The sequence below is a fragment of the Notechis scutatus genome, chromosome 1, assembly GCF_049901735.1.
Source record: "Notechis scutatus isolate UNSWTSFEM ecotype Mainland chromosome 1, rNotScu1.2, whole genome shotgun sequence".
Taxonomy (NCBI): Eukaryota; Metazoa; Chordata; class Lepidosauria; order Squamata; family Elapidae; genus Notechis; species Notechis scutatus.
In genome coordinates, this window is record NC_142009.1 from 59,311,404 (window position 1) to 59,599,761 (window position 288,358).

General features: G+C 38.6%; 3 protein-coding genes and 1 pseudogene across 7 annotated transcripts; 3 read left to right on the forward strand and 1 right to left on the reverse strand.

Annotated features, from left to right (window-relative positions):
* The first annotated feature begins 2,892 nt into the window (after positions 1-2,892).
* Positions 2,893-126,968, forward strand: LOC113421276 (uncharacterized). Of its 4 annotated transcripts, none has more exons than XM_087965391.1 (5): positions 2,893-2,965; positions 46,852-46,930; positions 53,424-53,896; positions 102,334-102,387; positions 124,348-126,968. In XM_087965391.1, exons 1-5 carry the CDS (start codon positions 2,945-2,947, stop codon positions 124,474-124,476), a joined length of 756 nt encoding a protein of 251 aa, XP_087821517.1. In that variant the 5' UTR covers positions 2,893-2,944; the 3' UTR covers positions 124,477-126,968. The 4 variants fall into 4 exon arrangements, with proteins under 4 accessions (XP_087821517.1, XP_087821522.1, XP_087821514.1 ...); XM_087965382.1 differs by lacking the exon at positions 2,893-2,965 and adding an exon at positions 36,538-37,376; XM_087965396.1 differs by lacking the exons at positions 2,893-2,965; positions 102,334-102,387; positions 124,348-126,968 and adding exons at positions 36,532-37,376; positions 80,541-81,547.
* Positions 126,969-166,791: 39,823 nt separating this feature from the next.
* SLC4A1AP (solute carrier family 4 member 1 adaptor protein) lies at positions 166,792-187,390 on the reverse strand. Its single transcript, XM_026681507.2, has 14 exons — positions 186,813-187,390; positions 183,588-183,774; positions 181,289-181,411; positions 180,135-180,195; positions 179,596-179,735; positions 178,221-178,381; positions 175,719-175,788; positions 172,982-173,171; positions 172,433-172,544; positions 171,946-172,144; positions 171,091-171,180; positions 170,086-170,141; positions 167,872-167,941; positions 166,792-167,089 (listed from the first exon to the last, which is right to left on the reverse strand). The coding sequence occupies exons 1-14, from the start codon at positions 187,374-187,376 to the stop codon at positions 167,040-167,042; spliced, it is 2,073 nt and encodes a 690-aa protein (XP_026537292.2). The 5' UTR covers positions 187,377-187,390; the 3' UTR covers positions 166,792-167,039.
* A 13-nt stretch (positions 187,391-187,403) lies between these two features.
* Positions 187,404-202,630, forward strand: SUPT7L (SPT7 like, STAGA complex subunit gamma). Of its 2 annotated transcripts, XM_087965320.1 has the most exons (6): positions 187,404-187,689; positions 190,165-190,217; positions 192,130-192,799; positions 195,170-195,494; positions 198,715-198,952; positions 201,193-202,630. In XM_087965320.1, the coding sequence occupies exons 3-6, from the start codon at positions 192,387-192,389 to the stop codon at positions 201,456-201,458; spliced, it is 1,242 nt and encodes a 413-aa protein (XP_087821446.1). In that variant the 5' UTR covers positions 187,404-187,689; positions 190,165-190,217; positions 192,130-192,386; the 3' UTR covers positions 201,459-202,630. The 2 variants fall into 2 exon arrangements, with proteins under 2 accessions (XP_087821446.1, XP_026537323.1); XM_026681538.2 differs by lacking the exon at positions 190,165-190,217 and having other exon boundaries at positions 187,428-187,689.
* Positions 202,631-255,298: 52,668 nt separating this feature from the next.
* Positions 255,299-256,636, forward strand: LOC113421223 (YTH domain-containing family protein 2 pseudogene; annotated as a pseudogene).
* The last annotated feature ends 31,722 nt before the right edge of the window (positions 256,637-288,358 follow it).

Sequence of the window (288,358 nt, forward strand, 5' to 3'; positions counted from 1 at the left end):
GTTGGATGAATATATGAAATGCTTATGGTTTCAATGCCAAAAGCAAGGAATTCTTACCTCTTTGCATTGCATAGCTACGTCTTTCAATCCCATTGAGAATAAAATAACTATGTAAAGAAGGGCTACTTAAGGGAGGAAAATGGGGCAAGGGAAACAGATTGGCGGAGAGAATTCCTGCCATAGTAATCTGGGCAGAATTCCTGAAAACTAGGAAAAAGGATGTTTGCCTCCAGATGCTCATGATCCCATCTCATAGACAATGAACTCTGCTAGCCTTCAGATCCACAATAGAAATGGGGTCAAGGGAAGATCAAAGTTCCATTGTTGTGAGACCGATTGATTTTTTCCTCTTGCTGCTAATAACCATAGTTTAATATTAAAAGATTAATTTAATTTTCCCCCTCCCCCATTTTTCATTCAGAACATAGGAGAGGAGCTGAAACTCCATGTTAGCTTTCTTGCTTGCTTGCTTGCTTGCTTGCAGGAGTGTCCCATTTCTTCTATTTGAATCTTTCACCACATGTGATCGTGTATCTGATCCAAACGACCCAATTCATTGGGATTCAAGTAATCCCAATGAACTTCTAGTTGTGCCAGTGGTCAGGCTTACAATGGAGTTGCGGGTGTTAAATCTGCCAGAGGTCTCTGAACTCTCTGATACATTGATCTGGTTCAAACATTAAGCTAAGTTGCAATGCAATTTGCTTGATTTTTAGCTTGTATATCTTTTTAGTTTGTATAACACACACTGCACAAACCTGGGTTCATGCAACTCCCTGAGTCATTCTTTGCATTAAATCATGTTTTTGAATAAGTTACAGTTGTCTGTAACCTCACCTCGCACTAAGCTGGCATAAACCATAGTTTACAAATTATACTTATATTGGATTCAGACAACACATTTAGCCTATCTGCTCCCACAAAAATAATTCCTAATAACAATTTGTGACTTAGCTTGAATTGCAAACCTCACTGAATTCTTTCTTTTTAAGTCATTTGTAAGAAGTGGAATTGGTTGGACAGGAATGGGTTTGTGCAATATGTTTGGTAATTTTGGTTTAACCTGCTGCATGAACTCACTAATGTTTATGGTCTAGGGCAGGGCTGTCAAATTCACGGCCCGCGGGCCAGATGCATCAAGCGCTGGCCACACCCATGCCTGGTTTAGCGAAGGGGGAAAAATGTCACATCACCGTGATGACACAAGTTTGACACCCCTGGCCTAGGTATTGTGTGAATCTATCCAACTGTAGTTTAATAAAATCCTTAAACAAGCCATAGTCTAGTGTACTGTGTGAACTCATTCACAGAATCAACCTAGTATATTTGGTTATTCACCATTACTAAACTTAAGAAAGAGTCAGTTGGTTGTAGTGCTTAAGACTAGAAACTAGGTGAATGTGAATTCTAGTCCTGCCTTAAGCACAAAGCCAGCTGGGAGGCCTTGGGCTAGTCACTTCCTCTCAGCCATAGGATATAGACAAGGGCAAACCACTTCTGAAAAAGCTTGCCAGGAAAACTTCAGGCAGTCACCAGGAAAGCTTGCCAGGAAAATTTCAGGCAGTCACCAGGAGTTAATACTGACTCAAAGGCACAGAGAGAGAGAGAGAGAGAGAGAGAGAGAGAGAGAAATCAATAATTGAGTTTGTGTGACGTATTATACAGCAGCCATATTTAAGCCTAGAGTTTTTTTAAAAAAAATCTCAGACCATTCATTTATGGCTTAGTATGACATGTGAAAAAGGAAATCAATGAATAATTTACATTGATGTCATAAAGCAAAGTAACCATTAAATGAACTATGGGTTATCATATTTGCTAATACAACCCATATTTCTTGATACTTGGTAACGTTGAAGTGTGATTTGAGCTGGGAACCACTTGCCTTCTGAGAATTTCCATCTGGTTTTTAGGCAGTGAAGTTGAATAATTCCCATTTCCAGGGAAAGGAAAAAACAAACTCTAATATTTTCCAAGAGCAGGGCTGCCCCTTAACGGGAAATAGAGCTTCTGAGAAGGCTGAGTGGAAAAAGATGTTGGGGTGAATTAAAGTGTGAGAAGCCAGGGAGTCTGAAGGCCTGGTTGTACAGCAAAAGAAAAGTCAGTCCAAACATTTCTTCTCTACCTGATAATAAATACCAGAACTCCCACTTCACCAGTGAGAACTCCTCTGAAATTCTTTTCCACTCTGAAGTAATGTTTAAATCAAATCTTTCATCGAGTTGAGTAAGAACTGGGGGATTCCACCCCCCCTCCCAAAGGATATTATCTTAAAGCTTATCAGAATAGTTCTAGGTATTTTCTAATGCTTCAGGTCCTCTCCTGCCTAGTTACTGCCCCAGATTAGGTATCATTTCCATCTTATTAAGTAATTAATCATTTGTGGTGAGTTGTTGGAAGGAGAGGGCTGCTATTTTTAGCTGAGGCAACAAAATGTTGGCTGCTCTTGATGTTGGTGCTGAAATGTCAGTGTGTAACAGATGGGAACAGATTAAGGGCATGCCGCCGTTGCTGTCATCAAGCAAGGCAGGCCGTTTCACAGCAGGGTTGTGATTAGGATGTGTTGCAGAGTGTCCAGGAGGGACACAAGAAGTAGGGAGGGAAAGACACTTTCAGCAAGTAAAACCATCCTTCAAAGCAAGCAGATTTTTAAAAATACACCTTAAGATGAATACTGACCTCTTAACAAGTGAGAGGAACAAAGGCATACCTAGGTAAATAAGACCATAGAGGAAAACAGAAACATTTCCAGTTTGGTTGATTATTGAACAAACTGGGACTGATGTCACACCAGTGACTCACATCAAGGAACAAGGCAATCTTTTGTTTGCTCACATGATGTAAGTGAAGAAATGGGTGTGGGAGGGAGAATTCGCAAGCCCCTGGGTTATTATGGGATTTCATTAATCTCTAATAGCTGATTCCAGGAACTCCTGGGAACAAAATGGAAAACAGGAAACTTTGGGTATGTTGAAACTCTGCAGCTGAAAAAGAGGAAATGGGTTTTTTTTTTTTTTTGGTGGGGGGAACCTATATGGTTCCGGTGCCTTTGTTCATTAATATTCTCTGGCAAATTAGCAGATATGATACAACAGTTATGGGACAATCTGGTGAACTCTTGTGCTGAAATCAAACAGGTGGTTTAATATTCCATCTTTTAATCCATAAAACATGATCCATGCCACATGTTGAAAAACAAGAGTTTTTATCTTATCATCCCATCCTTGGTTGCCTGTTCCTCATCCCAGCAGGTGAGACAAGAGAGCTCTCATTCCAATTTGAACAGCATCTTTAGAGCCCTCATATCCAGGAAGACTCTATTTAACCTTTTACACCTCCCGTTTAAGCCATGTTTTACAAATCACAACAGCTGGATTCATACAACACCCTAAAGCAAATCAAAATTATGGCTTAATGTGATATATGAACCCACCCTTGGTCTGCAAATATCTTCTCGTTAAACCTGTAGGGTACTTCTGTTGACGTATGTTCAGCTTTGTGTACAGAACTATAACCAAAAATTCCTGCACCAAGCATCAAGTGCCAAGATTTGAAGTCTGTATGTATGGCTGAGATGTGATGATTGACTATGAATGCTAGCTGTGCAAATATGAAATGTACAGATGAAGTATATGGTTTAGTAAGGTAAGAATTAACATTATGCCCTTGGGCTTCCATTTGCTTCTCTTCTGCTAATGTATCAAAGCTGATGGGCTTACCTAGATAACCCAAGTTATATTCATATCAGAAAGTTATATTTTAATATAGTCCAGTTAATTTTAGTAGTAGAGTCAGGTGAGGGATTAAAAAAACTAACAGAGCTAAAGGGGAAGGGAATTAATATGGATAGCTTTAAATAGGAAAAGGCTGGTGTATGCAGATGACTGATAAGAAACTGAATGCGTCAATTTGTTTAATATTTATTTCTTGAATACATTATTTGTAGAATTTGCTGCCTATCCACCTTTATTATTGAACTACAAGTCCTGTGTATTTCTCAGGGTTATCTCTATAAAATTAATACTTCTTCATAGAACTAAAATCCATATCCCCTGTTCTTGTGCTAGGGTCAGCCAAGGGAATGCACAGGCATGTTGACTGATATATCAGTTTCACATCTGATTGTCAGAATTAGTTTGAACAGCTGATTTTCAGTAAGGAAGAAAAAAAGGATGTTAACAAACATACATACTTGTGGTAGTACTGATAAGGACACCTGGAGGAAATTCTATTACAAGAATGGAAACCTTTTGCTGGCAGGATTGCATCCATTCTTTCATTTTGTGTTCAGGAATTTTCCTAGAATGGGCCACATACAGGCATAGGCTTCCATGGACCTAGGTGATGTTACTTGTGAGAAAACATGCAAAACAAACATGAGAAAACATTGTTATGAGCAGGTAGATAAACCAAATCTATGTGAGAGGGGAAGTTTGCAAAATAGGAAAAAAAACATGTTTAATATGGGGCATACCATGCTTGCAACAGAAATATTACACAGAAGGCAATTTTGAAGATCACATGCTTCAAAACAATTCTTTTTTTGCATTTCTCAGCTCACTGTGCTATAGGTTTCATGTTGGCTCTAGATAAGTGGAAGCTTCCTTCTGACCAGCTGGAACGGAAACCAATAATAATTTTCACAGAGTGCTTAAGTTCTCACGGGCACATTCTTTTAAAATTAAGTGCTGCAGAGTGTTTGATCTTGAAAAATGTGAATAGCCTGTTTGATTAAAGGCAGTTGTGGGTAGGAGGTGTACCAATGTGTTCCTCCACTTCTGTTGGACTACAATTCCCGTAATCCATATCTAAGAGGTTGGTCATCTTGCTTAGAAATTACAAACGTTTTTGACCTCATTTGGAAGCCTCTGCAGATCTGGACATCTAATGGCTGCTTAGAACAAAAATACATCTTTCATACCATTGTCAAAGCTGTCACAAACAATTGGATTTCTTAGTAGTCATAATTTGAATTGCTTTTTTTGTCATTGCACCAAATTCATCCTCTGCCTTCATGGATGAAACTCTGTCATTCCCTAGGAAGACAAAAGTTAAAGACAATCTGACAACAGATTTCTATGTGCCAAACATGGGAAAGGAAGTCAACAGGGCAGAGCAGAATGGGACAACTCACTGCAGGACAACTCTCCATGGGGCAATTCAATTTAAATATTTAAAATAATTTTAAAAATATTTCAATTTTTGTCATTCTCATTTCATTTTTCCCCTCCTTTGGCATCCATTCTTTAATTATTCTATTCCATTATTTCTTCAATATTAGTGTAACTCTTGTTCTGCGGTGAGATGGCCGTGGTGAGTTGTCTCAGGCCCAGGGCAGAGATTGCATGTATGAAACCAGTAAGGTCTGCATACACAAAGTTTCTGCCTCCTTCAGCTGTAGTTTAATTCAACAAATGATGGTAGCTAAGTCACTGCTTTATGCAAAGTTCCAGCCCAATGAGATCTAACTAAATCTAAATCATCTAAATAAGGGCATTTTCCTTTTGCCTTGAAATCAATGCCGCTGATTTCAGATCAATTGACTTACTCAAATTTACAGTATCTCAATGATCAGCAGTCCATAAGTATCTCAACACTTATTTATTTCAAAAATCCTTCAAGAGGAGGTAAACCTATATGCATTACTTGGAAGTAAATCCCAATGAATTCACTTACAAAAAGCTTCTTTCTTGCTATTTTGAATAGATGTATTTCTGTTAGTGCTATTACGGAAAGCTTTCTTGGCATCACAATCAAATTTCCATTCCTATCCATAAAAGATGGAACCAGGCCGGACCCTATCCCTCTTTCCTGAGAAATTTTCATCATGCCATCTTAAAAAAAAGTAGGAGTTAATTTTAGCCTACTTAAATAAACATGTGGCCTCGCATTTTTGCTCGTAAATTCCTGGAAAAGAGTAACAGGCAGCAGAGTTCCAGTTCCCTTGCTTCTCTTTAGATGCCTTTTAGCATCTGCAATTCCTGAGACAAACTGTGATTGCTGCATTCTCATTTCCAGATTGGGAACAATCCTCTGTGGCAGAGATATAGCCCATGACTCACAAAGGCTGAGTCATTGCCGTGAAGCAGGACGCAACTGCTTCAGCTGTGATACAAAATGCAGAAAAGATGCTATTCATTCTCAGCTGAAGTCCATGAGCAGGACAAACCCATTGGGATGGATCCACATCCCCTTTCCTTTCTCTCTTCCTGTAGATTGGCAGAGTCCTATCAAGACATGGTGGCAATTTCAATCTTCTCTAGGCAAAAGACAACCTACAGTAGTGGACATATCTGGCATGCAGTACTCAGTAATTCATTTTTTCCCCTTCTGCTAGTCTTTTTTTTTTTTTTAATAAAGGCCCCTCTTTTTAATAAATTCTTCCATCTCCAGGAGAGTTTATTTTCTAAATGAGTTTGTCCTCAAAGGAACACTGTGACCAGGGTAAATTGTTTCAGGTTGAGGCTATTTTAGGCATTTAGCCATAGGCTATTTCAGGAGGTTATACAGACCAAACTGTACAACTAACACAATCATCTGTGCTGTACAATTGCCTCTTTATAGTGATTATCCTAGGCTTTTGAACTGCCAGGCTAAAAGAAGGAATACCTTGAAAGACTCAGCCCATACACTCTCCTAGCAAAAGCATTAGTTTGTCTTCCTCTAGTCTAGATAACAGGTATTGAATAGCTTGAGACCTTTTTGTTACAAATATGAATAAGAGGGACAGCAAAGCAAGTAAGAAGCAAATATTTAATTTGAAACTAGCAGAATATGCCATGCCATCTCCTGCAATGACACTTCTGACCCACCAAAGTGTGTTAATAGTTTAAAGTGGTATAAAGCTAATAAATGAATAGATTAAGAACAGCACAGATATAGTGATTTTGCAAGATACTAGATAAAAAGATTTGGAATGAACTGTGACTTATAATAAGCAGTTGTCTGTCTTATAAAACATTATTTGAATGATGCAGTAATATTGTAAGTACTATAGAAATCAGTGGCTCCTGCTTCTTGCCTGTTCCCTTGGTGATTTATGTATATAAAGCATTCCAGCCTGAAAGCTCTTACAGCTCCTACTTACAATTTAAAAAGTCTTGACGCAGAAGGAAAGGGTACAGGAAAGGAAAAGGAAAACTCATTCACAGAGGGTTTTTATGATTGTATCACATGCAGCAATAAATACTCAGGAAGTTCAAAGTCACTCTGTTCTTCTTGTCAGGATAGCTGATCTCACCCCCATCTCTGAATGCCAGCTAGTTAGAGCAAGAAGAGGGCGGGAGGAAGAAAGCAGCACTGAGTAATCTGTCAAGGATCAGGCTGCCTGTGAACTATCTGACACAGAGTTCTCTGAATAGAATTGAAGAGATCTATCTGGCAGTGCTGCGTACTTAAGCCCCATCTCTTCATTTTCCATCTGTCTCTCTTCCTGTAAAGATCTAATGATGGTGCTGGCAATGACAAGAGTAGAGAAATAAAATCTCATCTTCCAGATGGCAAAGAGGATATATGCTCTCTGTTATTGCCAAAAAAGCATGCTTGTTTTCTCCAGATATGCAAGTCAGAAAATTACAGCTGGAATGAGATGCTCCTTCCCCATCTTCTCCCTTCTTCTCCATTTTTGAAAAATATTTGAAATCCTATGAATGTACTTTCATAAACAAATGAAATGTGTCTACAGAAACAGTTGTAAACCACATAGGCCCCTAAACAGATCCAGATATTTAATGTTTTCATTTTTGTTTTTTTGACTTCTTGCATGTTTAATTGGCTGAACCATATAAAGCTTAGGTAGGAAAATCTGCCACATTGGGCTGTATTTGGATAGAAACATAATATAAATTATTGGTGAATTTTACAAGAATATTAATGTGGTAAGATGGTTCAAAAACCTTAAAGGCAGAATTTCCCCCCAGATTTAAGGTTACGTAGAACATATTCCATCTTTTTGGGAGATGCAATAAAGTAACTTGCAAAATTTTTTTAAAAAGGAAGTTCATACTTTTGTCAAAGCAGGGTTTACAGGAGAAAGTAAGGAAATTCACTTGAACCAAGTATTTGTGAAATTTGTAAAATCTTTCTGCATATAAAGGAATACTTGCTGATTCACACTGATTTTTGAGGAAGATGTGTGAATCAAGATATAACATGGCAGCCTCCATTCCAGGTTACATATCATTCTAGGCTTTGTTTAAAGAACATGATGTGAAACAAAAAGGAATTCTCACATGGCAGTGTATACAATCCTAACCCTTTAAGAACTTAATAAAACATTGAAAAAAGATCAAGCTACTTTCATGATGATAAAAGTATAATTTGCCTTTGCATATGGCCTCTTTGACCCAAAAGATGGGCTGCATAGCACAACATTGCTCTAAGAGCGGAAGGCTCTTCGTAGATGTGACAAAATAGGAGGACAGCAGTTTGAGGCCAAAATGGAGAATGGAAAAGGCAAGCTTTCAAGGAGAAACATAATTTGGTGCATCTTGCTGCAACAGGACTTGTCTTCTGAGAGAGGAAGTTGTGAATGTATGTCCTCCCACTTAATACCCTAGGGGGTGAAAGGCAAAACTTGCAGACCCCTGCAGGGATCCTTCAGATGCAGGCTTGGCCTTTGGGGCTCTTTGTTACATAAACACCCATAGTGCAGATATATTAATCAGCCTGCCAGGGAGGGGTGGAACCGAGTAGCAACCCTTGGAGGCCGCCTACTTCTCATTCTTGCTCCCATTTGAGGTTGCTATATTAAGAAACACATTATTTCCTGCTGTGATTTTATATTTTTACCCAGCTTCTAATTTGGGCTCTGAGGTAAGCAGTGACACATGGCCCTCCTTTCCCACCTCCTTTGTTTTCTTCTTTTAATTCTCTCTTTTGCTCTCCCCCCCTTCCCCTGTTACCCATTTTTCTGCTTTTTTACTGGAAAAACTGTTGTCTGTCTCAGAGGGAAGCATCTGACAGTTTCTTTCCCCAGGCCAGGGCTTCTCACAAAAATCTGTGCTTGGTTGTTGTTTTTCTTTTTAAATTGCAAATAGCTTGAAAAACCTGCAAGGATCTGTATATTTTACTAGTCCCTTCTGTTTTTTCAAATGAAGAGACAAGGCTGTTATTCATTATAATTATTAGATGCATGTCTTGCCTTTTGTTCAAGGTGGTTCACATAGTTCTCACTCCTCCCATTGCTCCCCACAACATCCCTGTGAAATAGGACAATTCTACAACATCCCTGAATGAAGAATTGGCCCAAAATCATCCAGTGAGCTATCATGGGAGATTGAACCCAGAACTCCCTAGAGCCAGTCTACAACATTACAATGGCTGTCCCATTCATGTGACATACTAAACCCTGGTTCATTCAATCATAGTTTAAATCATTATTGGTTGTGTTACACTATTAAATCATTATTGGTTGTGTTACACTATTGTGTTACACTCCAGCTACACTATTACTTTCTATGATCCCAGTCATGTTTTGTTTATCATTTGTATGAAGGCTACATTTAATTATTTGTGAATCACTCTGCTAAGATATGATGTTCTCTTTGACTTTGGTGCAGTATCTTACATCAATGTTTCTCAACCTAAGCAACTTTGAAAGGTGTGGACTTTAATTCCCAGAATTCTTCACCCAACTTGGGAAACCACCAGGAGTCGGAGTTCCCACCTCTTGAAGTTGCTGTGATTGAGAAACACTATATTATGTGAATGCAGCCATCATGGTTTGTAAATTAGGGTTTATGGCATTGTGTTTTCTTTGAATTTATACAGCTGGGGTAGTTCACCAACAAGGGTAAGTAGACAATTGCTTACCAAAAGCAAACCAAGCTTAAGAGTTGTCAGGAACTGCCTGGAAGTCAGTCCCCATAACTGAACCTTGATCATCAATTGTATAGCAAGGGATTACGCCAACTATGTCTAGGGGAAAATAAGTATTTATTTATTTATTTATTTGATTTGCCAATTGTTTACAAGATAATAAGTATAAATGTATACATAGTTGTGAATACATGAAATGGGTACATATAAGAAAAATAAAAGAATAAGAGAAACAATAGGACAGGGACGGTAGGCACGTTGGTGCGCTTTATGCACGCCCCTACAGGCCTCTTAGGAAAGGGGTGAGGTCAATAGTAGACAGTCTAAGGTTAAAGTTTTTGGGGTTTGGGGAAGAAACTACAGAGTCGGGTAGAGTATTCCAGACATTGACCACTCTATTGCTGAAGTCGTATTTCCTGCAATCAAGTTTGGTGCGGTTTACTTTGAGTTTGTATCTATTGTGTGCTCTTGTGTTGTTATGGTTGAAGCTGAAGTATTCATTGACAGGTAGGACATTGCAATGTATGATTTTATATACCATGCTTAAGTCAGACCGAAGACGGCGTAATTCAAGGTTTTCTAGTTCTAGAATTTCAAGTCTGGTGGCATAAGGTATTCTACAACGAGTAGAGGAGTGGAGAACTCTTCTTGTGAAATATTTCTGGACTTTCTCAATTGTGCTAATATCAGATACGTAATGTGGGTTCCAGACTGATGAACTGTATTCGAGTATTGGTCTAGCAAATGTTTTGTATGCTCTGGTTAGTAGTGTGATATTACCAGAGAAAAAGCTACGTAGGATTAGGTTAACAACTCTTAATGCCTTTTTGGCTATGTAGTTGCAGTGGGCTCTAGCACTTAGATCATTAGAGGTGAGTATTCCAAGGTCCTTTACAGAGCTTGGGTCATCAACAAGATCTTGACTATTCAGCTTGTATTTTATTTTCTGATTTTTTTTGCCAATATGTAAGACAGAGCATTTATTTGTTGAGATTTGAAGTTGCCATTTGTTTGACCATTCTGATACATAGTCAAGATCTTTTTGTAGGGTAGCAGTATTGTCTGTGGTATTGAACAGCTTTACATCATCAGCGAAGAGAACGCAATTGCTCTTAATATGATCACAGAGGTCGTTTATGTAGAGTATGAAGAGAGTTGGTCCTAGAACACTGCCTTGGGGGACACCACTATTGACAGGTACTGGATTTGATAGTCCCAGAAATTCTAGATAATATTGATTAAACACCTTGTCACAATTAAGTTCATTAATGCATTACCAAAAGAAGCCTGATTTTGAGAACAAAGCCAAAAGGAAATTTAACATAATTATTGAGCTATCAATCAGTGATAGTCAATTGTCACTCCCACACTTTCTACAGTATGTAACAAAATGAAAATAAAAGGGAAATGGTGGAGAATTTCATGCAAAAAATTAAAACCAAAAAGGGAAGAAATGATCTTTTGCATTAGATCCCGGCTGTCAAACTCCTGGCCCACTGGGCAGATGCATCACATGCTGGCCACGCCCATGCCCTGTTTAGCAAAGGGGGGGGGGAAGTCACCATACGTCACGTGATGCCGCCATGACATGAGTTTGACACCCCTGCATTAGATTAAGAAGGCAGGGCTAAACCGTTTTCTGTGTCATGCTAAGAAAATGGCCTGGATGCCTCCATGAAATTTCAAAGAGCCAGACTCAAATGAAAACAATTTAACTTTTTTCTTGTCCAAAGTGAACAGAATTTTGAGAGCCATAAATGTTGGGCCTCACCTGTTTTTTTGGGATGTCAAATCCTACCAGCCTCAGTTGGTGGAAGATAATCAATGATCAAACATAAAGTCAGCGTTGGACTATGACTGGTGGTCTTAAAGTTTCCCAGGGCAGTTGGGATATATCTTTCAAAAATAATATATTGATGATATGGTGAAATAATCAACAGACAAACAATACTTCTATTTCCAGCATTATGCATGTTTGTACAATGAATCCAAACTGGAGCTGTTTGTTTATTGCGGAAGCCTCTCAAGAAAGCCCCTTGCATTGCTAAGAAGAACTTACAAACAAAGCAGAAGAAAGGGGAAATGGAAAAAAAGATTTGAGTTGGGAGGGTGTTCTTGGTGCTCTTTGAACAGTTTGGTTGTTTTCTTGCAGATATTTCATTCCCCAAACAAGGTAACATAATCAGTGTAAGAAAGATTTGGCTACCCAAGAACCAGAAAAGATCCTTTAGAAACTTGGAGAACCGAGAACGGCAGATCTTATATAAATTCTTCCTCCCTAATTGGTGGGACAATTTTTCCACCCCTCATTTATACTGATATTTGTAAAAGCCCCTTTTCGGTTTTTACTTGTCAGGGTTTGCAATGACATCCCTGCAGATAGTATTAAGAGGTCATAGCAGCCAGTCATTCACAGCTGCCAGGCATTAATGATTGCTAGTTGCAAAAGTGAATTGTGGCAGTCAGCATAGTTGCCTGATTGCAGAAGTGGTAAGATCAACTTTTAACAAGGCTGATTTTTGGTGTCTGCAAAAGACAATTTTGGAATGTGAAAGGCAGTTTGGCCACATTGGAAAAGTGCCACTAGGGAAGAACACTTCTAGACTGGGGTCAATAACTGGAATGATTCAGTGAAAACAAAGGACATGCTGTATATATTTGGCTGGTTGCCTGTGAAATATTTTGTCACCATTTCATTTCTTCTTGCACAAACACCCAAGTCCTGATGTTTTCCAAGGACTGAGCAACTTTGTGGTATTTCATCTCTGCTGCCCTGAATTTGGTCAGAGATAAAATACAGGAGGGAGAGGGGAGACTAGAAAATAAATAAAACAAAATGACTTGTTTGGAAGGGTGGAGAACAACCAGAGGAATAACAGAGCATATTTTCCTGTTTTGGTTCTGATTTTTTACAAAGCCCCAGTCTGGGATGGTTATCATTAAATGCTTAGGTTATAGTCCTATGTGTACACTTACTAGGGAGCAAGTCTCTGCTGAATGCATAGAACATGTTTGAGAAGGAGAAGAAGCTGGGATAGGCTTCCAAGTGACTTTTGAAGTGCAGCAAAATGTAATTCAACCTCTACCAACCTGACCGTTTATCTATCTACTAGATATTCAGAGTCTTTTCAGATTTCTTCCAAATCCATCAAATATTTGAACTTGGATACCTTTTTGTCCTCAAAAGTTAGGTTTCTTCTTTATGCTCAACTCTTATCATGATATTTAGGATGTTGAATCATGTCCATACAGTTTCAGAATTGGTGGCAAAGAAATTATGTTGAATCTTTTGCAAAAAACTTTCCTGTCTTTTAGTTTATACAGTTTTTATCTTTTATGATTGTAAGCCACCCAGAGTTACCTTGAGGTAAGATGGGCAGCCAATAAATGTTACAAACCAACCAATAATAGTGTCAACAGAATGTTTTTTGCAGAGAAGGACTGTTTAGAGAAAGAAGGCATTTATATCAAGTCCCTTTGTTGGAAGATTCCAGTGACTTTCAAATAATCTATGGGAAGAATTTTTATGACAAACACTATCTTTTAGCCTTGGCATTATTTGTCCTTAAAACTAGCCTGGGTATTTCCAGTGAGTGCTATTTTTGAAGCAGCCAGATTTTATATAAATCATGTGATTGAGGCAGGGAAAACTGTATTTCTGAAGCAAGGGAAATAAAACCTAGTTTTCAACTTCATCTCTTACCATCAATATGGATAATTACATATAATTCTAGGAGTTCATAATATCTGGAAGTACGAGTAACCCCTTTCCTGGGTGAAGGTTATACATGTGAAAACTGGTCTCTCTCAGGACTGTACAGGAGTTTTACTAAAATGTGTTGGTAACTGCCTTTTTATTGCTTTGGTAAATGTTGGAAATTGCAGAGTTTCTTGAAAGGAATTTTAAAAGTAAGCATGTGAGTATTTGAACTGGGTGAGATGGAACTGGCAGGTTCCTAAATTTGAGGAAAACCAAGGAGTTCAGCCTCAGATATTCTCTTGCCAGGGTGAACATGGCATTATTTTAAACCAGTATCTTTAAGCCACATTAATTTAAAGTTGAATTTCCCCTGTTCTTCTACAATAGCGTTTCATATTATACACTGCTCAAAAAAATAAAGGGAACACAAAAATAAGACATCCTAGATCGGAATGAATGAAATATTCTTATTAAATACTTTGTTTATTACATAGTTGAATGTGCTGACAACAAAATCCCACAAAAATTATCAATGGAAATCACACTTAGCAACCCATGGATTTGGAGTTACACTCAAAATTAAAGTGGAAAAAAACACTACAGGCTGATCCAACTTTGATGTAATGTCCTTAAAACAAGTCAAAATGAGGCTCAGTAGTGTGTGTGGCCTCCACATGCCTGTATGACCTCCCTGCAACACCTGGGCATGCTCCTGATGAGGTGGCGGATGGTCTCCTGAGGGATCTCCTCCCACACCTGGACTAAAGCACCCCCCAACTCCTGGACAGTCTGTGGTGCAACGTGGCATTGGTGGATGGAGCGAGACATGATGTCCCAAATGTGCTCAATTGGATTCAGGTCTGGGGAATGGGCGGGCCAGTCCATAGCATCAATGCCTTCGTCTTGCAGGAACTGCTGACACACACCAGCCACATGAGGTCTAGCATTGTCGTGCATTAGGAGGAACCCAGGGCCAACTGCACCAACATATGGTCTCACAAGGGGTGTGAGGATCTCATCTCGGTACCTAATGGCAGTCAGGCTACCTCTGGCGAGCACATGGAGGGCTGTGTGGCCCCCTAAAGAAATGCCACCCCACACCATTACTGACCCACTGCCAAACCGGTCATGCTGGAGGATGTTGCAGGCAGCAGAACATTCTCCATGGCATCTCCAGACCCTGTCACGCCTGTTACATGTGCTCAGTGTGAACCTGCATTCATCTGTGAAGATCACAGGGCACCAGTGGCGAATTTGCCAATCTTGGTATTCTCTGGCAAATGCCAAACGTCCTGCACGATGTTGGGCTGTAAGCACAACGCCTACCTGTGGATGACGGGCCCTCATACCTCCCTCATGGAGTCTGTTTCTGACCATTTGAGCAGACACATGCACATTTGTGGCCCGCTAGAGGTCATTTTGCAGGTCTCTGGCAGTGCTCCTCCTGTCCCTCCTTGCACAAAGGCGGAGGTCCTGATGCTGGGTTGTTGCCATGCTCTGGACACTACGCTGACAGACACAGCAAACCTTCTTGCCACAGCTCACATTGATGTGCCATCCTGGATGAGCTGCACTACCTGAGCCACTTGTGTGGGTTGTAGACTCCATCTCATGCTACCACTAGAGTGAAAGCACCGCCAGCATTCAAAAGTGACCAAACCATCAGCCAGAAAGCATAGGAACTGAGAAGTGGTCTGTGGTCACCACCTGTAGAACCACTCCTTTATTGGGGATGTCTTGCTAACTGCCTATGCTTTCCTCCTGTTGTCTATTCCATTTGCACAACAGCACGTGAAATTGATTGTCAATCAGTGTTGCTACCTAAGTGGACAGTTTGATTTCACAGAAGTGTGATTGACTTGGAGTTACATTATGTTGTTTAAGTATTCCTTTTATTTTTTGAGCAGCATATATTGACAGGGTTAGAAAACATTGTTCTGCAGGAATATAATTGATACTGATCATACTTCGTGATAGAAGAAAAACAATTTCTGCTCAAATGGTTTGGGTTGGGTGTGGTACAGTGGTGGGATTCATTTTTTTTCCCTATCGGTTCTGTGGGCATGGAGTGATGGATGTGGCAGGGGACGGATACTGTAAAATCTCCAGTCAGGGATGGTATTTGCTGGTTCTCTGAACTACTCAAAATTTCCGCTAGCGGTTCTCCAGAACTGGTCAGAACCTGCTGAATACCACCTCTGGTGTGGTAGTACACAGGTCAGTCTTCTTTCTGTATGTGTCCTCAGTTTTAAAGTCCTAATCTAGTAAGGTAGAGTAGTACGGCTCTTGAAATTGTCCATCCACAGTATCTAGTAAGTAAACTGGACAGGACAACTTACTATATGTTTAAATTATAGTCTCTATCTAGAAGAAAAAATAGAGTGAGTTTCTATACCATGCTAAAGCAAAAATGTTTGTTGAATAAATCACACATGATGTTAAGCCATACAGTACCATTTCAAACCTCAAGGGCCAGACTTGCACATTGTGGTGTTTCAATAGCAAATATTTCATACAATGTGTGAAAAAGCCAAGGTCACAATCAGGGCTGGGATTCAAAAATCCCAGCAACCAGTTCACTGCCCGGTTGCTGGGTGGGCAGGGCCATGGTGGGCGGGGCCTACCAGAACTTCCTGTTTCCAGCTTCCGGTGGGCCTTCAGAGGCCAGAGAGGCCATTTTCGCCCTCCCAAGGGTCCAGAGGCCTCCTCCAGGCATCTGGAAGGGTGAAAAAAGCCTCTCCTGGCCTCTGGAGGCCCACCGGAAGCTGGAAACAAGCCTGTTTCTGGACTTCCAGAAGGCCCATTTTTCCCCCACCCAGAGCCTCCGCGAAAATGGGTCATTGTTCATTTGTTTTTTGGTTTCAGTGCAACTTGGAGGCCCACTAGTAAATTGGTTACTTGCTTAAATATTATAGTGTAGCGTAGCTCAGTGATTTGAGTGTAGATATGTTCAGATGTTTTTTTTTTCCTTAGTTGAGGTTTCTCATTCTCATCTTTTTGATCATCCCAGCCCTCTTCAGCCTCTATATGGGTTTCAAATGCTAAAGAAGAAGCTTCATTTTAAATAACCGAGGGCTAGCCAAGATGGGTCCAAACTGCAAGTTTTTGTTTATTTCCCAAAGAGATTAATCTGATTTTGGCAATGCATTTCAGCAATTTAGCAAACTCCATTTCCAAATTCACTTGCACATACAATGAAACTCTTTCCTTAAAAGAATGTACTGTATACATTATTATCCATGTCACAGGAGCTTTGCCAAAAGCTTCTATCCAATGCAACATCGGAAGCAGAAAAGAAGGGAGGTGGTAGATACGGTAACAAAGTTCTGGAGATCATTAGAAGAAGCACAATGCCAAGATACATGAAGTTCTTATTTATCTCTACTCAGCTTTGGTGAGGCAACACCTCAGCATGATTCTGAGTGCCCCATTCCTGGAAAGAATAAAGAGCGCAAAAAAAAAAAAATGAAACAGGAGTGGGCATGCATTGTGAGTTTAGGCTGATGAACTTGAGATGTTTACTCTGAAGAAAAAACTGAGGGGAGCCATTATAACTGCGGTCAGATGCATAAAGGGAAGATGATCGTGAACTATTTTCCATGGTCACAGAAACCAGGACTAAAAATAAGAGATATAAGTTGCAAGTAACTAGCTTTCACTTTGTGAAGAAAAACTGTCAGTTGGATAGCACTAGACTGGGAAAGTCCAGTTTCTTTGCCTCTGAAATACCAGAAATTAGATTCTCTGAAATCTTGGATTCAGTCTCCACAACCCTACTAAAAAAAGTAGTAACAATACTTTATGTATTGGAAATTATTACATTCAGTCATTTGTGTATTTAGCAAATATATCTTAGCCAATTTTGAGCGCCTCAGTGGAAAGTAAACAGAGAAATCTTATCCGTTGAATTTAATATTCTGAATTCTGAATAAACTGAAAAAAAAAACGTTTGGGGTTTTGGGGGACTCTGTTTTGTTTTGGCCTCTGGTAGGAACACACAGGGATGTTCACCGGAGGGCAGGGACAGGTCAAAAAAGTCAAAATGGTGGCCATGACCACACAATTGTCATTCTTTTTTATGTTTGTTGCATACGTGATGCATGTAAAATGGGTGGGGTTTCCATGATGTAGTCACAACTTCCTTATGGATACCCTCTTCAAAGCCAAGTATATCCCCTTGTCTTGCTTCAGTAGGAGAATTTCATCATTATAATGTGTATTTTATTCATTTCACTCCTCACTCTGTACAATGAGGGAAATACGGCAATGGTTCCTGCCTTGAAGTGCCTCTTTCATCCTTTTCCCTGATTTGATCAAATGCTATCCATACCACCCACAGGAAGAGATGAAATGGTGATTCATATTTCCCTCTCCTCCCCCCACCCCCCAAAAAACACGTTTTTACACAGAGGGGAGATGTAGTACAATCCCATTCTCTAGACTAGCAAAGCTTGAAGCTGCCCTGTACAGCAGACAACAGGGCCGGAGCTGCCGTGTTACAATTTTTTTTTCATGATCAATCTCTCTGTACTTCAAAGGTTTCTCTTGTGCTTGCAGAGATTACTCTTGAAATGAGGTAACCTTTGACAGCAAATTGAATTGACAGTTTCCCATATTAGCAGCCTTTACAAGCAGAAGAGCATAGCAGGGCATCTTCAGGTTGGCTGATTTGGAGATCCACATTGTCAGATCATGCTCCTGCTAACAAAGTTTTCTCATCTCGTCTCACTCCCCTTTTAGCAAAAACAGGTGTGTCAACGTTGCATCTTTCCTTTCTCTCAGTTCAGAGGTAAACCATGTTATCTGAAAGCTGACCTGTCCCTTTGGTCCACAGGATCAGACCTGGGTGTTTCTTTTTACATTAAAGATCTATCAATTTTCCGAGATCAGTGCTATCAAAGACAGTTGTGCTGGAGGTCTGGGCTTTCTTAAACAAAAATCAACTCAGCCTGACTCAGAAGTACAATCTGAGTCTTGCTTTAATCTGAAAGTGGTGCTGTTTGGGCAGAAGGAGTGGGTAGAACTCCAGGGCACTGTTCAGCAGAGGGAACAAGCAGGAGGTTCTTAAACAAGGCTTAAAGAACAAAATAGAAACAAGGAGAGCTGAAAGGATGTGATTACAGAGAACCTAGTAACATTCTATTGGGCAAAAACCCACAAAAACCTTGAAGCAGCTTTTTATTTTTTAACCTTTGGATTTTTTTTAACTTTGAGAAATATGCATAAAAATTATAATAAAAATAAAAATAAACAAAACTATTACATAAAATGAAGATGCGTGTGTGTGAGAGAGACAGAAAACACATCATTAAGTCCAGAATCTAAAATTATCTAGTTGCACCGCTGACTCCCAAAAAAGCTTACATGTGAATACAGCTCTAAAATATTATTCCCTGTTTCTCCAGTTTCCATTCCTTAACAGGAAGATGAGAAACAATAAAAGATCAATTTAAGTCCCATATCTGCTATGGACTAATTATATGGCTTTATGGATATAATACTGAGTTTACCAGCTCACACCAAACCAAAACTTGTATATAACTGGTACATTGCCTATGCCAATATATGCTGGATATTTTATACACATAAATGCTTGGTCATAAATCATGCCGTAGAGTGTTGCAATATACAACTGTTATAATAAATGGATGCTAAAAGTTGCAGTGGTCAACCTTGTGGAATGCTGGCTGGGAGGGGCGCTGGCTGGAGAAACGAAAGTTATGGGAGAAGGAGAAACGAAAGTTATGTGGGAGAAGAAAGTAACTGGGCAGGGCTAAGAGCAGAGGTGATAAGACCCCAGCAATGGTATAGTTTTTGTATTAGCATAATTATGTAGTTTACCTTATAAGGAAAAATTCCCTGTTCCTGCTATGACGCTTGCAAGCAACCTAATAAAAGGAGGTACCTGCCTTTTGTTCAGGGCCTTTTCATCCCGAGTAAACATTGTGTCCGTGTGTTTATTCATTTACCATGAGAGGCCCAGGGCTCTGAACTCAGACCCTGCCCGTTGCCAGGGTGTGGGCAGCAAAAACCACAGTAGAGCCCACAATGGATGCCTGTATAGACAGTAGGGTAAGCAAGACCCAACCAAACCATGTTATGATTAAATGAAACGTGAATATTTGTCAGCTTATCTTTCCCTTTGTATAATCCTGTGAGAGATATAAATATAAAACAACTAGAAATCATTTCAGAAAGAGCCAGTTAATCAGCCATGGTTTATAACCTAATATGTTGTGTTAACACAGCCAGTTCTGCTTAATTTAATGTGATATGTGAAGTTGGTTAAGAGTAGAACAAGCATTTATTGTAAGAATTAATTCCTGATTGCCAGGCTTGGCAAACCACTTTTATTGGGACCAGGGATAGCTTTTGCCAGTTAGAACTGTGTTCATTGTTTTCTGGCACAAGGCACAATGACAATCACAATGTCATGCGTTCCATATAAAAATGATTTATATAATTTAGGCAATAATGTTATGATATATGTGACATTATGACATGTGTAATGTCACCAGCCCTGTGCAGAAGCCCATGGCTTCCATCACAGGACATTGAGCCAAAGACCAGACAATCACATCTCAGGCTTATGTTGTGCAAGTCAACCCAGGCAGTTCCTTATTTATATTAATGTATTATATTTGTCTATTTCTTCCCTCTGTCAGAAATATTAAAATGGTTTACAGTCAACAGTAGAATTCCAAATGCAAACAAAAGTTTCAGTTTTAAAAGTGAAAAACAAGAAAGAATACAGATATATACATAGATATACACATTCATGCTATAAACATGCAGACAAGAAGTGGGTGATGAGTTATGTCAAAAGCAGAGGTGGTATTCAGCAGGTTCTGACCAGTTCTGGAGAACCAGTAGTGGAAATTTTGAGTAGTGTGGAATACCACCTCTGACTGGCCCCACCCCACCTATTTTCTGCCGCCCGAGTCCCAGCTGATCGGCTGGGTCTTCTTTTGTTGCCCTTCACAGGAGAATGGAGCTGGAAATCAGGTTAGTGGGGTGGGGAGAGAATGGGGATTTTACAGTATCCTTCCCCTGTCACGCCTACCAAGCCATGCCCACTAAGTCACATCATGCCCACCAAGCCACGCCCACAAAATCTGTAGTAACAGATTTTGAATCCCACCACTGGTCAAAGGGGGCTTGAAAAGTGTTAAGAAGGGCTCCTTACAAAGTCAATGGGAAGAGCATCCTGAATGCCCCTCCCTCTTCAATTTCATTCAGGATAAAACCTTTCAAGCCCCTTTTGACCAGTGGTGGGATTCAAAATTTGTTACTACTGGTTTTGTGGGCATGGCTTGGTGGGCGTGGCAGGGGAAGAATACTGCAAAATCTCCGTTCCCACCCCACTCAAGGGGAAAGATACTGTGGTGACTTGCATATTCTGTGGCTCTTGGCATAGGCAGGAGAAACTGCATTGATGATTAACACTGGTCCCAAGTTGCTTAAGGCAATACATATTTCTCTAACAAAGCCTTTGATCTGGCTGGCTTGCTGATTGGCAGTCAGCACAGCTTTTTTTTTTTTTTTTAGCAATACTACCGTCTGCACCAAACACAAGAGGAGGACATTATACAAGTAGTCCTTGACTTATGACCACAATTGCAACTATAATTTCCATTACTAAGCATGGCGGTTGTTAAGCAAATCGTGCCCAGTTTTATGACTTTTTTGGCCATGGTTATTAAGCAAATCACTGCAGTTGTTAAATGAATCATGTGGCCATTCAGTGAATCCAGTTTATCCCATTGGCTTTGTTGGAAGCCTGTTGGGAAGGTTGCAAATGGCAATCACATGATCCCTGCAACCATCATGTCAGTTGCCAAGATTTTGCTCGTGTGAGTCAGGGGCTGCTGCTACGATTTTAAATACAAGTTCTGATTATAGGTCACTTTTTTCAGTGCCACTGTAACTTTGAATGGTTGCTAAATGTTTGGTTTAAATCAAGACCTACCTGTAATAGCAATGCTTTCACCATCATAGCCAGAGGTGGTGTTCAGCAGGTTCTGACCAGTTCTGGAGAACGGTAGCAGAAATTTTGAGTAGTTCAGAGAACCGGCGAATCCCACCTCTAACTGGAGATTTTATAGTATCCTTCCCCTGCCACGCCCACCAAGTCACGCCCATAGAACTGGTAGTAAAAAAAATTGAATCCCACCACTGATCATAGTTATGACAGCCATGACAGCCTTGTTCAGGAAAATTGCAGTTGATAGATCACAAAAGCTGGTGCTAGACACCCCTAGCCACAGAAGTTATTGGAGCTTCATACAGCAAAGATGACCCCAGGGACACTTTCAAATTCTGTTCTTTCTGAAGGCATGCAGTTGCACAGGTAGTCCTCGATTTACAGCAGGTCACTTAGTGACCGTTCAAAGTTACAACGGCACTGAAAAAAGTGACTTATGACCACTTTTCATAGTTATGACCCTTGCAGCATCTCCATGACCATGTGATCAAAATTCAGATGCTTGCCAACTGGGTTCGTATTTATGACCTTTGTTGTGTCCCAAGGTCATGTGATTTCCCCCTTTTGAGATCTTCTGATGAGCAAAGTCAATGGGGAAGCCAGATTCACTTAACAACAAGGTTACTAACTTGTCAGCTGCAGTGATTCACTTAACAACTGACAAGAAAAGTTGTGAAATGGGGCAAAACTCACTTAACGAAGTCAAGGACTACCTGTATTCAGAAAGGACAGAGTCCCCCCAATTCTCATAGTCAAAAGCATCTCACTAACTCACCCTCAAGGTCTTGTCCTGTTGGGATTCAGTCTCCATGTACTGGCCCTTACCAACTTGTTTATATGAGCGAACCCAGAGAACAGGACTAATTCCAGCTAGGATTAAGTTCAGCAACATATAATTGTTCAAAGATGGCTATATTAAAGTAAGTGTGATTGTGTGTGTGTATGTGTGTGTAATATAGGCAACTCTTCTCCCTTTTGCAAGCTTCATGAGGAAAACATACGCAGCTGCACTTTGGGGTATTTCTCACTCTCCACATCCTTTGTTTGTAACAAGCTTAATTGCCATGCACTGTTATGCAATATTTAACACTGATTGAGGTTTGACCCAACTGAGGCACTTCAGTAAATTATCTAGGGTAGCTTCTAGCTCTGGGATAGTGATGATCCATATATCATAATAAATAGATTTGATATATCCCAGGTACGGGTAGTACCGTATTTTATTTTCACCCGAAGCTAATCTAGCTACTAACAGCATTTATGTACCATTGCTGCCCTCTTGTGACACTTCCTTTGGCTTCTGTACTTTCAGGGTATTGGTGACTTTCAGGGTATTGTGCTGCCTTCTGCTGTTCAGCATTACTCATTACAGAAAGCAGAAAACAATATTCAGCCCTAATATTCAGATAGTCTTTGCTCATCTTTTAAAAATGTGGGTGCTTAATCCATAGAATTACTTGGCAGGAGAGGGTTCCAACATAAAAGGAATCAGAGTTTTCTTCCTCCAGCTAACTCTTAAGTTCTATTTGTAGGAAGAGATGTTCCAGTGCTGATCTGAAGAATCAGCATCTGAACAGTTTGAGCAGATGATCAGTATGGCTGAATCCTTTCAAAATGCACAACCCAAGATCCTCAGGGCCTTATCCAGCCCCCGCCAAATCTTAGAGTAGGGCTTTCAGGGTGCCTTCAAATGTTTTTGCCAAAGACTAAATGTTACAGCCTGTTCCTGAATGTGTTGGTTGAGGAAGGAATGTAATAATTAGGGACTTCTTAAAACGAGTCTTATCATAGCTAAAGCCAATTGCTACCACAAAGAACAGCATGCCGTGATGTGAACTAGTCAGGAAAAACAAACCAGTTCAAATATTTTCTTTTTCCACACCCCTCCCTTGGCAACTGCTCCAGATGGAAAAGATGAGAGCTGGTTTGCTCTTATGATCTCCCCACCAATTTAATTTATATTTTTCATTGCATGCTGGCTTTGACCCCTGTGGGAACCCCCCCCCCCCTTTTTTTTTTTTCCATGTGCAGACTATAAGAAACTGTTGCCACATGTCATGTTGATCACTGCCAGGGACTGGAGGAGGTGGAAAGGTGGTGACATAGGCTTTACAAAGCAGATGGTAGAAAGTAGAAACCAACAGCCTGCTGGCTGCCTGGTTTATTTGCTTGAGTAGGTAGGAAGCAGGAGGGGACTGGAGAAGGCACAGATGGGGGCAGGCAGCCTGTAGAGTCAATGAGCATCCTTGGAACGAATTGGGCAGATGGCAGAGCTTTGATCATGACCTTTGGCAAACTAAGTAAGGATAGTGGAGGTAGCAATCCAATCAATTTGAAGGATACCAGACTGGAGAAAATTTGTCTCAGTCATTCTTGTGCCCAGTCAGCCTATGGCTAGTCAGGATGTGCAAGATTTACCCAAAGGATTAGTCAATCAAACCTTGTCTCACTTTGTAGTTGGTGAAGAGGTGTTAAGCACTTTCTGTTAAGCCAGAAAGAGTATCGATTCTGTAAATTCAAGCCAACACCATTGTTTGAATTTCAGGGCATCTGGAGTCTGAATTCAACTCAAGCCCATAAATGACATTCCAGGGATCTGAAGGTTCCCAGGCAAGTGATGTTGCTAAGATGAGAAGAACCCATCAGATTCCTCACTTGAGCAACACATTAATGTGTCCTTTTTCTGTCTGATACTCCCCAACCCTGCTGGTCTATGACTCCTGTTGTCACCAGATATGATAGAGAAGGAGAAAGAGAAGCAGAAGGACCAAGAATGCCAGGAAGTCAGTGGAGACATTAGCCATCAGTCCCAGGGATTGTGTCAGCTGGGCATCTTTTCACTTTGAGTTCCTGCTGTTTCTTATGCTCCTTCCAAAGACCATTTTCAATGCAGAGCCTTCTGTTCATGGAAAAAGCAAAGAAGGGTCAGACCTACCGTGTTTCTCCAACAATACGGACTCCCCCAATAGGAAGTCCCAGCATGTTTTATAGGCATAAAATGAAATTAAGCCCCTCCCCCCCAAATTAAGGCCTATATTAAACATGCGAAATGGGGGGAAATGGCGGGGGGCTTGCTGTTAGGAGCGCCCCGTGGGCAGCCATGCCTTGCCATCAACTTCCCTACTGTCACCAAGTACTTTTGCTGCACACCTGGATATGGTGCTGCCTGTGTTGACCTCGGCGTTGGTGGAGCACTTCGTATCAGGAGACCTTCTGCCACTGTTGCTTTCCCTTCTCCCTGTGCCGCCGTAGCATTTAGAGCAATGTTGTGGCATTTGGCGCAGCCACGCGGCATTTGGCGCAGCCACGCAGGGCTGGCCAGGGCTCCTCCCTGCAACCAAAGCCTGGCGGAGACACTCGGCTTCAGACACTCCTGTCGCCACCTTCCTGGGCATCGTTCAAAGGCAAAGCCCATTCTTTTAAAAACGACGCCCTACTACGACAAAGCCTCCCCTGCCCGAGAGGGCAGCCCAACCCCACGTGTGGAGGCGAATCTCCCGGGGCCGCAGCGCAGGATCGGCCCACCTGGGAGAAGCGCCCAGCCGCCATCCCTGCCTGGCGCTGGGCAGAGCACGAAGAGCTTCACCTGGGGCGCCCAGCGCAGCTGACAGGAGGACCCTCCTGCCCAGCAGCAGAGCTCTGGCCAAGGCAGCGAGTGCTTCTCCACCGGGCCCTCTGCTCATCCTTCCAGGTCCGCGCCGGAGCCAGGCAGGCTGGGCAGAGCCAGGAAAGCGAGCCGTGGGTGCACGCCTGCCTGCCAAGCAAAAGAGCCGGGCTGACCTGAGCTTGGCTTCCCAAGTCCCTCCAGCCTGACCCCAAAGGGGCCACCAGGAGAGGCTGCCCGAGGCAGTGATAGTGCCCACCCGTCCGCGGACAGGGAGGCAAGACGACAGCAGCGCTTCTTCCCTGGCTGGAGGGTCCAGCGGAGAGAGCCTGAAGCCGCCCATCCTTTCCACTCCTCGCCAAGCCCGTCCCCATCCCCACGCATCTCCAAACACGCTGGCAGCTCCAAACACTGCAGCAGCACACGCATCGGGCAGAGGTGCTCACTCGGCGGGGCTCAGCTCGGAGGACGTGGCGCGGGCCATCGCCTCGCCTCCCTGTCTGTGGACGGGTGGGTGCTATCACTGCCTCGGGCAGCCTCTCCTGGTGGCCCCTTTGGGGTCAGGCTGGAGGGACTTGGGAAGCCAAGCTCGGGTCGGCCTGGCTCTTTCGCTTGGCAGGCAGGCACGCACCCACGGCTCGCTTTCCCAGCTCTGCCCAGCCCGCCCGGCTCTGGCACGGCCCTGGTGGGATGAGCGGAGGGGCCAGCGGGGAGGCGCTCGCTGCCTCGGCCAGAGCTCCACCGCCGGGCAGGAGGGCCCTGTCAGCTGCACTGGGTGCCCCAGTTGAAGCTCTTCGCACTCTGCTCGGCGCCAGGCAGGGATGGCAGCTGGGCACTTCTCCTGGAGTGGGCCAAGCCTGTGCTGTGGCCCCGGGAGATTCGCCTCCCCACATGGGGTTGGGCTGCCCTCTCGGGCAGGGGAGGCTTTGTCGTAGTAGGGCGTCATTTTTAAAAGAATGGGCTTTGCCTTCGAACAATGCCTGGGAAGGCGGAGACAGGAGCGCCTGAAGCTGAGTGTGTCAGCTGGGCTCTGGTTGCAGGGAAGAGCCCTGACCAGCCCCGCGTGGCTGCGCCAAACACCACAGTGATGCTCCAAACACCGCAGCGGCACGGGGAGAAAGGAAAGCAACAGTGGCAGAAGGTCTCCCAATACGAAATGCCCCACCAACGCCGAGGTCAACATCCAAGCCGTCGCCACCCGCCTGCCTGGGGATGCAAGGGGGGGGAATTAAGTCACCCCCAAAAAGACAGTAAAAAAAAAAAAGGCCCGACCTTATTTTGTGAGAAACACGGTAGTTAGTACTTGGATGGGAGGTTGCAAGGAAAACTAAAGCCATAGGATAGACTGGGAAGTTGAAAAACATCCCCAAATAAGTTAATGACAAGGCATTCTTCCCCAAACCCCAAAAACTTTAACCTTAGACTGTCTACTATTGACCTCACCCCTTTCCTAAGAGGTCTGTAGGGGGCATGCATAAGCGCACCAACATGCCTACCGTCCCTGTCCTATTGTTTCTTTTATTTTTCTTATATGTATCCATTTCATGTATTCATAACTATGTATATACTTATACCTATTATCTTGTAAGTGATTGACAAATAAAAATAAATAAAAATAAAATAAAATAAATTCCTCTATTGTTGCAATTAAAAATACATGGCCAGTCACCAGATCAAAGTGTTTAGCTTACTGCTCTTTAAATAAAGGATGTCTTTAAGGAGAGATCTCAGCACTGATAGTCCTTTAAAGTCAGTATCCTGCTTTCTCCTAATTATATAATTGAAACTGTGATCATTTAAACAAATTAGTCATTTCTGATGTGACATTCTTTTATTTATTTATTTCAATTTTTCAAGGCTGCCTGACTCCATGGAGTTTTTTAGGGCCTTGGAAAACAGCCAGGTTTTAAGCAGTTTGTATTAAGTCAACCGTTCCCCGCTTCCTTTTAGTTTCTGTTGGCTTTATACATACATATTGCACTAAATCACAATGCCCTTTGTTTGATTTTGATTTAGTGTCCTGGGTGACCGCAATGGTTGTGATTTATAAACTATGCCTTATATCTTACCACAATGCTAAATTATTTTGTAGTTTTACCTAATGTGGTCAAATTTGGACAATAAATTAAATTGTGGTTAAATAACACCAGTGTTTAGGTTAATTTGCCTGAATCATGGTTTAATGGGGTGTTCAAAACCAGACTCTGTTAATTTATTATAAGCTGCCATTTCTGGCTTCTTGCCATAATGACAGAAGGCATGAGTGACTGCAGATAGAGTATTTCCACTGCTCTTGGTTTTATTTTTACCCGGAACACAAATAGGAAGAGAAACTGAGATTCATAGCGGCACAGCCCAGTTGAACCAGTTTGAGTGATAAAGTTCATAAAATTACAGTGCATAAAAGAGTTCTGTGGAAATCATTATATAATTATTTCTCTTGATCTTGACACTAAACTTGACATTCAAATTCTATTTGTTCCTTTTTTTAAAAAAAACCGGTGTCCCATTGTTGACACATGTTCAGCTTTTGATCCATAAAACACGGAGATCCCTTTCACATATATTGCTGTCCTGTATGTTCTCCAATCATATACTTATATGGATATACCAGTATTAGCTCTATCAAACCATCATTCTCCCTCTGTGTAAAAGCTATATTTGAAGAAAGGAAATGGGAGGAGAAATCTGAATCTCCCTTTGATTTCTATGGAGAATGGTATTGATTGTAGTTGATCAAATCAGGAAAAAGGTAGCAACAGCAAGATAGGACACCTTGCCATAACTGCCCCTCTCCATAATTTTGCATAAAGAGGAGTTCACAACTGAAAATTCAATTGCATTATGGTTTAATATTCTGTACAACTCAGATCTTAGTCTGCAACCAACAAATACTGCCATTAGATGTTGCTTGAATGTTTCTCATTTGTTTGGTGTCCATGGGAAATTGAAGGGAGTTGTACTCCAACTCATCTGCAGGATACTTGGTTGAGAAGGAAGGCTTAATAAATTTAGGCTAATTTTAAAGACAAAGGAATTGCCATTTTTAAAAAAAAGAAAGTAGACCAAAATCATTAGATCTCATTCACATACATGTATATTTGGCAGCTGAATTTCATTTATTTATTCACCTACATATCTCTACATTTCTCCATTCATAAGGGCATGTATGTATTTATTTATTTATTGAAAAGTAATACAGCTCATATTCTGCTTGTAATTGGATCTAGGCAGAGATGGTATTCAGCAGGCTCTGACCAGTTCTGGAGAACCGGTAGCAGAAATTTTGAGTAGTTCAGAGAACTGGCAAATACCACCTCTGACTGGCCCCGCCCTGATCTATTCTCTGCCTCCCGAGTCCCAGCTGATCAGTTGGGTCTTCTTTTGTTGCCCTGCACAAGAGAACGGAGCTGGAAAGCAAGTTAGTGGGGTGGGGAGGGAATGAAATTTTGCAGTAACCTTCCCCCAGGAGTGGGGAGGGAATGGGGATTTTGTAGTATCCTTCCCCTGCCACGCCCACCAAGCCATGCCCACATAACTGGTAGTAATTTTTTTTTGAATCTTACCAATGGATCTAGGCAACTTCATAATTCCTTGAATGATTCAAGATTAATTATGGGACTGCCTCTGTGGTGGTGTCTCCTGGTACATCTGGTTAGAGAAGCATGCTTCAGGTTCTGTGAAAGTATATATTGAGCTCCAAAAAGAGACGCCTCTGAGACAGCATCCCCCAGAAATTCGGCTTGTCCTGATCCTGCAGTCTCTTGCTAGCCAGTAAAAAAAAACCTGGTTTTGTCATAGAGTCTGAGGCCTTGATAGCATGGTTAAACTTTTCTGATGCTATTCTTATATTACTTTTGTTTCTTTTTATTATTTTGTGTGTGTGTGTGTGTGTAGATAGATAGATAGATATAGAGAGATATGTTATTATATAAAACAAATGGCCTATAAACAAACAAGATGGGACCCATGACAGACTGTGAGGAATATTTAAACATTAGGAAAAGGAAATGAGTAGGCTTTTTTTTATCTGATTTAAAAAAAACCCAATAATTCAAATCTTGTCACATGAACTGGAGCTCCTAGGTTATCTGATCCAATTACTTGCTCATTTGGGAATCTCTAAACCATAAACAGCCTGTTTGAAATTCTCCAGGAAACAAGTCTTCCATCCCACACACAACTATTCCTGTAAGAAATTCCTCTTAGAATTCAAGCTGAATCTCCTTTTTAAAAAGTGCTTTCGGTTTAATCAGAAAACAGGTCTGCTCAGTCCTGCACATGACAGCTTTATATATGCACAATCACCTTAATCATATCTCCCTTTAGTCATTATCTTTTTTTGTGTGCAAATAAACTATGTCCAGGTTATTTATTTTTCCTAGGGCTTAATGTCCAGCAATCTTATCATCCGATAACTCTCCTTTGATCCTACTCCTGATCCAATTTTCCATGACCAGGTCAGTGGTTGCTCTAAACTAGACAAGCCTGACCAGCCTATTAGTTTTATGCTACTAGCAGGCAGACACTGATCCTGCATCATGGTTAGTACCTGATATAGCTGTAGTAACAGAGAAGTTCATCTAATCATTCGGAATTTGATGTTGTCCATCTGTTTACAGAACCTCTTTAAACACTGCCACCAAATTATAAATTATTGATGACATGGTAAGAAAATATTAGCAGTATCTAATGAACTTAATTTTGTTGTCATGAATTTTAAATACTAATTGAATTAAATCAAACTGCTTCTTTTTTAAAACAAATCTGCTCCTGCCTACTATTTATTATATAGTCTTCGACTTACTGTACGACCTCAATTGAGCCCAAGATTTCCGTTGCCAAGCGAGACATTTGTTAAGCGAATTTTGCTTCATTTTACAACCTTTCTTGCCACCGTTAAGTGAATCATTGCAGTTGTTAAATTAGTAACATGGTTGTTAAGTGAATCTAGCTTTCCCATTGACTTTGCATATCAGAAAGGTCCTAAAAGAGTGATCACATGACCCCCAGGACACCGCCACTATCATAAGTATGAGTCAGTTGCTAAGTGTCTGAATTTTGATCGTATGACCATGGAAGTGCTGCATCAGTCACAAATGTGAAAAATAGTCGTAAGTCACTTTTTTTCAATGCCGTGGTAACTTTGAACAGTCACTAAATGAACTGTTGTAAGTCAAGGACAACCTGTATGTACCAAAAATGGGGAAAGCCTTTTGTGCATTTCAGTGGTGGGATTCAATTTTTTTACTACCGGTTCTTTGGGCATGACTTGGTGGGCGTGGCAGGGGAAAGATACTGTAAAATCTCCAGTCAGAGGTGGTATTTGCTGGTTCTCCGAACTACTCAAAATGTCTGCTACTAGTTCTCCAAAACTGGTCAGCACCTGCTGACTACCACCTCTGGTGCATTTTCTTAGAAGTAAATGTAATCCAGCTAGATGTCCTTCTGGATAGGTGAAAAATAAAACTGAGAGCCAACCCTCCCACAGCCCCCACCCAATTATTTTGAATGATTTATATCACCTGTAAAAAACAAGAGTTCCTTTATCATGCATTATTTTTAATAACAGGCATTTGTTATTTAAATATTACCTGGGTACTGGACTGTAGATCCCAGTATGGTTTTATAGGATGGGGTAATGGGATTAAAATGGGAATCATTGCAATTGGAGACCTATAGAAACAGGCAGATTTCCTCCTAATTAGCTTGCAATCTTATTGCAAAAGGATAAACCTCTTTAGATTTCTCCCCCCAGAGTTTGTGACTTACAGGTCATGTGACAGGAGGGTGACTGAGGACAAAAACATTTTTAGATTTAGATTTTTTAATTTATTACACACAAGAACATCAGCAACAAAAAAGCTTTATTTTTAGAAAGATATCCTGGGGTGACTATTTAGATGTTTCTTAGCCTGTACTTGTCTCACATGATTATGTTCACTTCAGATGATGGTTTACATCAACAGTAAAGTGAAGAGCTACTAAAAATGTTTATATTCTTATCGAAAAGTTATATGGCAACATATGTGAAAAAGTTCCTTGCAAATAACCGTATCATAAAATGGTTAACCATTTCCAGACAGAAAGGAATGGAAAATTAACATTTTCCATAAACATTCTGAAGAGGATAGTGGTGGTGATATCAGGACACGATTGAAGAGCTCCTAGTTTCTGTGGGAAAGATTTGCTACGTGTTGAAATAAAGGAATTATTGTACGTATTATTAACTTACCCGCTCCAGATTAAGACCATTAAATCAAAAGTTTAGAATTATGTAACTCAAGTGGCTTTTTCTGGCAATTTAAAATAAACTCTTACTCTATGATTACAACATAATTTTATTATGTTCTAGCTTTAGTTGTGTATTAGTCTTTAAAATCTTCTGAATTAATGTATGCCTGTGGATTTCTTTTTCTTTTCTTTCTTTTTTTTTTCTCCCTCCCTCCCTCCCTCCCTCTCTCTTTCTCCTTTATATGTCCACCAAGATGGTGAACTTACTCTATACCACTGCTTTGGTTTTATTCAGATGTAAAAGTGTGATTGGAGTTTCTCTTTAGTAAAGGAAGACTCTCCCCTATTGCTCTGTTTGGCTGTGACTAAGAGGGTGAGAGGGTGAATGAATGAGTGAGTGCACTATATACTCTTTCCTGGCTACATAGCTGCTACTAGATCATGACAGGCCTATCTAATGATGGTGGTTACTGAATGACTAAGCAATATTGGGTTTCTGAATAACCCAGTTATTCAGGTTGGACATTTGCAACTGCAGCAACATATGTATGCATCATCTGGATAATTGGGAGAAGCATTCTACCAATCCAGGGGTGGGTTTCTACCGGTTCTGTCCACCTCTGTAGAATCGGTAGCTCTGAAGAGCAGCAGATATAGAACCGGTTCTATGTCTGCTGATGTTTTTGCCCACCTGGGCTCTTACCTGACCTTTATGTCCTGATTTTTTTCAACTTCAGCTGCCGTGCGAGACACAGCTGCTGTTAAAAAAGCAGGAAAAAAGGGCTTTTTGAAAGGCTGCTTCTCTGCACGCAGCATGCTGATGACGATTTACAGGCAGCGTGCAGGGAAGCACATCGTAAATCACTGAACCTCATAAATGACTGAACTGGTAGTTAACCCTGTCGGATCCCACCCCTGTACCAATCCCTTCACTGTGAGTAGAGTAGGAATGTAGAAACAATTATGGTAAAAAGGATGAGACAAGGCTGTATACTCTCCCCTTATTTATCCAATCTATATGCTGAATATATATTAAGGGAAGCTGGATTGGAAGAAGATGAGTGTGGTTTTAAAATTGGAGAAATAAATACCAATAGCGTGAGCTGTGTTAATGACACTGTCCCGATAGCCACATATCACAGGATCTGCAAGCACTAGTAATAAAAGGGAACAGTGAAAAAATGGGACTAAAATTAAATATAGTCACATGAATGACAACAAATACAAGCACAAGCCTTATAATTGACAATGAATGTACTGAAGTATTGGATAGTTTGTGCCTTTTAGGTTCAACTATCAATAGTAAAGGAACAAGTAGTTAAGAAATATGCTGCAGACTAACACTTGGCAGGGCAGACATGAAGATATTGGAAAAAATAATCAGATGCTATATCTATAAAGATCAGGATAGTGGTCTATGGTATTCCTTCTGACACTCTATGGAAATGAAAGTTAGACTTTGAAGAATCAGGATGGAAAGAGTATAGATATTTTCGAACATCAGTATTGGAGAAGACGCCTTAGAGTAGCAGAGCAGTTGAGAAAACAAATACTGGATCATTGAATAAATCAATCCAGAGGTCTCCCTGGAGGCACAAATATCAGGCTCAAATCGTTCTACTTTGGACACATTATGCAAAGACCTAGCTCTTTGGGGAAAGCTCTAATATTGGAAAAGGCAACTGGAAAGAAAAGATTAGGATAACCAGCAGTAATGTGAATGGTCTGAAGTACAGTGGCAATGGATGCACAGCTGGAAGGATAAAGTTAAGGATCATGGAAGAAAAATGTATATGGTGACTAGGAATCAATACCACTTTGATGGCACACAATTAACTAATCAAGGTATTTTATGTAGGAAAAGAATAAAACCCTCCTTTACTCCATATTGCTTTTCTTTTTAATAGCAAAAGTATGGTAGCTGATGCAGTCCAACAACTTCTAGTTGAAAACAACTGTGTGTAAAAACATTATTATCTGAAATACAATCGCTGCTCAATGCTGTCTAGATAAAGCCAAGATATTGCAATGGAGTTTGGACTGGACAAATGGGCCACGCTCAACATCAAACAGGGAAAAAATAGTGAAAATGCAATGAATCAAGATGCCCTGTGGAAATAACATCAAGAGTCTGGATGAAGAAGACTACTACATATATCTGGGCATCCTTCTGGCTGACAACATCAAGCACACTGAAGTCAATAAAAAGGCTAAAAGTGAAAATAGAAGTGAAGATCTTAAAGGCCAAACCCAGTGGAGGAAATACCATCAAGGCAATAAATACCTGGGGGAATTCCAGTAATTAGATACAAGCTGGAATAGTGGACTGGACTTTAGCAGAACTACCGTATTTGCCGGCGTATAAGACGACTTTTTTGCCCTGAAAAAGATGCCTCCAATTGGGGGGGGTCGTCTTATATACCGGGTCGTCTTATGCGCCGGCAAATAGTAATTGGGAAGCACTGCGGCTGCCCGCGGCTGAGGCACTTTTGCGCACCGTGGAAACGAATCCCGTGAAGCCGAAAGGAGCAGCCAGCCTTCTCCCAGCTCCCAAGGAAACGAGGCTCGCACCGCCCGAGCTCCGCTGAGGTATCCGGCTGGGGCTGTCAGGAGTTGTTACCGCTGGCGTGGCTCCGCGCGGCTCCAGTCCCGCGTTGCCTCGGGAAGGGAAAGGCAAAACCAGGAGCTGCTGCTGCCATTGCAAAGCGCCGCCATGGCTCTTCCTTTTTGCCTTTCCTTCCCGAGGCAACGCGGGACTGGAGCCGCGCCAGCGGCAACAACTCCTGACAGCCCCAGCCGGATACCTCAGCGGAGCCCGGGCGGTGCGAGCCTCGCTTCCTTGGGAGCTGGGAGAAGGCTGGCTGCTCCTTTCAGCTTCACGGGATTCGCTTCCACGGTAGACAAAAGTGCCTCAAAAAAAAAAAAGTGCAAAAGTGGAAGGCGTGCGGAAGAGGGGCGAGTATATAACAAACTATATTTTGAGTGGAAATGTTGGGGGGTCGTCTTATACGCCGGGTCGTCTTATACGCCGGCATATACGGTAAAAGGCCTGGATAGGAAGACCAGGGAATTAATGACAATGAATCATGCCCTTCATCTTCGTAGCAACATTGGCAGATTCTACTTACCAATGAAAATAAGCATGTGTGGAATGTTGCAAGTACATCAGATGGTTAAAGAAGAAAAAAGGGTACTGGAAGTATATCTGAAGGACAGTGAAGAAGAAGCACTGAAGCTAGTATACCAGGAAGGTTTACTGAGCACCAGAGAGATCAAACTGACCCTACATGAAAGACCACATAAAAAACTGATAAAGAGGCATGGGAAGACAAAGTATTGCATGGCCAGAACATATAAATAACGGACAAAACAGATAATAATGAACCTGGCAATGGCTGAGAGTAGGAAAGTTGAAGAAAGAGATAAAGAGACTAATTCTGGCTGCACAACACAAGCCACCAAGAACAAATGCATACAATGCCATAATTGCGAAGACAGCAACAAACAGCAGGTGCCAGCACTGCAAAGATACTGAAGAAAGAGTGGACCACTGTTAGGGATAACATTGTTTACCCTAACTGGTTCAGGTAAAAATAATAAATAAGGTATCATGGTTTGTTAGTTAAAGTGTGTGTTTAACTTTAACTGCAAGAATGTAATTAAGGGTGTGGTTGTAAAAGCACTATATAAGCGAGGCAATTGCAGCTCGCTCTCTCTGGCTTACTGATCCCTAATTACTGGATGGATTGATGACTGCGTTCTTGCTGGAACAGGGAGAGAAAAAGGAGTGTTGATTTTCTCAACGGAGAGAAGATAAAGATTGGACTGATTTATTGTAAGTGAACTGACATTGGCTATTCAACACGGACTTTGCAAATAGAGTATCCCCGACAAGACTTGACTGAAATTGATATATGACTAATGGACCGTTTATTTTGACTATGCTATAATTCTTAAATGGAATAAACTATATTTTTGATAGCACAAGCGTATCTGTATTTTTACTGCGTGTTAACTAGAAAACTTATCTCACACATTTACCTGTCTTCCTATCTGACTTCGCTGCACGTTCTGTTTAGTTTGTTTTCCTTAACATCCGTTGGGGAATCCAGGCTTAACAACCACCTAGTTAGCTGCTGAAGAACATCGCGTACTACGTAGTTACAAACAATGGCACAACAAAATGTCAACAATGGTGCATTGGAAGATCTGCAAGAAATAGCATTTGCCTGCAAACAAGAACTGGTGGGATCATAAATACAGAAAGTAATTGAAAATGAAGAAGCTGAAGTGTTCTGGGACTTTAGAATTCAAACATACAGGCACCTGCCACATAACATCCCAGACATAACAAATATCGATAAGAAACAAACAAAAATGTCCGGCTAGCGGACATGGCAGTACCCGGAGAGAGCAGAATAAAAGAGAAAGAACTGGAGAAGATATCAAAATACAAAGACTTGGAGATAGAAATAGAATGCCTGTGGCAAAAGAAAGCAAAGGTAATACCAATAAGTAATAGGAGCTTTGAGTGCAATCCCAAAATAATTGGAGCACCACTTAAACTTGATCAGCATTGACATATTCATTATCAGTCAATTGCAAAAGGCAGCTTTACTTGGAACAGCTTGTGAATGTATGTTTAATACCATCAGAAATCTACCATCAGAAATCCAGATCTGCCTCTCCAAGTCCTTTGGAAGGATTCATTAGGTGGATAAAAACACCAACTCTAATCCAAACATCTGGCGATGAACCATCATAACAACTGGGATTTCTGGGAATTATAGTCCAACAAAATGATGATGCTTTTAAAGTGTATATAGCTATAAAGTCTCTTATCTTTCTGGAATAATATCCTCCCCTTTTAAAATAAAAATATTTTAAATACGTTATTATGAATTAATACAACTGAGAAATGAGGGGGTTTATATCCTCAATTGCAGGATATAAAGCAAAGAGAATGATGATTAAAATCTCTATTTTAAAAAATGCTAAACGATGCACCACATTTGTACTCGTAAAGAGAGAAACCCGAGACCGTTCAGAAGGAAGGAAGGAGGAAACCCTGTAAGATTTCTATTCTGCATCGCTGGCTGGTTCTTTCGCTGCCAACACCTTAACTTCCAAGGTGTTATGTGGGGAGGGCGGAGAGAAACGCTTTCAAAAGCCAAGGAGATGCAGAACAATCTGGGTCTTCCCGCTCCGGATCGGCGGCAACCTACTCGTGGGGAAAGAGGAAACGGCGGTACCTGCTCGGTTCTTCTTTTGGTTTCCCTTTAAATGGAAACCCGGCCCCCTGAAATTGACATAGTCCGCCTTGGCTGTCCAATCGGCGGCGCCTGGTCTCCGGGTCCTGTTTGTTACAAGTTTCATATAGCAAGAACCCCGAGAGAGAAAGAGAGACGGCCGTGCGCGCTAGAGGAGAGCGTGGAAAAAGGAAAGGAGACGGGAAGAAGAGCGCGTGGGAGCGACCGGCAACGTGCAGGAAAGGAAGAGAAAAGGCATATCATTAGAGCATGAGCAGAGCTCCGGGCCTTAGTTTCGAAAGCTTTCTCATCTCCTGTTTAACTCTTTCGGCATCCAATGTCCTTCTGCCTCTTGCGATAGAAACCCTGCTAGCTGCTGTCGGAGTTTCTACCTTGGCGTCCTTCGCTGCAGCTCGGAAAAGCAAGACATTCGCCCTCTAAGAAAAAAACCAAAACAAAACAAAAACCAAACCCCAGTAGTTCTTTCGACGGAGCAGAAGGGGGGGGGGGAAGGAAGTTGTGCGTTAGCAACCAGATCCGGGATGTTATAGGGGTGCAGAAAAAAAGAAGAAGAAAGGCTCACGGTCGTATTTCTCGGTAGATCATATGCCACTCGAGCCACAAGTTGGGTGTACCTGCAGTTGCTCGGCGCCGACGGTACGCTCTTTAGATGCGAGTGCGGGCTTAACTCTTCCCTTGGCTCCTTGGATTTGTACCATGCTCAAGATCCTCACGAAGAAGCTCAGGAATCAAAGTTTGAATGAGATTCAGCCTTTCCAGCTGAAGGTAAGAAGAAGAAAATACACGTGTTGAAAAAAAAAAAAAACCTCTCAAGAAAGTGCATCTCTCTCTTAGCGGAACTTAGCGGTAGCTAAGAAGCAGGTGGGCATCCTTTACAGTCGGGGTGCTATTTCCCCTGGCACCCCCGCTCGCTGGGAGACTTAAAGGAGAGCAGGTCTGCAGGCGAAGAAATCAGGCCTGTTACTTTGAAAATCAACTTGTCCCCGGCCTATTTTCCGACAGCCTGGAACACAAAGCCTTGTATCAATGCTCATGGTTGTAAACCCCCACCCCCTTAAAAAGTCAAGATACCTGTTTCCCAGGAATATGTTCAAATTGTTGCTTTTGAAACCCTCCCTATCTGGGAGAAATTGGGAAAGCTCCTTGTACTAGATACTGTTGAAAATCGAGCTGTGTTCTGCAAAACTAATGTGTTCCAAGTACTGGGAAGCATCACCCTGATCGCTAAGACTAGCTTCTGTCTAAATGTACTACTAACGGTTGAATTGCACAGCTCCTAAGTCTCACCTAAGGGTTGGACTCATGAAATCAGCACAGCACTGTAGATTGACTGCAGGCCCTTTTCTTCTTGCTGAATGTTTGCTTTTGCATATTTAAAAGGGAACTGGATCTGAATCCAGCTTCTTGCATTTTATCCTTTATAGCTTTTAAGCAAAGAGTGTACTTTTTCCTTCTCTGCAGTCTGAATCCCCTTTCTCTATCTCCTTCACCCCTGAAATGAAATATAAATGTTAAATAGGATCAAATGCATGTCCAAACAGCTTAGCCAAGCTCTTCCTGATACCATTAGAGCTTAGAACCATGATTATTATCTCTCTCTCTCTCTCTCTCACACACACACACACACACACAAACACACAAATAATTGATCTCCTATTTAAGATTCTATTACTGAGAAGCTTCCTTGAACCATAAATCTAGAAAGGATTATTTGCAATATGTCAAGATTTGGTTTTAAAGTATGTTGTGCTTCAAAGAGCTAACTTTTTGTAAACCTGCCATTGATTCTTTTAAAATTAAAAACCTACTGAAGAAGTAGAGGAGAGTCCCATGCACGAGGAAGACACCTAATATTTTAAGGTCTCAATTTCTTCTCAATTTCAAGTGACTCAAGTTATAGAAATATATCCAGTTTGTATTTTGCAGTTAACAGTACTGGTTTTTTGGAAATTAGATATGCAAAATGTTGCAATATAAAAAAAACCCAGAGCAATCAGAAATAATGAGGGTGCCCACTTGATACAGATACATGTTTATAGAGGTGCATTTGTATGAGCAGTATGGCTCCTTGCTTTCAGATGCTTTTGCATATCCAGCTGTGTAATAATTACACTCATTCATATTTGCTGTATAGTACTGTACATAATTTCTTGCTTCAATCATGGCTATATTTTGAATTCATTGATAAATGGCTGGGGCTTGTGAAAGTTTTGTGTAGAAAACATTCTTCTGTTTGAATGGGTCAAATGGAAGCACTGATGATGATCTCAAAGGTTCCATGTGCATGAATGAGTATCTCTAGTACTAGTTTCTTGGCATAATTGTCACCAAGTTCGACTGATGCATAGAATGGCTAGAGTCCTGTGTTTGTTTTTTCTCTTTTGGGTCCAATGAGACCAAGAATTATTGGGGTAGGAGGGTATTCACAGCAAAAGTTATATTTTGGTTTTGTGTTCCAGGATGTATGTCCCACCCTCCCTGTGGCATTGAAACATGTTGTACTGTAACTAATTTTCTAAAAGCCAACAATTGAACTGTTGAAAACATGCGCAGATTTGGGCCTGGTTAGTATTTGAATGGCAGAAAGGTTGCAACATTCCAGAAGAAGGTAGTGACAAACCATTGCTGTGTTATTGCCAATACCACTACATGGAAGTATCCATGAAGTAGAGTTTAACTTGAAGAAGGAAACTTTTGTAAATTGCTCTATAAATATTAAATATTTGTTATAGAACATGCTTGACCCCCATATGGAACTTTCACTCCCTTAATTTCCTCAAGGCAACATATCCTGAATACTAGTGGACGCCTGCCAAGATATATGAGCTCCTGTCTGACTTGGCAGGGCAAAGAGGGCAGAAGGCCAACCTGTTTCTTCAGCTCTTGAGTCTGATGGGCATGGAACAGTATTTGTTTATATTGTGAATTTCAACAAGTAACAACCAATCAACCATTGTAAGAATGAACAAACAAGAAAGGAATTTAAAGTCAACCCTGCATGGGCCATGTGACAACAGAATAATTATCTGTTGCTAGTTGAACAGCTATTTCTTGTCTTCAAAATGTTGTTTCTAAGAATCTCTGAGGAGTCTAGATGTGATGTAAGCCTGGAAGGTGATACTTCCAAGCCTACTTCAGAAGACTTTTGCCATTCTGTGATTAAGCAGAACGAGGCAGCTGTCTCATGCGTTTGATTTTGTGTGTGAAAAGAGTGATAGATTGTTATTTAACATCATTGTTCTGTGTTGGCTCCTGGTGAAGGCACTTGTAAGTAGCCATATCAGTCAAAATAACTTACCTAACACCCAGTATTGTGCATACCGATGGGAGGTTCTGCTCTTGGTTGCTCTGGCTCAGTCAACGAAGTGTCCTGGGCTGCTTTCGCTATAAACTGTGACCTTTCCCATTATTAATAGCAGTGTTTCCCCATGTCTCAGTCTATTGAGTCTATTGAGTAATTCCCAGTCTATTGAGTAATTTTTCCTTTGCAGTAACTACTTCTGCAGACTTTATTTTGGTTCATTTGCTGAGTTAAAGATAATTGAAACTGATTGTACGAATAGAACATTAAGGGGGCTTTTTTTTGCCTGAGTTTCTTTATCTTTTTGTTGAATTCCAGGTAAGTTTTTCATTCAATTGATGAAAGACTTGATCTCTTGGATTTCCTCCTCAATCTCTCTGAGAGGCAATATCTTTTTCTGTTTTCCTTACTCTTCACCCATTTAGAAAAGAAATTCCTGTAAAGAAAAGGTTTCCTTGCTCTTGACTTCTATTGGAAGAAAAATTTGGCTTTCTTTAATATTACTGTATTTGTCAGGGGCAGCACATTTCAAATGTCAAATATGTCATAGTTATCTTTTTTAAACTGGGTTCCCCTGAAAATAAGACCTGGACTTACATTTTCTTGCCACCAAAAAAGGGCACCAGATTTTAATTTTGGGGATATCTAATTACTGACTCACCTCGCAGCAGTGGTACCGACAGCCCTGCCAAGCTTCTCGCCCACTTGTTCTGCAGCTGCGCATTGCCCCCCACCTTTGGTTTGCCATTAGAGGCTTTCAGGAAAGGCCTCTGCAGCTGAGAAAATGGGCTCTGGATTGATGGATGCAGTGCTCCCTCGCTTCCTTTTGGTCACCAGAGGCCTTCTGGAAAGCTCTCTACAGCGATAACAGAGCTCTGGATTGATCTGGAGTTCTTTTATCAGCTGCAGAGGCCTCTCATGAAGGCCTCTGATGGCAAAAATGGAGGCCAGGGGTGACACACATAAGCAGCAGCAAGCAGCTGCAGAAGAAGTGGGCCTGCAAGGCGAGGCAGATGTCAGGATGTGTGAGGACTGGTAAATAGGGCAGCTCTACCCAACATACCCACCATAGCTTGATTTTTATGCAAATATAAGCCCTACCCCATAAAATAAGCTTAGTTAAGACCCCGCCTACTCCAGGGTGCGCCTTGCCCCACCCTGTGTGCCCTGGAGTGGGCAGGGTCTTAATTAGGCTAATTTTGCAGGTAGGGCTGATATTGGGCGCATGTGTAAAAATCAAGCTAGGGCTTACTTTTGGGGTAGGTTGTATTTTCAGGGAAACATGGAAGAAGAAATGGTTTTCATGGGTATTATTACCTTATATTACTTGAAAGATTACTTTTTCTGAAACAATGTTAAAGAAGTAGATTATCTTCCTGAAGATTAGTCTTTGTCAACGTGACATTCTCCAGGTGGGTTTAATTAGCAGCTTATCTCCCATGCTATTTAATCTAGTTCTATCATGCTGTTTTATTGGGAAGGGGGAGTTGTAGAAAATATATATGATATGTGAATATATGCAGAAAATCTGAATATAAATCAGTGGCATCCTCAGCAAATTCAGTGACACTAAAAAAAAATGTGCGCAGTGTTATCATTGCACAAATAGCACTTTTTATTGTTTTCTTCCAACTTTTATTTTTTTCTTTTTAGTTTGTATTTTTTTTTACTATTGTAATTAAAGTTTTTAATAAAATTATTAAAAAATAACACCACTGTGTAGTCACCTCCAATATAAATCATGGCATTTGTGCGATGAAGTTATTATACAAGCTTTAATATTTGCCTCCCAGTCACCTGTCCCAGAGACACCTGACTATGAGCTACATCTTCAGTTCTTGAACTTTGTGGAAATAGATTTTGAAATTAGCTATCCTTATTCTTTAACTCAATTCATTTCAATTTGTAGGGCCACCCATCTCAAATACATGATTATGGTCACCTAAAAATATTTAAAAGCAAGATAAAAACCATGTAACAAAATTATACATAATATAGCAGCCAAGAAAAGTCAGTCAATAACAATCATTAAATATTTTTGATTTAACGAGTTGGAATGAGATTGCATCTTTTGTGCCAATGAGGAGAGTATGACAACAGAAAACCACCTCACTTTAACTCCATAGAATTGAGGATATAATGGATTCTTAGCCCCTGGACACTCTTTGAGATATCATGAAGTGTACTTTCTTTAGTCAGAACAACACAAAGCAATGAAGTTGTAAATTTATTACGTTTTAAAAAAATATCTGTATGAAAATCCAGGTTAGCTGGAGAATTTTAGTATATAAAAGATTATATTATCTTTTTGGAGAAAGGTAAAGATGTAAATTATGGCCTCATGGCAATAAAGATCTGGTTTTTTTATAAAAAAATGTTAGATTCAAAGTTGCAATAAATGCATGAATTATCCACAAAATGTGGAAATTGATCATCACTAAGCCAAACTAAAACTAGAAAGCTAGATAGTGTCATTTTTATCAATCCAGAAAATGTAGGAACTATTCTTTGAAGACTCTGGATGGCAACCCCATATCTCTGGTGAGGAGAAAGAAGGAAAACTAGTATGGTATCCTTGTCTGTTATCCAGACAACTTTAGCTTTCTATAATTAAATTTAACATGTTGAACAGTGTTTTGTAACATTGACATTCTTGTAAACAACATCATGTGCTTTCTGCAGTTTTCTACAATTAATGTACCTTTTAGCAGCTGTTAAACTAAGCAGAAACTGTAATGTAAACAGAATATGGAACTGGAAAGCACAAATCTCTTGGTTTCTGAGCTAAATAGCATTTATTAAAATATTTTCTGAGCATCATGGAAAGAAATCTTGATAATATGTGAATTTCAATTAAATATTTTACATATCTGGGATTCTTATGTTCTTTTAGCTATCTCCCATCAGGATTATTACACAATGAGTTAAAAGCTCTTTCTACCTCTTTATATAATAAACCTCTAGGAAGCTGCAGGCTTCCAAAGCTGCTAATGTTTACGTAAGATTTGTAGCTTTTGTGAGCCATAGATGAACTGTGTAGCCCTGAAATAGTAATTATTCCTTGAAACATGGAGATAATATTGTTGCTAATATACTTTGTAGTGTTTTTGTTGAGAATAATTGTGATTATGTAGGTAAAGAGGTCCTATGTACCATCTAATCATTTCACTCTTAGCAGGCTTCCAGATTTTATTTATTTATTTGGGCACATAACATTTAAAATCAAAATACAATCAAGGTAAAACTAATTACTACAAATCAATGAAATTAGTGCAACAACACGTGTTACTATAATTAGTTTCCTAAAATGGAAAAGTAGCAGTCAATAGGTAGTGGGGGCTAGGAAAGTTCTAACCTTGATGAAAAAATCAAGAGACACCTTGACAGACATGATAGTCTTCCGATTAAAATCGGAATTCCGATTTTTTTGGGAATTGCCGCGAGCGGCGGGCGGTGCGAGCGGCGGGCGGTGTGAGCGGAGCCCGGGCGGGCAGGCGGTGCGAGCGGAGCCCGGGCGGGCGGGCGGTGCGAGCGGCGGGCGGTGCGAGCAGAGCCCGGGCGGGCGGTGCGAGCGGCGGGCGGTGCGCAGTGGGGGGTCTCTTTTGGCCGGCCCCGATTTTTTTTCCAGAGAGGAATATCATGCCTGCTTGATGAAAAATCTAGAGCGCTGCTGAAAGAAGACAACAAATCTGAAGTACCTTGGATCAGAACTGCTATAAAAACCTACTTTGTGATAAGAACAGTGAAAACCACTATTTCTCAGCTCTCACTATGTTCGCAGACTGCCACCTGGCAGCACGATGTAAGGTGACCCGGTCCCTCCTTGGGAAGGAGGACTCAGATGAACACTAAGGAGGACTCAGATGAACACTAAGGAGGACTCAGATGAACACTTATGAGGCTGAGTGGAGGAATTTGTCAAGCATTTGACAAATAAAATTGTTCAACTTTGTTTTCAGTTGGAATCCCAAGTGTGGAACAGGTCCTTTGGAGATGCTCTGGGTGCAATTTGACCTGAGGAATTGAACAGGGTCCTCAGTATTGTTAGTGCAATTGCAGGTTTATTAGTTTTTTGGTCCACCTGGTTGGTAAAGGCCTTCAAGAAGATAACCCACAGGTGGATCCAGGCAGTAATAAATGCATCCCTTCAGGAGGGGGATATTTCTGGGATTGTTTATGGAAACCTTGGTCTGTCCCTCAAGAAAATTTCATTGGATCCCACCTATCTGGACAATTTCTGTCCAGTTTCCCAGTTCCCCTTTTAAGGGAAGATGGTGGAAAAAGTGGTTGTGCCTCAGCTTCAGAGTATTCTGGATGACACAGATTATCTGGATCCCTTTCAGTAGGATTTCAGACTTGATTATGGGACAGAGAGCATTGGTCCCACTTGTAGATGATGTATGGTGAGAACAGAATGGGGGTACTGCATCCATCTTTGCTTTCGTGACCTCTCAGCAGCTTTTGATTCCATTGACCATTGTATCCCTTTGGGCCATTTGTGAGAACTGGGGTTGGACGGTGCAATTTTATGCTGATTCAGCTCCTTTCTTCAAGTCCGGTCCCAATCAGGGAGTGAGAGGTCAAGCCCACAGCCATTCCTTTGTGGCATGTTGCACGGCTTGGTGCTCCCTTTTAACATATACATAAAACTGCTGGGTGAGATCATCTAACATCATAGAATGAGGTATCATCAATATGCTGATAATACCCAACTTTAACTCTCCATCCCCAGTGATACAAATAATGCTGTAGTTGCCTTCTTGCAGTGTCTGGAGGCTGTAGGAGATGGGGGACAACAAGCTGAACCCTGATAATCAAGAGTGGCTATGGATTCAAGGGGCTTCTGGATCTGGGATTATCTGGATAAATCTGGATGGGGTTGCACTACCCAGACAGTGGGCAATTTATGGATTCTCCTAGGTTTGTGACTTCTGCTCGAACAGCAAATAGCAGCCATGGCTAAGAGAGCCTTTTCACAACTTCATGTTGTGTACCAGATATGATATTTCCTGACTTGTGAGGCTCTGATCACAGTCACAGTCATTCATACCCTGGTCATCTCTGAATACACTTGAAGTACTCTGGAGTTAAAACTGGTGCAGTACACAGCAGAGGGGACCGTTCTGTAGGCCCCTTGGGTGGCACATGTGACTCTGCTGTTATACAAACTGCTCTGATTGCCAGTTTGCTTTCAGATCCAATCCAGAGTGTTGGTCATTACCTTTAAAGCCCTTTATGGCATGGGTCCAAGGTATCTGAGTAACTGTCTGACCCTGATGGGACTAACTTGCTCTACCTGTTCCAGCAGAAAGGGCCTAGTTTGGATCCTATTGTCCAAAGAATTTCAGCTGGGAGGTCCAGGAGAAGAGTCTTTTCTGATGTGGCCCCTCCTACACTCTGGAATATTCTTCTGGGGTAGGTGAAGTGCACCCCCACACAACTGGCCTTCTGGAAGAGCCTAAGAACTTGCCTATGCTGCTTGGCCTGGGGCCTCAACAGGGCCCTATTAAACTAGGAGTGACTGATACTCACTCACTCCAAGGCCTCCCATCATCTTGGTTTTTAAACTTCTCTATTTAATTTCTCAAATTTAAATGGTATTTTAGCACTATTTAACTTTTTATTATATTGTAAGCTGCCCAGAGTCATTGTATCAGTAACATGGGTGGCATAGAAATGTAATCAATAAAAATAAATTTAGATTATTAGCAAAGCTGTAGTATAGTAATCATTTGTTTTTTGGCAGGGGAAGAGAGCATTCAGTTGTAACAGATATCAGCAAACTTGGGCAAATGGAACAATTTCTTAAGATGTTTCAAATGACAGAACAGATCAGTTGTTTTCAATATTAATGAGATTTTTAAACGGTTATTATATTTTTGACATTTCAAACTGGATTTCAAGGAATAGCAAAGATGATAGGAAGCTTCCAATGCACACTGTGACTAAAAAAGCTAAGAAAAGAAGGAACAGATGAACAATGTAGATTTCTTTAGGAGGTTCTTGAAAGAAATATGCATATAATATAGCAAAGATACAGTCCATCAGTTTGTTCCTAGCTGCAGTTTTCCTGATAAATGAGGTGATGACTAATCCTCAGTCATCATGGCTGTGGGAGAGCTGCAAAGTTGGGGAGGCTGCACTGAGATGCACCAATTAACTAAAAGTCAGATTTTGGGGTTGGATTTGTATGTGTGTTTGTAGTGAACAGTTATAGTTTGCAAGTTGAACATTTCAGGTAATATTCAATTAGCTCCGTAACACTATAATACAATATCAAAAATGTCAAAGCAGTTCATTATAAAAAAATAATCCAAATTATAGTAAATTAGAATGCCTGAGTGAATAAGAATACTTGTGCTTGGTGATGAACAGGTTTGTTTCCAGGTGAACTGCTTTAGGGAGGTTAGTCCACAGGTGTGTCACTGCAGCTAAGAGAGTCTTCAGTTGTTAAATTGTATACCTCTCTGAAAAGGAATGCAGAATAATTTTACCCAATGTGAATTGTATTGTTGATATACAGATTTTATTGATATCTGTGGAGGCAGCAGGAGATGCAAGTGTTGGTTTTCATGTTAGGGATGCCAAATTGAATGCACTATTTGCAGATTCTCTTAAGAATGGATCAGCTCTGGAACTCTGAAACTAATATGTGATTTGGAGACCACTGGATCTTTCCAAAATAGGCCATGGGGCTCTCCCTCTGGGATATCAAATAATTTTGAGATGCATCCTATACAGAAAATGAGAAGTTGGAAAATATTTGCTGAAACAAGCATGTCTGTGAAGGGGTTTTTTCATATAAAAATTGAGATTAATGTGGGTATAAGATGGAATATGCATTCATGAAGAAATGCGTATAAAAATTAAACGGGCAACTAGAATTTGCACGTTGCACATTTCATGTTGAATGATTTTTAAATATGCATTTTCTCCTAGATTTCCTACACACCAAGTGATGAGGAAGACAGTGATGATTCTGAGGGAGAGAACCAGGAACTTGCTCAGATTGACAGAGGTAAAGCATTCCAGTATTTAGGAAACCACCTAAGAATGTTAGTGTTAAACTTGCATTGTAATTTCCAGGTATTTGCTTTCTAGCGCAGGTTTTGTCAACTTTTATTATAATTTATGTAATCCCATCCCATGTGGCTAATTTCATCTTCCCTGAAACTAAGAATTTCTTGTCCAGCAGTCTTCTCAAATTTGATGCCTTCCAGATCTTGTTGAGTCCTATTAACTCTGGCTAGCATGAATGGTGGTCAAGATTAATGGGATAAATAAACAACCCGTGACCTCTTGTGTCATTCTTTCAGAGAGATTTCCTGACCAGATTCCTTAATGCCTTTAGCAGTGACAGAGCTTCTAATGTTCTGCCTTCACTGGAAAAGTTAGGATACCTTCAGAGATGTATCTGCCTTGAAAATATCCCACGTTGAACTGTATAGTATAGTCAAACATCAATACATAAAATGTGTTATGACATTTGTATTATGTTACAAACTGTTTTATGATAATTTTATGTCATAAAATATATTACAACATTTGCCAAATTTCAATTCCATGGGACTTATGGATTCTGGATTTTGGATACATTTGGTAAGTTAGCCCATTTGAAGTATCTTGGTACAAAAGGTTTTGTCCCTATGGTATACTTTTTTCCCAGTTAAAGATTAAAATAATCAGAATTTTAGTAGTGTATAGATTGCAGAACAATTTCACAGGAACTCTTGATGCTACTACAAATTCTGGAGAAACACATAAAACTCAACTCCATTCTTCTATAGAGTGATGTACAAGGGCAGGCTGCTTGATTTTATTCTTGGAACAATGAAATTAAATTGGGGTAATAGATGATGATGGAAGTAATAATAGTCAGTAAACTTTATGAGTGGTTGGAAATACTGTTGTGGATCTTGCTCCAAATCTGAGAAACTCTGTGGTCCTATGATCTTTCTGTTCTGACCCAGGCTTCGTCAAACTTGTTTTAAAAATAAAACCTATTTTATTGCAATGCTGGGAATTACTTTCATTCCCAGCCAGAACTAATTTTAACAGTTCCCCAAGATAAGCACATGCCTTTCAGTGCTGTGGAATGTTGCCAAAAACAGAAATATACAATTAATTATAACAGAAACCAAACGAAGTACCAGAAAAAAACCAACCAGAGTACAAAGAGCTTCAAGGAGGACTCGGAATCTATCGAACTACTTTGCTTCCTGCAAAGTTTTTGTGATTGAGGTCTGACTTTTATCCCTTATATAAAAGTCGCCCTTCTGCTTCAGCTGCTCTCGCCTTCTAGCAGCTCTGCGCACACACACACTGGGAACAGGCTTCCCTGGGTCCTCTGCTTCGCTGCTGCCAGACTCCGAAGGCCAAAGGCAGCACCCCATTCCCAGATGGTCCTGGCCCCATCCCTCCATCAGACGCAGTACCCTCGTCCAAGTCCTCTCCAGACTCCCTGACTGGTTCCCTTTCTTCCTCACTGTCCGATTCCGCTGCTGTCTGCACCGGCTGCCAGTGGACCACAACACTTTGCTAGGATTTGGCCACTTTTATATGCCTTGTTTTGAGGTTCTTCTGCTGGTGAGCCTCTTCATACGAGAGTAGTACTGATAGCTGCAGGAGAGATTAGCCAAAATTGCTCTCTTTCATTCTATCAAAAGCAAACTCTGTTAGGTTAATGCACCTTCTATTTGTGATAGAGTCACCTGAGACAAACATTGACAGAATTTGTACATCATGCTAAGTCAAGGTTTGTGTGAACATAGTATATCGATTAAATTAAAATTGGCTGGGTTCATGTGTGGATGCTTCAACACTAGGGGCTTTCAAAAGAGACTGGATAACCATTTATCTGAAATGGTGTAGGGTCTCCTGCTTGATAAGGGAGTTGGACTAGATGACCTACAAGGTCCCTTCCAACTCTGTTATTCTGTGTTCTAACTGTGCGCTACAAGTTATGTTTGTTGGTTTCACCCAAATCATTAAGTCTAAATCAAGCTAATCACGTTTTATATTGGCACTACACGTTTCCCAAATGAATATGGATTGGATGGTTGTTTTTTTTCTTTTTTCCTTTTTGATAACCCTCAACCACAACCCTACCTCAACCGATCCACCATCACCCAAGACTAGGCATGCACGCCCCTAACTACCTCAATTCCAACTACTACTGGCTTTAAATGCAAACTACTCAATGCAAGAAGCCTCGTGAATAAAATACCTGAATTTTTCCTCCTACTAAATATGGCTAAATTTGACATTATATTTGTCTGTGAAACATGGCTCAATGCATCTCTCCCTGACTCCATTACCACAGTAAGGGACTATCATGTTTACCGATCAGATCGTGAAATTCGTAGAGGAGGTGGTGTTGCTATCTTCTATAAAAAGTCCTTACATCTAAAAAATATCCAAGTTACCCAGGAGCTTGCTCTTCCTGAGACCATCATCTGTGAACTATCCTTAAATATCACAATTCGATTCTTACTACCGTATATGCCGGCGTATAAGACGACCCGGCGTATAAGACGACCCCCCAACATTTCCACTCAAAATATAGTTTGTTATATACTCGCCCCTCTTCCGCACGCCTTCCACTTTTGCACTTTTTTTTTTTTTTTGAGGCACTTTTGTCTACCGTGGAAACGAATCCCGTGAAGCTGAAAGGAGCAGCCAGCCTTCTCCAGCTCCCAAGGAAACGAGGCTCACACCGCCCGGGCTCCGCTGAGGTATCCGGCTGGGGCTGTCAGGAGTTGTTACTGCTGGCGCGGCTCATGCGGCTCCAGTCCCGCGTTGCCTCGGGAAGGAAAGGCAAAAGGAAGAGCCGCGGCGGCGCTTTGCAATGGCAGCAGCGGCTCCTGGTTTTGCCTTTCCCTTCCTGAGGCAACGCGGGACTGGAGCCGCGCGGAGCCGTGCCAGCGGTAACAACTCCTGACAGCCCCAGCCGGATACCTCAGCGGAGCCCGGGCGGTGCGAGCCTCGTTTCCTTGGGAGCTGGGAGAAGGCTGGCTGCTCCTTTCGGCTTCACGGGATTCGTTTCCACGGTGCGCAGAAGTGCCTCAGCCCGGGCAGCCGCAGTGCTTCCCAATTACTATTTGCCGGCGTATAAGACGACCCGGCATATAAGACGACCCCCCCAATTGGAGGCATCTTTTTCAGGGCAAAAAAGTCGTCTTATACGCCGGCAAATACGGTATGTTACAGAGCACCTGATTATGACATCGAACATGTAAACAAGCTAAATACATTACTAACATGGGCTGCATCCTGCCCATACCCTTTTATCTTTCTTGGTGATTTCAATCTACCTCATATTGACTGGACCCTAAATGAATGTACAACTGAAATCATACACACAACCTTCTACAATGCTATTACAAATCTGGGACTGGAACAACTAGTAACCAACAACACTAGACTAAACAACTGCCTCGATCTCATCTTCTGCAATAGTTTGAATTTAATTTACGGAATACAAACTAAAGAACCCTTTTCCAGCAGTGACCACAATATGATTGACTTTTGTCTCAACATACGCCCACACAAAAATCACCACAATGATGTAATCCCCAATTGTAACTTCAAAAAAGGCAACTATGATCTTATAGACAACGATCTCTCATCCCTTGATTGGCAATCTCTATTCACTGGATGCAATACTGTTGAAGACCATTACAACATATTTTTACTTGAAGTCAAAAGAGTCATCAAACTATATGTACCAACAACAACTCCCAAAACAAAACAAAAAGCAGATTACCCATAACAATAAGGAAACTTCAATCCAAAAAGAGATCACTCTGGCGGAAAAACAAATCTGGTCACGTTGCCAATTTCAAAAGCCGATACAAAAATTTATGCCACCAGATAAAGACCGAATGCACCAATTATCACATTAAACAAGAGGAAAACCTTCTAAGCACCAATTCCACCAGTGCTTTTTACAATTTTGTAAACAACAAACTAAAAGACTCAAGGTCCATCCCACCCTTGATAGGACCTGATGGTAAAGACTGCAACGATGACACCATTAAAGCCAACCTCTTTAACACATTCTTCGGCTCAGTATTTGTAAACAGCAATGGATCATGCCCAGTATTTCCTAGCCGTACCACAGATAACAACAATGATCTAATACATATCGATTTTACAGAAGACAATGTTGAAAAAGCACTACGCAATCTAAAACCATCTCTATCTATTGGACCGGATGGAATATGTGCCTACTTCTTAAAAAAGCTATCCACTGCCATAGCCAAACCTCTAAGCATAATCTTTGAAAAATCCTTCAGGACCAGCTCCTTGCCTAACCTATGGTCACAAGCCACAGTCATCCCCATCTTCAAAAAGGGAGACCCAAGCCTAGTTGAAAATTACAGACCAATCTCCTTATGCTGCGTCACCTGTAAAGTCATGGAATCAATTATTAACCAATCCATCATCCTCCACTTAGAGACAAACAACCTACTCTCCAATAAACAATTTGGTTTCAGAAAAAACTATCCTGTAATCTGCAACTCTTACACTGCAAAAACATATGGACGACACAACTCGACCAGGGCAAAGCAATAGACGCAATCTACATAGACTTCTGTAAAGCCTTTGATTCAGTGGTACACGACAAACTACTCCTAAAAATAAAATCCTATGGTATCTCTGGACAACTGAATAACTGGATAGAAGCATTCCTGGCAAACAGACAACAAATGGTCAAAATTGGGAGCGTCCTATCAAATTCTGTACCTGTCAATAGTGGTGTCCCCCAAGGCAGTGTTCTAGGACCAACTCTCTTCATACTCTACATAAATGACCTCTGTGATCATATTAAGAGCAATTGCGTTCTTTTCGCTGATGATGTAAAGCTGTTCAATACCACAGACAATACCTACCCTACAAAAAGATCTCGACTATGTATCAGAATGGTCAAACAAATGGCCACTTCAAATCTCAACAAATAAATGCTCTGTCTTACATATTGGCAAAAAAAATCAGAAAATAAAATACAAGCTGAATAGTCAAGATCTTGTTGATGACCCAAGCTCTGTAAAGGACCTTGGAATACTCACCTCTAATGATCTAAGTGCTAGAGCCCACTGCAACTACATAGCCAAAAAGGCATTAAGAGTTGTTAACCTAATGCTACGTAGCTTTTTCTCTGGTAATATCACACTACTAACCAGAGCATACAAAACATTTGCTAGACCAATACTCGAATACAGTTCATCAGTCTGGAACCCACATTACATATCTGATATTAGCACAATTGAGAAAGTCCAGAAATATTTCACAAGAAGAGTTCTCCACTCCTCTACTCGTTGTAGAATACCTTATGCCACCAGACTTGAAATTCTAGAACTAGAAAACCTTGAATTACGCCGTCTTCGGTCTGATTTAAGCATGGTATATAAAATCATACATTGCAATGTCCTACCTGTCAATGAATACTTCAGCTTCAACCATAACAACACAAGAGCACACAATAGATACAAACTCAATGTTAACCGCACCAAACTTGATTGCAGGAAATATGACTTCAGCAATAAGTGGTCAATGTCTGAATACTCTACCCGACTCTGTAGTTTCTTCCCCAAACCCCAAAAACTTTAACCTTAGATTGTCTACTATTGACCTCACCCTTTCCTAAGAGGTCTGTAGGGGCGTGCATAAGCGCACCAACGTGCCTACCGTCCCTGTCCTATTGTTTCTCTTATTCTTCTTTTATTTTTCTTATATGTACCCATTTCATGTATTCACAACTATGTATACACTTATACTTATTATCTTGTAAACAATTGGCAAATCAAATAAATAAATAAATAAAATAAATAAGATACTAAAGTAATATAGGATTTTGGCTTCCATCTACATGTAGACTGGTCAGAAAATTGGGAGCACTTTGTCAATAGATACCTACATGTGGAATATGGGTTCTGAATTATACAGAGCTACTACTTGAGTATTCATGTATGTATACACTTATACTTATTATCTTGTAAACAATTGGCAAATCAAATAAATAAATAAATATTCATCAAAAGTAGACTCCACTTCGTAATTTCTTCCAGCACATAGAAATGTAGCCTTTTTTCATTAATTTCACTCATACTGTGATGATGGCTTTACACAACCAGCTTTTTCTATTTATCCTCAACGTGTACTGTCCACATCTCCTCCTCACAAACTAATCTTGGTTCCCTCTCTGTGCAGAGTTCTGATTGCAAGGGACTTCAGATGTTTGTAGCTGACCAGGTCTTGGTGGGCCCTGGTTAATAGAGTGTCTTTCACAGTGTGAGTGTGCCAGTTCTTCTTAAATAAAAGGGCATTCACTTTCCTGATTATTCCAGAAGTGTTGAGCTTTCCTGCCTGCTGCTAGTCGTAACTTCTTCCAGTGTCTGGGATGGAGGACTTATTTGATAGAAGGAGTGGGGAATGGGGCTAGTGGTTTTTAATCACTATGTAAGGCTGCATTAAGATCTTCTCTATCACTGTTTTAAATATTTTCCCAGAGAGAAGACGGAATTGCACCTTGACTCCCTTGGCAACCAATCAACAGCAAAATCAAGAAAATCAGTGCTGCAAAGTGCGGGGCCATTTTCCTTCTGGGCTGGACCATCATAGTTCTGAAGAGGAGTTGGAATGTATCACCCGTGAGTTTGCTGCTGAGAAACGGAAGTGGTCTCAGGTCAGCAAGCTTGGCTGCTGCAGTGACAGCTGTAATACTTCCTCCAGCGATGAGGAAGTAAAGACCTTGTGTGGCAAATCCTTCCGGCCAGTGGTCGAAGCTGTGGAAGGTTTGCGTGCCAGTCCTAGCCCAGTGCTCTTCAGTGCCTCACCTCCTAAAAGACTGCAGTCCTTGGTACGGCCTATAATTTTTACAAGTGTCGGAGGCAACTTTGAGCAAGGGATGCCGTGTAAACGACACCGACAGGGCTATGGTGACAAAGTTGGGAGGCCCAGTCTCGATCTGGAAAAAATGCAAGTAAGGTGGTGTTGCATCAAATGATACTCATATTTAGTCATGTACATGATAGACCTTGGAAAGTTGTTATAGAAAATGACTATCGAACTTACTTAGATTTTTCAAAGTCTTTTATTTTTAACCTTGGTAGGCTAATAGTGTTTGGCTTTTTATGCCGTTGGATTTTGAATATTTTTATTCAGCTAGATCTTAGCCCTTCTTGTACCTGCTTTTTCTGTTCTCAGAATTATCTGTTATTGGAACAGTTTCCATGCTGCCTCTACATTCATTAGAAACTAGAGCATAACTTTCCTGCTTTTGGCTGCATATCATAATGGTTTAAGAACAGTTCTCATTTCTTCTTCAAAAACAAGAACATAACACTGGAGTAAAAGCTTTATTTCTACCCAATCCTTTATTTCTAGAAAGTCTTAACATTGCAAGGTAAATGGTTAATATAGCAAATGGATGACCTCTCTGTCTCCTGAAGTCAGTGGCTGGATTTTACTTTTGGTTTTGGCTTAAAATGATCCGTGAATCCATCCTGTATGGGTTGTTCAACAAACCATGGTTTAGACAAATAGAACTTCGTGGTTTTATGTGGGGTAAGGCAGATTCCTGTGCTATTCTGCCACTGACTCTATTCTTTATTTCAATCTTTTCTTTTTTTTAGAACACTTCATATTCTGTACCTCTTTAAGTGTCATCAGCTGAGGCCATTGTCCTATTGTAATGAGTTGGAAAAAGCAGCTGTCCCTTCTGCTTGTCATGCTAGGCTGCTTGTATTTTGCAGAGGGGTATTTGCGTCAATATGTGTGTTTCTTTGCATTTGGCTGCCTTCCCATCTTTTCATTACTTTTTCTTTCTTTTTTTAATAATTGGGCTGAAATGGCTTGGCTTGTGTTTCAAGGCACCAAGTACATCTACAGTGTATTGAATGGTCTCCTTTGCAGCCCTTCGATAGTTGGACAATGTCCTAATTACACCATGGACCTGCTGCCAGCCATATGCATTTTAACGAGGGCTTTGTGATTGTGTCCCAGAAAGAACAGGGTCATGTCTGGCCTTTGGCAAGGGTGCAGCCTCTTCCTTTCATGGTGCCCATTCAGAAGTACTGTCAGGCACAAGGCAGATGGGGTGCCTGTGTGCGGTAGGCAAAGTGTTTTGGTTGTTCAAGGTGCCAGCAGTCAGAAAGAGAGCAGAGCGAACCAGCTGCAGCCATTATAGATGCATAGAAGATTGGAGTTAGATACTGTAACTCATCACACATAATTTAGAAAAGTTTCATCTGTCAAAAATGAAGCTATTAGAATCCTGGATTTTCTTGGAATGATTTCTGGGAACAAATTCCAGAAATTCATCAGAGGCCCCACTGAGCACTTAAACTGGCTCTTTAAGAGTTTATGGTTGTTGGTGTCGCTCTCTAAAGCAAGTAGATGAAGAAGAACCAAAAGCAAATACTTGATGGCCCTTTAATGGATAGCTCAAACCCCTGCTCGACCCCCCCCCCAAACAAACATAAATCAGCTGGATCTTCTTGTAGGCATGGTAGGAGGTTTGCTCTTGAAAAGCTGGACTTTTCACAATAAGCAAAACGATTGCATTGAATGCCAAAGCAGAAAGACCTGCTGAACTCTCAGTGCTTTCCTTCTGATGAACAAGTCTCACTAGCTGAATTCAATCGTATACATTGACTGAAGTAGAACTAAAATGATGGGAAATAACACAGAAAGGGTCATCATGATTACATGTTTTGCAGAATGTAATAATAGAAATACTTAGGGTGGCAGCTCACCCCTTTCTCAAGCCTTTTTTTAACCATGAATGCTTGGTGTTCCTTTGGAGAATAAGGAACAGTGAAATAGCATATTCTGGAGAAAAGCAGAGACAAAAGAGTATTTCTGGTTATGAGTTTGACCTATCCACATGCCTTTATTGGGAGGGAAGCAGAGGTGGTATTCAACAGCTTCTGACCAGAACTGGAGAACAGGTAGTGGAAATTTTGAGTAGTTCGGAGAACCAGCAAATACCACATCTGACTGGCTCTGCCCCCATCTCTTCCCTGCCTCCCAAGTCCCAGCTGATCGGCTGGGTCTTCTTTTGTTGCCCTGCACAGGAGAACAGAGAACAGCTTAGTGGGATGGGGTGGGAATGGGATTTTGCAATAATCTTCCCCCAGGAGTGGGGACGGAATGGAGATTTTACAGTATCCTTCCCCTGTCACACCCACCAAGCCACGCCATGGCCACCAAGCCACACCCACAGAACCAGTAGTAAAAAAAATTGAATCCCACCACTGGAGGGAATCATGTATTGTGTTTTCCTGAGGATTGGGCTTTGCAGCCCTTTCCTTAGAAATTTGCTCAACGTAGGAAAGAACTCCTTGACTGGATTGCACCGCTCAGCTTCTCTTATTTCAAATTTACAATGAGAAATCAACATGAAATTATAAACTCTTCAGAAGACTTCATCGGACATCATCTAAACTACTCACTCAATGGGGAGGTTGTTCAAGGTTTGTAGAGGAATTTATAAAAGCTGCTTTTGAGACAATATTTATTGGTACAATATTGATTGCCTGGTTGAGCTTCAGCTTTTTAAAAAGATCAAATCTTTAGATATTGAACATCAAAACCAAAATATTACCTAATCTGAACATAAAAATCTTGTGAGATTTGGTCATTTTGTAAGATTTCAGACAATTCAATTTATTTCTTTTTAAATTTCATGGTTCTATCAATACATGAAGCTTAAAATGTTGAGTTTTCAGAATAGAGAGATGAAACACGGTTGTTGCATTAGAACGATGTTTCTCAGCCTTGGCTGGGAAACAAGCATGGTGGCCAGGGAATTCTAGGAGATGAAGTCCAGACATCCTAAAATTGTTGTCTTTGAAAAATACATCTTTAGACTATAAGAAGCTACCTGCCTCCAATTATTTGCTTGTCTAACTCAATGGGAAAAGGGTCTTGCTCATTTCCTGTTAATTGATACCAAATGAGAATGCACTAGATCAGGGGTGTCAAACTTACATCATCACAGCGGCGTCACGTGATGTATCATGACTTCTCCCTTTGCTAAACTGGGTGTGGGCATGCCAGCACATGACGCATCTGACTCGCGGGCTGCAAGTTTGCCCTAGATTGATCCTAACTGTTTTTGCTTGCAGTATATATCTTCTCACCTCCAGTTTATGTATGGTTTTGTTCCCAAATCTATAATGAGATCATTCAATGGACTGTCACTTTTACAGACTACAGATATTAGTTTGTTTCTTAATCTGCCCTGTTGGATTCTGCTTCCTGAGATGCAAGGCCATAAGGTTTGAGCAGGGGATAGCATTGTGAAGAAATAATTTCATTCAGGAGCTTGTGTGAGGGGTTGGATCTGCATCATTTTCAAAGGGCCTGAAGAATCTTGGGTTTAAATGGATGGATAATTTCAGACAAGTTAAGGTTTATTTGTTCCTTTTCTAGCAATCCAAGTCTTTTTCTCTCATTAGTTAGTTTTTGCATATGTAAACAGAATTTTAATAGGGGAAATAATTGGGGAATAATAATTGAGGGAAAGGGCAGCCTGTTAAATCCAAATGTTCATTAAATTCAAATTTCATACATACATTTACAATGTATGTAAATTATGCAATTTTATGTACTTATATATTATATAATTTATGTAAAATTTACTAAAATTACATCAATTTGCATAAATTGCCTGGCCTGATTTGCCAAACAATAGACTTTTCTGTTACTTGAGGGAGAGGTCCAAAGTTAGATTTTATGGAAGTTGCAGTGTTATCCAACAGCATTTTTGGGAGCAGTTAGGATATGCTACTGGTAAACTGATTATCTTTTACATGACAAATTTCTGAATGTAACCGTGATGGACAGTTAGAGAGAGAAGAACCTATGGTCTGCTCTGCCTAATCTCTGCTACTCCTGTATGTGTTTATGAGAAGAAATACTAGAAAATATTCCCATTTGCAATTAGGTCATACAGTTGGTTGAGTTTACATCTGATTCTTCTTCGTTTATAAACCAGAATTTAGCTGAGATTATGTGGGAGGGGGTATGTTGTCAATTTGTTAAAAAGGGGATCTCCAGCCACATGTGGTGGGGTGGGCATGAGATAAATTGAGTATTTTTTTGTTCTCACAGCTTTCTCACCCTTCTTGCTACTTCACCTTATCCTTTTATGGCTCAAATTTATGTCCAACCAACCAAACCAGGAACAGAGAGGAGTCCTTCCTGGGAAGAGAAAATGAATTTCTCCACCTTCTCAGCTGTCAAAACAGCATTTGGCTTTATTTCTACTATTGGTGAAGGAAAGGGCTGTGAACAAAGTGCTGGAGCAAGCAACTGAGCAGGTGCAGAGAAGATCACACATGGCCAGACCACACTACTTCTTTGTCCACTCAAGTGCTTGTTCAGGTAGAAAGTGAGTGAGAACTGACAGCATCCTGCTTTACATATGAAAGCCTATAAAACAGGTTTCTTCCACCTAAATGTATTTGATGACCTTAATGTGATTGCTGAGTTTGAGAAACCTCTGCTTTAAGTTATAGCAGTGTTATGTAGTTGTAAACCTGAGGCTAAATCCACTAGGATTGTTGTTTAATTTGTTTTAATTGGAATTGACCAGCTCATGGAACCTTTCCCAGAATTTTCATTCATCATTCTGACTCTGTGCTCCATAGCCTGGTATGAAATTATTACAGTTGGCCCATTGTTTGGCTGATATCCAAAATAAAAGGTCACATTGTTGGTCCTTGTTGTCCATACTTCAGCACCCGTGGGGGTGCTAAAGTGGTGCCCTAAGTACTTCTGGGGTGTGAACAGTCTCCTGCTTGCTCTATAATTCATTCAGGCTGCTACACACTGTGTTTCTTGTTAAGTCATGTAAACAATACAGCCATTCTTCTGGCTGCTTATATGTCAGTATCTGCAGGAGCTTGGGATAGATTCAGAGTGCTCAAGGGCCTAGCAGAATGTTATTTGCTTCTTAAAACTACAAGGAATACAACTAGACAGTAGAGTATCTTGATGGTTTCAAAAATGACTCTAGTTTGCTTTATGGCATAAAAGAATGAATGCTTCTCAACTCACCTAAGAGACACCAGAATGGGAAAAAATATTCTTTGCTTCTGAAAAATGAAATATAGACAACAACAATATATCCAGACATCTTTTTCCTATACCTGCCTTTCTCAAGGGGTATTAGATGTATTCCAGATGTATTAGATTAGAAATACAATTACCAGGATTCCAAGTTGGTGCAGGCAGTATATGTCCCAAAACATCACTATGACATTGTACAGATCTGTATTGGGGAAGGTAGACATAAGAGCTATATTTTAATTGGTATCTAATACCGAGATGGTTAGAAAAATTAGGAGACAAAACAAGATCCCTTCTCAAGCATTGCGCTGACCTCCAAAGCTAAGTATAGTTCAGATTCCATAGGCATTTCTTTAATTTGAGGGTTTCTAAATGTTCCAGCTTTAAACATGGTTTTATTTAATATTGACCCATGCTTGATATAGAACTGCAGCTTGTTGCGAATACAGACATTATATATAGCAACTCGTGTACTATACATTGGAATGTTGTTAAAAATATACTTTGGTCCTGCCAACTCACTCTAAGTGCAGTATTCCTTTTGGCTACCAACTTTCTAGTGAAAATGAACTTGTTTCCAAAAGAGGCCTATAAGATCAAGTGATCTGATCTCTTAAAGTAGAAAAATATCAGAAACATAGTGTTTGTGGCATTTGTTTAGCTTATTTTGTGTTGGAAAACTGATTCTGATTTATTATTTTATAGGTTATGTTACTTCTTTAAAAGTCCTCAGATGTTAGGTTTGGAGGGGTATATATTTAATGAATGGACTCATTATCTTTAGAGGTAAAAGTTTTGGCAGGCATTATGTGTAGGATGGGAGGGATTTCCTCAAGCATTTGGCAGCAGCCATACTGTTGAGTGACTGATCGGCATCAAGTTCAATCTTCTCTCTCACAAAAGCTGAAGTCTCTGCAAGAGTCTTGCTTATATTTTGCTAAGTGTGCAATCTTTTGCAATACTGTAATTAATAAACTCTTTGGAAACTGACATATCTTACAGAGAAGAGTCAATATTATCCAGATATTCCAGGGTGTTATTTCTTAGTGCAGTCCATGGCAAAATTGCCATTCGCTCCAAGGAACTGCTGTTATTGAAAACTTAAAGTTTTCATATTGTTGTTTTTTTTTTACTGTATATCACCCTTTCTTTTATTTCTATGTTCCTTTATTGTTAACATTCACAGACATTATTAGTAATATTAAAAGCAGAATTTTTAAGTCCAGGCTCAGAATAATTGTTCTGGTAGCACATAATGTTCAAGTTCCAGTACTCTGTGGTCCAAAATATGGTGGATTGACATTTGAAATGAGACACAGAGAACTGTCTCTGAGAAAATGCCAACCCTGAGAGAACTCAGGTAGCAGTATTTATTGAGAAAAAACACAAGCAAAATACAGTATGCATATTCAGAAAACAATGACCTCAACAGGAGATTACTTCACCAGCATGAGAACACACAATCTTGGAAAGTCCCAGATGTTACCTTGCTAGGATGAGATCATACAGCCACAGAAAGTCTCATGGGAAAGTTTGGAAAGTCCCATGAGAAAGCACAACTGTGTACCTTGAACTTTCACCCATTTTCCTGTTCCTTCTAAACTGGCAGAATCAAAACAGGATGAGGCACTCTGAGCAAAGATACTCCTACCCCCACCAAGAATGCCCACATCTCCCTAGACTTACTGCTAGTTATACAAAGGCCTTACAGAAAATGATAAAATGATTAATAAAATATATTACCACATTCCCTCCTTTTTTATTTATTCAAAGATAGGGGGTGTTTTAGTGGCATAGTACACAGTTCCCTCATGACCTGATCCCACACGCTGGAAGACTGAAGTACACATTTGTAATAGATTAGGAATACATTGAATAAAACAACATAATAAGATACATATAGCAATAATAATAACAACCCCTTGCAATAAGGAGCGAAACCATGATCCATCAGGAAGCCAGGACCACAGACTGTCCCAGAATGATGCATTAAACCCATCGGCTCCAGATTGATGCTGAGCAATACGATCTTCCATGTCCTGAACAGTTTTTGTAATGTTTGGCTCATAATTATGTATAAAAACACAACAATGCGAATGAATTAAAGCACAAACTCCTCCTTGGGCAGCTAACATAATATCTAAAGCATATCGATTTTGCAAAGTAACTTTACGAATTTCAGACATTTCTACATTAATCATCTTAATATTCTTTATAGTATCATTAAACATAGCAACAGTAAAATTATTTAAAATATGAATATCCCTATAGTTCATAGCAATTCCCAAAGGCGGGATAAGACCTCGAGAAATTTGTGTCCATAGATTACCTCCCATGGTTAGACCTGATTCCAGCTCACGCTTGTTGCGGATTCTGCTTGAACATCTGGAATTGCTCTGTTGTAGCACAAGACAACTGTTTTCTCCAGGTTGCATTCTTTATTAAATCTTTTTCCTCAAAAGGCACTCCATGCAATGTTAGTCCTTCTCCCACTCTCCCAGGAAGGTGCATACACAACCAACAATTGGTGATGTTCAAGTTTTTGGCAGTTGAGCGCAAATCTTTAATGTAATTATTATCTGTCCACAAATCATCGCCCAAATCTCCGGCACGCTGAACATACTGTCGCTGCTCTCTCCGCACCCGAGCAGCCCAGGACAGATTAGGCAGAATCAACAGGATCAGGAACCACAGATGCGCCATCCTGCTGTTCCGAAACTTCCTTCACAGGTGCCTGCGAATGATCAAGCCGAACACACCGACCAGGAACCCAACGAATTTGACCAAGATGTTCAACTGCTGCATAACCACGTCCCCACGTTATCAGCTCAGCAGGAACCCATGCCGGATCCGGAAGGAACCGCACCAACACCCGAGGTCTCACCGCATCTGTAGAAGGAGAAGAAAAATGCCTGCTGGCCGCGCCGCAGGGGGTTACCAGACAAATTTAAAAAATTTAAAGTATATAAAGCTAAATTTAATTGATCTTGAATCGCCGGAAGCCCCAAGAGCTTCCCTCCTTTTTTATTTAATTTAGTCAACATGGTCTTGAGCGTGGAATTATGACGTTCTACAATAGCTTGCCCAGTAGAATTGTATGGAATCCCAAATTTATGTTCCACGGACCATTGTTTGCAAAACTGATCAAAACCGGTGCTCCGATAAGCCGCACCATTATCAGTTTTTAAAGTTTTAGGTGTACCAGCAACTGAAAAAGTCTTAATGCAATGATTGATGACATGTTTAACCATCTCACCTCTTTGAGGGGTAGCCATTAAAAATCCTGAGTAAGTATCCACAGTTACATGTATATATTTCCAGGGCGCAAATGGCGGATATTGGGTAACATCCATTTGCCAAATCATTGAAGGTTTCAACCCTCTGGGGTTAACTCCCATAGGGATATTCGTGCCCTGCTTTGAACAAGTTGGACATTGTTGAATTATGGCAGCAGCTTCTGCAGTAGTAAGTTTGAATTGCTGTGCCAATGCTTTAGCATTTTGATGAAAATAACTATGACTGTCCCATGGCTGGACAGTGAGAACTGAAGTTACAGCACTGTCAGCTTTGGCATTACCTTGTGATAAAATTCCAGGCAAATTACTATGACTACGAATGTGAGCAATAAAACACACATTCACACGCTGCTCCAAACATCCTTGTAACAGCAAAAGCAATCGTAAAATATCAGGTGATATTCCAGGAGACAAATAAGAACCTGCTACAAAGGGTAACAAATTATACACATACAATGAATCCACTATTAAATTAAAATCCTGATTGTGAAAATTTTGAAAAGCCAAAACTACAGCAGCAAGTTCTGCCTGCTGGGCAGACTTCTGCTCTGAAGTCACTTTTGTATGCCAAATTCCAGATTTATCTTTCCAAACACAAGCACCAAAAACTTTCCCTCCATCAGTAAAAACTGTAGGAGCATCTGATATGCCCAATGGTATCCTTTCTTACATTTTGGGCACACTGATTTAGGACGAACACCCTGTCCCATTGATCTCTTATTTTGCTGACTTTGACCTCCTCCAGGAGCCCGACATTGCGCTTTAAAATGTCCAGGCTTCCCACAATTGAAACAATTCCCCTTTTGAGCATGTCCTGTTTGTAAAGCCAGAGCTAAAGTTTCCATGTTAAAAGACTGACTCCCAACCTTTCTACATGCATTAATCAAATCCGCGATTTCTCGCTCTCCACTTGCTACCAGTGGATTTAAAATCTTTCTGCAATCTGTGTTAGCTTGTTCTACTGCTAACTTAAAAAGCAACTCTTTCTGGGCGAATTGATTATCAATTTGTCTTTCAATAGCCAATTTCAGTCTGCTAATGAAATTTTCATAGGGTTCATTGTTCCCTTGTTTGATGTTAGTAAAGGTCTTCTCACCACCTTCGCCGTCAGGGAGAGACCCTATGGCTTGAAAAATTATTTGTGGGAGAAGAATGAACCCTTCCTCAGGCATACCATCTCTCTGTTGTTCCACTGTTGTAAAATTACCAGCTCCGTAAAGCTGATCTGGGGTAACATTTGCTGTTCCCCTCTGGACTGCCAGCTGTCTCCATTTCTGATCTAACACCAAATATTGAGCTGGAGTTAAAATCATATTTAACAGAGCTTTCCAGTCAGCTGGAATCATTTTATTTCCATAACCAACTGCTTCTAACAATGCCTGAGTATATGGCGTCCTAACACCATATTCTTTTGCTGCTTGCTTAACTTCCCTCAAAATTCTGAGCTGTAAAGGCTTCCACTCCCGCCGCGGATTTAATGCAGCATCCATGACAATTTCCACTGGATTAAGTTGAACTTCTACTCCAAACTCCACCAAATCATCTCCTGATAATTCCCCTCTATTCTTTGCTTCTTGAATAGCTGCAGTAACTGCATCCACCTGAACCCTTAAAGGTAAACTCTTATCCTCTGACAAAGTATTTCTAGCGCCGGACAGTCCCCCAGATTTATCTGGAGGTGCCGTCGGCGGCAACAAACGCACCGCATGGTAAAGCGGCAAACCTTCTTCGGGGGTGCTAGGAGCGGTTGTTCATAAGTAGCTAACGCATCCATAATCACCCTCCAGGTTAACAAAATTGAAGAAGGGGCACGAGGTTCCTCGTGCAAAAATTTCCCTATCTTTTTCCAGGACTCTACTTTAATACTACCTCCCTCCGGATATGACTTAATATTTTTCCAAACATACTGTAGTAAGTCCTCAATTTCTTTCTTTCCTACAGCACAACCCCTACTGCCAATTCCAAACCCAAAACTATTCCCAATGATCCCTCTCAATTCCCTGATGTGCTCTTTCTGAGCCTTCGAGAGATCCCCCCCATACTCACGAAAAGAATCTATCTTCGTCCAGCGAAGAAGATGAGGGCCCAGTCGATGTCCGCGACGATGAGTATAGGATGCGGGAAACGTATAGCCTTCCAAGCTATCACGTCGGGGTCACCATTTATGGTGGATTGACATTTGAAATGAGACACAGAGAACTGTCTCTGAGAAAATGCCAACCCTGAGAGAACTCAGGTAGCAGTATTTATTGAGAAAAAACACAAGCAAAATACAGTATGCATATTCAGAAAACAATGACCTCAACAGGAGATTACTTCACCAGCATGAGAACACACAATCTTGGAAAGTCCCAGATGTTACCTTGCTAGGATGAGATCATACAGCCACAGAAAGTCTCATGGGAAAGTTTGGAAAGTCCCATGAGAAAGCACAACTGTGTACCTTGAACTTTCACCCATTTTCCTGTTCCTTCTAAACTGGCAGAATCAAAACAGGATGAGGCACTCTGAGCAAAGATACTCCTACCCCCACCAAGAATGCCCACATCTCCCTAGACTTACTGCTAGTTATACAAAGGCCTTACAGAAAATGATAAAATGATTAATAAAATATATTACCACACAAAATTGTTCTGGGAAGATAACTATCCGACACTCTTAATCTTTCTTTCTCAAATATTAAGTAATTCTAGAACATGTTCAAAGACCACTTGGGAAATTAATTTTGGGGGGGCTCTTGTGCATGTTGCCTTGCTGGAGAAATGGATTGAAATTATTCTTCCATGTTGCTCTTCACTTAAAGGAGAGATTACATATGAATACCCACTCCCACCCAACAATAAGAAAAAAAATCCATCATGGATGGTGCTGTGGTTATGCAGTTACTGCACAAAGAAAAGTATTGTTAGTATTTTTGCTTGTAATTATTAGGCTCATGTTGACTGAATCTATGTAATTCTTTTATTTTTAATTGTGACTAGGATAGCATTAGGCAATCCAACGCCTACTAGAATTTTTAAAATTGCAAGTGTTGTGAATCCCAATCTTCTTAATCAGTGCTCAGGATTTTCTGTGGATAGTCCAAAAATGTGGCCCTCACAAAGTTATTTGTTTCCAATTTTGTATCTGGCTCAACAGTAATAATTGACAGGGATCTAGGAATCCTAATAGACAAAATAATTAAACAGGGTGGGATTCTACTTGTTTGGACTGGTACTATAGAACCAATTGTTTGGATTCTGCGCAGTTCAGAGAACTGGCAAATTGTGCCCCTGGCTGGCCCCGCCCCTTCCCTCCCTGCCTAGTCAGTCCTTATCATGCATGCGCTACATTGTGCACATGCCTGACATCGCTGACTGCGTTCTCCCCTGCCCAGTCACTCCTTAAGGTATTTCTTTTTTCTCTCCCTCCTGACGATCAGCTGTTCTGATGATCAGCTGCGCCAGGATCTCCCTTGCTGTCTTACTGCTTTGCCTAGGAGGCTTCTCTGAGGCCCAGGAGGCTGCGTGCCCCCCCCTGTGCTTTGTTTTTGCCTTCCTGGGCCCCAGGGAAGCCTTCTGGGAGCAAAACGCCCCCTGGAGGCTTCCCAGGCCCAGGAAGGAAAAAAACCCGGGGGGCTGAAAAAAAAGAAGCCACACCCACCCAGTCACATGGCCACGCCCACCTAGCCACACCCACCTAGCCACATCCACAGAACCGGTTGTTAAAAAATTTGAATCTCACCCCTACACTTAAACATGAGCCAGCACTGTGCTGCAGTTGCCTAAAAAGCCAATGCAGTCCTAGGCTGCATCAACAGATGAATGGTGTCAAGATCAAATGAAGTATTAATACTACCATATACCGCCTTGGTAAGACCATTTTTGGAATACTGTGACCAGTTCAATCACCACACTACAAAAAAGTTGTTGAGGCTTTGGAAAGAGTGCAGCGAAGAGCAACAAAGATGATTAGGAGACTGGAGGCTGAAACATGATGAACGGTTGCAGGAACTGTGTATGCCATTTTAAAGAAAAGAAGGATTACAGGGGACATGTTAGCAGTGTTCCAATATTTGAGAGCCTTTCACAAAGAGGGGGACAGTCTATTCTCTAAAGTACCTGAGGGTAAGACAAGAAGTAACAAATGGAAACTTACCAAACAGAAATCTAACCTAGAATTTTGGAGAAATTTATTGACAATGAAAACAATTGATCAGTGAAATGGCTTACTTTCCGAAATTGTGGGTGGACAACCATTTGTCTGAAATGATATTGAACGAGGAGACCTCCAAGGTCCCTTCTAACTGCTGTTCTGTTTTTTGTAATTTAAAGGATATGACAGGGAGAGTTCTTGCAGTTAATTCTTGTAAGAATAAATGTTATACTAACATTATCGAAGTTCTTTAAATGTTTTTAAAGTATTTTACGTTTTAGAAGCTTTCATAATGCTTTCTAGCTATTGTCCCTCTCATGCGGTCCTGCTATTGCTTCAAAGGTGTGCGTGAATGAATATGAATGAGAGCTAATGTGGTATAATGGTTAAGGAGCTGAAGTAGGTTCTAGTCATCCCTTAAGCATGACAACCAGCTGTGTAACTTTGGGCCTGTCATATTTTCTCAATCCTGACTGTGAAGTCAAAAATTCTTTTATCAATCTGCATCATTATTATGAACGCAGTTCATAATCTTCAGTGAAGAGGCCCTTGGGCTGCAATAGATTGATATGAATTAATACAGTATAATAATAAATTATTTTTACTTTATGCAATATTATGCTTAACCAATCGCCTTATGATCAGCCTGAGGTGATCCTATTTTAGTGTCCCTTATGATGAAGATTAAATATTTTGGACCCCTGCCAAATGCATCTCCACTGCAACAACTGGGCTATAGTTAGCTAATGGGAAGTTTGCTCTCATCCGTGCTAGTCATGCACAATTAACCAGGGTGTGGTTAATTGCAGCAGAGTGGAATGGAGGTGTGGCTGTGTATATGGTGGAATGTAGATCTTGGACCCAATGCAGAAGGATGATTTTCCATCCTGTCCCAACTAGTTAACTATTTATGATTGGATTGTGGCAAGAGTGCAGTATCCCCATTGTTATGACAACAGAATTATTATCCAGTTCTTTCTTTTAATCTGTTGCTTCATAAAGGAAGAAATTGTTGAAGAATTTCTAAAATCTTTCCCTAATTTCTATGTTCATGCAACTAATCAGAGCTCGAAAAAGGTAAATTGTGATTTCCTATCAGAACTTTGGGTTCTTTGCAATAGATCATTCAGATTAAAATAAATGCCCAGTGATTGGGAAGGGGCGTGTGTGTTATGGATCCTAAGTTTGATTAATGACACAGAGAAAAAAACTGGCTAGGAAAGGCAATGAAACAAAGAGAGGTTTTTGGGTGTAGAAGAACTGGCCTTAAAACTATTTCCTGAACTAAGAATGAAACTGAAGGCCTCCTTTTACTTAATTCTATGTCTGTTCCTTACTTTCCCCTAATGCCATACTTTTATTACTAGCTTTGGTTGGTATTGAGATCCTTGTAAAAATCCAGTGCCTACTCTTGCAATATTTGGCAGGGAATTATGAAATAAATACAGGATCTAAAATATGAGTAATCTTGGCTGATACATGGAATCAGACAGTTTAACTTTAGGGCAATAGATCAGAGCTGACTAATCTCTTAGGGCGGGGGCCTCTTTTTAAAAATTTATCTTCTGAAAGTCACAAAAGGCGTCGTGAGGGTGTCACTGGCAGGAGAACTGGAATTTTCAGACTTGTTTCTCCTTTTCTGGGAGGAAATGCTTTTTGGCATTGTTATTACCAAAACAGCACATAAGTTTATTCTTCCTTTTTAAAAAAAAAATTGCTTCACCGTGATTGGGTGTTGTCTTACCTGAACACCTGTTCTCCCTGTAGCCTAGATAGGTCAGGAATGGGAGTTGCTCTTGTCCTAGCTGCTTGGACTGAGTCTGTCTAAAAGGCTTATTAGTCTAGTTCCACCCACTCTGTGTGGCTCCTCCCAGCTTTCTGCGAAGTCATCACGACAGGACTGCCACTGAGAAAAAACGAAAATCACAAGAGACGGTTATCGGTTCCCCCTTCCCATCGGCCCACTGGAAGGACCAGTTCCATTAGGGTGGGGCTGACCTGCCTAGCCTACAAGGAGGTGTTCAGGTAAGACAACACCCATTCTCCCTTGTAAGGCTGAAACAGGTCAGGAATGGGACATACCAAAGCTGGATTGTCCTCGGGAGGGATTAAGACTGATCCTCGCCTTCATGCTCTGCAACAACTCTTTGCAGGACCCTTCTATCAAACACCGCATCTGCTAAAGCAAAGGCATCCAGACAGTAGTGGCAAATGAAAGGAGATGGGGGTGACCAAGTGGCTGTTTTGCAGACTTCTTCAATTGAAGCTAGCGTAGCCCAGGCTGCAGTCGTCTCAGCGCTACGAGTGGAATGAGCTGTAATGCCTCTGGGTACCGGGAGGGACTGACTCGAGTACACCTTGGATATACATGCCTTAATCCACCTGCTGACTGTGGATGGAATCACTTTTTCCCCCAACGTGGAAGGTTGGAAAGAACAAAAAAGAGATTCCGTCTTGCAGAATTCAGATGTCCATTTAATATAGACTTTCAGACTTTCACATCTAACGTGTGCCAAGCTTTCTCCAAGTCATGGACCGGATGGGGACAAAAATCGGGAAGCACCAGCTCTTGAGACCTGTGGAACAAGGTGTTGACCTTGGGGATAAATGCTGGGTCAAACCTCAAAACCACTCGGTGAGGGTGAAACATACAGAGATCAGGGCGAACTGAGAGGGCGACCAACTCCGATACTCTTCTGGCTGAAGTGATTGCCAGTAAGAAGGCTATTTTCAGGGTAAGAAGGTGCAGACTAGCCTGCCTTAGAGCCTCAAATGGAGCCTTAGTAAGGGACTGCAAAACCCTGGACAATGAACAATGGGTGCTTGAAATATGGAGCAGGCCGGTTCTCTGTTATATTGAACTGTGATGGAAGCACTTTCTTCTTGTCTTTGGTTTCGAACAGAAATGGTTCCAAGGCTTCCCCAAATAGTTTATCGCCTTGAACAGGAGTAGAAGCAAGCTTCCACTTCCTTCTTCCATCAACTGGCCAATTACACAACTAGCACATCCATCTGGCTGCCACAGAAGCAGCGATAGCTTTGGTGGCAAACCTGGCCCCATGAAGAGTGGCATCTGCCGTGAATTCTGTCACAGCCACGATCTTATTGAGGTCCTGATGTGCCTGGATATCTGTCGCAGGAATTCTCTCCTGGAGCTGCTTCAACCACTTAAGAGATGTCCTGGTGAAGAACGAAGCTGCTGTAGATGCCTTGACTGCCTAGGCAGCAGCCTGGTGTGACCTCTGCAGAGATTGTTCTATCTGCTTTTCCTCCGCCTTGAGGACATCTTCCAGATCGGAAGGAGTTGAAGAGGTGGAGGCTAATGCTGCAACAGGAGCATGAACCATGGGCACCTGAAGAGTCTTGGTGAGCTCAGGACCGACATTGAAAACCTGCGGTCCGAAGACAAGGGGATTAGGCCCTGTGGCAGGTGACTCCAGCTATTTCTGAATGATTTTCAGAAAGAGCCTGGGAGATGGCACCACCTCCTTTCTTACCACTGGTTTGTCAAAAACGACATCCGACTCCATTGGAGGCTGAGAAGCTGCTTCCTCATCATCTGCACCCCTCAGATTGGCAGTATTTCTAGCTTTGAACAACAAAGGAGTGAATAAAGCATGCTTAAAACAGCCCATGAACATAAGAATGTCAGGGGTAACTTCTTCATCTTCTGACATGTAAAACTCCCTCTTGTCTGGTTTGATAACCAAGGAATGCTCAGTGGCACCCACAGGAGCGTAGGCTGAAGCAGAAGGAGAAATGTGTTCCTGAATTAAGGAACTCCTTTCTGAAGGTAGACCCTCTCAATCTCGGGACCGTGTCTCCGAAGCTTCAGAAGCCACTGAAGAATGACGGGCAAACCTCTGAATACCTTCAGAGATACCTTTCCTGATAGCCCTATCAATTAAGAGTTGCAGGTTGATTGGGACATCTGAGTCAGAAGGTTCCGTAGGTCTAAGGCCAGCTGCAGTAGGAATAAAAGAGGCCTCCATCCCAGGCGTACTGCACTCATGCTCCTGCCAAGGTGCAGCCCTGAATCTTGAGGATCACCATGATGACTTCCCTCAGCAGAGGGATGAAGAGAGGCCTCCCTTCTGGCTGCATCAGGGGACCAATTCTGGACAATAGGTCTGGTGGAAGGTTCAAGCTCTTGATCCTGAAGGTCCACCTCATTGTGTTGCGATGCAAGAGAAAATACTCTTTCTGGAGATCTGATTATAGAGGCCTGTTGTACCTTGGCAATATGCTTCTCTAAGGCTGGATGGCGCCTGGAAGCATCCCTCTCCTCTGCTTTAGAGGACTTCTTTGTTGGCTGCTTTCCCTTACTTGAAGCAGTGGAGCTGCCCCGTGTGATCTAGCTGCTCTGGAGACTCTCCGCCATCTTGAAAACAGAAAGGCCTTCTCTGGACTTGTAGTCCTATGTAAGGAGGAGAGCAAATGAAGGGATTTTTCAACAATTTCAGGGGATAGCTTCTTTCTAATCCCCTACATCCAACAACCACTCTTCTTCAGCCCTATGCAATCTTCAACAGGATGTTTTAACACTTCCTCCTGAGACTCACACTCTTTGGGGCCTAATAGGGCTATTAAATATAGACCAGGCCTGGCTTGAAGCCTGAAGGCCCTTGTCTACTTTGAAATATGGACCTGTCCCCCACTGGAATTAAGTAATTTAAACAGTGCCTAGGTCTTGTGGCCTAGCAGCGACGAGAGGCCAATGGCCTAGTGCTAACCCAGGCACAGGAGTTGCTGTTGAGGAGCCAAGCCTCATCAAAATGGCTACCTCCAGCTCAGAAAGTCTTCAAAATGGCCACCTTCAGCCACAAGGCTGGCTGCTTCACTGAGGAGCCATGGAAGGAGATCCCTGACCTTTCGTTGCTCCCTGGAAGGCAGGGGCAGCTCCTGAGCTAGCCGCTGAAAACACAGTTTCCTTCTTCACTGCGGAAGCTCCACAACTGCCTCACAGCTCACAATAGTGTGGGCCGAAGCCGCCCGCCCCAAAGAATGGCCATCTGGAATTTGCAGCCTCCTCTTTGTTGTGGAGGCTGAAAACGGCCCCACGGCCCCCTGCAGGCTGGAGCAGCCTCAGCTGTTGTGCGGCTCCGAAGAACAGCTGATAGTCGGAGCCGTGTGTTTTAAAAGTTTGAGGTTTCCCCCCCCCTTTCTGACTAAGTAAGGCTGCCTTTGGAAAAAAAAAACCCAAAGGCAGGAGAGGCAGTGACTTGCGTCCGTCCTGGCTAAAGACTGAGTCAAAAGCTGGGAGGACCCACCCACAGTGGGCGGAACTAGGATAATAAGCCTTTTTGACAGACTCAGTCCAAGCAGCTAGGACAAGAGCAACTCCCATTCCTGGCCTGTTGCAGCCTTACAAGGGAGAACTGCATATTTGTCATTTAATTTCAATGATGTAATCTTCCAGCGCTTATGGAGATGGACATATTGTCCAGTTCTGGCATAAATACTCTTTTTGAATTAAAGCCTTAAAAACCAAGAATCAAAACTGTGTGATTTGCCAAGCCCATGAAAGTCTATTTTCTAGCTGCTTTTCCAAAAAAGATCCTGCTTTAGAACCATGCATAGAGGGATCCCTTGCTAAAACAGAGTTGATTGAAAAATAGCAGTAGCACTTAGACTTTATATACTGCTTCATAGTCCTTCAAGCACATTCTTGTTGCCCTTTACTGGAAGAATTATCCGATTTAAAGTTTTCATAATTTCCCCGTCCCATTAACTGCTAGCATATTTTATAGCAGAACCAAGATTGGCTCCTGCTTTCTGCTGTATTTTCTGATATATAGAACCTGTTCCTACTCCATTCTAGGCTTGACAGATTTTGCAATGAATATTGGGTTCAGCTGGCAGGCTGAGTCAGGTAAGTGTTAGTGGAGAACATTGTAAGAAAGCTCTCACTGGCAGTGGTTAATGATATGTTGCAGCAATGGATAACATCTCAGGATAGGGAGATCTTTTTACTTTATTAGCCCTTCAGTGACTCTCACATGAACCTATGTCATTATATTGCGTATATGATATTGTATACTGTGTATATATGATACTCAATGAAAAGAAGATATTCAGATGAACAGAGATTAAACATTTCACATCTTCTTTATTATTCCTTTCTTTAGTTGGAAGCTTCTATGATATTAAGTAACACTTCACATGCTGTCTTAATTGAGTATTGGAAATATGCCTGGGCAATGATGCAAAATCAGACTTGTTTGCATATACAAATAAGTCCAATCATTCATAATAAATATGGATTAGTAACTCTCTAATGCATTTATATAGCTGTAGATTAAAGTACAGGTAACCTTCAAGTTATGGCCATAATGGAGTCTGGCCATCATAATTGTAATTTATGATAATCATAAAGTTTTTATAACCTTTTCTTGTAAAATATTTTTTGGTCATAAAATGATCATCGTGGTTGTTAAGTGAATGCCACAGTCATTATCTGAACCATTGATTTGCTTTGGGCATAGTTTTGCTAAAAACAGGAAATAAATGCTGGTTTTCAACAACGCTGTCAAAAAATGCAGTCATGTGACCATTGGATGCTGCAAACAGCTGTAAATGCAGCCTGGAGGCTGCACAGTGTGGTCATGTGACCTTGCAGGACGGGGGAGCTGACTGTAAGAACTTCAAGTCCGGATCATAAGTAGCTCCCAGATAGGTCTGTAGGAACTTTCAATAATTGCTAAGCAACTGGTCATAAGTTGAGGATAACTGTATATGAACAATTATAGGGAAGATGTTCAAGTCTTCTGTTTATTTTGGTTGCCTTCTTCTGCAAGATTTCCAGCTCTGTTGCATCTTTTTTTTCAAGTGCTATATATAGAATTCCAGATAAGGATGTATTATCTATTTGTATAAGATCTTTATAATGCTGTCATTTTTAATTTTAGTCTCCTTCTCAATGATCCCTATTAGCATCCTTTTTCATAGCTGCTTCACACTGAAAGGGTATCTTTACCGAGCTCTGCACTATGACTTCTGGATCTTATTCCTGATTAAATACAGACCCAATTAATGTATATAAGCACTTGTGGGAAGACGGTGGCCTTATATGCATAGTTTTATACCTAAGTTGAATTACATTTGCAGTTGTTTGGCCATTCACCCAGTTTCAAGAATGCTTGCTGGAACTTCTAGGGATGGGTGAGGAGGAAACAAATGCTTGTTGGCTTGCTTACTTGGATAGACTGAGGAGCAAAAGAATGTTTGCTGAGACAGGTTGGTGGCTGAGGCTTCCCTTGAACCCCTTAAACAGTGCAGAGCAACCCAAAGGGCAGAAATATGGAGGAGATAGAAAGGCAGGTGGGGAGAGGCAGTTCCTTACTTTATTGAGGCTTGAGGCTGGGAGGGACCAAGCCTGGAATGACTTGGATTGGGGTGGTACTTGTTTAATGACCTGCAATTCTTGGTTAATGGCTACAAGAGGAAGCGTCAAGATTTCTTTCATAAGTTGGTGGGGTCATGTGGACATCTTACTCTAGGACCACACTGATTTACAATGAAAATTCCACTTTCAGTTGTGGTTATAAGATCGAGAATTATCTGTATTGAAAAACAGGAAGGAGCGCATTCCTGTGCTGACAAAAAAGTGACAATCAAGTGTTCAATGTGGCTGCAGTTCTTGTTTGAAATAAGAGGTTCTTATCTAGCTGCACCATGTTATATGGGGCAACTTCAGCCAAGTCTAAGCATAGCAAACATTACATGACTAGCACTAAATCACTTCAACTTGTTTTCAGTCACCGCCATGATAACAAAGCTCTTTCTTTCTTTTTTTCTTTCCCACATTTTTCTTCTATTAACTTTCCATACTCCATCTGGGAGGTGAGCAAGGCATGGTGACAAAGATTAGAATCTCCTATTTTGGGAACTGCACACAACACGAAGTTTTGCACATGTCATCCTGGTCCATGGCAGCCTGCTGTTCCTCAAACAGGAGTCAATCTTGACCTTTGCAAGGAATCATATTGTCAACCCTTTCCCAATCCCATTAACAACATTGCTCTTATGTTTTTTGTCTGGGCTCTCTGGCATTAATTTTGCTGGGCCCAGTATTTATTCCTTGCCTTTCAATGTACTTCTAAAGACTGTAGTCTTTCTAACAGCAGTTCTCAAATGGATAGGTCATCAGATGAGCTCTGCTAAGAGCAGTTCAAGTAGATGTCCCACTTCTGATCCAACTTGCATGGCAAGAATGAGTGCTTCAGCAGCAACCTTCCTCTATGGTACTCTTCTACCAGAGCTATGACCATATGGAGTTGTGTACTATATGCAGAAATCAGGACTCCCACTAAATAATTCTGTAAGCTTCAGACGTTTGCAAATAAATCTTCACAGAGGACATATTATTTCATTTCATAATTGAAGTTTTAGATTACTTGAGTTTTATATAGATAAGAGTTGTTGAGACTGATAGAGATTCAGTTGACTTATGTAATCAGTCAACTGCAGATGTCCCCATCAGGGAAGAGAGCTGCTTTCCCTCTGTTATACTTCCAGATAGTCCTCAACTTAGGACCATTTGTTCAGCAACCATTCAGTTATAGCAGCACTGAAGGGACTTAGAACCATTTACAGCAGGGGTGTCAAACAGACAGTCCACAGGACGGATGTGTCCTGCGCAAGCCACGCCCATCCCAGCTCCCTAAAGGGAAAACATTGCAAACATCACGGAATGGCATCGTGATGCTGCAAGTTTGACACCCGTGATTTATAGCCATTGCAGTAGTCCTATCATCATGAGATTGAAATTCAAGTGCACTTATGACTACAGGGGCACTTCAACTCCCCACCACCAGCCTCCCCCTCCCCTCATCTATTCACTTTTGGCCCTTTGCACTCTTGTCTGCAATATCTGATGATGTAATTGGCCTTGGTCATTCTTTCTCCCACCACATCCTGCTTGACTCTGGAGTTAAGATGGCAACTGGGACTGCTGGAATTGCTATCACTGAGCGATATAGTCACGAAGCATACCCAATTGTGGACGTAGGCTGAAGACTACATGTATGAGACTTTGAGAAAAAGATTCAGAAAACATCCACTCTAACATCCACTGAGATACATTGCAAATAAAACAATTCATTTATGCAATTTTTGTTCTTCTATTCTTTTATCTTAATAAACCTTTCTAAAGACAACTCTGCAAATCTATGTTTTGTGGAAAAATACTTTAGGTTCAGATAACTGCCAAATGCCTGATAGGTACCAAGGAGCCAAAAGAAAGGAAAGTTTATGCAAAAGGAAGCTAACATGAAGTTTTGATGAGCAGCCAAAATAGTCCAAACAAACATTTAAAGATTCTCAGCATACTGGCCTTCGTTATCAGTCTTTTGCTGTACTGAATACATTTTTTGGTATTTTATCATTTTGTTTATTGTTAATAATTATTGTAGTTACTCTTCTTTAGCCTTCCTGATAGAAAGGAAAGGTAAAATCGAGGGAGGAGGAAGAGTTGGATTTGGATTAGGGTATCTTAAAAACACTTCAAATCTTTCAGATACTTTTCCAGATGTGCTTGGTTCAGAAATCAGCCAGCCATTAACCATAGAGTAGGACTTGCTCTGGTGCCTCCCAGTTTATGAACTACATTCCCTGACACAATTGGTCTAGGGAATGTAGGTCTTTTTGTTGCCAATTGTTTTAATTTGTGTATTTGTGCTCTGGAAATTTGCATGTTATTGAAACTTTTTGATGTGTTCTTAATGTAATGTTGAAAAGAAGTATAAAATAAGCCATGGATTTCAAATAGTCAGAGTATTCCTTGATTCGGAAGAACTGGAGTACACAAGTTTCATAAATAAATATTAATCTTTCTATAATACAGAGTTTGAAATAGTATTTCCAGCTGTAGAATATCAAATGGCAGGCAGCTTGAGAAATATGTAGCAAATAAATACAGATATATTTTACATGCATATATTCATGGACAAAAACAGTCCTTTGTTCTTTGTGGAGTTCTTGAGAGCATAAATACAAGATTAAAATCTTAGTTAAACATGGTGAAAAATTCTTTGTCCTTCAGATTCGGCTGAAATCTATTATTTGATTTTTTGAGGTCATGTTAGTGATGAACTTACACCTGTTATCTTATAATTGCTTGACAAAATAAAATAAATAAAAATAAATAAATAATCAAAGATGATGAGAATTGCAGGCAAACAGGGATGATACATTTTTGAGGCTGGGACTGCATTTCACATTTTTTGGAAAGGAAGAGGATTGCAATAGAAGAATCTACTTCTGATGTGTGTGTCTTTTAGTGTGTTAGAAGTACAGAGATGACAATAAAGGCAACCATTAAAAAAAACCTCACTAGTTTTGACTTTAGAACGTAATCAAGCTGAGCATAGCAGATATATTGACCATGAAGAAAAACTGCATATTTGTTTAAGAAGAGAGGCTAAAGAACATTTTTTTAGAACAAGAAGTTGTTTGGATGATTGTTCACACACCTGGGAATTGGTTTTTATGTGTTTTTCATTAGCAAATGGGAGTTGTAGTCCAACATATCTGGAGCACTCAAAGCCAAGAAAGGGTGATAATATGTGCTTATGGGGAAAACTGGTATGTGCTTGCACAAATTACATCACATTCACACAAAAGAAAGGCTCAGTATCTAGAAGCAAAAACTGTTGAGTATGTGGGCAGTTGTGGTATGTGTTACAGTTTGGCTTTAGAAAAATCTCACACTAGATAATTTCCTCCTTTGAGGCAACAGTTCAAGAATGAGTAAAAAGGCTTTTGCTTTTTGAGAAATCATTGGGTGTGTTAGTTCTTTAAGCATGCATGCATGCACATGCCTTCCCTGTCCTACTCTAGGTTTGCCACATGGTCAGCTGTAGGTGGAAGTCCTTCCAGCAGAAGCTGCAGCCACATCACAATAGCCACTGTGTCTTCAGCCTGACCTCATTCAGCTGCCAGGCTGCAGCTGTTCCCATTCCCTACCCAGGCAAGCTTTAACCCTTAGCAGAACTCAGGGCCAGATCCAACAATGAAGAGGGAGCCATTGAAGCAATAATTTTTTTTTCTTGCTATGCTCTTTGTAGTGGGTGTTTTGGTTGGATTTGTGTTCTGTGCTAATGGCTAGCATTTGCAGAAGTGAATGTGAGGCTTTTAAACTCCCCTCACCCTACCAACGCAGAGACACGTAATTGTTTCAATATGAAAAAATGATCCCTCTCAATGATTTGTCTTTTCTTCCTGCTGCCATGCTTGGGCTTGTGAATTATCATAGCGCTGATGAAGATGTTATGGGGGATTCTTAGAATAACAGATGTAGGGTCTCTATGCTCTGAATTTCTTATTTCCCATTAAATATGTTGAATGGGAGAAGTAGCAAAACTGGCATATATCAACATACCCCTGCCAATTTCACTGATCATGGCTGGTGCTCTTGTTATCATCTGTCTTCTGACTAGCCATATTGTGTTAGAATCTCGCAGTTTGGATGATTTTTGTACATACCATAATCCAGTAGGATTGTATCTGTCCATGTGTCTCTATGCTTTTTCCTTTTCTTTGGGTTACTCTCACCTTGTGTTCCATGTTACTGATGAGGTGAATATCTGTTTGATAATATAAGAAATTCATGGCCCTTTAAATATAGCTGAAAGTCAGAAGACATTCAGCACGCCTAGTTATGATGGGTGTTGACACTCACAAATTAGTATGTACTTGATTATATGTTCATGCTTTACAAATTTACATTGGAAGGAAAGGGGAATGATGATACATTGAAAATATAATGGAGAAACATTATTCTTCAGCACACAACCCTAACCCCAAATAAGAATGATTAGAATATATATTGCAAATAATTTGTTTCTCTTACAGTTTCTAGAACTGCTATTTCATCAAGTACTCTAAGAAAAATTGAAGTATTACCACAGACAGTTTGGTTTAAAGTTTGGTTATGGTATGCTTAATTTCAGTTCTTGTTTAAGGAAGGTACAGTTATCTGTACCCCTTTCAATCAGGTTTTGGATTGGGTAAAACATTGAAACACCATTTGTCAAGTTAGGGATGGGAGTGGTATATCTTCTTCTCTCTTAGCTGCTTTCCATTTCGTTGATCATTATATCCTTCTGGACTGCTGAAGTATTAGGAGTAGGAGTAGGCAGGGTGTTGTGGTGGTTCTTCTTTCAGGGCCACTTTCAGTCAGTATTGGGGGTTGATTGTATATATTGTAGTCCTAGACTTTAATTTATGAAATGCCACAGGATTTTTATCATCTACATGAGGGTGCTGGTGGAGGCCCTCAGCCAATGTATATCAACAGTAGGCTGAATTTCTGGTCATCCAAGTAATGCTGTCAAGGCTCTCCAGATAGCTTCGGTATCTGGAGGTTGTTGGATGGTGAAGAGCAGGCTATGATCAAGTAACTTCCAAGGTTCTGGATGGAGCCACACTACCTCAGTTAGAACTGGTGCACTGTTGGGAGCAGTTTATAGTTGTGGCTAGGAGGTCCTTGCATAAATCCATTCTCTCTTTTTTTGCACGTTGCTAGATTAGGAGGGTCTTCTCATAGTTGTTTATGCCTTGGTGATATATTGTCTGGATTACTGCAACGTGCTCTTCATGGAGTTGCTCTTGCAGACTATTTAAAAGCTAGAGCATAGGGTGCACCTTGGTACATTCATATAATAGCAGTACTGTTACACTGGTTACCAGTGAGCTTCTGGGAAAAATTAGAGTTGCTAATTGTCATCTATAAAGCACTTCCTGTCACAGGACCAAGATATTTGAAGAATCATGTATTTTCAATAAGATTAGATAGAGTTTGCATGCTCTGGGTCCCATCTATCAAACAGTGCCATTTTTAAGGACCAAGAATATGCATGCCTTGTCTGTTCACTCACCTACCTTATGGTATACCATCATTGCCAAGATTTGGATGGTGCCAACTCTGCCTTCCTCTCATAAGGTGCTGAAGACCTGGCTGTTTTCTTGAATATTGGACCACATGTACCATTGGTACATGTTAGTATGTATTATAGGAGCGACAAAGTTACAGCCATACAGTCACAAGTGAAAGGGGATGAGTGATAAGGAGTGATGAGAAGATGATGATGAGAAGAGACAATCTTGCAAAGTATATCGAAAGATCAAGCAAACCCTGTTTTTGAAAACCTATTCTAATTACCCACCAATAGTGCTTCAGGGTTAATTTAATATTAGGATTGAAGATTTTGAGACAAAGCTGGTGGTATGCCCAGGGATGTTCCAAACTTGTGGAACTTCATTTGACTAGGTTGATATTATTTTGGCTCAGATGGCAACATTACTTCTTCGTATCTAAGCTTAAAGGTCACATGCAGCAGCTATAGCAGCAAGCATGGCAACACCAAATACCTAATCTCTCATGTGGCCATAAAAACCCATGGGATCAATTTGAAATTGCTATCATAAAGTCCTAATTCTGTGTAGAGTTTTTTTTTTAAGAAACAAAAAAGAATGGTTTGGGGCTGGAAATATTGAGTTTACCAGCCAGAATTAGGAGTCCCATGATGCTTTTAAACACAAGTATTGAAATTGAAGAAGTATGTATTTTGCTATCATTGTATCATTGTTCCCTGAATCCTTGTCTGTGTTAGAGGAAAAAATTGATTTTGAAACAAAGAGTTTGACCTGTGTGTCTATGGAATATGTAGAATTTAGGTCTAGCTCAGCACTCCTTATTTCACCTTCTAGTTTATATGCCATGTTTTCTGTTAGCAGACAATGGAATTAATGTTGTCTCAGCCCTGCTGTTTGTGAGCGTAGGACTGATTCAGTGCCACTGTCCTGAATGAAACCAGGAAAACGGAGCACTGGATAGGCAAGAGAGAATTGGCTGCCTCAGAATGTCTCTTCAGCATATATTGTGCAGCTTTATGCTTTTCCTTGCTAATCTGCAAAGATGTGCTTTCCCTATTGCTTAATTTGCTTCAAGTCCCTATGAAGACTTGGAATTTAGTTCATCAGTTTCCATCCTAAATATATCTTGTCTGGGATTCTTGGGAAGGAGGGAGGCAGGCCATGGCCACAGAACCAGGCATTTTGCTAGTACTGTAAAAAGTAACATCTGTTGGGTTTTTTTCTTCTTCTATTGCTCCCAAGAATATGCTCCAGTCTGATTTCTTGGATCCTCCTAGTAGAATGGATTACCTCAGGACCAGCTGTTTTTGGTTATCTCCAGTCTGAGTAGAGACAGGAAATTAATGCAATTTCAGAAGGAGAGCTTGCTCTGCTTAACCCTAACAGAGATTTATGCTTCAGATTTGCTGGCCTCATTCTTCTCCAGTTTGGTGCCCTCCACATGGTCAGACTACAGTTCACATCATTCAGTCCTTAACTTGGAAATAGCACATGAAAGACTGTTTTGTTCGATGACACTTTTCTATTTTTATCTGAAAGGATTACTAGTTGTTTCCTTAAATTATCTATATACTATTAAAAATCTCCTCTGTTTGTTTATACCCTTCAATTGGCCAAAATGATGCATCATAGGGCAACAATTGTGGAATGACTATACCTCAAATGGACTAATTTGCACAATACATTCAGAATCAGGGAACCTTAATTCACATGGAATTGAAATTTGGCAAAGTTGTGACTTCTTCAGTGCTGTCATGCTACTACAGTCAGCCATAGTCACACAATTGTTATTTCTAATGCTCCCTGCCAGCTTCCCACAAGGAAATATTTTTGAAATGATGACCCAACAGGTCCCAGGTTGTCTTGTATACTTTAGCTTTGTGGAAAATATGGTACCGGAAAGACTAGCAAAAATGTTTAGCAATATGTCCGCCAAGTGTTGAAAGTATAATCAGACCCCAGGTACTTATTATCATATGTGATGGACTTGTATGAAACCAAGAAAATATTGGATGAAAATATATACATGGTTGGAAAAGATGATCAAACAACATACAGATCTGAAACCAGAAATATTTTTGTTGGGTATAATGCTGGAGGGCTATGATAAATGGACTGTATATCTAATTTTGCCTGTATTGACAGCAGCGAGGATTGTATTTGTACAATACTGGAAAAATGAGAACACTCCATTAGATGAGAATGTAATTCGGAAAATATTGGACTGTGCAGAGATGGATACCATGTTTCTCATATAATAAGGCCGGGTCTTATTTTTTTTTGAGCCCCGAAAAAATGGCTAGGCCGTCTTTTCGAGGGTGACTTAATTCCCCCCCGCTTGCATCTTTGGGCGGGTAGGCGGCGATGACTTGGATGTTGACCTCGGCATTGGTGTGGCACTTCGTATCAGGGTCAACGCATGCAGCACCATATCCGGGTGTGCCACAAAAGTACTTCCTAACGGTAACCCCCCCCCCACCATTCCCACCATTTCGCATGTTTTAATATAGGCCTTAATTTGGGGAGAGGGGCTTAATTTCATTTCATGCCTATAAAACATGCTGGGACTTCCTATTGGGGGAGGCCATATTGTTGGAGAAACTGGGTAGATTGACATTAAAAATAAAGGACAAAGAAAATATATAATGTTACTCAACATGGAATAGATTTTATGAGTGGTTAGAGATAAGAGGTAGAAATTAGATGAAGAAAGATTATTGCTATGTATGAACTAAATATAAAGATGGTTTATAATTATAAATATGCCAATATAACCAACAGAATTACAAAAAGTTAAAGAGAAATTTAGTTAAAATGTTACACCATTACTATTGTTATTAGTATATATGTTACTATTTCTTTTTGTTCTTCTTTTGCTTTTTTGTAAATGATATGCCCTGACAATACACTGTATTCAAAATATTTATGAATTTTTTTTAAAAAAAGAAAATATAGTAAGGGAAACGCATGATTGTTGTTTTCGTCTAATCTTTCAGGAAGATTGGTTGGTTTGTATTTGGCTTTTTGTAACTGAGGCTTCAGAAAGTATGGACTTTCTCCCACCTGAAAAATTTGCATATGTCCCAATCTCTAGATGAAAGAAACACAGTGGTAATATTTTTAATAGGCAAAGGATAGAGTTGTATGTCTGTTTCATTTTTTAGTCTGATCCCTGTGGGCAAGAGCAGGATTGCATTGTCAGAAGTTTAGCTTTTCAACCTATAGCCTTTTTAACATAAATTGTATTGTTTTTGAAATAGTAAGAGGAAAAGGGGAAACAATAGCAATAACCCTTAGACTTATATACTGTTTTATAGTTTACAGCCCTCTCTAAGTGGTTTTACAGAGTCAGCCTATTGCCCCCAACAATCTGGGTCCTCAATTTACCGACCTTGGAAGGATGGAAGGCTGAGTCAACCTTGAGCCTGGTGAGATTCGATCTGCCAAATTGCAGGCAGCTGGCTGCAGCAGAAGTAGCCTACAGTACTGCACTCTAACCACTGTGCCACTGAGGCTCAAGGAACAAAACACAAAGATACATTCATTTTATTATCTATAAACATTATGCAAATATCTGTGTATAATTCTAATATACTTATATAACTATTATGCTTTTTAAAAAAAATCCACTGTATTTGTATGAATGAGTCTCATATTTTATTATATTTATCCATACACAGTCTGTGATAGAAAATTCACTCCTAAATAACAGCTTTAAAACTTGTGGACTTCAACTCCCAGAATTCCTGAGCTAACATGACTGGAGGAAGAATTCTGGGAGTTGAAGTCCACAAGTCTTAAAACTGTCAAGTTTGAAGATCCCTGACCTAATAGGTGATATTTTTTCCTCAAGATAACAAATATTAAAAATTATTTATCAATTGGTCCAAACTCAATATGCCAGCTTTCATCCAATTTTTCCATATTACCATCTTTTTTGCAATTTTTAATATTGGATTTTCCCATAAAGTCAATTTAACATGGGAAAAAGGATCAAATATGGTTTTGTTACACTTTCCATTCCATGTCTTTCTAGTTCTGTTGTACTGTATTTAGATGCTAATATTGTCTATCCAACCAAAAGTAACTGAATAGAAATACATATTCCAAAGTTTATATAGTTCCAGATCTGGAAAAATGAATCCTTTTTCATTAATTGGTAATTACATTTTCTGTAAAGATATCATCAGAATTGAAGAACCCTATAATTTTTTCTAAACAAAGAGTTAATTTTTGAAACATATTTTCCAGATATTTAAACAAAATTTATCTCAGAATATAAATTAATGTAGAAATAATACTCATTTTGAGAACATTCATCCTTCCCCAATCTATCCAAATCTGAAGAAACCTCTATATATTTTATTTATATTACATGTTACTGAGTTACAGTATATCTTTCAGTACAGATATCTAAATATTTAATGGATTTGGTACAAATTGGAAATTAATATTCCTTAAATGGAAGGTTAACCAAATTTTCACCTATTGCCATTAACTCCAATCTGGACTAATTAATAAAGGAAATCCTGCTATTTTACTAAAGGCATCTAACATTTTCATCAACACAGGAATAGTAATGTGAGCATTAGGAATAAACAGAAGAATGTCATCTCCAAATAGCTTTTCAACTTCTAACTTGCCAAATACAGGTGAAACTCGAAAAATTAGAATATCATGCAAAAGTTCATTTATTTCAGTAATGCAACTTAAAAGGTGAAACTAATATATGAGATAACTCATTACATGCAAAGCAAGATAGATCAAGCCGTGATGTGCCATATTTGAAATGATTATGACTTACAGCTCATGAAAACCCCAAATCCACAATCTCAGAAAATTAAAATATTGTGAAAAGGTTCAATATTCTAGGCTCAAAGTATCCCACTCTAATCAGCTAATTAAGACATAACACCTGAAAAGGGTTCCTGAGCCTTTAAATGGTCTCTCCGTCTGGTTCAATAGGAATCAGAATCATGGGAAAGACTGCTGACCTGACAGTTGTGCAGAAAACCATCATTGACACCCTCCATAAGGAGGGAAAGCCTCAAAAGGTAATTGCAAAATAAGTTGGATGTTCCCAAAGTGCTGTATCAAAGCACATTAATAGAAAGTTATGTGGAAGGTGTGGACGAAAAAGGTGCACAAGCAGCAGGGATGACCGCAGCCTGGAGAGGATTGTCAGGAAAAGGCCATTCAAAAGTGTTGGGAACTTTCACAAGGAGTGGACTGAGGCTGGAGTCAGTGCATCAAGAGCCACCACACACAGACGGATCCTGGACATAGGCTTCAAATGTCGTACTCCTCTTTTCAAGCTGCTCCTGAACAATAAACAATGTCAGAGCGCCTTACCTGGGCTAAAGAAAAACAGAACTGGTCTGTTGCTCAGTGGTCCAAAGTCCTCTTTTCTGATGAGAGCAACTTTTGCATCTCATTTGGAAACCAAGGACCCAGAGTCTGGAGGAAGAATGGAGAGGCACACACTGCAAGATGCTTGAAGTCCAGTGTGAAGTTTCCACAGTCTGTGTTGATTTGGGGAGCCATGTCATCTGCTGGTGTTGGTCCACTGTGCTTCATTAAGTCCAGGGTCAACGCAGACATCTACCAGGAGATTTTGGAGCACTTCATGCTTCCTTCCGCAGATGAGCTTTATGGGGATGCTGACTTCATTTTCCATCAGGACTTGGCACCTGCCCACAGTGCCAAAAGCACCAAAACCTGGTTCAATGACCATGGGATTACTGTGCTTGATTGGCCAGCAAACTCGCCTGACTTGAACCCCTAGAGAATCTATGGGGCATTGCCAAGAGAAAGATGAGAGACATGAGACCGAACAATGCAGAAGAGCTGAAGGCTGCTATTGAAGCATCCTGGTCTTCCATAACACCTCAGCAGTGCCACAGGCTGATAGCTTCCATGCCACGCCACATTGAGGCAGTCATTGCTGCAAAAGGGGCCCAAACCAAGTCCTGAGTACATATGCATGCTTATACTTTTCAGAGGTCCGATATTGTTCTATGTACAATCCTTGTTTTATTGATTGCATGTAATATTCTAATTTTCTGAGATTGTGGATTTGGGGTTTTCATGAGCTGTAAGCCATCATCATCACAATTATGACACATGAAACTGCTTTTAAAGAGATGAGAAAAAAGAGAAAAATTAGCTACCAAAAATTGTTGAAAAGGTCTGAACGACTTAGGAAAAAGCCGATTCATCTCACCAAAAACAATAGAAAGTCCAAGGCATAAAAGAAAAAGAAAAAGATAATAAGACTGGAGAGAAGTAGTTTGATATTAACCATTCTTGGTATGAATTGCCTCACATTGAGCCTCTATAGTATAATAGTTAATCTATTGAATTGGGACTGGGGAGCTCAAAATTCAAATCCCCACTTGAAACCAGCTGGTGGTTTTGAACACTTCAACTTCTCACAGCTTAGCTTAACCCACAGGCTGGTTCATATAGTATGTAAAATGAGGGGAGATGCTCTGTCTTGACTTTCCAAAGGAAAGGCAGGCTAAGAGCCAATTTGATCTAGTGGTGCAGCACTAGGCTAGAAAGCATGTTCAAATCCTGCCTTAGCCATGAAAGTCAGCTTTGGGCAGTCTCTCTCAGCCCAACCCATTTCACAAGGTTGCTCTTGTGGAGAAAATAGGAGGAAGAAGGTGTTGTTGGATATGTTTGCTGCCTTGAGTTGTTTATAAAAATAATAAAAGCAAAATACAAACAAACAGATGTAATATTTGTGGCCTTTGCCACACTTAACTTTTGAAACTGATTGAAGAAGCTGTTGCATGGCTCTACTGCATGACTAGAAATTATTGTTTGCTGTTATGAATGTCAAGCAGATACTTAGAGGCAGGAGAAGGGATGCAGAAAGTGAGGAGATGACTAATTTAGTAAGCATAAGATAGTAGCATACTAGCTAAAGTGTTGAATTAGTATTCAGTTCAACTACTCTCTGCCATCCCTGATCATTGTGTGGTGTACATTTTGTCTCAAGCTCTGAATGAAAGGCAAGATACAAATCTAATAAATAGGGTTATTTCTAGAAATCTGGTGTTACTATTGAACTTGTTCATTGTATTGATCTTTCTTCAGTTAAAAGTCATCTGTAGACTTCATAGGAGTTTGTCATTCCCAAATTTCCCTGCTGGAGTTTTCAATATGCTAATTTCTCTAATATACATAAATTATTCTTGTACAAATTTTTATGATGCATGCTTCTTCTCCAACGAGCTGCTCAGAGCATCCAGTAGTGGGAGGTGCTTCAGTCTCTGCTTGCCTAGGCTGGGCTTAATTTGCGGAACGCTCCTCCTCCTCCAAGGGACTCCTTCCCAGAGTTCCCCAGTTTTGGCTCAACCTCGTGAGAGATAGGCAGTGCTTTTCATTACTCCTTGGCTGAAACAGGAGAATTCTCGTTAAGGTTTGCAGACAGTCAGTTTCATCTTCTTCTAACAATTGCTCTTCGACCCACCAACGCTGCCTTTGCCAACTGGACGTCGGGATCGCATTATCAGGAAGCGCTTCTTGCGCTCCTAAGTGCAGGGAGGCTTCGATTTCATTCTGTCCCCCCCACTAGCCCTACCCTTGCCATTGCGATAGCTGTGCTGTTTTAACATACAAACGGCGTGGCTTTTCTCTCTCACTCTCTCCTGAGTCATATCGAAGTTTTTTCCCCCAGAACACCGTTTAGGGGTGGAGGTGTAATCGCCTGATTATTTTCACCCCTCCCAGCCAGTTTAGCCCTAAAGGAAAGCTGTTGGAGCTTATCCCTTTTCACGGTGGGAGATTGCTGCTGGCGCACGCGCCACAAATAACGTCCGGGAGCCATTTTTGCTGTAAGGGGACCGCGTGGCCGTGCTGAGTGTGAATTCAGTAGACTGTGTGAGGTAATCCTTATTCCAGATTAAGGTTTTGTTTTTTTTACACAAAATACCCTGAGGAATCATCACAACCTCATTTCTAACTTTATTTGAGGCCTTTGTTAATTCAGGTTGTTGGCTTAACCCTCACAGTTCTCCCTATCCAGCGACACAACAGCGAGCACCTAGGCCAGCGTCCGCCTGTGCAGGGAAGCTGTTGAAGTCCTGTGAGTGATAATTTGGCCTGCTAGGCGTTCTCAATTTGGCTGATTGTGACATCCAAATTTGATATATATTTGCATACCTATACGCTCTGATAATAATAACTATAATAATACTAATATAATCATAATAATCATACCAATATAATAATACTAGCAATATCAGAACAATAATAAATTATTATTGTTGAGATACGACTCAATTTTGAAACAGATATTCATATTTATATTAAAAAGGGGGGATTCGATTTCAGGGCACCCTTTCCATTATTGGCCAGGTCCATGGGCGCACCAACCGCCTACACAATATAGCATTAAATAACGAGCATACTGTTCGTCCTATAATCAAAATGGCAGGGGGTGGTGGTTCACACACCTCAACTTCAAGGGGCAAGTCTAAATCTCAACACAATCCTAAGCAAAAAAAAGGGATTTCTAAGGCATCAGAAAAAGACGCCAACAGGCACCACAAGGCACTGGAAAAACAAATAGATAAGTGCACACAGGAGGCACACAGGACCTCTCAAGCTTCCTCACCCCACAGTCCAGAGCCGTCCTCCTCTTCCCCCCCCCAGATCTCTCCCTCTCATCCAGGCGCAGCGTGGCTCCCCAGAGTCAACAGGCCCAATCAACTCAATCACCAAACATGCGTAGGATACCCGAAGCGATGTTCACACCAACGGCTGCCGGTCTTCAACAGGAACAATCTCTTCCAGACGAAGTGCCAGAGGGAATGAAGACCTGGATGGAGATGGCTATCTGTCAGGGAATCGCAGCAGGCCTGCAACATGCGGTTCTGACCAGGGACCATCCTGCACCCACTGAGTATGATTTGCAATCAGTTCGATCATTGGCCAGGTCAGAGCAACACTATACCCAGGTACAGTTTCAAGGGGGTATGCTCCTCCAGGGGCCGCAAGAGGAGGAGCAGGAGGAGGAGGCGGAAGAGGTGGGACACATTGAGCAGATGGAACAAAGTGAATCAGAATCAATACATGATACTGACCCGGCCATGTCAGAAGCAGACCCCTTAGAAAGGGGGATGTCTGAGGATGAGGGCCTTGTTCCTGACCAACCTGTATTTACAGGCTTATTCCGGCCACAACTTTTCAAATCTCTCTTGTTTAAGGCCAAAATCACTGCACTCCTGGACAAACCGGCCCCTTCTACCATTCCAACTCCGTCAGACGAGGGACCAGAGGATCTCATCTTCAACCAACCTGTAGTCGAGGCAGACGTGATTCCAGTCCCTCACATGTTTGCAGACCTGGTACAGAAACAGTGGGCTTCTTCAGCAGTGTACCCGGCCCCCACGGGTTACAACAGGAAATTCTTTAATTTGGCCCCAGATTTCTTAAAATTGTTTAATACTCCCGAGGTAGACGAACCCATTGTGGGATTAGTGTCCTCGTCCTCCATTCTCAGTGAGGCGCTGGAGGCATTAAAGCCGGAGGACAAACGGACTGAACTAGCCCTACACAGGGCCCATCAGTCTGATGCGTGGGCTATCAGAGCGGCCACGGCTGCTTCCTTCTTTACCCGTTCTTCCCTTAGATGGCTCCGGCTATTATGGGAGCATGTCCCCAAATTTAACATTAGAGCACACCAAGACATTGCAAAGCTTATAGCAGCCACTGAATTCTCAGCTGACGCAACCTTTCATGCAGTTAAGTTTTCAGCCAGAGCCATTACTTCACATGTCACAGCGCGACGCTTGCTATGGTTAAAGAATTGGCAAGCGGATATTAAGTATAACTGCAAGCTCGCTTCATCTCTTCTTGCGGGAGACACACTGTTTGGCCCTTCCCTCGATCCGCTGCTTTCCGAGACTCGAAACAAAAAGAAAATTTTACCTTCCCTTTTTTGGAAGTCAGACCCTAGAAACCCTCAGTCCTTTCGGAGGGGATCCTTTCGGCCCTTTTATCAGGGTCCATTCTCAACCAGATACCAGAGACCCCCACCTTTCCAACCAGGGCAACAGCCAGAGAGGTCATACTTTGGGGATAGGAACCGAAGGGGTGGCCAATCCAAGAGATCCTTCCGAGGAGCGGCAAATAGATCTTTCCGGCGTCCAAGATAACCCCATGGACCCGGCTCCCATTGGCGGCCGCCTTAAATTATTCGCTGACCAATGGGACTCCTCAACGTCTGATTCCTGGGTCAGAGACACAATCAGATTCAGCCTCGTGCTGGAGTTTCAATCCGCTCCCCCAGACTTCTTTATGTCGTGCCATCTTTCCAGAGATCCGGTTAAACGAAATCTTATGGAAACAGCTATTCAGCACCTACTGGACATACGAGCCATCCAACCAGTAGATACCGACCAATGAGGGCGAGGTTTCTATTCACATCTTTTCATTGTTCCCAAAAGTTCAGGGGGGTGGAGAGCAATCTTGGATTTGAAATGTCTTAATCAATTTTTAGTATATCGCAAATTTAAAATGCACACCCTACAATCTATCTTACTTGGTATCAGAAAAGGTGACGTTCTTACATCCATAGATCTGACGGAGGCGTACTTACATATTCCCATTCGGCCTTCCCACTATAAATTTTTACAATTCTGTTATAATAATCTTCATTTCGAATATGTGGCTCTTCCTTTCGGACTAGCATCTGCCTCCAGGACCTTCACAAAGGTTCTCGCAGCCCTCGCTGCTCATCTCCGGGATGTCCCCATATGACTGCAGTGTTACCTCGATGATATCTTAATTTTGTCATCTTCTGCTCATCAAGCAGTCATAGATACTCAGACTACATTACAATCCCTACAACTACACGGGTTCTCAATCAATTGGGAAAAGAGTCATTTAACACCTTCTACTCGATTAATCCATCTGCGGGCAGTCTTAGATACAGTGGAAGGCAAAGTTTTCCTGTCACCAGATAGACAAAACAGCATTCATCAATTAGTTAAGGAGATCAGGGTTCATAAGAGGGTGTCCCTATCTGATCTATCAAAATTGTTAGGCAAGATGATCTCATGTATATCTATTATTCCTTGGGCCCGGCTCCACACTAGATCCCTCCAGTGGTTCCTGCTTCTGTACCAGCGATACGGCCAAAGCAACTCCAAATACAAGGTCAAGGTTCCATCACAGGTCCTCATATCTCTCCTCTGGTGGACCAGACCAGCCATAAATAAAGGTTGTCTATTCAAAGAGCCCCACAGACTTACCATCACCACCGATGCCAGCCTGTTTGGATGGGGAGCTCACTTTCAATTGCTCACAGCCCAAGGCCGCTGGTCCTCCATAGAACAGTCGTGCAGCATAAACTGGCTGGAGCTTCGAGCAGTACTCTTGGCTCTCGGCAGCTTCCTTTCACAGGTACGCAATCAACACATATTAATATTGACTGACAACGTAACCGTGAAAGCTCACATAAACAAACGGGGGAACTCAGTCGAAACACCTCATGCAAAAAGTGTAGCGTTTGTGTCGTTGGGCAGAGAGCAACCTGATTTCCATCAGAGCAGAACACATTTCAGGACTGTTGAATACACAGGCAGATTGGCTAAGTAGGGCCACGATAGATCAATCGGAGTGGCGCCTCCATCCAACCCTCTTTCAAGAGGCGGTCAGGACATTTGGGCAGCCAGTGGTAGACCTGTTCGCTTCCCCCCTCAACGCTCAGCTCCTGAGATTTCTTTCCAGATACCCCTCGCAAGGAGCAGAGAATTTCAATGTGCTCCGTTGCCATTGGCCCCTGGGGCTTCTGTATGCATTCCCGCCACTTCCACTGATCCCCAAGGTCATCCAGAAGCTGCTCGAGAGGGCGGAGCTGCTTCTGGTAGCTCCCTACTGGCCCAGACGGTCGTGGTTTGCAGACCTCTGAAGTCTATCCGTATCACCACCATGGAGAATTCCATCAGACAGGGTCTTGTTAACCCAGGGACCCCTTCAACATCCGGACCCTCAATGGTTGCACCTGACTGTCTGGAGGTTGAGCGGAGTCGTCTGAAGAACAAAAAGTTTTCCAACAGAGTTATCGCCACCATCAAAGCTGCCAGACACCCTTCAACAACTTGGATCTACAATGCCACATGGTCCAGTTTCTGCAAATGGTATACCAAGTCTCAAATTGATCCCATTTCTCCATCTGTGGTTCAAATTCTAGAGTTCTTACAAGAGGGGTTTGATGGGATTATCACCTAATATGTTGAAAAGACAAGTGGTGGCCTTGGCGTCAGTCGTCACTTATGAAGGTCTCCTATCTCTTTCCCATCATCACACATACGTTTCCTTCAAGAAGCCACAAACTTACGCCCTCCAACGGTTCACCGTTATCCCACTTGGGACCTTGACAAGGTCCTTCTTGCACTCACTAAGTGCCCTTTCAAACCTTTGCAATCATCAAGTCTCCAATTTCTGATGTATAAAGTAGATTTTCTCATAGCGATCACTTCCGCTCGTCGTATTTCTGAACTGGCAGCCTTGTCGATCAGGAAAGATCTTTGCGTCTTCCATTCCGACCGGGTCATCCTTCATCCTGATCCTATGTTCATACCCAAAGTTAATTCAGCCTTTCGCAGGGCACAAGAACTGATACTTCCTAATTTTTGTCCCAGACCATCCCAAGGGTTGGAACGACAATGGCATCGGCTGGATGTGAGGCAAGCATTGCGAATATATATTCACCGCACAGTATCTTTCAGAAAAACGGAAGCTTTATTTGTGTCCTTTCAGCCCAACACTCAGGGATGCAAGGTCTCATCCTCCACAATAGGCCGTTGGTTACAGGCCGCAATAACAAAAGCGTATCAGACTCAATCACTACAGGTGCCCAGGGGCATAACAGCTCATTCAACAAGGAGCGCTGCAACATCGGCAGCATGGGCCACGCAGGCACCAATCACTGACATCTGTCGAGCCGCAACCTGGGCCTCTCCATCATCTTTCATTAGGCATTATAAAATAGATGTGTTTGCATCAGCTGAAGCCTCCTTTGGCAGAAGGGTTCTGCAACGGGTCCACAGGGACCAGGAGGGGATCCCAAGACAGACGGAGTCCCTCCTGTAGGACAGGCCAAGCTTTGGTATGTCCCACTACTGGATGCTCTGAGCAGCTCATGGGAGAAAGGGCATTGGTACTTACCTGAACTGCGAAGAGCATCCAGACCCACCCTTTTTCCGTCTGGTGGGATCCTGTTTCGGCCAATGAATTTTAGGATATTAAGGGCAAGGGTATTTGTTTCTATCGACTTCGCCAAAACTGGGGAACGCTGGGGAGGAGTCCTGTGGAGGAGGAGGAACGTTCCGCAAATTAAGCCCAGCCTAGACAAGCAGAGAGACTGAAGCACCTCCCACTACTGGATGCTCTTTGTAGCTCAAAGAGAACGGGCATGTCAGATAAGTACCAATGCCCTTTTTCTGCATGGAGACATCTTTTTTACAGATTTTTTGATGAGAACGAAAACACTATCAGACTGTTTTTTACTGTTACTACAAATGTGCAGTCCATTATAAGACCAGTTCTCTTACAAATCTATGTCAGATTTCTTTCACATTGCTAAATAAGAGCAGATGCAGGAAGTTTCAAGTAGAAATACTTGGTATCCCCGCTACTGCTAATATAAATAGTTTAAACAAATTCATAACAAAATGGGAAGATACATTATGACATGACATTGCAGAATAAGAATTGGCTACTGTGGGATCTTGTTTTGCTGCATCTAATAGAGATCTAGAAAAGTAGCTGGCACTACTTTTCCTGGTATGGGGAATAGGAGCTTTACTTACTAGAATTTGACACATTAGGATGCTACTAAATTAACTTATTTTAAAGATTGCCTTAGTGGGACAATGCCTTCTCTAAGAGGCACACAACAAAAAGACAGCAAGAAATTTAATGTTAAGTTGCTAGCATTCTGTAATAGCAGATAGCATGAACTGTTTTATACAACATTCTATCTAGCCCTGCATAAAAAGTTCAGCAATCAGCACATGCATAGAGAAAAGAGGAGTAGAGAAAAGGCAGGTTTTTAGCTGTACTTTATGAGGTCCTAATTAGATATTTTCCCTACATAAATTTTCATGTTCCACTGAAGAAAATGAAATAGACAGGAATTCTTAAAGTAGAAGATTGCAGTTTTTTTAAAATTTTGACAGGAACTCTGGATGTCTTATAAAATAAATCCCTTTATTGTTTACAAAATGGCTATGGGCAAGTAGGATGCAGTTGGAGAAAGGCAGGCAAACTTTTATATAGTAGCTTTTTAATTACCTCACTTCAGAGGTGGTATTCAACAGGTTCTGACCAGCTCTGGAGAAACCAGTAGCAGATTTTTTTTTTTTAATATGAATTTTATTTGGGTTTTCACAAAAACATAATACAAATTATGTATTAATACTTTTTTTGAGAATAGCATGATCCTGGGTTATCACTTCTTCATACAGACACACACTCAATTTCATATTCATCTTTGTGTTCTACCCATATCTTATTACTATTTTAACATTTTCTCCATAATTTTCCCCTCCCTTGATTTTCTCAACTTTATTTTTAATTATCTCATATCTAAATTCAATTATATATCTTTTTCTAAGTTTCAATGTCCTTCCAATCATTATATTTATACTTTTGTCTGTCTTGTTTCAATTTCATATTATCTTTTCTCATTAAACAAATTTTCCCCTGTAGTTACTAATTGGAGTATGACACCTTTATATCTTTTAATTTTATCCATTCAACTCATATTTAAACTTCAATTTATGAACATTGAATATAGTACATAACTTTCAATCGAATTCTGCTTGGTACATTCTTAAAATACACACTACGTTTTATATATATATATATAGCGTGTATATGGCACCATATCAATGGCACCAAAACCCTGGCCACTATGGAAAACCCTAGCCACAGAGTCATCAGAGAAGCCATAGAGATTGAAAAAAGACCAGAAAGCATGAACAGAAGAGATGATTCCACCAGGCTGTCAATCATTTGGAAGCCTGCACTCACAAACAAAAAAATCTCCACACCACAAGCCAGGCAAACACCTGGGCACAAACAGATCCCCCCTGATACCTCCAGCTCAAACACACCCCAACCAGGCACCCAGATGAAACCCAGCTTCCTAACTAATGATAGCCGTCCATTTACCCGAAGCCAAGCTGCACTAAAGACCTCCATTAAAGTAACACAATGCTGCCAGCCAATCAAGATACAAAAAGAGCCAAAAAACAGACAGAAGATATCAGAAACACCCATCAAGCAGAACACAGCAAACTCCGAGACCAATAAACACAGACCAAGACTCCCAACCAATCAGGATGAAGAAAAAACCATTCTGGCACAGCAATAGGCTGCCCCAAATTTAAATCTGAAACCACTGTAAAAGTCTGACCCACAGACGGACACAATACAGAAGCCTGATGATGGCAGATGAGATTCTGCTGAAACGTTGCTACAACTTTAAAAGAACTACAATGACGTGGGAAAATACCGAACCAAGCCGAACACCATACATGTAAGTACCCGCGAAAACTTAAGAAAACAAATATCAAACCTCTACGGGAGGAAATAAACAGCCAGATCAAAACCTACGAGAAACTGGAAATTAAAAGAGCAGGAATACTATGTGACCTCCAATTCCTACGCAGCTGCAGAGACAACAATACTACACCAACCTGCTTCAAATTAACATTTCATCAAAGCACAGCAGCCACTAAACGTATCCTGAAAAGAACTGAAATGGCTTTACTACGGAACGAGCTCCACAGTAAGAGATTCCGATTAGATCAGTTAAACAAAGATTTGCTAGCACTACACCTGGAACTGAGCAGCAAAATCCACCCTCTACTTTGGGACAAGATAAAACAACTTACAACTTGGAGAGCTGATTCTGAAGGTATTTACAAACAGGAAAAATTATTGAAAAAATTAAAGAAATTAGAACATGACAAGAAAACCCCCAACAACTCACAACAACACCTGAAACAATTAGTGCACAACGTTTCCAACAGAGAACTCACCAAAACAGAAACAGATGTTCTAACCAAAGGATTCAATTATGCTATAGCACCCCAAAAAATCCCCACAGAATCCATCATATGTGCAGTAGAATCCAGCCTAACTAAATTAAATACAGATGAAGCTGATAAAATAAGACACCAAGTTACCAATATCCTATGCACAAGCAAGCCACCCAAAAGCAACTTACAGAAAAATGAAATTAAAGCACTACAAACCCTGAAAAGAGATAGCAGCATAATCATCCTCCCAGCAGACAAAGGAAATGCCACTGTAGTAATGGACAGAAAAGACTACGAAACAAAATTGACAGACCTACTCCAAGACTCCACATACAAACCCATAAACACAGACCCAACCACATATCTGGAAAACTTAACCAAGAAGAAAATTATAACCAGCCACATAAGCAAAGAGATCCAACACACGATTATACCCAGAGAGAAATCTTCCAGATGCCCCAAACTATACGGCCTCCCAAAAATACACAAAGAAGGCATACCTCTCAGACCCATAGTCAGCTCCAGAGGAGCACCACTACAAAACCTAGCCAAATACCTAGCAAAGCAGCTACAGCCCCATGCTGAAACAGCAGCTTCACATGTACAAAACTCATACCACTTCTTGGAAATGATCAAAGATCTACACGTGGAGCAAGAAGATCTGCTTGTAAGTTTTGACGTGGTTTCCCTATTCACTCAAGTCCCGATAAAAGAGACCCTTGAAATCATCAAAAATAAATACCAACCAGCCAAACACCTCATGGAACTAACAGAACACTGCTTAACCAACACATATTTCATATACAAAGGACAAAGATACAAACAAATAGAAGGAGCCCCATGGGATCACCACTGTCACCTGTCATTGCTAACCTGTTCATGGAAGAATTCGAATCCAGAGCCCTGGCCAATGCCATCCTCAAACCCAAACTATGGTTAAGATACATCGATGACACATTCGTGATTTGGCCCCATGGACAAGAAAACCTAAACAATTTCCTAACACACCTAAACAGCGCACACCCCAAAATCAAGTTCACCATGGAAACAGAAACAAACAAACAACTACCATTCCTAGATGTACTAATCTACAAAAAAACAGATGGCACACTAGGACACACCATATACCAGAAGAAAACACACACCAACCGCTACCTCAACGCCCAATCCCACCACCACCCAGCACAGATAAACTCCGTGGCTAAAACACTAATTACCAGAACCAAACGCCTGGCAGACAAGACACACATTAAGGCTGAACTATGCACCCTGACTAAAGTACTGACAGCCAACGGCTTCCACAAAAGCAAAATCACCAGCTTGATCCACAAAAACACACTGAAACATAATAGAGACCCAGAAGATGAACAGACCTATGGAACAGCTGTCCTGCCCTACATAAGAGGTACTACAGACAAAATTAGTAAGGTACTACACAGACATCACATCAGGACTGCCTTCAAAACAGACAGAAAAATAGCAGCCATCCTTAGCAACCCCAAAGATAAAATTGACCTGGAAAACCAAGGCGTATACGAAGTCCCCTGTGCATCATGCCCGGCCACATACATTGGACAGACCAATAGAAGAATAAGTACCCGCCTGGATGAACACAAAAATGCAGTCAAAAAGCTGGAACACACTTCCTCACTAGTCCAACACATGGAAGCTACAGGTCATAGCATCAACTTCAATGGCACCAAAACCCTGGCCACTATGGAAAACCCTAGCCACAGAGTCATCAGAGAAGCCATAGAGATTGAAAAAGACCAGAAAGCATGAACAGAAGAGATGATTCCACCAGGCTGTCAATCATTTGGAAGCCTGCACTCACAAACAAAAAATCTCCACACCACAAGCCAGGCAAACACCTGGGCACAAACAGATCCCCCTGATACCTCCAGCTCAAACACACCCCAACCAGGCACCCAGATGAAACCCAGCTTCCTAACTAATGATAGCAGTCCATTTACCCGAAGCCAAGCTGCACTAAAGACCTCCATTAAAGTAACACAATGCTGCCAGCCAATCAAGATACAAAAAGAGCCAAAAAACAGACAGAAGATATCAGAAACACCCATCAAGCAGAACACAGCAAACTCCGAGACCAATAAACACAGACCAAGACTCCCAACCAATCAGGATGAAGAAAAAACCATTCTGGCACAGCAATAGGCTGCCCCAAATTTAAATCTGAAACCACTGTAAAAGTCTGACCCACAGACGGACACAATACAGAAGCCTGATGATGGCAGATGAGATTCTGCTGAAACGTTGCTACAACTTTAAAAGAACTACAATGACGTGGGAAAATACCCGAACCATTGTTTCATATTTTCTAAAATTATTTCTATTTCTAATATAACAATACTATCTTATGTACCTTTGCAGAATCCCTTTTTCAATTAAATTTTCACGCATTATCTCTAAACAGGCTTATACTTTCAATTCTTATACATTTTCCCTGTTTCTCTATATCTTGTTTCTTTTATAACTTCTTTTCCTTTCCTTCTTCCCCCTCTTCTTCTTCCTCCCCTTTTTGCCCCCTTGTCTCTCTACTTCTAATTCTCTTTTCTGTGATCCTCTCTTCTGTTGCTTCTTAATATTGTAACTATTTTTCAAACTATTCTTTTTTGTTGTTGTTTTTTCAAATCTTAAACTTTTCACTCTTTCCCCCCTTTCCTTTCACTCTTTCCCCCCTTTTTTCACTCTTTCCCCCCTTTCCTTTTTTCCCCCCACATAAAATTACTTGATCATTAAAGATGGCTTCTTCTTTGTCCCAACCTTCTTGTTCTACAAGCGTTTCTTGTTGTTCATAGTTCCAGATCTCCATTTCTAAAAATTGAAATATGAAGCCAAAAGAACCTCTTCCTTCTTGTGCTTTCTGTTTTTTTAAGTTCCATTTTCAGTTCTTCTAAAAGTGATGCCATTTTGAACACTTTTAAACAATCACCCGATTGATTTTAGTCATTTAAATCCAATAGCCAAAAATCCAAAAATCACCAAGTAATCCAATAATCCAAAGCTGTTTCTTCTTGCTTCTTTTTTTCCACTTTCTCTTCCTGGGGTTCTATTATTTTGTACAAAGTTTCAGTTAGAATGTATCTTTTAGGAATCTTGTTAAGGTTTCACTGTAAGTTCCTTTTAGTTCCAGGCAGTCTCCTCCATTTTTCCAGATCCCGTCCTTTTATTCTTTCCTTTTCTCTCCTTTCCTGCTTTTAAAGGTTTTTGAGTATCCAAAAGTCTTTATTATCCCTTTGACATTTTATTTTCAGCTTAAATGCCTATTGATGTCAAAGTGGATTTTTGTCAATTTCTTACTTAAATCTCTTAGCTGTCAGTATAAGGAAGGGAAGAAGAAAAAATCCGGTTTGTCGGCTTCGCGAGCGGCAGGGATTTGCGAAGCTGCGCGATCCCTGCCGCGCGGGGCAGCTGAAGGTAGGGGGATCCGGAGAGGGGTTTGGGGGTGTTGCAGACCCCCTCCCCGGCCGGCAGAACCCCCTTTTCCCAGGACGGTGCAGTGGCGGTCCGTAATGGCCACCACAAAGAAGCTGGCAGCCGGGTAAGAATGCGCAGGAGGAAGTGGAGAAAGTGCTTGAAAGGAGAAAGTTTTTCTTGGTTCCTAGGACTCTAAGACATATTTAACAAAATTCCTGAAAAGTATGACTTTCTGAATGATACCTTCGAGAAGAGGAAAAAAGTGGCAGTTTGATGGTGCTGAAAGGATAGCTTGCCCTCTTTTTCTACGGAATAAAAAGTGAATATTAAGAAACCTATTTTTTTTTAGGTGAAAACTGGCTCTAAGCGATGAGTGGGAAAAGAGAGGACTAAAAAAAAAAATATTTGTATGCTAAGACTTTGTTGGAGGAGATGCCTTAAGGATTGAAAGACTAAAATATATTGCAATAAGATTTTAAGAAATAGATTTGGACTTTCTTTTTTTCTGATTGATACTACCCTAGGAGGAGAGAGTGGGAACTCTGTCTTGGTTTGGACTGATTGATAACTTTGGGATTGTTTTATTTTTCCTTTGGAATATTTTGGTTGTTGTAAGAGAAAAGAAAAGAAAAGATTTATAATGGCTCCTTCTATTGAGGAATTGAGAAGGGACTATGAGCAAGCAAAAAAAAATGGTAAAGCTGGTTTGAAAGAAGCCTGCCTTTTTTTGGAAATGGCGCTCATTAACTATCAACAAACATTGCAACAGATGAAGACAGCAGAAGAAGAAGAAGGAGAGGAAGCCATCTTTAATAAATCTCAGAACTCGACCAAGAGGGAAGGAAGAGGGAAAGGAAGAGAAATAAAGGACTTAAGATTTAAAAAAACATTTAAGAAAGGGAAAAATAAGGTGCAAAATCAATATAATGATGGTAAACAAAAGGGAAGAGGAAAACGACAGAGAAGGGAAGCCAGTAAGGCAGAGGCTAGAAGAAGGGGGGGTAGAAAGGTTTGTTGGGAGAAGAAAGAAAGGGAAAAGGTGGAGAAAAGCTACAAAGTTTTGAAATTAAATGGGAAAAAAGGAATCTTTTTTAGGGATAAAGGATAAGTATAATTTTTGCAAAGAGATTTTGCAAGGTACATAAGATGATATTGTAGTATTGTATTAGAAATAGAAAACTTAAATGGCTTAAGAGTTGATAAGAGATTAAAATGTTGAAATGTTAATAATGATTGGTTTTAAAATTTAATAATATGAGGGGAGATTTAGAATATTGAGCTTTAATTAAAGAGTTTAATAAGATTATGGTATTGATGTTATTATAAAATTTTTATTATAGTATTTGTTTTTAATATTTAGATTTATTGTTTAACTATGTATTTAATTATTCTGGATGTATTATTCAGTTAGAATGTACCAAGCAAAATCGGATTGGGTATTGGGTGTTATTTTAAAGATTAACTTGATTAATTTAGTGGGGAGATAGAAAGGCATCATACTCTGATTAGTGATCTCAGGAGAAATTTCTTTTTTTTTTTTATAAGGAATGAGACAAAGGTATAATAAAGAATGGACAAAAGATACAAATATAATGACTCAAATTAAGATGATTAATTAAGATAGAATTAAAAAGAGTGAAATATGGGGAGAAGTTAATATAGAAGACTTAGAATGGTAAATAAAATAAATAATGATATGTAATATGAGCATGAATACAGTTGAAGTCCATGAAGAAAGAGATACCTGGGTCCAAGTTACTTTCCAAAAAGATTTTTTTTTATGTTTTGTGTGTTGTGTATATATGTCTTTTTTTGGGGGGAGAATTAATGAAACCTTGCAGAAATATAGAATGAGAATAATGGTAACTAAGTCAGAAAGAAATAGATGAAATAATAATAATAAAATGGAATAAGAGTAAAGAGAAATAAAGAGAAAATGGATAAGAGGTTTTTGTATGTTTATATGGAAATGGTTTAAAACAGAATTATAGTTCATCTGACTTGTTAAATTTATAATGGAAAAAGGTTTAAATATGTAATGGATAATGATGACTTGTGTGTTTTGAAAATTAATAAAACTTGTTTAAAAAAAAAAAAAAGGAAGGGAAGAAAAAAAAAGCAAATCCTTTTCCTTCCCTCTCCTTCACTGCTTCAAAGTCTTCTTTGGGAACAATGTCATTTTTTATAGTTCAAATTCCAGGGTACCTTACGTTGTTGCTTTTTCAGTTTAACCTGGTCAACCAAAACTTTCTCTTCTTATCTTCCTCCTGCACATTCTTTTCCGGTCGAGTTCTTCTTTAAGGTGGCCATTTCTGACCACTGTTGCAACCGCCTTCGGGAAAGGGAGTAATGGCCAGCTGAGGAGGAGAGATGCGGCTCTCCTCGACCCTGATGGCGGTCTCCCCCCTCTTCACCACCTCTATGAGATTGCTTAGCCCCAAATCCAGCCAGCTCGGGGCGCTCCGGCGGCGAGCATGGATCGTAACCATGCACGATTGCGGATTTTGGTCCGTTGCCAAAGAAGCTCAAACTGGAAGTCCTGGTAGCAGAAATTTTGAGTAGTTCGGAGAACCAGCAAATACCACCTCTGATTGGCCCCGCCCCCATCTATTCTCTGCCTCCGGAGTCCCAGCTGATTGGCTGGGTCTCCTTTTGTTGCCCTGCACAGGAGAATGGAACTGGAAAGCAGGTTAGTGGGATGGGGAGGGAATGGGATTTTGCAGTATCCTTCCCCCAGGAGTGGGGTGGGAATGGGGATTTTGCTGTATCCTTCCCCTGCCATGCTCACCAAGCCACGCCCACAGAATCGGTAGTAAAAAAAATTGAATCCTACCACTGCCTCACTTCCATTACATGAGAAATATAAGGGTAGAACTGACATTCAGAGTATACATCTCTTGTCTTCCAGCAGCATAATTCAGCGATTGTCTTTTGAAATTTTTAAAGTTTCAACTTTATATGTCATTTATTTAATTTTTTTAACTGTTGATTTCTCTTTCAATCTGTGCCCTGAATTTTAAGGACTTAATGATCTTTTTCTCCAGTGAACACTGTAAAATAATTAAGGGAAGAGTAGAAATATTGCTAAACTAATATTCAAAATTTGGGCGTGTAGGGAATCACAGCGGCTGCATATAGAAAATTTTTTGTGACTCTTAGAATGAATTTGCATCTTGATAATCACATCAAGCACACAGCTTAGTTGATCGAGAGTAAAATATAAGAGGATAACATTAAAAAGGTGAGTTACAGTATATACCAAAGTAGTCCTATTATATACCAAATGGTAATACTTTCAACCAGAAATTTAGTCTCTTTTTTTTCTGTCTCATTGTGAGTCAATCTAACCTGCTCCCTTTTTCCAACACAATAACACCCTTTAAGTTCAAAGTGTTGGGTTTTTAAAAATTCTTTTAATGCACTCTTCAGTCTCCTTTCTAGTACTTCACCGATTTTCATTATGAAGTAATGTTACATTTCTCATTCAAACTTCAGCTGACTTTCACCTTAGGTTTTTGCTTCTCTTTTAGAAGATGCTGTTTAAGAAGAATTGTGGTACAAAGACAAGGATCATCAAAATCCGCGTAAGTTGAGCCGTAGATACATTTTTTTCCCCCTTACCTCATTTGTGTCAAAATCATGTGCATTCCTTAGAGCAAAAGTCCACAGCTGATGGCCTTCTAGTTCCCTTGTAAAAGTTCTTGGTTTTTAGAAATGTGGGCTGGGAAGTGCAAAGAATTAAGTGTAGAGGGGATGATCATATTAACTGAACTTGATTAATTGAATGAAAATGTAATTAAATTCATATTTAAATATAATTAAAATGTAAGTTTCAGCTCCCACTTTTTTATCCTTGCCCTGCTCATGTTCTGGAAAGCAATGTTTAGCATGACATTCATTTGCCCTGAAAAAAATGTGTGCGCACACACACAGTTACGTCATAGTTGTTATGGTTTCCTGGATAGTAGAAAGTGTAAAATGTAAGAGTTCTTCAAGGATAGACTATCAATTGCCTCAGAGGATATTTTGTGTACCTCCTTTCAGGCAAAGAGGGTAGCAAATAAGCCCAGTACTTCCAAGCATGAAAAAACAGAGTTTGCATATTTTGATAATCTGAGTAAGGAGATCTAAAAAAAATTGGCTGTAAGATTCAGCTGGAATAGCCAAAGAAAGACATTTTAGTATGTTATAAGATAAGTAAATTGTATAGGTTAAACTAGTAGGGTAAGTTAATAACTGAAGGTAATAATAGGGGTGAGGGTACATTTACATATATTTCATTTTTTTAATACTCAGCTCTTGCAAAATCCATGTTTTTTAATCCACCCTCTCCTAAATTGCTTAATGTTAGCCAATGATGGATTGTATTACTCCCCCATTATATCACAAGAACATTTTAGAAGATGTTTATATGCAAGCCATTTATTTTCTTTATGAAGGCTTATATGCCACTTCAAATCACTGTGACACTAAGTGGCTTGCAAACACACAGATAGAATAACATAGTAAAGAAATGCAATAACCATAAAACAATTGTGAGTAACCGGTCTAATCATCACAACCAGTATTAGCAATACATATTACTATCACCCTTAAGTTGTGCCAAGCATAGCCACCTAACAGCTACTTTGGTTCCCAAAAGCTTTTGGACTAGGCAAGTTTTTATTAAACACTTCGTAAATGTTAGGAGAGTACAGGTTTTATTCTGGATGGAGTCCATTCCACATAAGGGAACCTCCTGTAGAAAATGCTCATCACCCACCATGCCTAAGAGAAAGTATTTCTGGGGCAAGCAGTTTCTATTTGGAGTAAGAGTTCTTGAAGATAACCAGACTCCAAACTATGTGCGAGCTTTAAAGGTGATAGCCAGCAGCTTGAATTACATTTCTGAATAATTAAGCCAAACGTGGGGGGGTGTTAAAATATTTGAGGTGATTAAGAAATATTAGTTATTTGTTACCAGGGATAACCATGCAGAAAAAACACATTTCTGCTCTGTCAATAGGCCTGTTATAAAGAAGGAGAAACTGTGTTTGTCGTCATATGGGACAAACAATAGAAACTTGAAGGTGAAAATACTGTACTTGCTTTGCAGTTTATTAGTCAGTAAAGTAATGATTTGGACTCATGAAGTTTCTGAACAGTTCTTCACAGTACCTTCATTTTAGTAACTGGGCATTAAGTTTTCAGTATGCACAAGTTGATGTATACTTTCCAGTTGAAATGCTATTTCTGTAAAACAAGGTGCTGTATTCCTTTGCTAACCCCCAGGATAAAGGGGATTTGTTTTGCTTAAGCTGAAACCCTGCACCCCTTTCTAGAGCAACTAGAAAATATAAATACATTGATCCCTCGAAAAAAATAGGTTACAAATGTACAATATGGAAGCACTTCAGGAATTACTTCTGTACAGCCTATAATTCTGTAATTGAAGTAATCATTTAAGAAACTTAATTTAATTTCAGTCACTTTTGTGTACTAGCTAAAATCTGACTTAGAAACCAGGAGATTATGAATTCTAATCTTGCCTTAGGCATGTTGGGTAACTTTGGGCCAATCAATCTCTCTGAGCCCAACGCACCTTGCAGGGTTGTTGTTGTGGAGAAAATAGGAGGAGAGAAGGAGTATTATCTATCCCAAAGGTGCTTTTCCAAAATGCAGTTAGACTTTCTTGTTTTTTTCCCCCTTGAAAATATTTTTCTTCTAATCTAAGAAGCTTCTTCAATTGAAGAAAAAGATCCAGTTGCTTTTTGGAAAAGCACTTTTGGGACAACCATGACCTGGCTGATTGAGAATCTCCATAGCTGAGTATTATGTATTTTTGCTTTCTTGAGTTATCTATAAAGTAATAAAGGTGGGGGAAAAAATCTAATAAATAAAATCAAGTTCCATACTTTTCATTTTTACTTCTCATGAATATATGCAAAAACATATGGAGTACGCAACTCGATCAGGGCAAAACAATAGACGCAATCTACATAGACTTCTGTAAAGCCTTTGATTTGGTACACGACAAACTACTTCTAAAACTAAAATCTTATGGTATCTCTGGACAACTGCATAACTGGATAGAAGGATTCCTGTCAAACAGACAACAAATGGTCAAAATTGGGAGCGTCCTATCAAATTTTGTACCTGTCAATAGTGGTGTGCCCCAAGGCAGTGTTCTAGGACCAACTCTCTTCATACTCTACATAAATGACCTCTGTGATCATATTAAGAGCTTCTGCATTGTCTTCACAATGAACAGTAAAACTGTTCAATACCACAGACAATACTGCTACCCTTCAAAAAGATCTTGACTATGTATCAGAATGGTCAGACAAATGGCAACTTCAAATCTCAACAAATAAATGCTCTGTCTTACATATTGGCAAAAAAAATCAGAACATAAAATACAAGCTGAATAGTCAAGACCTTGTTGATGATCCAAGCTCTGTAAAGGACCTTGGATTACTCATCTCTAATGATCTAAGTGCTAGAACCCACTGTAACTACATAGCTAAAAAGGCATTAAGAGTTGTTAACCTAACCCTATGTAGCTTTTTCTCTGGTAATATTACACTACTAACTAGAGCATACAAAACATTTGCTAGACCAATACTCGAATACAGCTCATCAGTCTGGAACCCACATTACGTATCTGATATTAGCACAATTGAGAAAGTCCAGAAATATTTCACAAGAAGAATTCTCCACTCCTCTACTCGTTGTAGAATACCTTATGCCACCAGACTTGAAATTCTAGACCTAGAAAACCTTGAATTACGTCGTCTTTGGTCTGATCTAAGTATGGTATATAAAATCATACATTGCAATGACTTACCTGTCAATGAATAAATACTTCAGCTTCAACCATAACAACACAAGAGCACACAATAGATACAAACTCAAGGTTAACCGCACCAAACTTGATTGCAGGAAATACGACTTCAACAACAGAATGGTCAATGTCTGGAATACTCTTCCTGACTATGGTTTCTTCCCCAAACCCCAAAAACTTTAACCTTAGACTGTCTACTATTGACCTCACCCTTTCCTAAGAGGTCTGTAGGGGGTGTGCATAAGCGCACCAACGTGCCAACTGTCCCTGTCCTATTGTTTGTTTTATTTTTCTTATATGTACCCATTTCATGTATTCATAAGTATATATATACTTATACCTATTATCTTGTAAGCGATTGACAAATCAAAATAAATAAATAAAAATAAATAAAACTTAAGGCAAAAATTTGAGGATGGATTGGTGCAGAGGCCAAATAAATGGCATCTTGTTTATGATAATTGCAAATTGAAGCTGTCTTTAATCATCTGTCTGGATTTTTTTTCAGACAGAGCCCTTTTGATATTGTTAGGCTAAGTCAGCCAATGTTAGGGTTTTCTGCTAGCTTTTTTTATGTAGAATGAGGAAAAGTGCTAATGAATCACTACTGAGTGACTTGCACAGCAGATTGCTGCCAAAAAAACAGAACTTTTTTGTGTTTTTCTATAAAGTCATGTTTTTCCTGTAGTTTTTGGAAATGAACTAATCGGGTTAGCTTGCTCAGTACATAGTGGCTTTTCTTTCTTCTGATTTCCTGAAGTAAAATTCAAGAACATGTCTTCATATTGTCAAAATAGGACACTCACTTTTGAAAGCCATTCTGCAATCTATCTCCCTGCTTGATTTTTTTTTTCTTAAAGGACAACGAGATAAATACAACTAGATAGATCCTAAATGATGCTACTGTTGGTGTTAATTTCACTATATAAAGTATTCTGAAGTTTAAAGGATTTGGAAATCTTGTTTCTATCTCTGAGGTAAAGGAAGAAGAAAATACATTTCTATGGATTAAGGCAAAATGCAACCTAGAAAAGGGATTTATTCCCAGATTAATGTGGATTGCTGTGGCCCACAATTCTCTATAGCATCCTTAGGTCTAGAGAAACAGATTTGTACCTTTTGCGTGTATATATGTTTGCTCTGATGAAACTCAATACTTTGGCCACCTAATGAGAAGGAAGGACTCACTGGAGAAGAGCCTAATGCTGGGAACGATTGAGGCCAAAAGAAGAATGGGACAACAGAGAATGAGGTGGCTGGATGGAGTCACTGAAATAGTCATTGTGAGCTTAAATGGATTTTAGGGATGGTAGAGGACAGGAAGCCCTGGAGGAATGTTGTCCATGGGGTCATGATGGGTGGGACACGACTTCGCGACTAACAGCAACAACAACAAATGTTTGCTCTGTTTTTCAAAGCAGTGCAGTTCTTATTTTTTCACCAGCATATTACAACCCAAAGCTGAAACAAAGGTTTCTTTTCCTAGCTCTAATTAGGATTTCTATATCTAGCTTTTCTTCTAAAAGCTGCAAAGGCGGTACCCAGTAAATCAAGGCAGGCAACAATGCCATTTTTAAAATGTGGAAGCAAAAAATGAATTAAAAAATGCCACATAGCCTGGGAAGGCATTATGCATAAAAAATATCTCTAAGATAACTGTTGCAAGGGCTTAATTTATACCAAGTTTTTGAAATAATCTGGAAAATAGCCATGGAATAAAGTCCTGGCATTGCAAATATGCACATGAAATCAAAATCTTTATTGGTACTATTCTTCTGTCTCTGTCCCAATTTCATTCCAGTGCAATCCTGGTTCCCAGTGCCAGGTTACCATCTCTTCTCCCACCTGAGAACTGGAGTCCCAACATGTTGGCAGTTCTTCTCTTCCACCTCTGGATTTGTGTTTTTGTTTTGTTTTGTTTTTTAATTGAAACATTCTGAGGTTCTTTCAAGCTACTCAACATGTTCAGCTTTTTTTTTTTTTTTTTTTTGCAGGATGGGGGATAGTCAATCATTTTGTACAGGTACACTGCCTGTTTTGGCCTGTCTCCTATTGACACACAACCAACTAGAATGAATTCCATATTAGAAGAGTAACTCTGCAAAAATATTGAGGTGTTTTTTTACTCTATAGAAGGAAATGTTCAGAACCCAAGAGCCATTCTTATAGTTTATCACTTCTATTTCTTGTCCCTATATGTAGAGTCATGTTTTTCCGTACACTTTTCTAAAGAGCTTTTAAAGAAAAAATAACCCTAGAAATTTTTAAGATCTTTCAAACATATGAATACTGGACTGTCCCTTTGGCTATAGTTCTAGCAAACTAATCAGGGGACTATTTTTGAGTATGTGCCTTACATGCATCAGATAATTTCTAGATACAAAGAAGACTCCCCTATTTTCATCTCTCTCCCCCCCCCCCCGGTAATTTAAGTGTCATACAATTCTTCTTTTCATTTGTGCTGTTTGCAACATAAGTTAAGCTGGAACAGAAAAGAGAAAGATTATGTCTTATCTTGATACCATTAGTTCCTTGGATTTGGACCAGAGTCATCAAACAATTTCCCTCAATTCTTCTTTCAGTAGACTAAAAGGCCACTGTAGACAGGTGAAACTTTGTGCCTACTTAAACAACAATATTATTTTTCAACTTGGAATTGAGTAGGTATTCAAGACTTCACTTTGTTGGCAAAAGTTTTACCTTGTGCCAAGAATGAACAAGATGTATTATACTGCATAACAATATAATCAAGGATAATATATTTATTTATTTATTTTATTTATTTGATTTGCCAATTGTTTACAAGATAATAAGTATAAGTGTATACATAGTTATGAATACATGAAATGGGTACATATAAGAAAAATAAAAGAATAAGAGAAACAATAGGACAGGGACGGTAGGCACGTTGGTGCGCTTATGCACGCCCCCTACAGACCTCTTAGGAAAGGGGTGAGGTCAATAGTAAACAGTCTAAGGTTAAAGTTTTTGGGGTTTGGGGAAGAAACTACAGAGTCGGGTAGAGTATTCCAGACATTGACCACTCTATTGCTGAAGTCGTATTTCCTGCAATCAAGTTTGGTGCGGTTTACTTTGAGTTTGTATCTATTGTGTGCTCTTGTGTTGTTATGGTTGAAGCTGAAGTATTCACTGACAGGTAGGGCATTGCAATGTATGATTTTATATACCATGCTTAAGTCAGACCGAAGACGGCGTAATTCAAGGTTTTCTAGTTCTAGAATTTCAAGTCTGGTGGCATAAGGTATTCTACAGCGAGTAGAGGAGTGGAGAACTCTTCTTGTGAAATATTTCTGGACTTTCTCAATTGTGCTAATATCAGATATGTAATGTGGGTTCCAGACTGATGAACCGTATTCGAGTATTGGTCTAGCAAATGTTTTGTATGCTCTGGTTAGTAGTGTGATATTACCAGAGAAAAAGCTACGTGAGGATTAGGTTAACAACTCTTAATGCCTTTTTGGCTATGTAGTTGCAGTGGGCTCTAGCACTTAGATCATTAGAGGTGAGTATTCCAAGGTCCTTTACAGAGCTTGGGTCATCAACAAGATCTTGACTATTCAGCTTGTATTTTATTTTCTGATTTTTTTGCCAATATGTAAGACAGAGCATTTATTTGTTGAGATTTGAAGTTGCCATTTGTTTGACCATTCTGATACATAGTCAAGATCTTTTTGTAGGGTAGCAGTATTGTCTGTGGTATTGAACAGCTTTACATCATCAGCGAAAAGAACGCAATTGCTCTTAATATGATCACAGAGGTCATTTATGTAGAGTATGAAGAGAGTTGGTCCTAGAACACTGCCTTGGGGGACACCACTATTGACAGGTACAGAATTTGATAGGACGCTCCCAATTTTGACCATTTGTTGTCTGTTTGCCAGGAATGCTTCTATCCAGTTATTCAGTTGTCCAGAGATACCATAGGATTTTATTTTTAGGAGTAGTTTGTTGTGTACCACTGAATCAAAGGCTTTACAGAAGTCTATGTAGATTGCGACTATTGCTTTGCCCTGGTCGAGTTGTGTCGTCCATATGTTTTTGCAGTGTAAGAGTTGCAGATTACAGGATAGTTTTTTTCTGAAACCAAATTGTTTATTGGAGAGTAGGTTGTTTATCTCTAAGTGGAGGATGATGGATTGGTTAATAATTGATTCCATGACTTTACAGGTGACGCAGCATAAGGAGATTGGCCTGTAATTTTCAACTAGGCTTGGGTCTCCCTTTTTGAAGATGGGGATGACTGTGGCTTGTGACCATAGGTTAGGCAAGGAGCTGGTCCTGAAAGATTTTTCAAAGATTATGCTTAGAGGTTTGGCTATGGCAGTGGATAGCTTTCTTAAGAAGTAGGCACATATTCCATCCGGTCCAATAGATAGAGATGGTTTTAGATTGCGTAGTGATTTTTCAACATTGTCTTCTGTGAAATCGATATGTATTAGATCATTATTGTTATCTGTGGTACGGCTAGGAAATACTGGGCATGATCCATTGCTGTTTACAAATACTGAGCCGAAGAATGTTTTAAAGATGTTGGCTTTAATGGTGTTGTCGTTGCAGTCTTTACCATCAGGTCCTATCAAGGGAGGGATGGACCTTGAGTCTTTTAGTTTATATAACTGAAGAGATAGGAGCAGCTACTCAAATAATTTATTTGTTGTGTTTATACACATAGTCTGGCAATAAAACTCAATGTAGAAACCAATTAATGGATATAATATAAGAAACTGTAACTTAGTAAAACCTGAAATCTACTTTAGTTGTTTCCAATGACGGAGAATATTTGTAGCTCACAATTGAAATGAGGGGTCCTTGAGCTTGGTTGTTTTCTTGCAGATGTTCCATTACCCAAATTAGGTAACCTGACTAGCACTAATGATGTTACCTAGTTTTTATAATGAAATGTCTGCAAGAAAACAACCAAGCTCAGAGAGCAACAAGAGCACCTTAGTTTTTTTTTCTTACCAAAAATGATTATCTTTAATTTGAACCCTGCCCTGAGGATGAAAATTGATTATTTCAGTAGTAAAATGAAATTAGGGGATGAAGATGAATGGTAAAGATGTTTTTTGTAGCTTTCTTCTGTAGGATATTAGCTTGTCAAAGATAACATTTCCATCATTAGCAGAACTAAAAAAACAATACTTATTCTGATACATGCCAGAAAGAATAATCTGTTGTGATATATTCCGGGAGACAGCAAATTACAATTTGAACATGATACATTTACTTACAGAATTTATACCATGTCCATTTAGATTGTGGCCCATGCATTTCTCTTTCTCATAGATGAACACATCTTTGAAATGTACTGGGAAGAATTGGTTTGGTAGCTGATCATTTTCAGTATTCTATGGTGTCTGCCTTTTGAATCTACTTACTGTCTGATGCAGTCAACCCTTGATTTCTGTTGATAATTCTTTAAGTCTTCAATGAATGAGAACTCTTGATTTTAAAATCCCCTTTGCCAGTTGCAAATAATACATTATGCTGACTGTTTTGATAAAGATACAGTATGATTTTCAGTGTTGTAACTGAATGGTTGCTTAATAAATAATCATTAAGCAAGGACTACCTGTATAATGTCATCTTCTTACCTAGTTCCCTGAGTTTTTTGGAGTCCATACATCATTGTCATGAACTGTCCTACCTACCTTTCCCTCCCTCTCTTTTTTCCTTTTAACAAAAAAGTCTATAAAGATGAAAATATGAAATAGATGCACTAAGGACCCCAAAAGCTTTCAACAAGCCTATTTAGCAATTGGCGAGAAATATACTGTAGGTGATGAAGAAAAGGTATGCCCCCATATTTTTTCACTGGCATTACTACCCTTGGAGAGGCCTCTTTGGAAGAACCCCAGCAAGACCTCTGCCCTAACAATATGGAAAATTACAAATAAATTTAAGATAAAATAAATGATTGTTAAGGTATTTGGAAATATCTTTTGAATAATGAACTTTGGAATGAAGACTTTCGATAAATGTAGAAAAAAAAGTTGTATCAATTCACCTACTATGTAAGTTCATTCAAAATGAGGATCACATAAATTATGTTTACATTTACTTGGTTTCATCTCGTTACAATACTCTTGTTGAGAGCATTTTGAAGTATGAATTGTGAAACCCTTTTGCTGTATATCAATATCTTGGAAGTATACGCTTGGTTAGATATTTTTTTCTTTAACGAATGTAGTACTTATGTACTAAGTACATAACAATGCACTTATAATTGTGGAGAAATGAGAATTAAAAGTGAAAGTTATTTAGTGTTTATCAAAACAAACAAAACATTTAATCAAATAATAAAGTTTGTAAACTCCATAAAAAGCATCATTATTTAATGAGCAGAGACTATTTTATTAGATTCTAAATTTCATTAGTTCTAGAAAGAGACACTGCTCTCTCTCTCTCTCTCTCTCTCTCTCTCTCTCTCTCTCTCTCTCTCTCACACACACACACACACACACACACACACACACACACACTTCATCCAGTTATAGTGCAACCTAATCGCTAATCTCATTTGTGTTCTTTGATAATCTGCTTATTTATTTGACTAAATGCTTATTGAAAAGTCAGGCAAAAGAATCATTTGGGTCAAGCATTTAAGGATGGAACAGTTTAAATCCTATTTTGAAGGCGGTTCCTCTTGAACAATAGTTTTTTCCTCTTGACTATGTTAGTTTTGAGTAATTCTTATCCATATGCTGTACCAGAGCAAAGCAGTTGGAGAGAAGAGAAAGAAGAAAAAAGAGCAAGAACAGTTAACTATAGACTTTTTTGTTTGTGGTAACAAATGAGTAATTTGAAATTTTAAAAATTGTGGAGAAAGTAGCTTTATACAATGAAGATTCTATACCAGAAGATGAGAATAAGTATCATAGAATCAGAGGAGTTACAGCCTCCTAAAGATATTTGAAAGCTGGTATATATAAAGATGAATTTAGTTTTCTGATGCAGTGGGAGAGTATGGCAAAATCAAGTTAAAAGCAAAGAAATTTACACTAAACATTAGGAAGAACTTTCTGGTAATAGGAACTGTTCAGCAGCAATGGAACAAGCTGTCTTGGAAACTCACAGACTTTCTATTAAGCAGAGGGTAAACTGTCATTTATTTATTTATTTATTGAAAAATTTATTTGGGTTTTAACAAAAAAAAAAACATAATACAAATAAAACATCTTTCTTTGAAAATAGCATGGCCCCGGGTTATCACTTCTTCATACAGACACAAACTCAATTTCATGCTCATTTTTGTGTTCTATTCCATATCTTATTACTGTTTTACATTTTCTACATAGTTTTTCCCCTCTTTTAATTTTCTCAACTTTATTTGGATTATCTCATCTCAATTCAAATCATTATATTTATACTTTTGTCTATCCTGTTTCAATTTCATATTATCTTTTCTCATTAAACAAATTTTCCCCTGTAGTTACTAATTGGAGTATGACACCTTTATATCTTTTAATTTTATCCATTCAACTCTTATTTAAGCTTCAATTTATGCCTTTACAATTATAACATTCAATATAAAACATAACTTCCAGTCGAATTCTGCTTGGTACATTCTTAAAATACACACTATATTCTTAAAAAGATTATATATATATATATATATATATATATATATATATATATATATATATATATATATATATATATATATATATATATATATATATATATATCACTCATTCCATTCCAATTCAATTCTATCATTAATATTCATTAAAATCTTAGCATCTTTAACATTTCTTTTCAATTAAATATCATACTTCCTTGGGAACACTTATAAACTTTCCATAATTTATTCTCCCCCCCCATATTTCTCTTCACTTATATTTTATAAATCATTAATAATAATTAAAGTGTTCCCATCCTTTCCTAATTTAATTCTCTCATTCACTTTATTTCATTTATTTATTAACAAACATTCCACTAGATTACGATAAATATTTTATCCATCATTTTAATAATATTTTCTAAAATTATTTATATTTGTAATATAACAATACTATCTTATGTACCTTTGCAGAATCCCTTTTACAATTAAGTTTTAACCCATTATATCTAAACAGGCTTATACTTTCAATTCTTATACCTTTTCCCTGTTTCTCTATATCTTGTTTCTGTCCTTTATAACTTCTTTTCCTTTCCTTCTTCCCCCTCTTCTTCTCCCTCCCCTTTTTGCCCCCTTGTCTCTCTACTTCTAATTCTCTCTTCTGTAATCCCCTCTTCTGTTGCTTTCTAATATTATACTTATTTTTCAAACTATTCTTTTTTTGGTTGTTTTTTCAAATCTTAAACTTTTCATTCTCTTTCCCCCCTTTCCTCCCCCCATAAAATTACTTGATCATTAAAGATGGCTTCTTCTTTGTCCCAGTCTTCTTGTCCTGCAAGCGTTTCTTGTTGTTTCTCATAGTTCCAGATCTCCATTTCTAAGAGTTGAAATATGAAGCCAAAAGAACCTCTCCCTTCTTGTGCATCTTCTTTGTACTTTTTAAGTTCCATTTTCAGTTCTTCTAAAAGTGGTGCCTAAAACTGTCATTTATTAAAGATGCTCCAGCAGCAAATTACCACCATTGAACAGGGCTGGAATTAGTGATGGAAGTATGTGATTCTTCCTCCTCTTAGAGTTTCACCCACATGTTAACTTTTTTGGGGTTGCAATAATGAGAATAATTTTTGTTGTATATATTTGCATAAATTGTATTTTTTCTCTAAACACAGTAAATTAACTAGTTAAGTTTGAGCAGATAGAAATTCTATTAATATCATATTTAATAGCTAATATGTTCTTGTTAATTTGTCAGTAAGCATACCTATATCAAAATACGCTTTATAGAAATCCAGATAATTGAAATCCCTTGAAGCTTTGCTGCCTAAACAATTTGTATGGCTTAATTCTGCACTGAAAAAATAAAACCAATATCATTTATGAAATGTATCTCTGTATAGGAAAAATTAGACATACTTTTTCAAAATTATCTATGCATGCCCAGAGATCCACAGAGATTTCATAAATATTCGATATTAAGAATAAATGGAATGCAATAACAGATACCTTTATTAAAAATACATTTATAGCGTTGGAGGAGGGGAGATTACATGTCTGTTTTTCAAATACATTGGGAATAAACTGATGGAGATTTCATCCCGTGATCCAGGAGAAAGAGATTTTCCTCTACAGAGGTAGTAAATTTTCAGTGTTCTTTTTTTCTTCTTCTTTGTGATGCTTGTGGGAATTTGATTCCTTTTCATTTAATCCTTTTGCTGTATAATACACCCAAGATTCTTACCCTTGACCTCTGCTAGTAAAGCAGTTTTTCCAGAGGTAAATGTACTGTGCTGGCATGTGCAGCACTAATTCCTTTCTGAATGGATAATATTGTCTGCCTTGGATTGCTTAGCTTTATGGGATTGCGGTGTTTTGAGCCAATGCAAATTGTTGGGTGTTCTATGCATGAGCATCTTCACTCATTGCACATTAGCCATAAGGAATCCATTCATTCCTTGCGCTGTGGATCCTGGGGTTAGCATCTGATTTGCATTACACATAAAGGCCATAAAGCTTTACAAGTACATGTACCAGCAGCACCCTTTCAAAGCTACACCCTTTCAAAGCTTGTGTTGGTGGTATACTGGTGCTACTACATTTCTGTAGCTCAGTGGTAAGGAACACAGGTTTATCTCTCGGAATTTCCAGCAAGACTGGAGAAGATCTGTGTCTGAAATTCTGGAGAGCTGGAAGTTTGCCTTATATTGAATCAGAATTTTCATCATTTTATATTGGCTGGCAGCAATTTTTTGAGATTTTTATGAAGAAATTTTTTAGTTTGCTTTAACTGAAGAAGCAGATAGCACTTGAGCCTTTTTATTTATTTTGATGCAAATGGCTTATAGCTTGCTGTGCTTCAGTTACTGTGGAACAATATTTAAATAAGGACAGAGGTCTGACTCAGTATAATATAGATGCTGTTTTCCTAATATGGTTTTGATGGGATATTATGGGAATTGCAAATTGATCTCTGTAAAATTAGCCTAAATGTTAACAAAAAGCTACTTCGTCTGCTGTGAAAATGTTAGCAGCTTAAAGAAACACTGGTTCTCTTGGATCAGTCTTCTCCAACTGAAGTGTTCAGCTGAATTGTTGAAATTATAGCTTCAAGAACTGCTGTATTGACTGAAAATTTAGAAGGTTGTAGGCTCAATTTACCTGGAATGACCATTTTGGGACAAGTTGGATAATCCCACATTTGTTATGCAAGGGACTTTTTATACAATATTGCTTCCTGTATGGTATTGCTTCATCTTTGATAACTTTCTAGACTGAATCATCAAAAATTGAATTCTAAATATTATTTCAACTGAACTGAATTCCTACTACTTCAGCATGTTTGGTTTGTTCTTCTGCAATAAAATAAGTTTCTTTACGAAGTCTTTGAATTGAGATTGACTTCATTCCAGAAGTACCTGAACAGTTTGTTACATTAGCCCTCTGGCTTAAAGGCAAGACTGTTTCCATTGCTTGCCAAGAACCTAATCTCATTCATCCAACCATCATGATTCTCTTGGGATGTTGTTAGAATTGGCTACAAAACAGGGGAAACAGCATTGTAGTCTGGATCATCCAAGCAAGAAGTCATTGGAATAGAAAATATAGACGTGAAAATAAGAGGAGAAACATTCCAGTAGTGCACATAAACTCTTCTATGAGATCCACAAAGATTGCAAAATCCAGAGAAAATAAGTAATGACCTATTGTCCTCGTTTCCAAATTAGGGAAAGCAGATTGCTACTGAGTCACAATTCTGTTGTTTTAGCCATATAAGGGAATTAGGTATCTATCTGTTAACAGCCCAATTTATAAGTAGAACATATTTTAAAATATCCCAGTCTGTTAAGTTGATACAAACACATGCAAATATATTTTACTTGTGTTTGAAGTTTACTGTTTGTATTATATCATAACAAAATCATTTTTCAGTGCAAAGAGAGTGGGGATAAATAAAAGCTATGATTATCTTGTCTTGATGTGAGTAAGAACCAAGACCCAGCTAATTTTCTAATATGCCTGGTTAGGTGTAACAGAGCATAAAGGCTCCCTTTGTAAAGAACTTTTGAAAGAAGATTGGGCATTGTCTAGTTATCCCTTTGTACAGTTGCCAGTGGCCACCTGACAACTTTGTAAATACATTAGCTCTGGGATTTTTTTTTTTTTTTTTGTCCTTAATGAGAACATTGGCATGTTTATTTGGCCTTTTCACATAAAGCCACCCCAGCAACATTGCAACTGCCCTATAAGAGAACTAAACAAGTATTCTTTCTAATATTGTAAGTTGGAACTTTAATTCAACCATTTTCTACAATGTGATGGACTTGAACCGTTGCCAGAAGTGAATGCTTAGAAAGTGTCTGGGTGAAGGAAGTGTCCTGGAACACAATTCCAAATCAGTGAGGGACATAATATCAAATTATATCTGCCAATGCAAGCAGAGAGAGCTCATATAAAGGGAAGAAAAAACTGTTAAAATAAAGTTCAAGCCAGTGGAACATTGCTGGTACTAATCACACTAGCAAATTCTTCTGTAATTATGAAACTGTTGATATGCTGTATTTCCTCAAGCTAATGGTAGAAGTTAAAACAATAATTTGGTAATTAAAAGAATTACAGAAACAATTGTTTAAAAAATGCTCTAAAATGCACATGGGAAAATGAAAACTATACTTAGCTATTGAATATGACAGCATTAAAATACTTCAGTAGAATGGTAGTAACAAGTACCTCCAAAACCTGCAAAAGAAGGATGCAGTATTTGGCGCTTGTCATTGTTGTCCTCAGGACCTAAAGCCAACCAACCAAATCAGGAATAAAATAATGGGGAGAGGGGGGAGAGAAGAGAGTTGCTTGAATAAAGCAGTGGTTTAGCAAGTAGAGCCAATGGCTTAATCCCCAGCCATGATGAATGTTAGATTTGGCTTTCATCATACAGCCACAGATCTACAGCTGATTTAAAACAGACGAGGCTTTCTGTCAGCTTATTTTTGCCTGTGGGTGGGCTAAAAAAGTAGCAGGATAAAAGATCAACATTAGAATGTAAAACTGTGGATTGGGAATGGTATTATTCTTGAGATTTTGAAATCTTTACTGATCTAATACAATTGTTTCCTGCTTATTTGCGATATACACTTTAAAGAGAATGTTAGGAAGATACCTCTGAAATAATTGGAAATCCTAATGGGGGCTGATAAGAAAATGCCTTTAATAGAATTGGAAGTACCTTTGTTGTTCCCAAGAATATATCTCTTGTGCCTTAGGCACAATTATATACTTTTTTTTAACCTCCAGGTTTCTTAGAATACAGCTCCAGTTGGCTCAATCATCAGTAGTTTCAGTAGTTTGGAGTCATTGGAATCCTAATCTCAATCAATTTGAGGAGACCAAGTTGAAAAAGACTGCACAAAAAGCAACCTGTTTCAGGCTGTTGGCATTATAAAAGTAAAGAAAAGCAAATTGCTGCATTCTTGTGGTGTCTTTCATGCTGTAACAAGTTTGTCTGCCCAAGGTCAGAAGCAGAAACAACCAAGCTTCTGACATACCTGACTATCAATCCTTTGGATTTTATTCTCTGTATTTTATGTAATCAGTCTACAGAGTTCTTTGGTCAATGAGAACTCCAAAATAACGAATAAATACAATGGAAAACCAGTAAGATTTCCTTCATTATATTTACATGTCCTCCATTTTCCAGGTAGTAAACTTTTATGTCTGTCTAGATTGTTTTTGGTAACTAATTTGCTAGTTGAATCTGCAAAAGAGAATGCATGCTTCGTACTAGGTTGGTAAGTGGCAAGCATGCCATAAAGAGCAGAGAATTAACTGAAAATTAGTGGCTGTGGTGCTCCTTGATAAAATATCTATCACATTGTGTCCAAATGTCCATCAAGAGCTTACACTGGCCCAATGTCTGATTTTTTCAACATAGACCACCCTGTCCTCGAATAGCTGGGTGGATTGAACATTAACATTTGAACCACTGTAAGTCCATGTATTTGCCATATGCTAAATAAAATAAATAGTCAGAACCATAGAGTTATAGTGTGTTACATTTACTCTATTTCCCATGATAGCATTACAAGATAATTTTGGTAACAATAGTTTTAAAAATAGCTTCTTATTTGCAGCCTACCAAGATTTGCAGCCTATCAGATGTTTCTGATAGGGAAACATCTACTGTGTTTCTCATATAATAAGGCCGTGTCTTATTTTTTTTTTTTTGAGCCCTGAAAAAATGGCTAGCCCGTCTTTTCGGGGGTGACTTAATTGCCCCCCCCCCCCCTTTGCATCTTCGGGCGGGCGGCGATGGCTTGGATGTTGACCTTGGCATTGGTGGGGCACTTTGTATCGGGGTCAACGCAGGCAGCACCATATCCAGGTGTGCAACAAAAGTACTTCCTAACGGCAAGCCCCCCCACCATTCCCCCCATTTCGCATGTTTTAATATAGGCCTTAATTTGGGGGGAGGGGCTTAATTTCATTTCATGCCTATAAAACATGCTGGGACTTCCTATTGGGGGAGGCCGTATTGTTGGAGAAACAGGGTAGTTGTTCTCCTTCAGAGAGCATCTATTAGTTGGAGAAATATGCTTCTAAATGTGACTTTTAGAGTAAAAACATCCTAAAATTCACCAAGGTTTAAAAGGGGCATTTAATACTTGTTTCTATTTCAGTTATTGTACTGTTTTCTACCACTCCTTCAAAAAAATTTTAAAAAATTATTATTATAGTCAGGAAGAAAATCCATTAAAAAGAGAAAAATAAAATAAGATCATAATGCATTCTGATAGCAGTAGGAATCTTTTCTTTTGATCTGTTGCCAAAACATCCAAAGAAACTCAAAGATACTTTCAAATTCCTTTTACCATCTCCTCTCTCTTTCTTTGTGATTTCACCCCTTATCATTTAAAAGAATACATATTTAGGGAAAGAAATAATCTCTTTCATATACACAAATCATATAAATAGGGCATGCAAAGTAGGAAATTATTGTTTTGTTTCTTGCAGAGTCTTTGGTGCCTTTTGAGTTTGGCTGCTTGTTACTTTACCCAACTGGTAAACAACATCACCAGTGTGAATAACAGTGAGATTTGCTCCACGTCTGAAAGTGGACAGGTACACTCAGAGAGCAACCAAGAACCCCACACTTCCAACCCTGAACCACATATATTCTCTTCTATCATTTCTTCTTTCCAGGACAGACTAGTTACATCTCCATTTGAGAGATTTTCCTTTGCCTTGGTATTTCTAACATGCCAACAGAGGGGCAAAAAGGCAGTTCCAAAGCAGAGGAGCAACCTTGCAGGTGGTACATGTCTTACTTTTATCCATCATCTTCTTGAAAGACCTCTTGTGACTTGCCCTAAAACCTATCTTATGTCTAACTGGGGTATGTTAAATGACTGCATCTAAGGAAATATATACTTGGAATATTACTTGATGTATTTCTTTACTTGATACTATATATTGATATACTTTATATATTTCTCATGCAACCTTCATGGATCAGTGTGGTACCTACAAAACAAAGTCAAAATTTTGAAGCCATAGAATGCTTCAAGCCAACTAATAATCCAACATTTTTTGATTTTCCATACTTGAATATTTTCATCATAACTGGTATGTTGTCCAGTGAGCCATATTTCTGTGAAATCTTTGTTTTCCATTAATATGACCCCATAAAAACTCCAACCCTGGCTTTACTCTTGCAATGCTATGCTAGGGAGTTTTAAGTTCTCTTCTCCCTTTCCTTGATGGATTAGCTCCATTGCTTGCCTGCAGCCAAAAGTTCCAGTTGCTGTTTGTTCACCGATCCTGTTGGTTGGCATTTCTCATTGAAGAGAAGTGCCAAACTCTTTGTCCACTTTCCTTGCCTCCCTCTCAGTAGAGTACTGGCAAGCAGTTTCCTTGCACGGGGAAGGACAAATCTGTCTGATTAATTCTGCCCCTTTAATTCTAAATAAAGGTTGCTATGTTAGTCTCCAATTCTGAGGCCTGCCAGAGCACACACCATCCATAATGCCACAGCAGGCGGCTGGTGAATGGAGACTTTTTAAAATATGCCTCTCCTGCTGTGTTCTTGCTGTTAGCCAAGCCTTCTGGCTGTGTAGGAGGATGTTGGATATGATTTCATGAAACTGAGCTATAGTTGGTTAATTTCTAGGCTGAGCACTAGTTTCTTTTCCTTTAAGCTGGCACCTTGGCATGGGGAGGGGGGGGGAGAAAAATGTGTTTGATTTACATTTGTCTGCACACTGCCCTAACTTGTCCTTCCAGAGCCAAAGTATGAACCAAAATGGAGTTGGTATGCAAAATCATGATCTTTTTAAACAACAAAGCCTTACACAACATCACAAACGCAACAATATATACTAGTAAGGACAGTAGTTTGCAAAAATCCATATATTAAATAGTGTTCTGTACAAAAGTCCTTATTTTTTAGAAAAATGTAGCTGAAAGAATGATTTTTCTAAAAAAGGTTACAAACCATAAAGATGGGAAATAAGAAGAACTCGACTGTCCAAGTGAAATGGAAGGTTCATCTTAATCTATTTGCTATCTGAATGAAGCATCTTTGTCAGAAATTCCCTTCATATTAAAATTATTTTGTGCTATAAATGTTTTGCTTTATAACAAAGGTTTTGTGTGATAGTGCTGAAACCCATCTCAGTATAAGAGAGAGCTAAATAATACTACTTGTTTCACAAAGAGTTGAAAACTCTTTTTATAGCAGAAGTCTCCAATGTTTTTATATTTGAGAAAGTGTCATGGCTGCCATTGCAGACATTCATGCATAGAAGAACTGCAGTGGTTTGTTTGACAAGAAATGAAACATATGTTTGCTGAAGCGCCAATTGGTGAGGCTGAAATAAAAGCAATTTGTCCAGGAATGTGAACTTCTCAATTTAAAATATTGTTTATTGCACTCTTTTCTTATTTTGAATCTAAAAACAGCTATGGGTAACTAGACTGATTACTTAAAATTACAGAGAATAAAATGCAAAATATTGATAGTCAGGTATGTCACTTGAGATTGATTGAAACACATAATGTGGGGGGGAATATCTAAGTTTTAGGAAGTACCTGTATTAAGATAGCTATAAGAGGTATAAACAAATCAAAAGTTAACCCTTCGCTGCTGTCAGAAGTTCTGCATGATATAAAACTGGATAAGAGAATATCACAATATTTGATTACTCAGTCTCAACTATTTAGATTTCAGATTGCTTAATTTGTCTCTCTGTCCAGCAGATTCAGCTTGCTAAAGAATGTGCTCTCATATTGACCCTCAGAATATACAACCAATTACTTTTGTGACTTTTAAAACAGGAACATCCATTTTTATTTCAAAACCCTAGAGAGAGAATGGATAACTTAGTTGTCCATTATGCTACCTTCTGGTACATTTGTATTTAAAAACATCCATATTCTTAAGATTTTATTTTTCTCAGAAAATGTGTTTGTAGATTAACTGATAGGCAGAATTGCAGACACAGTTGGCAAAACTGAATCAAAATAACATAACTGCAAAAGTTTGCACGTATCAAATATACATATTTGGAAAAAACATTAGAGAAAAAAATCAACTGTAGGTCTCTAAACCAAATGATTGTGTAAACATTCATAAAATGCTAACTAATGTATTTGTGAGTTTTACTTTACGGTCACTGTTTATAGCATGTAATTACATATTATTAGAATTATAACTTGAAAAATTGTAGCATTTGGGGCAAATTAGAATAAGGCATTCCTAGCAATAATGTCCAATAGCATGCTTTTATGTATTTTTTTTTAAAGGAAACTTTTTAAAAATAATATAACAACCATTATTTAAAAGACTTTAATGGGTTCATAAAGAAATGCATTTATACATGTTTGTATATATAACCATTTATGCCAGAACTAGTTAGCTATATGAATACTCTTAAGGAAAGTATTTTATAGATAGAATGAAGTGAGTTCCAATCCATGAAAAATGTTGTGCTATACAAATCAATTAGATTTAAAGTGCTAGAAGATTCTCTGTTTTGCTGCAACAGATCAACAAGTTTGTTTCTCCGCATGCTGCATATATGGACACTGTGTCTTGCATGACTGTTCCAGCTTTGACTCAGCCTATCTATCCTATCTCTTGCTGTGGTTTATTGCACAAGTCAAATCAATAACACCACAACATTTTTCTTCAAAAGTAATGTTCGTGTTGCATTAGGAAGCAACCTCTTAGCTACAGCTAAGTAAAAATATCTAAAGTTCATGCATGCAGGCAGTATCTTTTATATTGTAAATAAGAATGTTTAGACAGGCAGTTTGGCCAGGCTGCCAAACTGCTGAGTTGTATCTTCTATAAAAATAAAATGCCTGCCTTATTTCCAAGATTATGAAAGAAAGAATGTTGCAGATGATTTGATGGACCTTTCTCCATCAGACAAAAAGATATGACCCTTTTCATTGGCTCAGCCGTACAGAAGCCTTCAGTTCATGATTTCTTAAATCAAAATCCCTTAAGGAATATGCATTGATGAAGGAGTGAAATCCTGAATACAGTGACCACTTCATGACAACATGACCCTGAAGTGTAAGGGGACAAAACATCTAGACAAAACATCTGCTAATTGTTTGTTGAAAATCCAAATCTGTTATAAAAAGGCTAGCCATCCAAAATGCAATAAGCAAACCCTGGCATTTGGAAAGTTGTGTGCTAAGTTGGTCATGAAGTAGGAAAAGAGAAAAAGAATAATCAAAGTGTTTAAAATCTAATCTGGTTATAACCAGGGTTCAGTTCTCTTCAAAGAATGCAGCTTGATGCCAATCCAGCTTTTGTGGAATAAAATTACTCTTAGAAAAATTGAGAGATGAGATGTTTTGGTTTGATTTCTTTTTATGTTTGATTGACAATTTTGTTCTAGTAATTGTTATTATTGAATTTTTTTATTTCACATACCTACCTTCCTACCTACCTAAAAGCAATAGCTTATTTTCTTCTATCCTTCAGATAGGCTGGACTACAATTCTCTTCATATCCCCGCTTCAAGCCCTCCATTAACATTCTGTCAAGACTTACCTATATTTATTGGAATTTATAATAAGGCCCGTTACTGCTAGGTCATTATAACTGAACTTTTAAAAACAGTTTGTTAATTCATTTTCACAACCTTCTAAGATTAGTGAAAGCATTTATGCAAAGACATTAATTTTTGAGAAGATTTCTGATGAAAAGATTTTATATGGTTTTGATGGTCTAATGTAGGATAGAAAGATGGGTCAATAATTATTTTGTAGTCCCGATTCTTTAATTACTTTTCTCTTCTTGAATAAGTATAAAAATACAAATATACTGAAGGGAATTTTCTAGTACTGTAAAGTTCCTAGTACCCTTTAAACCAAACATCCACGCATAAGAAAACTTAACTTGCAGTCATGATTTCACACTGTCAGGACTTCATTTATATTACAGTGTATTGAAGGCATATTTTCTGCTTTCCTATTTCTTCAATCTGATTTTAATATAATTTACAATATTTACAGTATTAAGCTTTGGAGCTACCTCAATTGTGATGCTGTAGCTTAATAAATGGATATGTTGTCATACATTCACCCCATGGGCACTGGTAATTATCTCTCTTCTTCTCCTCCTCTATGCAGCATATCAACAGCAGCCGGCCCCCACCTCACTTTGTGTATGATCCATCAATTTTTGCCTTCCAATCCCTGAGCACCTTGAAGCCTTTGAGCCCAATAGCTCCAGTTGAAGAACCATCATGTGCCTACTGACCGATGTACTCAAAAGTCTCAGGAATCATCATATCAATCAGCTGCCCCGGGACATGGAGGGCACATATTTTCAATAGGTACCAGGATCCTTGGTGTCAGGAGATTGGTGTCTTGTCTCTTGTCTGTTTTACATGCCATTACAATTTCTGAAGATTTTCAGAAAGGAAATCTGTGTGTACTTAGCAAACTAGCCACATAAGTTGCGATGTAAGTATCAAGATACAATTGTCAGAAGGCAGGTTTCTTATAAATGGAGTGAGCACATTACCCTTATAACTGATCTTCAGTGGGTGGTAGCACTTAGCCAAGCTTGGCTTATTTCAGAAGCTAAGGTGGGTAATGCCTGGTTAATATGTAAAACCACCTGAGCAGTCCAAAGTTGTTAACCAGATTGGTAAATAGGAAAGAAATCCCAACTCACAGGGGGGGAAGGACATCATAAACCAATTCCATAACATCACCAAGAAAACAGCATGGATGCAGTCCTAGGAGTTGAGCTCAGCTTGAGACCATCTTCACGATATATTATAAATGAGCAACTGCCCATGAAATGCCGACTTGTAAGCTGCTTTCTTGTTCTTTATCTAATAGAATTACTCCTTCTATGTAGGAATGTTCAGTAGACTAGGATTTATCCAGGAATTGGAAGGATCTCTGCTTTTAGTGAGTCCTGAAAGACTAAAAACATATGTTCTTCATCTCCCAGGGTAGGTAAACTTATTTGGTTTTGTGCCACCAAGTTATAAGGCTAGAGCAAGAAGCTTACTGAGCTGTGCAGCATCTGAATTGCTTTGAAATTAGTAGAGTATGAAGTTAAAGAGAAAGCTATGTATTTTGTTCAGCACAAATAGAATTAGAGCTCTACAGAGCCATAGGATATTCTATAACTGGATAGATATTTGCAGGTAGAAGAATAAATGAGAAGTTATAATTTGCTTTGATGCCTCTGGGCATCCTTTATAAAGCCTTGTGAATGTCACATGATGTTTTCTTAATGACGTTGGAATGAATACTGCAATGATTGGTTTGCACATCCAATAACATGCCTTTTAGCACCCACATTGTAAACAGCTTTTAGTCATAAGATGGTAACACAGAAGGCAGGAATATGGCTATAAATTGCTTTTGATGCATAACCCACTGGTTTAGGTGGATGTTATGTTAGACATACATATGTGGGTGGAAATACTTTACAGGTGTTTGCATCATGTCTTTTTAATTTTGGGTTTTTTGCTGGTAGGAGTAATGGGCAAAGCAGGCACCCATGTATTTTATAGAGGCACCCATGTATTTCAAGCTCAGCTCTTCTCTACACATTGGTGTTAGGTTCTGCTTTGCATTGACACCTGAGATACCAATTATTCATGTAACCAGTTGGCCCAATTTGTCAGGTTTTTGTGCTAATCCAATGAAGCCTATAGTGTATTCTGAGGTTTAGTAAAGTAAGTTTTAACAACGTGCTATATTGTCTTCTCTATATATGTCAAAGACATTTCAGTCTCAACTTGTATACTAACCATATGAAGAACAATCTAGAAAGCACTCCTATGTAACATATTTTTAATTAAAGAATATTGAAAATTATAACTTGACCACTGTTTGGAAAACTTTTTTGCTGTCTTCTACAATTAAAAAAGTAGACTTATAGAAGTTGAAGATGGCTCAAATGGGGTGGGTGGGGGAGAGGAATAGACAACAGCTCAGAGATTCTTTTTATCATTGTAATCTTAAGGCCAGAAGCTTCCTCATCAGAATGAATTAACTCAGTTGTTTTTAATCCAAGCTGTAAATATGTTGGATTTATAAAACCTGGGGGCAAAAGCATGAGAGTAAAGGAATACATGAGTTATTTCTTAGCTATATCAGTCTATTTAAGAAGAAATCAGGGATGGATGGGCACAATCCTTCTTAAACCACTACTAATTAAATAAGACAAGATGATATTCTTAATTGGTTTATTGAGAATAAGTTCAAAATTGACATGCAACAAAATAGTTTTTGTTTTTCAAAGCAGTTGTTCTTTTCTTCTCGTTAAAGGAGGGAGGTTCCCTTTTGTCTTCTAATCCTAAAGATGATTGTTTTTATAGGTCAGTGCACATGTTGAGAATCTATAATTCCAAAGGATTTGGCCTTCATATAGTAATGATAAGGGCAAACTGTAATGTGAGTTTGCTGTTTTGGCAGATTAGACTTGACCTACAAACCACCAGCACCTGTCATGGTCAGGATAATTTGGAATGTGTTTTCATGCGTATAAAACTGCCCTCATTTGTTCCATAGATACTGCAGAATGTTTTGGGTTTTTTTTTTTTTTTGAGTGTGTGTGTGTGGGGGGGGTGCTGACTGATATAGAAGATATTGTTATGATACTCTAAGATGAAGGTCTGGAAATTGAGATGACCGCTGATGAAGTGCTTCTCTTTAATACTTTTTGTAACATTTCTCTGTCTCTGGTTTTTAATGAGAAAAAATAAAATTATATTTTAACTGCTGTTATTGTCTCTCCTGCTTTCTCTCCCTTTACTCTGTCTGAATTCTAAAGCCGTAAGCAAATTCAAAGCATTTTTAATGTCACTATTGTATAGCAGTCTACCTTTGGAGTCAACATTAAAATATTTTCATCCCTCAAGAAGAAAACACGAAGTTACTTAACTAGAGTCTCTTGTGCAAATTCAGTAAAAGTATGTAGGCAACCTTAGCTTAAATAGAAAAACAGATTCTTGCCTGTCCCGCAGTTTAGTTGCATCCTTTCCTGGCCAACTTTATATGAGCAACCGCTGAAAAATGAACGAGAATTGCCATCTAAACATAGCTGCATTTGTGGTCTTTCAACAGAATCCTGAGATCATAGTAAGTGAATGAATTTTGCAGCGGCCATGTTGCAACGGGACCTGATGGAGGCTACTTTGTGGTGAAGAACGTTATAGGGAATATTTTTGCTAAGAAAGCTATATTGACAGGCAGCAGTAGCAGCAGATCTCAAAAGAAGGGATTTTTAAATTGATTTTATTTACTGTTTTACCCGCTTTGGATATTCTAAAAGGTTAAAGTGAATACTATATAAGCATAGATGTATAAAACAATGCCACATATTCTGTCACAACTTCATTGACCAGCTAATATTTTTTTCCTTCCTAGAAGATTTCGTGCAATTGCAGGGTCCATGGTTTTTTTTTTTTAACACCAACTGAGTGTTGATTCATTGGTTGCAACGGGATTGACAATTGGCTTGTTACCTGAATCTGACCTCATGGACTGGGAGAAAGTGACTGGCTTAAAGTCACCCAGCCAGCTTTCATGCCTAAGGTAGGACTAGACCAAGGGTGTTAAACTCATGCTGTCATGGCTGCATCACGTGACATCTTGGGACTTTTCCTCCCTTCACTAAACTGGATGTGGGCGTGGCCAGCATGTGACACATCCAGCCCGCTGGCCGGGAGTTTGACAGCCCTAGACTAGACTGTCTTCTGGTTTCCTTAACCTGGTACCTTAACTACTACATCAAACTGGCTAGTTCACAGTCCCATAAAATCAAAACCAGATGAAGGAAAAAAGGCAACACAGCACATCCATCTATTGACCTGGTGTCTGCCAGAAGAAGACTGTGGCTATCCTGCTTTAGCTATTTTGCCATAGAACAAATCTTGCCTAGCACGTACACCTCTCAGGGCAAATTCCACTGACAGGACTGAAACTGACAGGATTAACTCCAAAAGTCTGTGTCAGCTAAAAACTGTGTATTTGGTATTAAGACATGTTTACCTGAAAAGTATCAGTCATGAAGTTTGCTCCTTGTGTCACGTAGCTTGGTTTCAATGATTAACTCTGTAACTTCATTGTTTCCTGCAATCACCCCGCACCCCCGTCTTTGAATCAGCACAATAAAAGAGGACAGCGCAAAGCAATCGGGGCCGCCGGGACAATTCCATCTGCCCCAGGCGCGATGTGTTTCCTCACCTAAAGAAACTATTTGTTTTGTGTCTTTTTCTTTGTGTTTTGGCACTCACCCTTGCGAGGGCTCCGCTAAATTATTTCTTGAAGGGAATTCAGCAACAGACTGGAAAATCGAATCAACGGACCGGTCGCTCGACGCGACAGAAGACAACTTCATCCCCTTCTTGAAACCGAGCAAGTTAGAGGTCTCTACCCTCTTCACACAGAGTGGGACCCTCAGCATCACTTCTTGGGCAGAATGCAATATCAGTCTGTATCCAATCAGCAATGTTTTTGAAAATAATATCACAGGGACTGAGTCCCATGGGGCTGTGTAGTTGGAAATTAGCCATCGAGTTGAGCCTACCAAGTAATTGACAGTGCAGCAACCAGAACACTGGTTCTGGATTGTTAAATCTCATGCATTCTGGTTCAGTTACATTTTCATCATTACCATTTTTTTTGCTCTGCAGTCATCTGGTGGAACTCAAAATGGTTATACATAAAATTCCCAGGAAATGACCAAATCCCAATTTGCTTAGTTTCAAACATGGCTACAGCTTGACATTACATGTTCCATTCATGCTGAGGAAAGCTGTCTTAGGTTATTGTTGAGAGATTGCCTTAGTAGTATTAACTTGACACAGCTGGCTAAAAGTTGAGTTTGTGGTTGAACAGCCAAGAGCAGTTTTTCTAACTTGATTGTGAATCCTCATCCTGTTGTTTCTCGACTAGAATCATGCAGGTGTTTCCCCTCAAAGATGAAAGTAGACTATTTTGATTCTAATATACACAGAGAGATACTCAAAGAAGCAGCTATGTTTTTCAAATTTCAGTCCTTGGGGTATTGGGAGCATTCTAGAAGTTAAATTAAAAATCCACATGAGCTTGCTCAACCTTGTGAGTTGGACTTCAGTACCCAAAATGTCCTAAATAAGATTGCTCAGGTTTTTTCTCTTGTCTCCACCAACAATAACATGTGATTAAATTGGTAAGTAATATACATTTTAAGGCAGAGGCAGGCAATCTGGAGATCTTGGATGCTTTGACTTAAACTTTCATCTGTTCCAGGTAGTATGGTTTGTGGAAATTTGTATATGAGACATCCTTTTCTTGTGTATGAAAATAGTATCACAGCAGGCATTAAGTAAAAGATAGGCACATAGGAATGCGAAATTATCAAAATTGATGGGCAAACTGTTCTGAGGTTCTTGGAAGACAACACGGCACAAGTTATGTCAGGGGTGGGATTCAAATTTTTTAACAACCTGTTCTGTGGGCATGGCTTAGTTGGTGGGTGTGGCTTGGTGGTCATGTTATTGGCTGGGCGTGGCCAACTCAATATCACTCACATCAAGGCACGCATCTCCTCGCCTGGCCTCTGATGACTGCGGGGATGCTGCAACAGTCGTAAGTGTGAAAAATGGTCATAAGTCACTTTTTTCAGTGCCATTGTAACTGAATGGTCACTCCACACAAGCAAAGTACCAGCAAAGGAGGGGAAAAAAACTCCAGAAAAGTTCCTGAGACAGGAAGTCTAGTCCTGCCAAGAATGTAACGGAGAGGCAGTTTCTGTAAGCAACACCAGAATGTTTCCTTCCTGCCTTCCTTACATAATTAGGCCAGTAATTTATTCTAACAACCGGTTCTCCGGACTGCTTAGAATGTTAACAACTGGTTCTAGAGAATAGGTACGAACCGGTAGAATCCCATCCCTGAGTTATGTGTACAACAATTTGCAAAACTTTATGCAGGTACAATAAATACATGTAAAAATCAATGCCATATTCCTTGAATTGTTTCTATCTCTGGATTGTTTCAATATGAAGGTACATTTTTCATAGTTATACCCACTTACAAACACAAGAAGGGTGTGAGTGTATATACCGTACAGTGTGTATATACTGTACAGTCTAATATATTGTACAAGGCCAAGTGTTCTTTAAAAAGATGAAGGATAGGAAAGATGAAGGATAGGAAATAGATACCAACTTTTAGGCTGTCAAACAAGGCACATGCTTTTCTTCCTCAAGATGTAGAATCCAGGCTTGCCAAGGCATTTTAATTTGAAAGCCTTTCTGAGTAATCAGTTTCTATGATTATGTGGCAATGGGAAAGGCTCACCCTACTGTGAAAAGCCTACAAATCTACCAGGGTGTGATCACATTCAATTCTTTTTAGTAAGCTCTGGAATAACCAGCTTCTGAAACTCTAAACTCTGTGATAATCTATAACCATGATGGCGAACCTATGGCACGCATGCTGGAAGTGGCACGCAGAGCCACTTCTGCCGGCATGCAAGAGGTCACCTGGAAGAGCCCTACTGCGCATGCGTGTGCGCCCCCCACCAGCCAACTGATTGTCGGGTATCTGCTGTGCATGCGCGGGGGGAAATGCGCACGTGGGAGATGCATGTGCAGAGGCATGTGGCATGCGGGGGGTTTGCATGAGCATGTGCAGAGGTGTGCAGTACACACACAAACCCCCCACATGCCACATGCCTCTGCACATGTATCTCCCATGCACACGTCTTGGCATGCACAGCAGATACCCGATAATCAGTTGGCTAGTGGGTGCGCATGTATGCGCAGTGAGGCTCTTCCGGGTGACCTCTCGCGTGCTGGCAGAAGTGGCTCTGCGTGCCACTTCCGGCACGCATGCCATAGGTTTGCTATCATGGTTATGGATTATCACAGAATTTAGAAGGGAGGTCAGGTGCACATGCGCAGGGAGGAGTGGGGAGTCAGTGCACGCATTGCATCATGGGTGCAGGCACACAAGCGCGTACACCTTTGGTATGCAATGTGGAAAAGGTTAGCCATCACTGATCTATAACTTCCAGAAGTTGTGGGTGTTCCATCAATGGAGGCTTTTAAGAAGAGACTGGACAGCCAATTGTCTGGAATAGTATAGGGCAGGAGTGTCAAACTCGCAGTCTGCGGTCGGATGCATCACGTGCTGGCCCCGCCGCTGCCCAGTTCAGCGAAGGGGAAAAAAGTCCCAATACGTCACATGACACCACCGTGATGACACAAGTTTGACACCCCTGGTATAGGGTCTCCTGCTTGCACAGTGGAATGAAGTAGAATAACTCCAAGGTTCCTTCCAATAAGGTTATTCTATTATAAACCAACCAGCCTTATATAAGCTTTGAATGGGCAGACATCCTTGAAATCAAAGATCATTTGCGACCCTTCTATACTGAGAGTGTAGTGGTGTCTCCTTTTATTGTCATGGTCTCTCTTAATGAATTCCCGCCTATGTTCACTCAAAAGCCATGTGGAGGCCCTGTTTTGTTTCTTTCATGTAGAATTACTAATCAAGCCAATTATGCTTCTGGCTTGAGAGCAAGTAATTTTAGCAGTTATACCAAAGAACAATAGAAAGTTGCTTTTCTTCCCCCCTGGGGTTATTAGCATATCCAAGCCTTCATGTCCTTGGAATTTGATATACAATAACAGCCCAGCCCAAATGCACTACCAGGCACAAAGTAACTGCCCAGCTGCACCTATTGCCCTGGCACAATAGCATCTCTCATCCTGAGATGCTATAAATGTTAATTCAGACTCTCCAATCTTCTGCTTCTCAGGGAGTTATCATTTAATTTGAGGTTTTTCTTAGTTACCATTCTAATGACTGATGATGTTTATCTGCCAATCGACATTTCTGGCAACCCTTTTCTTAAAATGTTTCTTGCTAAGCTGCATCTTGTTTAACAATGCTTTGTTAATAAACAAAGCAAAGCAATAAGCCACAATTGGCTGGGTTTATCCAACATCATAGACCTGCCGTGTGAGTTGGGCTTCAAGTCTCAGAATTCCTGATGAACTCTGTACTTAGTCATGTAAATATGGATATGTAGAAAAAGGACCTGGGAAGCTTAAATATAAAGCCTATGGCAGGGATGGCAAACCCTTTTGGCACCGAGTGCCCAAACCAGAACACACGTGCATGCCGGAAAACCGAAGACAAGCTGGCCGGTGCAAACATGCCTCTTTTTTGGATGTTTTGGGCTCATTTTTTCAGGCCATTTTTCCGGCTGTTTTTCCAGCTGTTTTTTGGGCCATTTCGCAGGCCATTTTCAGGCCATTTTTCTGACCATTTTCAGGCCATTTCTCAGGCCATTTTCTGGGCCATTTCTCAGGCTGTTTTATGAACTCTTTTCAGACCATTTCGGGCCAAAAACGGCCTGAAAAAGGCCCGAAAACGGCCTGTGTTTTGGCCGATTTTCGGGCCGTTTTCCGGTGCTCTGGCGCCCGTGAAGACCAGCTGTCCAGCACTCCTGTGCATGCCAGGAACCAGAAGAGCAGCAGGCAATGGCACGCATGCCTACTGAGAGGGTTCTGCATGCCACTTCTGGCACGCATGCCATAGGTTCGCCATCACAGGCCTATGTATCAAAATCCTTCATCCTTCATCCAGCCTTTCACTATTTGATGGGGGGAATTTGTTTTATAACTTTACACCAAATGTGATAAATAGCTATAGTACAAAGAGCCATGGTAGTGCAGTGGTTGGAATATAGCATTGTGAACAAACTCACTGCTCACTACCAGGCGTTTGATTCTGACCTGCTCAAGATTGACTCAGTCTATCATCCTTCTAAGGTTGGTAAAATGAGGACCCAGATTGTTGGGGGCAATATGCTGACTCTGTAAAGGTGCTTAGAGGGGCTGGAAATCACTGAGAAGCGGTATATAAGTCTAAGCACTATTGCTATTCTCATTTTGGGGACTATGTTCCTGCTGTTACTTTACTGATATGGTGGCTAAAGATGCTAGTGTCCTGCCTTTCAATGTCTGGTCATCTCATCTAGGATTTGAAGTTTTTCTGACTTCTAAGCTTCAGCTAAGCTGTGTTCTTCAGGTCTGGAAACAGGAGGAGCCAGGAAGATGTGCAGGGTCATTTGCAAAAATGAATCAAGCAAACGTAAATTCATTTATACTATAAACTCACTCGCCAAAACCAACACCATCCATAAGAACCTCCGTTGCCGCCCTGACCTAACCATACAGCAACGTGCCCACTCCCGTGCACTCCGCATCGAACTCAAAAACCGTCTAGATAATGGAGAGAAGGACCTGTACATTGACTACCATGCTGACTGTATCAAAAGTAAACCACTCAACCCAATACTCAGCTTTTACCCTCAACCACAACCCTACCTCAACCCATCCACCATCACCCAAGACTAGGCACGCACGCCCCCAACTACCTCAATTCCAACTTCTGCCGGCCTTAAATGCAAACTACTCAATGCAAGAAGCCTCGTGAATAAAATACCTGAATTTCTCTCCCTCCTAAATATGGCTAACTTCGACATTATATTTGTCTGTGAAACATGGCTCAATGCATCTCTCCCCGACTCCATTACCACAGTAAGAGATTATCATGTTTACAGATCAGATCGTGAAAATCGTCGAGGAGGTGGAGTTGCTATATTCTATAAAAAATCCTTACATCTAAAAAATATCCAAGTTACCCAGGAGTTTGCCCTTCCTGAAACCATCATCTGTGAACTATCCTCAAATATCACAATTCGATTCTTACTATGTTACAGAGCACCTGATTATGACATCGAACATGTAAACAAGCTAAATACATTACTAACATGGGCTGCATCCTGCCCATACCCTTTTATCCTTCTTGGTGATTTCAATCTACCTCATATTAACTGGACCCTAAATGATTGTACAACTGAAATCATACACACAACCTTCTACAATGCTATTACAAATCTGGGACTGGAACAACTAGTAACCAACAACACTAGACTAAACAACTGCCTCGATCTCATCTTCTGCAACAGTTTGAACCTAATCTACGGAATACAATCTAAAGAACCCTTTTCCAGTAGTGACCACAATATGATCGACTTTTGTCTCAACATACATCCACACAAAAATCACCACAATGATGTAATCCCCTATTGTAACTTCAAAAAAGGCAACTATGATCTTATAGACAACGATCTCTCATCCCTTGATTGGCAATCTCTATTCACTGGATGCAATACTGTTGAAGACCATTATAACATATTTTTACTTGAAGTCAAAAGAGTCATCAAACTATATGTACCAACAACAACTCCCAAAACAAAACAAAAAAGCAGATTACCCATATCAATAAGGAAACTTCAATCCAAAAAGAGATCACTCTGGCAGAAAAACAAATCTGGTCACGTTGCCAATTTCAAAAACCGATACAAAAATCTATGCCACCAGATAAAGACCGAATGCACCAATTATCACATTAAACAAGAGGAAAACCTTCTAAGCACCAATTCCACCCGCGCTTTTTACAATTTTGTAAACAACAAACTAAAAGACTCAAGGTCCATCCCTCCCTTGATAGGACCTGATGGTAAAGACTGCAACGACGACACCATTAAAGCCAACATCTTTAACACATTCTTCGGCTCAGTATTTGTAAACAGCAATGGATCATGCCCAATATTTCCTAGCCGTACCACAGATAACAACAATGATCTAATACATATCGATTTCACAGAAGACAATGTTGAAAAAGCAATACGCAACCTAAAACCATCTCTATCTATTGGACCGGATGGAATATGTGCCTACTTCTTAAGAAAGCTATCCTCTGCCATAGCCAAACCTCTAAGCATAATCTTTGAAAAATCTTTCAGAACCAGCTCCTTGCCCAACCTATGGTCACAAGCCACAGTCATCCCCATCTTCAAAAAGGGAGACCCAAGCCTAGTTGAAAACTACAGGCCAATCTCCTTATGCTGCGTCACCTGTAAAGTCATGGAATCAATTATTAACCAATCCATCATCCTTCACTTAGAGACAAATAACCTACTCTCCAATAAACAATTTGGTTTCAGGAAAAAACTATCCTGTAATCTGCAACTCTTACACTGCAAAAACATATGGACGACACAACTCGACCAGGGCAAAACAATAGACGCAATCTACATAGACTTCTGTAAAGCCTTTGATTCAGTGGTACACGACAAACTACTCCTAAAAATAAAATCCTATGGTATCTCTGGACAACTGAATAACTGGATAGAAGCATTCCTGTCAAACAGACAACAAATGGTCAAAATCGGGAACGTCCTATCAAATCCAGTACCTGTCAATAGTGGTGTTCCCCAAGGCAGTGTTCTAGGACCAACTCTCTTCATACTCTACATAAACGACCTCTGTGATCATATTAAGAGCAATTGCGTTCTCTTCGCTGATGATGTAAAGCTGTTCAATACCACAGACAATACTGCTACCCTACAAAAGATCTTGACTATGTATCCGAATGGTCAAACAAATGGCAACTTCAAATCTCAACAAATAAATGCTCTGTCTTACATATTGGCAAAAAAAATCAGAAAATAAAATACAAGCTGAATAGTCAAGATCTTGTTGATGACCCAAGCTCTGTAAAGGACCTTGGAATACTCACCTCTAATGATCTAAGTGCTAGAGCACACTGCAACTACATAGCCAAAAAGGCATTAAGAGTTGTTAACCTAATCCTACGTAGCTTTTTCTCTGGTAATATCACACTACTAACCAGAGCATACAAAACATTTGCTAGACCAATACTCGAATACAGTTCATCAGTCTGGAATCCACACTACGTATCTGATATTAGCACAATTGAGAAAGTCCAGAAATATTTCACAAGAAGAGTTCTCCACTCCTCTACTCGCTGTAGAATACCTTATGCCACCAGACTTGAAATTCTAGAACTAGAAAACCTTGAATTACGCCTGTCTTCGGTCTGACTTAAGCATGGTATACAAAATCATACATTGCAATGTCCTACCTGTCAATGAATACTTCAGCTTCAACCATAACAACACAAGAGCACACAATAGATACAAACTCAAAGTAAACCGCACCAAACTTGATTGCAGGAAATACGACTTCAGCAATAGAGTGGTCAATGTCTGGAATACCCTACCCGACTCTGTAGTTTCTTCCCCAAACCCCAAAAACTTTAACCTTAGACTGTCTACTATTGACCTCACCCCTTTCCTAAGAGGTCTGTAGGGGGCGTGCATAAGCGCACCAACGTGCCTACCGTCCCTGTCCTATTGTTTCTCCTATTCTTTTATTTTTCTTATATGTAACCATTTCATGTATTCACAACTATATATACATTTATACTTATTATCTTGTAAACAATTGGCAAATCAAATAAATAAATAAATAAAAAATAAATAAATAAATAAAGACTGTAGTGTAATAGAATGAAAAGTAGCAAGCTAACAAGCTAACCAAACTCTATGATTGAAGAATAATAAGTCATTCCCCACAATATTCCTAAGGGAAATTATAAACAATCAGTTGATTATGTGCCATCAAATTGTTTTGACTCCTCATGACCACATAGATAGTTCTTCATAATCTAAAGCATACTGGAGTTTAAATGGAGTGAAGGCCTTCTGGGGTTACTGATACATTTGGTGTTTCAGGACAGTGGTTTATGAACTTTATGGCTCATTGGACCAGCTGGGGAAAGGGAGAGGGGAAGCTCAACTTGCATAAGTGTGCAAATGCCTGCAGGTCCGCTGCTTAAACAAGTTGAGCTGCACGCATGTGCTCTGGCCAGCCATATGCACGGCCCAGTTCTGAATAGGCCACAGCCTGGTAGTTTGGGAACCCCTGGCCGAACACCTTGACCACTGTACCAGAGATGATGTTACGTAGGGTGTTTTATTTTCCAGCATCTCCCTGCTCCCAAATATAATTTGGTTATGTAGAGGATCAGGGAGATAACCTTGAAAGAAATGTGCAAGAAAAGTTACTGAGGTAAAGATGGATGAAACATTTTTTAAGTCCTGCAGAACAAGATATTATTTGGAAATAGATCAGGCAAACATGTTCCTGATTCACAGGGATATAAGAAGGAGAGGGGATAAAGCGTAGCCAGGTTTGCAGCATTCTTATCTCAATAACACTGGCAAGTTGAGAGGCAGCTTGGTGGACATCAAAGGAACATTTGATTGCCTACAGACACAATACTGCCTCTCTTTTCAGCAGGGAATAACATTTTAGGAATTTGAAAGATGTTTTCTGCCCAATGTTAAATATAAACTGTGTTATGAAGACCAAACAAATGCAACTGTTGGCTTCTAATGTAAGAGTTGCTTCCAGGTACTGTCTCTGTACAATCGGAACCACTTCATGTTCTTCCAGTTGCCTGAAAATATTGGGCAGAAGCCTTTGAAAATTTCAAAAAAAACCATGATTGCCTTTATCTGTGCTTTTTTTTCTTCTCAAGTTGGCATCTCCTTTAAAAGATTTAAAAGAGTCATCTTATGGCGAGACGGGCGGCAAATTTAATAAATAAATAAAATTTGCTGATGATCATACTTGCATAGGAATGAGCCGAAGAGGGCTTCTTATGATTATGATTCCCAAGTCTGGATTCTTATGAATATGTCAGTAGAGATCACTGATACATATTGAGGGAGAATCTAGCTTAACACATGTTGCAGGTATTTTGGTCTTTAACAAAAGAGTAAATTAAGATCTTGACTCGAAGGATCATCCTGAAAAACCAGTCTCTGCTCTGAATTGGAGTCAGGTAATGAGATCATAATGCAAATGATGAGTGCTCAGGCTATAAAGAAAACAGATCTCATTGTTCAATTCCAAGGACTTATATTAGCAATCATTATTAATTATTGTTTTATTATGAAATCACCAGCCACTACCCATGTTACTGGAATAATATCAGCACATCTGGATAGTGTTAGGATGGGAGGCCACCAGGAAGGTCTACATGTGTAGGCTAGGTTGGGAAAACAAAGAACAACTGAATAGAAGACAGAAGCAAACCAGTTATGTGTTGTTAAGAATGTTATATCGGTTGGCATGTGTGATCACCAGGATTTTGAGGGCATCCCCAGGGATTTTTATTCATTGGGAACGAGTGGGTATTGATCTCTTATTCTCATATACAGAATGAACAGTGTCCTGCCTGATGGGTTTTTTTATATTCCTGATGTACAGTAATATGGCAAAGCAGTCTATTATGGGAACCCCATGCACAGAATCTACACACACACACACACACACACTTTTGGATGTGCAGGATTAAAAAGCAGTAAGCAGCCAGTCTAACATTAGAGTCTGGATTTCTGTGTTGTGCAGAAGGTTGGATTAAAAGACTCCCAAAACCTCTTCAAACACTACGATACTATGAAGTTTCCCCGCCCCCCGTATTTTGGGAGGGGGAAAAAGGGGGTAACCATAGTAACTAAACTGAAATAAAATGCTATTTCTTAATAATAATGTTTGTTGGAGATGCCTGCTGTTTTCTATTACATCTTGCTGCAGTTTTTTGGGCGGGTTTGTTTTTTTTTTGCATCCTTTCCCCATCTGGTTCTTCTTCATGTGTTGGATGCAACGCCCACCTCAGACCATGCCATGTCAATGGAGGTGATGAGACCTGCAATCCAATGTTTTGTCTTACCTGTCTGGTGGTTTCTATAAGGAAGTCCCTCCTAGATTTTCTAGACCAAAACTTACAACTTTCAGCTCTTGGAAAACATAAGCTGAGTTTCTTGAAGTGCCAGATAAATCTCTTGCTGGGTCAATGAGCCAGGTGCCTTTTAAAAGGGTTGGAAAAAAGCGAAGTTGAAAAGGCTAAAAAAATGGGGGAAGGGAGGAAAAATCCATCCTGGAATCAGAGCCAGATTAATGGGTTGGGGAGGATGGCAGGGAGGGGGAAGTGAAATCTCTTTCTCAGCAGGGAAACCAACACCCATTCCTGGGAGCAGGCATGCCTGGATCTTGGCCCCAAGAGCTTGGCTATATTCCATCACCATGGTGCGCATTGACTGGAAACAAGGGTGAGGTTATTCCTGAAACGAAGTCAAAGCTTTATTTTTTAAGGTTAGCTGAGGCTAAACTAAGTTCAGAAAGAATTAAAAACAGAAGCATATCAGGAACTATCTGCTTCAAAAAAATATGCTGGTGATAGTTGCAGAGGTCTTTATTGCAGAGGTAGCAGGTTAAAAAGGGCTCCAGAAAGTACTCAGGGTTTGTTTTGTTTTTTTATTGGGAAATGTGTTGTCCAAGAATCCTCTCTGAATGCAATATAAAAGCATGGAGGCTTTTCTGCTGGAAATGGGTATCTGACTCCCCACCGAGTGTTGAAAAATTGTGTAAGCGTTCCACTCATGAAGTTTTCACTTTTATCAAGCATAGTAAACCATCAGTAGACACAGGTCTATATTTTTGCAAAACATAATTCAAGCCTATTTACTTTATTCTTTCTTCAAGGAAGTTAGAATCAGAACCAGAATTTATTTATTATTTATTACAGTTATAGACCAGAGACTAGAACAAAAAAAATACTCAATAAACATACAATTAAAAATTCTAGAATAAAAATAACTTCAAGGAAGTTATTCATTTCAAGTGAATTAGTTATTTAAAAAAAAGAAAAGAAAGATTCCGAGAGCTATATCTGTCTTCATTTTGCACAGATTAACCAAGGATTTTGTGATGCTGGGCAAGAGAATTGGGCTTCTTCCCCTTGGAGAGTTGATGTTCAGAGCAAGCAATGGGACTTTTATGGGAAGGGAGGAATAGGCAACCAGCCCCATCATCTGGATGGTGCCCAGAGCAGAAGGTATAATGAACTGGAGAAGACAGGAACTAGGTGAAATATCTACTTCTCATCTTATGGAGAAATGGTTACCTTTACCAAGCAGCCTGCTTCTTCCCATTGCTCTTCCTGGGAAGATTCTAGGACCCACAGTAGGAGTCAGGGAGTTCAGTGATGGCATTTCCAAATGTAAGAGCAAATCTCATCAGTACCAGTATTCTATTCTATTCTATTCTATTCTATTCTATTCTATTCTATTCTATTCTATTCTATTCTATTCTATTCTATTCTATTCTATTCCATTCCATTCCATTCCATTCCATTCCATTCTATTCTATTCTATTCTATTCTATTCTATTCTATTCTATTCTATTCTATTCTATTCTAAATATTTCCCTCCAAGATGAAGGGGATGGGTGGCATTAATGAGCAGGTTTTGAGCCCATTTAGCTGACACATCATCTACCCTATATTTCGGGGTTGCCTTTTGGACCTCGGGGACCTTTTGGACCACAGGGACCACCAAAATCATAATTTTAAATCCCGCAGACCCTGGGAAAATCCCTCAAAAAGTCTGTAGGAAAACTCCCCATCCCATTTTCCTACCCATCGATCATTCTTTATTTGGGATCACAGGATACCGTCTCCAGCTCCGTTCTCAGCGGGAGAGAGAGAGAGACTTTTGGCTTCATGCAAGGAAAGCAACAGAAGCAGCAGAAGTCTTTCTTTCTCTCCCCCAAATCCACCAGAAATGAGTCTTTGTGAGACTTGTCACACCAGTGCAGCCTCTTGGAGCAGGATGCCTTGCCAAAGACCCATCCCAAAGACTCATTTCTGGTGGAGTTTGGGGGAGAAAGAAAGACTTTTGCTGCTTTCCTTGCGTTCAGCCAAAAGCAGAAGAAAGAAGTGGAAAGAAGCAGCCCGGTGGCCAGGCAGGGCAAATGGGGCAAGTTCCCCCTCTCCGCCCTTTCCCCCCTCCCCTCACTACCTCATGTTGTTCACAATGCAAGCGACGCAAACCTTGTATTCCCATGGGCCACGTGGGCAGTGCAGTCTTGTGTTCCTGTGCAGTCTGGATTAATTGCTTTGGGGGTGCTTTGAGGGTGACATTTCTCTGCGGACCACCAAAATTTTCTCCTGGACCACCAGTGGTCCCCAGCCACTGGCGACCACTGCTATATTTTATCATATTATCATATTATGATGAAAAAAATGTCATGACATACTATATTAAAAGTTTAATGTAGGTCTACATTCATTATATCTATAGCAATCCCTTGCTCTACTAACCTGGTATGTAAGGTTATCAAAGATAGGAAATGAAGAAAAGTTTAATTTGTTTGTGACCAACCCATGATACTAATTGTCACATGCCTATTTAAATAAACATAAACACGCTGCTTATAATATAGTACCACTTTACACTGTACCGGGAAGGCCACATTTGGAATACTGCACCCAGTTCTGGTAACAAATATACAAACAAGATATTGAGACCCAAACTCCCAGAATTCCTGCTGTAGAATAACAATACCCTGTCTGAAGAGTCCCAATAATCTTGTTCAATGTCTCCTGATGGTCAGTGTAACAGAAAACCCTACTTTCAAAGTGGTTGCTGATTTCAGCACACCAGTTCAGCAGTGAAATAGTGAAATAATAAAGCCAATTGCACCCTAAGGTCTCCCCTGAAGTACATTTAGAATGATGCATGAAGCAGGCCACCACATCCTCACTTCCTGGAGGCAGGGGCTGGTAATGACATGAATTTCGTTGGCAAGTCTTAACTTTGTAAGTAAAATAGTGATACAAAGAAAGGTCAAATTTCTCATGCAATGTATGTTTTTCAAACTACAAAACCCATTACATGAAGCTCTGAAACTTGATTTGTTTGCAAATATTTTCTGCTGCCTTTTAGCATGCACCAAGCAAATGAATGTATTCTCTGTTGCACTTTTATGCCACACATTCCATGCTCCTCTGAAAAGCTCAAGGGAGGGGGGATGTGAATGACTGCTATTTCAGATTAGAATCTTGCTGACGAGTGACTAGCGGCTGTCTGGATTGTTGCAGCCTAGACATGGGATGCCTATATATAAGGCCAAATTGTTCATGCATTTACTTCTTGATTTATTCAGGTGATGGCAATCCAATACTTACTCATATGGGTGGGAGTTAGTCTTATTGAAGAGTTGGGAGGTGTTCTAAAATCTGAATCGAGGGAGGTGGAATTGCATTGTCTTTCAAGGATTTCTATTCCAATATTGATTTTTAAAACACTCTGTAGGGAAACTGTTTTTCCTTTACATAACAAAAAAAGTCTAGGATGTGGGGAAGTTGCTTGTCTGAGGGGAAATCTTGCCCCTTTACCATTCTTTCTGGCTTAGGACAAAAGGCCCTTTCACACAACAAATGAAAACCTGAGCATACTGAGGCTTTGTGAGATACTCACACTAGTCCCTTTGCTTCTCCTCAGTGGCAATCATATGCTGTCTACATGTAACTGAAGGGGTGTGCATGAATCCCAGCTGCCCAGCAGCCTCTCTTTTATGCTCGGGTGTAATCTCTAGCAGAAGACCAGGGGGACTTGAGGAAATGCAAAGTTTATCTTTTCTTTTTCAAAATCCCCAGAGGCTCTTCATCCCTTAACAAGAGAGAGTTCAATAAGCTCTCCTACATAAGCTGCAAATGAAAGGAATGTGTAGCCTCTGATTAACTACAAAAGAAAGAAACCAAGGAGAAAGAAGTTTGCAAAGTGTTTGAACATGGGAGACATGGAGAAAAGAGGTGCATGGGCTACAGCTAATTCCATTTCAGTCATTCAATGGCCAGATCCCCACAACTGTAGAAGGTTGGAATAATAGGGTGGCAAGGAAGGAAGGAAGGAAGGAAGGAAGGAAGGAAGGAAGGAAGGAAGGAAGGAAGGAAGGAAGGAAGGAAGGAAAAACTTCCCTGCACAATAGTTACTCAGAAGAAACATTTTCAGCAGGTGTGCCTTATTGAACGCTCTAATTGAATAGGCTAAAATCTGATCATTTAAGTATCAGATGTCAGTTGAAAAATCCAGACAACCACAAGATTGCATCAAACAGGCATCAGACACCATCCTTCATTGCTGCCATCTATGGGTTATCTATGGGATTTTGGAGACAATGACTTGTAACCCTAACTGAATTGTGAGAAATATTGTTAGACCTCATGTTTCTGATTGTGAGCCACTAATATCCACAAAATACATGTTTGAAGAGCTTAAAGCAAAATACTATCCATGATATATAAATGAGACATCTTTGAAATGTTTCTTTGCATTTCAAAAATGATTTTAGGGGCTTATCAGCCCTAGTATTTTAATAATACTGAAACATTTGCCTCACTTATGTGATGCAGCACACATTCCCCAATTTATTCATTGAAAACAAATTAATGCATGAATGTATCTGCTTTGGATTCCATTAAAAAGATGCTTGATTGGCAAGCAGCAAAATTTACCGAAACATAGATTTTAGCATTAGAGAGTACACATTTCTGTCTTCATCTGATTAAAAAAAACATTAAAAAAAAAACTTCAGACAAATTCTGGGTCAACAGATATATATTCCTAAAAATGAAGTCTGTAGTGAGAAAATTAACAAAAGTAAACGTTATTTTTTAGTCTTAAAACTTAAAATCTTTTAGTGTTCCATGAATCATAACATTTCTGTCCAAGTGTCAGCAAAAACTTTGTAAAAGTTTCCCAGTATTTTATAAAGATACATCTTATTTTAAGCCTGATCAAACAAATTGACTTTGTATTCCTTCCTTCTGCTTCTAACAATCTTCGTCCTTAATTCATTCAGTTGGTTAGGATTTGATATCTCTTCAATTATTCTTTTCCTATCTCAAAAATTTCTTCAACTTTTTACAACTCTAATTTGTAAATCCAATAAAAAGTCATTATCCAGGTTTAAAATTTATTTTTCCTTTTGACTGTAATTTCTGTTTTATAGTCAAGAATTTCTTTATTTTCCAGTATTTCTGCGTCAGATATTTGTTCATTCCCTTCATCCTATCTATCTTCCAAATATTCTCCCTCATATCTTTCATTTATTTTTTATTTTTTTGCAAATAATATATCCATATAAGAAAACATTGTTACTGAAATTCTACAGATTAGTTTCTTGCCCCATTCTTCAAACATCTCCTAAAATGTCTCAAATATCATAGTATTGTCTGACACTTTATAGGTTTGATACAAAACAGACCTTTTTCTGTCCATATTTCTCCTACTTGAGGTCATTTCTAGTGTTTCATTTCTAAAATTGCAAAATCTCAAATTCCCATTGTTTCCTTTATAATTGACTAAACAATTTATAATCCATGAAAATATTGTTTTTTAAAAAGTTAATAATCTCCTAAATATGTTAGCAAAAGTCTTTACATTACAGAGTTGCCTGGTCCTTTCATTCCTTTGTAATCTTTTAAAATAAAACTCTTATTAAGCTTTTTGCTGTTTACTTCAGTTTAGGCTGTTAGTTAATTTGTGTTTTGTATTGGAACAAAGATTAACTCACCAAGTGGTTTTTCATATTTGTTGCTTTTAAGATTTTTTTCAACTTCAAATTAATTTCATTTCAAAACAGTTTAGAAAGTAAGGGTAATGTCCTTAAAGTCTCCACGAGGGTTGAGACCTCACCTCCTGGTGCTCGGATCCATGGTAAATTTCTGTCCAATTCTCTCTTGATGAGGAGCTGCTATTTAGAACACAAATGGGAAATCTCTTGTCCTCTCCTTTATTTCAGAGGGGTTATTTTAGACCAGGCTTGTAGCTGATCTGTAAGTCCTGACTATTGTTATCTTCACTTCTTCAGAGATATTTACTTCACCATTTCCTCACTTAGAAGCCTTGGGCATGATCTGATCCTGACACTGCATCCTCCATCTTGCAGATTTTTGTTCTCCCCATGAACATCTCTGTTTCACCCCTTTTCTCCTTTTACTTCAGGAAAGAAAGTGCAGAACACCCCCACAACTACCAATTGTGCCATCACTCTGCTAAACAAATAATTCCCTCAACACTGTCCAACTTTTTACAAAGTCTGCATTACTATTACTATTAATCTTCTCATCACTCCTTATTGCCCATCCCCTCCTACTTGTGAGTATGACTGTAACTTTGTCGCTTGTATCCTTATGATTTATATTGACTGTTTCCTAGTATGATTTGATTGTATCCTATTGTAACTTATTGTACCCTATGATTATTATTAAGTGTTGTACCTGATGATTCTTGATTCTTGACGAATGTATGTTTTCTTTTATGTACACTGAAAGCATTAGCACCAAGACAAATTCCTTGTGTGTCCAATCACACTTGGCCAATAAAGAATTCTATTCTATTCTATTGTGAGTAATCACACAATTTCCCCAAGACATTCTTACTTTACAGGATTGATATGAAAATAAAGCCATTCTCACATTTGTGACTAGTTCCATGAAATAACATTGTCACTAGATGGCACTGGACTTGGTTGGATCTGTGTAGATTCAAAAGTTTTATGTTCAATTTTGTTGGAGTGAGATAGCAACATCCTTCTTAAACTGCCTAATTGCAGATCCTCTAAAAACACTGTGCAGACCCTTTTGGAGGCAAGTACCATATAAATGCAGGGGCGATTTGCCTTAGCCATGTCTTGATTTGCATACCTCAGAGACTTGAAGTCGGAAGACCTCTTTCACTTGCACCTAATACAAACTTGGCAACTTTAAGACTTGCGGACTTCAACTCTCAGAATTCCTCAGTCAGCTTTGCTTAAAGTTGCCAAGTTTGGGGACTTCTGACCTAATTAAACATACCAGTCTTAGTGGGTTTCCTTTCTGAGGAGTTCCAGGAAACAAAGCATCTGAAAAGACACCACTGTTCTAAAAATGAAGAATGTGTCTGATAATTAAACACTTGGAATGGCCCATTTTGGGGTATCTACAGTGACAAAGATAATATCCAATTGCCATCCTTTGGGAGGGGGAAGTTAATGGAGAGGATGGATATGGTTGAAAACTTTAGAGGGCTCTAGAAGTTATCTGGACTTCAGGATCTGGGTACAGCACTGAAACTGCATTGATTGCAGTAATGGATGATTCCTGGCAGCATCATGATTAGGTGGTATGACCTTCTCGGTCCATCTTGGTTCCTTAGCAGCATTCAATACCATTGATCATAAAAGCCTTTGGACAGTCTTCAGAGGCTGGCAGTGGAGAATTCTGTATTGCAGTACAGTGGAATCCAGTGCAGTAAAGTTGCGACCGTAATCCATTCCAGGACTATGGTCACAACCCGATTTGGTAGTGACTGGAAACATGACTGTCTGCACATGTGCAGACAAAAAAAAAAAAAAAAATGGCGCCGAAGGGGAAATCGGTGCAGCAGGGGAAATTGCCATGGCAATTTTCAGGTTTGCTTGGTTGCCACCTGAAGATGTGTTCATGACCAGAAGCAAAACAGAAGCAAAAATTCTGATCATCACCCAATTTGGTCATGAACAAAAGCGTTTACGACCCAAGGTTCCACTGTAATACTCATTACTCTTAAGGGCTGTTCTAGTTGGTACTTGTAAGAAGGGTTGGATCTAGCTCTCTGCTTTCAAGACTTCACAAAGCACTCCCCATTTTTATTCAACGTTTACTTAAAAGTTTCTGACTGAGCACATTTCTGTCATACAGTATACCATTTAAATGATGGCACATGTTGCAGTTCAGAAGTGACAACACAGCTAATCCGCCTATTAAGCAGTTCAGAAGACAAAGTATGCGAGTTACAGTTTCAGGGAAAGCATTCTAAAGTTGTAGTAACCTGAAAACTTTCTCCTCGCTTTCATGAATGCCGTCTTATTGTCCCCTCAAAAGAACGTTTCTTCAGCTCATTAAACTCCCAGCATTAGAATCGGATTGCATTCCCACACTTTCTTTTGGCTTTCCCAATGTGTGATGTTATATATCAGAAAGCACGGACTTGCCTGCCCAGCCATCACCACACCATCAGCTGATCAAATTCAGAGCTCTGGAGAGCAGCCATGTTGAAGCTTTCATGATTTCAGTCCATGTCTTTCACTAGAGGCCGCCAGATAAATATTTACAACTAAGTGTTGGAGGTGGCTGGTGAGCCTCTCTATACATTCTTTTTCATTTCAGTACTTACTTAGGTTTCTGTGTTTAATATCACATTCTTTGTGTGCTCTGGGGAAGTATTTTTTCTGCCAAAGATCTGCAGCTGAAGATTTGTAAGTAAAAGTAATTTTTGACATATGTCCATTAATTTAACAACTGTTCAGAGTTACAATTGCTCTAAAAAAAAGTGATTTATAACAGGACTTCATACGATTGTTGCAGTGTCCCCACAGTCAAGTTGAAAAGAATATTTCACTGAATCCAGAACATAGTTTTTAATACTTAGGAAATCAAGAATTTCATGGCCGTTTCCCCCTGCATGGTTCTGGGTAATACAATTTTCAGCTTTGACTGATAGAAACAGAATTGTACAATGATAAAACTGGAAGAAATTTTGGAATTTCTTGAGTCCAGCCTTTTGCTCGGTGGAGAAATTTTGCAATTGCAACATCATCCCTTCTTGCCTCTGCTTAAGGAGATTCAGTGAAGGAGATCTCATCAGAGTCCAAGACAGGCAATGTTGTACCATATGAGCCATGGTGATTCAGTGGCTAGAATGCAGTACTGCAGGCTATTTCTGCTGCCTGCCTGCCGGCTGCCAGCAGTTTGGTGGTTTGATTCTCACTAGAGTCAAGGTTGACTCAGCTTTCTATCCTTCTGAGGTTGGTAAAATTGGACCCAGATTGTTGACTCTGTAAGCCTCTTAGAGAAGACTGTAAAGTACTGAGAAGTGGTATATAAGTCTAAGTGCTATTGTTATTCTAAAGCAGTACTCCAAGTGCAGTGTAATCAGTTAGGACAGCCTGGAATAATTATTTCATATGAACTAGATCTTCTGCTTTTGTTAGTGCAATCAAAGTATGATTTCTAAGAAGCTGACTATTTTGTACTTTTCACTGTCGTGAGCTGCCTTTCATTCTAGTAAGTGAAAGGAAGTATACACTTTCTACAGTAGAACTGTCGTAGATAAAATACCATAGATGGGCAATTTCATAACAAAGGAAAATATTTTTTATTTTTATTAACAGGAAATTATATTGGAGGATTCAGTGGTCAGAATAAATGTACTTAAAGACAGCATACTCTTGCTAGTATGCACCATAATTATCTAAATATAAAATAAAATATAAAATCAAATCAAAATATTTTGTGACTGTTCTATCTCCAGTTCTTGAACAAGCAGAAGTTCAGCATAGAGCAGAGATGAAAAAGAAATTGAGACCCCATATTTCTTTTGCAGAGCTTTATCCTGTCCATATGTGCTATATGCTTCTCTCCCTATAGTGATCCATGGAAAGAATTTTGTGTTGAAATAATTTATTGAAAAAGATCAATATTTCAATAATTGTTTAAATGTTGAAAATTTAGATCAAGGGACAGGGACTAGTCTTGCCTTTTCTGGTAACTTCTATCATACTTGTTTTTAGACTCAATGGGGATTACCAGTCTTAGAAAATAAGATTAGGCTATGTTGTTTTTGAATTTCAGTAAGCCTTTGCAACATTTCCCCCATTATTTGAGTAACTGCTGGTTCTAGTAATGGGGGATTCTATATACCTTGAGCTCTATAACAGTAGCTGCTCATTGAATGACAGCTGTTCATTTACGTTCTCTGAGTCAAAGGCTGGGAAGGCAAGTGGAGTACCATTCAATGGAAAAAGTGTTGACCCATCTTAGTTCTTGGTGGTTGATCTCTCAGGATGTGGACATTGATGAATATCTTTGCTGATTAATGGTGTCCACTCTGATCTGACCTGAGCATTGCATTGCTATCTAAACTGTGCCTCTCTAAATTTAAAGTCACCTGTAAAAAGATAGTTTTGCGTACTAGCGCAAGCATTTCCACATAGCCTGACTGGTGCAGTTTTTAGTGAATCAAAGTATTCAGTTGAGTGTCAGTTGGAGGGAAAAGTCTTTTTGCAATGGTTAAAAGTTGCTTGGAGAATTGAGGTTGGTGAAGGGAAAGAAAGGAAAAGAAAAATTCCAGTTTAAACAGCTGAGGATTTGACACACTGCTAGGATTTCTGCCTGTGATATACAACCGACATCTGTCCAAACAAGGACCCCCTTCCTTCGCTTGCTTGAGAAGAGTCAACAACTGGTCAGGAAAGATCATTTCCAGCTTTCACAGAGGGCTATGGAACACTCTAGATCCTACTTGTCAAACTGTCTCACCAGGAGTTGGCCTGGGTTAGATTTCATAGTTTGTTTTTAAACTCCTTCAGGGTTATTTACATGAATTCAGTTTGTGTTAAAAGTTTTCATTGGGATCTGAAGCCAGAGAGGGGGAAATTGGGAAATAAAAGTCATACCACAATTCCCTACCTTTTAGCCTAGAGGTAAGCTTCACTTTAACAGCTTTTAATCTTTGTTTAATAGCTATTTATTGCCAGGCAGATTTGTGACTTTGTAATAAAGTGGTTTAAAAGGCATTCTGTTTACTCACAAGAATCTGAAGTAAAGCCATAATCTGTGTGAGAAGGAGCAGAGATATGTTAGCATCTTGCCACATTACTACTATTAAGAATCTTTTGGGGCAGTGTGGGTGGGAGGTACATGGTTAAATTAACATAACACTGGAATAAGTTAAGTAGAAATGGGCCCACTGTACTATTAACTCAGCTAACTGCATGTCATTGATTCCCTCACATTTAATTTTGTGAACAAAAGCACAAACTACTTACCTGGCGTACCTCTATAAAACCAATTGAGATAATTTTAACTGATCCCTATAAAATGTATTCTAGACAGTTCTAGAATTGTGATATCAACTATTGTTTACTTGGAAATTATAATGCTGGATAGGAAGTGGGAATTGATTTGACTTCATATTTCATAGGTCTAATGGATTTACTCTTAAACACATTTTTATATCTTTTCAGAAATTAATTTCAAAGCTTTGTTGATGCAAAGGTGTCCTGTAGTACACAAAAACTCATCCAGAGGAACACATAGCAAACCAAAGAGTAAGAATTATTGTAATGACTGTTCTTGTAATGAATGATTAATCATATTCATTACTGTATTTTGAAAAGTTTAGTATTTTTTCTCTCTCCTTTGCTAAATAGCATAAACCTAGCCAGATTATTTAAAATGTATTTATGAGCATTGTATCATGAACAATACTATAATGCAGATAGTGGTCCTGGGAATTTTTGAATTAATGTTTATTAAAACATATGTATTAAATATAAGACTTGTCTTTCTCCCTCGATTCTTGTTGCTTCACTGAAGTAGACAGTCTAATGCAAAATAATAGGACATATTTTGACTATAAGTTGACCTTCCAAGAATCTGAACAAGTTTTCATTAGCTGCTTTGCTGGCAAATGTACGCAAATATTGCGTTGGTACTATAGAGACTATTGTAATTTGTTGTGGCGGGATCATTTATAAATAATTTAACAAGAACATAATAATTGGAGATTGTGAGCACCAAGAGATATATGTGTACATATGACTATAGAACTACCTTATAATCAGGTTGGCACACAAACATGTATTTGCCACAACATCAATATTTGAATACAATAATAAACACCAAACATCTCTTCAACAATAGATATTTAACAGCCTAATAAGTCTTCATTTTGGATTTACCTATTTTTCAAACAGGTTTATTATGATAGGAGAAAAAGAGAGAGACCATAAGAACATAAGAATGCATTAAGTCCCAAACTTGCTTGTTATCTCTTCTTTCTGTTTCTCAGTGTGCATACTGCAATGCTTTCTGTGGTTGTCTCTCGGCAGATGGCAGCATCTAGCTGATCTTTTCAAGTTAATACATGGTTAATACTTGGATGGGAGAACACCAGGCAATATTTAGGGCTGCAGATCAGATTGGTAGGCCAATAACATCTTGGAAGAGTTCCATGGAGAACCACTGCTGTCTTGTGGTTAAGAAAGCTGCATTGGTTGTTTCCATGTAGTCATCAAGTGTTGACTTTGATTAGGATATGATTTCATTTTTTACTGTCTGTGGTTATGCAATCTTAAAGACCTGGTCTATTATGATTTAAACCAGCCTTTTCCCTGCCGGAGGACTGAGACTTTCCAAGGTTACTTTAGGCCTTTAGGAAATTGCCCTCTATTCTAGCCAGAACATAGATTCATCCTGTTGGCAAAAAAACATTTCCAGTATTTGGATCTGCCTAGCTGGGATACTTGGGCATTCGTTCTAAGATGTTACACCCTCTGCTTCCTAACCATTTTCACTGGAAAAATAAAACGTGTCATTTTACAGATCTTCTGGCTAGTCCTTTCATCAGCGCTGCCTGCTTCAAGCATCTGGAACAGTTAATTATGACCCTTAATAAGTTCTTTGTCTTTGGGGAAAGTGGTTTATTTTTCTAAGTAGTATTCCTCTTCTCCTTCGCCTCCCCATGGCAAGATATGCATGCAAAAGAGGAACAAAGGTATATTATCCCTACTGATATGCTTCTTGAAAAGTAGCTTTCACACAGCTACTCCTCTGGAATGTAATTATTCCATTATTCTGGTAATCAAGTGTTTTTGCTTTGCTTATGATCAGGGAGGCAGAGGAGGTAGCATAGTACAGGATTAAAGCTGCATAAAGCTGGACATTTTCCCAGTTACCAAGCGCTTGATATGCTAAGAAGGGCTAGTTTGTCAGTAATTATATATTTACCTGGCTCATACCAGAGCAGTTTGCTAACTCCCTCATGAGCTGGCTGATCATAATGTGTTAATTAAAGTATGTCAAGGTGGCAAAGGAGGATAAAAATCTTAGGAAAGAAGATCTGTGTCACATATCAAAGGAAGGCCAAACCTTTGATCTGTTTATTTTAGAAAATATATGGCTTGGTGCCTTATATCACAGTTGCTTCAAAGAGTGTTAGTTTTAATTGTCTCAGAGGAAACCTGGAGTTGCCAGTACAAATTAACAATGGATAAATTAAGAAAGTAGGACTGCAAAATTCTGGAATAAATTTGAAAAGATGAATCCAGCAACTTTCCATGCAATGTCTCTCGGGTACAGGCCTCTACTTGTATTTTCTTCTCTTGGCAAAGCTAAAATTGTTGACACCTGGACTGTTAATCCAGCACAATCTGTACATGTTTATATGCATCTAGCACTTCTAGTCACAAAACATATGGTTATAGTTTTGAAGCTCAGAAAACCCATGGCAGAAAGCAAAAGCTGCCTTATTTCTTAAATAGAACTGGAACTTAATTGGATTCAACTTTAGGTTTATATGTATAGTAAATCCATTTTACCAGCTAATTTTAACATCTATAATACCTCTCAGAAAAGAGAGGTATCAGAAAGAGAATTTCAATTAATGCAGAAATAGTAGTATTCACCTTTTAAAATAGTTTGTGCTCCTCCCACCTTCTTATATAATTTTTGCTGATACCACTACAGTTGGGAAATTGTTTTTTGGGGGGGAAGGGGGGTGGAAACAGCAGAGGGTAGTGGGATATATTTGTGGGCAACAATCCATGATCCCCAAAGCAAGAAAAATGTGCACTGTGTGTACACAAAACATCTGAATGGAATAGGTTATACAATTTATGTTGGCTTCACATTTTAGGAAGCATCTTGAGGGCTAGTGAGAATAGAACCAGTTCCTATTGCAAGTGTTAACAGGTTTTAAAAGTGAAATTTCTATTCCTGGCAACTTTATTGCATTTCTGTCATAGACAATAGTAGAACAAAGCTGCCACATGAGTTAGCCTTCCTTCCTCACCCTGTTTCTCCAGGACATGTGGTCCACTTCAGTTGTTAATGATCATGTCCAAGGGTCTTTTCATCTGATGTCCAAACCCTCATCATCAGAGATATCTTCAAAGGGGACATGAAATTCTTCCATAGGATTTTCTTTCTACCTTGCCATTAAGTTCTCTGTCAGCAGATAATTTTGATAATGATGATGATGAACAACATTTTTTAAACATTTATATGCCTGGTAATCACAGTAATAAATAAAGGCAATCACATCCTCTACATCTCACTTGATGGGACTGGCTCACCCCAGCTGCATTGAAAGAGGGGGAATACTGCGGATTCCCTCAGCCAATGAATTTTGACTAGTGGGATCCAGGAGAAGAGCCTTCTTCCTGTCCTCTGGAACATCTTACCCCCTGAAGTGAGATTGGCTCCCACCCTCCTGATGTTTTGAAAAAGCCTTAAGTCCTTTGCCAGAGGCTTGGAGCTCCAATGGGGGAGCTTTATACTGGAGGTGGTTGACTAATTAAAATTAAAGCTCCTCTCCCCCCCATGTGTCTGGCTTTCTTCTTTGCCATCTTGTGCCCATGATTTTGCCTGTTAATGTTTTTATCTGCTGTGGTGTTTTGTTTTTTTCCAATGTCTGATTTTAATGTCTTTCAATGTTTTTTTACATTGGATAAAAGATGGGCAGCAAATAAAATTTATAAATAAATAAAAATAAAATCCTTTAGGTAAATGTTTCTCAACCTGGGCAAGTTAAGATGTGTCCACTTCACTCATGGAAATCCCTAGCCATAAGACTGAGGAAACACTGCTTTAGGTGATTGCTAGCACATGGAAACCCCATTTAGGAGTAAAATGCCTCTGTTGAGACAAACAAAAGAAGATTTGCCAGTATTAACCTTCTGCCACATTCCAGAGTAAAATATTTCCAAGAGTTAAGAGGGAAGCAGCGATCCAAGGTTGTGACTCTGTAGTGAAACACCTGTGTGGTGTTCAGAAAGTATCTAGTTTGACTGGATGAAATTCCAGTAAAGATTGGGGGGAAAAAGAAGTCTAAAACCTTGGAAATTGTTACTGTGCCAACATTTTTGGACTGATTCAGCATAACTGTCTTCCTAAGATAAAAGTCCTTCCCAAAGAAGTCTTGAGTGTGTGGTCTTTCTGGAAACCAGTACTATTGACTTCCACTGCCCTTATTGACTAAAAAAATCAAATAAATCCAGATGTTTTGCTCAAAAAACTAACTTTGTTAAAGATTTGATAGTGAATTGGTGCTTTTAAAACAACCCCTCCCTTTACTAAAATACCACCTAATGTTGGTGAAACTGTTTTGATTTATTTTTTAAACTAGCAAATGCTTTAGAATGTGAGCCTTCTCCTGAGTCCCTGTTATACTAAACACTAAACAATACAATAAGCATGGAGGAGCTAACGTTCTATCATGGGTGACCTTGGCTGTGACAATTTATTTCCCAGTACTTGGTTCCCTGCCATGTATAAACAACCCCATTCCAAATTATGATAAGACAAACCTGACAATAACATTTTGATGACTCTCAAGCAAAGCCTTCCAAATTCCTTAAGATTTTATGGGGGACAATCATGAACATCTGATAGGACTAACAAATGCAGAATTTTACAGACTGAAGTTTTTTAAATTTATTTTTCCAAATGTGAATCTCTATGTTGCCAAAATCACAACACATCTTCAGAAGAGAAAACCAAGAATGCAAGAAGCAGTTATTTTGTTTCCCAAATACACAGGTCCGCACATGACTTGCTGCAATATATTGTCTGTATCAGGGGTTGCCAACCTTTTGGACCTCAGGGACCACCAAGATCATAATTTTAAATCCTGCAGACCAGAGACTCTGGGAAAATCCCAAAAAAAGTCTACAGAAAAATTCCCCACCCTGTTTTCCTACCAATTGATCATTCTTTATTTGGGATCACAGGATACCATCTCCATCTCCGTTCTCAGGCAGAGAGAGAGAGAGAGACTTTTGGCTTCATGCAAGGAAAGCAGCAGAAGACTTCCTCTCTCTCTCTCTCCCAAATTCTGCCAGAAATGAGTCTTTGTGAGACTTGTCATGCCGGCGCAGCATCTTGGAGCAGGATGCTTTGCAGGGTACCAAAGACTCATTTCTGGCAGAGAGAAAGACAGACTTTTGCTGCTTTCCTTGCATGCAGTCAAAAGTGGAAAGAAGCAGCCAGGTGGCCAGGCAAGGCACGTGGGGCGCATGGGGCAAGTTCCCCTCCTCCACCCTTTCTCCCATCCCCTCACTACCTCATGTTGTTCGCAATGCAAGTGACACAAGCCTTGTGTTCCCGCTGGCCATGTGGATGGTGCAGCCTTGTGTTCCTGCACAGTCTGGATTAATTGCTTTGGGGGTGACATTTCTCTGCGGACCACCAAAATTTTCTCGTGGACCACCGGTCTATATCACATTGCTTTGTTGTGTCTGGGTATTTTGTCCTTGGGGTGGACAAACTTCTGTTTTAATGTATTAATGTTGTATTGGTTGAAAATCCTCCTGAGCTTTTCAGACATTCCTGCAACATACGGAATGACAACATTGCTCCATTTGTTGTTCTCTTTTTTGTCTGTTATTGAAGGAGAGCCTTTTTGTGGATTTGATGAAGGCCCAATTAGGATATCCACAAATTCTGAGGACTTCCTTGATGTGTTTTTGGTCTTTCTCTTTTTCCTCTTTGCTGATAGGCAAATCTTCAACCCAGTGGAGTATGGTTCTAATTACTCCCAGTTTGTGCTCCTGGAGTGGTGAGAATGTAAATACTGATTTATGTGTGGGTTTTCTGTATACTTCAGTGTTGAGACTGTGATTCAAAAGCACAAATAAGCACTGTATTAACGACTATGGCAATAATGTAGCAAAGTGCTAACTTGTTCTTTCTCCTCCTAGATTACTGTTTGAGACAAAATGTAAAGTTAAAAAAAAAGTAAGGCTCAACTCAAAATAGACACATCTCACTGTGGCTTTCTCTGTCATGTTGTGGTTGTGTGGTTTGAGTTTGATTGCCCATACAAGCCATTGTGCTATTATTCTTGTTGATGGTTATTATTCACTATTTTCATTCACTCTCTTAGTTTTAAACCTGTGTTCACTGCCCAGAATCATAATTGCAAGATGGGTGGCTACACTACATAAATCAATACAATAGGCAATCAGCTATATTGACAGAATATTCCCAAATCATTTAAAAATATGATTGAAGAATTCATACAGAACTGCCTGGAGTTTTTCAGAACAGTTGAGATATCTTATTTATTTAAATGCTCCCTCAGCTAGAGACATAGACATAGATAAAAGATAGGTGCCCCAAATAAGGAAACTCTTTTTAAAAACTAAAAGCAAACAAATTTGAAGTAATATATAGCTATTGTTCTTTTTTTGCCTGCCTCTAGTGTTGCAATATGATGTCCAAAAAGTTTTGCCCACCGTAGATGTAATTGATTGGTATGATATCCTTTTTATGATTATGACATGGATACATAAATAGGTAACCACCAATCTATAACTGTAATCTATTTGTCAGAGTAAAAAAAGTGAGGCAACAGAAATTAACAAACTTAATTAATTGATGCCCTAAACTTGACAGGCAAAATAGTTTTAGTGGGGGGAAAAACCCCTAAAATACTATGTCAAATAACTAAATTAAAGAAACAAAAAATATGAAAGAAATTGACATTGTAAAAATTTAAATAATTGAATTCTCTCAGGTTTTAGACCAGTGTGGCGTCACGTGATGTATTGGAACTTTCCCCCCATTCGCTAAACTGGGTGGGGGTGGGGCCAGCATGTGAACGCATCTGGCCTGTGGGTTAAGAGTTTGACACCCCTGTTTTAGACCATTGCTAAATCTTCTAGAAAGCTTTTAACTGTGCAGGTGATTAGTGCACTGCTTTTATAGATAAACATGATGGTCAAGGAGAAGTAAAACAATTTTGAGTGGAAAAACTGTTTTTTTCCCCTTGCAATTTCAATGCTCATGAAGTTAGTCGTTTTATATAAAATGACCTTCAACAAGTGGCTTTTTGTTATTCCTTTCAGATTTAACAACATCATGTTGGTTTATAAATAAAATACATTATTAAATACATTATTAAAACCATATGCCTCAAAGAAGAACTACCAAATGAGAGTTGGTCCAAAACCTTTCGAAATACACTTTTAATAAGAGATTTTATTGAATGCTTGGAAGGTGACAACTACTGAAAGCTGGAACTAAGCCTGAAAGATGTCTACAGTCAGTTTGGAAAACTGACATTGTGCAGTTTATTTCTTGGCAGCCGAACAGACCAAGCCCAGGAGTTTCATAGCTAGTTGGAATGTAGTCTGGGAACAACCTGGATCAATGATCATGGAAAACAGTACTTTCAGGCTATTACTTTTGATAATCACCTACCAATGGTTTGGAGTCCCCACCCAGACTACCTTGAAGCCTACTGTCTTGATTGAAGGGACTTCCTTTGAAAACAAGTTCTTAAACCTGGAACATCTTAAAAGCAACAGCTTTTTGAAGATCTTGTCTGGTGTTTTTCAAGCTCAGCAACTTTATGTTTGGAATTCAACTGCTAGAATTCTTCAGCCAGCATGCTATGTTCCACTTTGTCTGTGCAAACCTGATAAGATTTTTTTTAATGGCCACTATATTATATATTATATAATATATAATAGCCAGAAGGAATCTTCAAGGGTCATCACAAAAATATTATGTTTTAAATACACTGATAGCATAGATATTTCTTTGGTCAGAACTTATCTTTAGAACCCTTCTCCAGAAATTGCACTGTGGCATTGAAAAGAAAGGAGGTGGCCTATATACAGTTGCCTAATGGAGCTACAGGCATACTGTTTTCAATTAGTAAGACTGCAAAGGTTGCTTTGTTGCAAGAGAGCAAATATTTTTCCTACCCTATGTTTGGCGATTTTTTATAGTTGATTTTTGAAGTCTATGACTGGAAGTCTGCTTCTGGAGCATTCCTTAGGAATAAATGAGACGGGAGATTATTTTGGCTGGCTCTTTCCATTGGGAGACACAAATATTCTGGAGGCTGTAGAAACCCACTGTAAAAATGGATAAGGTGGTACAAGAAAACGGTAGAGGGAAAACTAGCAAAAGTCACCTTTCCCTTTTCTCAAATGTGATTTTCTTTTGGATCACAGTTTCTTCTATGAGTGTATTGGGCCAACTCCTACTTACAAAGCTTAGACTTCAATAGGTATAATTTTGTAACTGGCTGAACACCAGGTGCCATTGTTTGTGTTTATGAAAAGAAAAAAGAAAGCTCATCTTTGGATAGATACAAAAAAATGTAAGCAATAAATCTAGGAAGCCTAGTGAAGACATGTTTCTTTAGCCAACTCCCCGCTGAAATATTTCAGACAACTTTGCATTAACATTCCATTCTTGGGGTCCCTCATGGTATTCCTGCAGGCAGATTTTGAACCAAGCCAAAACTGCTTAGTAATCTGTATGTAAATAAGACAAATAAAGGTGTATTTCCATAGTATAATGTGTCCTTTTCCAAAACACCAGTGCTCTTTGAAATTTCAGCTTCTCTGAAATAGCTTAACTTTGTTTTCTTATAGAGCTACATTCCAGTTTTTCTTATAGGGTTACTTTAGCATTACTTTGATTTAGGAGGAAGAGCTTGAATCAGATCAGTCTTGCATACGGAATCAACAGGCTTTATACCTTGATTCATTCCACTGCACATATTGTAAATCATAAGCTGGGATCAGAGGGGGTGATGATTTCCTTTGCTCCAATGCAAGGTAGGTTGATTGGAGAATAATTTGGCATGTGATTTGGAATCCTAATCTCACTTCCATCCTGTAGATCCGAGCTGTCAAACTTCCAGTCCATGGGCCAGATGTGTCACATGCTGGCCATGCCCACTCCTGGTTTAGCGAAGGGGAAAAAAGTCCCAATATGTCACGTGATGCTGCCGTGACGACGTGAGTTTGACACCCCTGCTGTTGATCATAATTATTGCCTCAGTTAAGATACTCCATCTTATGTATGAGTTTTATAAGGATTGTTTGTAGAAAAATGATCCCCAACAGATTGTCAAGGCTTCAGAAAGTGCTTAAAATATGAGTCCTTTCATCTAGATGAGAACTTTCTTTTATACTTCATGGAGAATCACTCTACTCTTGAATATATCAAATGGCATTTGGGGTTTTCCTTCTTTTTCCATAACTCAATTGGTTTGCAGTAATGGCATAGTTTTACTGGCTGTTTGTCATATCTGATTAGACTGAAAAATTCTGGATGTATCTTGGATTTGATACTCTCTTTGAACTCTGATTCTTTATAAATCCTGGTGTGCGATCATACATAGCAAGAAACTTCAGTTGTATCTCCTTGTAGACTAAGACAGTAAATGGCAGATCTTACTGAACCATGATTATTTTGGCAAGAGTAGTCTTTGGTTACAGCCCAACCCTGCCCTGTTTAGTGACTATTTGAACTAACAACAACATTGAAAAGGTAAATTTATGACTGGTTCCCAGGCTTATGACAGTTACATGATCAAAGTCTAACAACTCTAAAACAGAACTAATAAAGATGTAAATAAATCATTTTCCAAAAACTGTAACTTAATATTTTGCACTCAAAGCAAAATACAGAGCGTGTAATAGCACAGCTTAATTAGCTATACATTAAAATTTGTAATAATATACTGAAAATATTAAAAAAAAACATTGAAATAAATGGATAAAAATTCAACAACTTTCACCTGAGGAGATTCAGGATCTGACTATGTTGAATGCATAGACCTCTGATTTTAGTCAGACGGGAATGCCTCTATTGGGTCAAAGTTGGTTCTCAATTGTTGGTATGCTAACCAAATGTGAGACTGAATCTACATGGAACACAGAAGATGTCACTAAAACTTGAATTAATCTTTAAATTATATAATTATTAAACAACATCTGCATATCCCAATTCCTTGGGAAGCACTTATTTGGCATGCCAAATCCAATCTAAATATTTGGCTGATTGTTACCAACCATAATAATTAAATACATATGAACACATATTTACTCTTTGTACAAAAAGTGGGCTTTTGTTTCTATTGTGGTAGGAGTCAGTTTTTTTGATAGCTTGGTAGGATTTAAGCCAGGAAAAGTTGAGAAGTGCTTGTCTTGATTATACTATTTTAGAATGCCAAAGGGATCTTGATGGAGTGAACTGTTGCCCATACCAAAAATTCTCTGCCATCTGGAGATACCAAAAATTCTCTGCCATCTGGAGAACATCCAAGAAGAGGGATATTCTCAGTGTAAATATATCCATTTGGTGTAAATAACTTCTATCACAACTAGTGGGATATTTAAGGATAATTTTTTTAAAAAATAAATTTTATTAAGTTTCCAAATTTTAAAAACATAAAACTTTATACATTGTTATCAACATCAAGACATCTTTTGCATCTCCAATAGGTAATTTCTTTTGGGGTGAACATGTGGTGTTCTGATGGGCCCAACCTATTGTTGCAAAAAACTAGGCTTCACACAGAGCAGATGTTAAAATAATCTTTTTTGTCTGTGCCCTCTCCCCAGCTTTTAACTGATCATCACATTTGTCTGAGCTCTCCATGAAAGGTCTGGAGGCCTTTCCTTCTATTAATGTATCCCAGAATATGCCTTTTATTTTAACAGCTGGAGATTATTACACACTATTATGGTTTCTTCACCAGCAAAAATTTCTGGTCCCATCTCCTCCACATCTGAACGGGGATGTGGTATAGCTGCTTTGCCTTTATCTCTTCTCATCCTCCCTTGGATTCCTACCATTTTCTTCCCTTGTTGACCTTTGATTGAATGATTCCCTTTACCCATCACTGTTGATTTACCTTTTTCCAGTACATCATGGGATTTACTCTATTACTTGCAGCACAAAAACAATTCACAAGGGAAAATATTTTTGAATATTTTTTATGTGGCTAACTAATCATTATAGATTTGCTCATGTGGAAAGGGTGATTGATACTATTTCTATTTTTGAAGAAGCTAACCTCAGTCTGACCTTTAATTTGTTTATGTATTGAAGGATTTGTTAGAAGTTTAACTCTCAGTTTTTATTCACTGTGTATAACTTTGACAAGAAGTTTAAATAAAAAGTGTGGAAAGAACACATTTACTATCTCCTCCTTCTCTTACTTCTCCTTCTTAATCAATTACTAAGTTTAGTTTTATTCCTTACTGGTAAGAATAAATACCTATCCTAAACTTAAACTTTGAGAGCACAAGCACAAAATGGCAAGATTTGAGTGCATTGTATGATTATGCTGAATAATGCACACCACTACTTGACTATTTGCAACAAAGTATGATGTCATCCTATATTTCAGTTATTTTGTTCTGTTAAATGGTCTTGAATGTTTGGAAATCAACTGTAATTGAATTTTTATCCATAGATAAAAGCTCTTCTGTCTTTTCTATCAAGTGGCCATGCCATTTCCATTTTATGATTCCAATTCTAATTAAACACATTTATTAAACACGATTTTTTTCTTCTGTAGTTCTCCATGTCTTATTAGCTATATTCATATGGAAATGAACCATAAAAATTATGACATTTTAATCTAGCAAGTTGTGGAAATGCATCACATGTGGTTAATTCCTAGCTCACTATTATACAGATTAATTAAGGTTAGTTCCATTAATCATAGAAGATATATTTAATGACAGCCTCTCATTTAAGAAGCCCCTCTACATTCTTTTCTTTTCCTATTTCAGAGTGAATTTTTCATGATGGACTTGTTCTCTGCAGCCTGGGGAATGCAGAATGCTTCTGTGTTCAAGGAGTTTGGATGAAGATTCTGATGAAAACAAGGGATCTTCTTCTGAGTAAACATGTTCCAAATGGCTGTGTTCATATGCTATGTGAGTCATTGCCTCAGAAATGCTTTTCTGCATATGAACCTTTGAAAGATGCCACACCATGCCATATTGACAGTTTAAAAAAAAAAAAAGCGTGGAAGCATTTGGAAATGTAGCAGATGTGTGAAGGTGGCAAGAGCTTGATGTTTTGTGTATGGATATGACAGCTGCTGGGGGCTTTGCATTGCCGTGAAAATGAGAAAACTTCTGCCATACACTTAGTTGTTCCTATCACTCTCATTGCTTAATGCCTCAATCTACAATTGGACACCCTGATAGAACAATCCAGCTGCAGCAGTTGCAGGGACAAGTGATGTAATCTCTATGGTCATCACAGATTTTATTCAGAGAATATGGGTCAAGATCTCAAGCTCAACCCCATAGCCGCCTTCTCCCTACATCAGAGAAAAGGCTGCACATTGGTGTCCCAACAAGATGACCAGTAACAAGATGCCACCAACTTTGCATGGGAAAAGTTATTTCTGCTTGTGAATAAAGTCATGTGTAGGTTTGAATGCTTAAAAACTAATACTAATGGCTGCTTTTGAGTAAGGTCACATCCCATAGCCTGCAATTGAATTTATAAATTGCTGCTTTAATAATCTGATCCTAGTTTTCTTTTTGTAGAGTTCTTGTGTGATGATTTTTTTTTAAAAAAGGGCAAGCAGTCTCTTCTCCAAAAGCATGGCGATATAAACTAGTTAAGCTCTTTTTAAAGTTGTCCTGAATGGCATCTTAGCATTTCACAAAAAGATAGACATAGTCTCAAGCACAACTTTCTACAAAATGGAAACACATGCAAGCAATTGAGGGAAAGTACAAAAGTATCCTAGCAAGATTTTCACCAAAACATAGGTTTACAAAAAACAGAATTGTTTGCCAGCATCTGTTTTTTATTTTAAACAGCCAAGATTTACCAGGAAGGGCAGAAATAAGTTCAGTGTGTATAAATACTTAACCACAAAACTTGTAAATGATGATCAGATGCCAGCTGATAAAAGGATTTGTTCGGTATACAATGAAATTCTACCTCTTTTACTGTTTAATTGCACACATGCTGCATTGTGTCTGTTGAATTTCTTCCTGCAATTTGGTTGTCCACTTGACATTTTTAAACTCAAGCTTTACAACAGCCTTTGAGAAATTAAGTTTCTTTCTGGGTTGGAAAGATGCATTTGGAGACAACAATAAATCTTTCATGACTTGGGTAAAGGTCAAAGCAGTAAAGCCAAATTGTTTTTAAGAAAAATATGTGATTATTTTATTAACAGAGGGTGATGAAAATTTATGAGGGCAAAACTCACATGGGTTATTTAAAGGATTCTGAAATAACAGCTTCCCACCCAAATGGGCAGGGGAAAAAACAGCTACAAAAATATGCACACAAACACTCACATGCATACACTTCTGATCATCTAATAACAAAAAATAACAACTCCAATTTAATAACTGACTAGCCTTTTATTTTAAACAGAGCATTAATAGGTCTGAACTTAATAATTATTTTACCAATATGCCCCAAAATGGAAAGATACTTTAATTTCCACGACAGATGAATAGCTGGAAAAACTGACGGAACTGGCAGAGATGGCTAAATTAACTGCTTTAAACAAGGAAAAGAACACACCCAACTTTGTTTCTACCTGGAAACCATTTCTGGATTTTGTGCTTGAGATGGGAAAAAAAATTGAAACATTGACTTTGGGTTTTGTTGATTAGCTAGGTTGTTGTTATAGAAATGCTAATACATATTATGTAAAAGTAAAAAGTTGTGACTGTCATGATGTCATTCTATTGAGCTAAAGAGTCAGAAATCTGTTTTTCTTTATCCTATACCTTTATCCTTTTCCCTCCTCCATTATATACCTTATATACCTTAATAAAATATGAATAATTATTTACCATCCACATTAGAAACTTAAAGCGCTTCTAAGGAGACAGTTTGGCTTAACTGCCAATCCACTCTGCCATCTTAAAGACACTTGGCTGGTTTCCCCCATTTTTTTAAAGTCTCAAATCTTTCAACGGTTGAGCAGCATCTCCTTTCACACAACCATTGCCTCTATAATGATTTAAATAACAACCCATCCCAATTCACAATTTTTCATATTCCTGGATTATTTAGAGACATTTTCTCCAGTCTGGAGGAGATGATGATTAGGTATGCTTTGATCCAATGGAACTGGATTAATCTGAAGTTTGGTCCTATTATTAGATTAACTTTCAATCACTGTGCTGTACCTTATTATTCCTGCCCCATTCAGCTGGCTTATATTTCCATCTTAATGTATGAAGCTGCTGTGTAAAACTCTGCAGAGTTAAACTACAAGCAATCAGGAATGTCTTCTTTTCATTTAACTCTTGTGATCACACAGAGAGTCTGGCCACAATTATGGCTTGCTGAGGGAAGTTCATGTCACACAAGACTAAAGGAGAACATCGACAAGAGCTTTCTGTAATGTGGAACAAAGAACAGCAGACTGAATTATCTAAAATACCCTCACAGCTTCCACGCATGTGCAGGCCTTAATAATTTAAATCTTTCTGTGTCTGCTAGCATGAGAAAAAACAAAGGAGAAGAAATAAAGAATGTTCATTTGGATTAAAAACAAAAAGGTTTCCTATCATTTGTATATTTAGGAGGAACACTGGAAGGGTAGCTTTGACATGTTTCTAGGTTATAAAAATCTAGATGGTCATTAGATGGCAGCAGAGGGACTTCTGTATCTCTAAGTCATTTTGCTGCCATCTATGACCTTCCATATTTTGCAGTCTTGGACATGGTATGCCTGATAAGTGAAAATCTGTTTTTTTAAAGGAAACTTTGGGAACACTCACAGCTTAAACCCCAAGTAGTTACAAATGAGTGATAGAAATGAATTAACAGTTGGAGGAGAATTTTAAATTATAGCAATGGCTAAAAAATCCCTATAATTTTATAATATACTCATTATGTTCTTAGTAATCTTTGCTAAGAATAGATTAGTAATCTTTGCTAAGAATGGATGACTCAAAGGAATGAAAAGCTGTTGCTGAAGATGGCAGCTTATCTCTAAACAAGGTGAAATATTTGATAAACCAGAGGTCAACAACCATTTTGGACATTTGAAATTTCAGGAGCCCTCATAAATGCCAGATTTCATGAGGCTTAATTATTTCAAACTGCTATTATATTGGGCAAAACCAGTCCTAACATTCCCACTTAGTAGAAAGAAAACTGTATTTATTTTGCTTCCAGATAAAGACACATTTTTGAAGTTGCTACTTGTTTTATTTCCCCCAGGATATTTCCTATATCCCAAGCTTAACTTAATATGCAAATGGGCAGAACTCTCCAAAGCATAAGCTGCCACTAGCTACGTTTCTTTTCTCGGAATTTCAGAGGAATGAGGTATTTTGCAAATAAGTCTAATGCTACTTTATCTATACTTTACTTTGTCGCATGCCCATTTCCATTTTTTTAAAAGATTAAAATTACTGGGACTCTGATCCTTAAAAGAGCCACATTAGAGATCTTAGAAATAAACCTCCCTCTGATCCATATATCTCCAAAATCTGGGTTTTCGCATAAATGTAAAATAAATATATCTTAAAATCTTTTAGGTATAAGAGAAATGGTTATTAGTATGTGAATGTTACAGCTGGAACAAAATGGAAGTAGATTTTTATGCTTTAGATAAATATGGGGGTTTAGCATATTTCATAAAGTCTGTCTCAGGCCCAATACCATATCCTTTCTTTCACGCATAATTTATGGAATTAAACTAACTTCAGGACCATACTTATGAGCTCAATACTCCTTTCTGTCTATGAATTGTGCAATTCTCATATTCCTACCCTGTTTCTCCAACAATACGGCCTCCCCCAATAGGAAGTCCCAGCATGTTTTATAGGCATGAAATGAAATTAAGCCCCTCCCCAAATTAAGGCCTATATTAAAACATGCGAAATGGGGGAATGGTGGGGGCTTGCCGTTAGGAAGTACTTTGTTGCACACCCGGATATGGTGCCTGCATTGACCCCGATACGAAGTGCCCCACCAACGCTGAGGTCAACATCCAAGCCATCGCCGCCTGCCCGCCCGAAGATGCAAGGGGGGAATTAGTCACCCCTGAAAAGACAGCCTAGCCATTTTTGGGGGGCTCAAAAAAAAATAAGACCCGGCCTTATTATATGAGAAACACGGTACTTGGTAGCAAATCCATTAATGTAAGGCTTCAAAACTACAGGCTCTATTTTACCATTGAAAGAACATTGAAACTAGTAAACATTTTCCAGTGCTTCCCCCTCTCCTGTCCCGAACTGGTTCCATTCTCATAACTAATATGTTTACATAGTAGATAAGACTATATTGTATGCCCCTAGCTTGTTTTTTTCCTTTTAAATGCAATTTCTATTCTTTTCTCATATGGAACATGATGCAGCCTAAATGCAGAAATTATGCAGTAAAACCTGGTCTAGACCAAGGATAATTGCCTTTTGGGCAGAAGCCTTGTTTTCTGGCTTATCCAAAAAATTTCAGATATACTATTCAGTACTAATTCATAGTACTTCCATATCTTAGCTTTGACTCTCTTAACTATCCAGTGTTAGATATTTAGCATTCTTTCAGGAACTGCCAAAGATTAACACACTTTCCCACCCACATTAATACTAATCTACAACTGGCCAAGATATGAATGTGTTGGTATTTCACCTTCTTGTAGACAGAAAAAAGAAAAACAATAACAAAGAACCTTTACAGAAAAGACTGCAACAGAAAGGAAGGATAAAAATTAGCCTAAGTTTCAGCAGCTCCACCTGGAGAGGGCAATTGGCAACTGTATTTTGTGGAAATGTATACTTGTACATGGACAGGCAGAAAACATTTTGATAATCAACCCAATCATCAAAGTATTTGAAGTAGCCCTTAGCATACATATTGACTAAATAGAAATCTAAAACTAATTCCTTTACCTCTTTACATCAAGAAATAATTTACTAATTCCTTTACTGCTTTTACATCAAGAAATAATGTTAAAGAAATAAAAACAAGCATTTTAAAAAAAAGTTTTTATAAAACCAACATTGCTATATCTACGTTACCTGTAAATTCTTAATTATCACCACTATATACATTAGGATGAACATTATACACACATTCACTTCTAGGGAAAAACATCCTTAAGTAAGGATCAGGAATCATTAAACAGTGTTTAAGAAAATGAAGAAAAAATTGTTGCTTGTCATTTCAATGGCATATTGTACCAGTTATCACTTGCTGTGCCATACTTCTTTACTTTTCAGGGTAATTTAGTAGCCATATTTAGCATTCAGATGGGTTCGGCCATCACCACTTTGACCTGCTCAACAGAGAGAAAAGAAAATAATATTTTTACAGTTAACATATTTTTTTGCTGTAGTGTTTTAAAAAATAATTTGCATTACTGTTGTTTCAATGATTTTACCTCAATGGCTTTTTAAGTTTGTTCAATATTTTATTTTTTATATACTTTTAGCTTTAAATCCAGGGAATATTTTTTTAATGAGTAGGATAAAATGTTTTTAGCAAATTGATTGATTAGAAATTGATAGGTTAGAAACACAAAAGGTATATGTAGAACTTGCAGGCTATTTGCCATTTTGAGAAATGGAGCTAGGAAACCTAATAAATATGTGTATGTATGTACACTTCTTATAACAGTGTGTGATTACCAAAATCCACTTCATCCTATTATATTCAGAGATGGAACACTGATTTGTCAATACTTTACATAATTCCATTCTGAAGATCAAATAGGAATCTATAGCATAAGCCCCCCCGCACCATTCTGATTGTATATTGTTTATTCTATAGTTCAAATAAGTTAGGATTTTTCTGTATGTGTATGTGTATCTTTGAGTCTGTCTTGCTACTGGCAACTGTCTGGATAAGTCCCTGCAGTTTTCATGGCAAGATTGAAGAATTAGTTTGCCACTGCCTCCTCTACAGGGTTGATAAGAGTTAGTTAGTTCACTTTGGTTAGCCAGTTTACTTTGTGATTAAATGGAACTAGAACACCTGTCTCTAAGTTTTCTTTGGTCATATGTAAACTACATTTTGTCAGCAGCTCATGTTCCACAATTACTCTGAGTGCCCCTTTACCTTCAGGTGGTACCCATACACAGTAATCTGGATCATCTTCTGGATAGTTTGAGGATGATGAATGCTGAATCTGTAGGACAGAAAGTAATTTACTTTTTGTAAACATATGCCAGTATGTACAACATTCATTGCTCCGTGGGCACACCAGGGATTATGCTACAAAAAGGTTCAGAATCTCATTTTTAAAATGAGCGGGAGGCAAAATTTAAATTTAGTGCTGATTAAACAAATCAATAGAATAAATCTATTAAATGTTAAATTTTGCTAATATAATTATTCTGCATAATTTAAATTCTTGTTACTGGTTAACACAGCTATTTACAATGATTCCCATCTCTTTGTAAAGCAGTTGATTCCAAGGTTTAAAAGAAAGTACAGTAACAAACCTACCCCTCCCCCCCACCTCAAAGCACTCTGCCCTGTATAGAGAGATGAATTCAAGTCTTGAATATTTGGCAGTAGCAAAATAAGACAGAGGTAGTGGAATGTTGCTAGCTGGCTGTGTAACCAGTTGGATTTGGGGAAGGAGGGGGAGAATAATAGATTGAATATAACTTGTATATTCTAAAGCAGTGTTTCTCAATCTCAAAAATTTTAAGATGTTGGACTTCAACTCCCAGAATTCCCCATCCAGCTGTGAGAGCTGAAGTCTACATATTTTAAAATTGCTGAGATTGAGAATGAGTGAGCCTGAAGCCAAAATGTAAACTGGAGTATCAAAGTCATATATTTGGCCAGCCATCACACACCTAGAATCAGTGGTGGGATTAATTTTTTTTTACTACTGGTTCTGTGGGCGTGGCTTGGTGGGCGTGGCAGGGGAAGGATATTGTAAAATCTCCAGTCAGAGGTGGTATTTGCCAGTTCTCCGAACTACTCAAAATTTCTGCTACCGGTTCTCCAGAAGTGGTCAACCTGCTGAATACCACCTCTGCCTAGAATTCATTTCCAATTATGATTTGTGGGCAAAGTACTATTTTGTCAGACTGTACTCCGAGACTTGCTTTACTGTGAGGGATTTTGTACCAAATGAGGAAAAATCTAAATAATATGTAGGGTTTTTAAAATTGGGATTTAAATTGAGGAAAACACTAACAATTGTTTAAATAATTGTTTCTACTGGAAGATTCCAGGAAAAGAATACAAAATTTCTCTCAAGACATTTCAAATAAGGTAATTTGTGGACAGACATCACATTGTTATATAGTTTTATTTTTAGTCGATTTTTGCTTTGTGAAGGAGAAAAAAAATGCAGTATCTCCTGACTAATGCAGTACTGGCTAACATTCAGTTAAGCACTACAGCATATTTGTAGAGTAAGATTGACAGCAGATGGTAAAATAGCTGCACATAATTTCTCTATCATTAGCTCTACTGCACTATGATTAGGTGAGATATTTTAATCATTGCTGGTTCAATGCAAACGAAGTATTTGAATTATAATTCTTTTATATAAACTGTTGTAATACTTGTGAGGAAAACTACTATTCCCAATATATCAAGAAGTATCTCCTTTTGACAAGTATAAAAGTTGTCCCTCCAAGAGCAATACGCTACAGGATCAGGCTGAGACAAGGAGACAATTGTATTCAAATTCCTTATCAAGTAATTCTTCTTCTAATTCATAAGGGAACATCTCTCCCCATCAATCCCACCCCTAAATATGTAAAGAGTATTAAGCATCTGTTACCCATAATTATAATCATGATTATCTGGATTGGATTGCACTGCTTCAGACCAAACTGGTTTGCAATCTGGGACTCACAAATCTTGTTCAAGGAACAGTGACAACAGAGGCTATGAGGGCTTTTACCCAGCTCTGGGTTATGCACTGGTTGTGCACTGGATTGAAGTCATGCCTCGTGACTTCTAGACTGGGCTACTGCAATGTGCTCTACAAGAGCCTCCATTTGAAGTGCTTTTGCAGCTAGTGTATAATGGGGTGGTGGGGCAATTTGTGCTGTCTATTTTTTTTTGGCACATAGAGTACCGTGATTTGCACTGGCGAATAGAATACTTCCAGATACAATTCAAACTGCAGGTAGTCTCCTGGTTATGTTGATTGCTGTTGTTTTTTGTGATTCTCAACTGCTGTGCTTTTTATATTTTAAATGTTTTTTTTAAAAAAATATTTTAATGCTGTAAGTTGGACCGCTATATAAATCTATGAAACAAACAAACAAACAAACAAAAAGTTTTGATCTTCCAACTCACCTTAGGTTTACTGCTAACTTTCTGATTCTTTGGTTTTTCTGCTGGCATCTCAGATGCTAGTAAAATAAACAGTTAGAAAAATGAAGTTTATAACACCAGTTCTTAATTTTTTGGTTATTTTCAAAGTAAATAAATCCTTTCAAGACACAGTTGTTAAAATAAAGCACTGTGTCTCATCTGACAAAACAAAGAGTGCTGATATTGCAGAAAAGTTTATATCAGTGGGACTGTCACGCTGCCTTTGTAATATATCTTAGGTGAAGTATTAACATTTCTAATACTTTGTTTGAAATATATTTTCCAACGTTTCTTCCTCTAAATTTATTTTGTTTCAATTGCTGTTATACGTGTATTTTTTAAAATGGTACTATCACTGATAATTATTCTTCTGTTAGGTTTTATATAAAAAAGGTAAAGTAGTTCTTCACCTATATATGTATTCCACTCCTACTGGAAATGTCCAACACTAAAGCACCATTTACTATTGTTTTTTTTCTCTCTTCATTCTTCTGAAAAGGCTCAAGTTTCTAAATTAATGCTTTTACAAGAACTGAACTTTTATAGAAATCAGCTGAACATTCAAAGCTCCAAGATCTCTCTGGATTTGCAGAGTGAGTAAAATTTTCAGCAAGGCTCAGGATGACTGGTTTGAGGCACCTGAATTTTTCTGACAGCCCCTCAGGTCACTGGGAAACATCTTCAAATGGCTGAGATTGATATGCATCAGACATCTGGAGAGGCTGAAAGTTCAGCCCAGGCCTACGGACTGGAAGCTATTCCATTTATTTTCATTCTCAATTTTGCAGTCATTGAATGCAAAATATTGTTTAAAATACTTTCCTTCATTTTGAACTAGAAAAAAGTGACCTTCTTAAGAGCCAACAACTATTTGTCTCACCAGTTGTGAAATATAACTTGTTTCAGTATCAGTGAAATTATAATTTTGTCCTGGTATTCATAACCCATAGATTGTTCAGAAACAAAGCTGGATAAAAAACAGCTTACCTTCTAGTTTTATCTGCAATTCATTCACTGGGGAATTATGAGCTAATGGGCTTGTATGCTTGCTTGAAGACTCAGACTGACAGTTAAGTCCTATAAAAATATAAATATACCCCAGAAATTTAGTTAATTAGGAATAGAAATAGTAACTTCTACACTTTTTCATTCCTTAAAAATAGAGGTTTTATACCACTATTAGGTAATGCTTTTGTATTAAATTTATAATTATGCTATTTTGTAACTACATTGGGTTGATGATACAGAATATAAAATTAAAAATTAAAAATATTCTGGGCAATATGAGAACTGTGCATCTTTCACATAGCCACTGCACTGTGTAGTGCTCAATAAGAATTCTTAGTCCATTTAACACTGTACCAAATGTTGGAGCTGATGGAGCTAAATATTGAGAAATAATGGACTTTGCTGAAAAGAGACTTAGATAATGGAAATGTTGGCTAATACACATGGAAGATGGCAGCCCAGTGAGATGTGCCCCAATGGGCCAGGCACTGCATGGGTGCAATCACTTCACAATGTAGTCACTCTCCAGTGCTGCCACCTGTGCAATGGGTGTCACCAACTTTGTCTTTATAGCTCCCTCTGATTGTGACCACAGAAGAGGAAAGCAGATGTACCTCATGTGTTTTGAACATTTTCCTGAACATCCTTTCTACCCTATTAGCCCATTAAAATTGAAAATTTACTGTATTAAGGAAACCAGAACTAAATAAAATTGCTAATAAAATGACTAAATCTTCTTATTCACTTTATTAAGTTCCAACTAATTAAAATATGTGCAAGTTGAAAGAATATTTAAAAAACAGTATAAATAATTATCATTAAAGAATTCCATACTTTGCCTTCTGGCTGAAGAAGAACTGGAGAGATTCCCTTCTTTAACCATTTCAATCTTTGTGTTCTGTGAGCTTTGATTTACACTGTTGTTCACATCATCTTCCTCCTCCTCCTCCTCCTCTTCTTCCTCCTCTTCTGGCTCCTCATCTTTCATCTTTAATAGGTTTACTGGTATATCTGGACGTTTCATGGGCAGCTTCTATATTGTAAACATAAATTACAGTAAAGGTTGTTTTTCAACTGACATTGACAAATAAGGAAAATTGGAAAAGGTGCATTAAAAACTGACTTTATATGTATGTCTAAGAATAAGAGGTTAATGATCTAATGTTTATTTCAGAAAATATATAGTTCCTATAATAAACATGTCAGATGCAAATTCTGAAACCCAGCAGCAGCTTTTTCCTATACTGTCACAGTATTGTGTACTTGGAAAAGTTTTACAGAGTAAAATTAAAAGCCACTGCCTTTTCTTCTTCTTACTTACCCCTACGGTCCCTGTTTTTAGTCTGAATTTGCTTCCCCCTTTCATGGCACCAAATAGGGGTAAAGTTAGCTTTTTGGGCTTATTTTGAGATTCCAGATCTTGACTCTGAAGCCTATGGAAAATAAATAAATTTTAAAAAATAATATATATATATATATAAAATTAAAGATATTGAAGGACGAAGTTTACTCATACGAATAACCTACATAACTCTACTTGGGCTGACTTCATGCAGTACAGGTTTATATGACTGATAGGAACCCAATGCAGCCAATCAAGCCCAGTTCACACAACAGTGAATTTATTATATCAAGCATGAACTTGTGTGTCTCTTGCAATTGCTCAGGGATTATTACATATTACAATGGTGCCCACACCACCCACAATTAATTCAAACCATAATTTAAATTAAAGCCAGAATATTTTAAGTTCAAATATAACCTGTGTTCTATTATAAGCGCACTGAATGGTTAAAGTACAGTATATTACATTACACATTTAAAATAAAAGGAAAAGTCAAAGTGATTAGTGCTCTGTAATCAGACTCACTGGGACTTCAGCTCTGGCATGGATGCAGGGGTAACAATCTTAATTAATCCTTTCAATCGCTGCTGTTCCTTCCTCAGCTCAAAGGTTCTCAAATGAAGTTTTTTACGTGTCACACTGTCTACGGAACAGCCTGACTTGATTTCTGTCATGAATTCATCCAGTGAATCCTGAGTTGCTGAATGGGACTGTGCTATGGGAAATTATATATTAAAACATATATGTGACAGATTCAAACATATTTGTAAATAAATAGATAATACAGAGAATATCTGCAAAAGCTTAGCGTTTCAATGCATTGTTGTATCCAATTATTCTTATAACAGTTTTTGTGGTAATGTTCTCCCTTCTCCTTTTCATTTAAAGATTAAAACAATATTGATTTATTTAATAAAATTACTATTTTTTAAGCAAAGGAAAGTCTAAAACCAACCTGTCCTATGTAAAAACAAACATTTTATGCTTTGTAAAGTACATGTTTAACTTTAAATCTAATGCAAATAAGCATCTTATGGCTTATATTTCACAAAACTTGCTAAGATAATGGCTAGCTACATCTCCAATTTGATTTATACAAAAACTGAAACAACAAAGTGATAAATTATTTAAGACTGATTCCCAATAATGGATCTCTTAATCTCACAGCCATAGAATTGTACCTTCTTTCAAAAGAAATGTGCTGTAATCCTATTTCTATTTTAAAATATATTTTGAAATATATATCTTTTTATAAAATATATATTTAAAATATATATCTGTAAAAATATGCATATATAGTTATATATAAAAGCAAGCAATATTATTAACTTCAATAATGTTGATGTATTTTGATTTGCATTGTCTTCTATATACTATCCTACTTAAATTTTAAAAAAGTGTTACAAAAATCCAAGAATTCTCACACCAGTAAGAGAACCTTCCTCTCAGAAAATGAGAGAATACTTGCCCTGATTCAGGGGTTGCAGTTTTCTTTGAGAACAGGATTATTTCAAATATTCAACGCCCACACTTAATGTATAGCAGCAGGTCAACATTCTGTCATACAGGCTGTGGAAGTCTGGATGTGGACAAACAGCTCAACCCAAGTAAAAGTGAATGAGTGTAGATTTGGAGGCTATTTAGCCTGGGAAATCATCTTCCTTAGTTCTGGATGGGGCTATGCCAACTCAGGCAGAAGCAATGGGAAATATGTGAGCTGTCCTAGACTCCAGTTATTCCTGGAAGAATCGCTAGTAGCTATGGCTAAGACAGCCTTTACACAAATTCACCTTATGCAACAACTGCACCTCTTCTGGATCAGAGGGTCTTATTCATAATTACCGTATTTATCGGCGTATAACACGCACAGGCGTATAACACGCATCTTCATTTTAAGAGGGAAATTTCACCCCCACTCCCACCCCCCGCGCGCTTCAATCCACAGTGTCCCATTCTGCCTGCCTGCCTACCTGCCTTAGTTTCTGGTTGTTTGGGAGCAGCTTCGCTGAGAATAATAACTATTCGCCTCTTTACTCAGCCGAAGCTGTTCCGATTCAACCATTAACGAAGGCAGGCAGGCAGGCAGAACGGAGCACTGCGGGCGGGCGGGCGGGCGGACGGGGTGGGGGAGAAAGGCGACAGGAAAAGCCCCCCGCTTCTTTGAAGCAGTTTCTTCCTGTGCTGGTGGAGGAGCGAGAGAGCGACTGAGAGAGCTGACCCAGAGAGAAGGACAGGCTTCGTTGCTTCCTCCCTCCCCTTCTTTCATTTGTGTCCTTGATCCCCGATCCCAGCAGCATTCACCGAAGGCTTCTTAACATTATATCGGCGATAACACGCATACATCATTTGCCCCCTATTTTCAGGGGGAAAAAAGTGCGTGTTATACGCCGATAAATACGGTACTTGTGCTAAAGTTAACTGGACTATTCTGGGGCTGCCTTTGAAGACTGTGTGGCAGTGCAAGTAAGAATGTGTTGTAGTTTCTCTTCCTTCTTATACATATTTCAGTCAATTAAGAAGGTGTCAGTCTGAGTCACTTACAAATGTTATCTGATATTCTAAACTTAAAAAGTGCCTTAGTCCTTTTACCTAGATAATGGTTCTTGCATATATTTATCAAGGTCATTTTCCTTATTCTCTACAATCTAGCTCTAATTATCTCTGTCCATTGTATAAGATCTGATTGGGCTGGCATGCTCCACAACCCATTAATGAAACAATCTCACCATGTGAGATCCATGAAGCATGCTTTTTGTTGAAACACTTGACATATGGAACAGATCTTCCTCTACCTTGTGAGCCTTTAGAAAGGTCCTAGAGACCAAAAAATATGACATGATGAAATCAATGATCTTTCTTATCTGGTTAATTATCTTTTTTCCTCTGGTCACTGCTGAGTCGGTTAAGTCTATGAAAATAAACTTATACTATTACACGTTGGTGGCAATAAAAATTATTTCAATGTTTGCACGTTAATCAACCATATTCTACAATTTGACTCTGCATGATGCATAAATGTATTACTGAAGAATGAGTTCAAAACAATTTTATTTATTTATTTAGAAATGTATTTGCCGCCAATCTCATTTCAAAGCAACTCTGGGCAGCTTACAATGTAAAAACAATACTTTCCATGATCTGGCTAATGCCATTTAGGTTTTACTCCAGTTTTAACTGCTTAGGAATCTGTGTAAGACAGCCTGCACTCATATATGCTATATTCCTATGAGATTTTCCCAATTTTAATGGAAACTTGTCTTACTCGTCCTTGAAGATTTCAGCTTCTCTGCTATCTCAGAGAGTTCTCTCTCAGCTGCATGTAGTTTTGCAACCTATAAATAGATAAGATACCATTAGTAAGTCAGACTTCGGTGCTGATTTGTTTTATCTTTCTTTTCAAAACTCATTTTTATGTTGTTCTTCTGCAGTTAAATCTCTCTTACCATACATTTCTTTTTACTATATGTATTTTTACTCTGCTGTCCTGATTTCTCTTGCTTTTACTGTACATTTTTATAATTACTGTAAATCATTTTGAGATATTCAGAATAAGTTGTATGGAAATAGCTTTTCTAAATACATAAAATAAGACAGAAAAATATGCATTATGATGCCATCACATTATTTTCATTAAATAGTGATGAAACCTTTTTGCTCTGAAGTACAAGGCAAATGTATGCATCTATTTAGGCACCATGAAACCTTTTTTTAAAAAACTGAAGTATCTTGGGATATGGTTGACAGCTAATTGTTGATCGATAAAAACAGGTAATTACAAGAAATTACTAAAACAAATACAAAAAGATTTGGTAAAATTGGGGGAAACTTCAAATATCATTGATAGGAATTGCCACTATTAAGATAAATATACTACCCAAGATATTATATCTTTTCCAAACAATTCCAATAAAATTAGGAAAAACCTTTTTTTGAAGAATTAAACAAAACGATTAAAAAAAATTAGTTGTCAAGGGAAAAAGGTTCGGGTAAAACTAAAACTCCTACAGGATAGTAAGGCTAAGGGAGGGTTCGGACTTCCAGATTGGGATCTTTATTATCAGGCCGCAATAACAACATGGATCAAAGATTGGGTAAACTTAAAGAACGAAAGAGTGTTAATATTAGAAGGACATGACCTGCAAATTGGTTGGCACACATTCGTGTGGGAAGGGAAAAATAAATCTCATTCGTATTTCCAAAGGCATCAAATTAGAGACACATTACTAGGGGTATGGGAAAAATTAAAATGAAACCATTACACAAAGATTCCAGTCTGGATGTCAACCATGGAAGCTATGATATATCCGAATGTTTTAGATTTGAACAAGACAGTGAGCTATTAAGAGTTATTAGATGAACAAGGGAAACTAAAATCGAAGCAGGAATTAATGTTACAAGGAATACAAGTAGATTGGTGGCCATGTATACAGATACTATCTAGATACAAAAAAAGATATAGAATACAGGATAAATTCAGATCAATAAGAATTGGATAAAATCTTACAGGGACCAGATAGAAAAATGATTACTAAAATGTGCAATTATTTGTTAAGATATAAACTGGAGGAAGAAACCGTAAAAGAAACAGTGATAATCTGGGCCAAAAACTTTGGACATAGCATAAATTTGGAAGATTGGGAAAACCTATGGAAAATAAATAATAAATTAAATCTATCTGCAACTTATAAGGAGAATTTATATAAAATGTTTTATCACTGGCACCTACCGCCAGCGAGACTCCCAAAAATGTTTCCTAATAACTTGGCAAGCTGTTGGAAATGTGGATATGAGCAGGGCACCTACTATCATATGTGGTGGTCCTGTCCAAAAGCAAAAAAGTATTGGAGGAAAATTAGTAATTGGCTTGAAGAAATCACTAAAGTTAAAATTGAATGGAAACCATAAATATTTCTATTGGCAATTCTAAAACAAAAAATTAGTAAAAAATTATTATATATTATACTTCACATGTTAACAGTGGCAAGGCTCGCCTTCGCCCAAAATTGGAAATGCGAAAATACTCCCCCCGACTTAATGATCATAAAAAAAGTTTTGGTATGTGCAGAAATGGACAGGCTATCATTGGAACTTAAGAACAAAGAGGAATCAGAATATTATGAGATTTGGAATTGTTGGTACAGTTGGCTAGAAGATAGACATGAAATTAATAAAATAAAGTCAAATAAAAAGGTATGACGGAAGCTAGTAACACTATATGTAATTAGATTTGTAATATATAATTAGATGAAACTTTGTATTATACTTTTAAAGTAACAACCGTGAATGAATATTTTACACAATTTTGAGATGTCAGATTGAGTGAACACTCTTTTGCTTAAGTTGCAATGAGCGGAAAGTTTGATTTTACTGCATTAGTATAAATTTGTTTAATAAAGTATTTGTATAATTAAAAAAAGAAACTTTTTTGTTTTAGTTTACCAAGGCAATTTTTAAAGCAATTTCATTAGTAATTCTGCTTTTGTCTATCAACTTTTATGACAATATGGTTTTAGTTTTAAATATCTTAATTCTGTAGCAAGTCAAGAGATTTTGAGGCATGAATGTTATTTGAATAAAATAATTTTATATAATCATATATTCAAAGTAGCTTAAGTTACACAACTTTTCTTAAGAAAAAAAATATCACCTAATGTAGTCACAACCCTAGGCATGAATGATATTTAAATAAAATAATTTTATCACTTGTTTTTCTAACAGCAAGGCCAACAAAGCTGGATGCATCACTGGCTCAATTTGCTCTTACCAATGAATCGTATGTTTCTGGCTTTTCATCTATCTTTCCAGCTTTCTTCATTCTGTTGAGTCGTTTCTGTTCAATAACTCCTGTCCGATCAAGGAATATGTCATCATCACTATCGTAGAAGTCTTCTTCTTCCCAATTTTTTGCTTTTCTTTTCCGGGACACTAAGGGAAAAAGTATTTATATTTTTATTTACTTATTAATTTTTACACTGTCTATCTCACCTGCATGACTCTGGATAGTTTACAAATAATCTACAGATAAATTTGCAAATAAGATATTGACAACAGAAACAAAATATGAGCAAATGGAAGTCAGTAATCCACACATATTATCATATGATTTCACACAATTTTTTAAAAAAGCATGCCATATAAGATCACATATTTGTGAGGAAAATAACAAATATAAGCAATATATTATGAGGATTGAATGACTCTAATGTTGTAAATTGCCAAAAGATGGCAGTGCTAATATACTTGAAGTTCTAAAAGTGGCTCCTAAACTTTTTGTCATCACACTTCCTTTTAGTGTAAATTTAATGTACACACCTCCCATAAACCTCCAAACAACAAAATGTACAGCAATGAACAATGAAAACAATACAATGAAACTTTGAATAAGGAGGATTGTTACAATGTGCAACTAAAAAGTTATTCACATCTTCCCTGATCTGTCTATAAATCCTCAAGGGAGCTACACCTCAGTTTGGAAAAACCACATTCCAACATGTTGTTTGACATTTGTTTTTCCACTTCAGTAGGCTGTAAAATGGTATGAAAAAAGGCTGTGGTGCTATTGTTTGTGAAATGGAAGTTTGCAGTCACTTGTCACTATGCATTAATTACTTTCTGATTGTTGAAGGATCCTTCCAACTGAAATTCACACAGAACACACGTTTATGGCAATGGCTGTGTTAATACAAGTCACCCAAGAAGCAAACAACTGTCAGGACCTTGCTGAAAAAACAAAGTTTTAAAAAGCTTGTCCTTTGCTGGCAAATGTGGTGATTATATGAAGAAATAAAATATTGTACAGGTAACAAAAGAGCTGATTCAAGGATTATTTTCCTATTTCATTTACTACAATATCCATATTTAAACTGCAATTAGTGACGCAGAAGGCTTATTTTTCTATCAAACCTCGTTTAGAGCTTCTTATCAAATGGTGAGGTAAAAAACCTTTTTAAACAGTAACTACATTCAGACTGATGATGTTATGTCCGCAAGAAAACAATGATGCTCAAAGAGCACCAAGACTCCAAAGTAAACTACATTTAATCATAATGCAAGTACTATAGGCATAAATTTAAGTTCTTGATAACGAGACAGCTTCATGAAGATTTCTGCTGAGAAAAAAATCTGGCCACATAACTTACCTGCCTCTTGTCGCAACACACCCCTAGCATCCAATATTCTGCAGGCTTCCAATGAACACTGGATCATTGCTTCTTTTTTCTTCCCTGAATGAATAGCTTCTGCCACAAGCTGTTTCCCTGAGGCATCATCTATAGGCAACCTATCCAATTTAATGGGGTGAAAGTATAAAGCAAAACCAACAATTCAGTCAAGCCCTTTGATTTGTTTTTAAATCAAACATTTTAAATTTGGTGTAAGCAAAGTGTTTTCCTGTTATTTTAAAGGTAAGGTGTTTAATTATTTCATATTAGCTTTCCATTCTAGATATACTAATAAAAATCTCAGTGGCATAGATGTAATAGACAAATGAAAAAAAAAATAGGACCCCCCCAACCAATTAACACCAGCCAGAAAACAAACAAAATAAACTACCAACCCCCACACCTGCCCCCCAAAACCAGTATTAGATATCAATCCATATTTAGAAATAAGACATAAAATCTTTTGCAGCCTAATTGAATGAATATACACAAAATTGCTGCATAACATACATACATACTTCACCCTACAAAGCCATGTGCCTGTTCCATGCGAATCAAATTCATATTCCAATTCTTCACCTAGATAAAAAGGGAAAAGGGAATCAAATTACTGATTTTTAAAGACAGCATTTTAATGTTTATATTAATCAATATTTTATTACTGTTGTAAACTTGTTAATTTAATTAAATGGATAAAATCATATTGGAACTTCCAAATTGATGGAAACATTAATCATTTGAAGTCTTTTAGTAGTTAGATGGTTGTTAAATGCCACTTGCTCTGCATAAAATTTCACCTGAAATTAATTTTAATCTGGATTCGTTTATCAATTAATACATCTAACACTATGCAAGCAATTTCTTCTTGCTCTCATTTGCTCCTTAGGTCTTCAGTATCACCAATATGCAGATGACACCCACTTTACTAATTTGGTCCACACAGATATCTGTATCAAGTAATGCTGGATGTGACATTATTTGGCAAATGACCGAAAACATGATCTGCTATAATACTAATGACATGTTTTTAAGTAAGTAGAAATGCAGCTTTGGGGAGCTCCATATGCTTTCACAAAAAGTGTTCCTTAATTCAACCTTGCTCTTAGATTGTTAGTGTACCTTCATACAACTTGTTAATTAATCAGCTGCATCATTTCTTGACAACCACAAACTTGATTACTATTAAATTTCCTAACAATCTAATTAGACAACTGCAATACATTTCATAATAATTGCTTCTAAAAAGAAGTTAATAACAGCAAGTACATGTAAGTGTGGCTATTATATTATATTAAACTATTATATTAAACAGTGGAAACAATTTATTTCTCAGGCTAGTTAAAAGAAAAAAAAAAACAGAAGAATTTGGGGATTTAAAAACTCAGCCTTGTTTCCCTTCAAGTGGGAGGGGGGAGAGGCAGGCTTCCAACAGAGGATGGATAGTGTGTTGTCTGAAATGCTTTAGAAGATCTTGCACTAAGCAATGAGGCTGGATCAGATGACCTGTAAGACCCTTTTCAACTCTACTAGCCTATAGAGATTCAACATATGTCACTGGTTCTGTAGTTATTGTGTTTCAATAAAGTAGCTTTATTGAAAGATCCATCTAGGCAAAGCAGAATGAAATCAGTTCTGGGATTTTCCCACTATAAATTTGTCAAGTTTGACACACCTTCTCTATCAAAAAACCCTTGCAATGCTTTTTTGGGATCTTTCAAATAAAAGGCTTCTTGATCCTCTTGAAACTCAATAGCAATTGGATTTTCTTCACCCTCTTCTTCCTCTGCATCTTCCCCTGAAAAATAAATGCAGGTAGCATTAGGCATCAGAGATGACTCACAAGATAATAAGAACATTAAACTTGACCTAACCTCGCATGGCTACCAATTTATTCTCAGAACTGCTAATCAGATGCTTATGAGAAATCAAAAATGAGATGTGTTCTACTACATCACATGCTCTTCAGAAATTTTCAGAAATATATTGCTTTCAACATAGGAGAAATTATTGCCATGATTCGTAACCACTGCAACTTTTCATTTCATACATTTATCTAGTCCCATGTTGATAATCAGTCATATTTTCCAGAAACAAATTCCAAATATTAAATATGTATGTTGTAAAGTAGTACTTTTATTCCCATCATATAGCTTCATTTAAGGATGTTGTGTTCCAGGACAAGAAAGGGGAATAATAACTTTTCTCTGACCCTGTGTAAATCATATTACTTGATATTTTTCATGGGCTGAATGTTGTAACATATTAGTCATAGAAAATTGATCCAGCTGGCGTTTTCAGCATCTAAAAGGTTTTCATTGTAAGAGGTTTTCATTGTAAAAACTTTTCTTCTTAATGTGTTTACCAGTAATATTTTTGCACAATAGTATGAGCAAGGGGAACCTTTACATTTACCTTTTTATGTAGTCAGCATCAGGGACTGACTGCATTATAACATTGACAATTTTGTTATCGATTCACTTTCTTAATAATTCCTTACATAGTATCTGATTTATTATGCATTGCTTTTTCCAACTATGAAAAAGTTGCTTTTCATAACCCTGAGAACATTTTGTTATGGGTCATCAACTATTAGGAGTGTTTGCTTCAGTGTGTGAATGCAGTTGCTTTCAGCGTGTGAATGCAGTTGCTTTCACAGAACCATATTTGCCACTTTACTGCTCAACTTTAGTTATTTTAATTTGGAAAGTTTGCTTTCTCTTCCTCCCTGCTGTAGCCATCTAAAATATTTATTGATATCATTTCACAAACTATTTCAAATATAATTCATTTAGATAATTAAAAAGTATTAATTCTATTACAAGGGTTTAATGATCCCATTGTTGAAATTTCTCCATTGTGAGATCATCTTTTATTCCTAGTCTCTTCTTTCCTTTAGTTAATTAATGAGGTGTAAATAAAGAAACTTTTCTCTTAGCACATTACTGATTACTTTGTTTATAGTACACAAGCACCTACAGTACTTTTTAACATTGTAAAACATCTCCAGAAGAAAAAGAAAAACAGTATTTTTTATTATGAGTTAAAAAAAAAAACACCTTTCACTCCTGTACTGGGTTTAATGGAAAGACACAAGATCAGTTTCAGATTTCCCAAAATTTTGCCATTACAAATTGAATGATCTATCACCATAGGGCTCCAGAGAAGAGAATTTACTTCAAGGACAGATGACTCAAGTACTTGACCCAGTAAAGTTTTAGAAAAGTATTTCAAATAAATTCAGTCAAATAAATTTATAAATATTTGAACATAACAAATTTATCTAAGTAAATCTATTTTAGAAAAAATACATCTCTTTACAATAGATTTTTGTTACAATAATAATTTATATTTGGAAGATAAGATGGTATAATCTTAGCTTACATATGAAGCCTGAAATATGAGTAACTTAACAAATTTATCTATCTTAAATGGTCCATTTTCTTCTTAGCATGGTTTCTACAGATCATCAAGTGAAATCCATTATAAGCCTTGATAAAGAAATGTTACTTAATTGACTGCATACAATCTATGATATGCTCAATTTACATCTAGTACGATAATTTTAAATAGATTTAATATTAACTTTTTGCTTCAGTGGATGATTTAGAATATTGCGAAATATAAAGATGACAACAAACCGGAGATATAAATGTGGATTCTCTGAATATAAAGCACTTGCTCATACATGCCTGGATCATTTCCCTAGAACTAAATATAATGCATGTATCTAGACATTTTCTCTTAGCACATTACTGGTAAACACAGCCTATATTAGATTATTTCAATCACAACATTTCATACAAAGAATTTGTAAAAGAACTTAAAGTAGAATATGGCTGAGGAAAGTGGTAAATAGGTCTAAAGCCAGAAGCAAATTGCACCTGCAAAGTGACACAGCAAATCAATGCAAAATAAGTTCTATGAAAACATATCATTGAAGATTCTGGAAACAAAATATTATATAATCTTACCCATTCCCCAGGAACAGCTTAAATCATTCCGACTATTTTCACTTTTCTTTATTTCAATTTCCTTTTGTTCCTCATCAGAATCGTCACCCAGCATTGTTTTTTCTAACTTGGCCTGTTGCTGCTTACGCAGTTCTTTCAACTGTGTTACAGTAAGTTCTGATTCCGGCTCTTGATCCTCCTCTGGGCCCTGGAGATTAAAGTTATGAATTTAAAATAGCAATAGCATTAGCACTTATATACCATTTCACAGTGCTTTCCAGCCCTCTCTAAGCAGTTTACAGAGACAGCATATTGCCCCCAACAATCTGGGTCCTCATTTTACTGACCTTGGAAGGATGGAAGTCTGAGTCAATCTTGAGCAGGTGAGACTCAAACTACCAAACTGGCAGCCGGCAATCAGCAGAATTAGATGCAGTACTGCATTCTAACCACTGTGCTACTCTTAAAAACTATATGCTAAGAATACCCACCCACCCACAAATAAATAAATCTGGCCAGGATAACACCAGAAAAAACAGCATCTTATTTATTCTAATTACCCACATTCATTCTAAAGTTTCCACAACATTTTCTTAAGGCAGTGAAAACAAATGTGGTTGCAACACTGGAAAAAGTCTGATACAAATTGAAAATGAGAATAATGAAAACTATCAAATGAGCTTTGTAACATGCAAATAGCATATTCAATCAGCATATTCATTCTAACATTAAAAATGTAATCTTTCCATATTTTCTGCTTTTTGACATTGCTCACGAGAGGATTTTGCACTGTTTAAACTGTATATTTATGTATAATAGCACAAGACTTGGATCTCCTCCCAAAATATAAAAATAAGTGAAATCTAAAATAATTAAAAATAATAAACTCATAAATTGAAAAAACAAACAAACTCAAAGGGCAGATTCAATGAATCACTAGGTCTTTTTCTGCCATCAGCTTTCCATGTTTTGATTTTCTTTAAAAATATGTAATAAAAAAACCTATCTAGCCATTTCTCATATTCAATACAAATCTTCAAGGAAAATAGGCACTCTTCAAAATATAAAATCTATTGTAATACACTGTAATGTACTGAATATACTGTACTATATTCTGTATTGCATATAATATACTGTACTGTATGTTCCACAACCCACAACATAGACAACCACTTTGGTATTTCTTATTTTGCTTATTTATTTATTTATTTATTTATTTATTTATTTATTTATTTATTTATTTGATTTGATTTGCCAATTGTTTACAAGATAATAAGTATAAGTGTATACATAGTTGTGAATACATGAAATGGGTACATATAAGAAAAATAAAAGAATAAGAGAAACAATAGGACAGGGACGGTAGGCACGTTGGTGCGCTTATGCACGCCCCCTACAGACCTCTTAGGAAAGGGGTGAGGTCAATAGTAGACAGTCTAAGGTTAAAGTTTTTGGGGTTTGGGGAAGAGACTACAGAGTCGGGTAGAGTATTCCAGACATTGACCACTCTATTGCTGAAGTCGTATTTCCTGCAATCAAGTTTGGTGCGGTTTACTTTGAGTTTGTATCTATTGTGTGCTCTTGTGTTGTTATGGTTGAAGCTGAAGTATTCATTGACAGGTAGGACATTGCAATGTATGATTTTATATACCATGCTTAAGTCAGACCGAAGACGGCGTAATTCAAGGTTTTCTAGTTCTAGAATTTCAAGTCTGGTGGCATAAGGTATTCTACAACGAGTAGAAGAGTGGAGAACTCTTCTTGTGAAATATTTCTGGACTTTCTCAATTGTGCTAATATCAGATACGTAATGAGGGTTCCAGACTGATGAACTGTATTCGAGTATTGGTCTAGCAAATGTTTTGTATGCTCTGGTTAGTAGTGTGATATTACCAGAGAAAAAGCTACGTGAGGATTAGGTTAACAACTCTTAATGCCTTTTTGGCTATGTAGTTGCAGTGGGCTCTAGCACTTAGATCATTAGAGGTGAGTATTCCAAGGTCCTTTACAGAGCTTGGGTCATCAACAAGATCTTGACTATTCAGCTTGTATTTTATTTTCTGATTTTTTTGCCAATATGTAAGACAGAGCATTTATTTGTTGAGATTTGAAGTTGCCATTTGTTTGACCATTCAGATACATAGTCAAGATCTTTTTGTAGGGTAGCAGTATTGTCTGTGGTATTGAACAGCTTTACATCATCAGCGAAGAGAACGCAATTGCTCTTAATATGATCACAGAGGTCGTTTATGTAGAGTATGAAGAGAGTTGGTCCTAGAACACTGCCCTGGGGGACACCACTATTGACAGGTACTGGATTTGATAGGACGCTCCCGATTTTGACCATTTGTTGTCTGTTTGACAGGAATGCTTCTATCCAGTTATTCAGTTGTCCAGAGATACCATAGGATTTTATTTTTAGGAGTAGTTTGTCGTGTACCACTGAATCAAAGGCTTTACAGAAGTCTATGTAGATTGCGTCTATTGCTTTGCCCTGGTCGAGTTGTGTCGCCCATATGTTTTTGCAGTGTAAGAGTTGCAGATTACAGGATAGTTTTTTTCTGAAACCAAATTGTTTATTGGAGAGTTCTTCCAATTGCCTGATAGTACAGATACTATAAAAAGCCAGTCTGGTATAGTGGTGAAGGCACCAGTCTAGAAAGCAGGAAACTCTGAATGCTTGTCCTCCCTTAAGCACAAAGCCAATTGGGTGACTTGGGCCAGTCATTCTCTCTCAGCCCTAATAAGCAGGCAATGGCAAACCAAAATACTTTGCCAAGAAAACTGCAGGAGCTTGTCCAGGAAGTTGCCAGGAGTCAACACTGACTTGAAGGCACCGGAACAAAACAAAAGCAAAAACCAACCCCTCCTCCCCAAAGCAAAAGACATCTATATTACATCCCAATATTGGGCATGGATAGAATCAAATGTCAAATACCTTATTACCTTTGGAAGTCACACATCATAAAGGCAAAATAAATGCAGAAGAAAAAAACGTAGCTCATATAAACAAAAAATGGCAAAGCATCAATTTCAAAATAATACAGACATGGAAACCTGCCTCCGAACTGCTTCTAGAACCAAAAAGACTAGTTTACAGGGATAAATTTAGGAACAGCTATCAAATCCTGGGCAATATTTCCCCTGGATACATCCCCCCCCCCTTTAATAAGAAGGAACAATATTTGAGTTACCTGCATAGATTCCTGTTGCCCAGATGTTGTGCAGTTTCTGCACTTCACTCACCTGCAAGATGAAGAGGCGGCTGCTGCCCCCGAAACGCAAGACGTGACCCACCCGCACGCGACAGTAGGTGCGGGGAGGGACCCTCGCTTTGTTGAGGAAGGTGCCGTGGGCGCTATTCAGGTCGTAGACATAAAGGCCGGGTTCGGGGGTCTCCGAGGCCAGGGGCTCTTCTTCCCCTTCCGCGGAGCTCCGTGGCGGCCGGCACTGAAGCACGGCGTGGTGCCGCGACACGCACGGATGAGCCAAGGAGAGGTCGCAGCCCGGCGCGCGGCCTACCAGGAGCCGGCTCCGACCGGCGAAGCTAACGCGGTCCAGCACCGCGCCGCCTTTTACCGTCTCCAGGCTGTAGCAGGAGGATTCCTCTTCGGAGGGGCAACCTCCCCACGGCGGCTCCTCATACTCGGGAAGGAAAAGGGGACAAGGACCCACCTCAGGGCCGTGGGGGCGCTTAGGAGCCTCCCGCTCAGCTGCCTTTCCTCGAGCTAGAGAAAGAGGCAACGGAGGGGGCAAAATCGGCTTCTTAAAATCCTCCGCAACATTACTCTCTTCTGTGGGAGCCGCCATCTTAGCAGGTCCGCTTCTCTAACGGCCCCCCTCAGGAAACTGCTTTCCTGGTGCTTCGGTTCCGGGAGAAGCGGCCCTTCTTGAAGGGGTGGGGCCCATTCCAGGCTGCGGCGGAGGGGAAGCGGGCGAGCGGAAAGAAAAAGGGGATGCGGCCGTGATTTCAGGGCCAAACGCTGGGCGCTATTTGATATTCCCCCCCCCACTCCCCAAAAAGTATCACCAAGCTAGGCCTTGGGGGGGGGGATACCTGAGGCTGGGGACTTCCTGAATCCGGTTTGGTTGAGCGTTGCGGTAACTGAGAGTCTTTGGGATGGTAAGACCGCGCGAGGACACGTTGTTGCTACGATTTAAGTTGAGATGCCTGGGAGATGCTTTGAAATATCAAATCTATACAATCGCATTCAGTGGATACAACCCTCTCTGTGGTTAGCCACAAAGAAAACGGGGGGAATTCGGATGTGAAGCAGCTGTGCGAGCTTCTTTTTTGGGGGGATGAAGACCTGTGCACCAACTTTTCTCCAATCCGATGCGCACATCGGGTGTGTGCGGATATATTCACATTTTCAGAAACCATGGCTACTAGAGGGCACCACCAGGTTGAAGAACGTTTGTAGGCAAAATTATAATTCTGCATTATAAATTTGACCATAAGTATTCAGTCCTATGGTCTCCAGTGGCCTTTACCTCCAGAGGAGGGTGGATAGCATTTTAGTCAAATCCCTCTGTAGCATGTCAGCCCTAAAACCAGCCCAATTTGATCTAAAATGAGACCAAGAAATTCATATTGGGACTAAAACTACTTTTATTAAGTTTGGCTATAGTAACAGAAACTTGTAATTTTGCTTTTGGTTTACCATCTCCCTGTCTTAGATTGTGCCAATTGAGAAGATGTCTGAATTATTTCTGTCTCCTTCATTATTTGGACTTATACAGTGTTCTTATTGCTTTGGTAATGGATCTTAGGCAATTTTAAGAGCTAGAGCTGTCTGGAATAGAAATGCTTTAATCTACAATATGTGGAGAGTTTATCAAGGCTAAAAACAATCATATGCTTAGAACCCAGTCATAAATGTGAACAATAACAAGATCAGAATATGTCCACTGTTGATAAGTTGTTTTGTCTATTTACAGGTCATGGAATCTAAATGATACTGCCCATCTCACTTTCAGAGTGACTCTGGATGGTGTACAGTTAAAAGGATAAAAAAATGAAATATAAAAACATTTAATGAGCATAGATCTCATGTAATAAAAATGAGCAGAATAACTATTTGACTATATATCATAAGCACCAATACTTTACTTGCTAGAAATAGATTTATATTTTATTTTTATTTATTTATTTATTTATTTTGTCAAGAGCTTACAATATAACAGAAACAAGAACAAACATAAGTTTAAATACAAGAAATAGGAACTAATTGGGGACAACAGGACAGGGACGGTAGGCAGGATTGCGCACATGCACACCCCTTACAGACCTCAGGAATGGGGTGAGGTCAATAGAGGTTAGTTTGAGGGTAAAGGGGTGGGGGTTTGAGCAGGTGACAACAGAATCAGGTAGTGAGTTCCAGACATTGATCACTCTGTTGCAGAAATCATACTTCCTGCAATCAAGCTTGGTTTTTATTATATTTTTATTATCTATATTACAGATAGTCCTCAACTTATAACCATTCATTTAGCAATTGTTCAATTTTACAATGACACTGAAAAAGAATGATTTATCAAGTCTCACATGTATGTCTTTATAACATCCTTTGGATCATGTGATTAATATTTGAGTGTTTGGCAACCGGCATGTATTTATGATGATTACAGCATCCTGGAGTCATGAGATCACTGTTTGGGATCTTCTAGCCAGCTTCCGGCACTTAAAAATTGCAGTGATTTGCTTAATAACCATGGCAAAAAAGGTTGCAAAATTGGGCACAATTTACTTTATTAATCACAATGCTTAGCAACAGAAAATATGTCCCAATTGTGGTTGTAAGTCGAGGACTACCTGCTGTTGCTGATCTAATAAATGACAGTGTGAATAAGTTCAAAATAAACTTGAAAGCTTTTTGTGTAGGTCTGTATTAAATGATCAAGTCTATTTCCAATTTAGCTGGTGGCTTCATGGAGATATCTATGTAATTGTCTTGGCAGTAGTACAGAAATAGTATGTTATAACAGTACCTTCTACTACTAATTGCTCTACTGAGAAATTTATATTTGTTAAATAGCAGCATTTCCTTGGTTGGCACCAACAAAGTCCTATCCCTATATAGAGCTTTAAAAATGTATTTACTTCATGAATAAATCTAAGCTAGAAAACTAGAGATGTTCCATTTTCTTCATTCTGCAACTTATAATTCATTCCTCAGAATTGTATCCTGTTGGGTGCAATTAAGAATAACATCGCAGGACAAACAAAGGGTTCTGCTTGGCTTTTTAAAATTCCTCCAGCTTCTTTAGGATTATAAATTATAAATCCTAAATGCAACCAGTTTGATCTAGCAATTAAGGCACTAGGCTCATGAGTTCCAGTCCCACCTTTGGTATGAAAGCTAGCTGGGTGACATTGGACCAATCATTCACTCTCAGCCCAACCCGTCTCATAGTGTTGTTATTGTGGGGAAAATAGGAGGAGGAAGGTGTGTTGGATATGTTTGCCACCTTATTTGTAAAAATAATAAAGATAGGATACAAATAAATAAAAAATAAATGATTTGTATAAAAAGAGGGAAAGTAAGGCTTGCTATACAAGATTCATTTATTTCACTGTTATTCCTTCCTACAAAAGTTGAAGATGATTCTGCAGCAAGAAGCTCCGTGAATAGAGACTACAAGCTATTGGTAATTACATAATAAATATGGAAAAAACAGGGACTGATTCATGTACTCTTTAAATGTATGATAGGTGCTATTTCTGAGCTTATTTGCTTTGGTTGCTGTTGAGATCTAACTTTCTTCTCAAATCTAATCTATAGGACTTTGTTCTCTTAGAAATATTTTCTGCCTCCATGTCCTGCTAATAAAGAACATGCAAAGTATGCTGTTTAGGAATGATCTTTCCTGTGTTTATAGAATATTTCATATTTAACATTAGTTAAAATTCATAATAAGATAGTTCTTTTACTTCTAGAAGGGCAGACGTCATATATTAGTGTCAGATTTCATGCTTTAAAAACAAGATATACAATTTTAGACTTAAGAATGCTACTAAATGGGGAAACTGCAATCTAATTCATAAAGATGATATGAAAATTAGCATAAAAGTAATAAAGCACATTTCAAATTAAACATTAACAATGTTATGAAATGATAAATAACTTATGTCTTAGGATCTAAAATCGTTAGTAATGTGGTTCAGTAGTTCACTTACTTGTGAATCTTTGGGATTAAGACATCAGTTTGCATAGATTGTCTATTGGTAGCTCCTTCTTTACATTCTTATAAGCTGTTGCTTTTATAGTCATAGTATATAGCTATCTGGTTTTCTGTCAATCTCTTTTTAGGCCATATTTGATTTTTTCCAATCATAGTTTTCACCATTGTTTCTTGCCTTCATATTATGTATGCAAGATATTTCAGCTTTAACTTCCAGTGAGCACTATGAAGAATGAGATTAAAAAAAAACAACTTTATATTTAATTTTGTTAATTTTCTTAGAGAAGGTAAGAAGATATCCACCTCCTTCAAAGTAATGACATGGGGAAATTTTCCTATCATCTAAATGTAATTATTCCTCATAGCATGTTCTTAATTCCATTTCAGATTTCACAATGCCTTTTCCTCTGATCTTTCCACCCCCTGCTATTATGTTTATGGGTACATTATGCAATCTTGGAATCATCTCTTATTCCATTTTCTAAGAATAGAAGATATTGTATGAATGCCAAAGGGACAAATTTCTGTTGGAACGTTTGTTTAAAAAGTGTGTTAACTTTGAAGATTAGTTGTTGCTTGGAAAGCTTTTTTTGCCTAGTGAATGCCACTCTTTTGTAATATCTGAATAAAACTTCTCTCTCTTTACTTCTTTGGTAAATTAGTTTTTCTCCTTGCAATACATTTGCCCTTTAACTTTGCCCAGTCTCCATGTTTCCCTGTATGTGTGTTACCTGCACGTGTATTTGCATAAGAGTGTATTTTCTATGTGAGAAAAAATAGTTGGAATATCCAATGCTGGATGAATTAATTTTATAAAGAAGATACTTTATTTTATGGACTATTAATTTTAATCAGTAATTAATATAATTCATACAATTACATTGTATAATTTTGGGGCATGGCTTCTTTCAAGCCGACATGAATATATGTACTTGCATATGTGCTACATGTCTGCATTTGTAGGATGGACATAGGGAGCAATCTCCAGGATTAGTTTTAGTTGATGTGGCAATTTTAGGATTGATAAAGTGGACAAATATGTTATGACATATAACTTTTTTTCTGTGTTTATATTTTTATCGCCTTTGTTGTATTAGGATTAGAACTGGATCATCTTGAAATTTTCTTTAACAACAACATCAACAACAACATCAACAAAATTTTCCTCTGTTCTCTTGCTAAATATAGTAGTGAGATGTTTCTTTATCTTTTGTACCAAAAATTACTCAGATAAAAACCCCTGCGGCAATAGTTCCTTGAAAAATATAAAAGGCAACAGTTACTTTGTTTTGTCTCTAGGTTTGATATAAACTCATGGGTCTTTTGTGAGACAGAAACCATAACTTGTTTTGCCAATTTCTTTTCTTTTTCCCTCTAGGGACACTAAGAAAGTTACTTCTTAAAGAAGATGTCGCTGAGTTAATTTAAATTGACTGTATTACTTAATGAACTCTTCAGCTGCAATGAGAACTCAATAGTACATTTTTAGACTCCCTGCTCCCCACAATTTGCCAAATCAAAAAACCCGCCACCTTTTCACAAGGATACCACAGAGTCAGTCTTCTTCATAGGACAATTACTTTGTTATCTGAAATATTACCTGAATATATTCCATTTGGTCAACCAGTAAAAAAGATGCTCCGCTACTGGGGTGAGATCCCTGTTTCTTCCAGTCAGACCAACCGCAGCTCTTTTGACTTGCTTCAGCGGGAGTTCCGTACTGTAGAGGTCCAGGATCCTCCATTGCATCAACCGTCAGCTAATAAGTCTAAGCCCACAACCACACTTGATAGTCCTTCAGAGCCCTGTAGCCTCACCATTCATACGGTCCAGCTAATTCAACATAACAGGAGGTTGCGTAGCCTCATTGCCACGGCTCAGACTCAGAACCAACAGCACCTGGAGGGTATCAAGATGGAAGGAAGTGAGCCTTTGCCAACTTGTCCTGGGTCCCCACCTCTCCCTGATGACTTGCTTACTTTGGATAGTAAAACACCCAAGATGCCATTCCAGTTGAGGCACAGTGATCCAGAAAGTGACTTTTACAGGTATGTTGTGAGAGCTTTGTTATAGTGACCATTGGATTAGGCTGAACTAATCTGAAGTTTACATTCCACGATGCTCAATACCATTTCCTCTTCCATTTCCATTATCTTAATTTTAAACAAGTCTTTTCTTGTGAAATGATCCCTTGCTGGATTCTGGTCCCGTAAGTAAATCTGGAAAAATGCAGAATTGACCATTTGTTCATTATAAGTGCGGGGGCTTTTGCTGTCAGGATATAGTCCATTTTTGTAATCACTCAAAAGGCATTTTTACCTTTTATACTATTAACTTTAATCTTTGGAAATGAATAACTAGCCTTTATAAGATGAACTAAACATGGCAGGTTTGGGACACCTCACCTTTTCTGCCCAGAATCCCATTTTTGTTTAATGTCCTGGGGTCTTAGGCTGTAATGGATTAATCACGTTGTGTTCTGTCCCATATTCAGTAGCAATCTGCCAATGAACAAATGTCTCTTATTTTTTTGAACCAGCACAGCAAATTGTGTATGTATTCTGAGATTGCTGGAGTCTCAGAATACAGTATTGGAACTAGTGAAAAATGCCTGGCTGTCACTGATGGCAATATTTAAGGGTGGCACCTGCTGCAAATTTCTGTTTCAAAGGGAAAGGAAAAGGTAATTAGGAAAGGAATTGGTACTGCCAGATCAAAATCAGAAAAGGTAGAGAATAAGCTTTTCTATTTTTGAATACTGGATGCTAGGCAATCTTGTTTATAATTTACTCATTCTTTGTTTTATCTGGAAGGAATTTTGTATCGGGGAATGGATTTTTGTTATACTTCAGTGACTCGAAAATACAACCCAGCAGGTGTAATGTTTTATAAAATAGAAGCAATTGTAAGAAAGCCATCTTTGCTTTCCTGGATCTGTTTTCAAACTATCATTTATCTTTGAAGAGGCCAATAGGTTCAGCCTATGGTTTTATTTGAATGGACTTCAGCTTTTTCTGCACCTGTCAAATCAGCCCAAATTCCTTCATCTTCATGCACTGATTAAATGGAGAATTGGAATCGGCTAACTTTGCATTGTGATAGAGTTTCGTATCATTTCTTCTGAGAATGTTTAATGGATAGTGATGAAAAGTAAAGAGCCATTTTGTAATACCTGAAATGTCACTAATACTAAGTCATGTTTGGTTTTTTAGCTTATCAGATGAGTGGTTGTTTTGGAAGTATATAATCTCTCTCTCAGCCAGAAAAGAATAGGGAGATACTAATATTCTTCTATTCAGAGGTGTCTGCAGCATGATGAATACCAACTTGACAGAACATGAGTTACACAGAAAAGGCATCAAGTAAAGTTTTGGTATGATTGCAAAAATAATAATAATCCCATTTAAATCTCAAGAGATATTCCTCAATTTGCATGAATCTGATGCTTTCCAGATGTGTTGGAGGATACTAACCAAGGGTGAAGGACACTCTATCCAATACCTGTGGGAGATATTAAGTTAGGGAAGGCAGATTGAGCTTGATGGATTTATGTTGCAACTTTATATTTTACTCTTATAATTCCGTATTGTAGTTTTGTTAATCAAGTTTTGGGGATCTGAACAAGAAAATTAGATTTGTCAGTTGTCTGTATGTTATTAGATTGTAAAAAAAATTATACATATAAAATATACTTCACAGAACTGAAGTTAAGGTTAAACAGAAGCTGATTTTTTCCAGAATATGATTTGTAAAAACTACAAGATCTTAGTCTTTAGTAGAATGGAGATTCTATATAAAGTTTTGTAGTTACCTCATGAATGTCTTGTTTTAGGGAATCTTGATCTAATAGTTTTGACATATTGCATAAGAAAACTTGTTTGTAAAAATAAAAAAGGCCAATTATTGTTCAGTTATAACGATTATTGTATGAAACAGTAATTTTAGGCAATAATCCTTCAGATAATTTTTTTTAATGTGAATATGTTGCTTTGAGCTAAAATCTAAAAAGCTACATATGATATTTTAAAGTAAACAATGTTAACTGATTTTTTTTGCAATAGCATTCTCTTTATTGCATATTTTTATTTCAGAAAAATTAATTATGAAATAAAACCAAACATGCTACTACGGAGGCATATTTTTTATGTTTAAAGCTAGGTATTCCAAATGTCCATGGAGATTCTCAGTCATCCAGGTCATGGTTGTCCCAAAGGTGCTTTTTTCAAGAGGCAACTGGACTTTCTGGTTTTTCTTTGAAGACATTTCGCTTCTCATCCAAGAAGCTTCTTCAGCTCAGCTGAAGGACGACTAGGTATTCCAAGTTAACTAGGATGTTATACATGCTTCAAATAGTTCTGAATACATCAGCATGACTTTTGTCTTTCATTTTCATTGTTATTGTACATTATCTATTTTAGAGGCAAAGGAGAGCCAGTAATAGAGTTGAGTTGGACTTCTTGCCGCCAGCTTCTTTATCAATCTATAGCTACCATTTTAGCTCATGCTGGCTTTGAATGTGCCCATGAAAGTGTTCTGGAGACTCTGACAGATATTGCTCATGAATACTGCTTGAAGTTCGCCAAACTTCTGCGTTGTGCTGTGGATAGAGAAGCTCGGCTTGGACAGACCCCTTTCCCAGATGTTATGGAACAGGTCTTCCATGAAGTGGGCATTGGCAGTGTGCTCTCTCTGCAGAGGTTTTGGCAACATCGAATTAAAGACTATCATAGCTATATGCTACAGGTAAGTTATCAGAGTAAATTTCTTTGAATATCCCAACAATAACACCTCATCTTGTTCACATGAATTTTATTTGGCTCTTTTATAGTATACCCCTACATATCTAAACTGCCTCATCCACTATATATGGAATGGAAAAAGAGAGTTTGTATATTACTGTCCCCTTGCTCCCACAGTTCATCTTCCTCAAGTGGCTTCATGTAGATATTGATGAACCTGAGATACGGATTTCTGTGTTGTTCTGCAGTTAAATGACATGAGGCTAAGCATATATCCCCTGTGCTACTGTCTGGAAACAGTATTGGAGAAGGCGTAGAGCCATTTACTCATTGTGCCACTTCTGATCAGACACTAAAAGTTTTCTATTTCTGAAGATTAAGTTATGCACTTCCAATTTTGACTTGATTAGGGAATGATTCAGCTATAACACGAAGTAATAACAATGCTTTCCAGAACAGTTGTTTTTGTGTCTTCAAGTAAGTTTTTAACAGTTTTCTTGGCAAGGTTTCTCAGAAGTATTTTACTTTTGCCTCTTCCCCAGGACTCAGCAAGAGTGACTGCCCCAAGGGCATTGTGGGTTCTGGAGAGAGTGACATTGAATGTAAGCAGGTCTGTTAAATTTGGAGAACCCCATATTTTCTAACTAAAATGTAGTGGGCTAGCATGAAGTTGAGGACGGGTTCTCCCAAAACAGCCCTGATATAGACATTGAAATCCTCTGCTATTACCCAAGACAACTTATTGAAATCTTAAAATGATGCATTTCTCAGGACAGCATAAGAATTTGGTGCATTTATGGGGGTTTTCTCCACTACTCACTTCAAATTGGGATTTTGTTAGAGGTGGTAAAATTTCTGTTTTCAGAATTTCCTATTATTTAGCAGTTATTTTCTAGATTGCTAAATCAAGTCAATACATGAAAGAAGTGAGTTGACCAGAGTTTCATGTAAGACGGGAAACTATATGAATGTTTTAATGTATAAGTTCAGTCTGCACCTTAAAAGCAGTTTGTAATCATATGATTGATTGTGACCTACTGCATCTGTATTCTTTCCTGCACTATCTGCCCCTCTCTGCAAAAATCTCCATTATACAGGTGAAATTTAGATGCCTGGTGACTTTCCATCACAAGACTTGTGATTTCTGTTTTGGGATCTTAGCATATTTACACATGTTTGGAGTTGAGAAGAAAAAAAGGACCATTCTGGACACACACACACACACATCCAATGCTGTAACATCAGATCAAATCAAAAACGTTCTGACTTGAATCTCAAATATGATTCCAATAATGGAATTGTAACACATTTGGATGTTACAAAAGAAACAGAATCATCAGCCAAGTTAGGCATCCTTTTCAGTGCCAGGATATGCACTTTTAAAATTGAATTGTTTGGCCTTCAAAGGCTGGCAATTGTATGACAATGGCATTGTGACATCAATGAAAAAGCAAGGCTGAATTTTTGGGACTTTTGTTGTCTTTTGTGGAATCGGAAGACTTTTAAAAAGTAAATTATATGTGCATAATTCAGTGGAATAAAAATATTTTTCATGAGGTTAGCTATCGGGACTGTTTTCAGTTACTTTTTGGAAAAACTACATTTGAAAAATAACTACCATCTATGTAGTTTGTTCTGACAATGAATTCAGTGAAAGGTGAAATATGTATCATACCTATTCGGAAGGCCAAGACTGATTCTAAGAGGAAGATTGCGGATAATTTTTATAGCAATAACATGAGGCAGGTGTGGCAAGGGATTCAACAAATTACCAATCATCAACCGACCAATGTCATCCCTGCTGGGGGGATGCTTCATTGGCAGAGGAACTGAATCATTTCTTTGCTCGCTTTGAAGTAGAGACATCAGAGACAGCTAAAATACAACCACCAGCCAATTGTAGCCCCCACCTCATTGTGGAGGAACAGGAGGTGAGGAGCATTCTGAGGGCTGTGGACCCTAGAAAGGCTGCCAGTCCTGATGGTATCTCTGGCCAAGTGCTTAAAGACTGTGCTGATCAGTTGGCTGGAGTCTTTACCGGGGGGGAATGAGTCTGCCTACAGAGATGAGGTGGACCGGTTGCTTTCGTGGTATGGAGACAATAACTTGGTCCTCAACACCAATAAGACCAAGGAGCTTATAGTGGACTATAGAAGGAACAGATCAGACATCCAGCCCTTGCTTATCAATGGAGACCGAGTGGAGCAAGTGGCCAGTTTTAAGTTTCTGGGTGTTATCATAAAAGAGGACCTGACCTGGGGTGCCCACATTGCAGCCCTGGTCAAAAGGGCCCAGCAGAGATTATATTACCTGAGACTTCTCAGAAAACAACAACTGAATGAAAAACTGCTGGTGACCGTCTACCGCTGCACCTCTGTATGGTTTGCTAATTGCACAGTGGCAAATAGGATGGCACTCCAGAGGGTTAACATCATTGCCCAGAAGATCATTGGTTGCCTTTTCCCCTCTTTGGAAGAGCGTTATAGCTCCTGCTACCTTAAGAAAGTTCAAAACATTCTCAAAGATCCATCTCATCCTAGGCACCCTTTTTTTGAACTATTAACATCTGGCAGATGTTACAGAATAATAAAAAAAGGACAAATAGGCTGAAAAACAGCTTCTATCCCAGGCAGTAGCTCTGTTGAATTCTACTGTATAGTGCAGTGATGGTGCGTTGTCGGGGGGGTTTCAGTTCAATGTGTGGAGTGTGAAGGATGTGTGTTTGTTTTTATTTTCATGGTCATGATGTGCACTGAAGATAACGTTTGATTTCGTTGTACGAGGTGCAATGACAATAAACTAAAACTAAACTATACTATCAGAACTGTGCATTTGTGCAATCCAGGAGCCAGGGATTAATTGCATCACGACACAAATAATCTGGTTTGTATGCTGTGCTAAACATGGTTTCCTTAACCAAGAATTGATAAACTGGAATTGGCTGATCATGAACCATAAATCACAAGGGCCAAGTTCCCATGAATACATAGAACCCCATAGAAACAAGCAACATTATGGCTTAGTGTGCTGGGTGAACAAAGCCTTTGCTTCTCTAGTTTATAAGATCCAAGCAAATCAGACAAAAATGCTGGAGGCTTAGTCATGAAAATGACATCTTCATGAGGGTTAATTTGTCACAGAAGCAGTAGCTGTGTTGTACCTTCATGCATCTAACAATTGATTACAACCAGGCTGTTCTTTTTTATTCCATGACTTATCAACAGGTTAGCAAGCAACTCTCTGAGGAGTATGAAAAGCTTGTAAACCCTGAGAAGGCAGCAGAAGATTTGAAACCTGTGAAAATCAAGGAAGAACCTGTTAGTGACATCACATTTCCTATGAGTGAGGAGCTGGAGGGGGATCTTGCATCTGGAGACCAATCATTGCCTGTTGGAGTCCTTGGAGCTCAGAGTGAACGCTTTTCATCCAACTTGGAAACTGAGGCCTCTCCACAAACTTCTGGTACATCTTATTTTTATTTTTCTCAGGCTTATACCTTGCATCAATCATAACTAATTATAAGTACTCTATGCTCCTAATTTATAGTAAAAAAGATGAAAACAATAAACACTTTGGGGCACTTGCACAAGATGGCTGCCACTGTAACATCACTAGTTATAAGGTATGAGTTGTATTACCATCTTTACTTGGCCATCTAGCCAGATCATCCTATTCCTGCTTATGTTTGCACTTTGCATGTACATACATGGCAAGACTTCAAAGGTATAGGCTGCAGGCACTCCTTAATTTTATCTTTTAAGAGAGTTCATGGGTCCAATATGAAGCCTAGATGCATTTTGAAATATATATATATACATCTTGGGACTTCAATACCTCTGGGTTCCCCGGTTCTAGCTGAAGGTTGTGACTATATTGTGGTGCTGGTAGAAAGGAGATACTGGGATATCAATGTAACAGTTTTATCATTTGTCACACTGGCTTGTCTATTAAGCCTTGACATGTTATTTACTTTTGGAAGGTAAAGGCAAGGTTAGAGGACAAAGTCAATAATCACTTTTCTAATTAAAACAGCTAGGAAAAACAACCCTACAGCTCGAGTGAAGGAAATTGCTAATGATATCTTTTGTGAACTGGCCCTTAAAATGTTAAATTTGCTTCTAGCTGAATTAAATTTCCAGTGTTAGATAAAGTTAGCTTGGAAATTGGATGTTAACAAATGCTATGTCTTTATAATTTTTTAAGCCCTAAGGAGTTGTGATTTGGTTTTTAATGCTTGCTGGCTCAGAATACTTGCCATCTGTCCGTTTCTTGTACTTATAAACAACACACTTTAAAATAACTGCTTAGGCTGCCTTAACACAGAAACTAAGCTGTAATATGATTTACTGATAGTCCTCAACTTAAAATCACAATTGAGCCCAAAATTTCTGTTCCTAAGAAGACAGTTGTTAAATGAGTTTCACTCTATTTTAAGACCTTTCTTGCCATAACTGTTAAGGGAATCACTGCAGTTGTTAAGTTAGTAACACAGTTGTTAGGTGAATCTAGCTTTCCAACTGACTTTGCTTATCAGAAGGTCGTAAAAGGTGATCACAGGATCCAGGGCACTCAACTATCACAAATACATGCCTGTTACCAACTGCCCAAATTTTGATCATGTGACCATGGGGAAGCTGCAAGGGTTGTAAGTATGAAAAATGATCACAAGTATTTGTATTTTCAGTCTAAGCCACTACGCTGACATATGCATTCAAATATGCATTCAAGTATGCATGCAAATATGTGGAAAGATGTTATGTATGATGTGGAAATGATGTCATCTTTTGTTTACTTTGAGATGCATTGGAAATTTTAATGGATGTCTAACCAGGGTTCCCCAACCCCCAAGCCATGGCCCATTAGTGGGCCGTGGACTGTTTCAACCCAGGCCATGGGAGAAATGGGCAAGTGCATGTGTGTGAAGCTCCAACTCATGCAAGCTGAGGTCACTTGCGCTTGTGTGCACTTGTACGAACAGAGAGTGTTTGCGCTTGTGTGTAAAGCCCCATTTGTGTGAACGGAGCTTGGTGTGCAAGCACCCTCTGCTTGCACAAGTGGAACTTTGTGAGCACAAGCACTCTTCTCTCGCATGAGGGGAGCTTCGTGTGCCTGCTGCTCTTGTGAGTGGGGCTTTGCGTGCAAGCGCAAGCACCCTCCGCTTGTGTGTGAAGCTCCATTTGTACGAGAGGAGGGCACATGCGATGTTATGTGGTTGCTAAAATTGACACTGAATTTTCTACAATACCTTAAAAATTTATTCTGAGGGAAATGGTGCAGCCAAGTATTACTAGATCATTTGGGAGCAAATCACTCATTGCTTGATATGAATGTTTGATGTTAATATGTTGGTAATATGTTTTCATTAGATGGCTCTTGTTATGGTTGGATTCATTTATTTGGTATATTAAAATGACCTAATGTACATGTGTTTTAGAACCATTAAATGGGTCCTGGAGTGTCTTCTTATTTTTTCCCTCATCTTCAGTAATATTAATATTTAACTTAGTACATTGCTAAGTAATGTACTCTTCAGTAATATTAATATTTAACTTAGTACATGATGAGTTAACAATACTGTGGATTTACACTCTCTTCAGAATATTTTTAGTTTTGCATTTTTTACTGATTGATGAGAAAAGCCTTTCCTAACCACCTTCCCTCCATCTCTCTTTCTCTGTCTCTTCCCCCTCCCCCTTTGCCAGGTGGTGAGGTGAACACTTCTCCTCTTTGGAACTTGGCCCCAGTAAAAATGGAACCACAAGAGAATGAAGAAGGCAATGTTCATGGGCACCACGGAGTCCTAGGTGGTGATGTATTTGAAGAGCCAATGTCAGGCATGAGTGAAGCTGGGATGCCACAGAGCCCAAATGGTTCTGAAAGCAGTTATGGTTCTCATTCCCCTGATAGTTTGATGGGCTCTTCACCAGTTTTCAACCAACGCAGCAAAAAGAAGATGAAGAAAATGTGAATTATATCTGGGAAGTTCTGAGAAAGTGAACTAATTCAGAAAAATTAGGACTCTTATCAAGAAAATAATGTTTGAGTTGATGGATTTTGCATGTTGTGATTACTGTTCTACCTGAGAGACTTTCCACCATCTGAAGGTCTAGATGGCTTTCAATGTAGCAAACACCATACAGCAGGGGGTCCCCAAACTTGCCAAGTTGCCAAGTTTGGAGACCTCTGCCAAACAGTAACATTGGTTTGGCAAAAAAAAAGGAAAAAGAAGAGAGAGGTGTAAGTGACTTTTGGTGAAAAAAGATCAACTCTAATTACCCATGGAATCTTATAAACCAGCGTAGTTTCTGGTTAGTTGGATTTTAGCTTAAGCAATGGTGCAAAGTATCTTTAATTTGAAGAGTGGAAACTATGGAAGAGGCATGAGAACTGTATGACGTTGTAATGGAAATCTGTAAATTCCATTTCAGTTTTGTTACATGTTATACTGTTCATTTTTTGTCTATGAATTTATATTTTGAAAAACAGGTTTTTAATACAGAATTTTTCTTCCAATATAATTACTATTACCATTGCTTTTTGCTCAAAATCATGGCTGATACCTGCTTTTCCTTTTAATGAACCAACTCACCATATTTAAAGCTAATAGAAACTGGTGAATTTTATGTATTTATGCTTTTTATGTTGTTTTATGTTTTTAATATTTTTATATTTTATTGTATAGTACACAGATTGCTTTGATCTATGATTGGTAAACAAACAAACTTTTATGAACTATATGAAGCACTATTTTAAAAAATGTGCATAATTTTATTTTCTTTATGCTAGTCCAGAAGGCCAATTTACTCAGAACATTCATCCAGCTCTGCATACAAATCTCCTATGACTGATTTCTTAATTTTTTTGTACTTGCACTCTGAATATATAGTTGAACTTAAGTTGAATGCAGCTGAGAGTAAACTTTGAAAAATATGACATCTTCAAAACTGTGCTTTTGGTTAACATATCATAATGTACTATTCCTTTAGAAGTTTTTGTTTCTACCGTTGATGTGTAATGCTAAATATAGATGGACACTTTATTGATCTGTGGAGGGTTTGTATGATACATGCTTTTAATTGTTGATTTTTTTACTTACTCTTGGACATCATTTTTTAAAATAAATGTTCCCTTTTTTGATAATCTATTGCTTGATTTCCTGTGATTTGAGGTTTCGAAAATCTTTTTTATTGTACCAGATAAAGCTTAATCTTTAAGGCTTAAATATTTTGTGTAGGCTATTGTTCAACTACTGACATTTTAAGAAGTGCTCAATTAAAAACTGATTTGAAATGCAACAACCATGCTTCCTAATTATGCAAGAGGTTTCATTTAATAAAAAGAATAAATATTTAATGGAAATCCTGCAAGCAAAGACTTTTAAAATTGTTAGGTTAAAATACATTTTGAAATTATATTTTTATAATTTCTATAAGATTTTTTTTGAATGTGTTGGAACTTTTTATAAAGAAACTTTTCAGAACAAAGAAGGACAAGGTGAATATATTACAAGAATAGGATGAAGTGGTCATGAAAATTTCATGCCAAAATTACCTTCTTGGAAGTTTCTAAAACTCTTAATCTGCAATAAGTCCGTCTTTTTGCTTCCAAGTTGATGATAATGACTGGATTAAACTCTTATCTATTACTTCCTTCACAACTCTGCAAGAACAGACAGTCAATACTGTGCTTATTGAATTGTATCAAAACTCACAATTGTCTGAAGTTCGAAATATAACCTGGCAGGTACTCTTATCTGGGAGTTTTGTTATCTACTTTAGAAGAACAGATTGGATTTATACTGCCTTAAACACAATAAATATCTTTAAAAATTGTTGAAGCTGTAGGTTACAGAAATGCTGAGGATTCTTTTAATTCTTGTTAGACTTTACTCATAGAACTACAATTGTTCTTTCTGTAAGAGGAGGTTCAAGTAATTTAAATTTATAAGATAGAAATACCACTGACTGATGTCATTTTGAGAGACCACACATTAAGCCACAATTTTGTTTACTGTGACTGCAAAGAACTATTTCATTGAATAATGCACAGTTACCTAGACTCTTACAATAGGCTAAATCCATTTTTGCTGCTTCTAGACCTTTTCAGACCTTGCAGAAATTCAGAGGCAAAATGGTGCTCTTCAGTGAGAACATTTGATGATAAAAACAATCTAACCAGTAAAATAACTCCACTAAGCTTCTGGGATTTCAAGTCACCTATTTTCTTTAAACTCCCAAATTCCTAAAAATGAAGAGTGGAAAACATCCGCTGTGGCTCCTTTGATGACATTCTATTTATTGCCTTGCTGCTCGCTCTTCTCGCGATCCTCAGTCTGAAAGTAAGGAATAAGCAGTCTCTGACTGAAAAAGGTTGTCCCCACCATCAGCACAAACAATGGCTAACAAGCATTGATAGGTGGTGTGATAGGCCAGAAAAAACCCATGCTGTGGATTAATATAGTTTGATGTGCCTTGTTTTCTTATACCATAAATGCTTTGCAACCCTAACCCTAACCTGTTCCACAAGTTCAACATGTGTGCCAATTTCTAGATAGTTCTCCTAATTTGATTCCTGTAATGTGTTTTATATGGAATGTGCCCTTGAAGAGCTTTTGGAGCTCCAGCTAGTCCAGAATTCAAAAGCACAAGCAGTTCTGAGAATTTCACAATGCCATCCACGTAATACTTCTTCCCTGTGAGGTGCACTGGATCCTAGTGGCCTTCTAGATGCAATCGAGGCATTGGTTATTGCTCATAGAGACATTTGGTGCAAGGCTAGTTGCAGGCCTACTTATCTCTGCTGTCAGAACTGGCAGATTTGTCATGGTCTGTGTCCTATCAGATAAAGTAGTCTTGGGAGACCTTGGAGTCATGCCTTCTCTGTTGCTATGCTGCCTTGAGGAACAGCATTCTCCCAGAGATCCAGATGGCCTTGACTTGGTGGATCTTCCATATGGTTTAAAGATCTGAATATTCCCACAGGCAATTGGGCCAAGAGTCCATGAACTCATTAGATGAGCACTTTGTAATGATCATAGTGATTGAAATGGTATGGCTCTTTAGATCCCAAATGTGTGATACAATATATGTATTTTTTTAAATGATTTTTGGACTGATATTAGGCTTTTTTGGTTTCAATCTTGTATGCCTTTGGGGATTACCATGGTAATAGAGCTGGCTATTTAAATAAATATTAAATAAAACTGAAACTTAAACATTTCACATTTTTACATACAGTAGAAATTTCAAATCTCTATTGCTTCCATAGTGTAGCTAAATTTGAGATGTAGAATTGATTTTCTTTCCCACAAGACTATTTATGCACAGAAGTTAGAAATACATCAACCTATGCATGTGTTGTTTTTGAATAATAATAAAATAAAATCTCCTTCCCACCCTGCTAAGTGTTTCTTCTGACATTTGTATGCTTTGTGTTGTTCTTTTTTGTTTTCATAAGAAAGCTTTTAAATTTCTTGCAATGTTCCATAAATTTTCACTGACATGTATCATAAGCAAAAGTGACATTTTCAATCCTGACTTAACAAGTCATGGGGATTCTGTTAAGAACCAAACTTGTTATTCTTATAGCTGTCATATAAACAGAAGGATTTAATCATTAGGACTGAGAAAGGTAGCTTTAGATAGTTAGTGCAGGCACTAATCTATACTTTCAGTTCCTGTGTTAGGACGAGGCCCAAGATAGAAATGGAGACATATGACCTTTAAGATCTGTTTGCCTTTTTAAATTTCTGGGTAATTGTTTTAGTGTCAAACTGGAAATATTTCCTCACGTTCATTTGGAATCTACTGTCCCAATCCATTATTTCATTCTTTTTCATCCAAATGATTTAAAAATAGTAAAGGGTAGTTAACTGTATGGTGTATACAGTTGTATACATCACTTGCTGAATTTGATAAATTCGATATGGCGGCGGTGGAGGGGGACAGATTGAGCTTACGACTCTTCACTTGTGGGATATATTAGGGTAGAGTAGCTCTCAACCTTTCTGTTTAACATCTATTTTAAACTTTTTTGGGGGGGCTGTAGAAGGTGTGAGATAGTTGTGGAACTTGGAATGAATTAGGAGGGTGTTATAACCAGGGGAGGTGGTATGCTTGTGGATTGATCGGACTGAGAGCAGCCAGGGCCTCACTCCATCATTGAACCTGGCCCCAGAAGAGAAAATATCGGGATGGAGGTAATCCCAGAGGTGATCTCCAGGAAGGCTTTGTGGCAGGCTCAAGGAATAATCTCGGTCTGGAATGTTACTGATTTCCTGGTGAGGTTGAAGGACCGGATGTTATTGGGACAAGTAGGTCCTGCCACCCCTGTCATACTGGCCAATACAGGGGAAGAGACTGAGGGTGAGGTTTCAACAGATTGGTTCTACTTGAAGTCCCATCTTTATGGTAATCTTACATTAACACAACCTTCCAAGAAGCATTTTTCTCCTTTACTTTTATTTTTCAGAAAACTAGGGAGTCTCTTCTGAAATGCTTCCCATGCCTTTCCTCCTTCCATGACCTGAGATATCTCTGACATGCTGGTTGTCCAGTCTGGGGCTCTTCTTCCTATCTTTCAAAGCCATTCCCACATACACATTCTTCAGCTCAGTATTTGTAAACAGCAATGGATCATGCCCAGTATTTTCTAGCCGTACCACAGATAACAACAATGATCTAATACATATCGATTTTACAGAAGACAATGTTGAAAAAGCACTACACAATCTAAAACCATCTCTATCTATTGGACCTAATGGAATATGTGCCTACTTCTTAAAAAAGCTATCCACTGCCATAGCCAAACCTCTAAGCATAATCTTTGAAAAATCTTTCAGGACCAGCTCCTTGCCTAACCTATGGTCACAAGCCACAGTCATCCCCATCTTCAAAAAGGGAGACCCAAGCCTAGTTGAAAATTACAGACCAATCTCCTTATGCTGCGTCACCTGTAAAGTCATGGAATCAATTATTAACCAATCCATCATCCTCCACTTAGAGACAAACAACCTGCTCTCCAATAAACAATTTGGTTTCAGAAAAAAAACTATCCTGTAATCTGCAACACTTACACTGCAAAAACATATGGACGACACAACTCGACCAGGGCAAAGCAATAGATGCAATCTACATAGACTTCTGTAAAGCCTTTGATTCAGTGGTACACGACAAACTACTCCTAAAAATAAAATCCTATGGTATCTCTGGACAACTGAATAACTGGATAGAAGCATTCCTGGCAAACAGACAACAAATGGTCAAAATTGGGAGCGTCCTATCAAATTCTGTACCTGTCAATAGTGGTGTCCCCAGGGCAGTGTTCTAGGACCAACTCTCTTCATACTCTACATAAATGACCTCTGTGATCATATTAAGAGCAATTGCGTTCTTTTAGCTGATGATGTAAAGCTGTTCAATACCACAGACAATACTGCTACCCTACAAAAAGATCTTGACTATGTATCAGAATGGTCAAACAAATGGCAACTTCAAATCTCAACAAATAAATGCTCTGTCTTACATATTGGCAAAAAAAATCAGAAAATAAAATACAAGCTGAATAGTCAAGATCTTGTTGATGACCCAAGCTCTGTAAAGGACCTTGGAATACTCACCTCTAATGATCTAAGTGCTAGAGCCCACTGCAACTACATAGCCAAAAAGGCATTAAGAGTTGTTAACCTAATCCTACGTAGCTTTTTCTCTGGTAATATCACACTACTAACCAGAGCATACAAAACATTTGCTAGACCAATACTCGAATACAGTTCATCAGTCTGGAACCCACATTACGTATCTGATATTAGCACAATTGAGAAAGTCCAGAAATATTTCACAAGAAGAGTTCTCCACTCCTCTACTCGTTGTAGAATACCTTATGGCACCAGACTTGAAATTCTAGAACTAGAAAACCTTGAATTATGCCGTCTTCGGTCTGATTTAAGCATGGAATATAAAATCATACATTGCAATGTCCTACCTGTCAATGAATACTTCAGCTTCAACCATAACAACACAAGAGCACACAATAGATACAAACTCAAAGTTAACCGCACCAAACTTGATTGCAGGAAATATGACTTCAGCAATAGAGTGGTCAATGTCTGGAATACTCTACCCGACTCTGTAGTTTCTTCCCCAAACCCCAAAAACTTTAACCTTAGACTGTTTACTATTGACCTCACCCCTTTCCTAAGAGGTCTGTAGGGGGCGTGCATAAGCGCACCAACGTGCCTACCATCCCTGTCCTATTGTTTCTCTTATTCTTCTTTTATTTTTCTTATATGTACCCATTTCATGTATTCACAACTATGTATACACTTATACTTATTATCTTGTAAACAATTGGCAAATCAAATAAATAAATAAAAAAATAAAATAAAATAAATACCACACAGTAGTTTAGAAATGGATGGTATATTTTTTATTTATAGTTGCAGTTTTTATGTAGATGGTTTCTGAAAATTATTTCAAGGGTTCCTCTAGGATAAACAATTGTGAAAGTCTTGTCTAGAAGTTTTCATTTTTGTTTTCAAAAACATACCCCCCCAAAATGTACTCTTTTGTAGCCATTGTCTGCAGGGCAGTTTCAAAAGAAAGTTTTCTGATGTGGCCTCAAAGTTCTTGTATTAAAAGAAATTGTGATCTCACTGCTAGGTAACTGTGAGTCCTATTATAGGAAACAGTAATTCACCTTTCCTGTAACAACTGAATAACATGCAAGTTGATTGTATGATTATCTGAGCAGAAATGTATGAGTAAAAGTCTAACCGGCTCTCACTCAAGTTCTAGAAACTGGTGGAATTATTCACTTTGGCCACAGGGGGGTGCTGATTGTACATATTTGAACAAACAGGCATTCCTAACAGGGTTTGTGTCTTCCTGTCTGTGTGTGCATGTGTGTGCCTATTTTTAATTACCAAAAAAAGTCATTTTCAATACGGGGCTTAAATGGAAGATTAGAAACAGTGCCATTTGTTGCTATGGAGACAAACACCCTATAGAGTGAGAAAGCTGCCTTAGTATACATATTTATGAAGTCTCTTCAATAGTTACTCAGCACTGGGTTGCTATCATTACTATTGATGATGAGAAGGTGCATTATGCTAGAGGAATTATTTTAGGTCAGTTTATAGTTTAGACATATAATTAATCAAAAAGCTTTCTGGCATGCTCACAAACAACCTTAACAAATTCTCTCTCTCTCTCTCTCTCTCTCTCTCTCTCTCTCTCTCAAGGAATGGGGATGGAGAGGATGTTAATATTTCTAAGCACTTCAAGAACGCATCTGGGGTAGTGATGATTGAGAAGGGGTATCTGCTTTTTAACTGAACAATCCTATTTTAGGTTTTTCATATATTTCCACACTGAATCCAGTTTTGGTGCCCACATTACAAAAAAGTTGTTGAAACTTTGGAAAAAGTGCGAAGAAGAGCAACTAAGATGATTAAAGGCTTGGAGACAAAAATATATGAAAAACTGTTGCAGGATTTGGGTTTGGCTAGTCTAGAGAAAAGAAGGACTAGGGCCGACATTATAGCATTATTCCAGTATTTGAGAGGTTGCCACAAAGAGAAGAGGGGTCAACTTATTTTTCAAAGCGCCAGAGGACAGGACAAGAAAGAATGGATGGAAACTAAGCAAGGAGAGAAGCAATCTGGAAGTAAGGAGAAACTTCCTCACAGCGAGAACTATTAACCGGTGGAACAGCTTGCCTTCAGAAGTTTTGGATGCTTTGTCACTGGAGGTTTTTAAGAAGAGACTGGACAGTCATTTGTCTGAAATGGGATAGGGTCTCAAGATGAAAAGGCCTTGAAAATGCCTTCCAGCTCTATTTTGATTGTTTGTTTGATTGAAAATGACAATAACAAAACTGTAAAGGAAAATGCAGAGCCTTCTGATAAATCAACATACATTACCTCATGTCTTCAACTTGTGTGAGCAATGAATTCCACAATTTCATAAACTATTAAAACATGGGTGTCAAACTCAATTGTATCATGTGACATTTTTTGCCTTTATGGAGCCAGGGTGGACATGGCCTGAGCGTGATGCATCCGGCCTGCGGGCCGCCAATCTGACACCCCTGTATTAGAATGTAAAGCTTGGGAGATATCTTGCAGATAATTTAGTCTAACCCTCTGCCCAGTGCAGGAATCCATGGTTAAAAACATCCTTGATAGATTGGCATGATTCCTCTTTGATAAATTCATGCTGGCTCCTCCCAAACCATGCATTATTTTGTAATGCTCACAAAATTAGTACTCAATAATGTGTTCTAGGCAAATATCAAATCTGTTACCTGGGTCAACTTTCTTCTCATTTTTGAAGACAGAAACTACATTTGCTCTTCTTCAATATTCTGGCATAATGCCTGCTCTATGAAAGGGACCTCAAGGACCCACACGTCCTTCAAGACTCTGATGAAATCCATCTGGTCCTAAAGACAAACTCATTCATGACATAGTAGCCAAGTGCTCACCAACCATCTTATGTTCAGTTGGGGACTTTGCAGATTATGGCTGAGTTTGTTTTCAAACAAATGTTTATGTTGTAGAAGCCTCCCATTATTACTATGTATGTATCCCTTCATAAGAGTTCTGTAATCTAGTCCAGGAGGGCATTATTTATATCTCCTGTTTGGTTTGGCAGTCAATACTTTCCATTCCTGGCCCCAGCCATACATACATTAATAATATCCCTGTTGTTTCCTTTTCAGTCTATCTTACTCAAATGATTTTTACTGCATCCTCATGCTCAAATTTCTGGATATATATACATGTGTGTGTTCCAGTGGTGGTATGCTACGGGTTTGGCATGGTTCACCTCAACCAGTAATTTTAAAAAAGCCTCTGAGGATCAGCTGATAGGATAAAGAAGAGAAAAGTGCAGGATCGGCCTTCCCACCCACCCCTGCGCTTTTCTCTTCTTTATCCTATTAGCTGATTGGTGCTGCAGGCCTCAGCTGGTGTGTGGAAAGCTGCACGCACACATTAGGTGCACTCACGATCACTGAACCAGTAGTGGAATAGGTAGGATCCCTCTGCTGGTATATTCTGACTTCATATATCAGTCCTCCCCTTTTATCAGGCCCATTTCTATTCCAAGATATCCTTCAGTCTTTGCATTCCACTCATAATGTACATCCACAGGCTTCAGTAATGCCTACTAAATCCTATACAGGTAGTCCTCGACTTACAATAGTTCATTTAGTATTGTTCGAAGTTGCAATAGCACTGAAAAAAGTGACTTATGACCATTTTTCACACTTACAATCTTTCAAGCATCCCCATGATCACAGGATTAAAATTTGGACATTTGACAACTCACTCATATTTATGACCATTGCAGTGTCCTAGGGTCCCCTTTTGTGAGCTTCTGCCAAGCAAAGTCAATGGGGAATCCTAATTCACTTAACAACCATGTTACTAACTTAACAACTGTGACAAGTAATTGTAAAAAGAAAGGTGGCAAAAGTCATTTAACAACTGTTTCACTTAGCAACACAAATTTTGGGCTCAATTGTGGTCGTAAGTCAAGGACTACCTACCTATACGCCTTCCTGTATTAAAAATAATTTTTGCTTTTTGTTCCCCGTAATTCAGACTTTCTTTTTACACCATACAGGTACTGAAAACCTTGAGTTATACTAATTAACTTATCTCTACATACTCAGTGCTATATGCCTTCCAGTATTACATGCATTACATTCAGGTTATTCCACCTCTGTTCCTATTCATTCTCTCACAGAAGCTACATAGTATTTTTGTAAATAATACTGTAAAATACACAATTTTTAATATATACAAACATCTCATGATTGATTCTACTGGGCCCTTAAAATTTGACTAAGGATGGTGGATACCAATGTGGACTTGGTAACCAGAACACTTTAAATTGATGTATTGAGCTATGTGGTGCACTGGTAGAAAATATTATTTTGAATCCTTCAGTAAAATGAATAGTGTTGATCATAATTGGCATACAAATACTATGTACAAAACAAAACAAAACAAATGGTTGGTTGGCTCTGATAAACATATATGACTGCACTCAAGGGTGATCTGTGTGTCTTATGGAGAATAACATAAGCAGAATAATTTCCAGTCTAATTATTGGCCAGCTCGGTGTCACTCATCGAGGCTCCATTTTCAGCTGTGATGGTCTCCTGCAGACCTCTGCCAACAAAAATGGAGCTTGGGGGTGCTCCATGGGCTGCATTTTCAGCCGCAACGGCCTCCTGCAGCCCTCTGCCATAGAAAGTGGAGCTTACTGAGCTCTGTTTTCGCTGGCAGAGGGCTGCAGGAGGCCCTTGTGGATGAAAACGGATCCCAGGGAGACTGTACATGCCCTCTGGGCTGTTTTTTTTTCTGGCAGAGGCACCATGGGCCAGTGCTTTGCTTTTTTCCAGTGCGGTCCACGGGCCAGATCTAAGCACCCTGTGGGCTGGATCCAGCTCGTGGGCCTTAGTCACCCCTGCTCTAAATCCATGTTGCCTGGGAATTACAGTTTTTGTAGTCAAAAACATCTGGAGTGCACCCTACAAAGGAAGCTAACTTATTTTAACTGTCTGTTGTTTGGAAGAGAAATCTTTGTCTGTCCAATATACTGTTCTATTGCACTGTGACCTGTCTACAGTTTGAGATCCCAGTGCTTGATCCACATCAAAGAAGCCTGAGGCAGAATGAAAAATTCACAGTTTAGCATGCCAATGCATTTTGCATTTTGAACTTTTCTTTGGCTGCTGCAATTTTATTTTGGCAATTGTATATACATTTTAAAGTTTTATCTTGGCAGATTTAAAAAGCCTTTTCCCAGTGAATTTAAGATTATTGTTAGATAGAATATTTCTATTTAAATGCAGTGCTTGTATGATAGAAATAAAAAAAAAACTTCACTGATATCTGATTAACAAATACGATGAACACTTGGAATAGAGCAACTCAACAGAAGTAGAAGATTCTTAATGTCTAATTCTTTTTAATACTGAAGTCTATAAACTGGGAAGTAAAATAGATCTATCCCAAAATATGGTGTTAATTCCAATCACATTTTCTACTGATATCTACATGCTGTTTTGAAATAACCTGTCCTCCACAGCGTTTTTCAATTTCATTTTATTAAGAAATCTTGTCTACCCTGTTGGAGCCAATATTCTTCTGTGTGACAATTGGTGAAACAAGCAACTAGTAAAGTAAAATATATATGTACTATATATGTATATACATATATGCATACATACATATTATTAGGAGTGAAGATCAACAGGAATTCTTAATGATCTGTGGAGCTCATCAATTTACAGATAATGCATGATGTAGTCAGAAGCAAGTTTAGAAGATAAATATTTAAAAATGCCAACACAGAAATGAAAAGAAAATGCCTAAGATGCTCAGCTGTAGTTGCTGCAGTGAAAGGGTTACTCTTGTTTTCCTTTATTCTTTGGATTAGGATTCCTCAATTCCAGCTGGGCACACAGCATGGCACCCATCAGTAGCTGTTAGGAAAACAGAGTTCAGGGCTGTAGCATTTGAAATTTCATTGCCTAGGCCTAAGGACATTGCTCATACTATAATAAAAGCAAGCAAGCAAGCAAGCAGTCTTCTCAATTGGGTAAGCAGAATGACAGATAGTATATCTGACCTGATGGTTAGTCAGAATTCTAGGAGTGAGAAGAAGAGGCTGAGAAATGTTTATTTGCTGATGCTCTGATTATTAAATGCTTCTTTCAAGGGACTCTTGCTGAGAAGAAAATGTTCCTTATTTACTGTGGCTTCTTTTAACAACAGCTATGGAAACCAGCCTTCTGTCGATAAACCAAGTTCTTGGATTTTCATTTCTTCCAATAATCTGAAACACAGACTGGCATGGCCATTATAGAATCTGTGAGACTGGAATATTTCCGTACTTTTAAGAGCACAAGGTTGGGCAGAATATATGGCTATCAAAGCCATATATTGCTTTACATTATCTTGTGGGATCTCCTCCCTCCTCAAATGCTTGCAGTTATCAGTGAATCTTAGTGAATCTCTCTCTCCACCTCTCATGATATCATCACTTTCTAAAAAAGCAGCAGCTCCGGCAAAATGATCAAAATTAATCAGAAAGTTAATTTGATTTGGCTCTTCCCATCAGAATGCTTGCTCATAAACAACTACTATCTTAAAAATTCCCCACCTGTTTGATAGCTTGTCCCTCCTTCTGGATTCTGAAATTATGACCCAGAAGCTGTTTTGTGGATTTCTTTGAATCAGAGATAGGATGAGGTATATGAGATTTTCATTTTGACTCAACTGAGTTTTAAATACCCTAAATTTCATTTGGTGTTTTCAGAACCACCTTCTCTCTTTATTTACTCCTTTTCGGAATACAAGAAATCATCCCAGATTTTTTTTAGCCAGTATCTCTGATTTACTACAACTCTAGTCATGCTCACCTATCTTGACATCTTATTTCCCTCTGAATTAAAGATTTCCATGATCGTGGGATGAAATTTGCAGTGAGTACAGTCCACATATATTGTAAAAGCTGAATCAATCGTGAAATTAATTTTCCCATGACATGCGTTGGCTTCCAATATTAATCTTAAAAGTGATGAGAATATAAAGGAATCTAATGTGATTCCGAGAGAGAATGTTTTCAACACCATGATATATGGAAGCGCAAAATAAGCAAATCACCATTTCAGAGATGCAGTATTAAGCTTTCAGAAGTGTCCCGGTGTTAAATAAAACAACAACAGCAACACAAAATTTTTATTCTGACAGTAAAACCATCCTAGGTAGTTTTATCATTATCCTATAAATACACCTCCTCAGTCCTGAGGGAGTGGAAATATGTTGATGGAAAGAGCCTCTGCTTTTCTAAAGACATTGTGCTGTGTGTGTTTGTGTGTGTGTGTGTTTTTACCCCACAGCTTTTCCACTGAAAATAAATTCTGGGGCTCAACACCAGTGAAACTAGACCCGCTTGTTACATAAAGTGACAAAAGTAGACCCTGTGCTTAAGACTAAATATGTACGTAAGGTGAAAGGACTGAAAAGTTGTCCTTATTTTATCTACCTTTTTTCTTGGTTAATATTCTTGTGTAGTGTTGTGTGTGTATGTGTATCAGAGAGAGGGATGGAGGGAAGGAGGAAAGGGCTCTTTTTAACTATTGCTATTCTAAAAACATAAATCCTAAACTCTGCCTGACATAGGGTTTATTTTTCCGTTTTCAGTGAATAGAACTTCAGTTTTTTGAATGAAATACTCCTACCCTCTTTTGCTTCAGTACTTTTGCTTCTATGCATTCTCTGCAATGATAAGATTTTTTTTTTTGCTTGAAGCAATTAATTAATTCTGGATGGGCAACCTGTGACTTTCACGCTGTATCACCCCTTCCCTCTTTCTGCAGTGTCTAGTATACCGCCCCCATCTTGATGCCAAAGTTCAATGTCAAACATGGACATTTAGTGGCACAATTCCCCCCCTTAAAATAGCAAGAAAAGTAAGCTTGATAAACCTGCACTAGATTGGCTGCTACAATTTTATTTAAAAATGTTCACCATACTCCCACTACAAGGCCAAAGCATTGCTCCCCACTTCTGTTGACGGCAGTGCTATCTCTCCTGCAACCTCCAAACATGCATATATAAACTGGCCCTGGCTGCAGAAAGCAAGACTGCCTCTGATTTTACTGAAATAATCCAATGATGGTTAGTATCCTAGTATATCTGAAGATTGGGGAAGATAACATTAAATCATAAGGCTACTCACAAAGAAATATGAAGGATGCTTATTATGGGGTTGTCTATTGTAAACTGTCCACCATACTCCCACTAGAAGGCCAAAGCATTGGCTCCCCACCCTTGGTGCTGACCACACGGGAAGTTTGTTGAAAGCAGGAATTATTAACATAGCTCAGTTCAAAATACATGTATGATAGCTTGTAAATACTTGCAAATAATACTTTCGACTTTATCATAGGAAATTCTGCTTTGTTTCTGGTTGCAAAAGAGATGTCATATGGACAGAGCAATATAGGAAATATAGGCAATTTCCATTAAACAGAAGCTACATTTAAAAAAAAAATACTTATTCATAAAATTTTGATCTTGTCTTTTCTCTAGGATCTCAAAATAGCATGCTAAAGGAACCCTATCTTTAATCCCTAGGAAAGGTTGGATGGAAAGATCACACCTGGCCATTCAATACATGTTCATGATTGAGAAAAATGAGATTTAATGCCTCCCATTAAGGTTACAACCTGGAATAGAAATATCAGAAGAAGCATTCACCCCCCCAATGCAAGAAAATTCTGTATTTAGAGGTTCCAAATTGAGCTGCAATGTAACTTGAGAACAATCTCTTTCACTTAGACTCATTCATAATTTAATGGTTTTCATATTTTGATAGAGAGATCCACTTTTTAAAAAAATGATTCTCTTCAATAAATACTAAATTTTGGAGTGTGTGTGTTTTAATCAGACCCTCAAGGGTAATATGTTATTACATACACACACACACACACACACACACACACACACACATCAAATTGCAATCTAAAGTGATACTAATCCTAACTGACTTACTCAAGCTATTTTTATTTGCTTGGTTTAGTTTATAGATTTCGTACTTTTTTCTTTTCAGTATAAACAAATGTTCTAAAACATTTAGCAGGCGGTAATCTATTCCAATATAATCCCCCTTGACTCTCTGTTAAGCAACCTACAATTTGTTTAAATTCTCCAGGCCCTTTGAGCCTTTCTCTGAAAGCAACCTAAATTTTAAAAATGCATTTGTGCAATTACCTTTCTCTTTACTAATAGTTTTGTCAATATAGGCCTGATTCTCTCAGATTTTAAAGCTACCCATTAAGCTGACCTGAAGGTAAGTGAGCTGTATCAATCAACTTCCTGAAAAGGTATAAAAGAGCCGTGGGAGCCATCTTAAAATGTGTAGATGCCAATATTGACAAATTGCTGATCATAGGTTTTGTGTTTTTTAAAACTTTTCATAACCTTTTCATCAATTTTCCAGTTTCTACTTGGACTGGCCAGCTACCAAGAACCTACATTATCTGGGTAAGGATCTTTGTGAATAGGAAGATGAGAACTATTCTGGCTCTGTAAAAATAAACATGGATTTTTGTCTAGTGATACTTTCCTGGCTTTTCCTGTTTTACATTAACTTCTGAAACTTAATTTTGAGTTTCACGTCTCTCCAACCATCACAGAGAATGCACAATAAAACAGGAACTGCTTTAAAATAAATAAGTTGAAGAATTAAAAAAGAAACACAAGTGTTTTTCACCAATAAGGCTGTTACTTATTAAAATATTGATTAGCCCAGAAAAATCTTTGCTTTGCTTAGAAACATTCTGTAATGCTCTAAGTTCAAGAGCAAAGAATTTCTACTTTGGAAGGAAATTTTCTACTTTGGAAGGAAATTTGCATGAGGCTTTCTCAGTATTTTAAATAAGATTAATTTCTGATAGCAATACATCACATGTTGGTATTTTCCATCTGACATTTGGGGGGGGTGGGGTATAAATTCAAAGCAGAAGTCAGTTGACGTGTGACAGATGACCAATCTCAGAAATACTATTTGTGCACTATTTCTGTTTGCCAGACCACTTGTTTAGAAAAAAAAGGAAACGTCTATTCATTTCCAGGCTACCTGGAAGTTACAACTGGTGTACAACGCTGCAGCCTGCTTGGTTGCAAGTTAGAATTGTTACAATGGCTTCACACTGGTTTTATAGGTGCTTCCAGTAGATTTCTGAGTATAATTGAAATTGCTGGTTTAAAACTATAAAGCCTTAAAGGCTTGGATCCTTAGGACCTTCAGGTATATCTCTTTCAACTAGAAGTGACCATCATATTCACTCATATCATGTAGGAATATTTAGTGTTTATCTCTTATTTTTGAAGTTTGGAGATGGGGTGAGAAGAAAGCAGAGTGTTTTTCCTTAATTGTTGTATCTTTCTCACATCATCACAGTGGTGTCATGTGACATTTGGGGACTTTTTTCCCCTTCGTTAAACGGGGTGGGGCCAGCATGTGATGCATCAAGCCCATGGTCCATGAGTTTGATAACCCTGCTCTAGAAGACCTTCCTTGTAAAATTGGATGGTGCTCTCTCTGCAGGTATTTAGGTAGGCAGTTAAAAAAAAGCTATTCCATAAAATTATTTTCATATGTAAGGGTTTTTACTGTTCATTATGGATACCACTTTGGTTCTGATTTTATATGTATGCTGTAATTGTACTTTTAAATAGTTGGGAACCACTCTAGAATGAGTAGCTTATAAAAGTAGCACATAAAATAGAGAGAAAGAAAGAGACACTGAATCATAACTATCAGCAGAATGCTTTCACAGCACAAGCAGGCAAGAATAACATGGTGGAAACAGCAGGTGTTTTACATATGGCAGACAAGTTCTGGATTGATTTAAGTCCCTGTTTGTCTGTATTTTGCACAGCCATCATTTTAAGCAATGCCTCTAGTCAAAGGGAAAGTCCTATTTAAGGGTGAGAAGCAAAGATTTTAGCCTTCTGTTTGGCTTCTATTTTACTGTGACTCTCTTCAGGATGAAGCTACAGCAGCTGAATCATACAACGTATTATGAATCAATTTATATTTTATACTTGTAAGAGACCAATATGTGTAAAAAAGATAGTTGTCAGTCTTCCATCCTTCTGAGGTCAGTAAAATGAGGGCACAGATTTTTGGGGGCAATGTGGTGACTCCGTAAAACACTTAGAGAGGGGGTTAAAGCACTGTGAAGTCTAAGTGCTATTGCTTTTATGAAGGAATACTTTTGAAAAAAAAAACTTCTTAACTAAGTGGTCAGAAAACGATCAAGCAAGCCATTGTACAATAGTACAATATCTTCATTTAGGTTAATGTTGTGCTAGGAACAGATAGTTGTCAGGTTTGCAGGATCTATGACCTGTTTAATTAGAACCTGATTGGAATGTAATGTGAAAGGCAGATGTTTAGATTTAAACTGTTTAGGATTGTGCTTTGAGTATTAAAGCTGAATGGAGCTCATTCTCTTCTAGGAAAAAAAATCCATTCTTGGCCATTCTAAGTTAGATGATTGATTTGAGTAATGTAAGTTGAAAACAGGGAGCTGTTTTATTTTTTGCTATTTTTATAATACTTGCCAACTGTAAATCATCCAGTAATCTAGCAAAGATTCGTTTTTTGTTCATCTTTGCTTTCACCAATTCACCTAAACAGGAACTGTATATATAAGATTAAATATAATGTTAGAATATGTTGGGTTGTACAAGAAATACTGTTTCAGACCATCACATGTTTTTATTTAGTTCAATATGTGTTGCCAATTTTATAGACCCTCAATAACTTCTGGAATTTGGGTTATTGACTGCATTTGCACAATAAGTCCAGTTTACACAGCCATTGAAAATATACAATTAGCTTGGGTGGGTTTGATGCTAAAATTGTCCTCCTTACTGAGCTTCATTCAATAAAACAGTTTGGGTAAATCCAGCCATTAGATTACTAAGCTAAACATTGGGGTTGGAAGTATCCTCCATCTGGAAACATCCCAGCTCTAGAGGCATTTGAATGATATTGATTACTTGGACCTACTTCAATCAGACTTCCAACTGGGACATGGTACAGAGACTGTGTTGGTTCCTTGATGGGAGACCTATATTGCAAAGCAGATGTGAGAGAGTTGGCCCTCCTGGATATTTTGACAGCTTTCAGTATCACTGATTGTGATGTTCCTTGGACCATTTAATAGGCACTGCTTTTCAGTGGCTATCAGGAGCCAGCATGAGTTTGTAGAGAAAAAGTCGTGTCAGGATAACCTTGTCTCTTTTTATGACAGAAAAGTGCTTGAAAGTGTTGAAAGAAGTTGCAGTGGGAACAAAATGCAGCAGCTTCTCTGCTAATTAGTGCAAGCTATAGAAATCACATGATGCTTGTACTGAAAAATCTGCACTAGATCCAATTATTTATTAGGCACAATATAATATGTTGGTACGTTAAAGTCCTAAACTGCTTAGGACCTATCTAAGGAATTATTTTTCTGGTTTAAAAACCTGTCTGGGTGTTAAGATCTCCAGGAGGAGACCTTATGAAAATAGCTTCCATGTCAGAGGCTTTTTCTTGTATTGCTCACAGGCAACCGATTATTCTCCATTGGGAGCTGCATGTAGCTTTCCCTTCCTCAGAATTTAGAAAAAAGTCTAAATCTGAAAATCTAATTATCTCTTTTGCAAGGCTTTTTGGCTGTTACATAATGGTAGCACTAATTTTAGTGTTTATATTTCAATTCTGTAAGTGCGTTGGTATGATTAGATTTGGTTTTGACCATTTTCTTAGTTGCCTTAAGTATTTTTTGGAAAGTTGGAGTATAAATCGAAGAAAAAATTTCATTGATGAGCTTTCTCTTCATTCTTCTGGGGTTTAATGGAACCTTTTCTTGTGAGAAAAAGAACAGGTCTAAGATTATTTCACCAGCCTCTCAAATGTGAGAACTTGTTGATGATCAAAAATACTAGCAGTCACTTCTAGATATGAACTGTAACACTTGCAGAAAGAACTGTATGAGTTATTTAACAGTGGTTATCAACTCAACAGGTCTTGTCTAGAAAGGATAAGGCTGAGGGGAAATAATAAAAAAGAACTTGCTTCTGTAATTTGTTCCATATAGGGAGGACAACAGAGAAAGGTGTTGAAAGGTACAAGTGCTTGGAACTTCCAGAGGAAGAGAGATGGAGCTGATGAATATGGTAAAGAAAGAAGAACTGGTGAATGGACTGACTTTTTGAACCTCTTGTGGACAAAGAAAGGATGGTAGTGCTCCAAATAGTGACTCCTCATGAGGAGACTGCAAAACAATCTCTGGCAGGTTTTGAGCCCTGGGATAGGAGGGTACAGTCAAATTACTCAAATCAAAGTTGGGCCTTTTTCTAATCACATTGTAGAATTGACTATTAGCTACTTTTAAGATATTAGAAACCTTTGGATCGACAAATCTGAAAACACTAGGACCATCTAGTCATGAATGCCACCTGTGTCTCAAGGATATAGGTAGTATTACAAAAGAGGCTTCTTAAACCTTTAAATAATAATTTAGTTTGTGAGAAGGGACAAAAAAAAATGAAAAGATTAAGTTCTATAACATTATTTGAAGGGACTAAAAATCAATATTGATCCCCTATGAGCATTGTCTGTGTAAAATTCAGGGTCCATTCTGGTTAGAGTGGGACAGTAGGCAATAAAATATTCTTGGACAGTTCTGGGTCTACATTTTATTATCTTGCTATAACCCACTGGGTTTTACAACTCAGTGATCTCCAATATGAACTGAATTATAGACAAATGAAAGAAAACAAATATCTCTCTATAATACTAGCTCTGTCAGGGGAAAATTAGTTTGTTGTATAAGCAGGAAAACCAGTTAAATGACTCAGCCAATCATCTTAGAGGGGTCTAATATTAACCCTCAAAGAGATCTAGTTGTGTTGGAATTAAAGTACAGTCTTTCCTTGGGTTATCTGAAACACTTTTCTGAAAATTGATCTATCCTTCCAATATCAGACAAAATCCTATCTAGGTGGTATATCTTGGTTATCCATTTTGTAGCTACATAGAATAAGGAGAGGATGGAAAATGGACAGAAGTGTCTAGAGATTAAAGGAATTAAAGAAAGGAAAGTGATAGCTTTCCAGCACTACTGCAGTTATGGGATCGTCTAGAAATTGGTTGCTGGGACAACTGACTAAAATATCTCAGTTTGTGTGCTGCAGAAGCAGAGAGATGAAGTAATTTATCCAGAGTAGAGATGTTTGATCGAGCATGTCATGTGAACATTGTCACTGAAAAAAAAACCCAGAGATTCATGAATGCATCTAAACTACTTAAATTCTGGTTTGCTTGTTTGTGTCCCATGGATGTGAATTAAAATTTTAAATTTTAATTTCTATAAAATATTTCTTTTAACATTGAGTTGTGATTTTTATTTAAATATACTCATCAACTGGGTGGTAAAATTAAATGAAGTTCTGAGAGGCTGGCACAGTGAGTTGCTGCTTCACTTCACTTAAATACATCTGTCAGTTTCCACTGTAAGCAGAAGACCTTGCTAAAGCAAGAACCTTCAAATCCCTTACCCCAAATTAGTTTCCTTTTGTTGAGTTTAAATGAAAAGGGACATCTCATTTGTGAGTGAAAAGATTAATCATTTCTTGGGGGGTGGGGGGCAAGTATGCAAAATGCAATTAACATCTCCCAAAGAGGTTTTCTAAAGGTGTAGCAACTGAAAAGAAAAATGAAGTTAAAGTAAATAAAAATGGATTGGCTTAATATGGTTGCTGAAGTGGCAGGTGTAATCTTTATTTGGAGCTTAATTTCTTTCATGCAAAACCTTTGAAAATATGACACTTTCCCACACCAGCATACTAAGGAAACCCGTGTCCACCAGGGATTGCATGATCATAATGAAGAACAAACAATGCCAAATGAGACTTATTTCTATGTATTTCCCCTAAGCTATCTGATTATGTAGCAAGGAGACACTTGTAGTGAAAGAATTACATGCTCTTTCCATTTGTACTTGGGATGCAGTTTTATGTATCTTCTTTCTTCTATTGGAGGGATATAGCTTGCTCACAATGGCTTTCAGAAGCCAATGAATAGCAGTTAAAGCATTGGGATGGGAGACCCAGATCCTAGTCCACCCTCTGCCATGGAAGCTAGTCACTGCCTTTCAGCCCAAGTCCTTGAATTCCTGGATTAAAGGCAGAATATAAACTAAATAGAGGTGGTCCTTGACTTACGACTACAGCTGAGCCCAAAATCGCTGAGTGAGACATTTGTTAAGTGAGTTTTGCCCCATTTTACAGTCTTTCTTGCCACAGTTGTTAAGTGAATTACTACAATTGTTAAGCTAGTAACACAGCTGTTAAGTGAATCTGGCTTCCCCATTAACTTTGCTTTGTCAGAAGGTCGCAAAAGGTGATTACATGATGCTGTGGCTGTATAACTCATCAAACAAACAAACACAACATTTAGGACCCACTTTTCCTCCTTGGAAATAAGCACTGGAAGGTCACAGGAGCAATGCAGTGCAGGACTGCCAAAAGGACAGAGATGGATAGGGGAGATAGGCAGGTGGGGAGAGAGTTGAAGCAGAGATGGGGGAATTCCTTGCCTAATGAGGCCATGGTCCTGGTCTAACGGCTGCAACCACAACTACCAAAGCTGCCATTGCTAAGAGGAGCGGTCACATGATGTTTAGCCTAATAACCACACCACTTAATGATGGATATTCTGGATCCAATTAAGGTCACGAGGACTATCTGTATCTCTGTCTTTTTGTGTTTCAAAAGAAAAAAAAATCACATTTGTAATTATATTTGGAAAAGAGTTAAAAGTAATATATTTATTTGTAAAACATTTATTTACTTCAACGGATCCTTTATGTTTCCTAATTTTGTAGAGGGATTTATTGGTTTTAATATTTTCTTTACAAATATTTACACATTTCAGAAGGATTTTAGTAACTGACATGGATGGAACTATCTTAAAAAAGCCTCAAAAACTTTAATTATATTCTTAAACCTAATGTTGATTCTAGTCATATTTCATATTTAAGTTCTGATGATACTTGCGGTCATTCTCATTATTTTCTGGAAAGTGTGGCAAATGAGCCAATTTTTGGGGGGAGGGGAGAACAGGGACACAAGACACAGTAAATTACTGATATAATCAATCAATCAATCATCAATCAATAGAAATAGATAAGGAAAAGGTGGCATGATAACCTTCCAAAAATTACTGGTCATTTGAAATGTCCAACAGTATTTTCTGTCCAAAATGCTTGAATATACTGCACAGCCCTAGTAGCACTGTGGTTAGAATGCAGTATTGCAGGCTAACTCAGTCCACAGTTTGGAATTTGATCCTTATGGGCTCGAGGTTGACTTAGCATTCCATCGTCCCAAGGTCACTAAAATGAGGACCCAGATTGTTGGGAGCAATATGCTAACTCTATAAACTGCTTAGATAGGGCTGTAAAGGACTATGGAGAGGTATATAAATCTAAGTGCTGTTGCTAGTGCTATTTTGTGTTTCATTTCATATGTTGGCTGAATAATAGCTATAGTATGTCATGGTTAACTTCATGCCATATGTTAACCCATATTATGGTAACTTCAGATTTGCTTTACCATTTTATTGTAGCTATAAAAACATGGTCTATGGCTTAGTATAATGTACCAATTGTACCTCATTCCACAATCAGAGGTGGTATTCAGCCAGTTCTGACAGGTTCTAGAGAACCGGTAGTGGAAATTTTGAGTAGTTTGGAGAACTGGCAAATCCCACCTCTGACTGGCCCCACCCCCATCTATTCTCTGCCTCCCGAGTCTCAGCTGATTGGCTGGGTCTTCTTTGGTTGCCCTGAACAGGAGAACAGAGCTGGAAAGCAGGCTAGTGGGGTGCGGAGGGAATGGGGATTTTGCAGTATCCTTCCCCTGCCATGCCCACCAAGCCACACCACGCCCACCAAGCCACCCTCACAGAACCGGTAGTAAAAAAAATTGAATATCACCACTGTCCACAATCTATGGTTTAGCACAATGTGTGAATCTCATATTATAATAGAATCTCTTGGAAGCATGGGTATATCATTTTGCGTGGCTGAAATCTTAATTATGTGATGCAGATCTCCAGTTCCCTACAAATTAGTCATTTGTTCCATGCATATAGCAGAGATTCTCCTGGATGAGCTGGAACTATATTTATATCTGTGGTTACAGAATACTGGAGTACATTAGAACAAGGGCAGCCTTGCACTATTTTTTTTGTGACAGCTTTAAGACTTGTGGATTCAATTCCCAGAATTCCTCCTCCAGTCATATTAGCTCAGGAATTCTGGGAGTTGAAGACCAAAAGTCTTAAACTTGCCAAGTTTGAAGACCCTTGTGTTACGGTTACATTGGATTCAAAGGAGGACAGGAAGCAGATGCAGTGACCATGGAATCATACAATAGAAGGTAAGAGTTAAGAGCAAGAGTTGTAAGGGACTCTGGAGATCATTTGGGTGCACTTCTTTTCAGGGAAGAAATCTAGCACAAAGTTACTTTTGACAGATAGTTATCAAGGTTTTGCTTGGTCTGCGTGATTCTAATTTTTGTGTGTACAGATTTATCCCAACATCTGAATACTTTTTCAAAGGATTTCATGGCTGTTCTACCAAGTGCTTGTCTGTGTTGCATTTTTGACAGCTAGTTCCTTTATTACTAATGGTTGATATTAAATGACAGCAGCACTTTCACCATATCTTCTTACAATATCTTCATTGTTAATTCTAAAGCTGGTTGCAGTATCTGTTGTTATTACATTGGTCTTCTTTATATTTAATTTTAGTCCCATTTTTTGTGGTGCTCCTTAACTTTCATTAGTACAGTTTGCAGACAAAAACTGTAATATTTTCAGTATTCTCTTTTCTCCTGATAACATCCTTCCACAGGATGAATGAAGACATCATCAGCACCATCTGATGCTGCAGCTCTTTTACTCTCCAGCCCCAAACTTCATAATCCCTTGTATCGTCACACTTTTCTTGACAGATTGTCCAGCCAACAGATTGTTCCTTTGCTCTCATCCAGTAATAAACTCTTGCCACTGCTACCACCATCTGTCTGTTCCTCTTCTTCACGGCAGAGGCAAAAATCCTTCCCTTTGCACAGTCTGTAGAGTCCTCTTATGCAGTCCCTGAAGCTTGTGCCAGTGGTTCTTCATTTATGAGGATGCCGTGAAGCTGCAGAAAATAAAAGCTCCTCTTTGTGCCATATTCTTCCACCTCTCTCTATTCCCTTGGTCTAGCTTTCTTCTACCTTCTCAGAGATATCTGCAAACACTTCCTTGGTCCATTCCAAGGATTCTTTATTTTCTATTTTAGCTGGCTGTTTAGCTTGCTTCTAGACCTTTTACCTGCTCTTGTAGGACAGTAATCATAGTATGTGTAATTTGATTTTTCAGGGAGAAAAGCAACCTTTTATTTCCTCAGATTCTTAAAGGAATCTCCAAAAATTAGGAACAATACATTTACCAGAAGCTTAGCACATCCATCATGGGTAATTTCTTACAAAATTCCAGCAGCATGGTCTTTCAGAACACCAGGGCAGAAAAAAATGGATCTGGGGTAACATAGAGGCACCAGGTGTCTACACCTGTTTTATATATAACAGAAAAGCCAGTGTAACTGGAGGGGAAAAAAGAAAAAAATCCTTATGGACATTTTGCATTTAATTATAAATCATAGCCTTTAATATACTTTGCTTATTATTGTTTGATTGTTATCTCAAAAAATAACAGAAAACCCAAATTTGAGAAAACACACAATTATTTTCAAAGTTGTATGTAGTTTTCAGTATTTTTAGTGGGCTATTTGTCTTTGCAGAAGCTACTCTTTTCTATTTTAAAAGGTTACCACATTAAAACAGCCAGCCCCCGCCACAGGAGATAATGCCATATTTTGCTGAGTTACATAACATTCCACTTAGGAGCTTTAACTTCCAGACTATCTCATTTAATACTTATACCCTGCATTTCAATTTATTTTAAAGATTAAAGAGAGTAACTGAAGAGAGAGAGATAAATTCATTTTCCTTTGTAAGTTTAACTTATTTACTGAAGTTTGAAGTTGAAACTGAAGTTTCTATTGTTAGCATTTGGAGGGGATGGGAAGAAAAAAAATGGTGAGGTTTCCAATTACAATATAATGACCTCCATAGAACAGAAAGTAATTTCTGCCTGTAATGCAGAGGTTAAAAGAGAAGATGTAGAAGATAACAGATAATCAGAAGTTGGAAGGTACCTTGTATCATCTAGTCCAACCCCCCGCTCAAGCGGGAGACCCTACACCATTTCTGACAAATGGCAGTCCAATCTCTTTTTGAAAGTCTCAAGTGATGGCACTCCCACAACTTCCTAGGGCAAGCTGTTCCATGGGTTGATTGTTCTCATTGTCAGAAAGTTTCTCCTTATTTCCAGGTTGAATCTCTCCTTGGTCAGTTTCCACCCATTATTCCTTGTCTGGCCTTCAGGCACTTTAGAAAATAGCTTGAGCCCTTCCTCCCTGTGGCAGCCCCTCAAATATTGGAAGACCACTATCATGTCTCCCCTGGTCCTTTTTTTTACTAGACTAGCCAAGCCCAGTTCCTGCAACCGTTCATTGTATGTTTTAGCCTCCAGTCCCCTAATCATCCTGTTTGCTCTTCTCTGTACTTTTTCTAGAGTCTCAACATCTTTTTTATAATGTGGTGACCAAAACTGGATGCAGTATTCTAGATGTGGTCTTACTAAGGCTTTATAGAGTGGTATTAGTACTTCCCTTGATCTCGATTGTATCCCTCTGTTAGTACAACTTAGGATTGCATTAGCTTTTTTGGCTGCCGCTGCACACTGCTGGCTCATATTTAGCTGGTTGTCCACTAAGACTCCAAGATCCCTCTCACAAGTTACTGCTATTAAGCCTGATTTCACCCAGTCTGTATGTGTACTTTTGGTTTTTCTTGCCTCAGTGTAGGACTTTACTTTTCTCTACATTGAATTTCATTTTGTTAGATTTGGCCCAGTGTTCTAGTCTGTCAAGATTCATCTGGATCTTGAGCCTATCTTCTTGGGTGTTAGCTATTCCTGCCAGCTTAATATCATCTGCAAATTTGGTAAGTTCCCCTTCTATTCCCACATCTAAGTCGTTAATGAAGATATTGAAGAGTACTGGGCCGAAGACGGAACCTTGTGGCACCCCACTGCTTACTTCCCTCTATGTAGACTTAGACCCATTAAGGACTACTCATTGAGTACAGTTTGCCAGCCAGTTGTGAGTCCACCAATCTAGTGGTGGTGCTATCTATTCCACTTTTTTCTAGTTTACTAAGAAGTAGGTTGTGGTCTACTTTGTCGAATGCCTTGCTGAAATCTAAATATATTATGTCCACAGTATTTTGCTGGTCTACTAATTTAGTCACTGTGTTGAAGAATGAAATAAAATTGGTTTGGCATGATCTGTTCTTAACAAACCCGTGCTGACTGCTAGTTATTACTTTACTTGTTTCTAGATGTTGGCAGATCTGTTTTTTTATTATCTTTTCCAGTATCTTTCCGGGTATTGATGTTAGGCTGATTGGTCTATAGTTTCCTGGGTCTGTTTCCCCCCCCCCTTTTTTGAAGATGGGAACCACATCAGCTCTTTTCCAGTCCTCTGGTAGTTCTCCGGTGCTCCAGGATTTTTGAAAGATATGGTGCAGTGGTTCTGAGATGACCTCTGCCAGCTCCTTTAAAACTCTGGGATGTAATCCATCAGGCCCTGGTGATTTGTTTTCATCAAGATCAGACAGGTGTTCTCTTACTATTTTTTGCTTATTTCAACTTTTATTTCTGGTCTGTCTTTTACAGTTATATTTTTGGTGGGTTGAGCTATAGTTTCTTTTTGCGTGAAGACGGATGCAAAGAATGAGTTAAGCAGTTCTGCTTTCTCTCTGTTGCCTGTTACTTCCTTCCCATCTTCTCTCTTTAGTGGACCGACTATTTCCTTGATTTTTTTCTTGTTATTTATATGTTGGAAGAAGAGGAATAATAGGAAAGAGAGGATGACACATGCAGACACAGAATCATCTGACATCTATCCCCAAAAGATGTTCTGTCATTATTTGGTGAAAAATGCAATTTATATGTTTGGAGGAAAAAAAGAAAGAAAAGAATAGAGAGATATCACTGGAGGGAGAGTGGAAGGAAAATATTGTATCTCTGTGCTATTTCTCAAAGGCATTAATCACATTAGACAAAGCACCTTCTGAAGTTTAAGATGAAAAAAAAATGAGTTGTGGAAAGTCACAATGTGTACAAAGTATTCTGATTTCAACTATGTGGACTAATAAATAAAAAATAAAGATTCACAATTAACAATTGAGATCACAAGAGTGCAAAGGTTTTCATGTTTACTTTTAAATGCATTATATTTACAAAGAAGAGTCCATGTATTGCCCAATTATGGCTTCCCTCTTTGATTGAGGTAAAGATAATTAAACCCCAATGGACCATCAGGAACATTTTCTGTATAAATCTGAAATTTAAATTATAAACTCAATTTATACTATGCATACACATACATACTCTGTTATCCACACAGTATTATCTTTTAGAAAGTGTCAATTCCTCTTTAAGCAGGTATTTTGAATTAGATTAATAACTAATTTTGATGTTCTTAATTATTTCATATTTTGTTTTATTATTACTATTAGCTCCTTTGTATTTCTAATGAGAAGAGACCCAGGGGCGTATATGAAAACCGCAATTTTTTTTTTCAGGGGATAATATATATAACATTGCCCATGGAAATACCCATGAGTTTAAAAATCCCATAATCAAGTAAAATGGTTAAGTATTACAATATTTTATAATGAATATACCATGGCATTATATTTTCAACAATGATAAAGTTCACATAAAATTTCCTCTAAGATTAATACACAATAGAATGTTTTCCAATTGGCTTTTTCATTAAGCAAACACAAGAAGCAGTGTTAAAAAACCACAGAGGAATCAACATAAAAAACACAACAGCACAAACAAATCCCACCATCCCAAAGCAAGGACATCTACAAATCATATAAGAAAGGATTGTGGCTTCAAATGTGCAGTTGTGGTTGCCATCTTGACATTTATTATCTCCTGCACAGACCTCTCCCAAAAGGTTAGCTAACCTTTTAAAATATATATTATACTCTGAAACTCTTTATCAGCAGAAACAAGAGCATACTGTCCATGGAGTGTGCCTATGCACACACCAACATTCAACAAACTAATTTAACAATCATGTAGTAGCAATTTTTGCAGTTACACTACCTCAATAAGCATCAGCACAGTAATGCATATCTGGCTGCACCTTTGCATTCTTTGCTTGTATAATAAAGCGTTTACCTTGTCATATGAACTATGTGAACGATTGCTGTTTTCCTCCTCTCATTTTTGTTGAGTAAACTTCAACACTTTATTTTGTTCATTCTGTTTATATGTTTTTTTTAAAATTTCCATTCCCACTTCTCTTCTGACCAAAAGTAAAAGCACCCATAATATTGATTAGACTAGAAAAAAGTTTGGAAAAAGCTACACTACACATATACTTGAGGATGACAGCAATATGGCATCCATAAGGAGGAGCAATATCACCTGCAATACTCATAAAGAACACCTGGGGTATCCCCCCAAATAAATAAACAAAATGTGGAAACAATTCACAAGATTACCAAATGTCATGATTTCAGTATGCTCAATTAACGGATTGCATATACAAATGTAGAAATTTCTCTACATGTCAGGTATGCAAAATTGGGCTATTGTACCCAGTTCCTGAAAAAGTACTAATCTCTAATATAAGCACATAAACTGATTTTCTTTTAATGAGCCAACCACATACTTCTTTGGTTCACTATTTAATTGGTTTGGAGCAGAATTCTGTTCAGAAGATACTTTATTAATTCTTAGTTGCAAACTGTCACATCATAAGTATACTGGACTTTGAACCCTCCTTCAGGGTTACCAGGTGAACACCATCTCAAACTTGCAGAATACATATAGATTTTTAAAAAAATAAAATGAAAAATAAAGCTGCAAGTCATAAACTATGTCCATAGATTAAAGACCCTTGGTAGAATGAAAAGACTCACTTAGGGGAAGATTATCATGGAGAAAATCTATGTGGTTGCTAAGAGTTAAGAACAACTTGATGGCACATAAATCAGGAAGGCTTTTAAAATTTAAATTAATTGTTAAACAAATCATATAACACTTTAAGGCCATGATGGCAAACCTCTAGCCTTACAAAATTTACAGCAGAAGACACAAAACTGATATTTTTTAAAATAATGGTCAAACATGTCACATGTTTCATCTAGGATGAAAAAACAAACAAACCACCCCAACATATATGGCTAGAAAGCAACTCTGGACATGTCTTGTTTAGAACACCAGTGCCAGACTAGTCCCTATTAGATTGAACTTTTTCTGCACATGGTAAAGATCAATAAATGTAATTATTTGGCCTTAAACTTCATGAATTCTGAAGAGGATTTGAGATTACATAGTGAATAAATGCCATTTTATTCCGGCTCAAAGCTGATTGGAATAACAATATTCACTTTATGATCTTTTCACCAAGAATGAAATCTTTCACAATCACTTCAGAGTTATTCTTTTTTAAAGGTTGGCACAAAAATGGAGTAAGGGAAAAGTCCTTTGTCAAAAACTGCAGCACAGCTAGAAGATTCAACACTGGTTGAAATTGACTGCTTTCACAACGCACACATTTATATTTCTTGCATGCACACAACCACACACACACACACACTCTAGGGCTACTATTTCTTTTTCCCCCCAATTTTTTTTATTGATTTTTAAAAAACAAACATAAACAAACAAAACACAAAACATGAAAACATAAAACATCTTTTTTGAAAGCAGCTTGATCCAAGGTTACATCTCTTCGTACAGACACAAATTCAAATTCATGTTCATTTTATATACCATTCCTTTTCTTATTACCATTCTACATTTTCTATACAGTTTCTCCCCTCTTTTAACTCTCTTAATTCTATTTTATTTATTTCATCTCAATTTAAATCATTGTACTTATATCCTTTGTCTGCCCTGTTTCAGCTGTCTATTATCTTTTCTCATTAAAACAAAGTTTCTCCTGTAATCACTGATTGGAGTATGACACCTTTATATCTTTCCCCTAAATTTATAACAATTAGTATAATACATAGCTTTCATTCGGATTCTGCTTAGTACATTCTAAAGCAACACACTATATTTTAAGAAAAGAAGAAATTATAAATATATAATATAATTAAAACAACAATCCATACCAGTTCAACTCTATCGTTAAAATTAATATTCATTTAAATCTTAAACATTTTACACATTACTTTTCAAATAAGTATCATGGTTCTATGGGAACACTTATAAATTTTACGTAATTACTTCCCCCCCATTTCACTTATATTTTAAAACATTGTATAATTAAAATGTTCCCATTCCTTCCTAATTCAATTCTCTCATTTATTTCATTTCATTTATTTTATTCAAAAAAGTTTCACTGAATTACACTGAGTATTTTATCCCATTTTATAATCATATGTTGTTCCAATTTTCTAACATTATTTCTAATACAAGTATAACAATACAATCTTATGTACCTTTGCAGAATCTCTTTTTCAGTTATATTTTTACCCATTATCTCTGAATAAGTCCTGTTTCTTTACATCTTGTTCCAAACCTTTGTAGCTTCTCTTCCCTTCCTTTCTCCCTTGCTTCTTCACTCTGCTCTTTTTACCCCCTTGTCTCTCCACCTCCATTTCCCTCTTCTGTGTTCCTCTTTTCTGTTGCTTTCTAGCATTATATCCACTTTTCACCTTATTTTTCCCTTTTTTGGTTGTTTTTTTAGGTCTTAAATTCTCCATTCTCTTTTCCCCCTTTCCCTTTTCTTCCCCAGATAAAGTTACTTGTTCATTAAAGATGGCTTCTTCTTTGTCCCAATCTTCTTGTTGTGCAGCCTTTTCTTGCATTTTCTCATAGGTACAGATCGCCATTTCTAAGAAATGAAAAACGGAGCCAAAAGAGCCCTTCCCTTCTTGTTCCTCTTCTTTATATTTTTTAAATTCCATTTTCAGTTCATCCAGAAGTGATGCCATTGTAAGAAAATTTTTAAACAACCACCCAAGTGTTTTTAATCATTCAAATATAATTTCCAAAAGTCCCAAAGTCACCAAGCAATCCAAATACACACAAGCTCTTTCTTTTAACACTTTCTTCTTTTTTCACTTTCTCTTCCTGGGGTTACTATTTAGTTGCAAAGTTCCAGTTAAAATGTATCTTTTAGAAGTCTTATTATGGCTTAACTTTAGATTCTTTTAAATTCCAAGCAGCCTCCTCCAGCCAAATCTTACTCTTATTCTTTTGTTCTCCCTTCCCACTTACAGCAAAAAAAAGTTTTTCAAGTGTTCAGAAATCTTTATTGTCCCCTTAGCACTTAATTACCTGCTGATGCCAAAGTGGGTTTTTCTGATTTCTCATTCATCTGCTGTCAACATAAGGAAGGAGAGTGAAAAAAAAAACTTTCCCTTTTCACTTTCATTCGCTGCTTCCGAATCTTCTTTGGGAGCAATGTATCTTTTTTGAAATTTAAATTCCAGGATACCTTAGTTGTTGCTTCTTATCCCAGTCAGCCAAAACTTTCACTTCTTAACTTCCTCTTGCACTTTCTTTTCCGGCTGAGTGCTTCTTTGAGGTGGCCATTTCTGACTGCCGCTCTTACCGCCTTCGGAAAAGGGAGTTTAGCCAGCTGAGGAGGAGAGGTGTGGCTCCCCTCAAACCCTGCTGGGTCTCCCCTGTCTTCACCACCTCTACGGGGTGGCTTAGCCCCGAAGCCTGCTGGCTCGGGGCACTCCAGAGGCGAGCCCAGGCAGAAACCATGCACGATCGCGGATTCCTGCCTGTCCCGAAGCGCTGCAAACCGGAAATCCCACTCTAGGGCTACTATTTCTGAGTGATAAAGAGTCAGATAACCACTAGTTAGCAGCAAAAAGATTCATACAAACTCTAATCCGCCTATGAATCATCCTAGTTTTAGATGCTTAGATTGGTAACTTTACATCAAACTTAACAATGTTAACATGGTCTATTTATAGGAAGGCTGTGAGTTGGATTGGCTGCTTCTCATTGGGAAAGATAATATTTGGAAAAGGTAAGTGGAAAGTAGCATGCCGTGGGGAGGAGGTGCAGGAACCAATGCAAGGGGTGCCTCAGGAGGTGGGGGAGGGCTTGGGAGGCCTGGGGCAGGCCATGTATGAGCTGGAAAGGTGTTACAGTGCCAGCCTGGGCCTGCACCAGGTTTCCCAGGGCCTTCCCTACCCTCTGAGGTATCCTGTGGTCTGCTTAATGATCTGCACAGTCACTTAATGACCGCAATAGGGAGAGATGGAATTGTGATAATTAAGTGAAGTGATCATGTGGGCACCTCAATACTGCCATGACATACGTACCTAATTTGGGGCTCAGTTGTGGTCCTAAGTGAAGCACTACCTGTATGAAAATGTTGAGCTCGATACCACTGATAACACAATGATTAAACCCTCCCCTATTGTAAAGGGTCTTGATTTGTGTATTTATTTATTTTATTTTAGAAGAGTAACAGGCAAACACTTTGATTTGGGGATCTGACAACAATAATGATTTCTTCAAGAATAAAAAAAACTAGATTCAGAGTTATTCATCAAGTCAAATTTTCATTTTCAGCTCCTGTGAGCAAAGGCCTGAGCCTTTTCTTCTTCTCCCTTTTGTCTTTAGCTTTGTGCTCTGCATGGAATAATTACAGAATGGAATGCTTATGAAAGAGACCATCAACTGGCACGTGCAGATGTGTCCCGTTTACATGCAGAATTGAAAGATTGAACTAGGCAATGCAGGAGGATGCAGCACAAATGGAAAATAGGCTTCAGGCAGCAGCATCAGAGAAAACAGCTTGCGAGTGGACATCAATTCTCCATCAGCCAGTGTGACAAGGCCAGGATGTTACTGTTATCACTGCTCATTGTATTTACTTTCCTTCTTGCTCAGCATCATCCTGCCTGCAGATATACGCATGGAATAAAATTGATACTTAAATCACTAGGGACATTAAGAAGTGGAGGTAATGCATTGTGATATGTTGCTCATACAGCATTAAGTTGCTTTGATAGTGGGTTTGTTTAAGCAAGTAATTAGATGTAGATGCTTCTTAAAATGCTAGTTTTAGAAATGTAACCTTAGTCGGGTATATTGTCTCTGTAACACTCTCTGGAAATTAGTGCTATTATACTGATTCCACAGGGCTATTTTTATATATCATGTCTACCTTTTAATTTGGAATAAGCAATTCTTGGTGCTGGGGATAGATTTGAAATGTCTTTAATTAAAAGGCTTCTTTTAATTAAAGAGTTCAATACTGTAGAAAGTTGGTATACTTCAGAGCCAAGCTTCATATTTATTTTTAAGAACATCTGACAAAGATTTTTCTGCAATAATGCAAACTATCCTGAGGGGCTACTTAATCTTCAGGGAAATTGGTTTTGTAACTGGTAGTGGCAGCCATTTTGTTGACTAGGCAAATGGCAAACATTTTCTAGATGCGATCACCATTTAGAAATATACTGTCATGCCCTTGTGATCTGATTCTGAGGGGGAGGCTGAGCAGCTGACAGGGAATGGAAGTGTGGCTCCATTGGCTGTGGAAGAAACTGGGAAAGGGCATAGTCTGACTGGGCAGAGCAGGGGAGAGGTAGAGCAAGGCAGAGGGAATTCAGAGGAAAATCCAGGCTCACCCCCTCTTCATTGTAGGGCACACAGGGAGGAATGGAGAAGAGAGCAACGTGAGTTGTATGGCTTATGGGGAAGGAAAGGACCCTGATTCCCTTCATTAGCTGCAGCTGGGAACATAATGTTTAAAAAGAGAGTTTGAACCCAGCAACTTGTTGGAAACAAATCGTGTATTCTTGTTTTGTCGTGGCTTATCTGAGTTCCTGGCATCTTCCCAACTGTGTGTGTTTTATTGGCCTTTGAAATCTGCAATTCCTTATCCTGCTCTGTCCAGTTAATATGCTCCAACATGGTTTGTGTGGATTTTTATTTACAGTTTATATGTACTTTGTTTTTGGACTGAATTTCCTTCACTTAAAGACTGTTATTGGAAGAGTTTTTTCTCCAGCCAAAGGTAACTGGATATTGGGGGCAAAGTTGGAGGTATTAAAGGAACTTTTCTTACTTATGTGACTGTGTTGCCTTTGTGCCATGCCCCAGGTCATCACATGTACAATAATAGATTCTGTTACTACAGCCTATGTTGATAAAGTACAGTTCCAATCAAAATTGCAGATTCTTTTTCCTGACTTGAACTACCTTGAAATTAATATTAGCAACATGCCAGGGATATTAACAAAGTTTGATCCTGCAAAAGATTTCACAGTCAGCTAAGAGCCACTAGGGGATGCCTATTTGTAAGCAGCATGGGGATGAACTGTATTACTTCAAAATATAGAAAATGGGTGAATAAAATGGTTAAGTGATCACCATCCTGTATCTTTGTGCCAGGGTTAAGGCTGTTATGGTTGTCTTGATTCTGGTGACTCACAATGCTCAGCACCTTCTGACTTATTTATTTATTAGGATTTGTCAAATAAAAATGAGAACAAGAATAAAAGAATAAAAATACAATGACAGAGATGATAGGCACATTAATGAATTTATGCAATCCCGCTCTACAATAACAAAAACTTAATAATAAAAAGGATTATACTGTGGCTATCTCTAATAAGCTGAATTCAAATGTCTTTTTTTACATACACACAGACACCAAATAAGTGTCAGAAAGAAGGACTCTGTTATTTCTACTGATATCTTTGTGTAAATGGTGGAAGATTATCTGAAGTGATGTGTTTGCAAGTGTAAGACTTTGATCAAGAATCAACATAATTAATTCATGGAAGAATTGTGTGTAAAGAACGATGAGTTTGCTGGCATGTGATGATTATCTAGACTCTTGCAGCCCAAATTTTGCAGCCCAACTGATGTCTTACTATATATCAGTTGTTATCATATATTCATAATAACAACAGTGATAATGGGAGGCATTTAACTGCCAAGCATGTAGCCTGATGATCCTGAAAGGAATGCAGAGCTATTGGCAGTGGAAAAATGCCTTGGCTCTAGGCAGACATTCCATTCAAGAAAGATGACTTTGTGATATGTTCACAACTGTTTTTCTTTTGACTGACAGCTTGAATGCCAGAGCTATCTGAGGTGTATACAAGATCAGTGACAAATCTATCAGCTCTGCAAGTTGCTTTCTGCATCACTTCCAGCAGATTATTCCACCATTATCTTGAACATCACCACTGAAGCCCTACTCAAGGTGGTGAAATAGAAGGAAAAGAATAAAAACATTGGGAAAAGCATGGAACTTTGCTGTTGGTCATATGACTGGGAAATAAAACAGTGCTTAGGATGGAGAAGTCAGCAACATTCTGAGCCATTGTTCAATTAATTCTCTCTTAGGAAACAATAGCAGATCTTTTTCCTTCAGAACACCTGCTCAGATCTGACTCATTTTAAAACCTGCCTTTTTTTCCCCCCTTGCTTATCCTGCTGTAACAAATTTTTCTGGCTCATCTTCCTGTAACAAATTTAGTTCCATTCTGTTCAGTTTTTAGAAATTACAGAAAGACAGACAGATGAAGTCACGAAACCCTTTACGTGTTTCCTTTCCAAGATTCCACTGAGTTGGAAAGAATAAAAATATGTAGTGGGGATGGTGGGTGGTGGAGAGAGGATCAATTTTTATTTTTTCATTGGATTCTAACACTGTACATCGCAGCCTAATATTGAGTTATCATGTCTTAGCAAAAAATACTTTTCCTTATTTCTTTGCTGTATCTAAATTTTTGCACTCCAAATATAATAATCTTCCTTGAATATCAAGCAAATATTTTTGTAATGTTTCTTTATTAAAGACAGAAGAAAAATATTGAAAGATGGTACCCCCAAAATGCTGAAGGAGAATGTGAGATTCCGGAAGAAGAGATATTACACCTGGGTTCACATACCACATTAACCTACAGGTTCCTTATCATCATTTGTTGAATTAGCTACAGATATTGATATGATTGGACTCTTGAGGCTAGGACTTCTCTAGATTCCAGAATTTTTTGTCCATCCACCTTCTTGTGGTGGTGGTGGTTAGCTTGAAATTCAGTTGGCTCCCCTTGGTAGAATGCAGAAAATGCATTTTTATATTGAACACATTTATATAGCTGCCCAACCATATAGCATTAAAGTTGTTGTCTGCACCAAACTAACATCCCTGAGTGTGCTTAAATATACTACTATCCCAAAGCATGAAAAATCACAGATGAATATAACTCCCGTCTTCTCCATTTTTCTTTCTCCCTCCCTCCATCTCTTTTACATGGAGGCAGGGCAGAATTGCAAAAGGAAGGAAGGAAGGAAGGAAGATATTATAGAGTAATTCGGTCTACTTGATAGATTTTTAATCCAGTAATTCTATTCATTATTTTAGTAGTATAATATTTATAGGAGGAATATGCAAAGAAGGTTGCTTTGTTTCCTTATTTCTAAGAGGGAAGGGTTAAAGATTGAATGAAGGTGATAAGAGACCTATTGAGCTATTCATAAAGGTCTCTAGAGGGAGTCAACACTTTTTATTATTCTATATTCCGGTTTTATTTATTCATAAGCATTGCAGGATTGATTCAAGATAGTTTTGCTGTGTGTGGCAATATGACAAAACATGATAGCAACTCCCAGTCAGGCTGTGCTTCACAAAAGACTGTCCTTGAAGAAAGAGGGATGATTGGGGAAATAAGGAGGAACACTTAAGAAGTGTCACTGCTGTACTTATTTGGTTTCCGCTGCCAGAAGCAATTGCCTCACTTTGGCTACTGGTTAGGGTATTTTGTCAGAGAAAAGAGCAGAGGATTTGCTTTTATTTGAAGCAAAATACAAAATATTTCCTTTGGCTATGTGCATCTCAGGAGACATGTACCATTTTGTGGAGATCTCTTCATTGATAAATACATTCACTGCTTAAGGAAGAATGACAGAGAATGTGAATTATATTAACCAGAAGGATTTGTTGATTTTGCACTTCCAGGAAGGAAATGATGTATTAAAGATGTTCCCATTAAAAGTAGAGCCAATGACCATGGCAAAATGAAGAACCAGCAAATAGACTGCTTCTTCATAGTTGCTCTCCAGAAAAGGAGAAGATTTGAGATTACCCACACATTCTCCATACTGTTTCTCCTCATGAGGAGACTGCAAGAGGGCACCCTGTGGTAGGTTTAGAACCATCTTTTTACTCAAACCATAGTTGCTAACTAGAAGGAAATGTGCAAACACAAAACATTAGGTTTGCATACTTCCTTTTCTAACTACTTTTGGATGTTAACTGCTTCCAGCTATGTGGAGCTTTTGGAACTACAAGCTTCAGGCACTAGGTGAGTTTCTTATTTCTAGCAAAATAAGTTTTATGTATAGGTTTAAGGATTTTTTTTAATAAACAGAAAAAGAGTGATTAGAAATTTGATTTTTTGGAAAGTTACCAATGAACAGGGTCCAGATGGATTTTGAATAAGATTTTGGAATCAATTATAAGAATGCTTCCCATGGGAAAATGCTTTTGTTCTGAAGTCTCTTAAAAAACACATGAAAGATGAAGCTTTGAAGATTGGATAGCAGAAGGAACCAGAAAGAACTGAAGATTACAATTAAAGAAGAATGTTTAAATTAATAAAGCAGAAAAAAGCAAAATATTTTAACATTAGACATATTGAAGGATAGTTTTGAACAATGGACCCAGAAATTAATTTTAAGAGTGTCTGCTCTATAGACAGAACAGGTTTAAAAGATTGAGACTTAAGTTTATAATTTTGTTTTCTGCTCTGGCACCCAAATTGTGGAATCTTTAGCCAGAACTTTCAAAGGTCCCCCAAGACCTAAATATGCCAGCAAGCCTATGCTACACAGGGAATGGGTGAACTCATGAGGTGACTCCATTTTATTAATATTCCTCATCCCTCTATTATTTCCTTTTCCTGTTTTAGTTGTGCCTTTGTACTTTTTTATGCTTTTAAAATAATGATTATATAATAGTCTTAGCTAATAATTGTTTTTATACATTTACTGTTTTATTGGGTTGTGTACACAGCCCAGATAAGATGGCCAACCATATTAATTTGATTAATCAATTAAAATAAAAATGATAGGTTACCAGAATTATATGGAAAAAAAATCTAGACTGCTGTGATACCTGGCATTCACATACACTAGGGAAACATCCTGACAGAGGGGGATCCTGAAAGTGCTGTTTCTGAACCCAGAGAGATGGGAGGTGCATCAGTACCCCTTGCACACTGATTCACTGGCATGTCTCTTTCTCCAGAGGTCAAGTCTGTCCCTTGAGTTTGACAATACCAGGTACTCTTAGATGGCATAATTTGCTTTCTGAATGCTTGTAATGAGGTTTTAGTACAGTTTTAATAATGCTGGAAGAAGGATGGCCGAATTTTATACATTCTTTGACCTTCGACTAGTTTCAGTGCTATTGATCTTTTTGGATTAGTTGTCTGACACAAAAATTAGAAGCACTGCTCTATGAAGGTGAGTGCTGGGATCTACCCTAGATGTTCTGGCTTTTTAATTTCATAGATGAAATCCTGCTTGGGCTTGCAGAAGATGCCACTTCCCCCATTTTAATAAAAGCTTGTCAAGAAACCTACAGTAATCAAATCAAATCATTATTATGGTCATGGCACCGGAATCTGAAGTAAGCCCAGCTCTACTATTTTAATTTTTCATCCTTGATCCTTGTGAAGACCCCCAAATAATACCAGGCTTGAAGTTTCTTGCCTACTTCCCAAAAAAACTTCAGCAATCTTTTAGTTTCAAATTAAATATTCGGAAGCTAGTGGCTGCTCCTCTGACATCCCCTGTTAATGATGAAGTATTACCTATTACACTAGGAGTGGGATGGTTTGACAATTCCATTACATATTACTAATAGTGCTATTAATGCTTGGTAGCTTATCATTACAATAGGATATGTGCCATTGTCCAAATGCTTTCGGGTCTGAAGAAAGTAAGACAACAGCAGGAAATGTGAGTATGCTGTGCAGAGGATAGAGCTGCTGGCTTCAGTATTTATTACCACCTGACAGCAGAACAGAATTGACATAGGATGCAGGTGAATGGACTTAGTTCTGCTACTATAGATTTTATCATATTACTTGCTGAAAAAAGAAGGAACGGACTACATTAATGTTGATTATGCTGTCATGTATGAAGTATATTTTAAAGAATTCTTAGGAGAGACTCCTTATGAGATTGGAAGAACTGATTATGCTCATCTGCCTTCTAAATGATGTATCATTTCCATCCTTTGACCCCTCAATCTACCTCCTATGTTGGTCTTGGGCAGAAGAAAATATGTAATATAGCTTACTTACTAATTTTTCTTATGAGTTTGATGAAGTCTGGATCTATCAGTAGACTAGCTTTAGCTATGACAAGACACCCCATGTTGTTAGTTCTTCAGACATATCAAGTGATGGATGTCCAGTGTCTGAAAGAAACATATATTCAAGCTTTTGAGAATATCAAGGGCAGCAACTTTATTTTCTAACAAATCTTCAAAGAAGTAACTGTAAGATATTTAGATGGTTCTCTACATCAGTGGTCCCCAACCACCGGGCCCTGGACCGGTACCGGTCCGTGGATCATTTTGTACCAGGCCGCCTACTTTGCTTGGGCACTGCCATCTTGTTTCGATGGCGCTTGAGAAAGTGCTTCCGGGTGAGCTTGTCGGTCGGTGGTTGGATGGAAAGCGGCATTTGGGTGCTGAACGAATCATCGCACCTTAGTTTTGTCGAAGAGGTGGGGGGGCAGCTTCGAACAAAGAGCCGTCCCGATGGCGGTGGAGTCTCGCGTTACTCAGGAGGAGATTAAGAAAGAGCTCGAAAAGCCCATCGACCGCGAGAAGGTACAAAGGAGGAGTTGAAGGTGGCGGGGAGAAGTGGGGGACGGCTGGCAGGCCGGTCGCTCGACTCACCTTGCCTTGGTCATGCGTGCTGATGCTGGTACCGGTCCGTGGATCATTTTGTGATGCCAGTACTGGTCCGTGGTACAAAAAGGTTGGGGGCCACTGCTCTACATGGATGCTGCTTTAGCAAAATATGAAGGACATAGCTGTAAGAGATAAAATGAAGAAATGTGTTTCTTTACTAGTAGAGGAACCCATGGATAGAATCTCACTAAACTTGTAGATAATGTTAGCCAACACATTTCTTCAGCACAAAGCTACTGGACTATGGTCCCTTCCTTACTTGTACCTAACTAAAGCTTGCACTTACAACATTTTTTCTCCTATGTTCCCATTTCATTGCCTTCATTTCTTTTCCAGCTCATAAATGAGATGACTTTAAGTCATAGCTATATTTGTGTGCAAGGAGTCTGCTGCTCCTGGGCTTCCTTGATTTGTTGTATTGATTACCAGTGGTTGGCACAGATTATGAATATGCAACATGCCATGAGTTTTTCAGGAGCTTAGTTTTCAAGTAGCATAGGAGAACATACAGCTTATGGCTTGAATGAGAGATGGAATTTGGGTGCATTTTATATAGAATGTGATCCCCTTGACCCAGGAAAGATGAAACTTGAAGACCTAAGATCAGTAGTTCTCAACCTGTGGTCCACAGATCCCTGGAGGTCCATGATATCATCTTAGGAAGTACACAAAGACTTGAAGAAATGTTATTATTTAAATCTTGAATTAAGCCTTGGTATGTCTGCGGCCATAGTCCACGGTGAAGAAAATGTTGAGGCACTATGTCTTGGGCACTATGACTAATTCAGAAGTTATTTCTATTTTTTGTTCCAGTTTCTATTGTTTTGTATCTCAGTTTCTTTGTATACTCCTAAGTGTATAAAATCCTATCACAATTTAGTAGATTAGGTGTCAGAAACAGGCCCCAGGCTCTTGATTCAAGTCTTGCAGCTGAGACAGAAAGATTGAGTGGGCCAAACCAATACATCACACTCTTCAAATAAACACTATATACACATATCCTAAAGGATGTTTTCTTTTCATTTCCATGTTTCCAACCTTATTATCTTATAATACGGAATGAAAAAGTATGTGAGAGGGACAGGCAAAAGTGGATTGGTTTTGCCTTGAAAATGTTTTATACATTGAATACCATTGTATTGCGAAACTGCTTTCTTCATTTCTATTTGTATTTTATGGATCCACTGGATGTCACCCACTGGAATACCATTTATCTTTCTTCTTTTGACACATCTATTTCTTCCCCCTTTTAAAAATCACTGAAAAAATCTCATTGCCTACTTCTTCCACCCCAAAACCTTTCTTAGTGTAAAAGCCATCCATCTAGGAAAGGCAATTATGAACCTCTGGAGTGTGTGGTATTCCTTTAAAATCAATTCCCTAGAGTGATAAATATGAAGAATATTTCCCAGTCTCTTGCAAAAAGTCAAGTGTGAAAGCAATCAAGGCCACTTCTGTGTTTGTATGCTAAAAGCATTTCCTGTTCATGAATCTATTTACAGAATTCTTCCACTGTTATTGAAGGGGGGAAAATAATTTAACTAGTCTCCCAAGTGGCAGTTGGCCATGATAATGAATTGGAAGGACAATTTATCTCCTCAGCTGCTTTGAAGCCTTTCAGCTTATTGGAGATCCCTTGTCTAATGAAATTAATTGAATACATCTATACTCTGGATACTTCAGCTTGAAGTTCGGTTGTGCCCCTTTTTTATAAGTTGCTCTGAAGCCACTTATCATTCCAAGCTGGCAAATGTCAATAAATAATAATACTGTTAAAAAAAGCACCATGCATTCCTATTGAATGAAATGACATAGCTATTTTCAGAAATCATGCTTCTTATATGCTGTTGCATATAGGCATGTCCCTTTTACAATGTTTCTTTAGAGATTTGTGGTTGATTACCCAGGGTTTAGATAGCAGGGTAAGCCAATTATGAATTTCTTCTGTAAGAATGACTTACAGTATTTCAGTACTTATTTGATGGGATATGCCTTAGATTTGACCAAATCTCAGACCAAATTGGCAAATTCAAAGAGATCCTGATTTTCCTGAAACATCGGAAATGTAATGTCCATATATTGTGGGAAGACGCCAAGTATGTCAATGCACCAGAACAAATCAAGAAACGAGGGAGGGAGAGTAGTTGAAAAGAAGGAGAGAAATTGAGTTACTGACAATCTACTTTGCCATCAAAGGAAAGAGTACCCAGCGGCTTTGGAATCAATGTACTTTGAGAAAAAAGTGTTCCATTTTGTACAATACTTTGCAACTTAGAGCTCTTGTCTCTTTGCTGATTCTGCTCTTCTGGGCAGGAACATTCTGAAGGACTCTGGAAGAGCAAAAATAAGAATGTTGTGTTCCTTTTAATGCCCCTAATTTGTTGCAATCAGTCTGTATGCCTATTTATTTCTCTCTGAGGCTGTTGCTTTCAGGTACAGCTGCTTACCTACTTCTATTTCTTTTCCAGGGTGCTCTCAGACAGAAAGCTGGTTTGCTTTTGCCTTACGAGAATTATTAGCTGTTCTCAAAACCATCTTAATGAAACACACTCAGCAAAACCTCAGGCTTTTCTGATGCTAAACATAATCTAGGCCTACTTTCAGTTCCATGTTAAAGTTTGTTTACTCTTAAGTTCCAAGAGCAGAACAAACAGTTAGAAAATATAAGATAATAACATCTGGATCACAACTCTGGCACAAATATTCATGATTGTAGCAGGAGGACGAGGAAGGAGCTTTGTTTGAAAATTTTCTTAACTGTTATATGATAACAGCTTTATGCAGTGGAAAGATTGCAGGGGAGAGAAACATTAGAATTGGGATCCAGCTTTTAAAATAAATATTCTTGATGCTGATGCTTTTGTGAAATTAAAATGAGAAATAAGGATGAGGGTGAAGGATTTGTTCTCTGAGCTTATGGGTTGCTCCCGCAAACCCACGCACATGGACCAGATCCTCAGCTTTGCAAGCAACCACCACACTGCACAAAAAAGAAGCTGTGTCCAGACCCTATTCAGAAGGGCCAGGATACTCTGCAGCACCACAACACTAAGAAAAGCGGAAGAGAAATGGCTGCTCAACATCTTTTTCCGTAACGGCTATCCAAAAAACTTCATATTTCAACACACAGCATCCAAACCACACCACACCACACCACACAGCCAACCACCACACAAAAGTTAACTCTACCATACACAAAAGGGATGTCAGAAATGACAGCCAGAATCCTCCAACCCCTAGGGTAACAATAACCCACAAACCCACAGCCACACTCCACCAGGAATTATCCAGAACCAAAGACAAAATACTGAAGGATGAAGGAAAAAATGTAATATACAAAATCAACTGTAACCATTGCAACCAATTCTACGTGGGACAGACTCACATCCATTAAAAACTAGGATCCATGAACACCAGCTGGTGGTCAAATGCCACAATCCCAAATCCTTAATCTCTACCAACACCAAACACCACCAGTTCAATTGGAGCAATACAAAAATCATCAGTCATGCTACTACTCACCGTGCTCGTGAGTTCATCAAAGCCTAGTACTCCACAAGCAATTCAATCAACAGACACGTTGACTTACAACCAGCCTACAAATCCCTCAGAATCCAAATCAACCACATAGCCAACTAGAGACAGCACCAACACTCAACCAATCCATGCAACACCCAACCCACAGTTCATCTTTCAATGAACCTGACCTGATGTAATCGCCTTGTCACAAGACTTATCTCAAGACCCATCACAACATTCACTGATGACTCACAGCTGACCCATCACAACACTTGACAATCCCATACCTGAAGCCCTTATAAACACAGACAACCTCTAAATTCTGTTGAAGATGTTACCTAGCCTGGTAACAAAACATTAGAAAACCAACCTACAAGCTCGGAGAACGGACCTTCACCCTCATCCTATAGCCGAGCTACAGATATCCGCCACTATTGCAATGAAAAATAAGCTTTATTTAGAAAATAACATAGGGATAGGAAGGCCTGGGTTACTTCAGTCTTTCCACAGCTACGAACCTATACTGTGCTCTGTCCTGTTATGGAGAAAGAGTTAGTCAAGTAAACATCTGAACTGCATAGTCAGAGTCAGAAGAGAAAGAGAGCTGAAGTGGGATAGGAAGGAAATGGGGAAAGCTCTGAGAAATTTCTTACTAATAGGACATTCCTGAGAATACTCTGGGCAGCTAACAAAACAAACAACAAACAACCTTAACTCTAGAGAGGATATATTAATCACATTGGGTATTTAATATATATTACTCATATAATATATATTAACTGTTCTTAATTAATCAAACTAGTTTTTCTTGTTCACTTTTTCTTTTGTCTTGTCCCCTTCTTGAAACTGGTCCTGCCAATTTTTCAGTATGCAATTCACAATGCATTCCTTATAGACCAAACTTGCCCCCTGCTCCACATTGGCAGAAATCAGTTGCCAAAGCACTAAATCACTAAATTGTGTGGGTGACTAACATAGTTGGCATGAAATGCTTGTTGAAGGAAAGCACTCCAGAATGCAAGAGAAAGAAAAGGGATTGTTGGAAAAGAGGCAAATAATTTTTTATTGGCTTTCCAGAATACTTGGCTTACTTCTAACCTTATTTGTTGTCTGCATTCATTGCAATGATTGTGTCTTCCTGGACCTAAAGCAAACCCTTTTCTTACTTTATGCTTGGATTTTGTTTTTGTTTTTGTTTGATGCTCCTGTAAATAGTTCTATAATACATCTGCCTCTTTTATTTTTAGTCCAGGTGAAATGCCTTCTCCCGATTTGTCTTGTTTGACAAACACTAAAAGCAATTAAAATGCAATTCTATTTCAATTCTGTGTTCCCAAGCATGGGCCTCTTTAAATATATAACAAATCAATACAGATTTCACATCAGCTTACCTACTGAGCAGAGGTGAAAAAGACACTATAGAAAGGTGGATTAAAGAGGATTTGTCTGTGTTTTTGTATCTGTATGTACCTTTATTTTGTGGTGAGTAAATTGATAAATTCAGGAGGATTAGACTGAATTAAAGCTTTTGTCTTCATAGCAATGACCTGGCACAGTATTCTCCACTTATTCTCTCTCTAAAGCAAAAGGAATGTAATAAATTTGAGGTTGGAAAAATGTGAAGGAATGTGAGAGGAATGTTTTGAAGCATTTGATTGATTTAGATCAGAAAAACTGAGAACATTTTCCAAACCAAGACCTACTGCAGCTGAGTGGCTTTTCTTTGCCATCTCATTTTTAATAAAGTTTTCTGCAGAAGATATTGTTATTAGGGAATACCTTTATGATATTGGAAGCAGGATTTGTACCACAGTGTGGAGGAAAGTGGAACAGATTTACCATTTCTCTAGAAGTCTAATGTTTCCTCTCTATCATGGATTCATTCATGCAGGGCACCTAATGAGCTAAAAACATCTATGAGGAGGACAACTTTGGTCAATGGGCAGAGCATTTGACCTATGTAAACAATCCTTAGGTACTTCATTCCTAAAGTATATAGCTCAAGACAGTTGCGAGTTCACTGTTTGGTTTGGGACAATAGTACTCTTCAATCAATACTTTTATCTTTTGCTCCTTAGTATGAATGCTGTGCTATAACAAACACAGGCAAGCTTTCCCTCCCATTCATAGAAGATAATGATAAAGGTATCATCTTCCAAAATAGTTATAAGCAACATGTAGGAAAGCCATCAAGCTGAATGCTAAGAGTGATGGACGCATTGACTTGCTGATCCACTTGATACAAATCTACAGTGAGGACACTGGGGTGTCATTCAGACTGGAAAAATGCCACCAGATAGTAGCCAAAAGAGAACAGGTAGTTAAGATTGATGAGGTGGAACTACCAGCTGGTGACACAGCAGATATACAGACAGCAGTGGTGATATATGTAGCATTGCCAACTGCCAGCAATATCAGGAAGAAGTATGAGAACTGGAGAAGTACCAGGGCCTAAAGAGGATAGGGAAAGTAAAGGCCAAAGTGATCCCAGTGATGGTAGGAACATTTAAGGTCTGTGACTACTAAGCTCGGAGAGTAGCTCCAATAGACTGCAGGAGCAACATCAGAGCTCTCTGTCCAGAAGAGTGCAAAGCTAGAAACAACTAAGATACTGCATTGAAATCTCAAACTACCAGGCCTCTGGTAGAGAATCTGAGATTGAGAAGACACATAACACTCATAGAGGTGGGAAGGGAATATTAATAGGATGGGATAATGTATTAATACACCAATAACTTCCTATATGAAATGGGCCATACACTGCTCCTCTTGGTCAATATATGGCAAAAATACATAGGAGTACATATTATTAATCTTCCACCTCCCATCATTATTGGTGTAGAGGAATCCTGGAACCTCCAGCCTAGGGCCATGAGAGCTTGTCTTTTAGCCTATGAGCCTAAAATAAGGAAATCAGGCATACCTTGCTTAGTCCTGATTTCTATAATCAGCCAAAGAATGGTATAGATAGAATATGATTTATGGCTGTCACCTGCATGGAATACTGATGAGTGAGAGAAACTTATATTTGTTTTAACCTGTTTTATGACAGAATCTGATAGCCACTCTTCTAAATCAGAAATTTTTCAGGCTTAAACATTCAACTTGTTTCTCTGATTTCATGCTTTCAAGATGCATGATGCAAAATTAATCTTTAATAACCTGAGTGACCATGGTAGTTATGAATGATAGATCCTGTGGTCAAACATATTTGAAGGGTACCATGTTGGGGAAGGCTGGTCTTGACAAGGGTCTGAACATGCTCACAATTGCCCCATCTCTGAAGTGTAAGACGATGCATAACTGTGAATTAGAATCCCGTATCTCTGTGTACAAATTTTATTAAAAAAGTAAACAAAATATTAGATTGTAATATAATTTATATTCTCATTAGTTTGGGATGTTATACTCAACAGTCCTATATTTCTCCCATTTCCAAGAGAAATCATTTCTTCACAAGGTCTTTTGTCTTCCTATACCCTAAAATCCCATGAAACTACTTCATTTGTAAAATATAAACATCATGTTGACATATAGAGATTATGCACTGGTATCTATTAAGCTCTTTTCTTGGATTTTCCATTCCCAAGCCATAGTTTATGGTTTGTACAAATGCCCCATGTTCAACTTTTGCTGTTTCCCATTCTAAATGCCTCCAACTCGGGAAAGCTTTGTCATGGAAAGTCAGATTAGATCAACATCCTACCCAACCTGCTGCCCTGCAAATATTGTGGACTATGACTCCTATTGTAGGATTTAAAACATTGGTATTGAGCATTCCAGATGGGGGAAAGGTGGTATATTATTGTTTTAGATTAAAGTCTATTCCTGGCTAGGTAGATTAATAAACAGGAACATTTACAGCACACAAGTTATCCACTTCCTTTAATTGCTTGAAAAGTGCCTCCTGGCCAGGGCAGAAAAACCTAACCTCTCTATCCACCTCTGTTTAAACTGTTCCAGCTGTTCTTAGCAGGGCAGAAGATGGTGGGACTCATAAACTTTGATTGGTTGACAGGAAACCTGTGGAGTTTCCTTCTTGTTGCTCTTTTAATCTGAAGAGTTTTGCTAAGAGAAATTAACAGCAACTGTCTTGGAGTTGTTATGATTGCAATCATTATTGTGAGAGTAGACTTTAAACATCTCATCCATTCCTTTGGAATAGAAGTTAGATAACAGAAAACCTTGAAGCATGTGCTATTAGTCCTTGGGTAGCTATTCTCCTTACTGGAAGCCCAGCTATTTTGACAGGGGTATTCTGGTTACAACTGCTTCACTGCTACTATTATGAGCTTTCAGGTAGCGGCATTCAAAGACATTAGGTGAAACCCATCTCCTGGCAGGCACTGAGAAGAAGAGGCTACAGCATGCATCACTTTCCTCATTCTCTCTTGCTGCTTTTCAGTTCCACCATACATGCAAAAACAAATTACTGCCGGGCACAGCAAAGGTCAGAGTTGCCATCAGCTAAGTGAATAGTCAGTGGTAATAGTCAGGCTGACATTTTCCACTGCTATCTCAGCCACCAAGAGAAGCTGCTTTCATTAACAACTGGGCTGGGATTTTGTAAGGACATTTTATATTCCACTTCAGGGAGGTTCGTGGCAGAATAAAGAAGCTCCCACTGATCTATTGCTAACCTGCATACCAAAGGAAGGCAAAGCAGCCAGTGTAACTTGTAGGCATCCTCAAAACCAATAGGATGCAACAGCAGGTCCAGGGTGCATAGAATCACACACGCTCAGGAAGCCAATTGTGGCAGTATTCTTTGCATTTAGGTTGTGTATGAAATGTAGCACATGGAGATGGAGAGACACCTTTGATATTTGCCACCAGCATTCTACTGCCAATTACCAGCTTGTTTCCATAGACTATGCACCTAAATATATCCATGAATAGTATAACTTCCCCATGGTGGGGAGGCTTTTTAAAAACCCACCAGGTAGTCAGCAATGGCACAATGATTCTGTAAGCTGAGTATTCCCCTTTCTCTTCTTCTGTCTTTATTTGCCAGAGTATAACCACAATGCACCATATCCCTGATCTGTTGTGCATAGGCAATCAGAATCAATGCATTCTAGCTGACTCTGCTAGGTCAGTGACAGGAGTCCAGCAATATCATCACTGGCATGAAAATGAGTAGGATGAGAGTGAATGGACAAGAGGCTGTGGGAAGAGGCTGAAAGAAGAATAATTCCACTATTTTCCTCAGAATTCAAGATGCAAGTCAGAAATTGGAGGTGGGATGGGGAAATCAATCACACATAATATTGCTCAGAGATTAAAAGAGGCACTCAGATAACACACACAATTGTGATCCCCAACCTTTTTGGCACCAGGGATTGGTTTTATGGAAGGCAATTTTTTCACATACCAGAACTATTCCATGGCCTGGGGTTTGGGGACCTCTGACATAAAGGATCTCCATTCAGTGTGCATCTCTCAGGTGACATAAACAGGGACTGTCCCAGTATGGCTCTTTCAGATGAATTCAGATGTTATTTCTGAATTACTCTTTCAGTAATTCAGAGATAACATCTCCCTCATGATCATCTATATCTATGGACTGCTGTGTTCAGGCAATTGCCTTCAGGTCCTCTATGGTGACAATTTGAAAAAGTCCATCAGGGAAAGTTTCACCTTAAGGAAGATTTGAGATTTTCCCATTGAATCAGCATTCAGATATAAACAGTAGGATGTCACCATGTGACCTGCTTTAGAGACCAGTTTTATTCAAGGAATTACTGGATATCAAGAAAAAAGGTCACTATGCAAGTGTTGTCAACCACTTGGCCAGTTGGTTATCCCAAACTACGATTGGTTCTATAGAAAGTTAGCACCCACCCCTCTCCTAGAAAAACGAAATATCCTGGGAAATATTAAAAAGGCAGAATATTTCCCCTAAAAAGAGTAAAGTAGAAACTCAGAGAAGCAGAAACTCAGCCCCCCACCTTTGCTAATGGGCCATTAAGGCCTAGGCCAAGAGTATTCTACATAATAAAGGGTCTACCCATCTCACGACTGTGGCCTGGGAAGATTGTATCAGCCAACACTCAGGTGAAGCCATGTGGTCCAGACAAAGCCTACAAAGTAATCTAAGACCCCTGCCCCTAGGAGTCTGACAGCCAATGGGATATATTTCTTACACAGGAACAGGAAACACTAAGGTGGGGCCCAACAGAGGTTATATAAGGGTCTCTCAGCATCTTGGTCTTCTCTTCTTGACCTTCTCACCTGAAGTATGTGATCATCCTTTTTTTTCACTTTGGAGCTCCAAGCCATGTGGTCCTGCTGTCCACCATTAAACCATCTTTCCAAGTAGCCTCCATGTTTCCAGTGTATTTTTCCCCACTTGAAACTGAACCCAGAAGGATATTTCTTTCAACAGTTCCATTACCATGTTTTCCTTTAACTCACTCACATAACACAAAATGGAGCAGTCTATACTGTTGGCTAAGCCAACAGGGAACAACTCTATACTTCATCCACTAGGCTGACATAAGAGCATGGGAAATTCCATGCCAGTATCCACTGATGCTGGTGCAGCTGTGATATAGTATCTTCTCTTGAAAACAGCTTTACATCCTTCTTGTCTGTGCTATTTTCACAATCATAAGCTCATTCTAACAGAATAAAATTGTTACCACAGACAATGCTTTCTTCACCCTTAGGCTACGCTTGATCAATCTGTAGGAGACTTTGCTAATGCTTGACTCCACTATTGAGTTGTGTTGTCAGGTTGAGATAATTAGTCAAGGATCTCTTCTGGGTGTCCTTTTCTTCAGAGATTAGAAGAGTGATTTCTATCCCTCCCAAGAATACTTGCACAACAACTATTTTATCATTATTTAGGCCTGAACTGAGAACTATTCTATATTCTCAAGCTTTTAGCTGTATTTACATTTTAACTGCCAGGCTTAAGAGCAAGCACTGGAGTGACTGATTGTTGATTTCTTGCTGCTCATTATGCCATCTTATTGTATTTGATTTACATCTGCCTTGTGCATGACCATTGATCTTAAAGTTCCAGAAAGAGCTTCAGAAGTTAATACTGTGGTACAAGCAGTTATACTGAATGGGAAAGAAAACCTTCATGTGTAATTGGGGGATAGATTTATAGGGAATACTTTTCAATCCTGTCATATGCTGTGTAATTTTTTTTAGCCTTACCTTGCCTGTTTAACAACATGAAGTTGTCCCATTATGGCTAAGCTTCCTGAGTGGCTCCCTTATTGAAAGGAGCATATTCAGTGCATATTTTACACCTCATTTAAAGCAACTGCAGTGCTTTGGAATCCTTATTTGCATTTCTCCCTTTATACATCCTGGTCCTTTGCTCCCAGGGCCATCTCTCTCTCTCTCTCTCTGTCTCCTTCAAACCCCCACCCCCCCCCCCAATACGTGCTTCATTCTTCTACACTTCTCTCTCAGGGTAATTTTTCTGATGCTTTCACCAGTTAATTTATTTTATTTTATTTTATTATTTTTATTTATTTTTTATTTATTTTGATTTGTCAATCGCTTACAAGATAATAGGTATAAGTATATACATAGTTATGAATACATGAAATGGGTACATATAAGAAAAATAAAAGAAACAATAGGACAGGGATGATAGGAACTTAGGTGCACTTATTCAAGTCCCCTACAGACCTCTTAGGAAAGGGGTGAGGTCAATAGTAGACAGTCTAAGGTTAAAGTTTTTGGGGTTTGGGGAAGAAACCACAGAGTCAGGTAGAGTATTCCAGACATTGACCACTCTGTTGCTGAAGTCGTATTTCCTGCAATCAAGTTAATTATGCAATCAAATTAATTAGAAAACACATTTTTAAAAATGCCATCAGTTGGTGCTCCAGATATGTAAATTTATTTTGGCATTTATGAAGTTTTGAACATTCACTGATCTGGTGATGGGAGGGAGCCCCTTGAAAAGGAATTGTGTGTACTGTTCAGAAACAACAGCGAAACATGAGTGAGTTGGGGAGAAAAAAAAACAGGTGAAAAACACCTTGTGAACTGAAGCTTCCAGAGAGAGAATAGTCTTATGAAGTACTTCTGAAAAATTTTACATATCATATTCACATAGCAAACTTTAGCTCTCGGGTTTATAACCTGCTTCACAATATGCAACTTTCAATTTTGTATTCTTCAGAACTGTTGGATTAGAATTTCAACCAGCTTGGATAGAGCCAATGGGAACTATAGTTCAATACTTCTGGAGGCTTTCACTTTCAGGAAGACTATGTTATATCACATATAACTGATAGAAACATTGTAAAGATTCCTTCTTTTTCCTAAATTCCATTTGTAGATGGGCATCTCTATAAATTTGTTGTCTCCTCCTCCTCCTCCTCCTCCTCCTCCTCCTCCTCCTCCTCCTCCTCCTCCTCCTCCTCCTCCTCCTCCTCCTCCTCTTCTTCTTCTTCTTCTTCTTCTTCTTCTTCTTCTTCTTCTTCTTCTTCTTCTTCTTCTTCTTCTTCTTCTTCTTCTTCTTCTTCTTCTTCTTCTTCTTCTTCTTCTTCTTCTTCTTCTTCTTCTTCTTCTTCTTCTTCTTCTTCTTCCTCCTCTCCAACTCCCCCTCCCCCTACTACTCTCCCCTCTTCCTGCTCTACCTCCTTCCAAGCATTTTTCTACCGGTGCAAAGTCCACTTTTTGGATCAATTAATGCCATTTCACAGTATCAAATACAATAACCAGATCCAACCAAATGATCCACATGGCCATGTTAATTGTATACTTTGCTTTAGTTTTCCATGTGGTATGTTAAAGTGTTAAAATGATTGGCAGTGCAGGCTATGGTGTGGGGTGCTGGTCATAAAATGTGGCCATAAATCTTCTTTAAAAAACTATCAATTTGATCAAGTATTTTGGATTAAAAATAGGTATCACTGTTAAAATAGAAGACTGGGAGTTGTATTCATTTTAATTATATTTTATACCACCAAGTCAAGGGTATCTTATATCATCCATCAAATTCTAATGTGATTTGTTCCAGCAAAGTAGACATGTTAACTTGGATAAAATTTGAAATATTATTAGGAATATAAATTCCTAACAATTTAATGAAATTAGAAGGGATCACAAACCACCACTGTGTATGTTATTCTGAGGAGACATCTCACCCTAAAGGAACTAAATTAGATTTACCTCAATTAACCTTATACCCAGAATATAAACCATATGACTGGTTTTCACTCACTAGGGCTGGTAGTGAAGAAGAACAATTAGTAATCAAGTAGCACAGGAATTATCCATATGTCATTGGCATAAAGAAAAACCTCGCATTTGATCTTTGTCCCATTTATAATAGAAGATAATCTAATCTGTATCCTAACTGCACTAAGATTAAATTAAAAAGTAAAGGAAATAATGGGCTTCCTTGCTGAATACAACACTGTACCTCCTCATGTCTGCTATTTGGAATGGCAGAGATCAGAAATCCACTGGTATGGCTTGAAGATGCTTAAACTGCCACTGAATTATCCTTTCTCATTTTTCAGATCTTACATTGATATGAGAAGTAATGGTTTAAGTATTATTCGGTATAATAACTATATGAGCAATACCTTTATTAGACCAACTGAAGCTCTTTAAAATTACTGGATGTATTGGAGCTTCTGGAACTTTTCATCCAGCATGTTGTTTAAGAAAAAAAGAGATTGAGATCTAAAGGAAAATATGGCTGTTCCTGAAACTGTGTTTATAACATTGAATTATATAAGTAAATGGAGTGATAAGAAACCTTTATACATGTACATTGAATAATATTAAGTATGAAATATTGGGTTGTGATAACGACTTTCCCAATGCTTGATGGACTGAATGAACAAGCAATGCTTTGTTTTTGGAAATATAAACTCCAGCTATGAAAGTCAGAGAAGAAATTAATGTGTACCTATGCAAACCCTTATAAGTGAAGAAGAGGTAGAAAAATAGAGACTGTATTTTGATAAAAAGCAACAAACTCACAGGCGGTGATGAATTTCAAGGAATTCCACAGTTTTACTTTGATAATATTCCATGTTTATCAATATGTGTAGAAGAACCTGGTCCACCAGGAAGCTGAAAGCGATCCGCGTGGTGTGTCTGCTGCTGCTCCTCCTTCCCCGGACAAAGCCGCCGCCATTGCCACCACTCCCGCCCCTCACCTCGCCATGCAGCTGGCCTCGGAACCCCACCGCTTAACGGAGAGCCATGTCGGCCAGCATCCTCCTGGAGCAGAGACCAAAGGGACAAGGCACCAAAGTGCAAAATGGATCAGTGCATCAGAAAGACAGCTTAAATGATGATGATATTGAACCTTACTTGAGTCCTCAGGCCAGACTGAACAACGCATATACTGCAATGTCAGATTCCTACATGCCGAATTACTACAGCCCATCCATTGGATTTTCCTACTCCTTGGGTGAAGCTGCTTGGTCTACTGGGGATGATCCACCTATGCCCTATTTGACTTCTTATGGACAGATAAGAGAGCCTCATTTTCTCCCCGATGCCATGTTTGGACAGCCAGGGGCCCTTGGCAGCACACCATTTCTGGGACAGTAGTAACCAATGGGCCAGTAATATTGGAACTTCTAATAGCTTGCCTCCATCTACTATTGCTCCTCCCAAACCAACATCCTGGGCTGATATTGCAAGCAAACCTTCAAAACAACAGCCCAAGCTGAAGACCAAGAATGGGATTGTGGGCTCAAGTCTTCCACCGCCCCCCATTAAACACAATATGGACATTGGAACTTGGCATAATAAAGGACCAGTGGCAAAAAACCCTTCCCAGGCTTTAGTTCAGAATATTGGTCAGCCACCAACCCAAATATCTCCCCAACCAATGGGTCAATGGATGAATAATAGCCCACCAACAATGCAGCCTTCAGCAGGACAACAGCCACAACCTCTGCCACCTGCACCACCTCAACCAATTCAGTTGCCAGTTCAGCAGCAGGCAGCTCAACCTGCCCATTGGGTTGCACCTCGTAACCGTGGAAATGGATTTGGCCAAAACGGAGTTGATGGCAATGCAGTAGGACAGTCTCAAACCACCTCTGGGTCTGCGCCTTAGGAGCCCCACCCTGTCTTGGAGAAGTTGAGATCTATCAACAACTATAACCCAAAGGATTTTGACTGGAACCCAAAACATGGGAGGGTCTTCATTATCAAGAGTTATTCTGAAGATGACATCCACCGTTCCAATAAATATAACATCTGGTGCAGTACAGAGCATGGTAATAAGAGACTGGATGCTGCTTATCAGTCCATGAATGGAAAAGGTCCTGTTTACTTACTGTTCAGTGTCAACAGCAGTGGTCATTTCTATGGAGTGGCAGAAATGAAATCTGCTGTGGACTACAATACGTGTGCTGGTGTGTGCTCCCAGGACAAATGGAAGGGGCGATTTGATGTCAGGTGGATTTTTGTGAAGGACGTTCCCAACAACCAACTGAGGCACATTCTCCTAGAGAACAATGCGAATAAACCAGTGACCAACTCCAGGGACACTCAGGAGGTGCCTCTGGAAAAGGCCAAACAGGTGCTGAAAATTATTGCTACCTACAAGCACACCACTTCCATCTTTGATGACTTCTCACACTATGAGAAACGCCAGGAAGAGGAGGAAAGTGTGAAAAAGGAACGTCAAGGCCGTGTCAAATAAATTGCTGGGCCCTTTCACAGACACTGTAACACAGATGGTGCATCTCGGATATCTTTCAAAAGGAAGAAAGACTACACCAGAAGGAATTAGGACTTATTTCATTGAATCCATACAAACTCTTATAAACGTACAGTTTAAAAAAAAATACTGAAATTTCACAAGAGACATAGGACTTAAAAAAACAAAAAAACCCTTCTAGGTAGAGTAGAAGTGAAAACTGTCCTCCTTTCTTTTGGCTTTGGTTGTAATTTCAGACCATATACTTTCGGTTTTTTTGTTTCTTTTTTGTTTGTCTTTTTACTATATTATCAGATTTTAAAATCCACAAGTGGCATATGCCCTATTTTTTCCTCTAATTTTTAAATCTGCCGCTTACCTGGTTTCCTGGCCTTCTGAACCCCTCTTCCTCCTGATTTTTTTGATATTTGCACTTGGAACACCGAGTTGTGACTTTCTTTTGGACATCCACCACGGAAAGTGGAATGAGTAACTTTTTTTCCCCCATGGACTGGAACAGGAATTTTATGAAGAATTCTTGAGGGGTTTTTTTATGCCTAGAAGATTTGAATGGGATTTGTCTGTGAGGTCATGTCTGAGGGGTGGTTCATTTTTTCTCTCTCTCAAAAGTGAAATACGAAGAGTCCTACAAAACGTTCTTCTGTTCTTGAACATTATATGGATTACAGATTAAATCTGGCTTGATTTGATTTGAAGGCTGAGAACACTGGTAAAAGCTTGTTTGTTTACAGGAAAATTAATTTTGGAAGAAAAAACAATATTGTAAACTGTGTAGTGAATGTTTCTTCAGTTTTCTTGTTAAGCCAATGAGGAATGGGTGATGCCTTTCTTTCACCATTAATCACTTCTCAATAATAAACATGAGATCCTGTTGAGAAAAAAAATATGTGTAGAAGAACTCAAATGCAGATTCATAATGCAGTGAGTTAATCAATTCTTTATTATAATTGTTGAATTGTGTATATGATTTATTTCTGTCAGGAATGTGAATACACACACACACACACACACACACACACACACACACACACACACAAGAATGTCCAGATGAAGTGCCTTATAATATAGCCCATCTACCATGATACCCAGTGGGAATGAACTAATATAGAATGAGCTAATATAGTAGCTTGAGTATTTTACACACTGCTTCCCTTTAATAAAAGAATCGCAAAGCAATTTAAAATTGATTTTTTTACAGTCAGCATTTCAGACCAGACTAGATACTAATCACATTCTCACTTTATTTTGAATATTAAAAACATACAGAAGCAGAAAGGAAATGTGAAGTATTTTTATATATTAAATTAGGCTTAGTGTCATTTAGTGTATGCAGGTAGATAAGAAAAGATGGGAAGGAATACTCATGTACTAAACCAGGAGTCTCCAACCTTGGCAACTTTTAAGACTTATGGACTTTAACTCCCAGAATTCTGGGAGTTGAAGTTCACAAGTCTTAAAGTTGCCAAAGTTGGAGACCCATGTACTAAACAAAAGCAAGTCCTAATCATCTAATATATTCTATACTTGTTAACTGTTCAATTAAAAAAAAACACCAGCAGACATAAGAATGTAAAATTAAGCAGCCCACTGTTCTAAATGGTTCTTAAAATATGTTTCTTGGTAGCAAAATGTTGGCATACAGTAGTTGGGGTGTTTGCAGGGGAAAGGGTATCAAAAAGGTCAGGATGTCACAACACACAGAAAAAGATGGAGTGACAGAAGAATACATCTAAGTTTGTGCGGTGACGGTGGGTGGGGGAGCCACAAGTTAAATATAAGGTGTTATAAGATACAAAGGGAAGAGGAAGATTGGGTCTACCCAATTTAAAATTGTATTCTCCAGTTGGATGTTTGGTTGTTGCTGGGTTGACATACTCTGCTAAATCAAATCCCTCCAATCCCTCTCACTCACAGTATGCCTTTCCCCAATTCTAACACAGAGTGACCATCAATAATGTTGGATAGGAAGAGTTTGCTATAAGGATCAATTGTATGTATACATAAATAACTGGATGTGTACTATATTTTGGAGGAGTGAAATGCTGTTGGAAGAATTTAAAGGGGAAAGGAAAATTACTATCCTGAGAATATCCTAATTTTGTGATTCAGTGGAATTCCTGGAATTGCATGTACAATTTTTTTAAAACCGTTGACAATGCTTCATTTCTTTCCACTGATCAACTGACAGTATAGGACACAGCAGGGAACTGTTTTTGAGAACCACAGAAACTTGATATTTTTAGCTGCTCATTAGTTAGGTATGGAGTCCTTGGTGTTCTCTGAACTTGGCTGTTTGCTTACAGACATCTCATTACCAAAATAGGTGACATCTTCAGTGCTGATGAATGTGTGTTAGTTCTCTGTTTATGCACAATAGCTTGCTTTGCCAGGGTTAGTATAGTGTAGTTTCTTCTTCTTGGATTTATGGGGAAATGCCTGGAAGCTTGGACATTTAGCTTGAGAATCCTGGATTCCTAGCTTGGGAATCCAAAAAAATGCTAGGGAATTCCTGGAAGCTTGGCACTCAGACAAATCAGCTTTCAACAGACATATAGAGATGAACTACATTTACACAACATTCAAGAGACAATAAAGAAGCTAAGAAGGAAACAAAAAGATCAGAACATACCCTCTCCAGCAGCCAAGACACAGATAAGGCAGAAGAAACAACAATCAATTATCAAGGATATCATCAAAGAGGAAACCATATCTCTATCAAACCTGGAAGAGCAGAGCAAAACCGTACACTGTCAAACATTGATTTTGTTACTTAGCTGGGTAAGAAAGCAAGCAAACAACCAATTTCAAAGAGCACTCAGGGTTCCACAGTTCAACCCTGGGCTACATATCTTCCCTTCTATTGGAAGAATTATTTATATATTAGATTTACATCCTGCCTTTATTGTAGAAACTCAAGAAAGTTTACAAAGTGTGTGTGTTGTGTGTGTGTGTGTTGTCTATTTGTCTGCCTGTTTTTTCATTTTTAGTCCACAACAACTGGCCAGTAACTGTTCCAATGTCATCTAGTGTCTTTCCATGGCTGCAGATAAAGAAAACCTAGGTTTTCCTTTGTCTAGCCTAATACCATAACTAGCAACTCTCCACCCAGTGTGCTGCCACTAGTGAAAATTTACTGAGTATTCCATTGACCTGCAGCCTGCTGATTCCAAATACATCTATCAATCAGGGACAGAAGGATACAATTTGTCTTCCCATGTGACACTGTTGGAATTGCAAAATTTGGCCTTAATGGAAAATAAGTGGTAGTATAGTTCTAAAAGGTCATACAAATTAACTCAAAGCTGGAGATGCTTTGGAGTTTGTGTTCCTTTTAAAAGATGAAGCATTCCCAGTACTTCACCCTTTGACACACACGCCTGCAAGTTCTAATGTAAATTACCCTGGTACTAATTTAAGTAGCTGCCTTTGCTGAAATTTGTGGGGCCACATACTTTAGACAAGTTGTTTACACAGTCTTTGTTGTGGCCTTGTAGTAACATTGAAATACAAAATATATAAATGGTACAGAGAATTCCTGGTGGGATCAGTAGTTTCTTATATGCCTCTAATGTGTAAGCCAGATAAAAATGCTATGCCTCTGAGCAAAACGGAGGAATAAAAGCAATGTTATGGCAGAGTACCATCCCCCTGGCATGGCTCGTAAAGATCAGTGTGACTAACTCCAAAGAATAGTCATGCTCAATTGTTTGTTTTCATTGCTTAACTTAATGTTGCACAGGGAAAATATGGGCTGTATTGTTCTCAGTTCACATTATTCTCTCTGTCAGAATGAGGTGCCGCAGCATCTCTGGACTTGAATTCTTCCCGTTAAACATCCTTCTGAATTCAGAGCATGGACTTTCCCCCCCAAAAAGACTGGAAATGTAACTGGAGAAGTGTATTTATGCTGTGCCTTTTGCCTTGAGGGTCTCTTGGTTTGTGTTATGTGTTTCAGAACTGTCAGTTTGCTGGAATCTGACTGAAAAATTTAACTATTGGGTTATGATCAATACTGTGGTGTAGCAGGACACATTTTCCTTTTAAATGGAACCTAAATGGGTTAGTGGGAAGAATGCAAGTTAACTGGGATGTTAATGGGATGCTTCATTTATTTTTCTCTTCAGGAATGTAAGGAAGCTAAATGTGGTCTCTTCTGTGTGGCCAAGCAATGATGCATTTTCTTCTCACTGACTCAGTCAGTGAATTTCTGTTATTGAACATGAAATTAGATTTCTCCAGTTCTAGTCCAACGCTTTAATCACTAAATTGTGCTGACTTTCTATAATCTTTGTGCAGCTGTGCCCCAAATTGTTTAGGAGAACTTTGAACTTGAAACTTGGAAATCTTTGCAACCTATAATTATCACATAAAGTATTTGTGGTATTTAATAAGCATTGTGCTAGGTGATAGAATAGAATTGGGCAATGGGAAAGAATATTATATCATTTCCTGAAATCCAATTCAGAATATCACTGATTCTATCCTACTCTCCAATTGTGAATGAGGGTATGCAATAGAAAATTGGCTTCTAATAATTCACACCTTGTTAGCTGTTTTTTTTTAATATACGTATGGAAGCATATCCCAAGAGGGCAGCCAACTAAGAATATACTTTATATAACTCTTGCTCCCCCACTTGCCCTCTGCTCTCTACCTATCCATCTTTTTGATAATTATATTGATGTATTATTCTTGTTGTGTTCCTTTGTTGTTGTTTACTTTATTGTTTTATTATTTTCCTTCTGTTGTTTGCAGTCCTTTCTATTTCTTCCTTTTTATTATTGTAAGCTCCCTACAGTAGCCTCACAGCAAGATAGGCAGAAAATAAAATTAACAAATAAATAATATTATATTTATGCCTTTTAATTTTTAAACAAGTAGGTAGGAATGATACCCATTACCCTGGATCAAGTTGTAGGCTAAAATGAATAGTTATACTAGAATAAAGAACACAGTATCATACAACTGGAAGGGACCTTGGAGGTCTTCTAGCCCAACTTCTTCCTCAAAGCAGGAGACCTTATACCATCTTGGTCAAATGGTTGTTCAATCTATTTTTGAAAATCTCCAGTGATGGAGCATCCACAACTCCAGGAGGCAAGCTATTCCACTGATCAATTATTTTTACTGTCTAGGTTGGATCTTTCTTCAACTAGTTCCCACACATTATTTCTTGTCCATCCCTCAGGTGGATTGTAGAATAAGTCAATCCTCATTTGTTTATGACCCAAAGATATTTGGCTTAGGTGGGATATGAAGGTAGCCACGAAACTATTGCCAGAAGTAATGCAATGAGTTAATGGTGATAACACCCCCAATCGTCCAAAATAAGTCAAAGGAAAGGCAGAACAAAAGGCAAATAATAATAATAATTCTGGTCCATAAAATATCTTCCAGCATGCAAATGCCATGATGGTGTCATCATATTTAATGAGATTGTTAACGAGGTTCATTTCTATTTCCTGTCGCGTCGAGCGACCGGTCCGTTGATTCGATTTTCCAGTCTGTTGCTGAATTCCCTTCAAGAAATAATTTAGCGGAGCCCTCGCAAGGGTGAGTGCCAAAGCACAAAGAAAAAGACACAAAACAAATAGTTTCTTTAGGTGAGGAAACACATCGCGCCTGGGGCAGATGGAATTGTCCCGGCGGCCCGATTGCTTTGCGCTGTCCTCTTTTATTGTGCTGATTCAAAGACGGGGTGCGGGGTGAATGCAAGAAACAATGAAGTTACAGAGTTAATCATTGAAACCAAGCTACGTGACACAAGGAGCAAACTTCATGACTGATACTTTTCAGGTAAACATGTCTTAATACCAAATACACAGTTTTTAGCTGACACAGACTTTTGGAGTTAATCCTGTCAGTTTCAGTCCTGTCAGTGGAATTTGCCCTGAGAGGTGTACGTGCTAGGCAAGATTGTGCAGTAAAGGTGATTATGAGTGGATTCATTCTCTGTCCACAACAAGGCCATGAAGAGCAGGAATGCTGTGCTTGGGCACGGGTAATATGAATATAGTCATTTTTGGTAGGTGCTTCCCACCAGATATGACCTGTGGACACACAACTCCATTTTTACAATATCTGTCAACTACCCCACCGCAGGCAGAACGAGAAGTGCCAGTACTGTGGGCAGGGCAAAAATATAGTCTATAGTTGTCAGCAGGTGCTGGAGAGCAGGAGCCTTGCTTGTCCCATGTATCAGCTTGCAATTTTTTGTCTGCGAATTTTTCGACTCCTGTTCCCATTTCAGCAAAATCCATGAAAAGCTGAGGAAACCATGGCCATCGAGTATAGTTAGTGGTGGTATTTAAAATTTTTCCTTGAAAGTCAAGGATAGTCCAGGTATAAGTTTGAGGTTGATGTTCATTTGTAGAGGATGGTTGTATGCTTCGAGGAGTGCGACGATAGCCAAATCGTGGAATAGCATGAGACGCAGGCTGCTTAGAGATGGAGCTGTCACCGATGAAGGCAGGATACCGAAGATGGCGAGCTCGAATGAGAGCCGTAGTCTTGCGATGGGTGTTGTCATAGATGAGGTGGCGTCTTCGCACAACAGGTGGTTTGTAGCGATCAGGAACCCAGGAAGATGAATGATGCCATATGCAGTTGGTGACATCACAAGGTGGAAAGCAGCAACGAAGATGCCATCGTAGTTTGTCTCCAGGAAAAGGTAGCTCAGAATTAGCTAGAGAGGGCAATGTAAGGAAAACAGAGGATAGTGGAGGAGATGCCACTGAAGGAGTGGAAAGCAATAGAACAGTGTGATTGAAATAGGTGTGATTGTGGAAAAACCCCAAGCAAGAATAGGAACCTATAGTAAGCGGAGTGACATGTATAGTTAAAAATATTAAACAAGGAGAATAGTAATAGTGAACAGTTATGTCAGAAGTAGGAGGAAGGAAACGACCGTTGTGTTGGAAAACATAATTACATGCAGGAAGGAGATTATCTTTAAAAACAAAGGTAACAGTGTCAGCAAGGAAAGCAAAAATAGCATCAGGAGATGCCCTAAATTGAGAAAAGACAGGAAGTATTGATATCAGAAGAAAGATTAGAGTTAGAGTCAGGTTTGCCATGGTAAGGACTGACACAGCGAGCAGGAACCCAAAGCACTCGATCAGGAAGTTGGACAGCAGCGTAACCCTTTCCCCAGGTGATGAGCTGTGCAGGACCTTTCCACGCAGGATCTGGAAGCTGTCTGAAATAGACAAGAGGATGGGAAGAGGGAACTACTGGCTTGGTGAAGTGGCGAGAAGCCGCCGTGGCAGGAGGAGAGCCAGTAAGATTGAGAAAGTTAAGAGTGTAAAGACAAACATTTAAAATATTTTGCAACGTTGGGAGGTTCAGGGGCCTGAGCCTTTTTCCCCAAGTGCCTATCAAGGGCTTGTTTCAAAGTTTGGTGCGATCTCTCCACAATCGCTTGACCTTGGCTGTTGAAGGGCAAGCCAAACTTATGGATGATGGCCCATTTATGACAAAACTCAGCAAAGGGAGAACTGACATAAGCAGGACCATTATCTGTTTTGAGAATTTTTGGACATCCCAACGTTACGAATGATCGAATACAGTGATTAATAACATTTTTGGTAGCTTCTCCTCTTTGCAATGTTGCTATAATAAACCCTGAATAAGTATCTACTGATACATGAATGTATTTCCAGGGAGCAAAGGGAGGATAATGAGTGATGTCCATTTGCCACGTATCACAGGCTTGAGTACCCCTAGGATTAACGCCTTCAGGGATACCTTTGGCCTGCAAGCTACATGTTGGACATTGTTGAATTATTGCCGTGGCTTCTTGATATGTAATTCCAAATTGTCGCACTAGGGCTTTCCTGTTTTGATGAAAATAATCATGACTCTCCCCAGGTGAAGGCTGTTGGAGAAGGGGAGAGGAGGCCATAATTTTACAAGCCTCGTCTGCCATATGATTGCCTTCTGCTAGGAATCCAGGCAATTGCTGATGACTTCTGATATGGGCTACAAATAAGGGTTTCCCTCGTTTTTCAACAGGGTCTGAAGCTGCAAAAAAGTGTCATGAGAGAGGGAGGGGTAACAGGGGAGATATATGCATCGAAAATATGAGCAACCATCTGGGTAACATACATGCTATCAGATATTACATTTAAAGGTTGTTGTGAAAAAGAGACAACGCCAATAGGAAGGCAGCTAATTCAGCTTGTTGTGCTGATGTTTGTGAAGTAGTTAAATGTTTATGCCATTGAGCATTTTCGTACCATGTACATGCTCCAATATTTTTGAACCATCAGTAAATACAGTGAAGCCTTCCTTCAATGGCTGTTGGACAAAAGGTGATTGTAAAACAAAAGGAACTGTCCGCAACACCTGCAGTCGTGAATCAGAGGGAAGGTGGCACGACACTTGGCCACACCAATCTTCCAACGCGTCCTGCAGTGTTGTGGAAGTCTGAAAAAGAGGTTCCCATTGAGTGATCTTAAAAGGAATATACAATGTAAAAATATCCATTCCCATCAGGGCTTTGGTTCTCTTACGCCCTTTTTCTATAAGAGAAGCCATTTGCGCTGCTCTAGTAAAAATAGATGTTTTTGGAGTGTGTGGTAGGTGTAGCCATTCCAAAATATGAAGATTTCTTGCATCTGATATTTGGACAATTATTGCAGTCAGTAGTTGATGAGTGGAAAGAATAGCAAGAGAAGGTGGTGTGTCTGTGAGTGCACGGTTTACCCACCGGGTGGCTAGGGCTGTGTTTACTTGTTTTAAAGCTTCTAGATGCTGATCTGAAAGATAGACCTTATCTGCAGGATTTTTCAATCCTACTAGTGCTTGAAAGAGTGGTGATAGCATATGTGTGGTTAGAGCAAGATATGGTGAGCCCAGTTAATAACCCCAAGCACTGCTGTAATTGAACCAGCGTGGTTGGCTGGGGAAGTGTGAGTGAAGGAATATGTGGAGATGCTGTGGAAGCTAAAACCTTGTGGCCTAAATATTGCATTGGGTAGTGAGACTGGATTTTTCAGGTGCTATATGTAACCCTGCTTTTGCTAATGTGGTCAAGAGGATCGGGAAGGTTTTTTGGACCGTCCCCTTTGGCCCATCGGCAGCAATTAAGATATCATCCATGTAATGATATACAAGAAAACTAGGAAATTGAGATCTATAAGGCCGCAGAGCCTCATTGACAAAAAATTGACACATAGTTGGTGAATTTAGCATACCTTGTGGAAGAACTTTCCATTGATACCTAGAGGTGGGTTTAGAGTTGTTAAGCTCTGGTACTGTAAAGGCAAAGATGATCCTATCTTTTTGTGCCAGAGGTATGGAAAAGAAACAGTCTTTTAAATCTATTATTATGAGATCAAATCCAGCTGGGATCAAATTAGGATTAGGCAGGCCACACTGCAGTGGTCCCATGGGTTGAATAATTAAATTAATGGCTCGAAGATCATTAAGGAGACGCCATTTGCCAGATTTCTTTTTAATTACAAAGACTGGGGTGTTGCAAGGACTGGTGGATGGTTCAATATGTCCTTCTATTAACTGTTGATGGACAAGAAGATGTAAAGCCTCCAATTTTTCTTTGGTGAGAGGCCATTGATCCACCCAAACAGGAAGAGAGGTTTTAAGAGTAAGGGATAAAGGAGAAATAGACATTTAAATAGAAAAACTATGGCAGCTGAATATAAGCCTGAAATTGAGAGAGTAAATCACGTCCCCAGAGGTTGCAATGTAGAGGAAGGATATAGGGTTTAAGATAAGCAGTTAAGGTAGAATGCTCAGTAGAAGCAGAAAGCCAATGAGAGCTGACCTTAGCAGCTTGTGCCCCACCTACGCCCTGCACTGAAGAAGCTTCTGTTAGAGACCAAGAAGAGGGCCATTCAGAGGAGCGAATAACAGAAACGTCTGCACCGGTGTCAATCAGACCATCAAAAATGCGACCATTGAGTGTGACAGAAAGAGTGGGTTTTGAAGCTTGGACAGGCTGCTGTAATGCAAACAAGGAGAGAGGTTCAAAAAGAGGCAAAATTATAAGCGTAGCCACTACTGTCCCCTTTTTAAAGAAAAGCAACGATCCCCTATTGCAGCCAAAGCAAGATTATTAAGAGCAGAAGAATCATATAAGTAAGGAGCAGCAACCACACCCTCTATGGTAAGGGAAGAATTGGGAATAAGTAAGACAGGTGTGGAAGGAGGCAGAGGTTTGAAAAGCGTTGTAGTTAAAGGAAGAGTAAAAACAGCACCAGGATCATCATACACAAGATCCTCTAACAGCACCACAGGAAATGTTGTGGCAGGTAATTCAGCCTTTGTGGCGGGGTTAGCTGAAGACCCCTCAATTAGTTTCCAAGGCTGAGAGAGAGTAGGATTAGAACGACATTGTGAAGCCCAATGATAGCCTTTCCGGCAGCGAGGACAGATGGTTTGTGGCTTAGATGAGGAGGTGGACCTCTAGTTTGGCCACGAAGAGCGGCCCCACCCCTGGCATGCGACATTGATTTTTAAAATGTCCGGCTTGCCACAGTTAAAACAATTGCCGTTGCGTGTTACAGCGAAAGCATCGGGAGGAGAAGTGGATGCGGAATTAGGATCCGATAATGAAGCAGTGATAGCAGTAGCAAGCATATTCATTTTATGAGTGGTTGTTCCTACAATTCTACAGAGTTGTAAAAACTCAGCCAATGTCACGCCTGGCTTATTAGCGACTGGCTGTAGAATTTTTTGACAGTCCTGATTTGCATTGGAAAAAGCCAATTTTATAAGTAACTCTTGTTTGGCAGTAGAATTATCTATCTGTCGATCTAGGGCTGTCTGAAGGCGACTGATGAATGAAGCATATGGCTCATCAGGATTTTGCATAATTTTCAAAAATGTTTGGGTGGACTGCGAATCTGAATCATCCACTCGCTTTAAAGCATTCATAGCACACATATGAATAATGGCAAAACTGCGACGGGGGAATTTTGTTGTTGTGCTAGAGTAGAGGATTGACCTTTTCCCATTAAATGATCTACAGTTACTCCAGCAGGCAAACCCCTACGAATTTCAGCCTCAACACCTTTTCATATTCAGATTGCCACACAACATATTGCGCTGGAGTCATAAGCATAGAGAAAAGCATTTTCCAGTCATAAAGTAACATAACAGTATTAGCAGTGACCAAAGAATCAAGTATTCCCCGAGTAAAAGGAGAATGTAATCCATAAGTTGTAACTGCATCTTTTATATTTTTTAAAACTTTAAACTCAATGTTGCTGTGAACATTGCCTCCCGCTGCACCAGGGATAATAGTCATAGGATAAGCAGAAGGATCTTCTGTTTCTAAAGGCAGAGGTGATGACAGAAGATTAGTTATAATACCTCCCACAGGTTTTATCGGAGAAGAGTCAGAAAGAGAAGATGGAGCGGAAGGAGGAGGGAAAGAAATGTCAGGATACGGAGGTGGTAAGGAAGAAATTGTATCAAGATGAGCCGCAAGAGGCTTAATAGTTTTTGAATGAGAAGAAGGGGAATCAGAGGAAACAGGAGAAAAGATGTTTCAGGAAGACTAGAAGGAGGATAAACAGTAGTTATAGCAGCCATTATCGCTCTCCAAGAAATGAGTATATCCATGGGAGCTCTAGGAATTTCGTGTAGATATTTCCTAATTTTTCCCATAGAGAATGGCTGAGAGTTCCAGCAGATGGATAGGCTGGACAATGTGCCTCAATGTAAATTATAAATTTATTTAAAGATTTCTTAGAAATAGGGTACACAGTGGTACCATTGATTTTTGAAAGGAATTAGCCTTCTTCACCAAATCGTAAGTTCGTCCCTATGTCCTGACGAAACCTTGGAAAGTGAGGAGCCCATTACTTACGTTCGTACGGAGCCTATGCCAGGTGCGTAGAAATGGGAGTGAAGGCGATGCACCCCTAGACAGAAGTCACACCGTGAAAACCAGAAAATCGAAGGGATCCCGGACGAATCGAGGGATCCCGGACGAGCCCCAGCTGTCGCGTCGGCGACCGGTCCGTTGATTCAATTTTCCAGTCTGTTGCTGAATTCCCTTCAAGAAATAATTTAGCGGAGCCCTCGCAAGGGTGAGTGCCAAAGCACAAAGAAAAAGACACAAAACAAATAGTTTCTTTAGGTGAGGAAACACATCGCGCCTGGGGCAGATGGAATTGTCCCGGCGGCCCGATTGCTTTGCGCTGTCCTCTTTTATTGTGCTGATTCAAAGACGGGGTGCGGGGTGAATGCAGGAAACAATGAAGTTACAGAGTTAATCATTGAAACCAAGCTACGTGACACAAGGAGCAAACTTCATGACTGATACTTTTCAGGTAAACATGTCTTAATACCAAATACACAGTTTTTAGCTGACACAGACTTTTGGAGTTAATCCTGTCAGTTTCAGTCCTGTCAGTGGAATTTGCCCTGAGAGGTGTACGTGCTAGGCAAGATTTGTTCTATGGCAAAATAGCTAAAGCAGAATAGCCACAATTTCCTTTTTTTCCTCTTAACTGAGTAGTATGTGTCTTTTTATATGATTTTAGTAATGAACTAGTTTTTTAAACAATGCAGTGGAATGGATTTTTAAAAGTAGAGGAATAAATTTCCAGTTATTGGGACTATAAACCTGTCATGGAAAAGTTTGTCTAAGTTACTGATTCTGAAACATTTTTAGGATCTCTCTATCTTTGTAAAAATGACTGAGGATTCAAAAGATACTTAGTTTATGTGAGTGATATATATCAATATTTGCTGTTGCAGAAATTAAAACTGAGAAATGTTAACATATTTATTTGATTTTGCAGATCTCTTGGAAAAGTCTCAAGGAATCCCTCGAGAACTGCTGCTTTAAGCTACTCATTTTCAGCCTAAAACAATTGTGCAGAATCACTGGATAGTTTGCTTAGCTGATGTCTACTTCTTTCTTTGGGGTAAGATGTATGGCTTTCTAGGCAGGCTTTGGTGTTAAAAGATAACACTTCTTAATTTAACTGGTAAAATTATTGGTTTCTCTCAACCTGAAAACACAGGCTGTCTCAGAGACCCCTCAGAGTCTAATAATGATATTATAATAATATAATATAATACAACATAATATGTATAGTTGACTTATGTAATATGAATGTATGTTTGGAAGGGTAAGACTGTTGATATTATGACATTGCACAAAAGAAATGTACCAACCGACACGCTGTATTTTGGAAAATGGTGTGGTTTTTTTTGAAACAAATTTTATTGATTTTGAAGACAAACAAACCATCGTTAACCTTTAAATACATAAAACCTCCATTATTAACTTTACAAGTCAAATGAAATATTATTTTATACAACATCATTCTGTTTTTCACCATTTCAATATCATCTTCATTCCTCTCTGTCTTGTTTAACATTATTCTCATCCAACATTCCTCCGAGGTTTTATTAATTCTCAAAGAAAACATAGACATACAAAACACAAAAACATAAAAACTTCTTTTAAGAAAGTAGTTTGGCCCCAGATTACCTCTCTTTGTATGGACTTCAGTTAAATTCGTGCTCATCTTATATACCATTACCTAGCTTATTTACCATTCTATATCTTCTATATAGCTTCTCCCCGCTTTTCACTCTTCTTATTTCTATTTTATTTAATTCATTTTAATTTAAATCATTATATTTATATTTTTTGTCCATTCTCCAAATTATCCATTTATCTCATTCCCTAGAGCAAATAAAAAAAAAAAAAAAAGAATTTCTCCTGAAATCGCTGATCAAGGTATGATGCCTTTCTATCCTCCCCCTAAAAATATTTAAAATTCCCAATCTGATTCTGCTTAGTACATTCAACCTACTAACCTCTAAAGAAAGAAAATAATAAATCCATAATAATTAATATAATTAAATAATAAATCTATCTATCATTACTAAACATTTCAATATTTTAATCTTTTGTTAATTCTTATAACATTCTAGTTTTCTATTTCTAATACAAATACTACAATACCATCTTATGTACCTTGCAGAATCTTCTTTTTTAAAGAAATTATACATTACCCTTTATCCCTAAACAAAATTCCTTTTTTCCCATCTTGTTTTATACCTTTGTGGCTTTTCCCTCCCTTCTCCCTTCCTTTCTTATCCCACCTAACCTTTTTTCCTCCCCCTCTAGCTTCCCCTCTCTGTTGTATTCCTTTCTCCTTTTGCTCAATAACATTAACATTGAGTTGGTTTTGCATCTTATTTTTTCCTTTCTTAAGTATTTTTTTAAGTCTTAACTCCTTCATTTTCCTTCCTTTCTTTCTCCTTTCTCTCTTAAGTAAATTTTTAGATTCATTGAAGATGGCGTCTTCTTCCTCTTCTTCTCCTTCCATTTCCTTCATCTGTTGTTGTATTTGATAATTAACAAGCGCCATTTCTAAAAAAAGAAAGGCTTCTTTCACAGCGTCCTTTTTTTCTTCGTATTCTCTAAGTTCATCAACAGATAAAGCCATTCTTTATTCTTCTTCTTAAAGCAACCAAAATGTTTCAAAAATTAGAGCAATTCCCCAAAGTTCCAGAGAGAGTCAATCAGTCCAAACAATACACAAAGTTCTCACTTTCTCTTCCTGGGGAGGTATCAAAGGGAAAGGAAAAAACCTCCAATCTATACTTTAAAGCCTTATTACAATTAATTTCTGGTCTCAAAATCTTCAAGGCATCCCCTCCAACAAGATCTTAATTATATATATATATATATATATATATATATATATATATATATATATATATATATATATATATATATATATATATATATATATATATATATATATATATTTGTCCTCTTCCTTCCCACTTAAAACAAGAAGCCAAGTTTTTACCTTTTATAAAAAAAACAACAGGTTTCTCAATGGCCATTTGTTGATTCCATAAGGAAGGAGAGTGAACTTTCCCTTTCAGCACTCAATTTTGCCGCTTGTAATCCTCCTCTGGAAACGAAGTATTGTTCAAAAAACCATAGTTCTCAGGATTAAACGCCTCTTAAAATCCTGGGTCAGCCAAAAAAACTTTCTCTTAACAATTTTCTCCTTTCTTCCTCCTGCTCAATCTTGCCCAGCTGCCGGCTTCTTTGAGGCGGCCATTACAGACCGCCGCTCAACCGTCTTGGGAAAAGGGGGTTTTGCCGGCTGGGAAGGGGGTCTGCAACACCCCCAAACCCCTTACCAGCTCCTCCTTATCTTCGGCTGCCTCTTCGTGGCAGCCCCAGCCTCCAGATCCGCAGATCGGAGACACCAAAGCGGCTAGCGCGGCAGGGATCGCGCAGGATCGCAAATCCCTGCTGCTGGCGAAGCCGACAAACCAGAAGTTGCCGGAAGATGGTTTTATGATGATGTTTTAGGTTTGTGTTTGTTAGTGTTTGTCTTTAAGAAATAAAAAGAAACTTTTATTTAAAAAAATGATCCCAGCCCTATTCATTGTTGGAAATATGCCAAAATATTTCAAGAATGGTCCTTGGTTTAAAGGAAATTGGGAATTCCTGTCCTACAATAAGATTCAGAATAAATCTTCAGGATTTGCTTGGCAGATAAGTCAAAGATTCCTGGCCAAGAATGGCCAAGAATGTATGTGCTGTCAAAGGGAAGGTAGTATTTGAGCCTCTGGGCCCATTGTTATAGAATAGAATAGAATAGAATAGAATAGAATAGAATAGAATAGAATAGAATTCTTTGTTGGCTAAGTGTGATTGGACACACAAGGAATTTGTCTTTGGTACATATGCTCTCAGTGTACATAAAAAGAAAAGATATATTCATCAAGAATCATAAGGCACAATACTTAATGATAATCATAGAGTACAAGTAAGCAATCAAATCATATTAGGAAACAATCAATATAAATCATAAGGATTCAAGTAACAAAGTTACAGTCATAAGTGGGAGGAGATGGGTGATAGAAACAATGAGAAGATTAATAGTAATAGTAATGCAGACTTAGTAAATAGTTTGACAGTGTTGAGGGAATTATTTGTTTAGCAGAGTGATGGCATTCGGGAAAAAACTGTCCTTGTGTCTAGTTGTTCTGGTGTGCAGTGCTCTATAGCGTCATTTTGAGGGTAGGAGTTGAAATGTTTATGTCCAGGATGTGAGGGGGGTCTATAAATATTTTCACAGCCCTCTTTTTGACTCATGCAGTATACAAGTCCTCAATGGTAGTAATTGTTTTTTCTGCAGTTCTAATTATCCTCTGAAGTCTGTGTCTGTCTTGTTGGGTTGCAGAACTAAACCAGACAGTTATAGAGGTGCAGATGACAGACTCAATAATTCCTCTGTAGAACTGTATCAGCAACTCCTTCGACAGTTTGAGCTTTCTGAGTTGGCGCAAGAAAGAACATTCTTTGTTGTGCTTTTTTGATGACATTTTTTCATGTTAGGTGTCCATTTTGGTCTTGAGATATGATAGAACCTAGAAATTTGTCTACAGTCTCTACTGTTGATATATGTTATCTAGCATTGTAAGAGGTGGCAGTATGGGAGGGTTTCTCCTAAAATCTACCACCATTTCTGCAGTTTTGAGTGTGCTCAGTTCCAGATTGTATGGTTTGGAACTGAATAAATGGGCAGCTAATTATATCACTTATTTGAAAAGGCATTGTGAATTAATTTTCCTGTGATCTTATCTACATTTCCATTTTAGATTTTGAATTGCATGTGTAATGGGGCCACTTTGTGAAAGGCAGATGGTTGATTTAATGAAGAACAGTAAGAAAAAAGGAAGTTGCACCCTGTGTACATAGGTAGAAGGTTAAGGGACTCCAAGGCACATTTATTCTAAAATGAAGGGAACGAGCCAATTGCAAACATGTAAATCTATATGATTTATATCCTGACTGGTACAATCAGCCACAATCATAAAATCCACTTAGCTGGATGAGGACTCCAGCTACTTCTTTTTAATTAGGCTGTTATCATATTCCATTTAATCCTCAAATCAATTCCTGTATTTAAAATTAAGATGCTATGCCAATTATGTAAAATTAAGTTTTATCAAAATGAAACATGATATGTCTGTCCTATCTTGCATGGGTGATGATGTGATTACCTGGGTATTGCAAAAAAGTTTTTTTGCATTGCTTTGGCTAGAAATTAATAAATGCTATTTTTTTAGCCATTAGTTACTCTGTATTTTTAACACGATGATGTTTAGCCCAGATATCCCAAGGTAGACAGAATTAATTAACAATTATTAGGTAACATGCAAGCTGAATTCCTAAACCTCATCACAGCAGATGTGTCAGTATTCCTATTACCAGAATGTCAAGCTTACTGTATTTGAAATTGGCTATGATGATTAGCAATTTTGAGAGATGTAATCCAAACATAGAATCATAGGGCTAAGGTATTTGAAAGACACCAGAAATGAGAAAGTAGGCTACATTTCTGTTATTTATTATGAAGATTGGTTGCCCAGTCAGCCAGGTGTTTGGACTGGATTTGGCATTTTTGTCCACTTATTGAGTTCTTCCCAAAGAACTGGGATAGGCAGATGTTCTGTAATAATTTTAAAAGTATCATTGCAGGATGGTTTTACTGTTCCAAGTAAAGCTGCCTTTTGCAATTGACTGATGGTGAATTTTGTTGATGCTAATGATATTCAAGTGGTGCTCCAAAAGTTCTGGAATTGCACCCTGTTACTATTAATGTTACACTTTCTTATAAGGATGTAAGTTGTTCCAAATACAGCTGCCTTTTGCAATTGACTGGTGGTGAATTCGTCAATGCCTTATTATTGTTATTATTGAGAAAGTTATGCTACACTATTATTATTATTTATTATTATTATATACACAACAATGTGAAATCACACTGCATGTTATTTAGCTTATGTTGGCCTTCATTTGTATGGAGTTCTTCCCTAAAATCTAGAGTCATAGTCCTTGACCCATGGTCACAATTGAGACCAGAATTATGATCTTAAGTCATGGTGGTCATTGAGTGAGGCATCAATATGATCACCTTGCTTAATGACCACAATCCTGGCTTTCCCCCTTGTGATTATTAAGTGACCACATGAGTTGTTAAGTGAAGTCCCTCAGTGATGGGGAGACCCTGGGAGGCCTGGTACAGACCAAGGGCCACATTACAACACTTCCACACCTCATACATGGCATGCCCTGAGCTCCCAGGGCCTGCCCCACTCCCTAAAGCACCTCTTGCACAGTTTCTCATCCTAACCTACAGCTTTCCCCACCCACCCATCTACCCCACCATCCCACCTCACTGGATCCCTTGGGCCCATCACTGGGTTCCTCAGGTCTTGGACCTCCTTCTGCCATCATGCTTTGCTTCATTTACCTTTTCCCAAGGTCACTTTTCCTAAGGAGAACCAGCTAACCCAGTGTGCAAAGCCTTCCTATATAGAAGCTGTGTGGTACCATTCACTATTTTGGAAAGGTTCTCAGAGTCTGAGAATTCTGTAGGCATGAGAAGGGATCATTACTTATGTACCAGCCTGTCAGATGTCCAGCAACTTCTTTATTGGAGCTACATTCTTAGTGGAACTCCCCAGACTTCAACCTGCTGTCTTCAACATGATCTCAAAGGCAGTTTGGCTGTCCATGGCCACCATGGACCTGATAAGTTTTCTTTAGTCAAAATCACTTCATGAGCCACAGATTAGCAACATGATCTGGAGGTTGGGGACATTTCCATCAGATCCGTTCTTGTTGGCTTTGGAGTTCAATCACTTTGCATCCACTCATTCTTGCTGGAGAGTTTAAAAGGACACCATTGTCTACCATGTGCTCACCAATGTTTTTTGAGTTTTTTTTTCCTGACCTGTTTAGTGACCACTTTTTTCTATTAAGATGTAATTTTAGTGTTAGCTTGTATATGTGAACAAGCAAAAAGCTACTGAAACTTTTTAGTGAAATCTATGAGGCAACTTGCCTAACCATAGCTTGCAAATAAACTGCAGAAATTCAGAAGCCCCTTCTCTTACCGTAGAGCCCACATACCCTCCTAGCCAGAGGTGATAGTCAGCAGGTTCTGATCAGTTTTGGAGAACTAGTAGAAGACATTTTGAGTAGTTCGGAGAACTGGCAAATACCACCTCTGACTGGAGATTTTACAGTATCCTTCCCCTGCCAATGCCCTCCAAGCCACGCCCACAGGACTGGTAGTAAAAAAAATTGAATCCCACCACTGCTCCTCCCGTAGCCTTCTGATTTCCAAGCTCATTTCCAATCCTTCAGGTTTAACCTTCCCTAAAATAACTGCAGCTATCAATTCCTTCCTAAGAGAACTACACCATTCCTAATGTTTATCATCACTGTTACTGTTGCAGCAGTCCCTTTCTCCAAACAAGGGAAAGGAACTAGAATATTAAGATTGCCAACAATCTTACTGTCTACTATTGTCTACTATTGACCTCACCCCTTTCCTAAGAGGTCTGTAGGGGGCGTGCATAAGCACACCAACGTGCCTACCGTCCCTGTCCTATTGTTTCTCTTATTCTTCTTTTATTTTTCTTATATGTATCCATTTCATGTATTCACAACTATGTATACACTTATACTTATTATCTTGTAAACAATTGGCAAATCAAATCAATAAATAAATAAATAATATTGATGCAACTCTACCTTTCAAGGCTTTTGGCTTCCTGTTTGCTGCTTTTTGTTCTCTTAATACGTTCCAGTTCAGTGTATTAATGAACTTTGCTTTTATTGCTTTATTGGGTCCCGTTTTCTATATGAGAATTATCCATGGAAGAATTATTAATTCCCTCCCATTATTTTTAATCTTTTTAATTGTGAAATAGTGCTGTGTTAGCCTTCTTGCCTGAGGTGGGAGAGAAACAAGCAGTTAATTAGAATTCATGTACATTATGGTTGCATTCCACAATTTCTTCTATCTGGTACATTGAAGATTATGTTGTAAAACAAATATATTTAATAAATGCCAGTTAATTGCAACACAGCATGCCTTTCTATAAAACAGAAGGCTTGCCTTCTTTTCTACAAATTCATCAATTAAACACTTTTTGCATAGAGATATAAATGGAACTCATTAGTTTGTCAACACTCAATGGCTGCTCAGTGTGTAAGAAGCCATCCAGCCTATTATTGATGGTATTTTAATGGATTACATAATTAAGGAGAAATATTTGCACTTTTATTAAGATCACTTGGGCAGGATTTTAATAACCATGCCACTGCCAATGTAGCAGGTAAATAAGATATACTCTTTTTCATCATAATATTTATATTAATTTTTCATTTAATCACATTTTACAGGATTATTAGCAATAAGATCATAGGCAGACATACCATTCAAAGCTCATCTTTCCTCAAAAGAGTTTGATGCATTATATAGCTTAGTCTCCATTCTGTTGCAAGGATGTTCTATTTCCAAGATGGTATCTGCGGATAAACAACAATCTACAAAGCTAGACTTCATCCACTCAGGATTTTAGGAACCATAATCATACTGCAGCAAAATCATGAAACTGCATCTCACTTACTTTGGCCATGTCATGTGGTGGGAATTCACTGGAGAAATCAATTATGTTTAGAAAAGTTAGTGGTAAAAGGAAATCAGGCTGTCAAAGAACATGGTGGGTGGATATCATCAAAGCTGAAAACAGCCAGAGCATAGAAAAGCTCACCGAAATGGTGCAAGATTGGAAGATGTGGACATACCTGGCCCATAAAATCACAGAGTTAGACTCAACTGAATAGATAACATCATCATCAAGCCTGCTTCAGAAGAATGGTATTTTCTTTTTCAAGGTATGTTTAAATAGACACTAGACAATAGTTCACCTGGGTTTTAATCTTGGTTCTTGGAGTGAGCTCTTTGGCACCCTGTGATTCTCTGAGTCTGTGATTGTCATATTATATAAAAAAGAGTTGCTAGGAGTCAAGACTCTTGAGGCACCAAAACAAAAAATTTATTAAGAAGTTTGTCTGATATAATCTGAATGATTTGAAAAAAGAAACCAGCACAAAGAGTGCCAACTTGGTGGAATGATTTAGGGTGCTGGCCTTCTACTTCTAGTCCCGCTTTAGGCATGAAAACCAGCTAGCCAACTTTGGGCTGAGCATTCTGTCTCAGCTCACCTCACCTCACAGGGAATTTATTGTGGGGGAAAGTATTAATCAAAAATAATTCAGGTTTCTAAAGATAGTACCATGATAAATGAAGGATGTATTCCAATGACCCCCTGTAAGTGGAGTTACAAATATCATAGCACCTCCTGGATCTCCTCTTCATTACCTTGAGCAGGGGTCAAATTACTGTGTCACATTGTCATCATGTGACGTATCACTACTTTTTCCCCTTTGCTAAAATCGGTGGGCGTGGCCAGTGCATGACACATCTGGCCTGTGAACCGCGGGTTTTGCACCCCTGACTTAGAGTATATCTCTACCTTGAAAAGAGACCAGATGTCTAAGCTAAATAAACATGCCTTGTTTGAAATAGAAATGAGTTATTGGTTCAGTTTATAAAAAATAAGTAGATTTAGGAGATATTTCTCCCAAGAAATAAAAATATGCAGGATGTAAAAATACTGGTGCTTCCAAGCAGTACCTTAAAAATCAGATAAGCATTTTGTCTTGTTCCTGAGAAAGCATGGTTTAACTTGGTAATTAGAGTACCAATAAAGGAGAATATTTGTAGCTCAGAGTTGAAATGATGAGTCCTTGGTGCCCTCTGAGCTTGTTTGTTTTCTTGCAGACGTTTCATTACCCAATTAGGTAATATTATCAGTGCTAGAATAATGAAAGTGCAGGAATGTACCTTTGCATGTTGCCCAAACTTCTAAGGGAGAAGCTTGTTTTCATTGAGTTTAGATTCTCCTGAGAATGGTTTGTTCCCTGGTTATTTGATATATAATTTTTCTTTCATTTGATCATATCAGAGATTATGAGCAAACCCAGTGATGGGTTTGAACTTAGCTCAGGTCATACATTCTACCCTTTGATGTTGGTTTATCTCTTATAAGTATCTTTGAGAAAGCTATCCTCCATCCTGGAATACTTGATATTCGACAGAAATCAAATATTTGCAAGCAAAGAGCAGTATATGTGCCTGTATTTGCAGTGTCAAGAGACTCTCTTGGTTCATTACTACTAAGGAATATTCCTTGCTTTTCCATGACTGACTGTTTTTTTTTTTTTTTAGAAACTGGAAAAGGTATTTAGAAATTAATCTAAATATAAGTAGTCCTTCTATAGCAAGCACAATTGGAACCGGAACTCAGTCATTAAGCAAAGTGACAATTGTGCTTTTGATCTGATTTTGGCATTCTTTTGCTTCACAGACCTGTGAAGGTCATACATGTGAGGATTGGTTGCAGTGGTAGGATTCAAAGTATTTTTTACTACCGGTTCTGTGGCCATGGCTTGGTGGGCATGGCAGGGGAAGAATACTGTAAAATCCCCATTCCCTCCCCACTCCTGGAGGAAGGTTACTGCAAAATCCCATTCCCTCCCCACCTCACTAACCTGCTTTCCAGCTCTGTTCTCCTGTGCAGGGCAACAAAAGAAGACCCAGCCGATCAGCTGGGACTCGGGAGGCAGGGAGTAGAGGGGGGCAGGGCCAGTCAGAGGTGGTATTTGCCAGTTCTCCGAACTACTCAAAATTTCAGCTACCAGTTCTCCAGAACTGGTCAGAACCTGCTGAATACCACCTCTGATTGGTTGCAAATTTACTTTTCCTTCATTTTTTGTAACTGTGAACAGTTGCTATATGAGGCATCTGCTAAATGAGGATATTGCATTATATGTTAACCAGAAAACCTTCTGGAAATGAAGAAGGAAGGAAGGAAATATCCCTGGGAGGGTAATACATACCATACTTCTTCCTTTAAGGAGAGACATCTATTGTAGCTTTAACAAGGAAGAAAGACATTTTTTTTTCATTTAAAGAAAAATGAAAATTTTCAAAGGAAAAGGGAAGGGAGGGAGGGAAGAAGGAAGGAAGGTAGAGAGACAGGGAGGGAGGAAATCTACAGTGGTAACTGAAGCAGCAGGAAGGGTTTCTGACAAGGGCATTTTTGAATTCCGAAGTCTGTGCTTTGCATTCTTAATGACAGTAATTGTCACAATGGAAGGGTAGCAGTGCCATATCACTTGTAGAGCTAAATTCACTAAGCTCAACATTTATCAGAGAGCTGCAGTAAAGAAGATATACACCCTCCGCCATACACAAAGAAAACTTATAGAAAGGTTTGGGTTTTTTTAAAAAACAAATTACTATAATAATTCCTGGCTTAGGAACAACAAAAATGCCCACTCCAAGTTTACTATGGCAGACATTTATTCTGCTAAAGAAAATATGAGTCAAATGAATGGTACCCTGGTGAATATTTCTCATGACACAATTGACCGCCTGCCACAGGTTACTATGTAGGCACTCAATAATTAGACTTATTCTACAACAGGAGTCTTATTCTGCCTTATATCTGCCAACTCTATTAGTGTGTTAGAGAGAGAAAGTGAGGGAAAAAATCCTACTAAAATATTTTTATGTGAATCATATTTAACTAATTGGAATAATATATAGCTGCAACTTTGCTTTCCCCCCGTATTCGTGAGCTTAAGGCATTTTTACAGAGCCATCTACTTTGATGCAACATACCTCCAGAGCCATAAAGGAGACTACTGATGTTTAATAATTCCTTTTTAGTAATGCTAAATGCCAATTTTTCATTTATGTTGCCTTACTGGTATAATCTAGCAAGGCAATGTTTCAAGGTCTCAATTGATGAACCCAACCAAGCAATAGCAATAGCACTTAGACTTATATACAGCTTTATAGTGCTTGACAGCCCTCTCGAAGCGGTTTTACAGAGTCAGCATATTGCCCCCAACAATCCGGGTCCTCATTTTACCACCTCAGAAGGATGGAAGGCTGAGTCAACCTTGAGCCTGGTGGGATTCGATCTGCCAAATTACAGGCAGCTGGCTATCACCAGAAGTAGTTTGCAGTACTGCACTCTAACCAATGCACCATCGAGGCTCTTCAAGCAGACTTGAAACTTTCCGGTCTCTTTCTACTAAACTTTATTAGCTACATCATATTGGCAAGAATCAAAGCAAAACCAACTCTAATTAATACCTGTGGTTTTCTCATAGTTAAATAATCAAATTCCCATCCCCTCATTAGTTCGAGTCATATTGTCCAATTAGCAGTCCCAATATTGTTTTAGCAATAGACTGGGCCATAGTAACCCAGATGGCTGAATGACCTTGGTTCCCACAGAACTGGATTCATGTTGTTGTCTTCTGTCTGGAACCAGCATTCCACAAGTGGCTCCCCTCCCCTAGTCTGTGTGGCAACTGAGAAACGGCAACAGTTGAAATCAGCGCAATTCTGCTTTGAAATGGACACTATGTATATGTGCATATGTGTTATGTAAGATATACAGGTAACAATCACTTATTCAGCTATCATTAGGAGTTATGATGGTGCTGAACAAGTGGTACTTATGACCAGTTCTCAAAATTCCAGCTGTTGCAGCATCCCCATAGTCATGTGAGCAAGAATCAGTTGCTTGGCGACCAGCTGGCAGTCTTGATGTTGCAGGGTCCTGCAGTCATGCAATTGCCATTTGTGACCTTTGCCGGCTTCCCAGAAGGAAAGTCAGTGGGGAAGCTGGTGGGAAGTCATGCATGATTGACTGCATGACATTGTCCTTAATGGCAGAACAGGATTTACTTAACAAAGGCAACTGCAAGGGCTGGAATTTCCATTACAAACTGGCGCAGTCATAATCTTTATAGCTAAGTGACACTTTATGATTGTGTCACTTAGCCAATTATGATTTTTAACTGAGGATTGCTGATATTATGTATATCCTTATTTAGTGATGTGTAGGTGATCTGCAAGGGGGTGCAATGGCTCAGCAGTTAAAGTTGCTGAGCTTGTCAGCTGGAAAACTAACAGCCTGGTTTCAAGACTTGAGTGCCGCACAGCAGGGTGAGCTCCTATTCCTGCCCCAGCTTCTGCCCTCCTAGCAGTTTGAAAGCACATGCACATGCAAGTAGATTAATAGGTACCACTTTGGTGGGAAGGTAACAGCATTCTCTGCACCTTTAGTGTATAGCAATGCTGGCCACATGACCACAGAAATTGTCTTTGGGCAATGCTGGCTCCCTCGGTCAAGAAACAGAGATGAGCACTGCGTCCTAGAGTCAGACATGACTGGACAAGGAAACCTGTACCTTTACCTCTAGGTGATCTACATGAGTGATGTGCACAGAGATTATGCCATGGTTTTGTATCCAAGTGCAGTTTATGGCTGGTGGAAATCAAACTTCTGAGGAAGAAATGGCAAGCTGAAGATAGTGCCACAGAAAGCAGAGCTTATAATTACAGAAGAGGAATATTTATTTATTTGGCGTATGGCAAACACATGGACTTATAGTGGTTCAAATGTTAATGTCCAGTCTACCCAGCCATTCAAGGACGGGGTGGTCTATGTTGAAAAAAATCGGACATTAGGACGGTGGAAGGACATTTGGACATGATGGATGTTTTTGTCAAGGTCACACTGAAGGGTAGAGACAAGACCCCACTTAAACAATTAGTCCTGGCAGTCACCATGTTGGGTATGGATCCTGTTCAGAGTTGACCAATGCTGGTGAGGAAGATCAGAAAAGGAATAAGTTTTACTGGATAAGGTCAAGACTGATTTGAAAGTAGATTTAAAAATGAAACATTACAAGAATAACATGGAAAAAAGACGTTCCACTGGACATACAAAAAGAAATCAGCTAATATATCATAATTACATAAAAGCTGAGTTTATATTATACCCAGGGTATTTCAGATTTTTTTTTAAGAGAGTGCTACTATCCAAAATTACCACATTGCAAATTGGCTGCCTTTTATTTGAAAAATAACTCCAGGCAACATATTTGTTAGTATTTGAAAGTAACAAATAGATTACTGGGTATAACCAGATAAAAAGATTGCCATTCTAGAAATTAGCTCTTATTTGGTTATTAAAAATTAATGGATGGATTAATCCTATCATTCAGCTAGAAAGTTCCAGCCGGTGACAGCCTAGCAGAGAATACTTTTGATGAATGTACCTTTTCTTTTATGTACACTGAGAGCATTTGCACCAAGACAAATTCATTGTGTGTCCAATCACACTTGACCAATAAAGAATTCAATTCTATTGTAATACAAGGGCTGTTTTGAATTTCATTTTGAAAAACAACTCTCCAATTGCTAATGGTTTATATTAGTACATGAGCATTACGTTTGTGTCAGATAGCCAAGCTTTGTTGGCTGCAGTAATCTTGGTTTACCCAGCAGCCCCCCTACCCAATTTTGCCTTTCTTTTGTTTGGGACAAAGCCTGAATAATAAACAGTTTCAAAAGAAGAGGGGAGAAGCCCATAGTGGGAATAGTGGGGGAAACTCAAAGGGAGACATCAGGGCAATAGGGACACTGCTGACTTCCATATTGGTAATTGATATGAAACTTTGCTACAAAGTTGATTTGGACATTTAGCCACATTTGAAACTTGAAATTCTGTTTTAGATCCTACACCAGAAGTGAGAAAGCCCATCCTGCTGGCTTTTCAGAAGGCTTGCAAGCACGTTCCCAGGGATCGGGATTGGGGTTGCTATATACATTGAATAAGCAAGCAAGCTGTAAAGTAATGGCATTTCTTCAGAAGATGATAGCTTCACTTCCACAGAAAGGGTTAAATCTTCTAAATGCCAAATAATCTTGATACAGCTACTACCCAACAGTAATAAAATCTATGGCAGATAAATGAAAGGCAGTTACATATTGTCTGTTTGTCTAATTTAGACAAAAGAGAAACATGATTTTCCTTTTCTTTTTATAGTTCAGGTATCTTAAAAGAAACCTGTCTGCTAACCAGATATAATTTGGAGAGACAGCAAGAGGTAATACCCTTTGGCTCACTGGTATTTCAACATGGTCATATCATTTTTCAGCTGCCGGAATGAATTTAAATCAAATGATTTAACTGAAGCCCCTCAGAAACAGCTATTGGATGGATCAGAATACTCACTTTTGTGCATAACCTTAGGCTGTGTTACATCTTCCTTTCCCTCTTCCCTCTCTCCCTCCCCCCCTGTTTTTACCTCTCTAGCCCTTTTGGTTCAAAGTCACGCAAGCAGGATAGCGTGTAACAAAGCATGAGTGAATATAAATTGACATGTCTTCAGCAATTTGTTTTTGACACACACAACAGTAGATGATTCCTAAAAAAGCTAAGCTACCATGCTCCTGGATCTTTTGAACCAAATATGATAACTGGTCTTAATAAATTATGGCCTTAATAAATTATGGACCAGAACAGAGTGATTTACAGGCTCAGATCACAAGATTAGACACAGAGACAATTTTATTGGTCTGGGATTGCTGTTGGTGTACATTGTTAAAAATTATTTCTTCCCACCGTCCTTCCCCCTCAAACTTGTGACTTGTTGAAAACCTTTATGAAGTTCTTCAGGATATGAGGCAGCACCTACTTTATGGAGCCCTCTCTCCCTTAGAGGTACAGGTCCCTTACCTGTTGTGCCTTTGAGTCGGTCTTGACTCCTATTGACTGCCTGCAGTTTCCTTGGCCACATTTTTCAGAGGTAGTTTACCATTGTATTCTTCCTAAGGCTGAGCAGGAATGACTGGTCCAAGGTCACCCAGTTGGCTTTGTGTCTTGGTGGAACTAGAACTTTCCAATCCTGGTTTCTAGCCTTTAACAACTAGCCTTTAACAACTGCAACCTGGTTTCTAGCCTTTAACAACTACACTGATACTGTTCCACCCCATTCCAGTAGGTTGCAGGACTCATCCTGCTGTTCCACTATCTTTCAGAATCCTTACACTAACAGATTCTTTGAATTTGCTGACAGAAATCAAACTAGTTTTTTTAAAAAAAGGGATAGCATATCTCTGTCTCTACACTCTTGGGAGTCCTGTATTTTTCATGCCTTTGGTTTTTTTTTTTCTCCAGACCATGCAGTCATGAATATGCATGACTGTCAGATAATGTCCAGGTGTAAGTCTATGAATATTCAAAAGCCATTGTTGTGTGCAAGCATAAATCTACATTATCTCTCCCTGAATGTGAAATTGCCCATGTAGCGCTTGAATTTAATATTCATTATCTGATAAGGTTCTGAATTACTTATAAGTAACTATCTCACTTTTTAGCTACTTGATCAATCCCATTCTTTTGCTGTTCAGAACTTGACAGGCTGGTCAAACTGCAATATGTAATTCCAGCAGCATTTTCTTATCTACAGCAGCTCAACCTTTCCTTTCTTCTCCTCTTCATCCCTGCTTGTTTTCCCTAACAGCAGCAGGGAAGCAAACATCTTGATCTTGAGTGAAAATGACTGAAGCTAAAATTCTTGAAAAATTCTGAAGCTAGAAAAGTGGTTCACACTCCAAATTGCACATCTGTTTCCTTTTACCTGGATATAGCTTTGTGCTACCTTCAAGGGGCAGCTATCCTCTAAGAATGAATGTTAATAATATTAATAATTGATTTATTTCTTCATGTCATTACTGATGTGATCTCTGCATTTGAGATAACCCTAGAATTGTAACTCATTCCTTAGCCAACACAGCTTACAATAAGAAGAAATACGACTAAAGGTATTAATGGAATTGCCTGAATTTTTAATCATCAAAGATTTTAGTAATGTGTCAAGTTCATTTTAGTAACTATAGCCTGTCTATAGCCTCTGCAGGCCTTTTGCATATTTATTACGTGGCATATTATATAGATTTGATTTTTATCCTACCTTTATTATTTATAAGTAACTCAAGGTGGCAAATATAAATAATACTCCTTCCTCCCATTTTCCTCACAACAACAATACAAAATCCTGTGAGGTGGATTAGGCTGAGAGAGAATGACTGTTCAAAGACAACCAGTCAGTTTTTATGCCTAAAGCAGGACTAGAAGTCATAGTCTCTTGGTTTTTAGGCTAGTACCTTAACCACTACATCAATGTGTAATAACCACTATATTTAATTCAATATGAAAGCTAATACTAAAGGCTTTCATTATCATAGGTAGTTTCTCTGATCATAGATGTCCAGTACTCAATGTACTATATTTATGTTTAAAAAAAAACAAAAAACAGAAGGGAGTAATGGATTGGATTCTTTCTCTCTGAACTCTCAAGTTTCTATTTCTTAAGTTGCTAAATTAAATCACCTGCAATGAAAATAAAAGGCAATAAAATAGATAAGTATCTTAATTACTATGGAACATACTAATTACTTGAATTGTCTCATCAAAGTGGTTTGGAGAATATTTGCAAATGTATTTGGGGGAAGGGAGTTCTAATTGTCATGCAGAATTGTTTTATGGTACTATTTTATTCTCAGTGTATGCAAGAACAAAACAGCATGAATGGTACCAAAATAAATAAATAGTAAGCATAAATGTCTATTATAATATGTGCTAGTTGATAATAAACTAAGAATACTTCTTAGCTAGTTAGAGTTACAGTATTGCAAGACTTACAATCCAGCTTTTTTTGTAATCTGATTTATCACATTTAGGGAATAACTCCAGGGGTGGGATTCACATTTTTTAACAACTGGTTCTGTGGGCATGGCTTAGGTGGTGGGAGTGGTTTGGTGGTCATGTGACTGGGTGGACATTGCTTGTGGTCATGTTACTGGCTGGGCATGGCCAACTCAACATCACTCCCATCGAGGCACGCATCTCCTTGCCTGGCCTCTCATGACTGTGGGGATGCTGCAACAATCGTAAGTGTGAAAAACAGTCATAAGTCACTTTTTTCAGTGCCACTGTAACTTTGAATGGTCACTCCACACAAACAAAGTACCAGCAAATGAGGAGAAAAATAACCTCCAGAGAAGTTCCTGAGATAGGAAGTCTAGTCCTGCCAAGAATGTAATAAGGGTTAACGGAGAGGCAGTTTCTGTAAGCAACACCAGAATGTTTCCTTCCTGCCTTCCTTACAGAATTAGGCTAGTAATTTCTTCTAAAACCGGTTCTCCGAACTGCTTAGAATGTTAACAACCGGTTCTAGCGAATAGGTGCGAACCTGTAGAATCCCACTCCTGAACAACTTTCCAAACCTCCCATATGCTGAAATAATAGGTTAACGACCATTGGGTTTTTTGGGGGTGTGTGATCTTTTCCAAGGTTAGAGACAAGGCTTTGGGCTGGAAGGATAAAATTGAAGTTGGATGCTTTCATTCTCTAGGTGAGGCCTGCCCAAGAAATGGCCTGCAGGCCATATGTGGGCCATCAACATTGTAGAAAAAAATTATATTGATCAATGTGTGGACAAATTTCCCATCTACAAGTTGTGCTCTAGACTCTGAAATAGTTTGTTTGATATTTTCATAGGCTTCAATAGGAGCCTAGCAGAGGAAAGTTCAGGCAGCATCAAAGATCCTTAGCAATTCTAGCTGATTATTAGTCACTAAATGCACTGCACATCTGTTGCCAGCGGGGTGTTGGAATTATCAGAGCACTCCATTGCCAAAGTATTTCAAATTAACCTTATGATTACTCTACGGTTGTAATCAGTTTACAAGAGTGCTCCGATTTTGCAAAGTTTGTTTTAATTAGCTTGTACAACAGCATGTGACAAAGACTTCTTTCTGCCTTGGCACAGAAAACTGTCCTAATTATCAATCTCACTATGAACCATTTAACTACTACCACCAGTTAATAATCAAATTCAAGCATAGGTTAGTCTATGTCATGAGTATTATACTCGCGGCCCACAAGCTGGATGGGTCACATGCTGGTCATGCCTATGCCCAGTTTTGTGAAGAGGAAAAAAGTTGTGATACATCATATGATGCCACTGCATGCTGTGAGTTTGACACCCCTGGTGCTCTCTGGGCTTGGTTGTTTGTGTGTAGCTCAGAGAGTGTCTAAGATTCCACATCACATTTCAACCTCGAGTTACAGATATAGGTTAGTCTCTTCCAATTTCAGATATGTTTACAAACATTTTCAGACCCATTTAGATGATCAATGTATAGTTTTACTAACATTGATCGGATGATCAATTGATACACCATTTCTGATCACTCAATAGTAAAAGTTCTTTGGAGTTTCTAAAAACATCCTAAAAGCTTGGGTTACTTTAACTGCTACATCTTAATTTAAAAAGATTCCAGATGCTTTAGTTCATTGATCTATATTTCACTGTTACTGAGCAGTATTTTTAAAATTCCATTTTGATTGTATTACCTCATGTAGTGGTAAGTACACTTTCAGTTTTCTGTTGTGTTAAAGCAGGAAGCACATGGTAATTATACTGAAGAATACCAACACGGACATTCCCTAAATTCCACTGTAAATGTTACCTAGTTTGATAACCAAATATTTGGAAACCAACCCACAAGCTTGGAGAACAAACTTCCACCCGCATCCTCCACCCGAGCTACATATATTTGCCACTATCATAATTATACTGTAGATGAAGTTTTAAATAGGCCTAATCTAGAAAAAGATAGCAAAAGCCCATTGTTTCCCCATATGTATATCCAGAAAATACAAAGCTTGCCAACATATAAAGCATAGCATAGGCTATTCTGCTCTATCAGTTTTCTGGACAATAAAATAAAAAAAATAAAATAAAATAAAATAAAATAAAATAAAATAAAATAAAATAAAATAAAATAAAATAAAATAAAATAAAATAAAATAAAATAAAATAAAATAAAATAAAATAAAATAAAATAAAATAAAATAAAATAAAATAAAATAAAATAAAATAAAATAAAATAAAATAAAATAAAATAAAATAAAATAAAATAAAATAAAATAAAATAAAATAAAATAAAATAAAATAAAATAATAAAATAAAATAAAATAAAATAAAATAAAATAAAATAAAATAAAATAAATAAAATAAAATAAAATAAAATAAAATAAAATAAAATAATAAAATAAAATAAAATAAAATAAAATAAAATAATAAATTAAATTCACGTATTAATAGAATGTCATTTTCTGTGAAGTTAACTAACCACAGT

Excerpts from the sequence above, each read along its gene's own strand:
- LOC113421276 (XM_087965382.1), top strand. The coding sequence starts at position 37,197 with ATGCCACTCGAGCCACAAGTTGGGTGTACCTGCAGTTGCTCGGCGCCG. Across the intron at positions 46,931-53,423 it reads ACTTGCTCAGATTGACAGAG|AGAGAAGACGGAATTGCACC; the intron begins GTAAAGCATTCC and ends ATATTTTCCCAG. Across the intron at positions 102,388-124,347 it reads CAAGGATCATCAAAATCCGC|CATATCAACAGCAGCCGGCC; the intron begins GTAAGTTGAGCC and ends TCCTCTATGCAG.
- SLC4A1AP (XM_026681507.2), bottom strand. The coding sequence starts at position 187,376 with ATGGCGGCTCCCACAGAAGAGAGTAATGTTGCGGAGGATTTTAAGAAG. Across the intron at positions 178,382-179,595 it reads TGTGTTGCGACAAGAGGCAG|TGTCCCGGAAAAGAAAAGCA; the intron begins GTAAGTTATGTG and ends TTTTTCCCTTAG. Across the intron at positions 173,172-175,718 it reads GCTGAAATCTTCAAGGACGA|CACAGTCCCATTCAGCAACT; the intron begins GTAAGACAAGTT and ends AATTTCCCATAG.
- SUPT7L (XM_087965320.1), top strand. The coding sequence starts at position 192,387 with ATGCTCCGCTACTGGGGTGAGATCCCTGTTTCTTCCAGTCAGACCAAC. Across the intron at positions 192,800-195,169 it reads CCAGAAAGTGACTTTTACAG|AGGCAAAGGAGAGCCAGTAA; the intron begins GTATGTTGTGAG and ends TATCTATTTTAG. Across the intron at positions 195,495-198,714 it reads ATCATAGCTATATGCTACAG|GTTAGCAAGCAACTCTCTGA; the intron begins GTAAGTTATCAG and ends ACTTATCAACAG.